We start from the raw sequence: 288,358 nt of genomic DNA on the forward strand, positions 1-288,358 counted from the left end.
CTTCTGTTTTTTTCCCAAAGCCTTTACAATATCAACAATAGTATTTTAAATTCCTCCTTGGATAGTTTTAACATGTGGATCCCATTGTAGTCTGGTTCTATTGATATATTTTTTTCTTGAGAAAGGGCTTTTTTTAAGCAAGCAGATTTAACAATTGTAAACAGATCCATCCAACAGTGGAGCACCCACATAAATAAAGCAAATATTATTGGAGGTAAAGAGAGAGATGGGCCTTAGTACAATAATAGCTGGGAACTTCAACATCTCACTTTTAGCACTGGACAGATCACACAGACAGACAGAACGTCAACAAAGAAACATTGGACTTAATCTGCACTAGAGACCAAATGGATCTAATGGATATTTACAGAACATGTCATACAAAAGCTACAGAATATACATTCTTCTGAGCACATGGATCATTCTCAAGGATAGATCATATATTAGGACACAAAACGGGCCTTAAAACATTTAAAAAATTAAAATAATATCAGGCATCTTCTCTGACCACAATGGAATAAAACTAGAAATTAATAACAAGAGGAAGTTTGGAGACTATACAAACACATGGAAATTAAACAATATGCTCCTGAATGACTACTGAGTCAATAAAGAGATTAAGAAGAAAATTGAAAAATTTCATGAAAGAAATTATAATGGAAACACAACATACCAAAACCTATGGGATTTAGTAAAAGCAGTATGAAGAGGGTAGTTTATAGCTCTAAGTGCCTAAATAAAAAAAGAAGAAAAACTTCAAATAAACAACCTAATGATACATCTTAAAGAACTGGAAAAGGAAGAGAAAACAAAACCTAAAGTTAGTAGAAATAAAGAAATAATAGAGATCAGATCAGAAATGAATGAAATTGAAACAAAAAAATACAAAATATCAACAAAACAGAAAGTTGTTTTTTGAAAAGATACACAAAAATGGACAAATCTTTAGCCAGAGTAACAAAGAAAAAAGGAGAGGAGACCCAAATAAATAAAACTAGAGATGAAAAAAGGAGACATTACAATGGATGATGCAGAAATTCAAAGGGTCATTAGAGTCTACTATGAGCAAGTATATGCTAATAAATTGGAAAACCTAGAAGGCATACATAAATTCCTAGATACACACAGTCTACAAAGATTGAACCATGAAGAAATTGAAAACCTGAACATACCAATAACAAGCAACAAGGTCAAAGCCGTAATAAAAAGACGCCCATCAAAGAAAAGCCCTGGACCCAATGGCTTCACTGCTGAATTTTACCAAGCATTTAAAGAAGTACTAGTACCAATCCTATTTAAGGTATTCTGAAAAATAGAGGAGGAGGCAATACTTCCAAACTCATTCTACGAGGCTAGTATTACCCTTATGCTATAACCAGACAAAGACACATCCAAAATAAATAAATAAGCTACAGGCCAATATCTCTGATGAATATTGATATAAAAATTCTCAATGAAATACTAGGAAACCCAATTCAACAATATGTTAGACAAATTATTTATCATGACAAAGTGAGATTTACCTCTGGTATGCAAGGATATTCAAAATACGTAAATCAATCAACATGATACAACATATCATAATGAAGGATAAAAATCATATGATCATTTTAATTGATGCTGAAAAAATATTTGATAAAATTCAACATCCCTTCATAATAAAAAAAAAACTGAAGATAGAAGGAACATAACTCAATACAATAAAAGCCATATATGACAGGCCCACAGCTAGTATCAAACTGAATGGGGTCTGTAAGATTTGGTAAAAAACAAGGATGCCCACTTTCACCACTGTTATTCAACATAGTACTAGAAATCCTAGCTAGGGCAATCAGACAAGTGAAAGAAATAAAAAGTATCCAAACTGGAAAGGAAGAAGTCAAATTATCCTTGGTTGCAGATGATATTATCTTGTATTTAGAAAATCCTAAAAACTCCACCAAAACACTATTGTAACTGATAAATTCAGTAAAGTTGCAGAATACAAGATCAATGTACAAAAATTAGTAGTATTTGTACATGCCAAAGTAAGCAATTTGAAAAAGAAATCAAGAAAGTAATCCCATTTACAATTGTAACAAATAATAGTAAATACCTAGGAATGAACCAAAGAAATGAAAGAGCTCTACAAACTATAAAACACTGATGAAAGAAATTGATGAGGACACCACAAATGGAAAGATATTCCATGTTCACGGATTTGAAGAATCAATATGTTAAAATGTCCATACTACCCCAAAGTAATCTCTATTCAATGCAACCCCTATCAAAATCCCTATTATAGTCGTCACAAAAATAGAGAAATACAGTCCTAAAATTTGTATGGAACTACAAAAGATCCAGAATAGACAAGCTATCCTAAGCAAAAAGAACAAAACTGGAGGCATCATATTACCTGACTTCAAATTATACTATAGAGATATAGTCATCAAAATGGCAAGGTACTGGCATGAAAGCAGACACATAGAACAATGGAACAGAATAGAGAATCCAGAAACAAATGATACATCTACGCTAACCTCATGTTCAACAAAGGTGCCAGGAATATATATATATATATATATGTATGGAGAGAACAGTCCCTTCAATAAATGGTGCTGGGAAAACTGGATATCCGTAGGCAGAAGAGTGAAACTATACCCCTGATTCTTGCTGTATATAAAAATAAAAATGGATTGAAGACTTAAATATGTGTTCACATACTATGATGCTATTAAAATAAAACATCGAGGAAACTCTTCAGTTTTTCTTTTTGTTTTAGTTTTTGTGCTTTTTTCCCGCAAAAAGCACAGGCAGCCAAAGCAAAAATGAACCAATAGGATCTCATCAAGTTGAAAAGCTTCTGCACAGTAAAGGAAACAAACAACAAAATGAAGAGACAGAATGGGAGAAAATGTTTGCAAACCACCCATCTGACAAGGGATTAATAACCAGAATATATAAAGAGCTCAAACAATTCTCTAGGAAAAAATATCTAATAATCTGATAAAAGCATGGGCAAAATATCTGAATAGACATTTCTCAAAAGAAGACATACAAATAGCTAATAGGTATATGAAAACATGCTCAACATCACTGATAATCAGACAAATACAAATAAAAACTACAATAAGATATCATCACATCCCAGTTAAAATGGCTGTTATCCTAAAGACAGGCCATAACAAATGCTGCAAGAATGTAGAGAAAAGGGAACCCTCACACCCTGTTGCTGGGAATGTAAATTATTGAAGCCACTATGGAGAACAGTATGAAAGTTCCTTTAAAAAAACACTAAAAAAGAGCTACCATACGATCCAGCAATTCCACTGCCAAATAAATAACTAAAAAAAAAGGAAATCAGTATATCAAAGAGATATCTGTACTTCCATATTTATTGCAGTACTATTCACAATAATGAAGATTTGGGAGCAACCTAAATGTTCATCAATAGATGAATGGATAAAGTAAATGTGGTACATATATACAATGGAGTGCTAGTCAGCCGTAAAAAAGAATGAGATCGTGTCACATGTAATGAAACAGATGGAACTGGAGGACATTACATTAAGTGAAATAAGCTGAGGACAGAAAGACAAATTTCACATGCTTTTACTAATTTATGGGGGCTAAATTTTAAAACAATTGAACTCATGGAGACAGATAGTAGAATGATGCTTACCAGAGGCTGGGACGTTGTATTAGTCCATTCTCACACTGCTGTAAAGATACTACCTAAAACTGGGTAATTTATAAACAAAAGAGGCGATATGGTTTGGCAGTGTCCCCACCCAAAATCTCATCTTAAATTGTAGTCCCCATAATCCCTATGTGTCACAGTAGAGATAAGGTGAAGGTAATTGGATGATGGGGCGGTTTTCCCCATGCTGCTCTTTTGGTAGTGAGTTATCATGAAATCTGATGGTTTTATAAGTGTTTGGTAGTTTCCTTTGCATTCATTCTCCTTCCTGCCATCTAGTGAAGAAGGTGCCTTGCTTCCCCTTCACCTCCTGCCATAATTTGAAGCTTTTTGAGGCCTCCACAAGCATGCAAAACTGTGGGTCAATTAAACCTCTTCCCTTTATATATTTTCCAGTCTCAGTGTGAGAACTAACTAATATAGTAAATTGGTACCACGGTAGTGGGGCACTGTATAAGAATACCCAAAAGGTGGAAGTGATTTTGGAACTGGATAAAAGGCAGACATTAACACAGTATTGAGGGCTCAGAAGAAGACAGGAAGATGTGGGAAAATTTGGAACTTCGTAGAGACTTGTTGAATGGTTTTGACCAAAATGCTGAGAGTGATATGGGCAATGAAGTCCAGGCTGAGGTGATCTCAGATGGAGACGAGAAACTTCTTGGGAACTGGAGCAAAGATGACTCTTGCTGCACTTCAGCAAAGAGTCTGGTGACATTTTGTCCCTGTGCTAGAGATCTGTGGAACGCTGAACTTGAGAGAGATGATTTAGGGTATCTGGCAGAAGAAATTTCTAAGCAGCAAAGCCTTTGAGAGATGACCTGGGTGATCTTAAAAGCGTTCAGTTTTATGGATTCACAAAGAGATAACTTGGAATTGGAACTTATGTATAACAGGGAAGCAGAGCATAAAAGTTTGAAACATTTCAGCCTAATGATTTAAAAGTAAAACCCATTTTCTGGGGAGAAATTCAAGACAGCTGCAGAAATTTGCATCAGTAATGAGGAGCCAAAATGTTAGTCACCAAGACAATGGGGAAAATGTCTCCAGGGCATGTCAGAGGTCTTCATAGCAGCCTGTCTCATCACAGGCCCAGAGGCCTAGGAGGAATAAATGGTTTCCTGGGCTGAGCCCAGGGCCTTTCTGCTTTGTGCAGTCTTGGAATTTGGTGCCCTACTACCCAGCTGTGATTAAAAGGGGCCAACATACAGCTCAGGCCATTGCTTCAGTGAATGCAAGCGCTGCAAGCCTTGGCAGCTCACATGTGGTGTTGAACCATGTGCACAGGGTCAAGAATTGAGGTTTGGGAACCTCTGCCTAGATTTCAGAGGATGTGTGGAAATGCCTGGGTATCCAGGCATATGTCTGCTGCAGGGGCAGCAGAATGCCCCCACACAGAGTTCCCACTGGGGCACTGCCTAGTGGAGCTAGAGGGCCACCATCCTTTAAGACCCTAGAATGGTAGATCAACAGACAACTTGCATTGTGCACCTGGAAAAGCTACAGGTACTCAGTGCCAGTCTGTGAAAGCAGCTGGAAGGAGGAGGTACCCTGCAAAGCAACAGGGTCAGAGCTGCCCAAGACCATGGGAATCCACCTCTTGCATCAGTGTGCCTTGGATGTGAGATATGGAGTCAAAGGAGATTATTTTGGAACTTTAAGATTTAATGAATGCCCTGCCTGGGTTTGGACTTGCATGGAGTCTGTGGCCCCTTTGTTTTGTCCAGTTTCTTTCATTTGGAATGGGAGAACTTACCCAATGCCTGTACCCCATTGTATCTTGGAAGTAACTAACTTGTTTTGATTTTAAAGACTCAGAGGTGGAAGGGACTTGCCTTGTCTCAGATAAGACTTTGGACTTGGACTTTTGAGTTAACGCTGGAATGAGTTAAGACTTTGAAGGACTGTTGAGAAGATATGATTGGTTTTAAAATGTGAAAAGGACATGAGATTCGGGAAGGGCCAGGGGTGGGATGATATGGTTTGGCTCTGTGTCCCCACCCAAATCTCATCTTGACCTGTAATCCCCATGTGTTGAGGGAGAGACCTGGTGTAGGTTGATTGGATCATGCAGCAGTTTCCTGCATGCTGTTCTCATGATAGTGAGTTTTCACAAGATCTGATGGCTTAAAATTGGCACTTCCTTCTTTACTTGTTCTCTCCTGTTGCCATATAAGACATACTTTGCTTCACCTTTGCCTTCCATAATGATTCTAAGTTTCCTGAGGCCTCTCCAGCCATGTAGAATTGTGAGTCAATTAAACCTCTTTTGTTTATAAATTACCCAGTCTCAGGTAGTTTTTTTTTTTTTTTTTTTTGTCTGAGACAGAATCTCGCTTTGTCATCCAGGCTGGAGTGCAGGGGCAAGATATTGGTTCACTGCAAACTTTGTCTCCTGGGTTCAAGCAATTCTCCTGCCTCAGCCTCCTGAGTAGCTGGGATTACAGGCATACACCACCATGTATAGCTAATTTTTGTATTTTTAGTAGAGACAGGGTTTCACCACATTGGCCAGGCTGGTCTCGAACTCCTGACCTCAGGTGATTTGCCTGCCTTGGCCCCCCAAAATGCTGGGATTACAGGCATGAGTCACCATGCCCAGCCTCAGGTAGTATCTTTATAACAGTGTGAAAATGGACTGATACAGAGAGTTTTAAAGGTTTTTTTTTTTAATCAAATGAGAGAATTAAAAATGTATAACTAGAAGACCAATTAGAGTTGTTAGTCTAACTATTTAATTTTATAGATAAAGAAATAAACAGATGCCAGTTTGCCCTGGCTCACTGATTTGCATAGGAATAGGCTTCTATTTATAAAGCACTTTTACATATATTATTTACATTTTTCTCTCAACAGCCCTATATGAGACATTGTGATTCCTATTCCAAAAATGAGAAAATTAAGGATCATATATCATTTGCAACTTGCCTAAAACTCTAAGCTTCTAAGTCTTATGCTCTTTCCCCTAACCCTGTTAAACCAGATCAAGTCTCTGGATATTTGAGTTCATTCAATAACTAATGATTACCTGTGTGCCTGGCCATCTTCTGAGTTTAGGAATATAGCAGAGCACAATGTAGGCAAAACACCTGCTCTCATGGGACTTCTGTTCTATTGAAAGGGACAGATTAAAAATATAACAGGTGTATGAAAAAGATAATTTTGATTATGATAAGTGTTTGAAGAAATTGAATAAGGTTCTCTAATAGAAGATGGCCTGATATGGGTAGGCAGAGGGTAAGGTTATTTTACAATCTTAAGTTTAGACACAGAAATCAGAAAAGGCTTCTTTGAGATGACATTTAAACTGAGACCTGAAAGATGAAAAAGAGCCAGCCATGTGAAAAGTCAGGAAAGTGTTCCTGGTGAAAGAGGACAGCAAATGCAAAATTACTGACAAGGCAATGAGGTCAGCATGGTTGAGAAGTGAGGGGACACTGGGATAAGTAGAGGCCAGGTGTGTAGTCTTGTAGGCCATGGGAATTTTGGATTTTACTCTAAGTAATTCTGATCTTACCTCTGCTACTACGTGCCTCTGTGAATCTGGGCACATTGCTCTCGGGCTTCTTTGACATCAATTTTTTTTTTTTTTTTCAAATTTGAATCTTGAAATTGTATGCTTACATGATTGTTGAGTGAATTTGTTCCTCTTCCCTCTGTTGTAATGATACCTGACCTACATTTTAAGATTTTAGTTTAGTACCAATTATGATAATAAATAAAGGGCTCAATCTTACATGTGCAAAGCATAACTTTGTTAGGAAGCTAACTAGATTTTTAGACACTGCAGATTATGAAAAATTCTTCTACTCAGCCAGTTACCTTATATTATGAGCCCCACCTTCACCCCAACCCAACAAACATAAATGTTTAGTCCCTTGGAAATTTTTGGCTTGTTAAAGACAAGATAGAGCCATTTATTATATATCTTTAACCCAGCACATAGTACCCAATTCATATTAGTTTACTCTATTGCAGTTTCTACTTTTCTTTACATCATAGTTTCAAAACAGGATCCCAGATCTTTCCTGGTGATGCTAGTTCATGGACTAATGAGGAAAAAAGACAATGAGAGAAAAAAAGACTAAAATGATTATCTTTTGGATTTTATTATTGTTGTTTCTCATCTTAAAGCTGAATTTAAATATTCCCCTTTGAGAAATTAAATAATAATCATGAAACAGAATGAGAACCTGATAGCTTATTTCAAACCATCCTACCACTTGACTTGGCAATGTCAAGTTCTTGCCTTTGACTCACGTTTTTGACTGTGTCTTCTTAACTATCTGAGGAACCTTATTTAAATAGCATATTAAATGTAGATAGAGTACAGAATATAAAGTGTTACAGATTAACAATAAACTTTCAGATACAGTCAAGCTGTCAAAACTGTCAGAACTATGAAAGCCTTCAAATAGAATATTAGTCCATTTAAAATAAAAGGCAATTTCGTATTTATGGATGCATTCCAAAAGAAACCTCAGCAGCTACTGAACATTTAGGACAGAAATACAGATATATTAATGTGTGTGTAGGTACATATGATGGCTTATGCACGTGTGCAAATATGTAAAAATATTATCAACCAATATTAATGAACACCTTCTAATTGACAGGTATTAGGTCAGATACTGGAGCTACAAAGATGGACAAACAGCCTTTCTCAAATAACTCATAATCTAGAGAGGGATGTATGCATGAACAACAAGCTAGACCACATTGTGATAAGAACTTATCTAATGGTGTGAAGAAGTGGGGTAGCAGAGAGGAGAGAGCAATTAATCCTGGGGCATGGGAGACCTTCAAGAGAACAAAGTGACATTGCAGCCTGATCATAAAGGGTTACTGGAATTTTTCCAGGCTAAGAAGGAAATGAAGGATATTCCAGGCATGAACAAAAGCACAGAGAATTGACAGCACATATTGTTTAGGGGAAGAGCAAATTGTGGGAAATTAGCTTAGAATGGGGGTATGATACCCAAATAATGGCATATGGAAGGTAGAATGTTAAGGAGACATCTCCCCAGATTAAAGCACTGAACTTCCCTAGAGTCATTGGAGGAGCCTTTGAGAAGTTTTGATTTCCTAATTTCCTAATTGGAGCTGGAGTAGAACACATTGGAGAAGGAGGAGACTGAACAGGCAGACCCGTCAGGAGTATGATCAATAATTCAGGCTGAAGATGCAGCAGCAGAGGCAGGCCCTGAGCAGCAGGGGAAAAAAAAAGGGAAAGTTGAGAGCCACAAATGAGGTAAAAAAGACCCACTGGTGACTGATTAGATGTGCATATGGAGGAAGGCAGAATGTGTGCTGAATAAATATTTAAGGTGGGATAATATTTTATGTTTTAAATGATTTATTTCCTCATCCCACATACAAAATGCCTTGTTTTCCCTTGCTCAGTTAGCTAGGGCACTGCCTCCTCTTTGTCCTGAGCTAGAGCTATTGATGAAGAACCAAACCGAACGAAAAATGTCACTGTCACTGATATAAGTTCCAGAACAGGGTCTCAGTCACTTTTCTATTTCCAATATTTAAAATAGAGTCTGACACATCCTGGGGTCCAATAAATGTTTGTTGAATAAAAAAAAAAAAAAGCTGGGAATTGAATTTCAAAAGAGAGTTTTGGAGATTATGGTATAGACAATAGCTTTCAGGCAAAAAGAGTTTTTGAGTAAATGGCAGCCTGGTTTAAACATCAAGAGCTGAGGTTCTGGCCTAAACCAGAGGCATACAGATAATTGTATCATGCTATGCAGATGATAATAATCTCACAGGCTTGGGTAGAGTGTGGACAGCGTTCTGAGCCGGACCCCTGGGGGTTAGCTCTAAGGAGGGGAGAGGAACGATGGAACTCTGAAGAATTTGAGGATAAGTGGGAGGACTGAGGCTCTACTTCCCTCTGGAATACAGAGGCGGTCCCCACAAGAGAGTAGATACCTGGATGGCGTGGTTCAGCCCAGGACTGGAGAGAGCTCCCCCAGTGTCTAGTGACCCAGAGGGACACGGAGGAGCATCTTACCTAAGACGCAAGAGACAGCTTAGATCATTCTTAACACATATGTGGGAGCCAGAGTCTAAGGGAAGAGAAGGATGGAACATTTGACATTTGAAAGTCTTCAGGGAGTATTGGGCAATTAAAAATTCAAAAGGAAAAGGGCTATGAGAAGTGTTTTGGGGGCTTTGAGTTGGGTTCCTTTTAGAATCTTTTGAGAGTCAATAAAGAATGGAATCCCTTTATAAGTACTTTTCATCTCTTTTCATCTTTTGTATTCTGCTCCCTGAAATGACAAGACCTAACAATGGGACCTACAAACAGTCTTGACCAAAGATGCAGCCATGTGAATCCCAGCTTCAGTGGCACAGCATTCAAAAGACCTGTGCCTAGGGAAGCACTTGAGAGGAATTTTTAGAAGTTCTTTCCTCCTCTTCATGGTGGTTGCTCTTGAAATGCATGTGATTACGAGTAGACAGAGGGAAGGAGTCTTATTTTCTAGTACTCCTAATAACAGTAAACGTTCATTGAGTGCTTACTACCAGATCACCAATTCCTAGATAGCCATCTTCATAGTTAAAAATCTTAAAAAAATCAGGATATGTCTTTCAAACACAAATTACCAGTGTTTTCGTTTGTTAGTAGTACCAATAATGGCACATATTACTCTCAGTGGCATCTTAGTTTAATGAAACGCTGTATGCATCAGATACTACCCTGAGCATTTGACATGTACTATATTAACTTCATAATCACTGCCATTTTACAGATAGGAAACTGAGGCATGGAGAAGTTTCATAGTCTGCTCAAGGCCATGCATATCATGGAGTAGGCAGTTAAAGAAATCTTGCTTCAGAGCCCACGCTCACGTTCCTATACTCCGCTGTCTCAGGCTGGAGAGCCCAGGGTGCCCTCACAGAGAGGCCTCTCTGCTGATTTACGTGACTCACATTCTTACATGGAGTCTGTCAAACAATCTCAAACTTGGCACTGTTTCTATTATTTAATATTTGAGGGAAATAAGTTTTTTTTTTTTTTTTTTTTTTAAAGCTTAAGTAACTTAAAGTCACACTACTGGTAAGCAGCATTGGCCTGACTCCAAAGTCTCTTTTTTACCTGCTTAATAAAAACAGTCTTTGAGAGGCAATCTGCTCTACAAAAGAACAGGAAGGTAACACTCTAAATTAAGATAATTTTTATATTTAGAGATATTTTATAAAGAACCTGTGAAAAATGTTAACTATGCTATGACTAAACCTCCAAAAGTATTTACTGTCTATACCAGATAGAAAAAAATGAGCATTTATGAATTTAAATATTGACATGGTTAGGCTTTGTGTCCCCATCCAAATCTCATCTTGAATTGTAATCCCCCTAATCGTCATAGTCCCCAGGTGCCAAGGGAGAGATCAGGTGGAGGTAACTGAATCATGGGGACAGTTTCCCCCATTCTTTTCTCATGATAGTGAGTTGTCACAAGATCTGCTGGTTTTATAAGGAGCTCTTCCCCCACTGTTCACTCTGCATCTCTCCTTCCTACCATCTTGTGAAGAAAGTGCCTTGCTTCCTTTTCACCTTCCACCATGATTGTAAGTTTCCTGAGGCCTCCCTAGCCATGCTGAACTTGAGTCAATTAAACTTGTTTCCTTTCTAAATTACCCAGTCTTGGGAAGTTCTTTATAGCATGAAAACAGAAAAATATAAATATATTTGTTTAAAAAACACATTTCCAGGTAGTGGGATTTGGTTACAGTTCTGTTTTGAAAGGTAACCAGAGTAATTTCAGTAAGATCTTGTATCCTGATGATAGTTGGCAATAAATGCATCCTGAGTTGGTTCCCTGGAGTAAACACACAACAAAGAAAAAATTCAGTTGAAACCAAAGGTGCCTATGAAATTCACATTTTGATCTTCATTATTTTATTAAAGATAATGTATCAATTTTTATCCTGATTATAGCAGTAATAATATTGATTTGCTGATCCTGTTATAAGACTTGCTATTTGTTCTTCTTTATTCAAATATATCTGATTCACAGAGCTTCTAAAGGACTAAGATTTTTTTTTTTTTTTTTTTTGAGATGGAGTCTCGCTCTGTCGCCCAGACTGGAGTGCAGCGGCCAGATCTCAGTTCACTGCAAGCTCCGCCTCCCGCCTCCCGGGTTTACACCATTCTCCTGCCTCAGCCTCCCGAGTAGCTGGGACTACAGGTGCCCGCCACCGTGCCCGGCTAGTTTTTTGTATTTTTTAGTAGAGACGGGGTTTCACTGTGTTCGCCAGGATGGTCTCGATCTCCTGACCTCGTGATCCGCCCGTCTCGGCCTCCCAAAGTGCTGGGATTACAGGCTTGAGCCACCACGCCCGGCCAGGACTAAGATTTTTAAGATCATATAGCTTTGAGTATTTTAATTGTTTTTCTAATAATTTTCAGACATTATTAAATTCCCTCCAGTGGCTGAGGTAGGTAAGGCTAATATTTAGATCATGGTTTTATAAATAACAAAACTCAGGCAAATAGAGGTTAACTTGGAAAAGGTCATTGGTATTGCTGGTAAACCTAGGGACAGATTTCTGGTCTTCATACTCAGACAGATGTGCTTGGCATTTGAGATGAGCTCTATATAAATGCCCACTTTTGATGCACTTAAATACTAGGCAAGTGGACTTCTTTAATAATCAACCAATAATCACAGATTGAGTTTTGGTTATCAGAAAAAGTGAAAGTTTCCAATACTAATGTTACGTAATAGACGTTTATAATCTGTAAGAATCTATATAATCTTCCTAGAATGAATTCATTGCTCTATTTGTCAGGATAAGTTTTTGTTAGGAGAAACATACCATATATTGATATGTTTCAGGCACAAATTTATAAAGATAAGTCCTAGTTAATTCACTCTGGTTCAAAAACGGTTTAAATGAGAAAGTGAATATAGACTTATAAGAGCAATTAATGCAAACTACTCTAAAATTCCAAACTAGAATTTCAGTAGTCTATACTTCTATACTTTTATGTATATATTATGGCATAACATTTATAAACGTATTTGTGACAGTCCCACTGCATGGGAACACATTTGAAAAAGGATGGGTCCTAGTGCAGGTCCTACTCTCTGGCCTAAGCGTTCAAATGTCAGAGGGTGTGAGGGGCAAAATGAGGCTACAACAGGAGTGAGGTTAGGAGGGGATACCCCCTTGGGAATGTTTTAGAAATATGTGGGACTTGTCTTTGTTCTTCTCATGTGTAACCTCGGCATTTGCATATTGTAATTCGTTTTAAAAATTATAAATTGCTTTCATTTTATATCTCTGGCACATTAGTTCAGACACTATGTTGATTTTTAAAACTTGAATATATAGGCAAGCATATTATCTATCATTTCATTACCAGATAGTAACGGAGACATCTAAACCATCTTTGATACAGAGAAGACACTGCTTCTAGGGCATTGCTCTACATCAGGGTTCTCAGTAAGTGTGGCTTGCAGACTGGCACATTCGGCATCAGCTGGGAACTTGTTAAGATACCAATCCTCGAGCCCCACTCCAGGCTTACTGAATCAGAAACTCTGGGGGTGTGATCCAGCAATGTGCTTTCACAAAAGTTGTATATCCAGGAGATTCAGATGCTCGAGTTGGAGAACCACTGCTTAGACTAATGGTATCTGCAGTCACATTGTTATTAAAGGAACATGGAGGTTTTCACTTTCTGAAATGTGGTCTTCTAACTTTTGTACTCATGCAATGCTGTAATTTCTGGGCATCTTTGATCTTGAAAGCTAAAACACCTGGCTGTATTTGGTGGTCCATGCCTGTGACTCCAGCACTCTGGGAAGTCAAGGGAGGAAGATCGCTTGACTCCAGGGGTTCAAGACCAGACTGGAAGACATAGTGAGACCCTGTCACTACAAAAAAAAATAAAGAACTTAACTGGACGTGGTGAGGCACACTTGTAGTCCAAACTACTTGGGAGGTTGAGGCAGGAGGATTGCTTGAACCCAGGAGTTCAAGGCTGCAGTGAGCCACGATTGTGCCACTGCACACCTGCCTGGGTGAGAGTGAGACCATGTCTCAAAAAATAAACAAGCAAGCTGGATAAACACCCTAGTGAGGCAGCAGTGTGTTCTATCCCAACATACTCCTCCAGTGCTCTTATGAGTTACAATTCTCAGCCTCAGCACAGTATTTCTTCCACATACTAATGTGTTTTGCTTTATCTGCTGATATTTTGAGTGTCTGGAGGTAACAAAGAGTAGGGATGGCATTATTGTATCTATAAACATTATTCACAAATCTACTCAGTATTTAGGAGGGGCAATGGGAAACAGAGGGATTGTATTATTTCCCTGTTAAACGGGCAAAGAAAAGTGCTCAGCTAAAATCAAACATACTAAAGAGTAAAGAGAATTGGGGTGAGAGGCATGGGGGGCAGGAACAGAACTGAAATGCAAGCAGCAGAGAGAAGTGTAAAGAAAGGTTCAGAGTTGAACTCAGCCAGGGAGAGATGAACAAAGAGGTCTCTTGTTTGGTGGGAGACACACACACTCACACTCTCTCTCTCTCTCTCTCCTTAACTTTAAATGAAGTCCTCAGACTTCTTTCCTTTCCTACTAACAGAATATTCTATTGTGTTGGAACCTTGTTAAATGCGTATCTTACTTTTATGCTGTTTTTGAAAGCAGTTATTTAACAAAAGATGCTATGGGGCTTTTAAAAAACAGTATAAAATCATATAAAATGACTAAAACTAAATGTTAGAATATTTCCATAAGTTTAAAATTAACAGAATATACATTATTGATATTACAAAGACAAACTGAATTTGAAAAAAATAGAATGACAGGTAAGTATTTTCTTATTTAAAAGATGTTTTAGTCTAAAAAAAGCATTTTGAAAGCTTTCCTTAAGTACCTAGGACAAAACAGTTTTGTACAAAAACTGAAAAAAGCATAAAAACAGGGCAAACATACAATTTTTAAACTAATGGAAGAAAAGCAGAATCTTCCTGTAAACTCCTATGAAGGGTTACAATGACACATAAATTTTTATCTAAAGCAGTGGATAGCACTGTACCATTTACACAGGACAAACCCAATATAATGTTCTTTAAAAAGGCATGACCAGAGACATGAAGACAGTCTTCAGTTTTTAAAATTTTATCACTTTATGCCTCTATTTCCTAGAAAAACACTGAAAAAATTTTTATTTATTATTATTCCGTAATAAACCAGATCACTCTACCAAATTATTTACATAACTTTGTAATAACTTAGGAACATATTATCTGTTCCATATCTAAGAATGTTTAATAACTTTCTTTTTTTTTTTTTTTTGTATTTTTTAGTAGAGATGGGGTTTCACCGTGTTAGCCAGGATGGTCTTGATCTCCTGACCTCGTGATCCGCCCGCCTCGGCCTAGATAAAAAAAAGTATCATGAAAATTATCCTTTGGAAACTGTTTTTTTCCCCTGTAAAATTGTACTGCAAGCACTTCTTGCTAAAGGCTCACACAGTGAGATGAGACTGCCACCATGTGGGATAAGCATGCATCACAATAAAAAATATATATTTCAAAATCAAATAATCCTTCAGTGTAATAAGAGAACTATCACATCTTTTATTCTAAAACACAATAGAAACAGTGGTAAGTACTGTTTGGTCTTCTTCACATTTTTCAAGATTCATTAATTTGATACTCATTTTTGGTACAAGTAGCTGGACACTGACACTCTGTGGAAACTATCCACATCCTTGCTACTCAAAGTATGTTCCAAGACCAGCAGCATCGATATTAGCTTGAAGCTTGTTAGAGATGCAAAATCAGGCCCCATCTCAAATGCACTGAATCAGAATCTGTATTTTAATATGATCCCCAGGTGATTCGTGTACACACTAAAGGCCAAGAAGCATGCAATTAGATTTCATTCCTATTTCTTACTCTCACCCTGTCTCCTTTACTCTCCATCCACCCAACACAGGGGTAGGTGTTTTTCACCAAAAACTCCAGATAGTCAAGAAAAATATAGTTGGTGTTACCCGAGTTATATGATTAGCTTCACTTTCAGTAAATGTGGAAATCTATTTTTTATCAATTATTTTCTTGGGTTAATAGATTAATTCCATAATTCAGAAAAAAATTAGAACAAATTTTCCAGGAAAAAGGGCTTGTTTAGTTTCAGGAGAGATTAGAGTATTTTATTTTGCCCAATCAGAGCCCTTCAGCATAAAGAGACATTCATATACATATATATGAACATTTTCCAGAAACATTAATTTATAATACATTTTTTAAAATACCAGCTTTACGGTATTTATTTACAAAAATATTTCATTACCTAATTTTAAACTTTTTGCTGTGATGACAGTTTGTAAAGTACAGGAATGCAAAATAACTACAAAGTTTAACATGTTTTTAGTGTTTGCAATACTGCTTTTCTTTTTAGATGAAACAATACACAGATTTTTTAAAACCATATTTCAAAATGCATATTCCAGCAATTACCTTTGAGATAGTTACTGGGACTGAGCAAGATCAAATAAAAAGTGCAGCAACTGAAAAACACCTGCAAGTTACAGTTGAAGGTATACACAAGCTAGAGCTCTATACCAAGCATGCTTGTCCCTGAAGTGGACAATGTTAGAAAAACTTAATCTTGCTCTTTTTCATATTGTCTTTTGGTAATGCATTTACAATGAACCAATAGTATAACTAGAAAGCAAAAGTGTTTTTCTGGTTCTAACTATCATGTGGAACAGAGGTCACACCTAACGTATCACAGTACTATTTATTTACAAAAAAAAAAAGTTAAAAAAATTAAAACATGATTTACCCTCTTTGCATTGCTTTCCATTGCTATGTTGAATCTATTTTCAACTCCTTACACTGTCTTCAATTGAAGCAAAGTTTAGACAACACAAAACAAATTGCAGAAGTTAAAAAAAAACCCTACCAAATAAACAGGATTCCATTGCCATTAACCTATATCCATTTGAAATGCCTGAGCCAAACAACCTACAATAAATACTGGTTTATTTACATGCCATACACTATAAGATTTTAAACGATGAGTCTCATTGTAAAATACTGGCAAAACTGACATTCATGATTTTTCTGATGTAAAGAATAAAATAAAGAGACCATTTACATGTAGCCCTGGACTACTGTACTGAATTTGTAAATGAATTGTGCCTATATTGTTAAAATTAATTTGTATTAGTAACTGAAGAAAACAATGTTATAACCCTGGTAATTGGGAAGTTATTAAAATCATTTAATTCATCTGAGAAAGGTAAGCCAGTTTTCCCTTTTTTCTTTTTTTTGGTTATTTTTGATTGCAACAACTGTTTTCTGTCTACAGAACCTTTTTTAAAACTTCGGAGGCAGTAGTAAAATCATTAATATTCACAAGAAAAATAATCCCCATAGCACTTTACAAGAAATTGATCAGAGTGATGAAAAGTGCAATTAACAAAAGCTGTAAACAGTATCTTCACATTCATTTTCAAATGAAAAGAAAAATCTGTGGGCATACATTTCAATCCAAGAGAACAAATACCCTAAAAAGGAAAAGAAAAAAAAAAGGACATTTAAGATATAGGACTGCTTTTTTATCCCCCAACGTAAATACAGATTAAAAAGTCTAAGAATGTTGATCAAGTATCAAACCGATAAGGAACAAATTCTATAAACTACAAAATAAAAACCTTCATTGACAAAAATACATAAACTCTGTTTTCATTTTTGGAAATTTATTTTTAAAAAAGGTAGAAGAAAATACCTGGAAAACTATTTTAAATATATATATATATATCTATATTTTAAAACAATAGTTAAGGTAGGCATCCAACAGCAAGCTGAAGCTATTGAGAGAGATCTTGCAATTATTGTTGTGGGCATTTTCCCCCAAAATAAAATTAATATTTGAAAATGCTCAATAGAGGGTTTTTTAAAGCACAGAAATGATATCTTTCCTGTTCATGTGTGAAGATTTTTAAATGATGTATGTTTTTTTAAATTAATTGTATCTCGATATGAGATACCAGTATTTCTTATTATAAGCGTAAAACATAACTTTTTGTATGGATAATATACATACTTTTTAAGTACTTTGACTTAACAAGTTCACCATTTTTAAAATTAAAGTACATTTATAAAAATTCCATTTTAAAACTAAAAGTATATTTTCTAGCAGTATGTATAAATATAACATGTTACTGTGTGATCTTAAAACAAATCTGAAAGTGTTGCAATAATTTAAGACCAAGAACACTGAAACATACAGCAGATTATTTTACTATTTTTTAAATCTATATAAAACCCTATTAAAGGTTTTAAAACTGATCAGTTTATTTAAGGTACAGCTAGCAGCATATTCATGATTTTGGTATGTTTTATACACATGTATCACTTGGTTTAAACTGAGCAATGTGGATTAAATGATAATAAAAAGTTTTCATTACCTAAAAAAGTGCAGAAAAAATTCAAGTTTAAAGTTCAGTGCTCTTTATTTTGCTGAAACAAATAAAATCCCAAAAGTTAAAGTGTAAAATAAACCTTTGCCACAAAAAATTTACCTTTGGATATAGCTTTTCTAATGTCACATGAGAAATGCCTTAAGCAAAACATATATGGAAGATAGAACTCAGGGTAAAACTTTGAATTCCGTGGTGTTTTCCACATATTCTTCCTTTCCTCAGCTGTCTCCCCAGCATCCCTGAACCTAAAGGTATGTAACACTTTCAGACTTGTTTAATAAAACACTCACATATCTACATGAAATAGCTTCAGAGGAACCTACAATTAAGAAGTTCTAAGCCAAAAAAAATTTGCTTCGTTCTTTAAACTATTGTACTTAATTAAATTGTAATATACTTACACATAATAACACAGACAAGTAGCAGCATTTTTCACATCCATAAAAAATCAAATGGAGAAGTTAGAAATAGCTCAGTCGAATCTATAACCATTTTTTTGGAAACACTTTGTACAATTGAAATGCAAAGCAAAAGTGTTAAGATGATGCAAAACTTTAAATGGATGTAATGTACAGAATTTGTCAGAATATAAGATTTCAAATAACTTTCTCAGCAAATATATATGGTTTTTAGTTTGGAAACTGAAATGACTGGATGTATGGTACATACAGAAAAACCACTTCCTACTTACAAACTACTAATCATGAATACTTCAAGGATTTTAGAGTCAAGGACAAATGCAACAAAACAATGAGGATATGGAGAGGGCACATAAAAATCTTTCATTTCTCTGATATTTTCTATTTTGACTTTTTTTTTTTTTGGTCAGTTTTCCTGAAATCGTGGCTTGCTGGTGACTATTACTTTCTTAGTATTTAGAAAGAAAAAAAAAATAGAGATGTTACCTCTCAAATTACAATAAATTCCCTGGGTTAGTTATTACTGCAGACTGTCTCTTATCTACAGATGGAATCAAGTATAACTCTAAGAAGCTTATTTCCTACACTCAAACATACTTTAAGCTTTCTAATCCTAACTGAGTCTCTCGTTTGTTGTGCATAATTTGTAGATTAATTTAAAAATTAAATAAAATAACTCAAAACACTGATTTAAGATTTTCTTACAAAATCTTGGAAATCCATATAAGGTAAATGTATATACTTTTATATTTGAAAATAATTACAAGATTAGTTCATTTTGTATACAACAGAAAAAATGACAGTAAAAATGAAGTTAATATACAAATACATTTGTGTTATATAACACAAAATAACACAGCAAATTAAATAACTGCAGCTAATATGACCTTCCACAGAGATAGGGAACCAATCAGTATATTAATCTACATAATGTTTTTCAACTTCTTCAAATCCATAACTGTTGATTTTATTGATGACATTCACAAAACTGTACCTTTAAAATAGGACCTAACACTTCCTGGGACATATCATGGAACTATGGGTTTATTGGATAACACAAATTAAGCAATTTATAAGCTGCTGAATGTTCAGACAGCTGACATTAACTTAACAGAAATATGTTGTTATTCATTGGTACTTTCTACAAATTCAAAAACTTTTGAATAGGGCTTATTTAAAAAATATTTCTTTTGGCTTGATCAATTATCTGTATCACACACATTTAGTCCCTACCAAATGATATTTAAAGTAAACTTTGATGTAAACTTTTGTATCTAGTAGTGCATGTTATAAAATGTAAACATAAAAGCTTTATTAATGAAGAGTAGAGGAAAATATGCGTAACAGACTGTATGAAAAAGACGTCCGACATATTCCTTTAATGATCATATGGAGTAGAAAAACAACCATCTTGTTTACTATCAATTTGTGTTCTGATTATCTCTTAATGAAAAAACAAAATAATTTAAAGGAATTTTTTATAGAAGACAATATTTAGATTTCATTAACATTAATTTTAATGCTTCCATTTCGCTTCTGCTGGGTTGCTTTAACAACAATCAATAATCATCTCAGATTAGTCTGTATTCTGAGATTGCTTACTTCTAGATCTACTAGGTGGTTTCTTTCCTGTCCATAATGCTAGTCTATGAAACAATCATTCATTGTCCATTGCTGGTCTCGAATTGTATTATATTCCAATACAGAAATAATTTAGTTATCACAGTGTACATATTTTCCTTTCTTTTTGGCTTTTTGAAACCTTAAAAGGATATGTACAGATTTATAGAATATTTATACAGAAAATATTTTGTAGGTCATCAGACTAAACTCTTATATAGATAATTATTGACAACAGATGCTTGTAATTTTCCATGCGATAGCATGTGCACTAAGATTTAACTGGCTCATCACCTGAGTGTATTGGAACAGTTAGCAAATAAAGGGCATTTTAAAAAGGGATCTGAGCATTTTACTGAAATAATGAAAGGTTTTTTTTTAAAGCAATTTTAATTAAAGAATGCAAAGATACATTTGGTTAAACATTTTATAAAAATTCAAGCAAAATTAAAAACACAGCCAATTTCAACATTTCTACAAATTTAACCAGTATTATTTTGGTCAAATCCACCTTTAGCTGAATTAATGAGAACAAGGACAAGGGACATTGAAGTATTCTCCTCACCACAATGGAGGTTTTTCTCACTTTCCACACTGCATAGCCACTACATGGAAACTCCCAGAATGATGAGCAATTCAGTCATGCTCTACACTTTTCTTTTCAATGAAAAGTGATGTATCTTCTTGTTTTGCTTTTGACAAAATATGAACTAAATACAAGTCTATAATAACAAGAATCCAAGAGTAGCTCATACACAAGTCAACTATGTGTATGTTTTTACTATTTAAAGCCCACCATTCAGCTTATTTGTCTAAAGAGATGATAACAGTTTGTTTGTTTTTCATTAATGATACTGATGACCAGTCAGTGTTAAGAGAGGGAAAGTCCAAGACAGCTGCTTATAATCCAGTCCAATGACACATATATAACTATTTCAGCTTCAAGACTTCTGACTTATTGCCTCTGCCCCAAACAGGTCAAACACTGACGGCAGATAAAATGGCACAAACCCTTTTGGCATATGAAAGTTTAATACAGGAATGATCCAGGATTAGTCCCTGCACCAGGTCTCCTCAGAATCCCCCTTGGTTTCTTCATTTGTCACGTGTGACCTGTTTAATTCCCAAAGTGTCAACTCATAACTGGCACACATCATATACTCCATTTCGAGTGCGCGTGAACACTCCTCAGTTAAAGTCACATGACTGAGGTAAAACAGTGCATGATTGTGCTAGGAAAGAACAGTATTCAGTGACGAACATCCCTTTAAAGTTAACTTTTCTAAATAATGTAATAAAAATGGAAAACTTTTTTCCTTCTGGCTGAAGTTGGACTTATTGGATTCTGGTTGTCAGAACTGGTACCACTTCTTATCTTTGTATTTCAACATAATCTAAAGGGGAAAAAAATAAGATAAACACGTTTTTAAAATGCCAGAACAATAACCTTTATAAGTTATAAGTGATTTCTGTATTTTTCCAAAACATTATGTCATTCTGCAATATTCTGTAGTGCTACTATATTGCTTACTTGAAATCAACTTATTGAAAGCAGTAAGAACTATTCTATTCAGAGGAAAAAATACGATATCCATTAAGAACTAGCCTGAAGTTCCTCAGATTGCTTAGAAATGTGACATAATTTGGTGACCTAAGCTAGTAATATAAAAGTAAGATAATTTTTATTTTGTACTATGAATTAAAAATAATGCTTGAAGAACTGGGGAATTAAAGGTTGAAAATGCTACTCCTACTGCCATCTCAAATTTACTGAGCATGCACTCTGAGCCAGACACTGCATGACACACGTTCCCTACTTGATTTCAGTCACAACAATTCTTGGGCTAGGCATTGTTTTTCTCCCCATTTAATACATGAAACTGAAGCTTCTAGGGGTTGCCCAAGGTAATGCAGTGGTGAAACTGGAATTTGTGCCCAGGCAGTCTAATTAAAGAACCTGTGATTGTAACTACCTCAATGTATTGTCTTCCGTAGACTCTGAAATACAGCTCAAGGACAATTGATAGAAGGGAAAGCTATCAGTGTAAGATTAAGTTCTTTCCTAAATATTCAGAGTGTGAATATATTCCAAAATTGACTGAAGTGCTACATGCTGTGGAGATCATACAATCGGGTGTAGGGTTATGACAACAAAAATCCTGACCTAGATTGACCATCACTAGCCTGTATCTGAGGTGCCTGTGGGTATAGTACAAGTAATCATAAAGGATCTCTGAACCTCTCTGAAGCCCTAGACAAATATCTTCCACGTCAAGTTACCTCTTCATGCATTCTAGGTTTCTGGAATTTTGAGCAAGGAGAAAATGACTTTTGATTGAAAAATTAAAAAAAGAGTTATCACTACTAATTGGGTGCTCAAATAGAAAAATAACCTTAAAATTGTTTCTTCAGACAAAATAAAAATGTCCTCAAGGGCCCGCCTAGGAACTAGATGTGTGAAGTAACCTAGTATAAAGCATCAAGGAAAGGCAGGCCTGTGTGTCAAAAAGAAAAATGTGAATTTCCTGTAAAGACTTTTAAATTCAGCTTTTTAAGAGCACAGTGTGGTGTAAGGGGACCAGTCGGGGATCCCAACTTTACAGCATATGTCTCTAAGCTCTATCATGGCTTCCTAGGTTCCCCATTGCAAAATGCACCTCTTTACTCCTCCATATGAATTGGTCCACAACGCGGACTTAGTATTATTTATTTAAATAAAAAGGTTTGTCAATTTTAGTTATTTATATCTACCTGGAAGACTCAAGGAGGCAAATTATATCTTTCTCTAGCACAAAGTGGTAGTAGACTCTGAGGCACTAAGAAAAATTAACATTGGGCCGGGTGCGGTGGTTCACGCTTGTAATCTCAGCACTTTTGGAGGCCAAGGCTAACACAGAGACTATCCTGGCTAACACGGTGAAACCCCGTCTCTACTAAAAATAAAAAAAATTAACTGGGCGTGGTGGCGGGCGCCTGTAGTCCCAGATACTCAGGAGGCTGAGGGAGAATGAGGTGAACTCGGAAGGTGGAGTTTGCAGTGAGCCGAGATCGTACCACTGCACTCAAGCCTGGGCAACAGAGTGAGACTAGGTCTCAAAAATAAATAAATAAAATAAAAAAAAATAAAAATTAACATTGGTATTGCATTCCTTAAGGAACAGTTGTAGTTGCAAAGCTGCTAGCTTTCTTACCAAAAGCCTGAAGGTGGGCAGGTTCCTTCAAAATTTATAGTCTTATAGTAAGAAACCAAAGGCTATTGGAGATACATTCCTGCGTGGTTCCCTCTGGTGGCAAAAATTAGGAATTTGCCATTGTACAATGAATATATGCAAATTCATGTGTGTAGAATAGCTATAAAAATAAAATAACATTCACATTTGCTTTATCTAGGGCTTTTTGTTCAAATATCTGTTTGAGAGTCGTACCTCATGCGCATGTTTAGAAAATGACTCTGCACTTGATAACATGGCCGCAGTTCTTTCTTCCAGATCGCCAAGTTTCTGTCCTCTTTCATCTAGTGCCAACCTGGCTCGTGCTAATTCACCGACAACTCCAGAGGCTGCCCCTTTCACACCTTCAATGCCACCAGGGCCAGGAATATGCTGTGCAAGGCTCCTTGAAGCCTTTCCCGAGGACGATTCTCCAACTGAACACATTTGATAAATGAAAGTATAACTCAAAACATGAAAATTTTACTAATATAAAATCCTACTACATGATAGCATTAAAATACAATTTTTGGATTGAGTGGTAATATAATTGAAATAAAATTATAAAGTGAAATACGCTTAATACATGCTTTCTTTTGTTATGATTGGTTTAATAATTTTTAGATACTTTTTCAAACATGCAAAAACACAATGTACATTAAATACTCTATACTGGTTCATACAGCAGGACTTATGCAAAAAAGGAGCTGGTAAATATTTAATGAAATACATAATAGGTATATTGATACCAATTTATATAATGGCAAAAATTGCTCTTTTGTGTGCAAAAAATGAAAGATAAAGATATTTAGCTTCAAATACACAGATTTAAATTTAAACATACAGATTTGATTACGTTTATTTACTCCACACTTCCTCTTACTTAAAAATATACTATGCTTAGGCTCAGAAGTAAAGAGAAATTAACAATTTATTCAGTAGTCTATTTCAGTCTCCAAAAATTATAGGCATGCTATATTCTTTTCTTTTTCTCCATTTATCCTGTCACTTATGAAACGGATCACATTATTGCTTCAAAAGATCTTGGGATTCATTCTTTTCTTTCCCTTTGCTATCCAGATTTTTTTTACCTAACACTTAGATCACTGTAAGTCTTAAATTCTTTAAAGGCTGACCCCAAGTTTCCTGGTTCCTCAGCTTACATTTCTTTCTTTCCTGTTTCTTTAAATGTAACTCATATACCACATTTGCTCCTTTAAAGTGAATACATTGATGATTTTTACTTTATTCACAAGGCTGTGAATCACCATCACCACTAATGAATTCCAGAGCATCTCATCACTGCAAAAGAAGCTCCAGGCCTATTAGCAGTCACTTTCCATTCCCACTCTTTGCAGTTCTTGGCAATCACTAATCTACTCTCTGTCTCTATAAATTTGCCTATTCTGAGTATTTCATTTAAATGGATTCAGACAATAGGTGGCCTTTTGAGCTGGCTTCTTTCACTGAGAGTAATGTCAAAGGTTATTGATGCTGTAGCATGCATCAGTACTTCATCTCTTATTATGGCTGAATAAAATATCATTTTATGGATAAAGTATATTTTGCTTATTCATTCATCAGCTGATGGACACCTGGGCTGTTTCTACTTTTTGGCTATTATGAATAAAGCTACTATGAACAGTTATACAAATATTTGGGTAAATGCATGTTTTCAATTTTCTTGGGTATACGCCTAGGCATAGGATAGCTGGGTGATGTGATAACTGTATGTTTAGTTTTTTAAGGAACTATCAGAGTTTACCAAAGAGGGTGCATCATTTTACATTTCGACCAATAATATATGAGGGTTCCAATATCTCCACATCGTTGCCAACATTTGTTATTGTAAATCTTTTTGATGACATCCATCCTAGTAAGTGTGAAGTGGTATCACATTGTGGATTTGACTTGCATTTCCCTAATGACAAATGATATTGAAGATCTTTTCATGCATTCATTTGTCATTTGTATATTTTCTTTGGATAAATATCTATTGAGGTTGATACGGTTTGGCTGTGTCCCCACCCAAATCTCATTTTGAATTGTAGCTCCCACAATCCCCATGTGTCATGGGAAAGACCCAGTGGGAGGTAACTGAATCATGGGGGCAGGTTTTCCCATGCTGTTCTCATGAGAGTAAGTCTCACAAGATCAGGTCTTATGCTTTTATAAAGGGTAGCTCCCCTGCACATGCTCTCTTGCCTGCTGCCATGTAAGATGTGCCTTTGCTCCTCCTTGGCCTTCCGCCATGTGTGTGAGGCCTCACCAGCCATATGGAACTGTGAAAATATGTCTTTTTCTTTATAAATTGCCTAGTCTTGGGTACGTCTTTATTAGTAGCATCAGAATAGACTATTACACAGATCCACCTAAACATTGATCTATTTGTCTTCTTATCATTGGGTTTTAAGAGTTCTTAATATATTCTGGACACTAGACCTAATCTGATATCAGATATGTGATTTGCAGATAATTCATCGCATTCTTTGGATCATCTTTTCACTTTCTTGATAGTATTCTTTGAAGCACAAAGTTTTAAATTTTGATAAATTCCAATCAATATTTTTTTCCTTTGGTTGCTTGTGATTTAGGTGTCATATCTTAGAAATCACTGCCTAATCCACGGTTATGCAAATTCATATCTGTTTTCTTCTAAGACTTTTACAGCTTTAGCTCTTATATTGAGATCTTTGAGCTATTTTAATTTTTGTGTGTGGCGTGAAGCTGGGGACCAACATCATTTTTTTTTTTTTTTTTTTTGCAGGTGAATATCTAGTTATTCCAACATCACTTATTGAAAAGACCATTCTTTGGCCACATAATTTTCTTGGCATCCTTTTAAAAAATCAATTGGCCATAAATGTATGAGCTTATTTATGGACTCTCAACTTTATTTGTCTTTATGGTAGTACCACACTGTCTTGATGACTATAGCTTTGTAGTAAGTTTTGAAAATAGAATGTTTTAGTCCCTTCAGCATTTTTCTTTTTCAATATTTGTGTGTGTGTGTGTGTGTGTGGCTATTTTGAATTCTTTGCATTTTCATTTGAATTTTAAGAACAGCTTATTGCTTTCTGAAAAAAAAAGTTATGATTTTGATAGGAATTGTGCTAAATGTGTAGATCAATTTGTGGATACTGCCATCTTAACAATGTTAAGTCTTCTAATTCATGAACATGAGATGTTGGTCCACTGACTTACATCTTGGTTTCTCAAAATGATATTTTGAAGTTTTTACTGTATATGTCTTATACTTCTTTGGTTAAATTATTTCTAACTGGTTTATCTTTTTGATACTACTAAAAATGAAACTTAATTTCATTTATGAATTAGTCATTGCTTGTGTATAGAAATGCAATTCATTTTCTATATTGATCTTGTATCCTGCAACCTTGCTGAAACTGTTTATTAGCTATAATTATTTTTGTGTGGATTCCTTAGGATTTTCTATAGGTAAGATTACATCTGCAAATAGAGACAGTTTTACTTCTTCCATTCCAATTTGCATGCATCTTACTTGCTTTTCTTGCCCAATTTCCCTGGCTAGAGCCTCCTTTCCTATGTAAAATAGAAGTGGTAAGAGCTCTTTGAATATGCATATAAAACTTATAATTAGCTATCATTTTTGGAAGGATTTTGATTAGAACTGCATTAACTGTATATGTGTATACATACATACACACATCAGTTTTGAGATAATTAGATACACATTTTTGGGAGGATTTTGATTAGAACTGCATTAACTGTATATGTGTATATATACATACACACATCAGTTTTGAGAGCACTGGTATCTTTTATTGAATCTTCCATTCCATGAACATGGTATACTCATTCATTTGTTTGAATCTTTAACTTCTCTCAACAAAGTTTTCTAATTTTCTATTTTTCCCATGGAGATTCTGAACATGTTCTGTTAAGATTTATTTCTAGATACTGAATTAAAAGAAATACTATGGGTGATAGGCAGAGTATTGTCTCCCTTACCCCACAGATGGCTACATTCTAATTCCTGGAACCTGTGATTATGTCATGCAGATATGACTAAGGACCCAGATATAGAGTTCATCTTGCATTATCTAGGTGAGCCTAACCTAATCACATGGGTCCTTAAAAGCAAAGAGGTTTTTTTTTTTTTTTTCCCTCAGTTGTGGGCAGAAAAGAGATGTGGCTTTCAGAAAAATAGAGATATGCAAGGTTGTTGGCCTTGAATACTGACAATGGGACCAGAAGCCAAGGAAAGTGGATGGTCTCTAGAAGCTAAAAAAGGCAAGGAAATGGATTCTCCCCTGAAACCTCAAACAAGAAACACAGCCCTGGGAACACCCATAAGATCTGTGTTGATTTCTAGCCTATGGAATTGTAAGATAATACATTTGGGTTCTTTTAAGCTAGTAATTTTGTGGTAATTTGTTATAGCAGCGACAGAAAACTAATACAAAGAGTAATTTTAAACATTTCATCTTTTATGATTGTTAATATAAATTAAATTTTATTTTTGTATATGATTACATCTAGTAAGTTTGGTAACCTCTGTTATTTCAAACAATTTAGCTATAGATTCTTTTGGTTCTTCTAAATATGTCATCATATCAATCATTTGCAAATGACTGTTTTGTTTTCTGTTTTCTATTATAGTACTTCATTTTTTCTTCCCTTTCCACACCCTCTAGGGACTTGAAAAGAATGCTGAATGTATGTGTTAATAGTAGGCATTATGTGTCATTCCTAATTTCAAAGGGAAAGTTTTTAATATTTAATATTCCTACATTAAGAGTGACATTTGCAATTTAGTTTCTAGGAGTCTCTATCAGGAATTGCTACTGAATTTTGTTTTTAAATGATAAATCAACTTTGAATTCCTGGTACAAACCAAACTTGGCCTTGGTATATTATCTTTATTACATATTATTTGCTATCTTAATATTTTATTTCAAATTTTCTATCTATAAATGATTTTTGCCTTTGTTTTTTGCTTTCTAATACTATTCTGGTTTTTGGTATCAAGGTTGTGTTAGCCTCCTAAAATGAGCTGATGAGTGTACCTATTTTTTCCTATCTTTTGGAAGTTTGTGTGAGAGTTAAATTATTTTTTCCCTAAATATTTGGGAGAAGTATTAGTGAAGTCCAATTTGTACCAGAAGTTTACTTGTAGAAAGGTTTAAAATGATGGTTTCAATGTCTGATAGTTATAGTACTATTAGGGTTTTTATCTTTTTGTCCATTTTCGTTGTAATTGATAAAATAAATTCCTTGAAAAATAAAGTTACATGTTACATTCTCTTATTTTTAACTTGAGTGTCATTCCTTTTTTTTTTTTTTCCTAATAGCATCTACTTGTGCATTTCTTTTTTTGTGCTCGGTTTCACAAGAGGTTTATCATTTTTATTAGACTCTCAGAGAATCAACTTCGGCTTTTGTTATGCACTGAACAGTTGTGCCCCCCCTCCACCCAGTCATCTGTTGAAATCCTTCCCTAACGTAATGTCAGAATGGGACCTCTGGGAGGTAATAAGGGTACTGTCCTCATCAATGGGATTAAAGCCCTTAAAAAGAGGCCAGAGAGGTAGCTTGCTTTCTTTCCCCCAGGTGAAAATGCAGCCAGAAGGCTGTCTGCAAGCCAGGAATAGGGCCCCCAAACAACTCAATCCTGCTGGCACCTTGGTCTCAAACTTCCGACCTCCAGGGCTGTAAAGAATAAGCTTCTGTTGTTCAAAAGCCATCCAGTCTATGGTATGTTGATATAGCAGCCTGAACTAAGACAGCTTTGTTAATTTTTGTATTGCATTTTACTATTTCATTAATACCATAATCTTTTTTATTTGGTTTATTTTGCTGTTTTTCTAACGTTTTGAGATGAATGCTGAGTTCACGCATTTTTATGTTTTTTTTTTCAAATACTAATATGTATTTAAGATTAAAATTTTCACTCTTAATTATTACTTCAGTTATAAGCCAATGGTCATAAATTCTTTGACACAAGGGTTATCCAAAGGTAAGTATATTTCTTTGCTTTCAAACATGAGGATTTAAACTTATCTTTGTTATTCATTATAAGCATAATTGCACTGTGATCAAATTGTATACACTGAAGTTATTTTAATTCTCTGAGATTTATTGATATAACTGTTTGTTATTAAATCTATATTTAGAACTTCTTATGATGATTGAGAAACTGTTTCTTCTATTAGTTATGTCAATATTTGTTTTTATATATTTTGAAGTCAAAATAGTAGGTGCATTCAAATGCCTTAATGTCTAATTTTTCTTATATTAATACAGTTATACCAGCTGATTCATTTGTGTTTATGCTTTTCCATCTTTTTAAATTTCAACCTTTTTGTGACCTTATGTTTTATATGTGTCCCCATAAACAATGTACATTTCTTTCTATTTAATTAATTAATGTATTTTTAGAGACAGGATCTTGCTCTGTCACCCAGGCTGGGACAACAGTAGTGTGATAATGGCTCATTATAGGCTCAAACTCCTGGGCTCAAGTGATCCTCCTGCCTCAGCTTCATGAGTAAGTGGGTCTACAGGTGCATACCACCACTAAATTTTTAAATTTTTTGTAGAGACAGGGGCTTGTTATGTTGTCCAGGCTGGTCCCAAACTCCTGGTCTCAAGCAACCCTCCCGGCTAAGCTTTCCAAAGTGCCAGGAATGCAGGTATGAGCCTCGGCACCAGCCTTCTTTTCTTTTCAAATTCAGTCTAAAAATTTTTGTCTTTTAGCTGAAACATTTATTCTGCCTACATTTACTATCATTATTTATATTTAAGTTAAACCTACCATGCTTTAGGTACTATCTGTTTATCCCACCTGTTTTGTTTCTCTCTTTTTTTGCTTTGTTTTAGAATGACTGTGATTTATCTGCTATTCATCTGGAAGTTATGTTCTATTTTTCTAAGTTTTACAGGTTATCCTATAAATTACACACATCCTTAACTTATCAATACCAATGAACGCTTTTTACAAGTTTCCCAAAAAATTCAAGAATCTCAGATCACCTTAAATCCATTTACTCTTTCTAAACTCCTTAATGTTATGACATATTTTGGGCCATGTTGTTGTTTGTGTATGTGTGTATACATACATATGCCATACACCTTTATTTTGCAGTTTATAAAGACTATATTAATTATATTTATGCACATATCACTTTCATTCCAAATCACTGTTGGTGTGTCTCTGACATCCCATCCAAGATTATTTTCTTTTTATCTGATGTGTACCCTTTAGAACTCCCTTTAGTGTGACAGCAAGGTTTACTTATTTATTTGTCTAAAAATGTCTCATTCTTAAAGCATTTTTGTGTATAGAATTATGGATTAAATAGAATCAATATAATTTTCTGTCAATATACAGAGGATCATCTTACTATCTTTGGCTGTTGAGAAGTCATGTATCAGTCTCTATTTGTTAAAAAAAACTATAATTTTTCTCTAGCCACATAAAAGATTTTCTCTTGGTCTCTGGTGTACTATATTTTAATGAGATTAGCTAATTGAAAATTTTTAACATCACTGGAATTAATTAGGCTCCTTGAATTTGTGGATCCCTATCATATATCAATTCTAAAAAGTTTTCTGACTTATTTCATTCATATATATATATATATATATATATTCTTCTTTGCAGTCGTATTTCCTTCTTGAGAAGGTCTAAACATATGTTAGATCTTCTCATAGCAACTTCTTTTTTTAATCCTCTCCTATATGTTTTATTTTGTTTGTTTCTTTGTCCTGTATTTTGGATGATTTCTCCTAACCTATCTTCAAGTTACATAATTCTTTCTTCACTTTTGTCTAATTTGTAGTTAAGCCTATCTACTGGGTTTTTTTTTTTTTTTTTGAGGCGGAGTCTCGCTCTGTCGCCCAGGCTGGAGTGCAGTGGCCGGATCTCAGCTCACTGCAAGCTCCGCCTCCCGGGTTTACGCCATTCTCCTGCCTCAGCCTCCCGAGTAGCTGGGACTACAGGCGCCCGCCACGTCGCCCGGCTAGTTTTTGTATTTTTAGTAGAGACGGGGTTTCACAGTGTTCGCCAGGATGGTCTCGATCTCCTGACCTCGTGATCCGCCCGTCTCGGCCTCCCAAAGTGCTGGGATTACAGGCTTGAGCCACCGCGCCCGGCCTCTACTGGGTTTTTAATTTTAGTTTTTGAATATTTCAGGTCTAGAATTTCATTCTGGGTTTTTTCACATCTACTGCTATTGACTTTTACAGTTTTCAGTTACCTGATACAATGTTCAGGCATGATATTTATCCTCTTGAACACAGTAACTACGAATAATTATTTTATAGTTTGTGTCTGAAAATTCCAACATGTGAAGTGCCTATCCTTCTGCCTTTTCTGTTTTATTAATCATGCTGTTGACTCCTAGTGTTCCTGGTTATCTGTGACTGGTTTCTGGTCATCTATGTTCCTGGTTATCTATGACTACATATTTGAAAAGTTATTTGTAGAGATAATTCGAGGACTCGGAATACACTATATTCTTTTTGAGATCATTTTTTACATTTGCTTCTGCCAGGAGCTAGGGACTCTAGCAGTCTGGAAAAATCTTAACTAACAATTAACACTGAAGATGTCACAGGCCACCCAGATATTTGAAGCTGAGCTTAAAGTCATGTGTGTGTACGTGGCAGGGGGAGGTGGGCAGTTTATTCGCGGTTCACCCTTACTCTCATAGTCCTTTGGTGTCTTTGCAAATAGCAAGGAGTTATTTCAGGGTCCCCACTCTTGCCAGGCGAGGGAGCCCATCTTGCTAGCCCTAGTACAGCTTAGTACCTCAGCCTCATTAGCAAAGCACTGCAGAGTCAAAGTGCCCAAGTTGCCAAGCTCTCTGCTCTGGGCTTCTTTCCCCATGGATACTGTTCTTGAAAATTCCTTACTGTATGATTACTTCCTTGATGTTTTTAACAAATTTTAGAAATATGTTTTCTAAGTCTTATATAACTTTATAAATTTTCCTCAGTAAGAATTTTATTCCAAATTATCAGTCCCCACTGACTTAAGCAGTCTTCATTTTTAAAGGTGAAATAAAACTATAGAGCAATCTTCTGGGTAAGTTAAAAAAAAATTCATTGCACTGCTACTTACTGCTATTTAATGTTACAGTTTTTCTAATTAGTCAAACAAACATGAAACAACAACTCTAAATATTTTAGCAAAAAAGAAAAAAACTCAAAGGATAGATAATAGCTGCCATTTATAAGAAAGGTCAAGCATTCACTGATTCATTAGTTCATTCAAGGACAAACTGTTTACTTGTATCAACTACGTGGAAGGTACTAAATGAAGCAGAAGGTTTCTTTTATTATGAAGGTTAAATGAACTAGAATAGTTTTTAGAGGTTTTGAAAGATAGATTAAATGTTAAAGTAAAAACTTTTCAAAGTTAAGGTTATCAGTTAAAGAAAATCATAGCATTAAAACAACATCACATTTAATGAAAATAAAGTAAGTACTTTCTAAATTATTTACTTAAAGTTGTGAATATTACTTTTTAGTATCGGAAGTTATTCTGATCTTGGTTCCTTGAGTAAAATATTTCCCTGATTTGGGATAGAATAACAGAAAATAATTTTATGTATTTTGTTAAAACATGGAAATAGTAATTGTGACAAAGAGAAAAAAGTGAACATAATTTACAGGTATAAAAAATTTGTATGGCTTGTTTCTGTTTTATAGATATATTATCCGAATTAAATAAATCAACTTACATAATTCTTCTCTGTCAAGAGACTGTGCACCACCTCCAAATAAGCCTTTAAAGAATCCCCTGTTTGGTGCTTCAGGTGTTTCTACAGGAGTGAAGAGTTCACCTAACATTTCCTTTAAAATTAAAACAAATTGTAACTGTTAAAATTTCAGGGAAACTAAACTATAATTAACAAAAGTATCACTGTAAACCCTTTTAACTTAAGCTTAGAACATTACCTGTTGAGATTCACTACTAATGAGCACACGTCCTATGATCAGATACAGAACATGCTGATTTATTCCAACACCAAGTTTCTAAAACTAAAATATGACTTATTTGCTGCTTGCCCCTTTCACCAGATCACTTTCTTTGTTTGCATTTGAGGCAAACAGTATTTTTGCTTAAGAGAGTCAGGAGATTCTAATCTTTAAGATGACATTTTCATATAACTCATATGAATTGATAATAGGATTAATAATTACATTAGAAAGACTTTTTTTTTTTTGAGACAGTCTCACTCTGTCACCCAGGTTGGAGTGCAGTGGCACGATCTTGGCTCACTTGCAGCTTCTGCCTCTGGGGTTCAAGTGATTCTTGTACCTCAGCCACTGAGTAGCTGGGATTGCAGGCACACGCCACCATGCCTGGGTAATTATTGTATTTTGTAGAGTCAGGTTTTGCGGCATGTTGGCCAGGCTGGTCTTGAACTCCTGGCCTCAAGTGATCCACCCGCCTTGGCCTCCCAAAGTGCTATACAAGAGTGAGCCAACATGCCCCACCAGAAAGAAGAAGACTTTTTAACAGCAAGTATAAAAGTCCAGTGTAATAATGATGATACATAGTTTTGGAATTATAACCTTTAGCTGAGTCAGAAAATTTGTAATTTAGACACCAACTTTTTTTCTCATAAACACATGCTAGGAAGATAATTATGCCAACATACACCTGAAATTTCAGAAATCTGGCAGAGAGATGGGAACTCTTCCTTGTACATCATCAGATTTTTCTGAAATTACTGTCAATATTTTTCAGAGTACAGAAATGGTAAAAGTCAGGAGAAAAGTAAGATTGCTGACTGTTATTGGTTTTGATGACAATACATAAAGAGGAAAGAAGATTTTTCTAAGAAAAGGATGGTAGCAGCAGGGCGCGGTGGCTCACACATGTAATCCCAGCACTTTGGGAGGCCGAGGCGGGCGGATCACGAGGTCAGGAGTTCGAGACCAGCCTGACCAACATGGTGAAAGACTGTGTCTACTAAGCATACAAAAAAAAAATAGGGCGTGGCAGCGTGTGCCTGTAATCCCAGCTACTTATGAGGCTGAGGCAGGAGAATCGCTTGAACCTGGGGGGCAGAGGTTGCAGCGCGCCAAGATTGCGCCACTGCACTCCAGCATGGACAGAAAAAAGGATGGTAGCAACATTTATATGGGAGTTCTGCTATACTCTGGTATAGGTGGAATAAAAGTATGTATTTTTCATGGTTTTTTCCTTAGGGCTGGGCTAAGAAGGCTGGTAAAGGATGTTTAGGTTTTCTTTTAGACATATCCATATTAATGTTATCCCTCCACCCAGATTGCAAATGGGAGGAGATAACTATTAACACTACACAACAGTTTTATTTGTAAGGCTGAAGTGGACTGAAGTCCTTACGTTTTTATTTTCTTTCCTCTGGATTTCTATAAAGTGTAGTAAACCTGGAATAAAACACTTTCTGAATTCAATAAATCAAACTTGGTAAAACCCACCATAGAATATACTGATATCTATTATTATATTGAAATTTATATTAAACTCTATAACAAAGGCAATTTTAGGCATATTTTAAATCTTTTAAAAACTGTATTTCACAGATTCTAATTTAAACTATATGTATTAAATTGTTATAATGCAAAAAAAAATCAATAACGGCAACATACCTATCATTTGGGTGTCTCATGCTAAATCAAAAGAAGAATATGACATATAAACAGTGATAGTTTAAAGGCATGCTTTTTAAAAAATTTTACCTCATTTCAGAATTACAGTTTGTACTTCTTATTTGGTGTTTAATGAGCTTACAATTCTACAAAGGTAAAGTAAGAAATATAAAAACACCAGATTAAACTCATTATATTCTCTGAAGTAGAATGATTACAAACTTTGGAACCAGATGGATCTGGATTTGATTCTCAATTTCTGTCTTTTACTAGCAGAAGACTCTTAGTCAGATTAGTCTGTCAAAGAAATGGCTTCTTCAACTTTAAAAGGGGGAGATAATGATAACTGCCTCTCAGGAATATTACTAGCATTAAAGATAATGAGCATATAAAGTGCCAGGAGCTGACATCAATAATATATGTACAGAAGTAGAAAGATCTATCACATAGAGATGAAACCAATTAGAAAATACACAAGTCATTTATCCACAGGTTAATATTATGAACAGACATCTTTAAAGGGAGTTGAAAATTCAATGTTTCTTAGAGTCTAGATTGTCTGCAGTCTTAGTATAAAGGTTTTGGGAAGTACATAAAATAATATGTATAGGTTTTTTTTCACTTCTATTTAAATAAGGATTTTGATTATAAGTAAATCTACTATTTAGAATGATTCATGTTAATGCTAGTAAATGTTGGTGAAATGTAAAACAGATTTGTAATTTCTGTGATCTTGTTACATCTATTCATAGTAGACAGTATTTCTGAAACAAGACATTGGACTTAATTACTCTTCTAAAATATACATATTCAGAAATAAATATACTTGTCCGATTTTAGACTCTTGCATATCATTTGTTTTGCATGGGAGCTAACAAGGTTAGAATGGTATAATTTAGGACTAATTTCATGAATGGGTTTGTATGGGCTTTGGTTATCCACACATTGGATGCCACTACAAAGTCCTGTATAGTGCATCAAATAATCACCGATTTTAATCATTTTAAGAAAACTTTATACTGTAAGAGTATTGAGTCTGAAAAAATAAATATCTCCAGGATAATCACACAGCAATAAACTTCATACTGAACCTACACAATATATATGAGAAGCTAAGCAGTTCAACTGACATCAGTTGTTTACAGTGATTACTTGGGGTTTTGTTAATAAATTATAATCCTGAGGTGCTTACTAAAGTTACTTACTTAGTTGCTTTAAACTGAATTAATTGGTATGTTCCAACTTTATGATTACAGTAAATCTTGGTTAGGGTTCACAAATGAATATAAATAGTCCATTTGAAAAAAACAGTTTATTGTAAATTATCTTTGTGTTTTTCACTATGGTATAGTTAAAAATAATGCTGTAAAAAGAAATTTAAGTATTTCAATCTATAAACATACCATTGACTAATTGCCCGTCAAAGACAATTAAAAGTCCTGAATCCATAATCTTTTAAACAGCTTTACTGAAGTATAATTGACATACAAAAACTGGCAGATATTGGACGTGTACAATTTGGTGAGTTTTGACATATGCATATGTGCATGAAACCACCACCACAATCAACACTGTGAATATATCCATCACTCCCAGGTTTTCTTCTGCTCCTTTGTAAGACCTTCTCTAATTCCTTCTTTACCCCCCATATCCAAGTTACTGCTGATCTGCTTTCTATCACTATAATTTGTATTTTCTTGAGTTTTTATATAAATAGAACAACATGTACTCTTTTTCTTGGCTCCTTTCATTAAGCATAATTATTCTGAGAGTCATTGATGCTGCTGATTGTATCGTTCACTCCTTTGTATTACTGACTAGAATTCTACTGTATGATAAACTGCAATTTGTTTTTCCATTCATCTGTTGAGGACATTTGGGTGGTTTCCAGCTTTTGGCTATTACAAATAAAGCGGTTATGAATATACATTTCCTTTGAATAATAATAATAATAATAAAATATGAGTAAAATGGCTGGGTCCTTGGCTCATGAATGTTAACTTTAAAAAAAAACTCCTAAACTGTTTTCCAAAGTGGTTATACTTTTTTACGTTCCCATCAGCATTGTATGGAGTTCTAGATCATCTATATCCTTGCCAAAACTTGGCATGGTATTCTTTTTAATTTCAACCACTCTCATAGGCCTTTAATGGTATCTCACTGTGGTTTTAATGTGCAGTTCTCTAATGATAAATAATGTTGAGCATCTTTTCATGGTGAGCTTTCTTTTTGAATATTCTGGCTCTGTTTTTATTGGGTTGTTTCTCATCCTTCTGGTGAGTTTTAAGGGTCATTCATATATTTTAAAGACAAGTCCTTTATTAGATACATGTTTTGCCCAGATTTTCTTCCCATCTATAAGCTGTCTTTTCATTTTCAAAAGTGTCTTTTGAAGAGCAGAAGGTTTAAGTTTTGTTGAAGTTATCAATTTGTTCTTTTATGGATGGTGGTTTTGGTGTCATAGCTAAGAAATCTTTTCCTAAAATAAGAGATGTTTTCTTACGTCTCTTTCTAGAAGTCTTGTAATTTTGGGGTTTCCATGTAGGTCCATAATACATTTTCAATAAATTTTGGTTTATGGTGTGAAGAGTGGATCAAAGCTCATTTTTTTTGCATTTTAACATCCAGTAGTTCCAGCATTACTTGTTGAAAGGGCAATTCTTTCTCCATTGCATTGCCTTGTGCCTTCCTTAAAAAAATCAGTTATCCATGTATGTGTTTATTTCTGGATATTCTATTCTGATCCATTCATCTTGATGCCAAAAATACCATTCTCTACCGATTACTGCAGCTTTACAATAATTCTTGAAATAAAATTGTGTTAGAGCTTCCATTTTTTTCAGATCTGTTTGGTGTATTTTAGTTCACTTGCATTTATGTATGAATTTTAGGATAAACTTGTCAATTCCTACAAAAATTTCTAAAAAATTTTTTAAATTTTTAAACATTTCTTTTATTAATATTTTATAGTTTTTCAGTGTAGAGATCTTTCATTTTCTGTTAGATTTATCCCAAAGTATTTCATATTTTTGCTATTATAGATGGTATGGCTTTTAAAATATCAATTTCCAAATGTTCACTACTAACATATAGAAATAAAATTATTTTTATATATTTATCTCATATCCTACACCCTTGCTAAACATACTAATTCTAGTAACCTTTATGGTAGATTTTATTAGATTTCCTATACTGATGATCATGTCATTGTGAATAAAGACAGTCCCTTTCCTTTTCTTTTCCTTGCCTGAGTGCACTGGTTAAAACCTTAATTACAATACTGAATGTAAGTGGTGAGAGTGAACATTCTTCTGTAATTACTGATTTCAGGAAGAAAGAATTAGGTATTTCATCACTAATATTATTTGAGATGTGGGTTTTTTTTTTTACATGTTCTTTAAGTTTTCTTCTATTCCTTGTTTGTAGAGATTTTTAAAAATCAGGAATATTTGTTAGATTTTGCCAACTGCTCTTTTTCTTTTTTTAAGCTTTTTAATAAGATGGATCACAGTGACTGATTTTCAAATGTTAGGTCAATCCTACTTTCCTGGGATAGGTCTCACCTGGTCATAATGTATTATCCCTTCGACATATTGCTAAATTCAATTTGCAAAACTTTTTTTTTTTTACAAATTTTGCTTTTATATTTGTGAGAGATATTGGTTTATATGTAGTTTTCTTTTCTTTTCTTGTTTTTTTTTTGTTTTTTTCTTGAGATGGAGTCTCGCTCTGTCCCCCAGGCTGGAGTGCAGTGGCCGGATCTCAGCTCACTGCAAGCTCCGCCTCCCGGGTTCACGCCATTCTCCTGCCTCAGCCTCCCAAGTAGCTGGGGCTATAGGCGCCCGCCACCTCGCCCGGCTAGTTTTTTGTATTTTTAGTAGAGACGGGGTTTCATCATGTTAGCCAGGATGGTCTCGATCTCCTGACCTCGTGATCCACCCGTCTCGGCCTCCCAAAGTGCTGGGATTACAGGCTTGAGCCACCGCGCCCGGCCAGTTTTTTGTATTTTTCAGTAGAGACGGGGTTTCACGTGTTAGCCAGGATAGTCTCGGCCTCCCAAAGTGCTGGGATTACAGGCTTGAGCCACCGTGCCCGGCCTGTAGTTTTCTTTTCTTATAATGACTTGGTCTAATTTTGGTATCAGGTTAATGCTTCCTTCATAGAATAAGCTGGGAAGCAATCCTAATTCTGTTTTTGAAAAAGTTTGTGAACTGGTATTTCTTCCTGAAATGTTGATAGAGCTCATCATTGAAGTCATCTAGGCCTGGAAGTTTCTTAGTCCCAAGGTTTCTAATCTCAATTTCAATTTCTTTAATAGATACAGGACTATTTAGGTTATCTATTTTTTCTTCAGTGAGGCTTGGTAATTTGTCTTTCAAGAAATTTGTCCATTTCATCTAAGGTTTTGAATATTTTTGGCATAAACTTGTTCATAATATTTCCTTTTTATCCATTTTATATCTACAGAATATATAGTAATGAGACTTCTCTTATTACTGATATTAATAATTCGTAATTTCTTTCTTCCTATGGCTTGAGATTAATTTTATTAGTTTTGGTTTCATTGATGTTTTTGGTTTCATTGATATTTTTCTATTGTTTCTTTGTTTTCCACTTGAATGTTTATTATTTTTTTCTTGTATTTACTTTGTGTTTAATTTGCTTTTCTCAGTTTTTTAAAGTGAAAGTTGACATCATTGCATTGAGACCTTCTTCTTTTCTAATATAGGTGTTTTAGTGCTGTAAGTTTGCCAAGTTCAAACACTGTTATTTTTTTCTGTCACTACGCTTTCAAGTTCACTATTTCTTCTGTAATGTGAAATCTGCTGTTAATGCCATTTAGCATATTTTTCACCTCAAACACTATAGTTTCTCAACTTTAGAAGTTTGATTTTATTTTTGTATCTTTCGTGTTTCTAACTTTTTGAACATATGGAACACAGTTATAACTGTTTTAATCTTCTGTGTGCCAATTCTGGTATGCATGTCAGTTCTGTTTTGGTTTCTGTTGATTGTTCTCCTCGTGATGGGTCATGGTTTTCTGTCTCTTTGCATGCCTGGTAACTCACTGGATACCAGACATTGCGATTTTTACCTCATTGTGTGCTAAATAGTTTTTACTTCCTTTAAGTTTTCTTGAATTTCATTCTGACAGAAAACATTTACATCCTTTTGAGTGTAGCTTTTGCCATTTGTTAGGCATGTCTAGAGTAGTGGCTGATAATGGACCATCCAAGGATATAAGGTCCTAATTTCTGGACTGACAAATATTACCTGGCAAGGAAAAGGAGTCTATGCAGATGTGATTAAGTATCTTGCTCTGGGGAAATTATTCTGGACTACTGAATGGGTTATAATCCAATTACAAGTGTCTTTTTTAAGAGACAGAGGTAGAGAAAGATTTGAAACACAGAAGACGAGGTAATGCAGCCATAAAGGCAGAGATTCCAGTGATGTGGCCCAATGTCAAGGAACACCAGCAGCTCCTAGAAACGAGAAGGGGCAATAAAAATTATCTTCTAGCATGTAAAATTGCTGAACAACTGGAGTTATTATTTGCAGCTCTTGTTAACTAGGGCGTGAAAATGCATACCAGTCTTGTTTCTAAACCCTTTATTGTTTAAATAAAAACATTTTTTAAATGTGGAAAAAAAAATTATCTTCTAGAGTCTCTGGAGGGAGTAAGACCCTGCTAGCACATTGATTTTGCCTCAGTAAAACTGATTTTGGACTTTTGGCTTCTACAAGTATGAGCAAGTAATTTTCTACTGGTTTTAGCCACTAAGTTTGTGGCCTCAGGAAACTAATATCCACACAAATTATGGGTTTCTCCAGTCTGGTTGTTGGGAACAAGCATGTTCCTGGAACGGTTTCTACAAATCCTCTATTCCTTTCAGATGGTTCTTTTTCTGCTCTGAAAGCTTAGTCATATGTACGTGCTGAATAGCACGTATGGTATACTCAGGGGGACTCTGCACATCTCCAGGGTTCTTTCTCTTTGTAGCTCTTTTCTCTCGAATTTACCTGGTGTCCCCGAACTCTTGTTCCTGACTCTTCAACTTGGGAAGTCTGCCAGGCTTTAACTCAGTACCTTCGCCCTGTGCCATGCTCTGAAAACTCTATTAAAGCATTAAAGCTGGGACACCTTCTTTGTTTCCTATGTCAGAAATTACTTTCCTTCATTGCCTGATGTCCAGTAATTTGAAAACCATTGTTTCATGAGTTCTGTCTGCTTTTTTTAAGTTGTTTCAGGAAGGAGGGTTAATCTGGTTCCTATTATTCCATCTTGGCTGGAAACTCCATAAATGTTTGTAGCCATCTTCTTTATTTTTGGCTAAAGTTAAAGGAATGTACAATGTAAAAGGGTACTCAGGGAACCAAGGTATAGTGTTTATCAAGTTCATCATAGTCTTCAACAGGTTTTTACCAAGGCATTATTTCTGGCTACTAAAAATACAGAGGTAAACAACATGTCAATATTGCCCAAAGAAAACATTTTATCACAAATTCCTTTAAGATAGTCCATTTTTTGTTTATCCCTGTATCATGAAGGCACACAGCAGATAATTTAAAATACAGTTTACTACTAAAAGACTGTTTCATTTAAACATAAATAAACAAACTATGGCTGCTATTAATTTAAGAATAATTAAAGAAAACACCAACTAAAGGATAGAATAAATTGATCCCAGAAAAGTGATGAAGTTTAGATTTTTGAGTACTTGAATTAGGACATTTCAGATGGCAATGAATTAATATTCAATTGTCCATATTATTTCTTAACATAACATTTTGCTAGTGAAAGGAAATGCTAAAAGGAAAATTTTAAGGTTTATCTTTCCAACAGAAAACAAAATTTTACTTCAGAAACTTAGGAATCTTTGAAAAATAACTTTCACTCAAACATAAATGGGAATTTAAATCTAAAATGTCAGATATATAATTTTGTTTTACTCTCAAAGTTTACAATATTACTCAGGACTAGTTTGCCAGTACAGTGTAGCTTACTGAAATAATAACACAATGAGGACAACACCTGACATTATTAAGCACCATCTGTACCGGGGCACTATGCTAAGCACAGTACATGCACTGCCTCCTTTAATCCCTGTAATATCCCCGCAGACGCCACTTCTATGCTAATTTTAAAGATGATGCTTAGAATCATTAAGAAACTTTTCTATGATTACATAATAGTATAGTTAGCATGATGGACTTGAATTCAGCCTTCTTGACTCCAAAGTCCACGTTCTAAAAATAATAAGCCACAAATTCAAATTTGCAAATGTGTAAAATAGGGCTAACTGAAAAAACTTTCATTATAAAGTTCCTCTAGATAGTACTTTCCTCTAAATATTAAATATCAATCAATATTTTAGCTCAATATTTCCAGAGCACTTTTACTTTAGAAGGTAAAGCTAAATTGATCATTTCGAATATACACAGAAGCACATACAGCACTCAAATACTTTAAAAAGGACACAATTATGTATATAAAGAATTCGTATATAGTCTCTCAAAAACAGATCAACCAAAATACTACAGGAAAACTACCAAATAACAATTTTTTCTTCTGTGTAAATATCCTTGTGAATAGAGAGTATAGGAGATGAGATTACAAAATTTGCCCTAAAATAGACTCATTTATTTTCACATTAACACACTCCTTTAAAAAGGGCTGTGTGTGTGTATAATAGATATTTATTTATGTAGAGAGTAGGTATAAAATGTATGTAGCAGTTCATATTTCTCTGCCATCACTGGAAAGACAGATATGGAGTAGTAAGATGAAGCTGCTTATAGCAGATGTCTGAAGAAGATACTTTTAATCATGGGAGTCTCAAAGCATGTGCTCTGAAAGTCTAATTCAACAGTCTGGATTTTCCCAAGCAGGCTCACTTGTATACTTCCATGAGAATAAGGGGTAGAAAGTATACGGGCCCTCAGAGAATACTTTACCTCTGAAGAAATTATAGTAATATTTTTATTAATTACCTGAAGATTTTCACAGGTCTCTTGACTATAAGTAAGTCTCTGGATTTCTGTAGGTGAAACAAGGTATAATGCTTGTCCATTGTTGGTAAAGCAGAATGTTCTGGCTATCCGCATATTGGTAAGGGGCAAGTAATACACATCCAATAGAGGTCTTAAACTTGGCAAACTTGAGAAAAAAATTAAAAACTTGTTAATAATAAGGTAGATTTTAGTCTTGAACACACTATCATTGTTAAAAATGGCAGAGACTTCATAAACCTTATGATTTAGTTTGTATACTTGAGTGGGAGATTAAAAATGGCTTATAATCCTCATATACTTGCTCACTATTAACAGAATAAAAATAAATTCTCAGAGCATAAGACTACACACACGAAAAAAGCACTTCTTTTAAACAATTCTGTAGTATAGTTTGAGGGAGGAAATGCTATATCTGCATTTAAAAAAATATCTAACTCTTACCTAAAAGTCATTATATGTCCATTGGCACAGAAACAAGCAAGGCAGATACTGTTACTCAATGCTACAATATCTCCACGAAGCACAAATGAGGTCTCTGTAATATTTTGCTTATAAGCACAGTTCTGGGTTGGCAGTGAGATTACTTTTGCTTGCTTTTCAGAACATATCACTGCATACTGGTTTTCACTAATTTCCTGAGAAGAGGAGGGGGATACTGAGACAGGCCGCCGTTTTTTCAATTTCTCCTTTTCATCTTTTTCTTCAGGAACATTGTGTTCTCTCCAGGGTTCATATGCAGGTGGTATTAAGCAGCCTGTGGTATCCAGAAATGCCATTCTCAAGATCGCACCTTTTAACCTCAATATAGTACCTAAAATACAGAAGTCTAGTAAATAACTGAAATATTTTAATCAACAGAGTAAACACATTTATTCTAACTTTGACATACATAGTAGATACTCAAATATATGCTGAATGCATATTGAACTGAACACTGGCTCAATGACAGGATTCAGACTTTAAGCGTGATGTTTATGAGTCTGGAAAAAGATGTCAACTTACATGCTCCAAATAGATAAATGCCACTAACGATCACTCACAATTTAATTACATATGATAAATTTGGCAAACACGTATCTGATCTTTAAATGAATAAACAAACAACATGCTGGAGTATTTGGAACTGTTTTCTCTTATACCCAGCAAGTGCACTACCAGTCAGCAAGAGAGCAAGTGGACAGCACCCGGAGCAGTCAGCGTGGGGCCACATGTGGCTGCAGAGCACTGGGAATGCACCTTGTCCAAAGTGTGCGAACAAGTGCAGTGCATGGTGAGAGTCAAGCACATGCCCCATCTGAAGACTTTAGCACTCCAAAAAGTTCAATGTAAAATAACTCAATCACTTTTAATAATTACAGGCTAAAATGATAATATTTGGGACACAGTGAGCTAAATAAAATGTTATTAAAATTAATTTCACCCGGTTTTTACTTTTTTAATGTGACTGCTAGAACATTTAAAATTATGTGGCTTTGCATTGCTTTTCTAATAAACAGTACTGACCTAGATGACCAACGAAAAAAAAATCTACACATTTCTAACCATTACCTCTAAAATAGTAATTCCTCTTAAATGATTTACAACAACTGTCAGATACACTTAAGGCATTATTTTGGTCAGCTTATCATCTTAATGTAGGGGCTACATTTTTTGACTTGTTTCTATTAATGGTACCCTTTCCCCCTATATCCTTGATAATGTACAAATATGCTTTATGCTCACTTCTGAGTAAACTAAGTGATAACATTAATAGAATGGAAGGGAGGGTAGGTAACTGAGTTAGCATTCAGTTCTTAAAGATTTTTCATATTTTGTTTTAAATTTATTTATTTATTTATTTATTTATTTATTTATTTATTTTATTTTATTTTTTTTTTTTGAGACGGAGTCTCGCTCTGTCGCCCAGGCTGGAGTGCAGTGGCCGGATCTCAGCTCACTGCAAGCTCCGCCTCCCGGGTTCCCGCCATTCTCCTGCCTCAGCCTCCGGAGTAGCTGGGACTACAGGCGCCCGCCACCACGCCTGGCTAGTTTTTTGTATTTTTTTAGTAGAGACGGGGTTTCATCGTATTAGCCAGGATGGTCTCGATCTCCTGACCTCGTGATCCGCCCGTCTCGGCCTCCCAAAGTGCTGGGATTACAGGCTTGAGCCACCGCGCCCATATAAGGTTTTATAGCTTGCAGTATTTTTTCCATATATTATTTTCCTTTATTTCTAAGCAAAAGAGTTCCTGATGTTCTCTCAAAACTTTTTAGAAGAAAAAATATTCTTTCCTTTCCTCTTTGCATTTATGATTTATCAATAGTAAGGATACAGAATACAATGGAGCACATATTTCAATTTGAATTTCAGATAAACAATGAATACTTCTTAGTATAAGTATGTCCCAAATGTCATATATCTGTCCAATTCTAAATGCGATACACTTATATTAAAGTATTTGTTATATAAATTAAAATTTGACTGGGCATCCTATAATTTTTATTTGCTAAATCTAGTAACCCTACTCTACATCTAAGTTTGGCAAGCAGATAATTTAATTATTTTAAGCAGCTTGGTAGAAAACTTCGAAACACAAGACAGTTATAATCTTATAGTTCTGATTATTATTTATCTCAAAACATATTTAAAGCTAGTTTTTCTTTCAAGATCTCTTATTTTTTATTCTGGTCCACCCAAAGAGTCCTTCAGCCTCTAAAGATTTGATGAGGTCAGCTGAATTATCCATTCTAATTTGGGAACTGTTTATAGCACATATATTGTTCTAGTATGTGGATTTCTTTTAAAACCTGGCCTAAAATACCGTTAAATGTATGCTTATCCTATAGTTGATGGGACTTTAGCATGTTTCCCAGTAGAGTAGTGGTTAACTGTTGACTCTTCCTCTTGAAGAAAAGAAAAAATAACAGCCAAAGTAGACCACTTTAGGCTCTTAAGCACAGAAATCCATCAGCTTGAAAACATCTCTCTCTTCTCACAGCTCCAATACAGATGACATCAGTGTCACTGATATATTTTTAAATAGGCATCTTATTAAAAACAAACCTCAAAGATTCCATCATCGAGAAGAAACTTAGTTGCCTTCTTACTATGAAAGTTATTTTTGAATTCACTTTACAGCTAATTTGATTTATTGCAAGTTGGAAAGTATATTAAATACTTTTTGTGTAGTTAACAGTAAATCATCTATAATCCCGCTCACTCATTTTCATTTATTGGAAACATTTTCTTCTTATTACAAATTGGTGTATGTTTGCTGTAGAAAATTTAGAAACTACAAATCAGTAAAAAAGTGAAAATAAAAATGACCCTAAATCCTACTTACCAGTGATAACTCCTGTTAACCTTTTTTCAACTTTCCAGTTTATTTTATTCCTATATGCATATTTGTTTACTAATAAGAACTGAGATTAGTAAGAATATCATTACGTAACTTGTCTTCTTTAATCTAACAACTTGATGTGCAGTATATACTCAAGCATTTATACAGTAAAATGAATAAATCAAACTGATTAATGTAAAGATGGCTCAGAAACATAATCATAAATGCAGTTTAACTTCTAAATTCCAAAAACTGTAAAAGTCAGCACCAAGACAGATTTATTAGCAAAATCATGGTTGTTTCCATCTGGATGAGCATAAATCAGTAGTAACAGAAATCAGAATTCTCAGTTATCTTCTGACCTAACAGACTCCACAACATTTGACAAAATCCAATCTCATTTTCAATATATGAAGTCTAGTACTATTTTTAAAAATTTGCTTTCAAGTCACCTTTTCCTAACACTTCAAAGTAGAAAAATAATCTCAGGTTTCACACTTGGAGATGAAAAATAACCATGTGTAGAATGTTTAAAAATGTACTTTTCTGTTTTTCTCCTAAATTTACAGCATTCTTTTGCTTGTGGTATTTGCTTGAGGTATTAGGAATGCATTACTGTAACCTTTAAAAAAAATTTTCTTCCATGGTAATTATTTTACACATGATCCTAAAGTTTAAAAAAATGGCAAAACTTGAATGGCTGTATAAACAAACAACATTCTGAAATCTTGTTCTATGTATTCTTTCATTAAAACATAAGGCCATCACTGATTTACTTTACATTTTGTAATTCTTAGATCAATTCAAGAATGAAAAACAAAGGCTTCTATCATAGTAAATCACACCTGTAATGTAACTCTAAGTGCAGCAGCAATACATACCACTTGGAGACACAATTACTGGCTGAAGAAGTCTTTGTTCTCCCCCTGGGGGAAGGTTCAGTGCAATGACAAGCACTGTTCCTAGCGTTGTTCCAACCCATAGACAAGGGGAAGGGGACGAGTCCGTCTTTCGAGTAAATGTTTCACAGAAATGAAGAGCGGAGATCGCTTCTCGGGATTCTTTGTCAATGCTTGTTACACTTGAACTCCGTGATCGGCTAAAGGAGTTATCCTTTACATCTGAAATGGTTAAAAATGTTGTGAGATTGCTCAAGATATAAAATAAGTTGTTTGTGCTTTTTTAAATATAAATTTGGTCAAATAGTTAATCTGTAAGAAGACAAAATCTACAGCATATTTAATTTTAACTTCATTTTAGTTGATCCTTGAACATGGGTTTGAACTGCACAAGTCCACTTATACAGGGATTTACCTCTACCTCTGCTACCCCTGAGACAGCAAGATCAACCCCTCACTCTTTCTCTTATTCTTCAGTCTACTCTATGGAAACACAACCTTTGTGATGATCCACTTCCACGTAAGGAATAGTAAATACATTTTCTCCTCCTTATGATTTTCTTAATAACATTATTTTCTGTAGCCTACTTTATTATATGAATACAGTATGTAACACATCTAACATACAAAATATATGTCCATCTACTGTTTATGTTACTGGTAAGGCTTCCAGTCAACAGCAGGGTTTTAGAAGTTAAGTTTTTGGAGACTCAAAAAGTTATATGCAGAGGAGTTGGTGTCCAATCCACATTGTTTGAAGGTCAAGTATAATTGAAAACAAAATTTACTTATATGCTAACAAATTTTCCTTTTTTCTTAAATATATAAACAAACAACTCCACGCTCCTCAGAACCAAACCGGGTGCCTCCTGATGAATACGTGAATGTGCAATCCTCAGGGTCCTGGCTGCTTAGCCATTCATTGGCACCTTCTTTCTCATGGTACTTTGTCTTCCTTTGGTAATACAATCCACGACTGGTAGAGCGCAACAAGTGTGGGTCTTTTCCATTTTCTACCTTTAAAAAACGCATTTAGAAGTACTCTGATTTGATTTTCTAATTTACTGTATGATGGATCTTTTATTTTTTTAATCAACAAAAGTTTAGCTTTTTTTCCCGTTTTTCTTCAATGCCATTTTAACTACAATCCACATTCACTTAAGGCGTTTTCACCAAAATGTGTAACTGCCATCTGGCTCACACTTGATACCAGGCAAATTCCCTTACTCAGCTCTGTCTGTAATGACAGGGACATTTTAAAAATTATACTAATAAAACTTCTCTCATCTTCAGCTACCTTCCCTTGTTGCTAATCCCAAGCTTGTCTCAAGCCCTAGCCTTTTCCTTTTTCTCTTGGAACATCATTTCCAAATACTTCTTGAACATTTTTCCAGTTATGTCTCACTATGCAAAACCAAAGCATATAAATTTCCCCAAACCAGTAAATTCTTCCAATGGCACTATTTATATTAATGACACTCCTGTTCTCATAGGCAGAAACACTTAAGATGAGCCATAGTTTGGGTTTCTCCCTTTCATTTGACCCATACATCTGATGGGATGCCAAGCCCTAAGGTATTTTATTGGACATTTTTGTTTCCTTCTTTCCATTGGTAATCTACTTCCATTACCCTAAGTTCGGGCTCTCATTACCATTTACTTAGACAATTCCCAACTGATCTCTTCACCCACAGCATCTCACTACTAACACAACCCAACTAAATTTTATAAGGCATAGTTATAATTCTGTGGCCTCAATCTAAAAAATCCTTAGTAGTTCCTCTTTATTTAATCATACTTATAATCTTACTCAAGTTTTTAAGACTCTTCACAAAACATCTTTAATCTACCCTCCCGGCCTTATCTCCCAATGCTACCCTATTTCAGTTCATTGTGGGAAATAAATAGAGCCACTCAATTTTCTCCAAACATAACCTGCACTTACCTACTTTTAGGCTTTTGCTTGAGGTATTCTGATAGGTGCCTTTTCTCCTACCTATCAAGATTCTGCTTATTTTCCACCTCAGTTACTGTCATCTTCCTGAAGTTTCCCCCTGATTCCCACAACCTATATAGTTTCTCTCCCTCTTGAATACCTATAGCCATGTATCTCTCCCATGACACTTAGAGTACATTTGTTCTGTAGTTACTTCTGACTTTTCTCATGCCTCACTCTAAAGCGACTGGAAGTATCTTGTAAGCAAGGACTGTGTCGTTTTGATACCCTGTGGAATTTAGCACAGTGTCTTGCATGTGAAAGGAATTCAGTAAACACTTGCTGAAGGCAGATTTATAGTTAAGAATGTCTAAACCAATGCTTCTGCTATACCATTAGGATTTATTAAAATTCCCAGTAGCTTCTACTACTTACATCTAATAACTCCTTAAATCACATGCTTTCAATGCTATTGTGAAAGAAAGGACTCTTCAAAATGTGAAAACTATAAAACATGTTAAAGTCTTCTAAGTTGTACTTTACTAAATAAAAAAGGTATAGCCAAATCCTAGTTATACCCTACAAAAAGTTTTTTGCAATCAAATTTAGATTCATAGATTAAAAATATCCCCTTAAAATAACTATATGCAACATAATTATGATTATAGGTAGCCTCTGAAAACAATGTTATTAATTATGATAATACTATGGATCTTTTTTAAACTGTAGCCTCTAAAAATATCTTTCTTTTGCTTGAGATTGGATTCCCATTATTTACAAATTATGATATGGTAGAAAAGAACTACTTACTATAAATAAAATAACTTTCCGTAATCAACACCTCAATACAGAAAGTCTGTAATATGATACTGATTACAAATATTTATTAACTCTTTATTGTTTCCAAAGTTATTTTAGCAAAATACATTTTAAAAATTTTACAATGATAAATAAACTTAATTTGGTACTTGTAAAGGATACATATACAAGGCAAATGAACATTTTCAGCTGCAATGTAGTGACAGTAATAGAAAACAATGATATGAGAAAAGTTGATAATAGAGATTCCACTGTAAATTAACCTGTAGAAAAACTCTTACTGTTAAATAACTATTAAAATTACAACAGGTGATTCACAACAACCTATACTTTAAATGTTAACTCATAGGTCAAATGAGCAATGTTCGAATTTAATAGACTAATTTAACTATATAAAATTCACAACCTAAAATTACGTTTTTATTACATGATTTATCTATAAAAATTAAGATTACCAAAGCAACTTCTAAAGCTAGATCAAAACGGAAAAATCGACTGAGTAAGAGTCAAGTTTGAAACTGACAGAGATAGGTTGCTTATTTTATTATCTGCCTAGACTTTTAAAAAAAAGTCAGAATTTTCAGCAATTCATGAATTACAACCTCCACTTACTCCTTTTAAGTTAAACATTATGGGTCTCTGTGGGCTCATTTATACAAGTTTGGCAAACTAAATAAATGGAATAAAAGCTTAATTTTAGTAGCTCTAGTAATAAGAACAGAAGTGAAAATAACTACCACTAAGCAAGGCCTACCATGTGCCAGGCACTAATACTTTACATTTATCATTTTATTGAATCTATATAACCACCTTGAAAAGTATTATCATCACAATTTAACAAATAGTTAAACAGAGGCTCAGAGAGGTTAAGTGACTGGCCCAGAATGACCAAGCTAGTATATGGTAGAGTCAGAATTTGTGTCTATCTCCAAGTCTAAAACTTTCTCTTAGGCAACTCCAGACAGCCATATCACCACTATCACAGCTGGAACACTATGGTTATTATTGAGAATTAAAGTTCTAGTTTAGATGTCAGAAATGTGCTTGAATATGTGATCTTTTTAGCTGATCTAAACTCAGACAAAATTTGTCATGAATGCTTCCATCCAGCTCTACCTGATACAATCATGCCATAAAATCACTGTTTTCATGCCACTATCTGCAAACTTACAACATGCTACTTGTATATATCACTTTCTCCTCCCCACAGACAGCCTTATTCAACAAACTTTTATATTCCCAAATCAAAATATAATGCCAAGAGATGAATCTGTTCAGGTAAAAATCAGGGTAAGAAACTAATTCATATCAAAGTATATAATGGTTCTGATGTTTGCCTCCTATGGCTGACATTTGAAATGTGACAATCAGAAGTGTAACAAAATCACCCATGGATTCTGACTTCTGGGTTACAGAATCCAGGATAGTGAAGCTATAGTGAAAGTACAGTGCTGCACAATTTCCCCATAAGCAAAAATGAATTCTATTCACAGAAGCTTCTGGAGCTGCACAACAGCTCATTGGCCTCAGTGCCAACACCTGGCAGTTTGAACCTATCAATATAGTTGGAGTTACTCCCCATTGCCTCCCTGACCAATGTAAAATAATTAGCAGCAAGAATCTCTACCAAATAACAGTTCAACAACAAAATGACTTGAGGGACACAGGAATGTTACAGGTATATATTAGTCAAAGTTATAATTGGCTTATGGCATACATGGGCATGCTAGCTAAACCATAAACTGAATAGTCTATAAAAGCATGGAATACACACTTTGATTAAATTGCTTACATCATTTGTAAATGTGAGTATGCTTTAAAAAATAATTGGCTATGGTATTTTTATAATTTTAAAAGTATGTTTACATGTGTTTACCCAGATTTTTAAGAAACTAAAATACACAAAGCCACTTTAACTAGTTAATATTTAATGCTATTGAAATCCTGGGCCTCTGAGAATCTGATGAAAACTCTAGATTCTGCTATAGGGGAAAAATGCACATTGTATGCCTCAGATATATTTGGTTTCAAATTATGTTTTTTAGTGGAGAAAACTATGACCTCAAAATGTCTACTATCCTGTATTCTATGATTAACTCTTGTTCCCTTATATATCACAGTGTTCTACTAAGTTGTTTTTCCTATGAATGAAACTTTCTACAAATGACAGTGGAATATATTGTATGCCTACTAACTCATAATCACATGCTTTCTGTCAGCATAACTGAGGTAAGATAATGATTTGGAAATGCTGAAATTAGTACGTTTAAATGGACCAACACCTAAGTTTGTATGATGCATAAGAAACATAGTCAAGAAATCTAGAGAACAAATGGTGGTGAGGGGTGTGTGCTAATGCAAGGGAGAAAACCCAGTTATCTCTAAGATACAGGTGGGTGAAATCATCCTTACATAATCACACCTATTTAGTTAAAGGCAACAGAAATTTCTTAAATAAAAAATGAGTTTAAAAAGATACCATGTTTTATATGTATTACATGAAATCTTACTTTTATCTTTGTTGAAATGTCATCTGTCCCCACATGATATCAAGGAGCTATTTGTGGGTTGGATATAAAACAAAATGAATGTGTGAATATATTCATTCTGCTTTCATAATAAATGAATTGCACAGAAAGTGCTGTGGAGGAAATATTTCTCAACTTATTAAAATCAAAAAGTTAGTAATGATGACTCTTGCTATGATTCACTGTAATACAGAAAAATGTTAATCTATTTTAAATATTAAATATTTCATTAGTATACAAATAATTTTATAGAGTTCAAAGTAGGTTTTCAGGTGGTTAAATGGGACATAACCACTTTTAATACAAATTAAAATTGCACAAATTCAATCTTATGCTAAGTTCTGTTTAGACATAAAGCATGAGAGGGCTAAGAAAATACATTCTTTTGGTTTGCTTGAATTTGTATTATAATTGTCTTTTTAAATTTACAGATAGCATTCTAAAGACTATTCCAAAGAATGTTTAAATCTTAAACATCTTAGTCATTTTAAATTTGCTTTCCAATGACTATCTTATAGTAATTATAAATCTTCTGATTTCCCTGTCTTCCCATTATAAGGAGTAAAATTATTTTGAATATTTATTTTACTTACCTAAATCAGGCTTTAGGTCAGTAGGTAAGCTTAACTTCCTTGACATCTTTGCTGAAAAATAAAAGACAATTTTAAAATTCTGAAGAATATTTGATTCATACTAATATCAACTGATTTTCAAGATAGAAGTGAATACTTTTATTACTAAAACTAGATACTGAGATAATTAAAAAATGAGTAATATTAGGAGTGGAAAGTAAATCTTATTTTCAACTTTTTATTTTCTAATTTTTTGAGACAGGGTCTCATTCTATTGCTTAGACTGAGTGTAGTGGTGCGATCACAGCTCACTGCATCCTCAATCATCTGGGCTCAAGTGATCCTCCCACCTCAGCCTCCCAAGTAGCTGGAACTACAGGAATGTAACCACCGTGCCTGGCTATTTAGGATTTTTTTGTAGAGATGGGGTCGCACTTTGTTACCCAGGCTGGTCTCAAACTCCTGCCTCGGCCTCCCAAAGTGCTGAGACTGCAGGCGTGAGCCACCATGCCTGGCCAACTTTTAAAAAATGTGTACTTACTTGATGTAATATATTTTTGTACTTAAAATTTTTACTTTAAGGAAGCCTTTTAAATTGTAACTTATAATTATTTCTTAGGCTCACAGGAAAGGGTTAGGCTTTTCTGAGTGAGAAAAAGTAACTTCTCAGAAGAAAGGTGTTGCAGACAAGGAGAATAGAGGCCGAAGACTCAGTTGGGGTATGTGATATAAAATCTTTCCAGCTCATCATCTTTACAGCTACTGAGTTCATTCTTTTTTTTTTTTTTTTTTTTTTTTTTTTAATTGAGGTGAATTCTCACTCTGTTGCCCAGGCTGAAATGCAGTGGTGTGATCTCGGCTCACTGCAACCTCCGCCTCTCAGGGTCAAGGGATTCTCCCGCCTCAGCTCCTGAGTAGTTGGGATTCCAGGTGCAAGCCACCACTGCCAGCTAATTTTTGTATTCTTAATGGAGACGGGGTTTCACCATGTTGGCCGGGCTGGCCTCGAACTCCTGACCTCAAGTGATCCACCCACTTCGGCCTCCCAAAATGCTGGGATTACAGGAGTGAGTCACCATGCCTGGCTGGGTTTGTTACTTTTTAAGTTAATTTCTAGCTTATAGGCCAAACCTATATCCAATCAAATTTAAGTATTTGATTATATCATACAATATCTGACTCAACCACTCCTTAAGTTCTCTCTTCTATTTATATTTTAGTGAAAAACAAAAACTGAGTAAGATCATGCATAATCTAAAACTACGATATTTACATAAGATGCAAACCACAGGTATTTTTCTGTAACATTGGAAAAAGAGTGAATGTATAAACTTACTGGAATCCACTTTCCATCCTCAAAATCAGTTATTGTCTTAAGTTACTTAAAGTTAGGAGTTGTTCAACTATATCTATTATGTTAGTGGTAGTGCATGCGTAAAAGAAAAGTGCTTCCTATGTGAAATTTTCAAAAAGCATTTGTTTGTTAATACAGGAATGCATATATTAGGTTAAATTTTGGACTGTTAGGAGATATTTAAAGCACAGACCCTGCTAGTCCATAAGGGCGCCATGTAAACAAAGAGAAATCCAGTCATAGTACATGACTTCCACATCTAAAAAAATGACAAATCCAGTGTTAGGAAAGAGGCATTAGGCAGACTGGGAAGGAATGGGGGTTGGAAGGGATATCAAGTTTTCACTTCTCAGCTTCATTAACTTAATTAGTATCCTTTAGCAAACAACAACGGGTTAAATTTATAAAACTGTCACCCTATTTTCACTGACGTAAAAAATTTCAGTTAAAAGAGAAAATGCAATACAAAATTAAAATGGCCAAATAACATCTGTATGTAGTTGATATCACATACATGGTTGTTCTTGTGCTTGAAATCCAATACCCTTAAAATTAGAAAATATCATCTCTAAAACAGTCCTCCAAAAGGCAATATTAAACACTGAAAAATCCAGAGATTTTCATCAAATATCATAGGTGCAATACACCCTGACTGATAAGTAATATCTATACAATGTGCATGATGTCAGACGTAGAAAATAAATTTGGTACAGTCTAAAGATAACTCTTTTAGAATCATATGATATGGACGCCACCTCTCTAGACATCACTACTCTGATTTGATCAAGTTATTTTAAATCCTGTGCTTCTCAAACTTGAATGTGCACACCAGTCACATGGAGATCTCGTTAAAATCCACACCTTGATTCTGTCCTCTGGGACCAGGGCTTAAGAGACATTTCAAAGGAGCTCCCAGGAGCTGCTGATGCTGTTGGTCTGTGGATCACACTTTTGAGTAGCAAGGTCCTTAGACACTAAGCAACTTCATGGTAGTAACCAAGACAAAATTATTAATCCCAGTATGTATACATAATTAGGCCCACCAAAAACATTTTGTGAACAAGCCTTAATAAATGTGGAAGAGTAAGTATAGTGGTTAGGACTGGGTTTGGAATCAGCTCAAACCTAGGTTCAAATCCACTTTAACTAACTACTACATATGTAACCTTAGTAATCACTTTGCCTTTCTAAACTTCAAGTTTCCTCATTTGTAATATGAGGACAGGCAGTTGTGAGGATTATGTAAGATGACATAAGCAAAGAACTGAGCATAATACCTGGCACATAGTATGATTTAATAAATATTATTATTTGTTGTTAATAACAAGGTGAGATATAAACTTTTTATAAAATGTAGAACACTATACAGATGAGCTATTACTACACTTGCAAATAACCCAATGTTCCTTCATTCTAATTCTATGGCAAAATTCTAAGTAACTAAAACAAAACCATAAAAAAAAAATTAGGATAAAAGTATAGAATGCAACGTATCAATATAATAAGCTCAACCTTTTAAGTTCATTTCAAAAACTAAACTCAATATATATGGCTAACCAAAGAAGAGTAATAACTTCAGTGATTTATAAGATAAAAGTAACAAATTCATCTCTAAATACATTAAATGTTACATACATATTTTCATCAATTAGGAATGTCTATTTACTATATTTATGCTTTCATTCACTATCTATACATACATTGCTGCCAAAAAATATACCAGCAGAAAATTTCCTTCTGAATTTTCTAGGTGCATGCTTTGGATCCTCCTTAGGATTTCTACTAGAAGTAATTTTATATAACCTCAAATATTCTTAAAAATTTAAGTTAGCCTCTCCCATAAAGTTTTTTTTCTAGTACTATTTTTAATTTCGTTATTATGTAAAAAATACTAAATATAACCAGCTTTCCAAATAATTCTGTTATTCTAGTTTCAACATTTTATTGAGAGGTTAAAATCACACACAAAATGACTGGGAAGATTTTTGAATAATTTTACTATAAATGTTATGTAAATTTTAATACAGTCAATTTATTATTTTCTCCTGAAACACTTTGCAAGTGGATATCCACAACCTGGACACCAACTTTGACAGATATTTAAGCCATATTGCTATTATATTTGGATAAAATTATAAGCAATCTCCTTGAATGCAGAACTGGAAATGACATTAGAAGATTAACTTTTGTTATTTTGTGTTAATTCTAGATATCAAGTAATATTTAAAAATACAGAGCTAAGAGCTTCCATGAGTAGAGAAAAACTTGTTACATGTGGAGGTGTGAATATTCATTTATTAAATATCTACTGGGCATATGCCTGTAATGTGCCAGAGGGCAGGGATATACTTCCAGCCTCCCAAGAGCTCACATTAGATGAAACAACTCAAAAATGCAGTATGTACTACTCACAGAGGTAGGCATAAAGTGTCAACTGGAGTACACGGGATTTATACCTATCTCAGTCTGCAACACTTATCTAAGACCGTGGGTAGTGGAGACAAAACCGCAAGAGACTTTGTACATTTTCACAAAACAAGATGTTCCCCAAACATTTCTTTTTTGGTTAACAGTATATTTTCTTTTGATGTAAAACTTACATACAAATGCAGAAATTTTAAAGCTATATTCACTGGGTTTTGATAATATATACATCTCTGCAACTCAAACTGTTATAAAGAACATTACCATTCACCCCAAAAAGGACATGCATGCTTCCTCCTCATCAATCCCTGTCCCATTTCCAGGATAACCACTGCTCTGACGCTTTTTAAGCACAGATCAGTTTTGCCTGTTCTACAACATCATGCTGATGAAATCACAGTATTGACTCTTGTGTAAGGCATCTTAAACTCAGGATAATGTTTTTCACCTTCTTCCTGAAAGTATTTTAAGGCTTGTATTTTTCTTCAATGCACAGAATGAATGTAAATACACATCCTCTTAATTAACAGAGTCAGAGGGCCATATCAGATTATATTCTCTTACTGTATTTTACGTTATACATGCGTTTTTATCTTTGAGTTATTTTGAGTTATGTGTTTTCATAGCAAATTTGGACAATAAAGAATAAAGAAACAGAAAAAAGGTCATTATTAATGCCCATAGTCAGAAGCAACATTTTTACATATCTCCTACCAGTCACTTTTAAAAATCCACTTTTCTTTACATAGTTGAGATCAACTATATAAAGAAATCTGTATCCTGCTGCCTTTCACTATTAAAACAAGCCTTTTTTTTTTTTTTTTTTTTTTGAGACGAGTCTCGCTCTGTCGCCCAGGCTGGAGTGCAGTGGCCGGATCTCAGCTCACTGCAAGCTCTGCCTCCCGGGTTTATGCCATTCTCCTGCCTCAGCCTCCCGAGTAGCTGGGACTACAGGCGCCCGCCACCTCGTCTGGCTAGTTTTTGTATTTTTTAGTAGAGACGGGGTTTCACCATGTTAGCCAGGATGGTCTCGATCTCCTGACCTCGTGATCCGCCCGTCTCGGCCTCCCAAAGTGCTGGGATTACAGGCTTGAGCCATCGCGCCCGGCCTAAAACAAGCATTTCTTAATGTCATTAACTGTCAGTATATTTTAATGGCTGCATATTTATATGAACACTTATGAATCAGGCATTTTCCAATTTTTCAGTAAACACAGGAATAAAAGTGTTGTACATAAATATTGGCATATAGCTTGGATTTCCTTTCCTTTTTTCAAAGGTATATTAAGTATAATACTACCAAAACTTCTGTTTAGATGAAAACACAGAAAAACGTGTAACTTTGGTAAAATGTCAAAGTTTTGCTCACAACTATATCCCCTCAAAACTTAAGAAGTTGGTCCATTTTGTTACTGTATTGAGTGTAGCTGAAAAATCTGAATGTTAACTAGTTATCACCTATCTACCTCTGAATCTTGTCTATTTTGCATGCATGCCTTTCACAGGGTGGGGGCAGGGAGTAGGAAGAAGGAGGGGAGGGAGAGGGAGGAAGGGAGGGAAAGGATTTAAATCCTAGGATGTAATGGGTTTCTTTCCCTTGCATGAAGAGGCATCTATCTAAATGCTTCTAAGTGGCAGGCAGGAGAACTGTGCAGTATCTACCAAGGCTTTGTGTTGAGTGGCAATGTTGACTTTGTGTTGTGATCACATATCCTTACCTAATTCCTGCTGAAACTGAATGGCCATGTTTTTCTTTGATTTCATAAGTACTTTAGTGCAAAGCTGAGAAAACCTCAGAGAGCAGTTGTTAACCAGATATAATGTCATGACTAACATTTATAGTAAAATTTTAAACTGCTTTTGTAAAAATAATTCATTCTTATTATAAATAATTCAAATAATGCAGAAAAGCACACATTAAAAAAAATCACCCAACATCCTACTAACCAGAAATAACCATTAAAATTAGTTGAACATTCATTTTATATCATTGTATAAATACAGATAGCCACTAATATTTTGCAGAAATATGTGATACTATACGCTTAAATACAATAAACATTTGCTTTTCCTTACATCTAACTAAAGTGAAACTAAAGTAACTACTATATTTCAAACTTTTTTTTACTACAAGATATATCATTTCTTAAAAGCTCTAAGGATAGGAAAATACATTGAGAAAAACATTCAGAGGTTGAAATATTTCCATACTTTTTTTTTTTTTTTTTTTTTGTGAGACGGAGTCTCGCTCTGTCGCCCAGTCTGGAGTGCAGTGGCGCAATCTCGGCTCACTGCAAGCTCCGCCTCCCGGGTTTACGCCATTCTCCTGCCTCAGCCTCCCAAGTAGCTGGGACTACAGGCGCCCGCCATCTCGCCCGGCTAGTTTTTTGTATTTTTTAGTAGAGACGGGGTTTCACCGTGTTAGCCAGGATGGTCTCGATCTCCTGACCTCGTGATCCACCCGTCTCGGCCTCCCAAAGTGCTGGGATTACAGGCTTGAGCCACCACGCCCGGCCAATATTTCCATAACTATTAAACAGTAAATATCGGCTCTCAGCTATGAAAGATCAGGAAAGTAGCCCTCTTTTCCTGTTATGATCAAACATTCCTTCTTCTTGATTTTTATTATATTATTTTCACATTTATAAGTTTTAAAACTCATATTGTATATCATAATCACAACTTGTACAAAGGTTTAGTGTACGTTTTAAGTTTAAATGGATTTAAAGATCAACATCAATCTTCCTGCCATGGCTTTCCATCTCTTGGGTTATTTTGCTGTAGTACTTAATTGTGAAACTTTCACCATGAGGTAGTTTTTAAAAACTACTGCTATATTCCTTCATGGTTAGAAATGTCTACTGTCTTCATACTTGAAAACTGTTCCACCTTCATCCTTGAAAACTCTTTCTCTCTATTATTTAGGTATTCTTTCACTGATATCTACTTTCTGCTATTTCATTCCTTCTATTAACTTGGCGTTTAATCTGTCCTTCTTTTTCTAACTTAAGACAAAGACTTGAGATCATTGCTTTAAAACAGTTCCAATGCAAGCATTCAAAATACACAGTTCTCAGGACCTAGCTTCAATCTACGGAGATTTCTAGGACTCTTGTTGGAGCAGTTCCTCCTCTCTAGCAAGTATTTCAGTCATACCAGCAACCCAGAACTCCACTGTCTGCCTCTTTAGCTTCTGACATCGCAGCTCCACTTGTGCTGCAACGGGAACATGCTGTCGCAGAAAGGTGGGAGAAACGTGGGGCTCACCTCATGTATATTCATTTTCTCAAGGATGACAGTCCTGGAAAGCCTGTTGTTCAATGCCTGGAAATACTAAGCTTGTATCTTTTGACCAATTTTTACAGTTGTTTTTAGTGGGTGGCTAAGTCCCAAACCTAAGGCCTAAAGTTGAGCTTCTGGCTAAAAGTTTTTTTTTTTTTTTTGAGGAGACTCACCCTGTCACCCCACGCTAAGTGAAGTGGTGTAATCTCGGCGGCTCACTGAAACCTCTGCCTCCTGGGTTCAAGTGATTCTCCTGCCTCAGCCTCCTGAGTAGCTGGCATTACAGGTGCTTGCCACCATACCAATTTTTTTGTACTTTTATTAGGGGCAGGGTTCACCATGTTGGCCCGGCTGTTCTCGAACTATTGACCTCAAGTGATCCACCCACCTCGGCCTCCCAAAGTGCTAGGATTACAGGCATGAGCCACTGTGCCTGGCCATGTATCTTTCAATTTTTGCGACTTGTGGGGAATATACTTGCTTCAGGTCTGTTTAGTGAACCTCCTTGATGGCAAGACCACAAGAAGCAGACCCATCTCTGGAGAACCTCTAGTCAGTCGGTCCTCCTGGCTTGTACCCTGCTCTCTGCTATAACTTTGTGATGATGGGGTTGTAGACTTTGTCCAACAATTTTGTGATGTTCATATTTCTAATTCCCAGGAGTCCCAGAATGACTTATGAAACTCATTTACCCAGCTAGCTTGTTTCACTGTACTTATCAAGAAACTTCTGTTCACGTCTTGAAGTTACTCATCTTCTAGTGTGACCTTCAAGCTGAAAGCATGCCATCTGGGTGAGTTCTTGAAAGACACATTGTTTCTGTTTTCTTCTTCCACTGTGTATTCTTCAACCCTTGCCCCTGACAGAAGGTTTCTTCAATCTGAGGAAAACTAGTCTCAGAGAGTGTAGGCAGGGAGTTAAGGTGGGTCATTGCTCTCTTCTTATAAACCTGAATAAGGACATCAAACTGTCTGGTTGTATAAACCGTAAAGAGCTGCATTTGCTTAGTAGGAATAATGAAGTTATACCTGATCACAATGATTATGTCTGCAATGCAAATTTCAATACCAAGGAAAGATGTATGATGTCCAAGAGAAGCAAATTAAACAGATGTTTTGTAATTTTCCTTTAGTGCTTCTACCTATTGTGTCCACATCTTTTTTTCTAAACAAGTGCTCTTGAAAGAAAAACAGAACTATAACTTCACTTTCTGGAATTTGAAATTTATAGTAAAAAATAAAGCAAAGGTAAAAGGTAAAAAGAATTATTATGACTGATGAAGCTGTCATAAAAGTAAGTTGATTTTTGTTTATACTGAGAGTTTCAACAATTAGAATAAAATGACAATATTACTTTTGTCACCACAGGCAGAGATCCAGCATGACTCTCTTGAAAGGGATAATGTTGGAATGTATTTGTGTTTAATAAAACAACTGAGATAGTAAAGGAATTTAAAAAACTCAGTTTGCAGGATATAGCAGGGAATCCAAGAGGAAAAGTGGAACCAAGAAGTAGAAACTTTCTTGTCAAGTATCACATGTATTTAGTAGCCACTAGAACTAACAATACCAATGTCTATCTCCCATGCTAAAATATTCCAGGAGTTCAGAAACAGAATTTACCTGGTAAAATACTCTATATATGTATGTTTCCAGCATTTAATGTGTGCTTAATAAACACAACGAATAAATAATTGCAATGAATAAAGGAAACAAAACTGTCATTGGAATTTTACTTCTATAGAATGATAAATTTCTTCACAAATGAAAAGAAATAAAGTGAAAAAGAGGGCAAATTAAATACAGACTGTAAATCAAAAAGATGACTTTTGGAAATACCCATAGAATCTATACCTATTACCTGAAATAGAGGTAAATCTTTAAAGAGACATCAGTACTTGTCTAGTAAAGATTTGACTATGCCAAGTTTTTTTCATTCTTGAACTCGCAGAGCTTTTTTCTTCAATTTTTTTTTCCTGACCCATCTGCTTTCCAAGCATTCATAAAACTTAATGTCTAAATAACATCATAATTAAACTCTTTGCAACATCTCAAAGAGAATTCTGTACAGAATACAAGGTATTACATAAACCTAACACAGTAAGTGTTATGGAATGAATTGTATCCTTGCAAAATTCATATATAAAAGCCCTAAGCCCCAGTTCCTCTCCTATATTTGGAGACAGGCCTTTAAAGAAGTGATTAAGTTAAAATGATGCCCTTAGGCTGGGCCCTAATCCAATTTGATTGGTTCTTATAAGAAGAAGAAATGCGGATACACAGCCACCAGGGTCGTGCTCTGCATAGAAACCTATGTGGGGATACAATGAGAATGCAGCTGTCTGCAAGCCAAGGAGAGAGGCATCAGAAGAAATCAAACTCACTGACACCCTGATCTTGGACTTCTAACCTCCTGAATTGTTTAAGCCTCTCAGTCTGTGGTATTTTGTGGTGACTGTCCTAACAAACTAATAAAATAGGTAATGACAGAAGATAAATTGCCATATTTATAGTTTTGTTCAAATAATAGTTGACAAAGTTTAATTTCAGTAATGTAACTTTAACTCAGACTAATTTTCTTTATGCTAGGAAGCAAACTACAGGTTATGTCTAGAAAAGTCACTGCATATCCTTTTAATGTAAAAAAAGGCAGTTCAACAGAGAGATAAGTACACATACAGTAAGTACAGGAATATGAAACACAGACTTTCCAGCATATTTTATTAAGAAATCTGACAGAAAATACATTCAAAAGTAAAATTTAAATTTAAATATACAATATGCCAATACTTTTCAATTTTTATTCATTCTAAAAAAGAAAAATAATTTGTTAGTACTCAGACTCATAATAATTTTGAAGTATCTGCCTATCAAATTCAGTTCTTGACCAATTAAGGTCAAGTAATACTTTTCCTTCAAAACAGAATATATTAAAATCACCTGTAAAAAATGGTATCATTGTACACTACTAATCATCCCTTTCAAAGTGAGCGTGTCTTCTTTCAACAGCCATCTTGTGGATTGAATATAAAAGCTAAATTCTACAAATTCAATAGCCACGTTTTAGGTTGAATACTGGGGAATGTAAAGTAGAAATACCAGCACTACTTTGAGTTTTACAATGAATAAAATAATTTCACAACATACTACTTAATTTAATACACACTTTTTCATTCATATGGCAACGAATCTAAATGAACCTTTTGAATTTATCTTTTAACTTGTAAATACAAAAGAATTGAGAAGACCCACAAGAAAAAGCAGTAACATAAGAAAGAAAAAGTGGATACTTGAGTATGAAGCATGAAACATGCTACACATAGTAAAACAAGACTCAAAAAGCCTGGATTCCGGTCCTGAGTCATTACCATGGAACATTACTTTGGATGTGTAACCTAACTTCTCTGACATTCAATTTCTTTTCTTGAAAAATAAAGGTGTTAGAACTGCTTTAAAATTGTGTGAGTTAATGAGTTAGTGATGTAGAATAAAACAACAAAGAGAAGATTTTAGTGATGTTGGAATACTTTAAAAAAGGAATCATTGAGATTCATGTTTAAGAGAACTAACAAAAACAGCACTTGAACAGTATTGTCATTTAAACTGAATTCAAAAATTATTCCAGTTTTGCTAAGTTAACGCTTACCTAAATAATTATGCTAACTCAGAATTGGAGAGATAAAAGTGACCCTGGAAGTATAATTTTCCCTCTATTAATAAATACCACATGAAAAAAATAGCTGGTATAGTGTCTAGTCTATAATTTAGGAGGTGCCCAATAGATGAAGCTATTATTTCTATTTGTTTTTGGCAAAGCACTCATTTAAGTTACCATAATTTTGAGTCGTTATTTTTTTATCCTTAGTATTATTTTCCCCTCACAGCTTCATGTAACCAGAAGGAATTTGGTAATCATTCCTTCTCTAAGAAAATTAGCAATAAAACTGGATATAGACCAGGTCACAGACTATGGGTTCCAGCTAGAAATCTACTTTTAGCATGAAACAAAACCATAATGAAATAGAATAATCTTTGGAAAAGGTTTATCATGTGGTTTCAAATTTATCGAACAATGTTAGCATGTAGGCTGTATTTTATTCATAAGGATATCACAAAAAATTTGATTAATACATTGTTAACAAAGATATGCATTGTAGGACTATTTTTATATGAATTAAAAATAAAAAGCTTTGTGAAACTCTATACTTTCAATTTTTTATAAAACAAATAACAATTAAATAAAAAAACTGATACCCTATCTTATTTTCTAAGTGATTTACAGTAGTACAGGAAAAACTATGGATTCTGAAAATGTTGGTAATTAAGATTTTACTAACAAAAATTTATAAGGTATACACAGGCAAAACAAATTACCATATGCATATATATTACACGCATGAAGCTTTCTTTATGGATGCTGCAATTACATTATATTGTTATGTTTTCCTGTCAAACTCACAAGACTAAAGCTATTTCTTTATAGGCTGCTCTTCTTATACAAGATCCAAGGTCACTGTCAGGATCATTCATCTGATTTAGTTTTCAATCAGGAAATAAATTATGAAGCTAGGCTTTGGGTAGATGGGCTAGGGTACTCCAGAGTTTGCTCTAGTTATCCTTCCTTTGAGTCTAGTCTTTGAGGAAGGTAGACTTTCAGATACTATATTATGCTTGAGTGATGGGTACCAAGATGGCATCCATGATCTGGCTCTAACACAGAACTTAATCTTTTTTTTTTTCCCCCAGATTATTGTGTAGATAGAACAGGGCCATAACCAAATTATCTGGTTATTAATCATACCATGAATTTGCTTTGGAATCCTTTAGTTTTCTGTAAATTGTATTAAGAGATAAAATAGCATAGTGTTTAAGAGGACAGACCGTGGAGTAGGGCTACCTGGGTATAAATCCTGCTCTCATTTATTAGCTGTGCACCAACAAATACATTACTTATATTCAGTTTCCTTATCTGTGAAACAGGGAAACAGTAGTAACTAACCCACTGAGATTATTGTGTGGATTGAGAAAAATTATTTATAAAAAGCTGGCACATGCCAGAAAAATTATAAGATAAAGGCTAAATACATTCAAAAAGCTTATTATAGTCTCAGCTATCTAAGCTGTCCTGTCAGGCAGTTTAAAAAAAAAGGTAGGGTCATTGATTTCCCATGCTTGGGTTAACCATTAAATTGTGACTGCCATTCTGTACCACCCACCCACAGCACATACACACAAACCCACACACACAAACTGACACCAGCAGCAGTTACTCTCAAAGAACAGGTAAACTCAGGGGCAAACTTTCAGGGCCAAGCTATTTACTCACCTTCCACACAAGGTGGCTCTTTTACTAGTGCAACCCTGGAGGTACTAATTCTTACGTTTTGGCCACTGCATAACTACCTAAAGTTAAAGCTATAAATGCTTGTATATTGAGGAAGAAGAGGTGGTAAGTTCATGAGATTCAGGATACTTCATAGCAGGTACGAGATCGGACGATAAGGTGAGTTCAGAATGCTCAAGAAGTCCTAATACTTTTGACATCACAGCTTCACGCACAAAATATCAGTCTGGACAGAGAGGTCCTCAGAAGATCTACGAGTTTTTTTTTCCAACATTTCATTGACATTTTATGTTTTTTGATAGCATATTTTACATTAATTCTTATAATAAAACTAGATACTAATGTAAGGAGATAAACTAATGTGTTAGTTTTTCAAATGCAAAAACTTTACAGTCTAAAATGAGGCAGTTTTTTCTCCCTTTGAAAGAAGAAAAAAATTGTGACACTAACTTTCCTTATATATACCCAAATCTTGTGATTCAAAAAAACCACACATACACTGAAAGGTTCCAAACAAAGCCAAAGCATATAACAATGGTTCCTGAGGTTTAAAAATAATTATGTGTAACTGTTCTACAACAATTTTGAAAAGTTGAATGAAGCTAACATAACATGCTTTCCCCAAAATATATGACTACAGAAACTGGCATGACAAAAAGTAAAACTCACCAATAAGATAAAAATAAAGCAAGAATGTCATCAAAGAACTATCCTTCCAATAACATTATCAACACTGATAAATTTGCTAATGTAGTCTTTCAAATAGTCAAGCTCAAGTACTCCATGTTACATATTCTATTTAAAACACAGAAAAAAATGGGAAGGTAGTCAGTACATTTAATAAATAGAACCCCAGCACAAAATAAGACAGAAAAATTGTTTTTAAAAATTTAATTATGTACAAAGTCCCTTTCATGCAAGATAAAGTCCCTAGGTAATTTAAAAAGTTGTTTAGTAAAATATAAGTAGGAAAATCTTTTCTTTTTGCATAATATGACAACAAAAGAACCTCTAATGTACTATTAAGATAGAATACACAATAACTGAAATTGGTTATTAAAGACTATTGTGCCATAGTGCTAGTACATGATTACAGTGATTTAACTATTACCAAAAGAGTCACTAAAACCCCACAAATACAAAGATAAATAATTGATTCTCCATAAATGAAGAGCCCTTTGCCCAAGAATAAACCACCTTATTATAAAAATGACAAGGGGCGAACAGTCAGTCACCGCTAATATGACTAAACAGGGTTCAATTTACAAAATATGCACAAAATGGATGTTACTTCTAAGAATTTTTGAAAATTTAAGCATATCTAAAACATTATCAGTTGAGAAAAAGTAAAACTATTCCACTTGCCTAGAAATTCCTCTAATTTGACTGACCTCAAAGAATATGTGCTAGAGGTTTTGGGAGGAAATAATATAATAACTGTATAATAAAAATTTAGAATTTAAATCAAAGATCAAATTTATCCTCTTTTTCTAAAAGTGTTTTTCAAGACTTTAAAAATCTTTGGAGAACATCTGAACTTTCCTGACCTTAAAACCCTAATTTGATTATGTCCTCAAAGTTTGATTATATATTTTGTTCCCTAATTTTAAACTTTGAGAACTTTGGACTGAGTAACTCATCTCAACATATATTCACAAAAACAATCACAAGAAGTAATGCATTTTTTACTTGCAGTGAGGGAGTGGGGGCAGTCCTAGAAAATTCCTATTTAATCTTGCCAAAGGTGGTACGGATTATAGACTAAAAGCGTCAATCTTTTAGAAAACCATTTCCTTGAAATACAGGGTCTTGAAAATATGAGAGAGATGGAATAAAGGTAGAAAAAACACAAAACTATAAACAACTGCTTCAAAACTTGGGAGTATAAAATTGTGCTACTTATGGCATAAATTGAACCCTGCTTTATTTTAAAGTAAAGCAAAAATAAAATTAACAGAGAAATTCACACTGTAAGTCAGAGAAAGAACTGCAACCCAATTGAACTGATTTTTAATAATTATTGCCCCAATGAGTTTAAAAGACACACAGCCCAAGAGATTATTTTTTAGCATAGGAACAACAAATTTACACAAAAATGCAATGCATTGGATAATTTTCCAGTGTTGGGTTAGCACTGCATATAGCAAGGATTAGAAACAAAATAGAAATTTCTATTTCCTACCTATATCATTGGCTACCATCTTGGAAAACTTTCTGCTTTTGGTCTTCACTGAAAATAATATTTTGATATAAAATGTCAAAATCTATTCAAAGTAAACTAAATAAATTAAACATAAAAGAAAATACTTTAAAATCAAGATACTATACCCTTTTCTATAAAATTATTCATTTTTTGTTCATCATCTGAATTGTGTGGTGATGAAGAACCTACACAAATGAAGACAATGGAAGGAACAGGTACATGGTCAGTCATAAACACTGAGTTGTAACAAGAAAAATGTACAGATAAAAAATCTGGTAACTTTTAAAACAAGTTATCGCCTAAGTGACCACAAGAAGAGACCATGTATATAGTAAATAACAGTTCTTATACTATTACAGTATAGTAATAAGTAGTGCAATATCTCTCATGGTAGACCCTGGTATATATAAATATTAACTCTATAACAATTTGGCAAAATCTTGGTATATTAGATGTTAGAAAATATATAAGGAAAACTATAAATAGTGTTTAACTGTTTCTTTGAAAAAATCTGCAATTCTTGATAGTATTAACTGAATACGGTTTCTCTAGCAGAACCAAGATCTTGTACTATAACTTTGCTGATAAAATTTGTTATTTTAGAGTTAGATTGACAGTTTAAAACTATATATTCATTCTACTACATATTATAGAAATCTTTAAAATGTACAATAAGGGATCTTTAAAATAGTGAAGATAATATTTATATTTGCAGGTATGTTCAAATGTCTACTTAAATTTATGGAGGTAAGAAATATTTAATTTTATTTTGGCTGTGACTCCCAATATTATTATATAATGTTACCTAATATTTCTTTAAGATTTTTTGGGTTAAAAATATTTCTAATTTCTCATAGTATTCCTTTAATTTATAACATACATCTTTTATTATAAATGTGATCCTAAGTAGTATTTTCGTTAATCACTTTTGGACAACTATTCTTTAAAGGCACATCTCAATACCTCATCCATTCAATTTTCACAGTCTCCTCAGCTGTAAATCACTTCTCCTCCTTTGAGTTACCTTAATGTTTTATCTATCTATTTCTCATATGATGCTAACCACTTAATATCTTATTATTTTAGATTTATGCACATATGACCTTCCTCACTGGAATGAACTTCCAAAAGGCAGGGCCCACATTTGATTCATTTTTGTATCCCTTTTGTAATTAGTGGAGTGTGTTACATGTAGAATTCTCTAAGTAAGTATTTGCTGAATTCATAAAGCTTTTCTGCTAGAGGGAAATACCTAGAATGTAATTAGAAGCAGATAAAAAAGTTTCTTTCTCTGTTTTAAAAATATCCCAGTAAAAGTACTGAATCTTAATGAATCAGGTCAAAATTTGACACCACATATAACACTCCCCAATAAAATTGTACCTCCTTCCCTTGGTCAAGTGGTGAATGTCCTTGACAGCTTTTCTCTGACGGACTAAAACCTGCCAGCATTGGCAGAACCACTACTTTTATAGTGGTTTTAGAAGATTACTTTTTTAAAGTCCCTGTTATTTTTTGCTAAATGTCATTTACAGATCCTCATAAATCCCACTTCAAAAAATATCACACAGGTAACACTGAGCTCATAACATTTCCAGGAACAGAAATAGGTATAGTTGTTTTTAATATACTTCTGAATTTAATTCTAAATAATATAATGGTTATATGTTATAAATATTTGAAAATATCACTATCATCTCTACAAAATAGCCACATGAATGCACAAAAATGTATTATTGATACTAGCTTTGATATATTTCATATCAAAGCAATAGCAGGATAACATATCTATATATAATAAAATTAGAAAAATATTTGATATTTTCAAATACAAGAAGGCAACATAGGCTGTAATGTAAATAAAACAAGGAGGTTTATTTTTCTTCTAACTAAAAATACTTACTACTGATTGCTATAACTTCTGTGACAGCTCATGCAAAAGCTCCAAAATAGTCTTCTGCTTATCCTATTTGAATATATTTACTAAATTTCTACAATGAAACACAGATAATATCCACAGCTTATTGTTTTTCTAGGACACACAGCATTTAAATCATGAATGCAATTGAAGGCATCATTTATATTATGGTATGGGTGGCCCTGGGTTTTCTTCAGCTTGAAATAACCTAACAGTTAAAAAAATTATTTTAACATGATTTGTTATGTGTGTTGTGTGTGTGTGTGTGTGTGTGTGTATTTGCATGCAGTACTAAACAAATTCCAGTATTACTAAAGTGCTCACTGAAGCAACATGAGTTCTTTGACGTAAAGATCAAATGAAGGTCTTTCCCTTCATTTGTTCAGGATGCATATGTTCAGTAGGCAGAATTAACTTTCTGTTAGGGGGACCACTGGTTTATTTAAAAATAAATGAAAAGGTTAACTATATGCATTACATGCATTTTCTCATGATGATTTCTGAAGACAGCTTTGATTTTAATTAACTAAACAGTTGAGATCACAAATCTTAATTACGAGATTTAAAAGGTTTTCAAAAAAAGTTTCCCTTCATATATGAATTATTTTAAATGAACTCACTGGTTTTGATAAAGCCATATGGCTATTTTATATTTCTATATTTGTCTGCCTCTTAGTATTTATGAGAGACTCATTTTAACTCCCAATCCACTTTTATACATTTCTTCTTTTCCCATAAATACCAATTTATTTTATATTTGCTGTATCGGTTTTAATAATCTATAATGCATCACTTAGCTATTTTACCTTTTTATATTACTCTCATTGTGGAAACTATTTGAGGCTTGTAATTTAATTACTAATTTTTATGTTTTTAAAAACATGATCCCCGTGTGGCTCTTTTGATTCACTTCAAATTCATCCCATCTGTTATTCTTTTTTGACTATCACAAATTAGTAGAATTTGCATGTGTTGGCCAGAGGGGTAATAATAAATTATTTCTTTATTTATCTATTAGAATGTTAACAGGAATGAAGGTTCAAAAAAGTTACAAATATACAGAGTAAGACAATTAACCCATAATAGATGGCAAAAATTACTATTAAGATTTTTTACATGGACAAGTTGAGAAAGACACACACAAGCTATAAAAATGCAGTGTCAAAATTATGTATATTAAAATAGTTTTCCAGAATCTCACTCTACTTTCTATGGTAATACTCTTACTAGTTGTGCATAACCGGTATCTCCTGCTATCTGAAACAACTATTCCCTCTTAAAGTTTGACTTTTTATTAAAAAAACAGTATTTCCTGATATAGAAACCAATATGTCTCAGAGAATTCTTATGTTTTTCAGAGCATAATCAAAGACTAAACTAAATAAAGGTTTCTATACCTAATGATAAGAATACATGATTTATCAGTGATTTTTTGAAGTCACAATTTTTACTTTGCATTTCAAACATGCTGATATAGAAACAATGAAATATCTAGATCATCTGAATTTCTGCATGTTAAAACCATTACTTTCCTTTTCACATGGACCAAAGAGCAAAAATATATTTGAAAATGCTGAACCATGTTTGAGTTTCTCTGTTTTGAGAAACAGAATTTACAGGGTTTTTAACCTTTATTTATTTTTTATATTTATATACTTAGATTTAAATATACACTTATCTTCAAATATCACTTGTTCGTTTATTTCAAAGGGCTAGATGTATCCACTTTTTGAAAGTCTGGCCCAGGATAAAAAGGAGTACTAATTTATTTGGGTTGAATCTTATTAAAACGCATCCTATGGGATTTAACATATTTATTTATTTATTTTTTATTATACTTTAAGTTCTAGGGTACATGTGCATGACGTTTATATCATGTATAACTCCCCAATGCAATCCCTCCCTCCCTCCCCCTCCCCATGATAGGCCCCAGTGTGTGATGTTCCCCTTCCCGAGTCTTAACATATTTAAGCATAACATATTACATGTTCCATGTTCAAATTGTCCACCCTGGCTTATATACTTAATATACTGACAAATGCATTTACGTGGATTTGGGAGAAGATGAGAAGGTCAGAACATTATTTTATGTAGTTAGAAGAAGAGTAAGAACTAAAAGATATTACAATTCTAAATTCCAAATTCAGAAATAAACAGTTCTAGGAGACAGAAAACAGTTCCTGCTTCATACTATTCATTCAAACTTAATTCTACCAATGTTAAAACTTATCAGGTACTAATTATGTGAGCAATTCCTCCATATGTTTTATTAGTTTAATGAATAAATTTAAATATGAAGTTTAAAGAACAAGAAAGTCAGAAAATGCATAGATACATTTTAACTTTAAGAAATAATCAACTAGTTTAACATCAGGAAAATGCAATTGTAAAAGGAAAACATCATAAAAGCTTTTGCAGTCTTAGATATAATAAAATATTACACTAAAATGTGAGGGAGTAAAACAAAATACCCTTGTCAATATTTCCCATTCTGACAATTGTTTCTGATGCATTATACCAGCTATGGAAGGATCAAAAACTGTCTTAACAACAGTGTTACTTATGCTATGAATGATCTTTTCACTAGAAAACTGGTGAATAATATTAACTTTATGAAGGATTAGAAAAGGACCAATCCACCAAAATAAAATAAATTCAAGATCGTGTTAATTTTAAGAGGTCTCCAAAAATAATAAAAATAATATTCTTTTGAAATATTAATATATGCATAGGTCACATAAAGACCCATCTATAGATAAGAAATGAGAACTGCTTTAATACAGCTATAAATATATAAGAAATTATTTTCATCATAAATAAAAATACATGTAACTAGTCTATAATTATTCTAATTGACTATACTCATGACTTGATTATAAGTGTTAAACATTTTTTCATAACGTTTACAGATTGTAGATAACTAAGACATTTGATCCAATGGTAAGGAGTAAGATATATTTTCTATTAAAAAGGTGTAAATAAAAGAAAGTTAAATAAACAATTACAGGATTCTCAGCAGGTAAACTTTTGGATTTTTATTTAGCACAGCTACATTTCTTTCTGCTTAATCAGAATTCAAAGAATGCAGTTAAGATTTTAAGGATAAATATACGACACAAAAGTTTTTGTAGATGTATTTTAAATGCATCTCTATCAAAATGTACACTGTTATGTTATCTTGGATTTTGTAGAATCATAATTATTAATGAAATTTAAAAAAAACAAATTACCAGAAGTTGGAGACTTGCAGCGATCCTCTGGAACAACAGTCCCTTCACTAATATCACACAGACCGGCTACAAAACAAAAACAAAAAACAAATCAACCCATAAATTTATGTAAGTGCAGTTTTGTCTTTTATTTACAGTACATATTTAACTACCATCCATTTAAAAGAACCCAATAAATTAACAGACTGTTGGTATTGATACCATGCTCACTGGGTTTGAGACAGAAATATTTTATATTAAAATACCTCAAACTAATACAGCATTCATCAGTTAAAAATATAATCTATGATAAAATACAAAGTAAACAATATGATTATAAATTTCCCTGGTGATCTAAGTTATAAAAACCCCTGCAAATTGTATAAACATTATAAATAAACACACATCAAGAGCTTGGACTAGCTGAGCAAGGAGTCACATGTCTGAGCCTTAGAAGTCAGGTGTCACATCGATGAACAGAATGTGTATGTATCACCAGTATCTGCTTTTCTATTACTTTGGTAAAAAGACATGATGTCACATTTCCAACAGTCACTGAGAAAGCTTTCAAAGTAACATTTCCTGAGAACATGAGTACTAAACTGGGCTTCTAAGAAAAGTTTTCTATTTTGAGGCACACATTAGTTTTTTTCATTAGATAGGAAGTTCTTGAATGAGAATTAGTCGTTTGTTTGTTTTCTAAGACGGTGTTTCCCTCCGTCGCCCAGGCTGGAGTGCAGCGGTGCGATCTCGGTTCACTGCAACCTCCACATCCTTGGGTTCAAGCGATTCTCCTGTCTTGGTCTCATGAGTAGCTGGGACTACAGGAGTGCCCCACCATGCCCGGCTAATTTTTTTGTATTTTCAGTAGGGACAGGTTTCACCATGTTGGCCAGGCTGGTCTCGAACTCCTGACTTCCAATGATCCACCCACCTAGGCCTCCCAAAGGGCTGGGATTACAGATGTGAGCCACCAACCCAGCCTGATAATTAGTACTTTAAAAAAAAATCTTCATCAAACTAATGGTCCTGGAAGAAAACCTGGTTTTTACGGTTCTAAGATGATAGATGTAATTATAGGTATGCATTTAATCTTTGATAAAATATTTGTTTATATACATGTACTCTTTCTTGATAGCACACTCAGACAGAGGATATCTAAACAGTAGAGATAACATACTCCAGTTTTATGATGTGCCTAGTACTGAATAAAAATGATCAAATTAGAAATTTTAGCCCCTTGGTATTTTGTCAACTGCTACTAAAAATTATACTTAGGGGAAATCACTTTGAGGTTTCAGTTGAGGGTCTTCATGATATAATAATTACTGAACTTATTGACTAAAAAAATTATTAGACTTATATGATATAGTTATCATTCTTAAAAAGGCCGAGGAAGAAACATTTAGGAGTTGAATTACAGAATGTGGATAGAGAGGATTTCGTTTAGATATTAAACAACTGTTAAATAAGCTAAACATCCATTCAGTGCCTTCTATCTCACCCAAGGTAAAAGTCAAAGTCCAACCCTACTTGGTTGGGTGATGTATATGATCCGACAGTATACTGTATCCTGTTACCTCTCAGACTATCTGCTGTTTTCACTGACTTGCCCACCACTGGTACTCTCTCTTCTCCAGCCACACTGACTCCTCATTGTTCCTTGAACTCACCAGGTGTACTGCTTCAGAGCAAATTGTGCTTATTCTCGTGCATGAAATATTTTTTGTTTGATTGTTTTCCCAGACATCCTCATGGATAATAGCTCTCTCATTTCCTTTAAACCTGAAGTCACCTAGACACTCTATTTTATTTTAACACTCCATCATTGATATTTCAAATCCTCCTTCAATTACTTTCCCCCTCGGCACTATTAATGTAATCTACTGTATATTACTTATCTTTTTAAGTGTGTGTCTCTTCCAGTAGAACATGAGTTCCGTGAGGGTAGAGAATTTTGTCTGTTTTGCTCCCTATAATGGTGCATAGCACATGGTAGTCTCAATATTTGTTGAATGTTTGAGTGAATACATGTGAAAGAATTTCATAGCATGCAACCTAATCTATCCCCTCTATTGCTGCCAGAATCCCTTCAAAAATATTCCTAGCAATACATCTACCCAGGCTCTGCTCAAACATATCTCACTCAACCCAATTAGTTAAGTGGTCTTAAGTGACATTTACTGAGTACTTACTATGTGCCAGATATGGTTTTAAGTGCTTCATTCATTTAACCCTAACAGCAACAAATGAAGTAGACAGTATTATTCTCATTTTACAGAAGAAGAAACTGAGGCACTGAGTGTTTTAGGCATTTTACATAGGAACAAAAACCTAATTACTTATAGAAAGGGTCCACTTAATTGCCACTCAGAGTTTTTTTTGTTTTTTTTTTCACTGGTAGAAAAGCTCTGCATGCTTTAGGACAAAATCTGCTTTTTATAATGCCCTGATTTAAAAATGAGGAGAAAATAACATAACATAGACATAGAACTATAATTTTAACTGTTCTAAACTTCTCACATTAGTATATTCAGCAGTTCTGCCACATTACTGGCACACACGAAGTTGTGGTCAACAGTAACAAAACAACCTCCTGAATGCCAACAACATTCACTCACATGATTAGGTATGCCACATGTGTCCTCTCACTTAATAATCACACCAACTTTATGAGGGAGTCACCATCTGCATTTTATAAATGAGGACACTGAGCCTCAGAGAAATATCCTTTCTAGTATCACAAACTTATAAAAAGAGTGATTTAAACTTAGATGTGCTTAAACAAAATCTCCAATCATGTTTCACACGAACTACTCTTAAGCCAGTGTTTTCTGTCCTATATGTAAACAATCAATCTTTATAACCTAAACTCAGGACTCAACATGTATTGCTGATAAATCTCATTTCTTTGGTTTAAATTTACTGTTTCTACCTATAAATTATCTTTTTGAGTTGTTACTCTGCCATCAAATGTAATACCTACCTCCCCCTTAAATAGTGACCATTCTGATACGCATATCTTATCTTTCAAAAGTCCAGATAGGAAGTTACATTTACTATTTGAAATATTCAACAAAACATAATCCTATGTTATTCAACACAATATATGCATTAACTGAGGCATACTACATCAAGGTAATTAGACCACACATTAATCCAGTACCATGGTTTAACTGAGAGTGCTGGCAAATGTTTTCTGTAAAGATCCAAGTAAATAAATAGTTCAGGCTTTTTCAGCCAAAATCTCTGTCACCAAATATTCAGCTGTTATGTTGCAGCACAAAAGCAGCTATAGACAACACATAACAATTAAACACGTTATTTCTCCAATAAACCTGTATGTACAAAATCAGGCACTAGGCTGGGTTTTGGCCTACAGACAATAGTTTGCTGACTCTTGGTTTAATCAATCTTTCCATCATTAAACTGAAATAGGTATTTAGGTCACTTCTACCTGTCTGGTTCACAAAAATATCCTAAAATTAATTTTCAAATACCTCATTAACTTCAGGCAACATTAGGTCAACAGGCTGCCATAAGTCATCAATGTAGTTACAAGATTAAAAAAGTAAAATTGATTTTGCTACAACTTACTTTTAGTGAACTTCTGCTGACTTCTATCGGTCATTTCTATTTTCTATATGCACATAGCAACTCATTCTAGAATTCTGACTAATTTGTGCCTCAAATCAACTGAAATGTAAAATGTTTGACCTTCACCAGCCGGGGATACCTTTTAAGTTCACCAATTATCTTGATATTCTTTTTATTATCGCTTGGTCTACCTCATTTACATAAAGGACCTTAGGCTTTAGTTTCTCTTATTATAGCTTTCATACTTTTCAGAGAGGAAAATGATTCTTCTTAATGTAGCACTCAGAATCAAAGTTACTTAACTCTACTTAAGTAGAATTACTAATTCTAATATACACACAATCATTAGTAATATACACACAATCATTAGTAGATGTAATACACACACAATTAGTAGTTTTATCATTCTACTGAATCATAAAACGACCAGCAAAACAAGATACATATTATCCAACAGTTCATTTTTAGTAGAATCAGATTTTTAGCAGATATGAGTAGCTGAAATACTTCATTACTGTTTGTCCTTGTGACAGTTTTAGAATTTTTATTATGAAAACACAGCCTATATTTTACTAAATAATACAACTGCATTGTAATACAGCTATGACACATTTAAACTGGCTGAAACAGTTTTGTCTTAAAATTCATATGAACTACATTCTTTATAAAATATATCAGCATCTATTTGTAGCAAAACAAAAAATTTCTCCAAACTGTTCTTCTAAAACAGCCTGAAGAACAATTTGATATTTGGTCTATACCTAAGAACATGTTATAAAATATACATGTTAGGAAGAATATCATTTTTTACCTCACGACAAAGAACTTTTATACCAATCATTGTATATTTATTTCAAATATTTATAAATTTGGGGGGATTAGTGTCAAAAATATTCTTAAGATGTTATTTTAAAACATATTTTAACATAATTTTAATTTTTATTTAAAATATAACCCTAAATATTGACAAAGTGAGGCATAATAACAATGGGTGAATATCTTAAACTAATAAAGAAAAACTCAAATAGTTCTCCTGTGCCTACATAGCTAATTCTTCAATAATAAAATAAAGCAAACAATAATATAAATAATATGTATTATGGGGTTTACTGGAGAATAATGTAGGATGCAGTGAAATTTTAAAAAGTATTTTTAAAATTAAATGCTAAAAATCAGTCTCTATCCTTAGATAAATCTAGGCATTTAATTTCTAGCAATTTTATATAAGCTAGTATAAGGTATAAAGGAGAAAAGAGGTTAATTTTATGGATAGTGAAATTTTTACCTATTTTATGGATAGTAAAATTAACTAAAAGTTTTATCTTCAAAAAATATTTCTTCTCTATCATGATAACTTTCTAACATTCTAGCGTTAAATATTAGTATCTTGGCTTTATAAAGAGATAGAATTGGGGCACAAGTATTTAAATAGCTGTTTTCATATACATGTCATGAGATGAATCTAAGTAATGAGTACAGTGTTTTAGACATAGAATGTTTTAATAAGCTCTTTTAAAAATGAACAAAAAAACTCCCAATGATTTTACAAAGAACAAACAAGCCAAAGCATAAATGACTTACTTAAAAAAGAAGAACGAAGTTTTTTCATAGATTCAGAATATAAGCTAGAAAGGCCGCACATGCAAGGAGTCACAATCAGCACACCTTAGTGAAGCAATGAAAAGCGGAAGAAAAATAAAAGGAAACAAAAATACTAGAATGGTATGGTTGGGACAACAATCTCTGCTGAAGATATTACATGACAAAATGATCACATTCAAACAAAAATGGAAAAACAAAACTTTGAAAAGAAAAATTCAATCATCAAGCCAAAGTAATAGAAAGGTCTATATCCCCTCATTTTTCTTTTCCATGAATTGTAAAATTTGCAGTATTAGTTAATAATGTACTGAACACAACTGAAAAATGAATTGCAGAATGACTTTTAATTCAGAGCGGACTGAGTTAGGAAGTACAGACCAGAGCTTCCCGAATGGTGTTTCAATACACACTGGTATTCTGCATATGAGTTAAGTATGCCCCAAATAGGGCTGCCCTCAATCTCTGGTCCAGCTGGGCAGGCCCTGGGGAAACTGGATATCACCAGGCCAGTTGTAACTGGAAGCCTCATTAGTGTACCCTGTGTGCCATATATCAAATGCCAGTTTTTTGTGTGTCATGAAATAAAAAAAGGGCAAGAAGTACTGGTATATATAGCTAAGTATACATGTGTACCTTGAGGTATTATGGTAGAACATTTAAAATTACGACTAATTACCTAGCAAATGTAAAAGAACTCTATAAAGAGAATCTTCAATGACTGTAGGCTTACATTTAATCAAAGCTATCTGAGAATGCTATATTTTCAAAGAACTAAAATTTACCTTTGCATTTTCCTTTTTTCCCCACATGGGAATGATTCCTTTGAATTAAATAGTTTAAATAATAAATCATTGGTCTTACAAAAACCAAACAATGAAAAGGAGCAAAATCTCTGAAAGTAATTTTTTTATATAATAATGATACAAATATTCCTTTCGTTATATTTCAGCTGAGAAGTTTGATCCTGTGGTTCTTTCTCAATGTGCAATAAAATCCTAGAATATTAAAAAGAAAAGCAGGCCGGGTGTGGTGTCTCACACCTGTAATCCCAGCACTTTGGGAGGCTGAGGCAGGTGATCGCTTGAGCCCAGAAGTTTGAGATTAGCCTGGGCAACATGACAAAATCCCATCTCTACAAAAAATACAAAAAATCAGCTGGGCTTGGTGGCATGTGCCTGTGGTCCCAGCTACTCAGAGGGCGGAGGTGGGAGGATCACCTGGGCCCAGGAGGTCAAGGCTGCAGTGAAGGCACTACTGCACACCAGTCCGGGTGACACAGTGAGACCCTGTCTCCAAAAAAAAAAAAAAAAAAAGTAAAAACCACAACTATAGAAAATAAAAATAAAAAATAAGACTCATGCCTTTTGCTAGTTTTTGGAAGTTTATATATACAGACTAAATCAGGCAAGCTATTTACCTAACTGAAATACTTATATTCACAGAAGTCAGTCAGCATTTATAGAAATCCTAAAGCTCAGGATTTTCTTCTTTTTACCTCCTGAAGGTTGTCGAGATTTACGAGGAGATCGGGGTTCTCTCCGATAAGGATCATTAGAGCCATATAATTCAATAGTGCCCAGGTTGAGCAGCACTGCTTTCTGGAGGTAGTCAACCATAGCAATGCCATTGCAGTTGCCAAAAACCACCCTGCAAATAGGAAAATAACAAACATTTTAGCACAATCAAATAATTCCAAGAAAATGTACTACAGTCTACAAGGCTGAAGAAAGAAGCATGGTGGGTCCTTCAGAAAATTCTTCGAAACAAAAGATAACTATATGAACTGAAATACAGGTTACATGTGCCTTCTCACGGAACTGTTTAGATCTTCTGCAGACATTAATTATTTAGTATCACTAAATCAATCAACTGTATTATTTATAAAAATATTTGGCATAGGAGTTGAAACCTGATCAGAGATAGAAATCTCTCACACCTTGCAATGCAACATCTATTTTTCTACCTTGGGGGTGTTTTGAGCTCTTCATGGGTGGGAGACATTCCCTTGTACTAGGCAAGTAGGAGATTAGACATTGGGGTAAGTTTTGGTAATCATTCAAGTCAAGAATAAAAAGTAGAAAGTATACATCTTGGAGGCCTCCCTTTGGGGTGTTCTAAATATCTTCTCAATTATCAGTCAGGAACTATAAACCAACCAACTATGAATAAAGGAAATTTATTCTTTTAAGATATTTTAAGCCAGGAATGGAAAACCGACATGTATAGAGGGCTATATAAGTAAGTAAAAGAGGACATGTAAGCACATGGTTGCTTAAGAGTGTATGGCACATCTAATGAAAAGCTTCAACTGAGTTCCAGCTGAAGCTGCCATGCAGAAACATGGACATGGCCACATAATCAGATTTTTAAGTTGGAGCTCTAAGTATGGATTTATATAGTCTTGGTAACTAATTAAAATTCTAAAAATACACAGAAATGGCCAAACAAAATACAACTGTAAGCCTAGTGAGGCCTGTAATTCATTGATTTGCACCTTCCTTTGAAACTTCCTATTGGTTCTTTTTCTCATTTCCTGTGTTTTTTTAATGGTTGTGGACAATAAAATATTTAAAAGAGGAAAGTCTGTGCTCTTACATTGTATGGCAGCAAATAAAATATGAAAGAAGACTATCTCAGACTGTAGCCAGTGTTAGTTTGATGTATAGTTGTCCCTTGGTTTCTTCAGAAGCTTGGTTCCAGGACCCTCACAGATACTAAAATCTGCGGATGTTCAAGTCCTCAATACAAAATGGCAAAGAGTTTGCATGTAACTAACATACAGTCTCCTATATACTTTAAATCATCTTGAGATTATTTACATATACTTAATACAATGGAAATGCTATGCAAATAATTTTTATACTGTATTTTTTAATTTTTTTAATTGTTTTTTTTTTGTTATATTTTCTGAATATTTTTCATCTGCAGTTGGTTGAATCCATGGAAGGAACAGGTGGATACAGAGGGCTAACTGTACAGCTGCAAGAGACAGAGTAGGTGGTGGGAGCTACTGGCAAGAAAAAAATGAATGAGTCCCTAGGGCTAGCATCAAGCAAGGAGACAATGAGCTACACATGATAAATAGCTCCGGGACTGAACAGTCAGGAAGCAGTTTCTTACACTGCAGTGTTGACTTCTGAAACAAGAAAATAACAAATGCTTTACAAGTCTATCATATTGTAATAAAAGTATGTATAATTAACACTATATGGCTGAAGGCATGAATTGATAAATAAAACAAGTATACTGTAGCATAGATGAATATTAATTATCAGGCCTTTACAATTTATACAAGTTAATTGAAAGTAGAAAGAAAAATTACACAACTACAGTTCAACAGTTACAAAAATCAGTTTTATAACACAGTCTTCTGGGTTCATGTTGTTAGATTTCCATTACAGTAACTATTAATAAGAAAATTATTTCTGGGGGTATATCTAGGAGAGGATATACTGACTTTAAAACTTCATCACAAATAATTTATTGGTCCATGAGGCATTTAACTTTACATCAGGAAGTAGTGCATGCATACCCGAAGTAAGTTATTCAGAATGAAATTATGTTCCAAATAAACAGTGAATTTGGTCTGAAATTAGTTACAGAATGCCATTTTAGGTGATGATATAACAAAGACCATCCTTTCTATTTTTACAAACAAAATGATGTATGGAATACTATGAAGAGACTTAGAAAAAAAATAACTTATACTTACAGTCCATAGGAAGAGTTGACTGCCAGGCTGGTTATTTGTTGTGGTGGTTCTCCACCCACCCAAACCAACTGAATAACCAGTTCTGTCTGATAACCTGGAGACTGTTTAAGTGGTGAGTTTTTAACTCTAAAATAAAAGAAAACATGTTATCTTTTAACCCATTTTCAACTATTGTCCTATATAATTATAAACATCTTTTTATATGAAACGATACTAGATATTTAAATATATAAAAATCAGAATCCTGTTATCTAGAAGCATTTAATCTATGCTTGGAGGGACTAAGTATGTAATTAACAAAAATAATATGCAAACTCTACATATAAAGTGGGGGAGGTCAGCAGGGGTGAAGGAAAAGAAAAGAAGTGAGAAGGAAGAAGAGGGCTTGGAAAGAAGGCAGGGAGGGCTGGGGAGAAAGATGAAGAGAAGCGGCAGCCCAAGGATTAAGAAGAGAAAAAAAATCAAGTTAGAAAAAATGTAAGTTAGAAAAGCAGTTTTAAAAACGGCTAGGCGCACTGGCTCACGCCTGTAATCCCAACACTTCGGGAAGCCGAGAAGGGCAGATCACCTGAGGTCAGGAGTTTAAGACCATCCTGGCCAACATGGTGAAACTCTGTCTCTACTAAAAATACAAAAATTAGCCTGGCATGGTGGCGTGCGCCTGTAGTCCCAGCTACTCTGGAGGCTGAGGCAGGAGAATCACTTGAACCCAGGAGGCAGAAGTTGCAGTGAGCCGAGATCGTGCCATTGCGCTACAGCCTGAGCAACAAGAGCGAAACTCTTGTCTCAAAAAACAAAACAGAACAAAACAAAAACACAAAACTTAAAAACATGATGTAACAAAATGAAAACTGTCCAAAAACAAGTTAAAAAATGAGTTAAAACAAATATGAGAATTTATCTGTGTGTGTGTGCCTACTTTCACTTTAAAACAAATCTACCTTGACTTTGAGGTGACAGTATTTTTGATCGCAGAGACTCTTTTTTAATAATTACTGAATAATGCTACAAAAAATGCTCTTGCAGAATATTCGCAGACAGAAAACCCAAGTTCAAGGATTGATAAGTGTTAAGTTTGGCTACAGTGGTAGGAGTGTGTAGTAAAAATGAGAAGACAGCAAGACAGGCCAGGGCCAGACTTTAGAGGGTCTTCAAGTCCTGTCCACAAAGATTTGATGTTGGTAGAAAGAACTCTCAGCAAGCTGGACTTTGAGTACTGATTCTGTTATTCACCACCTGTCTTTTCACCTAGAAAGCGGGACTATTACTACCTAGTCACAATATGAGGAAACTGTGAACACCTATGAAAAGTGCTTTGTAGATGGTCACATTAGACAAAGGTAATATATTTTCATTATTAAAGAATTAAAAGACAGGCCAGGTGCAGTGAGTGGCTCACACCTATAATCAGAGCACTTTGGGAGGCTGAGGTGGGCAGATCACTTAAAGTCAAGAGTTCGAGACCAGCCTGGCCAACAGGGCAAAACCCTGTCTCTACTAAAAATACAAAAATTACCCGGGTGTGGTGGCGAGCGCCTGTAGTCCCAGCTACTCGGGAGGCTGAGGCAGGAGAATCGCCTGAACCTGGGAGGCGGAGGTTGCAGTGGGCTGAGATCGCACCACTGTACTCCAGCCTGGACAACAGAGCGAGATCTCCGTCTCAAAAAAAAAAAAAAAGAAAAAAAAAAGAATTAAAAGCCAATGAAGGTTGATAAAAAATATTTGGGAAAGATTAATTTGGTGAATATAGGTAAGACGAAGTAGAATAGGGACACCAATTGGGAAGTTCCTGTGATTCTGATGTGAAACAAGAAAAAGGCAGATTGAAACACATTAATGGAGTAAGAATAAACAAGGCTTTACATTTCAGGAAGGCAGAAACCTTGCAGCTATTAATACTTACAACACTGGCACAAAGGAGGTACTCAATATTTACTGAATGAATGAATGAGTTGGAGGTTGAGTAGAGGTAGGGTAGAGGAAGAAAATAAGACACAGAGAATCTACAATCAGACAGAAAGGAGGGAGGGAGGGATAAAGAGGTAGTCTTAGGAGACTATGGCGTTAAGTTTGAGATGATGGAGAACTACAAGTGAAATTAATCCGCAGGTAGTCAAATCTATTCTCAAACCTCATGAATAGTTAAGTCCATGCTGAACTACAGCTGTCATTAGGATTTTAGAAATGAAGAGTTAAAGAGGGACTTAAAAGAGTGTGAGAGCTTCTGAAACAATACCTGCTATACTTTTTCCAGAAAACTTCAACTGTACTTGAAAGACACATTTTTTAAAAATGTGAACAATTTTATTTTTGTGTGACTGCTTTTATTGTAAAAAACTCTACTATGACTTTAAGTTAAAAACATTTTTGATTGCACAAACTCTTTGCCTAGTAATTGCTATCGCAAAACATATGCAAAGCCTGGTTACTTCAGCAATTCTTAAGGCTTCTGCCTTGAAATGACAGTGTGTGAAAGCAGGAAGACTACTCAATGTTGAATTTCCTACCACCAAACTCAGAGGTAAGAACCCTTCGGAATCTTTCAGTTGGTACTTCTAATGAGGAAGACCATGGCACCTGATGTTTTGATGACATACATGCTAGGAAACGGCAAAAGTTGTTCAGACTTCAGGGTAAATGTGAATCACTGAGGGCACTGCTTACACGAATTGAGCTATAGTTCACTTTTGGCTGGTCAAGGTTTGCAAGGCAATGCATTCAGAACTGTAGACTGGCTGAGGCAAAATTTCTAAATTATTCTCAGGGAAATACCCACTAATCAGCTATAGCTCTCCATCTCAAGTGACAGAATAACAATGGAGGCATTTCATTTCTTCCCAGAGTCAGCCTTGACACAGGAGTAGACTGAAGGGTCTGAGTGGTCTATCTTCTCTTTCTATGAATTAGGTATAGAAGGTAAGGGTCAAGGAAGTGTCCTCCCTCCCTCTGGCATATTAAATGTGCACAACAAATTCTCAAGAGCAGAACCAGGCATTCCAGGGATAATTCTAGAAGTGCATACATGGTCACATTGAAGATTTAAGTGACCAGGACACACAGAACTCATGGAATTCTTACTTCAGTTAGTATAAGGAAACAAAAAATGTTCTTAAGTAGAAATAAAAAGGCAGCCAAACATGATGCAAAATGGTAAAGGATGAGAAACCTAAGCCAAGAAATGAAAGCAGGTAAGTTACATTTTAAAAATATGAAATGGGAAGAGGGTATTATGTTTTATTCTAAATGGTTATGTTATCATTTTAATGTTTTTAATATATTCAAGTTAATTTGTTTGCTTTTTAAGGAACAAGTTTTATAAAAAGCTGCATAATTTGTACAAATGTATTTTAAATGTTAAAGTGATGGTAGAGGCTCACAGTTTCAAAATGATTGTTTGAGCAAGTACCTTGCAAAGGGACAATAAAAACGCTTCAAAAACATAAAATTTCATTGCTGAAAGAAACAAGTCAAACAGTTGCCTTTTCTTTTTTACCTTTCTTTTTTTTAAGACGCAGAATCTCACTCTGTCACCCTTGGCTGGAGTGCAGTGGCATGATCATAGCTCACTGTGGCCTTAAACTCCTGGGCTCAGGCAATCCTCCCACCTCAGCCTACAGGTGATGGCGCCATGATGGCTAATTTTTTAAAAACTTTATTGTAGAGATGGTGTCTTACTATGTTATCCAGACTGGTCTTGAACTCCTGGTCTCAATGAATCCCCCTCCTTGGTCTTAAACAGCTGCTTTTAAAATGTTTCTTCAAATAAACCAATTTTGTACAAAGGCATTTTGTATGAAAAAAAGCCTCAATATTAATTATATTTTAACATACTTCTTACTTTAAGAAACTGGCCTATAGGACTGTGGACTAAAACAATGTGAAATTAATACATACCCGCATTTATTTGAAGACAATTAAAAGAAAAAAATGAGGTATAACTTGTTTGTGATTTTAAAAAAATCACACAGATTTTAGACAAAAATGTCCAAAACTTGTACTTTATATCTTTCACTAGCTTATACAATATTCTACTAAAAGACTAGTTTTCCCTCTCATGACTCTGTCTCCAAAAATTGGTCCTTTAGTAATGTAATACTAGAGAATTATTACCACCAATGAATTAATTTTAAGATAACGGCTGAAGAAAAGGAAATAGTTATCATGCAATCCCTATGTTTACAATCCTCCCACGTGTTCCTGCTCTTGAGCTTTCTCTAAAATCCAGAAAAAGGATCAAAATAACCATAATTGTATCAATAGAGCCATTACCTTATGATTTTTTAGTATGATGTTTATATTTCTAATTTTAAAAATCAATATTTAAAATTTTAAGTAATGTTGTAATTTAAACGTATAACTTGATGTAACTATATATAACATTATCTATTAAAGTTAGTAACAATTTGTATTCGTGTGACCGGCAAAACCGCCCCCCACCGCCACCAAAAACAAAAATCAGGCACATGTGCACACGTGCACACACACACACACATATACACACACACTCAAATTATCAGGACTGCTTCTCCACATCTTGTGTATCTTCTTGAGTGTCAGCGGAACTCCTGGGCTTCTTTCTACCCTCTTTCTTACTGTATCCCAGGAATGACAGAGTCTCTATGTAGCTGGTAAATATGGAAATAATTAATGAAGCCCTCTCATTTCCCCCTCAATCTGTGTTCATTTGGGAGCAAGTCTGCCCAGGGGGTGCATTTTCTTTTCTGCTCCTGCTAAAGCAGTGTTCTTAATACTGCCATGATGGGGAAGATAAGGCTATCTTTTTATACAGGTCAGTCGGTACCAGGAAAACTACCTGGCTCTTGTGCTAGTTGGCATCTTTTACCTTTATCAATATAAGGTGATATTTTTAGTCACCATCTGAAATTATTTTATTTCTTAATGTGTTAAGAATACAGATGGGGGCCAGACACAGTGGCTAACATCTATAATCTCAGCATTTTGGGAGGCCGAGGCAGGGAGATTGCCTCCAAGTTTGAGACCAGCCTGGGTAACATGCCGAAACCCCATCTCTATAAAAGAAATACAAACTTAGCTGGGCATGGTGGTGTGTGCTTGTAGTCCCAGCTACATGGGAGGCTGAGTTGGGAGGACCGATTGAGCCCAGGAGGTCGTGGCTGAAGTGAGCTGTGATCACGCTACTGTACTCCAGCATGGGCAACAGAGTGACATCCTGTCTCTTAAAAAAAAAAAAAAAAAAGAATCCAGATAGGTAAAGAGAAGTATAATTACTGGGCTCCTTCGTAGACTCTAATAAGCAATTACAGGTGACAGGACTCTGGCTGAATCTCCTATGTGTGTCTTTAAAGTCTGAACTGCTTCAAAGTTCCATCCATTTCACAAAACATATTGACAGGGCAGTTTACCTCTATCTGATACCAAATGCTACTTCCAAAAAGAACTGTCCCTTAAAACATTAACAGTCTCAAGATAAAATGAATTTATAAAGTTTTATTACACATGAGGTTAGTTGTTATAAAGTTTTATTTGTGCACAAAAAACCAAAATAGAAGAAAAATTATTAAAGTAACTCAAAACAATGTAATTGCCTTACATATCACTTGTCATATGCTCAAAGGTCTAAAGACAGCTGGCATGTTATATTTTACTATTCATCTAGTGTTTTAATATTAGTGGTAATTTCAATACTGCAATTTTGGACTTTTGTTAACAGATAAATAATATTAAATGGAATAATTCTAGGCTAATCAAATTATAGGAGAAGAGTGATTTGGGTAAGAGATTTAAAGTTATTTATTTACATTATATAGTAATGTAAAAACTCAATGAAAAATAAGAGTTTTAATGACTGTTTTTAAAAAACAACCCCCCCCTTTTTTTTTTAAGCTCTCATCACTGGGTGGTCTACTGTAACAATACAGTGCTTATTAAAAATAATGTTACGAACATTTCTAAAGATCATATTTTGGTCTGTTATCCTGTGAGGGCAAGAAGTATTTAAAGCAAGTCTGGAACATCTTGACAGAAATTAAGGATGGTCACAAAAGTTCTGAGGTGGTGTTAAGAAGACACAAACACCAACAAAGAAGCTCCCTTTAGAAAACTGTGACAAAATCATGTTAAGTTGATAAAATTCAGTAAGTTAAAACAAATTGCCTATAAAAAATACCTAGAGTTCCACAATAATATTCAAAAGGAAAAAAAAAATCATCAAATCACAGTCATTAGTTATTTTAGGATTCAGAAGAAACTGTTAAGATGTTATTGTGGTATATCCCAGGATTGGCAAAGTGTATCCATACACAAAAGATAACACTTAATGCCAACAACAAAAAGGACTCTCCTCACATAAATCATTAATGGATTAGCTAATGAGCCTCTCTGGCTGCTGGGAGTAACCATCAGCTTAACACGAATTTCTATATGAAGTGACATTCTATTAAATAATTACAAAAGATTAATAGTGTGCCATGACATTCCAGCACAAGTATGAAAAGTCCTCCCAAACAAGAAAGATGGCCACACCATAATCTCAGGTCCATGAACAATAAAGAAAACTCATAATTGCAGAACTAAGTCACTACTACCTTTAAAATGGATTTGGGTACTACTGAACTCTGCATTTTGGTTTGCTGGTTTTCACAGTTGCTGCTGGTTGCTGCCTTAACTATTATCCTTGCTCTTTCAGACAGTAAAAAAACTGGAAAAAAGGCCTTTCTAAGAACAGAGGACAAAGACTCACCTATTAGGCCTGCCTTTAACTTTAATCTATAAAGCCAAGGTAAGTCTTGTCACTCTGGTCCAAACAGTACTGCTTCTCCTGTCAGTAGTACTTCCTCTGACCTATCTTGTCATGAGAAAGCAGTGCATTGATGGTGTTTTTTCTTCAGGTAGGAAAATAATTTAATGTTTTATAGTGCTGGATCTCTGGCCACAAGCCTAAGAACACTTGGAGGCATAAGAAATTATGAAGTACAAATTAAATAAATTATTCTAATTCTGAAGATAACGTATATTTAGATGTAATTGTTATTTTGTTAAAATGTCACTTCAGTAGTTGAAAACATTGCTTCAGAAGTATAGAAATGTTGCAAAAAAATGCCCCAAAGACAAACTGTACTATGTATGTTATAAAAATTAAATTTAACAAAGGGCTTGGAAAAAAACATTAAAATCAGAAACAAGGGCATTAACAATTTTAAGTGTAAAGTAGTACTGAAGAAGTAATAAAGGGGAAAAGTGTAGAATTCTGTATTCTAAAGTCTAATTCTAGTTAAACATGTGCTAGAACTACAGTTATAAGTGTGTATATTTTAGTACATGTATGAGACAGAGAGGGAGGAGAGAAAGAAAAACTTGATACCTTTATGAGAAATGTAGCTGCTTAACCTCAATGGGTATATACTGGTGGGATCAGAGGTTCTTATCCTTGGCACTACTGACGTTTGGAGCTGGGTAATTCTTTGTTGTGTGCACTGCCTTGTCCATTGTAGAATATTTAACATCATCCCTCACCTCTACCCACTAAATGTCAATAGCATCTCCCTTCCTCCTGTTGTGTCTACTAAAAACGTCTCCAAATGTCCCCTAGGGAGCAAAATCATACACAAATGAGAGCCACTGGCTTAGAATACATAATCTTAAATTTTCGTAAACATGTAAATAATTTTCTAAAAATCTGTAGTTTTAAAATGACTGCAATATAAAAAAATCTATTCATTTTATCTTTGGTGTGAGTGTATTATTCATTACACAGACATTCTTCCCAGCAATTATTCAGCTATCTACCAGTAGAAGAGACTCAAGCAGATTAAAGTAAAACAGTGCAAAGTTTGGTCCTTTTAATAAATGCAAATTATTTCTCTTATTTACCACCCTCTCTACACTGAACCTAGTACACTCTGGCGTTTGTCCTCCACCAATCTACTGAATCTCTCTGAGTGCTACCTGAACCACCTTTCTGTCATTATCCTAATTGAATTCTTTGTAAATAAACTATTAATCACATAGTCTTCATGTAAGTTTTCAATGATTTTAATTCCTTACTCGTTGTTTTATTTCTCCGTCTATATCATTTAAACATTTTAACCACTCAGTAACAAAAATTGGACAGAAAAAATACAACTTTATCCAATTTATCCCTGTATAAAGCAAGATGTATTTAAATTTAGGATGCAACAATAAAAGGTTTTAAATAAAGATACGGTGGTGCTAGTGAAGATTCAGAAAAAGGTAAGACAATGATTAGAAAACAACTGAGTCTTTAAAGACTTAAAAAAACAGAATTTTCAGTCATAGAAAGCAGTCGGAACATAAATCTAAGCTACATATAATAAATCAAGACTATAAACGTTGATGGGTTTAGAAGACTGAGTGATAAATAGAGGTTAGATCCTTGCTGCTTTACGAGAATGTTTGGAGATTAAACCTTAATAATTTAAGGATGCAATCATATTCCTCTTGATGTCATAGAAAAATGAGTTGGACTAACCATAGCAAAACATAGGAAGAATCATTCTTATGCCATTTTGCTCCATCAAAAGAAAATGTTACCATAGCTCTACTAATGCTTACAATTTATATAAATTAAAAGATAATATCCAAAACTCCTCTGCAGTTTTTTATAACTTACTTTAAACAAGGTACATTATCACGAAGCCCATCAGATGAACTGCTACTGGTAGACGGATGAGACTGAGGAGGAATGGGCTGAGGGTTGGACCCTCCCACGGGTGTTGGCAAAGGTGGTGGCTGCTCACCCTCTGGAGTTTCCACATCATTTATCTCATATAATAATCGAACTTCGAGCATCTGTTGTAAAAGTAAGGTAGTTTACTTACTCCTAATAATTATTGCTCATTTTATTACAATTTATATGCACACACATAAACTTCAGTGGCAAGAAGATTTTTAAAGGCAAAGATTTAGCAAGATTTCAAAAAGGATTTAGCAAGAAAGAAAATGTTCTTGACTCAGGGAGTACACACACAAACGTGCATTATGATTTTAGAATTTATGGTACTTGTGTTAATATCAAATTAGAGTATACTCATATTCGTATTAGCTTTCCTTAAAGGAAACATACACTATACTTAATGATTTAAATAATCAGTGAAAATATACGCAATAATGCTATTTTTTACAAAAGAGAGATAATAATGTAAATACTAAGGTGTTTTCAAAAGTTCTGTACAAAACTGACTGCAAAAAGTCTTCCAAATCATCTACAAATTTAAAAAATGTCAGACACTTGACCATGAAAATAACTAAGACATTATTACCGGAATAACTTCTGTGATTACTTCCTGCTTGCTGAATCTATAAATAATGACATGAGCTGAAACTCCAGCTATGCACAGCATTCTACTTTCTGGACACCAGGAGATGATCTGAATGGCATATGGATCTTCATCTACAATGTCTGTGTTTGGCCTGTCATCTTTATTTCTTGACTTTTCAAATACTTTAGATGTCTTTAGTTTATATAATACTTGTAGGGTTACTGGAAAAAAGATAATATATGTTAAACATTTTAACACAAAAAGATCAAACATAAGGTAACATTTAATCACTCATACTATGTATGGAAAATGGTCTATATTTATCTATACCATATTTTCATTTCTCAATCTACGTTAGTCTATTTTACATTTAAATAACATATTCTTTGTACTCATTGATCGAACAAGGGTATGCTCATTGTATTCATGAAGAAAAATCTACTATCACAATGGATTTTAGGTAACCTTAAAAAAATGACTAATAAAAACATTTTGGAAAAACAGTGTGTAAATACCTGAAAATAATAAACAACACGGTTTGCTTCCTAAAATGATTTTCTATATATATTCTCTAAAAAAGATACAGTACCAATATAACTAAACATTCCCACAAGAGGAAACACAACCTATCCTGAGTTAACTGGATTCCACCTGAAGGCTTGCCATGTGTGTTTTGCAAACATTAATCATTAAAGGCATTATTTCCTTTTTTGCTACTATGTAACCACCAGATTTATTTCACAAAGACAACATGAACCCTGGTGATACAAGTATAGAGTCAGGCATTAAAAGTGTTCCAGAAATTTCTGCTGATTTGGAACACATTCCCACTTCCCCTAACTCTGACTTAGGAAGAGAGTTTGAAGAAATTTTGAAAAAAGAAAAAAAAATTGAATACTTGTGTTGCCCATTATTCTTGATTTACTAATACTAAGACTATCTTTATTAAAAATTCTAAACTCATGTATTTAATAAATCAAGCATTAAATTTATAACCTCTAAATTTCAAATTATTGGCTATGCAATTATTATAAAACAGGATGTATAAAAGCAGTGATTGTGTAACATATAACAAATAATGAATATTAAAAATACTTACTTGCAGAAGCATCCCAGAATTTAACTGAACCATCAGCATGCCTAAGAAAAGCAATGTTAAGAATGTGATGAATAAAATTACAGTTTTTCCTTCTTTAAATGGATACTGCTATTAAAAAGTCAACAAAATGAGTAAAAGGTAAAAAAAAAAAAAAAATCAGGGTAAACTGGCAGGTTCTTAAGAATAACTTATTTTTTATTATATTACAACATAAAGGAAAACTCTACCTGCCCAATAAGTTAAATTTCATGCAGTCTTAATTATATTTAGCTATTAAAGATTTACTTGGTGAAGACAGACTTTTACTTACCCTGTAATAATTATTTCTGGGTAACTTTGAGCACCCAAGCCCCAATTACCTCCATTGATGGGCCATTCCTATAAAAAAAGATCACTGTATAAAGCAACTTGCAAGCATACTATATACCTTCATACATGTGTGTGTGTAGAAATAATCCAGTGAAAAACATATTTTGCTTACAAAAATAATTTTTAATATATTTTTTATAGAAAAGGTATCAATGTTATCAAATACTCCAAGGTGATAAATATAGAATAAATAAGAAATGTAACACTACATACTGAAGCTCATGTTCAATACCTTTTTGCTGTAACCTTGACGTTTCTGTCTAGCTCCAACAGAATAAAGTGCAGGAATAAGGTCCACAGGACAATCAGCAAAATATTCGCAACATGTAACAGGGGACTCATGTATACTCAAAGGGTAGGGATTTTCAAATATAGGATATCTTTAACAACAGGAAAAAGAAAAGTATTTATTAATTTAATGAATTATACCATATGATTAATACAATAAAAACTTTTAAAAATGTACATACTATCAGAGATTAAATTGATTTAACTTTTGTAAATATATTTAAAAACGGAAGTCTTTTATAATGAAAGTTGCTCAATTAGAATAGTAAACAAAGACTAGTTGCAACTACATACCATATGCCATACACTACACTAAGTGCTTTAAATATCTATATCTCATTTACTTCTCGCAACAGACTTATGATGTAGGTATTTTACTGAAGAACAAAGGCTTACAGAGAATAATGTGTCAAAGGCATGCCTGCTAGCAAACGGTGGAATAACACATACCTCATCCTTATGTTAGCAGAGCTAACAAATTTTCAATTCTTTTTCTCTCCATAAATATGATACCTAATCCAATATTCAATTCATAGTATTTTCTTGTCTTGTTAATAATCTATATTAAAATTCTACCTTAAATGTTTTCTAGATATGAAGTTATTTTATTAAATAAAGCAAAATATGCTTTTAAAAATCATGAAGATAAGTAGAATCCTATCCAAATATAAAATGATGTTTCTTTTCTCATTTTAAAGTCCTTAGAATGAGAATAGTCTGGAAAACCAGCAACTGGCTAAAAAATTTAAAAAGGGCAAAGTGGCTAATTTGCAAAAATTAGATCAGTCTACTACTGACAATTTTTTAAAACAGAAGAGAGAAATTTCCAAAAAGTCCTTTATAGACTGCAAAATGAACCCAACTATCACCACTCCCACCTCCAGGACCAAACACAAACAACATGCATTCATAAAATGACAAAATGGCAAGCAACTTTCTTCTCTTTATAACACAGATTATTTCCTTAGTTCAGTGATTCCATTATTACCATACATTTAACTGATACTTTTGCTAAATAAAATGCCTAGTCACAGGTTACTTGCATAGTATTTTCTTTGACTTAAATGTATCTCAGTACAGACCACATGTGAAAAGTCTCAATTATTTGAAAAACTTGCCTAAGGGAAAAAAATAAAAGAAAATCATATTAAGAATAAGTTATTCTAGGACTATCATATAGAAATAATATTTTCAAATTATCTTGTTATTTTGAAAAGACCCCTCACAATTGATTAGTACAAGTAGCAGGTGCAAAACTAAAGTAAATTTAGAATTGCCTAAACATCAGGTAAATGATACTGTTCACCTACTTCAGGGTCGCCCAACCTCAGTACTATTCACATTTTGGACCAGATAATGTTTTGCTGTGGGGAACTGTCCTTTGCACTGTGGATATTTTGCAGCATCTCTGTCTTCTACCCACTAGATGCCAGCAGCAACACCCTCAAACACACTGAAAAGGTTTCCACAGACATCACCATATATTCTCTGGGCGGGAGGAGGGTGAGGCCGGGGGCGGGGGATGCAAATATCACCCTTGATTGAGAAACACTGAAATACTGAATGGGTAAACTCAATTAAAACCATACTTAATGATTATTTATTAAAACCATACTTAATGATTATTTCTCCAAAGATAAAAAAATATATAATGTGCTTCCATTCAAATAATTTATAAGTAAACATTATCATTTATGATCCAAAAAGCAGAATATGGCAAATACCATGAAAAGTTACAAAGAACCTATGGTGGGAAGTTACAGACCAGATATAATACATCTGGTAAACAGAGCATAGGAAAAGCCTGAAAAAGATAAGCAGGTTGACTCTGAAAGTTATGTAGATTTTTAATGGCAGTGAAACAACTAGAGTGTTTCAGGTATTGGGAATTACACAGGAGAAGATGTGGAAATGTGATGTCTGTTGAACACATAGTTCTGTCTTCCTAAGGAATAAGACACTTGTGAGAAGACAGTGGGAGATCAGGTTGGAAAAGAAACCCTGAATTCATAATGTTTGCAGTAGCAGGTGTTTTTAAATCAAAAAACAATACTGAACCATGGTTTAAAGAGGACAGTACAAGATTGGAGCTGTGTGTAAAATCAATGTGGCAAAAGCATGCAAAAACATTGTAATTGAGAGTAAGTAGAGTGAGAGAGGTAGAAAGACTAAAATAGCTTATTTTGGACGTAAATAGCGATGGGATTAATTTCCACAGGATGATTTTGTGTGGCCCTAGGATATCTTAAGTGTCAGGTTGAATCACATGAAATTTCAGAAATACAACAAATTTTTACCTAAAAATGAAAATTTTATGAGATTCAATAAAATAGAGAAATTTGAGTAAGTAGACATGTGAGTTTGGAGCTCTCAAAAGAGGTCAAGGTTATGGATATAAATGTAGAGTTTTCAAAGAAATGAAATAGCTAATGCTATGATAAAAAGTGTCTTTTTCCAACCACATACTGATAGAATCGATCACCAAATTTTATTTCTTACCCATTTTGTGCAAGGTCTATAAGTACTAAATCCTTTTCTAGAAGAACAACTACAGCATATGGTTCTTGAAAATCTGGAATTGGACAACAATGCATGAATTATAGTTTTAAAAATGCAAGTGGATAGCAAATTAGATAAATATTTCTTGCTTGATTTTATTTAGTTTCATTCTCTTGAGTATTTAACATTCTGATCCTATGATACTTCATGCATGTTATTTAAGACTAGTAAGTTTTATGAGATAATCTATTTAACGACCCTTTCAAAATTATTTTACTTTTGTAAAAATGAGTAAGATAGAAATTTCTATGGCATTGCAAATTTCAAAGCTGGACATGGACAACAAAACTAAAATGTAAATCTGAATACACATAAGAACAAATATCATTATTTAATCTCATAGGAACCCAAAAGAGTTCTACTATAATGCTATAATATCTTTCTTGGACGTTTCATATGTGCTTGTGAACAACTGTAAAATACATTACAAATTCATTGTAAAATTCAATGAATTTCAACTGAAGTAAAAAAAAAAAGGTCCAGATTTAAACTCTTCTTGAATTATATGCGCTAGCTGTGATGGTTAATTTTATGTGTCAACTTGTCTATAATATGGTGCCCCCAGCTGTTTAGTCAAATACCAGTCTAGACATTGCTGTGAAAAAATATATATATATATATATTTATATATTTAAATGTGATTAGCATTTAAATCAGTAGATTCTGAGTCAAGCAAATTACCCTCTGAACGAGTCAGATTAAGGTCTTAAAAGCACAAATTGAGGTTTCCTGAAAAAAAGGCAGTGTGCCTCAAGATTGCAACATAGAAACCATGTCTGAAACTTCAATCTATAGATTTCAGACTCAAGACTGCAACATGAATACCTTCCTGAATATCCAGCCTGCTAGCCTGCTCTACAGGTTTCAGACTAGCCAGTCCCCACAATAGTGTGAGCCAATTTCTTAAAATCAATCAATCAATCTCTCTCCTATTAGTGTCTGCTTCTATGGAGAATCCTTACTAATGCATTACTATCTTAACAGAATTTTAAAATGTTTTTTTAATATGAATAGCGTTTTTTAATTCTCCAAAACAGATTAAGTTTATTAAACAAACTTCTGAAATAAAATTTGTAGATTATGAATGCAGCAGCTCTTCTCCAGAAGAATTAGCACAATAGGATGAGTAGTTTTATCTAAACAGCATAGGCCTTTTTTTTTTTTTTTAAATATCAGCTCTCTATAGAGAATGAGCTCTAAAGTTGCAAAGCTTACCATTTGGGTATGGTGTTTCACATAACGTTAGAAAATCCACAATTGAATAGTCCATTTCTAGCACAGCAGTGCTTTTCCCATGCATCACTGTTAAGCAAGGTCTTCTTCCTACAGTATCATATGACAAACCTCCTGATAAAATAATAAAAGGCTCCCTGGAAATAAAATACATATTAAGATTATTAATGGCATAGTAATTTTTCTTGTTACATTGTAATTTCCTTGCTACATCATAATTTTTCAATTTAGTGAAATAAGAAAATCTTAAATTCTAACATTTTTACACATCTTATAATTGAATTATCTCATGTGGAATTTTTAATGGGATTAGGTAAGAACCAAGTGAATTACTGAAAATTAACTTACAATAAAAACAAACATTGACTACATTTAACTTTTATACCTCCCTAAAACTTTATTTTATCTCCTAAGTAAAATTTTCATAAAATTCTCTGAGTTTCTGCTGATTAAAGTCTCTTAAATGTATTGCTTTGACTTCCAATCCTAACCAGGCCTTCTCAATAGAAGTTCCAACAGAGAATCTTAATGCCTTGAGGCATCCATTGCATGTAATGGATTAAATTCTCAAGAACGCATCAAGAATTGTACTCAATACAAATCACTTTTGAGAGAACTGTGAAGTCACTCAAATCATTTCCTGTATGCCTTAATTTCTTCTAGAACCTTGGCTGATGCATTCCCAAACCATAGCTCCCATACCCACATTTATCAGTTGCCAGCCTGATAATTGTGATTAGCCCAATAATTCTGTTATAACTAATTTTCCCATTCTCCTTATTAGTCATTATTAAACCTAAATTATTTCTCTAGACTCATTTTTAAAAACTATTAATATATGCTTTTTTTTTCATATATTATGGTCTGAGTGTATTTCCATGCATTTGACTTGTCTTTCCATTTATTGGTGAAGTTATTTATGGTACATTATACAGATGAATTAAATTTTCTGTATATTATTTTCTTAAGTATCTCCATTTACGATTTCTTAGTTTTTAAATGCTTAATCTAAGGCCAGTGTATCTATCTTCCTCCTCACCCATTATTCATGATGTTACTTCCTTCTTTTCCATCTATAGAATTTTTAGTCTTCACATCTTCTATAAGCCATATGTAATAATATCTAATGGTTAAAAGTGCTAGTTCTGGAACTAAATCACCTGCATTTAAATCTTAGTTCTGGTTCAATTTCTGTATGATCTTAGGCACGTGATCTTAGGCACATTGCTCACCCTATCTGTTCCTAGGTTCTACATGTATAAAATGGATATGTAGTGATAAGTATCTAATCTCAGATAATTCTTAAATTGGGCAGTGCCTGGCTCAGCACATCCTTAGTAAGTTACCTATTATTATTATATCATCAAATTGTCATTATCATCCATTGTGAAAATTTCCCTTCATGGTGTGTGGGAAAAACACCCATTAAAACCACTAAATTATATTTATTTTTATCTAAAACAAGAGTGAATCAGCTTCACTAAAATTTAATTAGACTGGTAATCATATGGGAATGTGAATTATAATATAAATATCAATGCAATATATGTATGTGCGGGTGTACATAATACTTTTATAAAACTACACTCTTACATATCCTTCCTTGCTTTATTTTTTCCATAGCAATTATCACTACACCAATTTATTTATTTTGCTGTTTTTCTCATTAAAACATATGCTTCATGAGAGCAGTGGTTGCCTGTGTTTTGTTCATTGCTGTATCCACAACAGTGCCTGCAACAGTACCTGCCATATAGTGGGTAGTAATAAAATATTGTTTCAAAGGAATGAATGAGTAGAAATGTGTGTTGCACTACTCATTTGCTACCTTACTATCGTTTATTTTTTAGCACTAATTGATTTGGGTAATGTTTCTCTAGCTAAATTGCAGTTAGGGAGCTTAAAATGCTATCCTAAATACAACCATATTCATACATTCAGTGTTTCAACCTCTCAGCATACTGTGATTATTATGACCACGCTCAGGAAAGTATATTTAATTTTCTTTCACTTTTTATCACATATAACAAATAAACAGAATACATCTCCTCTCTTGTATACCTTGAGATGCAACATACAACTGAATTAAAATAATCTAAGGACAGGGATGAAGGGATCAATGGGGAACTTATACTTGTTAAATTTTTAGAGTGCAAGACTTGAGCCAGGTATTCTAAATGTAGTATTTCAAGAATGGCTGGTATGTGTACTTTCAAATATAACCTATTTTTTAAACTGTGTTATTAATGTCAGAACAATGAAGAGAGATTATAGCATACATTACATAATAAAATGTCCACAAAGCACCCAGGGAGATCAACCTGGGTAGGTGACCAGTTTATACAATCTTCACACTATGGTAGCTAGGTAGGTTTATCCTCAGAAGGCACGTAAGTCTTTCTTCCGTGGCTTTGTAAGCTGCCTGTACTTATTTTCTAAACTTATATTTACAAAAAGAGAAACAGTTTGAAAGAAATGCCAACTGACCTGTCACCAAGGTAATTTTCTTTTTCATAATAATAAACATTTGCCAAATCTATTTTACTTGTGCTATTTTATGTGCTGTCTCTTTAAAATTGTCTGATTGCCAGGCAAGAACCATCCAAACCGTGAACCTTCATAGGTTATATGTTTTTTCATTATAATGCCTCACACTTGAAGAGTAAATATTAATAACCATCTTAAAAAAATTAGTCGTAAATCAGTGATAAAATAAAGTTCAATATTTTAGCACTACACAGCGAAAGTTATAAAAATTCAAAGTTTCTGTAAGCATTTGGAATTTTATTAAAAGTTCTAGGGATTTAACTATTTCTAGGTAACATGAATTACAAAGGTGAAGAATATTTTATTTTCTTTTAAAATAAAAAGGTAAGCCTTATGATAAGAAGGTCTAGAGATAATAGTTTTTATTCTATTACTTTAAGTAGAATTTTAGTAGAATCCCTTTTAATGATATTGGGTGTTAACCAAGACTCTTCTTACTTTGGAAGACAGCCAGGTTAGAAAGACGTCAGTTTGGAAGCCTTACAGTTTGATTAGATTTTTTAAGAAACTAGACACTTCATGGAGTATACATGCTTTCTGCCAATGATTACCTTCCCAGGTCTGCCTTAACAATAGGTTCAGCTGAAGCTATGTTTCCATACGATGCCTTCTTCACTTAAAAGTGCCACTTCTATCCAAAAAGCCATTTGTATAACTACTTTGTTAAACTCAGTTCCATAATACTATATATTCATTCACTGGAGTATTTTTGAGCACCTGTGTTCCAGGGAATAAAGCAGTGCTCCTACATCTAGTCTAGGCAGACAACACACTGTGATAGGTATTATAATACTATGAAGATCAACACAAGGCTCAGTGGTGGGCTGACTGTGAGGGCGGGGCCACAGGAGCGACAGTGAGATAGCACGATGAGGACAGACCCCAGAAGGGATGGCAATTGGGCTGGGACCTACATCAAAAAGAGCCAGCCATTCAAAGAACTAAGTTTGTGGAAGAAGGAGGTCCACTCTAGTCAGCAGGAATAGCCACCGCAAAGACCAGAGGTCAGAAACGAGCTGGGTGTACCTGAGGAACTAACAGGCCAGTGGGGCTGCAGGACAGCGAGCAAGCCAGGACATGATAATGGGTGAAAGGACTCCAAATCATGCAGACACATCCTGTTTACTCCATTAGGATCTCTAGAATCTGTCTCCTCTGATTCATCTCCACAATTACTTTTGCGTGATAGCATTCAGTTGAGTTCATTGACAGATGTACTTTCCCTCATTTTCTGTTTAGTCAGTTCCTGTTCCTCCTTCAAAACTCATTCCAATCATCATCTCCTCGCAGAAACCTTTCCCAGCCCACCCACCCTGACAGAGTTGGGGGCCCCCTCCATGTTCTTAGCTACCTTCTGCATACCTCTACTCAGCATTACCACACTTCACTGTCACTGTTTATCTGCTTTCCCTCTGCATGTTTTTAGCTCTACATCCCCAAAACTGCAGCTAGGTTCTTTGACAAGGTGTTTGCCGAAGAAATATTTAAAATACCACTAACCCTACAGCTGAGCTGATCACTGCCTCATCAGACTTAATGGATTGGAAATGCTGGAGCATGGGGCCCAGCATTTCAGATGCTTCCCACACATGGCCAGATTTGGGGAACATACCTACAGGAGGGTGAAATTTAATTGCTGTGCTATTTTAATAATTGTTCTGCATAATTAGTACCTATATTATTCAATATCTCCATGTATTCAAAAAATTGGGATTTAAGCTCTAAATAGTCAATCTCACATGGCATTGTCTACATTACTAATTGTCTGCATTACTGATTTTACCAAACCCTCAACAATTTTTTTCAAATGGAAATGTACAATTCCATTTTAGAGGGAACACTTAATAACTATATATTTGGTAAGCAGAATTGTACCTTAGCTCTTGAGAGCTACCTGGTAACTAATACCTAAACTTTACCACTCTATTCCTAGTGCTCAGCAGAAAGTCCAGAGACATATGTATTTACTGAATGAATAAATAATTATTTACCTTTTACGACCCTATATCAAATTCCTAAAATTCTTAACTCAAATTTCAAATATAAACTATCAATACCTAATTTGAAAAGTCTAATAGAAATTCACACTCTCCTATTTGGTATTAAATTATTTTTCACACAAAATAAAAATTAAAAGTTCAGATTTATTTTGCAGACTATATGTCAATTAAAATAGGCTCATATGCATAAACTGTTAGAGTAAAAACCAAACTTGTGAAGGACACTAAAATAAATTAATAATTTTTTCTACTAAGTTTTTAAATCTATCAAGTCAAAGTGAAATAATCCAAAATGAAATTTTCAAAAAACTCTTAAATAGAAGGGCTGGGAGGAAAAAAGAAATAAAATCGAAAATATCAGAAGATGAATTTGAAACACGTCTAAATACATGTTGTCTCAAACACTGCTTTCCAAACTGTGGTCAAGAAGTATTTAAAATTTTTAATTTGTTGAAAAGCTATGCTTTTGTAAAACAAACACCAACTGTGAATGTGCATGTAAATGCTGCAACAATGTCAAGTGCAATTCAAGTTTCTACATTCAGTCTTGATTTCTGTACTTATCTCAGATAATTTAGCACACAGAAACTCTTTACAGGCATAATTTGAGCAACACTAGCCTAGCACACAAGTTGAGACTTCTAATACTATTACTCGACTTATTCTATCACTGTGGGTTTGTCAGCGGAATGTGAGGATATTACAGAGGATCTCAACGCAAGCCTCATACCTCCTCAAACTCTGGATTCAATATGAAACCACATAACTCTAGCTACATACAATGGGGATACAGGCATTGGGTAAATAACACTCATTCCAAATGGGAGAAATTGGCTAAAATTAAGGGGTTACAGGCCCCATGCAAATCCAAAATCTTAAAAGGCCATCACTAAATCTTAAATTTCCAAAATGATCTCCTTTGACTTCATGTCTCACATCCAGGTCACGCTGATGCAAGAGGTGGGTTCCCATGGTCTTGACAGCTCTGCCCCATGGCTCTGCAGGGTACAGACCCCTCCTGGTTCCTTTCATGGGTTGGCATTGAGTGTCTGCAGCTTGTCCAGGCACATGGTGCAAGCTGTCAGTGGATCTAACATTCTGGGGTCTGGAGGATGGTGGCCCTCTTCTCACAGCTCTACTAGGTAGTGTTCCAGTGGGGACTCTGTGTGGGGCCTCTGATTCCACATTTCCCTTCACACTGCCCTAGCAGAGATTCTTCACAAGGCTTCCACCCCTGCAGCAAACTTTTGCCTGCACATCCAGGCATTTCCAAACACCCTCTGAAATCTAGGTGAAGCTTCTCAAACCTCAATTCTTGACTTTTGAGTATATGCAGACCCAACACCACACATAAGCTGCCAAGGCTTGGGGCTTGCACCCTCTGAAGCAATGGCCTGAGCTCTACATTGGCCCCTTTTAGCCATGGCTGGGACACAGGGCACCAAGTCCAGAGACTGCACAAAGCAGCAAGACTCTGGACCTGGCCCTCAAATGCATTTTTTCCTCCTAGGCCTCTGGGCCTGTGATGGAAGGGACTGCTGTGAAGGTTTCTGCCATGTCCCGGAGGCATTTACCCCATTGTCTTGTTGATTAACATTCAGCTCCTCGTTACTTATGCAAATTTCTGCAACACGCTTGAATTTCTTCCCAGAAAATGTGTTTTTCTTTTCTAGTGCATCATCAGGCTGCAAAGTTTCCAAACTTTTATGCTCTGCTTCCTCTTGAACACTTTGTCGCTTAGAAATTTCTTCCACCAGATACCCCAAATAATTTCTCTCAAGTTCAAAGTTCCAAAGGTTTCTAGGACAGGGGCAAAAAGCCACCAGTCTCTTTGCTAAAGCACAGTAAGGCTCACTATAGATCCAGTTTCCAACAAGTGCCTCAGCTCCATCTGAGACCACCTCAGCCTGGACTTCATTGTCTGTATCATTATCAGCGTTTTAGTCAAACCCATTCAGCAAGTCTCTAGGAAGTCCGAAACTTTCCCATATCTTTTGGTCTTCTGAGTCCTTCAAGTCTCTAGGAAGTTGCAAACTCTCCCACAATTCTGTCTTCTTCTGAGCCCTCCAAACTGTTCCAGCTTCTGTATGTTACCCAGTTCCATAGTCACTTCCACATTTTTGGATATCTTTTCAGCAGCGCCCCACTCCTGGTGTCAATTTACTGTATTAGTTAGTTCTCATGCTGCTAATAAAGACATATCTGAGACTAAGTAATTTACAAAGAAAAGAGGTTTAATTGATTCGCAGTTCAGCATGGCTGGGGAGGCCTCAGGAAACTTACCATCATGGTGGAAGGAGCAGCAAATATGTCCTTCTTCGCATGGCAGAGAGCTGAGCAAAGAGGGAGGCCTCTTATAAAACTATCAGATCTCGTGAGTACTCACTATCAAAGAATAGCATGGGGGAAACCACCCTCATGATTCAATTACCTCCCACCAGATCCCTCCCACTACACATGGGGATTAAGGGAACTACAACTCAAGACGAGATGTGGGTAAGGACACAGTCGAACTATATCAGTATTAAATTGACAAAATAAAACAAAAATCATCCTATACTGATCAGATTATTTATGAAATTGGTATATTTTATACTCACTTCTTTGAAGTATACACAGATACTACTGAAAAGCAATATGGCAATTTGTCAAAAGCCACAGAAAACCTCTTTCCTTCAAAATTTCACCACGGGAAATTCATTATAATGAAATAATTCAACAAAAGATTTTCACTACTGTATTATCTATGATATCAAAAAAGAAAGCATACTCACTCCTATATTTTTATTTACTATGTAAAAAACCTGACTATAAAAATCAATAAAGACACATAATTGATACCTGTATCTCACCAAATACATGTTATACGCCAATACGCATTTTCCCTTGTGAATCCACCAATTTGTCTTTTTTTTTTTGAGACTCACTCTGTCACTTAGGCTGGAGTGCAATGGTGCCATCTTGGCTCACTGCAACCTCTGCCTCCAGGGTTCAAGCAATTCTCCTGCCTCAGACTCCTGTGTAGCTGGGATTACAGGTACATGCCACCATGCCTGGCTAATTTCTGCATTTTTAGTAGCGATGGGGTTTTACCATACTGGCCAGGCTGGTCACGAACTCCTGACTTCGTGATCCGCCCACCTAGGTCTCCAAAAGTGCCGGGATTACAGGCATGAGGCACCATGCCTGGCCTTGTTTTTCTTTCTTTTAATGTCCCTAAATCCTGGCTTGTGTTTGAAATGATGCTAGTAAGGTATTCTCACAAATTAATCCTTCCTACAATATATCTCCTGGCCTTCCTTCTGTTATCATTCTCATCAATCGTTCTGTGGCCCCAAACTATCAAACCAAACCATCTTAGCCTCAGAGCGTATTATGCTGGCTTTCTTTTTGTATGAGTGTGCCTGTTCAGAATCTCCTAGTCCTCTTTTCTACTTGTTTATTTTAGTGTGTTTCAAGATAAAATATCAGTGTTGGGAGTTTTGACTCTAAAGGGTTCAGAGCTGGCAGGAAACCATTCTGTAGGTGCTCACAGTAGGCATATAACAGTAGGCTTCGTTATATATGTAATATCAATTTAAATTCAACAGTGATGAATTAAAAAACAAATATAAGGAAGAGCTTAAAAATAAAGGGGCAAGGATTTTAGCACTTCAAATTGAGTCATGGATAAGCCCAATCTTGGGCATATACTTACACAGCTACTAAAAGAGGTGTTCTAATGTCAAAAGGCAGAGTTATCAATCTAGTAGATGTAATTTTCTGGCCATATGGGATTATAACACAAAGCTATAATAGTCACCCTTCCCCAGAAAAGTGATTAAAAATACAGCAGTAGCAGGTCTGAAGTCACGAGAACAAAACGTAGTGTGGTAATCTCACCATGTGAGCTGGCTTGATTGCTCCTTGTATTTGACTACTTACTACAGGCAGAATTATCCACTAGTTTATTATACAGTGTACGGAGAAGACATCAGAATTGTGCTAAGCAAATGTAAGTCAAAATGTTATCTTAGCACCGAGTGTGGTGGCTCACGCCCTGTAATCCCAGCACTGTGGGAGGATGAGGCAGGCAGACTGATCATGAGGTCAGGAGATCGAGACCATCCTGGCTAACATGGTGAAACCCAGTCTCTACTAAAAATACAAAAAATTAGCTGGGCGTGGTGGGGGGCACCTGTAGTCTCAGCTATTCGGGAGGCTGAGGCAGGAAAATGGCATGAACCCAGGAGATGGAGCTTGCAGTGAGCTGAGATCGTGCCACTGCACTCCACCTTGGGCGACAGAGCGAGACTCCATCTCAAAAAAAAAAAAAAAAAAGTTATCTTAAAAACAAGAAAGTGAATGGCAATTTATCATAGTTAGGTGAGAGATTTGGGGATTAAGAATGGGAGAAAATATTCTAGTCTTGAGAGAATAAAGATTATACAGACAAATCTGGGGTGGGTTGTAGAATGACTATTTCTGAAGATAATGATAAAGTAAAACTCAATGATTTAAGGTTAAAACTTTTTGACTGACATACCAAAAGTAACATTAAAAATGGTAAGGTTAACTGATGAGGCACTTCAAATTGTAAAAGTCCATAGACTCAAAGAGATCTTCACTCATTAGATGAAATTACATACAAATATGCCTGTGGACGTTTTCTTAACAGATGTAAGACCAAGTGCCAAGATCACAAAGGGAACATGGGAGTGCAGATATTGCTTCAACATACTGATTTCATTTCCCTCAGATATGTATCAAGTAATGAGATTGCTGGATCATATGGTAATTCTATTTTTAACTTTTTGGGGAACCTCCTATGATTTTCCATAATGGCTGCACTAATTTACATTCCATCAACTGTATGTATGGGTTACCTTTTCTTCACATACTAACACTTTCATCTTTTGTCTTCTTTGATAACTGCCATTCTAACCAGAGTGAGGTGATATCTCATTGTGGTATTATTTGTATCTCCCTGATGTTTAGTGATGTCAAACATTTTTTTCATATGCCTGGTTGGTCGTTCGTATTTCTTCTTTTGAGGAATGTCTATTAAAGGTTTTCTGCCCATTTTTTAATCAGATCTTTTTTTTGTTTTTGACTATTGAACTGAGTTCCTTATATATTCTGTATATTAATCTTTAGTTGGATGTACATTTTACAAATATTTTCTCCCATTCTGTAGACGGTCTCCTCACTTGGTTGACTGTTTCCTTTGCTCTGAAGAATCTTTTTAATTGGATGTAATTCCATTTTTCTATTTTGGCTTTTGTTGCCTACACTTTTGAGGTTCTACCCAAAAAAATATTTGCCCAGTCCCATATCATGAAGCATTTCCCATGTATTCTTCCAGTAGTTTCATACTTTCAGGTCTCTCATTTAAGTCTTTAATACATTTTTTAGCAGATTTTTGTATATAGTGAAAGATAGGGGTGTGGTTTTAGTCTTATGCATGTGGATATCCTATTTTCCCAGCAACATTTATTGAAAAGAATGTCCTTCCAAATTTTGTTCTTCTTATCTTTGTTGGAAATCAGTTGGCTATAGATACACAGATTTATTTCTGGGCTCTCTATTCCACTCCATTGGTCTATACATCTCTTTTTATGCCAATATCATGCTGTTTTGATTACTACAGTTTTGTAGTATATTTTGAAGTCTGGTAATGTGATGTCTTCAGCATTGGGTTTTGTGTTTACTTGTTTGGATAAATACTACTTTCACTATTTAAATTTTTTTGTGGTTTCATATACATTTTAGAAACTTTTCTGTTTTTGCCAACAATGTCATTGGTTTTTGATAGGAAATACATGGAATCTGTAGCTCACTTTGGGTAGTATGAACATTTTAACAATATTAATTCTTCCAATCCATGAAAAAGAGGTGCACTTCTATTTGTGCTCTTCAATTTCTTTCCTCAATGTTTTATAGTTTTCAGTGCAGAGATCTTTTACTTCCCTTGTTAAATTTAATCCTAGCTATCTTTTTTTTTCAGTAGCTATTGTAAATGAGATTGTTTTCTTGACTTCTTTTTCAGTTACTTCACTATTAGCATATAGAAATGTTACTATTGTACGTTTTCTATCCTGCAACTTTACTAAATTCATTTATTACTTTTAAGTTTTTCAGTTGAGTCTTTAGGATTTTCTATACATATAAAATGTCATTCCGTTTGCAGAGAGGGATAATTTGACTGTCTCCTTTCCAATCTGGATGTGTTTGTCTTGCTTAATTGCTCTGGCTAAGACTTCCAGTACTATGTTGGATAGAACTGGTGAAAGTGCACAAGAAATTCCCAAGGATGAATCCCACTTGATTGCAGTACATGATCTTTTTTTTTTTTTTTTTTTTTTTTTTTTTTTGAGACGGAGTCTCGCTCTGTCGCCCAGGCTGGAGTGCACTGGCCGGATCTCAGCTCACTGCAAGCTCCGCCTCCCGGGTTCCCGCCATTCTCCCGCCTCAGCCTCCCAAGTAGCTGGGACTACAGGCGCCCGCCATCTCGCCCGGCTAATTTTTTGTATTTTTTTAGTAGAGACGGGGTTTCACCGTGTTAGCCAGGATGGTCTCGATCTCCTGACCTCGTGATCCGCCCGTCTCGGCCTCCCAAAGTGCTGGGATTACAGGCTTGAGCCACCGCGCCCGGCCATGATCTTTTTAATGTACTGTTTAATTCAGTTTGCTAGTACTTTGTTAAAAACTTTTGCATCTATGTTCATGAGAGAAGGTACTGTTAATAGTTTTCTTTTCTTGTTGTATGTTACTGGGTTTTGGTATCAGGATGATGCTGGCCTCACAGAATGAGTTGGGGTGAATTCTCTCCAATTTTTTAGAATAGTTTCAGGAATTATTATTGGTATGGGAATAATGCTGGTTTCATATAATGAGTTTGGAAGAATTCCCGTCTCTTCAAGTTTTTGAAACAGTTTGAGGTGGACTAATATTCTTCTTTGTATGTTTAGTAAAACTCAGCACTGAAACTGTCCGGGTCCGGGCTTTTCTTTACTGTTAGACTACTTTTATTACTGATTCAATTCCCTCATTATTGGTCTGTTGAAATTTTCCATTTCTTCCTAAGTCAATCTTGGTAGGCTCTATGTGCCCAGAACTTTATATACTTTTGTTTAGATTACTCAATTTGTTGGCATATAATTTATTCATCATAGTCTCTTGTGATCGTTTCTATTGCACTGGTTGTAATACTTCCTTTTTCATCTCTGAATTTATTAATTTGAGTAATCTCTCTTTTTTCTTATTCTTACTAAAGGTTTGATCTTGTTTAGCTTTTCAAAAAACAAACTGTTTCATTGACATTTGGTATTTTTATTTAGTCTCTATTTTGTACAAACTGTTTCATTGCTACTTTGTATTTTTATTTAGTCTATTTTGTACTGGTTGTAATGTTTCCTTTTTCATCTCTGAATTTATTAATTTGAGTCATCTCTCTTTTCTTAATCTTACTAAAGGCTTGATTTTGCTTAACTTTTCAAAAAAACTGTGTTTCATTGACATTTGGTATTTTTATTTAGTCTCTATTTTGTACAAACTGTTTCATTGCTACTTTGTATTTTTATTTAGTCTATTTTGTACTGGTTGTAATGTTTCCTTTTTCATCTCTGAATTTATTAATTTGAGTCATCTCTCTTTTCTTAATCTTACTAAAGGCTTGATTTTGCTTAACTTTTCAAAAAAACTGTGTTTCATTGACATTTGGTATTTTTATTTAGTCTCTATTTTGTACAAACTGTTTCATTGCTACTTTGTAGTTTTATTTAGTCTCTATTTTGTATATTTCTGCTCTGATCATTATTATTTCTTTCTTCCTACCAATTTTGGGTTTGTTCACTTTTTTCTTGTTCCTTGAGGTGCAATGTTAGGTTGTCTATTTGAGATTATTCTACTTTTCTGATATTTATTGCCATAAATTTTCCTCTTAGGACTGCTTTTGCTGTATTCCACAGGCCTCAGTATATTGTTTTCCCATTTTGTCTCAAGAATCATTTACTTTCCATTTTCAACATCTTTATTGACTCATTGGCTATTCAGATCACAATGTGTAATGTCCATGTATTTTTATAGTTTCCAAAGTTTCTCTTGTTATTCATTTCTAGTTTTATACCACTGTGGCCAAAAAAGCCATGATCTTTATCTTCTCACATGTGTTAATACTTGCTCTTGGCCTAATATATCATCTCTCCTCAAGAATGTTCCATGCATAGTTGAGAAGAATGTGCATTCTGCAGCTATTGGATGGAATATTCTGTAAATGTAAGTTAGATCCACTTGGTCTACACTGCAATTTAAATCCATTGTTTCTTTGTTGAATTTCTCCCTGGATGACGTGTCTATTGCAGAAAGTAGGGTGTTGAATTCCTCTACTACTTATGTATTGCAGTTTATCTCTCCTTTTAGATGTAGTAATAATTTGTGTGCTCTAGTGTTCAATGCATATATATTTATAATACTTATGCTAAATTGATGCCTTCATTGTTACATGATGACTTTTTTGGGTCATTTTTTACAGTTTTTGATTTAACGTCTATTTTATCTGATATTTTATAAACCTGATCATTTTTGGTTTCTGTTTGCATGAAATATCTTTTTCCATACTTTCACTTTCAGTCTGTGTGTATCTGTACAACTGACGTGAGTCTATAGTAGGTAGTATACGGGGTTTTTTTTTGTTTTTTTTTTTGTTTTTTTCATTTACACTGTCTCTTTTACAATTGGGAAATTTAATCCATTTATATTCAAGGTAATTACTGACAGGTAAAACTTACTCTTGCCATTTCGTTAACCACTTTCTTGTTTTTCTTAATTCCTTATTACATTCTTCCTTTCTTGTTGTTTGGCTTTGTGGTTTGGTGGTTTTTCTATGGTACTAAGCTTTGATTCCTTTCTTGTTTGTGCATGTGTTGTGATTTCTTTCTTGATGGTTATCATGAGTGTAACACAAATAATCACGTGGTTGTAACAGAGTATTTTATGCTGATAACAACTTAATTTTAGCTGCATAATAATATTCTAGACTTTTACCCTTCTCTCAACATTTCTCAACCCTTCTCTCAATAAAAATAACATTTTTGTTATATATATATATATATATATACACATACACATATATATATCCTTATTTATTGCATGCTCCTTAACAACTACTTGTGGCTGTAGTTATTATTGACTGTTTTGACTTTTAACCTTCATAGGTGAGGTATGAAAGATTTACATAGCATCATCATAGTATGGGAGTATTACAAGTTTGCTTACACATTTATTTCTACCTGTGAGTTTTATAATTTCTCATGTTTTCATGACAGTAATTACCTGCCTTTCACTTCTTGTTATAGTACTCAGCATAATCATTTCTTGTTAAGCCTATCTAGTGGTGATGAATTATCTCAGTTTTTGCTTGTCTGGGGAAAAGTTTATTTCACATTCATTTCTGAAGGATAGTTTTGCTGGGTATAGTATTCTCAGCTGACAGGTTTTTTTCTGCTCTTTCAGCATTTTGAATATATCATCCATTCTCTACTGACCTGCAAGGTTTCTGCTGAGAAATTGGCTGATAATCTAACAAAGATGCCCTTACATGTGACAAGATACTTTTCTCTTTCTGCTTTTAGAATTCTCTTTGACTTTTGACAGTTTGATTATAATGTGTCTTGGAGAGGACCTTTTGAATTTAATCTACTTGAAACTCCTAAGCTTCCTGGATCTGAATATACATCTCTCTCCCAATTTGAGCAGTTTTCAGCTACTGTATAATTAAATATGTTTTCTGTGCCTTTCCTCCATCTGTTCTCTCCTTCTATAAATATTACGTGAATATTTGTATATTTAAATGCAACTCTTCAGTTCCATGGGTTTGCTTCATTCTTTTTATTCTTATTTTTTTTCCACCCTCTGGCTGGATTATTTCAAAAGACCTATCTTCAAATTCAGAAAGTCTTTCTTTTGCTTGATGTAGTCTGTTGCTGAAATTCTCAATTGTATTTTTCATTTAAGTTCTTCAGTTCCAAGATTTCTGTTTGCACTTTTCAAAAATGCTAACTACGCTGAATTTCTTATTTTTTTCTCATTTTGTTGAATTGTTTATCTGTATTCTCTTGTATCTTGCTGAGCTTTGTTTTTAAGAAACCATTATTGGCCGGGCGCGGTGGCTCAAGCCTGTAATCCCAGCACTTTGGGAGGCCGAGACGGGCGGATCACGAGGTCAGGAGATCGAGACCATCCTGGCAAACACTGTGAAACCCCGTCTCTACTAAAAAATACAAAAAACTAGCCGGGCGAGGTGGCGGGCGTCTGTAGTCCCAGCTACTCGGGAGGCTGAGGCAGGAGAATGGCGTGAACCCGGGAGGCGGAGCTTGCAGTGAGCTGAGATCCGGCCACTGCACTCCAGCCCCGGCGACAGAGCAAGACTCCGTCTCAAAAAAAAAAAAAAAAAAAAAGAAACCATTATTTTGAATTTATTTATGGGCATATGGTAAATTTCCTCTTCTTTGGATTCTGTTACTGAAGAATTATTGTGTTCCTCTGGGGATGTCATGCATCCTTGCTTTTTCATATTTGTGTTCCTACACTGAATCTACACATTTGGTTGAACAGTCACTTATTCCAGTTTTAGGGAGTAGCTCTTTGGGGAAAGATTTATTCCTGTATATGGGTCTTATGTTAGTTGGGTAGGGTGTGTTGGCTTTGGTTCTGGGTGGAGGCACCATGTAGTCTCCCTGCAATTTCTTCAGCTGTAAACCATCTCAGCAATGTCTGTGAGTGCCTCAGTGACTTAGGCTATAGACGTCTGTGGCAAGAGTGGTACAGCTTAGCTAGGTTTGGGCTTGATCGGCTGATTTTCAGGTTGACTCGGGGGGTGAACCTACTAAAGGCAGGTTTGCTGAGCTTTTTTTTTTTCCTACTGAAGGCACAGGTTCATGCCAGTTCAACTGATTCAGGTGCTGATCTGCCAGGTGAGGGTCTGCTGGGCTGTTTTTCCTGCAAGGAGCAAGGACATGTAGTACTGTAGCCAGCCCAGGGCTGTCTCCCTCATTGTACAGGACCATCTGTTTTTTGGGGGCAGTATGCTGCATGGGTGTGGGCACCAGAGCCACAACTGTTCCTCGCCACAGGCTCTGAGCAACTGGGATCATGGCATTGTAGTCACTCATGTGAGCACAGTAGAATGACAGTGGAGTCTCAAGAGTGGACAAATGAAGTGGTTACTGGTCCCTGAGCAGAACACTCAAGCACTGGCTCCAATTTCAAAATGGCACCATACTATAGCAGCTTGGGTTATGGGGTGGTGAGGATACACACATTGTTTATTATCTGGAGTAGTGCAGCTTCATGGAATTTACCTGAAGCTCTACAAACCGGGCTCCGGGCCTATGAGTACTGTAGAATTCTATCAGAGAAGGACTGCATGTGCCTGCAGTGGTAATGGGGACTGTTGCAGGCCTATGGCTTACGTTTTCTCCACAAGGGGAAGTGCCTCCTGGCTCAAAGTGGGAGACAGGGCAGCAGAGTCAGGGTGTTTTGCTCCCCCTCTATGCTGTCATCCTGGGTTGCCATACTCCACGGGGAACTGGCCACTCCCTTTCTGTATTCCATCACTTTTCTTCAGAGGCTCTAGTCTGTTCTTTTTGGTCCTTTTGTGTGTGTGTGTGTGTCGGGGGGACGGTGATGAACACCAGGCACCTCTAGTCAGCTGTCTTGCTCAAGGATCCAATATTCGCTTTTAGGTTCCATAATAAAGAGATGCTTTTCCCAAAGCTGGTAATTATTTGAATGGTGATCATTTCTGAAGAAAACTAACTCTTCTAATGCTTTGTAGCTCAAAACTCTAGAGTTCATCTGAATACCTATTTGAATCCATCCAAAGTTGTTTCTTGTTGAAAATCTGGCCCCACTGACACCTTCTTGTATAGTCTACTAGTGAAAAGAAAAGTGTAAAAGTAGAAATGAAAAGAAACTAGAGTTTATCAAATACCTATAATGTGCCAGATACATATTATTTCATTTAGTCCTTCATGAATAATTTCATAAAGTGGTAATTACTGTCTCTGTTTTACTAAGGTAAGGAAAAAAGGTCAGTGAGGTTAGGTAAGTTACCAAAGATAATACAGTTAGTAAGTGGCAAAACTGGGATTTGGACCCAAGTCTAATAATCCAAATCGTCAATTATTTCTACTAAATCAGGGACTTTCAAATATTTTAATCATGACCCATAGGAAGAAGTGCATTTTACTTCATGATTCAGTATACAGACAAATATATGCCACTGAATAAAAGTTTCACGAATCAATACTTACCCTTAAAATATGCAGTGCTATTTCCTATTCTAGTTTATAATTTAGAAATTGATGGTCACAACTAGCAAAATTATTTTCACCACCCACTAAGGAACCATCATATTTGATATCTAAATTTTTTTTTTTGACATCAAAAAGTACTAAAATTTTTTTTAAATCACAGCCTTTCTCTCTCAGATAAATACGATTCTCAATTTAGGAAGGAATACTAGATTCTTCAGTTATAAAATTTGGTTAACCTTGCCACTTGTACACTTGCTTTGTGAAAGCACGATAAGTGAACAACTGCATTTTAGGTGTTTGTCAGAGGTAATCAAACATCTGAAACAACCAGTATGTGTGAGACATATACTAGTGATGTGTGTGAGACATATACTAGTGATGTATGTGAGACAACTGGTATAAAGAGCATGTTACAAGTGCTTTATATATTTATCTAATTTTTGTAACAATTCAATGATGTAGACAATATTATTATTATTCCCATTTTACAGATAAAGCAACAAGCAGAGAAGGCCTATTTGGTTTGCCTTAGATTACACAATGAGTAAACACCTGAGGTGGGATTCAGACCCAGGTAGTCTGACATCAGAGTTCACACAACACTGTGCTAACTGCCATTCACCATGGGACTTCATACCTGATTCACATTAGTTTCTCAAAGAAACAACTTCAATGGAATTGACTTAACATTTAACTTCCGACTTCTTATTAAGAAAGAACTGGTTCCATGTCTATTAAAATACTTTATTTCCCTATGCAAGAGAACATCTGGTTTCTCCAGATCTAAGTTTTATTTGCTTTATTTCATCAGAAAATAAAAGCTATGTAACCTCAATTTCATTTTTTTTTTGTCAGAATTCGCCTTTGCCTCAGAGTTAAACTAAGCATTTTTAACAGTTAGCTCTTTATTACTATCTTTTCAATATACCCGCCTATCTTCTTCACATTCAGCACCACCATGCTTTCACTGAGGTGAATGTTTAATAGGGGTGACATACACTCAATAAATAATTTCATTACTAATGACATGTATAGGTTGTAGAAAGAAAAAGTACTACATGCTTTGAGATATTATTGGAGGACATAATCTGGCCAATGAGGCTAGAGTATCTTTAAGGTTGCATAGTTTTGCTGAGCCACAAAGGATGATAGGGAATCCACCTCAAATTATTTCTTGGTAAAGAGAAGAAAACGTAGAAGACCCTGAGAATAAAAGGATGGCTTTTTATACAATTTGGTAACTTGCCAACAGGAACTGTACAATACATTCTGTTGGCATCTGCTTATGATACCTGATAGGAACAGGAAAAAGATGAGCGCTGCCCAGCTTAACGAATAGAGGCTGATTCTGCTCTAGGTGGGAATGGGTAGTACAGTTCTTTCGGTTGCATATTGTAACACAGAAAGCTATTTCAAGGAAAGAGGCCAGGGACTGAGAGAAAAGAAAAATATGTTTAATTTACTGAATTTATCATCTTAGGTGACAAAAGAAATTGGGAAAGTAGAGAACACTGTAACAAAATGGTGATCCTACTGATCCACTTTAACAGTACAACAATATCATTCAACGACAAAGGATACCTTCTGAGGAATACATCATTGGACAATTTTGTCATTGTATGAACATCATAGAGTGTAACTTACACAAATCTCGATGATATACTACATATCTAGGCTATATTGTATAGCCTATTACTCCTAGGTTACAAACCTATATAGCATATTACTGTACTCAGTATTGTAGGCAACTGTAACACAATGATATTTGTGTATATAAACACAGAAAAGGTACAGTAAAATACAGTATCATAATTTATTGGGACCGTCATTGTATATATTGTCTACCATTGATCATGACACTGTTAGGCAGTGGATGACTGTATTTACAAATGCTTTCAAAAGAGCAGAACACTTTTAAATTTTCATTTCTAATTCTATGAAAGAAAAAGTATTACTGCCATCTTGAAGAAACCTGAACTCATAAATATTAACATTTTTTGGGAGTAAATACTGGAACAGGTGAAACACAGAGGAAAAAATCTTCCCTGAACTGTCGCCTTTGTTGCCAGTCAATATTTGTTAAAATAGCTAGATAAGAATAGAACTTAGTCACTATTAATTTAAATATTTAGCCAATTCATTTCATTTGGTATTATAATCATAGATTTTTTTTTTCTGGTTTTCTTCCTGTTTTTCTTTCTTTGTTACCATGCTTTTCTTATTTTAATTCCTTTGCCATAGGATAAATGACAAATAAAAATCAATTGGTGGCAGGGGATTTCCTAAAAAAATGGTTTCTCAATCATTTATAGAGTTTATTACATACCAGGAACTGCTTGAAATGTTTTATATACATTATCATCTCAATTAATCACAACTAATGTCTGATCTTTTATCCATCTATGTCATAAGTGAGGAAAATGAACCACAAAGAAGTAAGATAACTGCTACAGGTCACACAATGAAGGATGCAACAGTCAAACAGATGCTACACCTCTTGGAGTTCATCTAATCTATTGTTGGAATATAGTATATCTGTTAGATCTCAACAAAGGCTAACAAGAATGAAGGAAAAGATAACAACATTCTTATATATATATTTTAGCCTGGTACCTTTACTCAAATGAGTTTAATTGAAATAGAAGGGGAGATTAAAAAGTGAGTGGGCCAGTTGTAATAACTGGTGGTTATAAACTGGCATACAAAAAATAAACCAGTGTTTCTAAATGTTAGAGTGCATCAGAATTTCCTGTAGGTCTAGTTAAAACACAGATTGCTGGGTCTCGACCCCAGAGTTTCTGATTCAGTAGGTCTACGGTGGAATCTGAGAATTTGCATTTCCAACAGGTTCTCAGCTAATGCTGTTGGCCAAGGGACCACAATTTGAGAACCTCTGCATTATACTATATATATATATATATTCACTGTCCAACACAGCTGTAGCAAATAAAAGCCATAGTAAATAAAACCACATACTTTTCCTGGGGAGCTAGAACACAAATAAAAGGCTTTCTTTTGGAAGTTAAAGAGATGTGGAATTTTCACAGACATTTTACGTTTTTTTCTTTATTATATTTTTTAATCTAACATTTGACACATACAAAAATATATGTAAAATATATAAATGTTTAAGCAATCTAATTTCCATACCTAATTCATATAGTGACAATATCTTCAAATACAACCAACAAACTCTCAATATTAAACAGTAATTATTTTCATAATTGGCAGCTACTCTTATATGAGATTTCATTTCTGAAGAATACATATAACTTTCATATCATAAACAGTAAAAATAGTTCAATTTTAAATCTTTTTTTCTTCAATGATTATTCCACAATGACCACTAGTGAATAAACACTATTGCTACTGAAGACTGATCTAGAGAAGGTATGAAGTTTAACAGGAAAAATAATTCAAACTTTCCAAGATAATGTGTAAAACTACTAAAGACAAGAGCATAAGAAGTATTTTATCCTAAATTTACCAACTTTACTTCTTTTGTTAAATTAAAAAAAGCATAAAATTTAAGAATGGTGGAGACCATGCTAAAATAGGCCTTCAAAATTAATAATAAAATAGCCTTCCATGCTATTTGAGGAATTATATACAATGAACATTGGCAATGAAGTAAAATCTTACCCAGATCTAGTCGTTTTGAATTCCACCTTGAGGATAGGTTTGCATGGTTCTGGCTTCTTCCCATCCTTTAACTGTTTTCCTAAAATATATTTTCCTGCATTAAATTCTAAAATTCTAATTTACTCTACATTCTTATATTGATAGTTTATAAAATGAAAGTGAAATATAAAGAAATCCACCATGAAACACTTTAAAGTGATTTTGAAAGAGGCATTTAATACACGATAAGATATTTTTTAAATGATCAAGCAGTTACTCTTTGAAATTCGATGCTAAAAAGCAAATATAATTAATAACTTAGTAAGAACATTTATGTGACAAAATTCTAGCAGAAGAAATTGATAGTTTTTCCAATGTTCTTAATTGCAGATAAGCAAAATAAAATTTCAACTTGCTAAATGAATTCATTTTAAAATAGCAAGATTTGAGAAAAACAAATCTACATCACATTTTCACCCCAGTATGACAGGCTGCAATATTAAGCCCTATGCTAATAAAATCATTTATATTTATTCTCCTTAAGTAAATACATCCACTGTAATATCCAAAAGACTGCTAAAATACACCAACCTCTATAAAATGTTAGAGACTCATTTTGTCAAAGAATTCTAATTATTTTTTAAAATGTTGATTTCAGTTATCTATGTCTACATATTCACTGCAGAAACTATAGAAAACTAAAAAAAAAAAAAAGAAAGAAAATACAACATTTATTTCCCATATTTCAGAGATTAACCACTGTCGTGGAGTTCATTTAATCTATTGTTGGAATACAGTGTATCTGCTAGAGCTCAACAAAGGCTAACAAGAATGAAGGAAAAGATAACAACATTCTTATATATATATTTTAGCCTGGTACCTTTACTCAAATGAGTTTAATTGAAATAGAAGTGGAGATTAAAAAGTGAGTGGGCCAGTTGTAACAACCAGTGGTTATAAACTGGCATACAAAAAATACTCTAAATATTAGAGTGCATCAGAATTTCTGTCCACATTATTATATTTCTTTTGACAAATCACCTAACTTGTGAATGGTCTGAGGAATTCCTGGGACTCACCCCTAACCCAACACCTCTTATCCTCTTTCACAGCTTTATTTTTTCTCCATAGCACTTGTCACATTCTAGTATTCTTTATATTTAACTTCTTTGTTTACTGTTTGCCTAACTGGCATGTATGTAAATTCTAGGCAAGTACATTTTTTTTTTCTTTTTTTCAAGACAGGGTCTCATTCCTGCAGCCCAGGTTGGAGTACAGTGGCATGATCATGGCTTCCCACAGCCTCAACCTCCTGGGCTTAAGTGAGCCTCCCATTAAAGCCTCTCAAGTAAGTGGACCACAGGTGCATACCACCATGTCTGGATACATTGTTTTAAATTTTTTGTAGAGATGACAGATGGGGTTTTACCATGTTACCCAGGCGGGTCTCAAACTCTGGGCTCAAGGGATCTGCCTGCCTCCATCTCCTGAAGTGCTGGGATTACAGGCATGAGTCACTGCACCCCGCCAGGAAAGCAAACTTTTTTAGTGTATTTGTTTTCTGTTGTGGTATCCCGGTGACAAACATTGTTTGGCATATAGTATATCTGGGTAAAGTTTTATTCCAGAGAGGTTGTGCCAATTTACAGTTCTATCAGCAGCGTAAGACACGTATTCTGCCATACCTTCCCGTAGCAATTTTTTTTCTTTTTGCCGATTGTTAAGTAAAAAAGGTAACTTATTTTAATCTGATTTGTTTGGATCCCTAACTGGTCATGTATAGTTCTTTTAAAAAATAGCTTGCTGTCCTTTATCAATGCTTCTATGTCATCTTCCTTGTATTAGAAAATAAATTTTATATTTCAGGCTTATTAACATTCTGTCAATCATGTATGTTGCAAATATTTTCCCTAGTGAATTCTTACAAATTAAAAAAAATTGTACAGAAGTACACATCTAAATAATCAAGTTTATTAGCCTCAATAAGTTCCAATTTAAGAAAATATGAAATCCTAAAATATCTATTCTTCCAAAATTAATTTATAAATTTAATGTAATTAGAGTTTCAACAGCTTTTCTTGAATTTGGACAAAATGATCTTAAAGTACATCTGGTAGACTAAATGCCTATGAACGGCTGAGGAAACTACCAAAAAGATTGACTTCCAAGATGATACAGTGAATATTACAGGTAGGGAGACAGGCATGAGCGGGGCAGGAGAGGGCTTTAGAAATGTTGGGTGATGGTTCGACAGTGGTTTGACAATTATTACACTGCCTCACTAAAAGTGATAAATTGGCAGCTGGTGCCAGGGAGAATCCATTTCCTGATGGTCCACACCTGCTGCACTGAAGTGTTAACTGAATGTAAGCGCCAGGGAGAGGCAACTTCCCAGGCACGGGTGGTAAGTAACAACATGGTGGAGTATGACCTTCCGTGGCGGGGGGGGGGGCACTCCACTGGAAAACGGAGAAAAGCCTCAGATAGACAAGTGTACAAATTCCTAAACACACTGCAGGTGTTCACCTCCCAAGGGTAAGGAGGGCACCACACATACGGGCAGCCCACCCTAAGGGAAGAATCGTGGGAAAGGGGCATGCCTATGAAGTCCTAGGGTCAGAGTTAAACACTGCACTCGTTCTCCAAGTTGCCCAACTGGGTCTCTTTCAAGTACTTCTTCCCTGTTCTAAAGCCTTTCTAATAAACTTCCACTCCTGCTCTGAAACTTGCCTTGGTCTCTTTTTCTGTTTTGCCCCTCAGTTGAATTCTTTCTTCTGAAGAGGCAAGAATTAAGGTTACTGCAGAGCCATACGGATACACTACTGGCAACTCAGATATATGCCACCAATAACAGGAGGACCTCAGTGAACTTGCTCTCCCACAAAAATGAAAGTACTAGTAAAACAACTAAAGTTAACCATTTCAGAACTCTGGAGAATGACCAAGCCGCTAACAAGATGAAAAATCATCTACCCAATAGAAACTACTGAACTTCAGTAACATGAGGGGTCCGGGGACAGGGAACTGTGATATTTTTAAGGAAGGTCTATTTCTATCCCCTGGCTACCTAGCTCAGTGGTAGGCTAGCCATGAAAATGCAGTAGTATTAGCCTGAAGTTTTCTTGGAGCTCTGTTAAAAACATTTTTGCTACAGCACAGTCGACATTTTGTGTGAACTTGCAGCTCTCTGGAAAACACTATTCCCAAAGTGCTGTGACACCTCAAATATGGGAGACAAAAGTCCCTACCTCCAGGGCATTCCAGAATGACAGTAATCTGTTGGAAGTATTACAGCTATCTAAGGCTGTAGTTTCAGTTGAGGCAAATGGAACTCAGGCAGAAATTTAAAAGAAAAGCTCAGAAAACTAGACACACTCCTAGGGGTCTAAAATGCTGCCTGCCCAGGAAAGAGTGAGGAACGGAGAAGGCCCCAGTCACTCATTTCTGGCCGACTTTGAGATCCTGAGCAAACAGGAAGTTAAAAAAAAAAAAAAAGTAAAATGAGTCATAACACCTATTACTGGCAAGTACATTGGGAAACGGATACTCACACATGGCTGGTAGAAATCTGAAGGATATAGTTTTTTGGAAAAATGGTTTGAGAACATTTATTAGAAATAATAAAACGTCAATATTTAGGAGTAGAAATTGTACTCCGAAGCATTTATTCCATATAAACAAAAGGATCAATTCCTATGGCATATGTACAAAGATGGTAGCTGCAGCATAGTTTGCAATGTTTAAGAAATAAAAACAAAGGGAATGCCCATTAATTTGAAATAGCTGAATAAGTTGTGATAGAAACAACTGGCTCTTACACAGACATTAACATAAATGAAATGCCAGAACATTTGGAGGAATCTTCCTAAAGTACAGTGATTAAGATGCAAAAAAGGGTTACAAACAATCCAGTTCTGCTCTTTAGAAGTTATTTTAAAATGTATAATTAAGTTATTGAACTATAGTCACCCTACTATAACTCAAAGGATAAATGTTTGAGGGGATTAATACCCCATTCTCTATGATGTGCATTGTATGCCTGTATCAAAATATCTCATGTACCTCACAAATATATATACCTATTATGTACTCGTAAAAATTTAAAAAATTTTAAAGATGCGAAAAGACTAACATAATCCTACTTTTTGGAAAACAATGATCAGAAAAATAATCTCATGTTTATTTGTGTGTATATGTGTTAATGTACAAAATTTCAGAAATATCTATATTTTAGAAGAACATCTGTAAGATTTTTGATACAGCTTACCTCGTGGGATAAGAAAGGAGAATGGGCTGCTAACATGGGAAAAGGCTGAGGTTCAGGATAGGATTGTATATGTGTAATGAGATATGTGTATGAAAAAAAACTATCAGTGTTTTTGGTCACTCCCCTCTTTGGTTTTATGCTTGGAAAGTTCTTCCCCACACCAAAATTACATAAATCTGCTTTTTCTTATAGTTTTGAATAGATTCATTTATTATATTAATTATTTTCTGATGTGTATTTTGATACAGGGAAGACACTTTCCTCTTAATAATGAATAAGCTATCAATCATCTGAGTGCTAGGCTAGTTTTATAGCTCTAATGAGCTATAACTGCTAAACAAAAGTACACATATTTAAAGTGTATAATCAGATGGGTTTTGACATAAATATTTACTTGCCAGGCCAATTTATTGAACCATCATTCTCCCCTCACTAGTATGAAATATCACCCATATTAAATTTTTATAAATATATACCTGTATACTGACTGGTAATGGAACATTTAATCCTGTCTTAACTTAAGATCCTAGAGAATCATTGTTTTCCCCTCCTTATGAAGAAATGATTGTACATGGAATCTTGAATCTCTAGCAGCCCAATTTATAAGAACCAAGAAGTGACAGAAGTAACCAAGGAACTGGAAAGAACTGCCAGGAGAAAGGAAAGGACTGCTGAGGTGGGAGAGAGAATTGCAAGGAAAATACAAGGTATTGAAAAAAGGAGGCTTAAGCCTGAAAAGTAGTCCCTTGTGTCATACAAGGAATAAATTAAGAACTTCAGCCTCTATTCCAATCTATATAGAGATGTATATGACCTTTCAGTAAAAAATTGAAATGTTTGCTCTGAAGAAGGTCAGCTGGCTTATATCCTCTTTCTACCATGCAGAGTTCTAGCGGGAGAGTCAGGCTGACAGAATTTAGGATTATAGACACAAATTTTACATGTAGGTTCAAACATGATTTTGTTTTATGAAGTGAAACAATTATTCATAAATAAACTCCTTTAACTTATTTCAATATTCAACATCAATCTTTCGGAGGTTGGAACAAATTCTAAAGGACATTAGATGGTATTTGCTAAATCCTTCCAAGTCTGAGCTTCTATATCTTGCAAAAAAACTGGCTAGGTACAAAACTCTTAACTTTCTTCCTGTTCAATAGTCCTTTGATACTGCTCTATTGTGTTCTAACATTCAGACTTACAAGTCTAAGTCAGTCTGATTATTATTCCTTTATAATTTAACTTTTATTTCGGTCCCTCTGAGAGGATGCTAATAGAGTCGTTTCATTTTCTTTGTAAATGAAAAATGTTGCAGTGTTTAGAGTGATCATCCTGTATTAATTTTGCTTGGAAAAAAACAAATCTTTGATATGCATAGAAGATATTTTAAATAATGTCTCTGATTACTGCTTATGGTCTAGATAGGTTTATTTATTCATCTATAATTCTAGGCTAGGCATTTTCTAAATCAAATCAAATAATAAGGCACTACCCATGATTTTAAGCACATACAAATGAAAAGACATTTAAAGGATTTCACCACTAGGTGTCATTTTACTTCTTAAATGCTATGCCACTGGAAGAACAAAAATATGTGCTTGTTCTTTTAACTACCTATGAACTACCATGACTAGTCAGTTAAAAAGTCTGATTAATTATAAAACCTGACTTAATAACTCACATAAACTCCCATGCCACATCTGATTTCTCCTTCTTACTATGCCCTATTTCCCCACCCCTCAAACCACCAAGCCACAAATAATTGGTTTAAGTCCTATTGATTCTAATTCCAGAATTTCATTCCTACATGTCCATTTCTTCCCATTTCCTCTAATGAAATCTCCATTATTTGTTTATTAATGCAATAGCTTCCTAATTAGCCACCCTCTTCTGCCTCCAGCCCACCAGATGTACCACCATTAAAGTGACATTTTTAAGATGTAAACTTGATGCTTCTCACTATAAACTCAATTACTAGGTCTCCATTATGAAGTTCAAACTTTTTATCATACTTTGATATATAATCTTGCCTCTCTACATGGTTCTGTTTTCATTTTCTGCTACTTGCCCAAAGGTGTTTTAAACTCTGGTCATATTAAACTATTAGTAGTTTTCCAAGAACACCCCACTTTTGTTTATGTCTTTGTGCCTTTGTGCCTTCTAAGATAACTTTGCCCTGCTCTTTGCCGTCTTATACCACTACTATCATCCTTTAAGACCAAGTTTATATACCCTGAATTGGTGAAATAGTCCAACACCTTTTACCCAAAACCAGTCACCACTTATTTGTTTCCACATCATGTTATACATGCCTTTATCGGCATTAATCACAATATATTATATTTATCAGTTTATAGATCATTTTCATTCACTTGACAATGAGCTCTTCAGCCCAGTATATTTTCAGTAATTAGTCTCTGGTACATAGGAGGTGCTCAATAAATGTTTATTCAATGAATAAAGATTTATTAAAAATGAATAAAGATTACTGACAAAAACAGTTGCTTTCTAAAGTTTTAATTTTGCCAGTTAGGATGAGGAACGTATTTTCAGTGTTACACTTGTTATATGAAGTTCTCAGTCTAGCGTGGCTATCCAATAGGGTAGCCGTAAGTCTACTGTGCACTTAAAATGCATGGACAGCGGGGCACTTAAAATGTAGCTAGTCCAAGTTAAGACGTGCTAAATACACACTAGATTTCAAATATTTAGTACAAAAAAAATAAAATATCTCAATTTGTATTGATTACATGATGAACTAATATTTTGCATATTTGGGGTTAAAGAACATCAGTTTTACCTGTTTCTTATTACTGTTTTTAATACGGTTACTAGTAAATTTAGAATTACACACACAGCTCACATTATCTTTCTACTGGACAGTGATGTTCTAGAAAATAAAAAGACAAACTGAAGAATCACATTGCTAATAATACTAATTTGAAAAGGGGAGGAGGGTTTTTCCCTCCTAAATGAGTGTACAGAGTTGATTTACGGCTGGACTTGGACCCCTGAATATGTTTTTTTACTTTTGGCAAAGAAAAGGACAGTAGGACTTATGATGTGTTGTTTAAGGCCCAAAACTTCCCTGGTAACCACCAGAGTATACTTTTGCTGAAGGTTGGCAACCGGCCTAGCTGATTTATTAGCAAGACTGGCTTGATCATTACAAGGGCCTTCCTGAGAGTTTCTGTGGAGCTCTTCAGAAGCCAGATCTTGGTGACTCGAGGTGTACTCAGTACAATCCTCGTGTGTAAGTAAGTGCTCACTGGGAGCTCACATAGGGGAGGGATGTTTCAGAGCACCTGCCTGCATTCTCTTTCTCCTGCTGTATCATATCCTTTGCCTTTAAATCACGGTCTTATTTGAGTATGCTCTGTGGAGTCTGGTTAAGTCTTTTCAAATACATAAACTGGGGAAAGGTTTGTGATGAATCATATAAGGAACTGAGTAGTATAGTTTTATTATTTACTGAATGTTTTAGGTTTCAGATGAATCTTAAAAGCAGATTAATGGAATTCTTTGCATATCTCATCCTTAACATATTAAGCTGATGCACTTAGGTGAACTTGAATTTTATTTTTCCCTCAGTGACCTTCAACAGAATAAAAGTTCCCCAATCTTGGTTTACTTTTTGATAAACAGATTGATTGCACTGATGAATAAGCTTCAGAAACTAAATTTAAAACACCATTTCCTACAGTAAAAATCTACGGGTTTTGACTGTCTAGCACAAGCTTGTCCAACCACAGCCTGCAGGCCACATGTAGCCCAGGACAGCTTTGAATGTGGCCCAACACAAATTAGTAAACTTACTTAAAACATTATGAGTTTTTTTTTTTTTTTTTTTAGCTCATCAGCTATCATTAGTGTTAGTGTATTTTATGCGTGGCCCTAGACAATTCCTCTCCTTCCAATGTGGCCCAGGAAAGGCACCCTGGTCTATAATCTCCATTTCCTTAGGAAACCATCTGATTCTGGGAAAGCTGACAATCACAGAAAATCTTACTCTGCAACACATCACCCCCATCCCTGCGCCAGATGGGAGGTCCTGTGAGGCCCTGGCCCAGAAAATTACAAAACCAATATGAGTGCTTCAAGGTAAGAATGTGAGCCATGCCGATACCTCCTAAGTAATGAAACCCTATCTGCCATGGGAGAGAAACAAGCCAAAAGAGAAACAGTTTACTCCTAGACGTCTGTACCATACAGAGATACAGAATCTATGGCCCGCTGAAAGGAAATAACTGCAGAGTCATTATATGGAACCAAATCCTGCTTAATTTTCATATATTCACTAAACTTTATAGCTTAAAAATCCTGTTCAATCTTGACATTTTACAAATAATAAAGCTCAAGTCTCAGAGAAAAGAAATGATCTCCACAAGGTATTTCACACATAGCACTTGCAATTAGATTACAGATTGTCTGATTGCCAGGGAAATGTTTGAGATGCATAAAAATGAGACTAAAGGGAACTATCACTTTTTGTTTGTTTTTGGTAGTCAAAAATAACCTGCTGAGTGTTAAAGTGAAGAAAAATGCTCATCTTTAATTCAGAATTTCTAAAACTTCTTTCACTATGGCATACATTCTCCACCATATAAATCATCAATATAAGAAAAACTGGTCTTTGTGGAATATATTTTGGGGGTTCACTAATCTATTCTACCAAGTACATAACCATTTCCATACTGACATTTCCTAGAGCCATATATGAATAGCACATCATAATTTCTGGGTAATTTCACTTACAGTTTGATTATCTGAACCACAGCTAAGAAAAGTGCCTATCACATAGTAGAACCAACAAATATTTGTAGAATGAGTAAATATAATCTTCACGACAACTGTATGAGACTAGGTAAAGTTTCATTATTATTTGTATTCATGGGTGAGAACATTAAGACTCAAAAATATTAAATGACTTCCTCAAGGTCACAGAGCCAGAAACTATGGAATTAGTGCTTAACTACAACTCTTCTGGCTTCAAAATCCCATGTTATATAAATGTAACATAATATCTTCTGAACAGACTCTTCAAGGATATCTTAACCTATTTTTAACACTAAACACCCTAACACTACAACTCGTAGTAAAGTACTGGTAGGAGTCTTAAATTACAATCAGTTCTTGGCAATCAAGGTAATACTGTAAATGTTTTTTAAGACTAAGATACTTGAACAACCATTAGATGAACTTAAATAAGAAAAAGTGAAAAAGCATTCAATTGTAAAAGGTTAGTATATTTCAACTAACTTACCATAACTGTTTGGTTAGAAATTAAAAGAGCAAGAAACCACAACAGAAAATAATAATGAGAAAGTAGAACAAAATTTAAATCCTTTGCAACAGTTAATATAATGAAAATGATATACCACAAATGTGATCTCTGTGGAATAGATGATACCTTGTTATGGTATGCCGAATGTAGTTTTGTACTGTAATGTATAAAAATGTACTCAGTTGGCCAGGCATGGTGGCTCATGCCTGTAATCCCAGCACCTTGGGAGGCTGAGGTGGGTGGATCACCTGAGGTCAGGAGTTTGGACCAGCCTGGCCAATATGGTGAAACCCCGTCTCTACTAAAAACACAAAAAATTAGCCGGGTGTGGTGGCGGGCGCCTGTAATCCCAGCTACTCAGGAGGCTGGGGCAGGAGAATCGCTTGAACCTGGGAAGCAGAGGTTGCGGTGTGTCAACATCGCGCCATTGCACTCCAGCCTGGGCAACAAGAGCAAGACTCTGTCTCAAAAAAACAAACAAACAAAAAAAAGTACTCAGCTTTGCCATGAATTCAGTTGTAGTCAACATGAATTTAGCTTTGGTAGGTTACCTGTCACTTGGTAGTTTTTACTGCCAAAAAGAAAGGTGGAAACCTTATTATACTTGAAAGGAATTCAGATTTTCTACATATAGTTTATATAAAATAAAATAAATATGCCTTACTTTATATAAAATTCTGGCTATCTACTACTAGACTGCTACACTGTACACAAATACCATGCTAATTTTTAACACCAGCCACAGAAAAAAATCCACTTTATTTATATTTCATTTGGATTCTAATTTTGAGAAAACATTTAAGTCACATATTGTCTTTTTCATTTAAAAATAATTTTAGCTTTTCTGCTAAGACAATATAATCACTGTAGAAACTGATTTATACCACTTCCTAAAGTCTGCTCTCAATAAACTAAGCTTTCAATATAAAAAAAGATTAAGACCAGATAGACAATCAATACTCAGCAACCATCATAGTAATAGTTAATTCAGCTAAGAAACATCAACAGATGCTAAAACTAGAGGGGAAAAGTCTGATGAAGTGTAATATGTTCATAGAGTCTTGGGGAACTTCCTTCAAATCAAAATATGTAACAATTACAAATACACATAAAATTTATTTCTCAATTTCAAAGGTAAAAAGAAAACCTGTTTAATAATGGAGAGAACTAGCAGAAGACAGAACTTTAACCAAAGGATGTGAGATACCACCAATATGGGACAAATCAAAAACGAGTTCCACTTGAGAGGATGCAAAAAGAACACCTCAATCCTTTTGGGATACTCCTGTCAAAAGCGTGCAACCTAAATCTCATCATGAATAAACACGAGACAAAACCATACTGAGGCATGTTCTATAAAAGAACTGACCTACAATCTTTGTAATTTATCAGATATCAAGGTCAAAATGTTCAGGAAGGGTTTCAGTTTCGAGAAGAAACATGACAACCGAATTGAATCCATATAAAACTGTTTTGAATAAAGGCAAAAATTGGTTATAAAGAAAAACGTCGTTATTAAAAAAAAAAAAAAAAGACCATGGAATATTTGGGAGTGAATCAGCACCATATTGACAACTTACTTGCAAACAGATCAAAGGAAAAAAAGATTCCTTGTACTATTCTTACAAAACAAGATAAAAACAGATAAACTTCAAGCTGCAAAACTAGCATTATATATTTCTATCATCTTTGACATGAGTTTCATTTTCTTCTGGGTTTCAAATGAAAGATTTTTGAACTAACCACACCCTATTGGTACTTTTTTGTTTATCTGGATTCGTAGGTTCCAGTGAGGTTGGGAGATTCTAAGATTTATAGCAAATTTTAGGAGTGTCGAGATGAGGAACGTAGATACTAACAGAAGGAAGGAACAAAATATATTAAGAAAAACTTGAACCTACTATCACAAGAAATATCCTCTAGATGCACTCACAAATAGATGTGTAGGGAATTTAAAGTAAGTGCTTTCCCAGAAGATGATTGCTGTCACAAGCAGTGGTAAAGTATTTCACAATATGTGGTTTCAAGAACCGTTATTTTTCCCAGAAAATAAGCCTAAAAATCCCATATGCCACAGATAGATAAAATTTGTTTTTAATTTAACTGTTTCTTTCACTTCTATATCGTAGTAAGTCAAAATATATCAACTTTTTTAAAAAGTAGGTATTCAAATTTTAAAGCAAACGATGAAATACTAGTAATAGCTACAAGGACACTCTTGAATATACTATCAATTTATAGAAGAGTTCCTTTAATATGAGTTCCCTAAACTTGCCAGGAAGGATTCTCTTGGGGTGAGGGTGAAGAATGCAGATTAATAAAGAAATACAAATTCTAAAACAAAAAAGGTGGCCTTCATAATCTGTTTTTAATAAATATTCTAATAAAAATTTCTTATAAGCTTTGTAAGTACTACTTATGCAGAAAATAGTTAACACAGCAGGTCTGCTACTGCTATCCCTACAAAGATCTGCTTACAAGGTTGGCCCTTAGCTGATGTCCAAGAAACGCTCATTATTCCCTGAGAAGGGTGATTTACTCTGCCTAATTGGTTTGTACAAAGAATATAGTTTATGCTGAACCCCTGCCTTCCTTCTGGGAGTTTAGAATTTTGGTACTTGCTAAAGCAGAGGATGCCTGCATAACTGATTCCAATAAAAACTCTGGACTCCAAGGCTCAGGTGAGTTTCTCTGGTAGACAATATTTCACACATGTGGTAACAATTCCTTAATAGTGGGATTAAGCATATCCTGAGTGACTCCATAAGGAAATAACTCAAAGACGCTGGACCCTGGTTTCCTCCAGACTTCATTTGTCTTTTCCCTTTGCAGATTCTGCTTTATGCCTTTTTGTTGTAATAAATCACAGCAATGAATATGACAATATGACTTTAGGCTGAGTCCTGTGAGTCTTCCTAGTGAATCATTAAACCCGTGGTGATTATGAGGACTCCTGACACCATATTTTAATATATAAAATTACCTTCTACAGGGTTCCAAGTATTTCAAGTTCACTGTTATTTATATATTAACAACCTGCAACTGATAGCTTTGAGATGGAAAAGTTTAATGTAAATCCTGCATCATTTTCATTCACAAAACTATTTGTTTTTTGGACTGTTGGAGACATGATATTCAGAAAATAATGTAACATTTTCTAAAATTTCACATATGCAATTTCAACTGTAAATATGCTTAACCTGAAATTTTATTAACTGGTTGTTAGATACTATTTCTATAAGTGTAAATTTTTTAATTCCCTAAAAATGAAAGGAAACCCCTCCTTATCCTAAAAATCAAACAAACAAATCCAAAGACAAACTGAAACAAAACAGTTTACTGTGCATTACAATTAGGTGGTATTTAAGACGGATGCATTCTTACCATGTGGAGTGATTGTCTGTACAGGTTTAGCAGGGGACCTCACATTCCATATAGTCAAGGTGCCATCTGAATGACTGCAAATAAACTGTTTTCCTTCATGATGCCAAGCAACAGAGTGGATAGCCTATAGAAGGATGAAAAATACCATTTTAAAATCTATTTAAGTAGCAAATTACTTGTAAATGATCTGATAATCAATTAATTTTCATTTTTAACTTTTCTTTATTTTCTAAAGTTAATATGTGAACTTAACATTTCCATAATAATTTGGCCCTCTTGTAATACAAATGAGATTTTATTTCTTCATATTAACACTATTTTAATTCTCTGTACTTACTTTACTCCTTAAACCAGCATAAAGAAGGCATAATAGTGACATCTACAGACAAGTTCAGTAAAACAAAATGTTTTCTTACATTGTTTTTAGCATAAACAATACCTAAACATAAATTACCAAATTATTACAACCAACGTCCCAATGGAAAAACTCGTTGCATTGACAAGATTAGAATAAAACATGTTAATTGACCACAATCCTAAGAGCCAAAATGTAGATCTGGAATAGAGATCAATAAAAAATGCTCCAGGTTGAGCTACAAGACATGCTCCTCATCTTTCACAGTAATTACAGAGGCAATTTTTAATCTCAGGGACCCTCTTCTGATAAGAAATTTATTTTGTACTTCTGGGTCACTTAAAAACTATCTGGAAAATACTTTTATATCACCAAAGTATGATACCCCTCATTTTTTTGCTGTAATATTATTTAAATCTTGGTATGCAAAGAAAAAAAAAAAATTAAATCACCCTCCCATGCATCCTTTGAATTACTTCTTTTAAACTCAAGTTGATAAAATTTTAGTTCTTAACGGTCAATTGACTTAAAGCTACCCTACTGGAATGCAAGAATTGCAGAGTACAGTGCAAAAATCATATAATTGAAACTCAAAACTTCTGTCACATATAAAGTCAACATTTTCTATCATGTCATCTATTTATTTGGGTTCTATATAAATTTAAACTAAATATTATAAAATATCTTAGTATAAATCAGACAGATACAAATAATCAGCTATACTTCTAATGCCAATATTTAATACAATGTTTTTTATTCAAAGTACAGATGTTCTTCAATTTATGATGAAGTTATACCCTGATAAACTCATCATAAGTCAAAAATATCATGTCAAAAATGCATTTAATGGTACCAACACAACAGATGATCCCTTACTTACAATGGCTCAATATGCAAGTTTTCAGCTTTAAGATGGTACACAAGCAATACACATTGAGTAGAAACCATAATCGCATTCTAATTCCTAAGGAGCTCCTTTACTTAGGATGGGGTTATGTCTTGATAAACCAATTGTAAAGTCAAAAAAATCATAAGTCGAAATACTGTAAGTCAGGGACCATCTGCATCTCTTACAAAATTCTAAATAAAATCTTAAAATAATAATAAACTGAAATACACATATGACATTTTGAAAACTCATTTTTAAAATAAGCAATCCCTTAGTAGTCTTTACAAGTAAAATTATTTCTGCAAAAACATGAGCAGTGCTAAAAAGCTATTTAAAGTTTTAAAAAAAATTGATAAGGGAAAATACAAAAGAAGTCTACAGTGCTATCTGGAACCTATAGATAGAAACGTCTTAATAGTAGCATGTATAAATGTATATCATATATATAAATACGTATCACATGTAGAGAAATATTTCTACTTTGCTAAAGAAAACAATGTCTATCTTTGTTTAAAAGTGCCTTCTATTTATAAAATGTTATTAAATTATTAGGCATTCTAAAAGCAAATACTATCGAATTACTGGAACTAGTGGTTCACAGTTATCTTGGACAACAGAAACAAGTATCAGAAAACACCCCACAAAAAAGCAAAGAAATAAAGAAATATGGACATGCAACAAACATGCACTAGTTATTTATACAATTTTCTATATGCAAATCCAACTTGATATAAGATGTGTTTTCTAAGTATATATGTAGAACATATGTAGTATTAAAAGTATTTAAAAATATGTATACAATATCTACCATATGTAAACTATACATATACAATTTATATTTCACATATAAATTACACATGTATAAAATATGCAATTTACACTTTTTCTTTAGTCTTCTTGAGAAAATGACATAGAAATTTACGTAAACAAAGTGAGAAAATCTAATCTCACCAGCAAATCTGACACATGCTCAAAATCAGAAGCAAGCTGAGTTAGGAGCAAATCCGAACAATTCATGGGAGAAGATATGAGATATAACATAGGAAACATAAATTGGAGTTGATAAATTTTGTGCGTAAATTGCCTTATCTGGTTTTCCAAGGAAAAGATACACAATTTCCAGGTGATTAAGAATATTTACTTGTTTATGGCCGGGCACGGTGGCTCATGCCTGTAATACCAGCACTTTGGGAGGCAAAGGCGGGTGGATCACGAGGTCAGGAGATCGAGACCATCCTGGCTAACACCGTGAAACCCCGTCTCTACTAAAAAATACAAAAAATTAGCCAGGTGTGGTGGCAGGCACCTGTAATCCCAGCTACTCGGGAGGCTGAGGCAGGAGAATGGCATGAACCCAGGAGGTGGAGCTTGCAGTGAGCTGAGATCCTGCCACTGTACTCCAGCCTGGGCGACAGAGCGAGACTCCATCTCAAAAAAAAAAAAAAAAAAAAGAATATTTACTTGTTTTAAAAACCTGAAAATTATACATACATATGAATAATAGTATTATCTTAGAAAGAGGAATAAAGGACAGATGAATGGAAAATAGAACACAATAAATAAAAGACATACAAAAGTCATGGAGGACAAGATGAATCCAGGATAGAGAAAAAAGACTGAAGACAGAATGAACGCAGATGATATGTTCGCATAAACCACAAAGCAACAGTACATTCAATTCTAAAAGCTCTTTAAAAGATGTAGTATCTGAAAAAAATCATAAGTATAAAAAGGTTCATGAAGGTAATTAAGAGTTTGACATTAGTATTTTCATTTTTGATAAAATTACAGAAAAAACAAAAGCATTGCCTACCGTGACACATTTTTCAAAAGGAGTAATATTAATTATTAGGCTTTGGCAAAAGTAGTACCTATGATGCTTCTGCTATTCTTATCAGACAAGACAGCATCTTGTCTAGGAAGACAAAACAGGCTAACTGCTTAGCTATCAAATTTTACATTCACTAACTCAAAATTGTATGGAAATTGAAAAAATTCTCTACTTACCGGTTTTGCAAACTAATCAGTATTATTAGAATCATGTCACAGTAAACGTCTGTGTGTATATATATATATATTTATTATTATACTTTAAGTTCTAGGGTACATGTGCATAATGTGCAGGTTTGTTACATATGTATACTTGAGCCATGTTGGTGTGCTGCACCCATCAACTCGTCAGCACCCATCAACTCGTCATTTATATCAAGTATAACTCCCAATGCAATCCCTCCCCCCTCCCCCTCCCCATGATAGGCCCCGGTGTGTGATGTTCCCCTTCCCGAGTCCAAGTGATCTCATTGTTCAGTTCCCACCTATGAGTAGAGAACATGTGGTGTTTGGTTTTCTGTTCTTGTGATGGTTTGCTAAGAATGATGGTTTCCAGCTGCATCCATGTCCCTACAAAGGACACAAACTCATCCTTTTTGATGGCTGCATAGTATTCCATGGTGTATATGTGCCACATTTTCTTAATCCAGTCTGTCACAGACGGACATTTGGGTTGATTCCAAGTCTTTGCTATTGTGAATAGTGCCCCAATAAACATATGTGTGCATGTGTCTTTATAGCAGCATGATTTATAATCCTTTGGGGATATAACCAGTAGTGGGATGGCTGGGTCATATGGTACATCTAGTTCTAGATCCTTGAGGAATTGCCATACTGTTTTCCATAATGGTTGAACTAGTTTACAATCCCACCAACAGTGTAAAAGTGTTCCTATTTCTCCACATCCTCTCCAGCACCTGTTGTTTCCTGACTTTTTAATGACTGCCATTCTAACTGGTGTGAGATGGTATCTCATTGTGGTTTTGATTTGCATTTCTCTGATGGTGAGTGATGATGAGCATTTTTTCATGTGTCTGTTGGCTGTATGGATGTCTTCTTTTGAGAAATGTCTGTTCATATCCTTTGCCCACTTTTTGATGGGGTTGTTTTTTTCTTGTAAATTTGTTTGAGTTCTTTGTAGATTCTGGATATTAGCCCTTTGTCAGATGAGTAGATTGCAAAAATTTTCTCTCATTCTGTAGGTTGCCTGTTCACTCTGATGGTAGTTTCTTTTGCTGTGCAGAAGCTCTTTAGTTTAATTAAATCCCATTTGTCAATTTTGGCATTTGCTGCCGTTGCTTTTGGTGTTTTAGACATAAAGTCCTTGCCCATGCCTATGTCCTGAATGGTACTACCTAGGTTTTCTTCTAGGGTTTTTATGGTATTAGGTCTAACATTTAAGTCTCTAATCCATCTTGAATTAATTTTCGTATAAGGAGTAAGGAAAGGATCCAGTTTCAGCTTTCTACTTCTGGCTAGCCAATTTTCCCAGCACCATGTATTAAATAGGGAATCCCTTTCCCATTTCTTGTTTCTCTCAGGTTTGTCAAAGATCAGATGGCTGTAGATGTGTGGTATTATTTCTGAGGACTCTGTTCTGTTCCATTGGTCTATATCTCTGTTTTGGTACCAGTACCATGCTGTTTTGGTTACTGTAGCCTTGTAGAATAGTTTGAAGTCAGGTAGCATGATGCCTCCAGCTTTGTTCTTTTGACTTAGGATTGTCTTGGCAATGCGGGCTCTTTTGGTTCCATATGAACTTTAAAGCAGTTTTTTCCAATTGTGTGAAGAAAGTCATTGGTAGCTTGATGGGGATGGCATTGAATCTATAAATTACCTTGGGCAGTATGGCCATTTTCATGATATTGATTCTTCCTATGCATGAGCATGGTATGTTGTTCCATTTGTTTGTGTCTTCTTTGATTTCACTGAGCAGTGGTTTGTAGTTCTCCTTGAAGAGGTCCTTTACATCCCTTGTAAGTTGGATTCCTAGGTATTTGATTCTCTTTGAAGCAATTGTGAATGGAAGTTCATTCATGATTTGGCTCTCTGTTTGTCTGTTACTGGTGTATAAGAATGCTTGTGATTTTTGCACATTAATTTTGTATCCTGAGACTTTGCTGAAGTTGCTTATCAGCTTAAGGAGATTTTGGGCTGAGACAATGGGGTTTTCTAGATATACAATCATGTCATCTGCAAACAGGGATAATTTGACTTCTTCTTTTTCTAACTGAATACTCTTGATTTCTTTCTCTTGCCTGATTGCCCTAGCCAGAACTTCCAACACTATGTTGAATAGGAGTGGTGAGAGAGGGCATCCCTGTCTTGTGCCAGTTTTCAAAGGGAATTTTTCCAGTTTTTGCCCATTCAGTATGATATTAGCTGTGGGTTTGTCATAAACAGCTATTATTTTGAGGTACGTTCCATCAATACCGAATTTATTGAGCGTTTTTAGCATGAAGGGCTGTTGAATTTTGTCAAAAGCCTTTTCTGCATCTATTGAGATAATCATGTGGTTCTTGTCTTTGGTTCTGTTTATATGCTGGATTACGTTTATTGATTTGCAAATGTTGAACCAGCCTTGCATCCCAGGGATGAAGCCCACTTGATCATGATGGATAAGCTTTTTGATGTGCTGCTGAATCCGGTTTGCCAGTAATCTATTGAGGATTTTTCCATTGATGTTCATCAGGGATATTGGTCTAAAATTCTCTTTTTTTGTTGTGTCTCTGCCAGGCTTTGGTATCAGGATGATGTTGGCCTCATAAAATGAGTTAGGGAGGATTCCCTCTTTTTCTATTGATTGGAATAGTTTCAGAAGGAATGGTACCAGCTCCTCCTTGTACCTCTGGTAGAATTCAGCTGTGAATCCATCTGGTCCTGGACTTTTTTTGGTTGGTAGGCTATTAATTATTGCCTCAATTTCAGAGCCTGCTATTGGTCTATTCAGGGATTCAACTTCTTCCTGGTTTAGTCTTGGAAGAGTGTAAGTGTCCAGGAAATTATCCATTTCTTCTAGATTTTCTAGTTGATTTGCCTAGAGGTGTTTATAGCATTCTCTGATGGTAGTTTGTATTTCTGTGGGGTCGGTGGTGATATCCCCTTTATCATTTTTTATTGTGTCTATTTGATTCTTCTCTCTTTTCTTCTTTATTAGTCTTGCTAGTGGTCTGTCAATTTTGTTGATCTTTTCAAAAAACCAACTCCTGGATTCATTGATTTTTTTGGAGGGTTTTTTGTGTCTCTATCTCCTTCAGTTCTGCTCTGATCTTAGTTATTTCTTGCCTTCTGCTAGCTTTTGAATGTGTTTGCTCTTGTCTCTCTAGTTCTTTTAATTGTGATGTTAGAGTGTCCATTTTAGATCTCTCCTGCTTTCTCTTGTGGGCATTTAGTGCTATAAATTTCCCTCTACACACTGCTTTAAATGTGTCCCAGAGATTCTGGTATGTTGTATCTTTGTTCTCATTGGTTTCAAAGAACATCTTTATTTCTGCCTTCATTTCGTTATGTACCCAGTAGTCATTCAGGAGCACGTTGTTCAGTTTCCATGTAGTTGAGCGGTTTTGATTGAGTTTCTTAGTCCTGAGTTCTAGTTTGATTGCACTGTGGTCTGAGAGACAGTTTGTTATAATTTCTGTTCTTTTACATTTGCTGAGGAGTGCTTTACTTCCAATTATGTGGTCAATTTTGGAATAAGTGCGATGTGGTGCTGAGAAAAATGTATATTCTGTTGATTTGGGGTGGAGAGTTCTATAGATGTCTATTAGGTCCGCTTGGTGCAGAGATGAGTTCAATTCCTGAATATCCTTGTTAACTTTGTCTCGTTGATCTGTCTAATGTTGACAGTGGAGTGTTGAAGTCTCCCATTATTATTGTATGGGAGTCTAAGTCTCTTTGTAAGTCTCTAAGGACTTGCTTTATGAATCTGGGTGCTCCTGTTTTGGGTGCATATATATTTAGGATAGTTAGCTCTTCCTGTTGAATTGATCCCTTTACCATTATGTAATGGCCTTCTTTGTCTCTTTTGATCTTTGATGGTTTAAAGTCTGTTTTATCAGAGACTAGGATTGCAACCCCTGCTTTTTTTTGTTCTCCATTTGCTTGGTAGATCTTCCTCCATCCCTTTATTTTGAGCCTATGTATGTCTTTGCATGTGAGATGGGTCTCTTGAATACAGCAGACTGATGGGTCTTGACCCTTGATCCAGTTTGCCAGTCTGTGTCTTTTAATTGGAGCATTTAGTCCATTAACATTTAAGGTTAATATTGTTAGGCGTGAACTTGATCCTGCCATTATGATATTAACTGGTTATCTTGCTCGTTAGTTGATGCAGTTTCTTCCTAGCCTCGATGGTCTTTACATTTTGGCATGTTTTTGCAATGGCTGGTACCAGTTGTTCCTTTCCATGTTTAGTGCTTCCTTCAGGGTCTCTTGTAAGGCAGGCCTGGTGGTGACAAAATCTCTAAGCATTTGCTTATCTGTAAAGGATTTTATTTCTCCTTCACTGATGAAACTTAGTTTGGCTGGATATGAAATTCTGGGTTGAAAATTCTTTTCTTTAAGAATGTTGAATATTGGCCCCCACTCTCTTCTGGCTTGTAGAGTTTCTGCCGAGAGATCTGCTGTTAGTCTGATGGGCTTCCCTTTGTGGGTAACCCGACCTTTCTCTCTGGCTGCCCTTAAGATTTTTTCCTTCATTTCAACTTTGGTGAATCTGGCAAGTATGTGTCTTGGAGTTGCTCTTCTGGAGGAGTATCTTTGTGGCGTTCTCTGTATTTCCTGAATTTGAATATTGGCCTGCCCTACTAGGTTGGGGAAGTTCTCCTGGATGATATCCTGAAGAGTGTTTTCCAACTTGGTTCCATTTTCCCCCTCACTTTCAGGCACCCCAATCAGACACAGATTTGGTCTTTTTACATAATCCCATACTTCTTGCAGGCTTTGTTCATTTCTTTTTCTTCTTTTTTCTTTTGGTTTCTCTTCTCGCTTCATTTCATTCATTTGATCCTCAATCGCTGATACTCTTTCTTCCAGTTGATCGAGTCGGTTACTGAAGCTTGTGCATTTGTCACGTATTTCTCGTGTCATGGTTTTCATCTCTGTCATTTCGTATATGACCTTCTCTGTATTAATTCGTCTAGCTATCAAATTCTTCCACTCTTTTTTGAAGATTTTTAGTTTCTTTGCGCTGGGTACGTAATTCCTCCTTTAGTTGTGAGACGTTTGATGGACTGAAGCCTTTTTCTCTCACCTCATCAAAGTCATTCTCTGACCAGCTTTGATCTGTTGCTGGCGATGAGCTGCGCTCCTTTGCAGGGGGAGATGCGCTCTTATTTTTTGAATTTCCAGCTTTTCTGCCCTGCTTTTTCCCCATCTTTGTGGTTTTATCTGCCTCTGGTCCTTGATGATACTGACGTACTGATGGGGTTTTGGTATAGGTGTCCTTCCTGTTTGATAGTTTTCCTTCTAGCAGTCAGGACCCTCAGCGGTAGGTCTGTTGGAGATTGCTTGAGGTCCACTCCAAACCCTGTTTGCCTGGGTATCAGCAACAGAGGTTGCAGAAGATAGAATATTGCTGAACAGCGAGTGTACCTGTCTGATTCTTCCTTTGGAAGCTTCCTCTCAGGGGTGTACTCCACCCTGTGAAGTGTGGGGTGTCAGACTGCCCCTAGTGGGGAATGTCTCCCAGTTAGGCTACTCAGGGATCAGGGACCCACTTGAGCAGGCAGTTTGTCCCTTCTCAGATCTCAACCTCCGTGTTGGGAGATCCACTGCTCTCTTCAAAGCTGTCAGACAGAGTCGTTTGCGTCTGCAGAGGTTTCTGCTGCTTTTGTTGTTGTTGTTGTTTAGTTGTGCCCTGTCCCCAGAGGTGGAGTCTGCAGAGACAGGGAGGTTTCCTTGAGCTGCTGTGAGCTCCACCCAGTTCGAGCTTCCCAGCGGCTTTGTTTACGTACTTAAGCCTCAGCAATGGCGGACGCCCCTCCCCCAGCCTCACTGCTGCCTTGCAGTTAGATCGCAGACTGCTGTGCTAGCAATGAGGGAGGCTCCATGGGCGTGGGACCCTCCCGGCCAGGTGTGGGATATAATTTCCTGGTGTGTCCATTTGCTTAAAGCGCAGTATTGGGGTGGGAGTTACCTGATTTTCCAGGTGTTGTGTGTCTCAGTTCCCTTGGCTAGGAAAAGGGATTTCCTTCCCCCTTGCACTTCCCAGGTGAGGCGATGCCTCGCCGTGCTTCAGCTCTCGCTGGTTGGGCTGCAGCAGCTGACCAGCACCGATTGTCCGGCACTCCCTAGTGAGATGACCCCAGTACCTCAGTTGAAAATGCAGAAATCACCGGTCTTCTGTGTCGCTCGCGCTGGGATTTGGAGACTGGAGCTGTTCCTATTCGGGCATCTTGCTCATAAATGTATTTATTAATAAATCCTAATCCAGCTGCTCTTACGTTACATATACTAATTAATATTTTTAATTTTAAATATTTTAAAATAATTTTCTCATAGATGTTATTTAACATTCCATTCAAAAGCTGCATTAATTCCCAATGTAACTATCTATTATTGTCGAAGACCTTAGAAAAATGCCAAAAAATGACAAAAGAAAATGTATAATGTAGACTTTCATTTAAAATTACAACATTTGCAAATACATGAAAATATTGAAAATACTGTTGTTTTATTATTCTTATATAATCAAATAAAGTACATGCTTACAGCATGAATGATTTCTTACATATATAAATAATACATAAAATTGTATAGCTTTTGTCCTAGTATTTTAAACTTGTGAACTTTTCAATATTAGTTACACCATAGAAGGGAGACAACCATAATACTATATAATTAAATGAGACAATTATTGAATCATACATTTTGTAAGGTAGTTGATAAAAGTTATTATACATTGGACATTAAATTATTTATAGCTTTTTTCCTTTCTCTCTAAAGATTATAAACAGTTATAAACTGAAACCACTGCCCTTTCCATTAAAAGTAACCTCCCGCAACCCCACTGTACTCCAGCCTGAGCAACAGAGTAAGACAGCCTCTAAAGAATGAATGAATGAATGAATGAATAACATAATGCAACTGGAACTTTCTTCTGTTATTTTGAAAATGTGACCAAATTATTCATTGTTTTAAGTACTGTTTTACCTTTGGGAAAGTGTATTTGTGTGTGTGCGCATGTGTATGTTTGTAAAAATAAGCAGAAAATAAGCTGACTTAAAAGCACCAATCTAAATATAGGAGAAAAAAACCCTTAAGGGAATAAATGCTTCCATGAATATATATAACACACACAAAAAATTCATTTAAAGCTGTTATGATTCCTGTGCTGAGTTGCAAACATATTATTTCAAAGCTCTTTTTTTTTTTTTTTTTGAGACAGAGTCTTGTTTTGTCACCCAGGCTGGAGTGCAGTGGCACTATGTCAGCTCACCGCAAGCTCCGCCTCCCGGGTTCACGCCATTCTCCTGCCTCAGCCTTCCCAGAGCGGTGAAGAAAGAAAGACACAGATTACCCATTGTGGAGGTGAAAAAGGATATCATTTCAGTTTCTACAGAAATACAGAGGGACTGATAAGGAAATATGTCCTTAATGCCAATGAATCCAGCAATTCATTGGGACTGCAGGTGCCTGCCACCATGCCCAGGTAATTTTTTTGTATTTTTAGTAAAGATAGGGTTTTACTGTGTTAGCCAAGATGGTTTTGATCTCCTGACCTCGTGATCTGCCCGCCTCAACCTCCCAAAGTGCTGGGATTACAGGCATGAGCCACGGTGCCTGGCCTCAACGTTTTTTTTTGTTTTTAAAGGTTTCTGATGGTCTTGAGACTTAAATGTACTGAGAGAGCTAGCAAAGCGCAAATTATTTTTTCATCATATTTTACTACCAATATTTGTGATGCTTCTCAATCTACCAGGAAAAACCAACATGAAACCAAAATAAAAAAAGACAGTAATAGATGACCCTAGATACATGACAAAGAATAATCATAAAATAAAGATGTTCATAAAGTATTATTGTCTTAAAATATCAGTAATACTGCATTTCTTTTCTGCCACGCTGATTACTACAAAAGGAATATCGATACTTTATTTTTAGAAACAGGGTCTTGCTCTGTCACCAGGGCTGGAATGCGGTGTCATGATCGTAGCTCACTGCAGCCTTGAACTCCGGGGCTTAACCCATCCTCCCACTTCAGCCTCTTAAGTAGATAAGACTACAGGTACACGCCACCAGGCTTAGCTAATTTTTTTTTTTTTTTTTTACTTTTTGTAGAGGCAGGGTCTTGCTATGTTGCCCATGCCAATCTCAATCTCCTGGCCTCAAGTGATCCTCCTGCCTCTGCCTCTCAAAGTGCTGGGATTACAGACATGTGCCATTGCACCTGGCCAATACTTAATATTTTAATACATTATAGCCTAAAAAAAAAGGAATGTCCATTAAAGAGATAAAATTTTATACAGATGAAGTATCATCTGTAGAAAATATCTGTAAAATATTAAGAATACTATCCAAGCACACTCAAAATCTATCATTGAGACACAACCAGGGTAGAGTAGAGTTTGTCAATTAAAAAAATAACTATGGTTACAAAGCAACAAAAGCTCAAGGGCGCAAAGATACATTTCTGTTCCCACTACTCCCACCCATCTGAATCACCCCCAAGAGACCAAATGAACAATTAAAGCTGTACTAAGAACTTAAATTATATTAGAAATGTCCAAAATTGTTATGTCATTTAATACATTTGTGCCTGTGTAATAAAAATAAATTTGAATACAGTAATATACCATTGAATAGAACATAAATATTAGGGGAGGGCAAAGGTAGTGCTTTGTTAAAATCTTAAATTTTTAACTCTCTTAGTGAGAAAGAATTATGACTATAATAATTTCTTGAATATCTGAAACTGTACACCTGGCAAAAACGGCACTGAAAATGAAATTTGATGACAGAATAGCATAAATTCACGGAAACAAAGCCAGAAATTTTTACTCAGTTTACAACAAGTTAATTTAGAAGTTAGAATTTATACCTAACACCACTGTTATTTAAAACACATGATTTTCATTTTGTATATTAATGTGTGTTAAGAATAAGTTTTATGACTTAGGCATCTGTGTGCACCAAGGATACTGGTCTGTAGTCTCCTTATAATTTTTTTTTCTAGTTTTTTTAAAAGGGTAATGCTTGCCTTATGAATTGAGTTGCAAAGTGTGCCCTTCTCTTCTATTTTTAAGAAGAGTCTAAGTACAACAGGTATTATTTGGTAAAACTCACCAGCAAGATTTCTGAGCCTGGTCTTTTCTTTGTGGGCAACATTTTCATTACAACTTTGATTCTTAAATTACAGAGCTACTTAAGTATTTCATTCACAGTGAGCTTTGGTACTTCCAAGAAATTTGGGATCTTTCAAGGAAATTCTCCATTTCATCTAAATTGCTGGATTCATTGGCATTAAGGACATATTTCCTTATCAGTCCCTCTGTATTTCTGTAGAAACTGAAATGATATCCTTTTTCACCTCCACAATGGGTAATCTGTGTCTTTCTTTCTTCACCGCTCTGACTATATGTTTATTAATTTTATTGATCTTCACAAAAATCCAGCTTTTAATTTTATCAGTTTTATTTATTTTTCTGTTATCTATTTCACTGATTTCTGCTCTTTATTATTTCAGTTCTTCAGCTTACTATAGATTTAATCTGCTCTTTTTCTTCTAGTTTCTTGTGAAAGCTGAGGCCACTAGCTTGAAACCTTTCTTGTTTTCTAATACAAAGCTTTTAATGCTATAATGGATAATTCAGCTGCATCCCACAGGACATGGTAAATCTTTCTTTTCAGTTTAAAATACTTTAATTTTCTTTGTTTTCTTCTTTGACTCGTGGGTTATTTAAAAGTATGTTGTTTCCCTTTTCAATATTTATAGATTTTCCGTCTATCTTTATATAACTGATTTCTAATTTAATTGTATAGTAAAATAACATTTTGTATGAGTTTAATCTTTTAAAATTTATTGAGATTGATTTTATGACATTAAATACAGTCTGTCTTGGTGATGTTCTGTGTATAGCTGAAAAGAATGCGTACTCAGCTGGTGGGTGAAACACTCTGATACCTACTTTGTTGATATTAATATAGTCATTTCGGCTTCCTTTTGATTACTGCTAATATTACTTTTTCCATCTATCTTTTTTTCCAACATATCTGTATCTTTAAAAGTGGGTTTCTTACAGACAGTATGTGGTTAGATTTTGCATTTTTATCCAATATGATAATCGCTATCTTTTAATGGGGTGTTTAAACTATTAATCTGATTGTTGACATAGCTGCATTTAAATCTACCATCTTGCTGTTTGTTCACTGTTGCTTCCGTCTATTCTTTGTTCCCTTCTACCGTCCTCTGGATTGAATATTTTTAAATTCTCATTTTATTTCATATTTAGCTTAACTTTCTGAGTTGCTGCTGTCATTGCTTTGGTATTTCCTTTAGGATTTATAATACATATCTTTATCATAGTCTACTGTCACATAATATTATGCTACTTTATGTATAAAATAATAATCTATTAACGGTCCTCTGTCTTCTGATCATTGTGCCATTATTGTCTGCTATTATTGTCTGTTTGTTACCTCTATGTATGTCAAAAATCCTATAATACACTTTTATTATATTTGGCTTGGATAATTAATGATCTCTTAGATTTAAAAAATGAGAAAGTTTTTATATCTACCACATATTTGCCATGTCTGGAGTCTTTCATTCTTTTGAATAGATCCAAATATCCATCTCATAACTTCTTCTAGTTGAGGTCTGCAAGTGATTAATTTTTTCAGTTTTTATGTCTATAAAAGTCTTTATTTTGCCTTTATTTTTGAAAAAAAAAATTTCACCAGGTATAAAATTCTAGGTTGACAAATTTTTCTTTCAGTACTGTGAAGGTGGTGTTCCACTGTGTTCTGGCTTACATTCTACCTAAGAAACCAAAATTTGCTGTTTTTTTTCTTTGTTTTTTACATGGAGTCTTGCTCTGTCACCCAGGCTGGAGTGCAGTGGCGCAATCTCAGTTCATTGCGAGCTCCACCTCCCAGGTTACGACATTCTCCTGCCTCAGCCTCCCAAGTAGCTGGGGCTACAGGGGCCCGCCGCTAATTTTTTGTGTTTTTCAGTAGAGACAGAGTTTCACCATGTTAGCCAGGATGGTCTCGATCTCCCAACCTCGTGATCCACCTGCCTTGGCCTTCTAAAGTGCTGGGATTACAGGTGAGGGCCACCGCGCCCAGCCTCTGCTCCCCTGTATTTAATTTAGCTTTTAAAGTTCCTCTAATTGTTCCTATGATTTTCTCTATTACTAGTTTCCAGGAATTGAAAATTGTGCTTTTATGTAGTTTGTTTTGTGTTTCTTCTGCCTACAGTTCATTGAATTCTTAGAATTTCTGAGTATATAGTTTTCATCAACTTTGAAACTTTTGGTCACTGCTTCTTCAAACATACTTTCTCTCCACTCTCCTCCTAGGATTCAAAATACACATATTAGTCTGCTTGAAGTTGTACCACAGTTCACTAACGATCTGTTCTTTTTTCCTCCATTCTTTCATATCAAGTAGTTTCTACTGCTATTTCTTCAAGCTTATTAATCCTTTGGTAGTACTATTCATAGTATTTTTCACCTTATTTTATTTTTCATCTGTAAAAAATCCACTTGTGTGATTTCTGCCATGTCTTTTTTCAACATGTTCATGCTTTCATCTACTTTCTTAAGCATATGCAGTCCATTTAATAATACTTGTTTTAATATCCTTGATGTCAATTGTATCATCTTTGTCATTTGTGAGTGTTTCTATTTTCATTTTCTTCTCATTATGGGTCATATATTCTGGCTTTTTGCATACTTCATATATCTCTATTTGGATGCTGGACATTGTACAATTTATATTGGGCTACTATTCATATTCTTCTAAATGTTTTTGGCTGTTTTTCCTAGGATGTAGTTATGTACTTAAAAACAGTTTAGTCCTTTCAGTCCTTTCAAAGTTTGCTTTAAAGATTTGTTAGGATGAACTAAGCCAGCCTTTATTAGTATAGGGCTAGTTTAATTCTACCACTGAAACAACAGCTTTCTGAGTACCCTTTCTCATACCCTGTGTATTACAAAGTTTCTCTACTCTGTTGGGAATGTGAACTATTCCCAGTCCTGTTTGTGCTACAGAGATGGTTCTACTGTTTCCTTTCTGGTGGATCTTATCCAAGCCTTATATCCATGCAATAGTCAGTATTCAACTGAAGACTCAGGACACGGGTCCTCTTGTAGACTTCTATAACTCTCTTTCTAAGCTCTTTGCTCTCTAATTCCTTGCCTTCTAAGCTGCAGATGTCTTAGTTTCCCCAATTTCCCAACTCTGACTTTTCAACTTAGGGAGACTTCTCAGCTTCCACCTAGGTTCCCTCTTCATGTTCTAAGAACTGGAAAATCTCTTCAGGCCATTAGCTAAAGCAATGGAGGGGTTTACCTTCTTTGTTTCTCCTCTCTAAATAATCCTGTTCTGCATGACCTGCTGTCTAACTGCTGAAAACTGTTGTTTCATATATCCTGCCCAGTTTCTTTGTTTAAAGCAAGAAGGTAAACTAGTCCCTGTGACTCCATAATGGCTCAAGCCAAGATCACTATTTAAAATAATAAGCAAAACCAAAATATTCAGTTTTAAAATCTGCTTTCATCTATGGACCACAATTACAGATCACAACTACACAGAAATGTAGGAACTCTTTATTCAAAACATGCTTGTTTAATTTGAAGATTCTGACTAGTAAGCAGCAAAAAGCATACAGTCATAAAAACAAAGGGAATTCCCTTTCAGTCATGCCTACAAAGATAATGTACAAACATGTGCAAAGTAGTCAAATGTTGCTACAATTACTCAATGTGCTCTGATGTTTCAGTAACTGAACATCTCAATATGATTATTATTAAGATTATGATGTACTTTATCTTAACCACTTACACATTTCCTAGATATAGCTGTATTCACTGAACTGGAAACCATGAACACTCTTGATGTCTAAATTATGGCCACCAGACATGGTACTGAAATAAGTTATAGTTCCATGGAAAAATACCTTATTCTAAATTTGATTCAGAAATATATAGATCAGTAGGGAGGAGGTACACTGACCAAAGTTAGGATAATGTGAAAAGCAACTATAACTTCAGTGGACTGAAGTACATCAAATATGTTTAAGTTGTTGAGCACATAGTGAAACTAAAACTAAGAATAAATTGGTCATCATGGAAACTATTATAGAAGAACCCCTTAAGATGAATATTAAAATAAAGGGAAAGAATCACATATTTATCCTGTCTTTGCTATATGAACTGTCCTTATTATATAAACGAATAGCAGATAAGAGAAACGTTCTCTTTACTGAAGTGACCTACATAATAAGTAGAGAAGGAAAGACAGAATTCGAATGTTTCCTATTTTGCAACTACTATACAGTAACAGATCTCAGCCTTAACCACCACTGGCTTCCAACATCTGAAATAGACACTAAGGTTCCACTAGCTAAATGAGTATCGGTATCATCTATGAAGTAGTCTTGCCAAAAATGAAAAATAAACCTGCATTTGATCAAGCCTCAGTAAATTATCCAATTTATAGGAAATCTGAGGGCAAAAAAAGAAAAAAATGTTAAAGACAATGGGGATGCAGCCAGAAAAAGCCAGCATCTGGAAGATTCTATCTTCAATAAATAAATGCCAAAAAAGGAGAGGTAAGGTAAGGAAGGGAAGCGAGGAGCAAGAGGAGAGAAAAGGCCTATCTATCAATCACAATTAATCCTTACTGGTTCTTAAAGTTAGAGGATTATAAATGTCTATAGTATATTATCATTCGTACAAAAGAAAAAATAGAATATATTTATGAATTTGCTTGTAAATGCACACAGTCTCTCTGGAAAAACATGAGAGAAACTGGTAACATGGTACCTGTATGGAAACTAGATAACCAAATGGCAGGTGGGAAAAAGATTTTTGTATCTTTTGAATTGTGTGAACATATTATCTATTGTAAAAAATAAATTGTGTGCTATTGCAATTACAAAGCTTGCCTAAACTAACCAATTAAGTTTTTAGAGAAACTGCTTTATATTAGAGAAATGACCATAGCTTTTACTAGCAAAAATAGTATTACCTCATCATATGTGTATCTGTAGTCAGCTTTCTTTGATTTGAGGTCCCATAAAACTACTGTTCCGGATTCAAAGCCAATCAAAAGCTGTGATAAAAGAAAAAGGCACATTACCTAAGAATGATATCAATTATAAAACATTTATTTGCTGACAATGAAAAAAACTACAATCATTCACATGCGTTGAGTATAAATGTATGATATAAACAAATATCTGTACTGCTAATTAGTAATCACACAAATGACAAATGAGAACACTGCATGGCATATTTATATGTCTTTGATGATCAGGGACTCAACATACAACTGACTTTTGAAAACAAAAACAGTACCATTTTGAAGTCTTTTCAAAACTTCTGTATTTTCAAGTTTACAAACTTTTCAAATTCTACACACTATGAGGCAATCTCATCTATTCCATCTATATATCGATTAGTTCCAAATCATATCCAGCCTACATCCCTCTGGTGAGATTCAGACACATAATTCTAGTGGCCACATCTCCACTTATCTACACAAAAGCCTCAAAGTAAATGCGCCCCAAATAGAATTAATTATACTCTTCTCTACTCTGCTTCTCTGGAATTCCCTGTTGCAGTGTCTCTCACCATTCCTTATCATGTCTATTCAGTGGCACTGGCTAGAAACCTAGAGGTCATTCGTAACTCTGGTCTCTCCTCCAACAGGTAAAATCACCATGTAAATTTAAATGACATTCTATTATCTAATTTACTTCTCTTCATTTCTAGTGCCTCTTCCCTGGTTCAAGACACAAAGATTCCTTTTAGGGTCTCCTTGACTCCAGTCTTGCTCCTATTTTAACCCATTTCATATTGTAGCTAGAGTAACGGTTCTAGAATACAAACCAAATGGGGTAATGTATGCTTCTGTTTAAAACTTTTAAATGCCACACCATTATTTTTAGGATAAACTGCAAATTCAGTAATATGATCTACAAGATCCATCATGGCTTGACCTCTGTTTACCTCTCCAGTTCCATACCTTACCACACCACGGCCACTCAATACATTATAGTATATTCTTAAGTTCATACTCTCTCTTACCTTTGAGCCTTTGTACATGCTGCCTCACTACCTGGGCCACTCCATTTGAATGTCATCCTTTTTGCCTGACTAGTCCTACTCATCTCTCAGGTGTTACTTTAGTGATCATTTCCTCTGGGAAGCCTTCCATGACCTACCAAATGTAAGTCAATACCCTTTCTATGTGCTCCAATAACACTTATTTATTTATTTTTTTTAAATCTGAAGGATCACCACACAATATAATAATGGACTTTTCCTTATCTGAATTATTGTGCAGTCTGTAAAACTGGTTTATCTGGGCAAAGATTAGTTTTTATCTTGTTTACCACAATACCTCTAACATAACACACAGGGCCAGATATGTTATAAATACTTATTATGAATGCATCTATTTCAGAATGGTATGCATATTCCTGCCTCACAAACAACATACACTGCCCACAGAACCTGTGCTGCCCCCAGACCCCACCTCAGTATTTTCCAAATCTCAGTATGAGATTTCCTCTGCTTAAAACCTCCTCCCCTTTCATTCAATAAGCAATCCTCTACTAATATTTTAAGTCTAAATTCAGTGTTGCTTCCTGGTTAAGTCTACCCAGTTCCTGTAGAGAAATTAAGATGCTCCTTTTCTTAACCTAGTACTATGCATTTTCATCTATATGTCTCTAATATCTAATACACTTCCTAATACATAGTAGACACACACTAAATATTTGTTTAATAATTAGAAAAATGATTAGTCTATATCTGTTTGGGTAATCTGGGGATATAAAAAAAATTTGGGCAGAACCAGTAATTTTAATAGGACAAATTTAGAAGATTTCAGAGTACAGGGGCAGCTGGAAGGGCTAGCTATCAAAACTAACAAAATAAGGTTTCCTACTTTAGTACAGAATACAGTCAATTTTTCTGACCTTATCTCTTCTTTCCTAGGTAATCTGAGATACACCTAGGCAACTGAGATACACCTTCTGGAAAAAAATAGTATTAGTTTCCTCTTTCTTTTCCCACTCTTTTCAAATATTTTGGACATGTGATACAGCATTTGAGAAAAGAGAAACTTCAGGAATAAGGAAAGAGAAGAAAAAGAATGAAATGTAAGGGTTGATGTACCCTGTAAATAGCACTGCACTGCTTAGGACCTTATAAGTAACCTGAGTTCTAGTATTAAATCTGCCACTTAATAGCCATATAACTTTAGGGAAATAACTTTATCTATCCAGACCTTAATAACTTAAGAGGGTTAAACTTTAACCTCTCTAGCCAGCCCTAGTATTCTAAGGATATTAGAAATATATGACAACAGGTTAGAGTTTTATGCCCATAATCTTCTAGCTTTTCAATTCCTTTCCCTACAAAAGCAAGATAATAATAAATATTTAAAAATAGAAAACTAAAGATAGAGCACTTAATTAAACTTGGAAAATTCTTCAATGCTTATTCCTACTGGAATCTTTTATAACCCAGAGATGTTAATGAGCTTATATACTAATGACTAATTCCTGTCGAATTTTTCTCTTTGAAAAAGCATTAGTGTGTATGTGGAATATGAATACATTTCTCTACAACATACATAACCAATCTATATCTAGAAAGAAAGCTTAGCATAACAGAGAGTACTCCTGGGCTGAAATTAAAGAAACTTCTCTTCAAATCTCAGATCTGCCAAAGTCTAGCTCTGGAGCTATGGAACAAATAATGTCACCAAGTCTCTGTTTTATCATTTGTAAAGTAAGGGAAATTTCTAATTTACAATTTGTTGAAAAGATAAAATGAAATAGTGTATATAAAGTGGCCAGCACAGTGCCTGACACATAGAATTAAATAAATGGTGGCTATTCCTATCATAAGTCTAACCTATCTAATGTCTAACCTTCCTTGGCCAAGACCTTTACTTAATGTGGCAGTATCCACCTGTAAAGTTAGCACTGAAGGAACCTGCCCTATCACCTTACATCATTGTTCAATGACAAAATGTCTAGGAGTTCTTTGCAAACAGGAAAGAGTCTACAAAAAATCAAAGTTTAGATAATACAGTTTATTCTAGCACCCTAATATTTTTAAAATTTTATATATATAACTTAGTTACTCCATCCTCATTATTTATAGAATGAATTATATATATAATTCATATAATTGTATATTGAGTAGTTGGTATTTTTATTGTAAGTTAGATGCTAGGGAAAATAGAAACCTGTATAAATATTACCTTTGTGCTCAAGGAGTCTTTCAAATTCAGGGGAGCTAAGATATGCACATATTTCTAATACAAAGCATTATGTGATAAATAACATAAAATTTCATAACTAAAGTACTAATCAACGTGAAAGAAAGAAAAAGCATTTTCTGTCAGGATTATCAGGGAAGAAATCATAAAAGAAAAATATTCAATCTGGGCCTTAAAGTATGGGTAGGAATTCAGCAGAGAGATGGAAAGAGAATTCCAAACAGAAGGACTCACATAAACAAAGGTATGGAAACATCAAAGAGCAGTTCATAACTGAAAATATAACTATTTGCTTCAGCACAACATTCAGGTAAAGATATCCCGAAAAATAAGGAAATGCAGAGCTATATTTCAAGAAAAACTGATTTTACTTGTTAGACACTACAGACGCACTGAAAGCTTTGAAACAGTAGAACATTAAGATTAAAATGGCACTCTAAGCCAGGCACAGTGGCTTCTGCTTGTAATCCCAGCAGTTTCGGAGGTCAAGGCAGGAGGATCACTTGAGCCCAGGTGTTCAAGACCGCCTTGGGCAACATAGTAAAACTTTTAGGAAATGAAAAAAAAAAAAAAGAAAGCAAAGGAAAAGCAAAAGACACAGGAAGAATTACAACGACTTGATGTCCAATTCAAGGAGGAAAGGAAGTTCTGAATTTTCCTACCATGTCTCCCATTCAAAAGCTTGGCTTTTAAATAAGTATCTTGTATAAAAAGAAAATTAAGTAAGGATCTAAGTTACTTCATACTTGCTTTATGTAAAGTTTCTTTCAAAGCATACAATGCTATAATTATGACCTAACTCCAAACAGTCTAATTATCCTTTTGTTTACCCAATGGCAAACTAAGAGAACAGTGTTAAACAGTGTATCAGCTCAACCTCCCCCACAATTGATGAAATGAAAAACCTGATTAAACTCCTGCACAAAATTCAGAAGTTTCACTTCACTGATTTCTGATAGCAATAAACTTCCTGGTATTTAGTTAGCTTAAGATCATAAAATTATGTAGGTAGAAAAATATCATTATTAAATAGAACTACCTGAAAGATTGGTTTGAAATAGAAAATAAATATTCATCCAAAAATATTTATTATTTTAAATGACTTAAATAATCTAAATTAACAATAGCTAGATACTGATTATATGAAACTGGTTTCAGAGTATTAAAAATTAAATAACATTAAAAAAACTCTACATTATTAATTGGAACTATTTATGACAAAAAAATTTTAGGGGAGATGAGATATCAAGACAACTATAACATAAGGCAATCTGTGATTAGTGCTACAAAAATTGTATAACCAGCGTTCAAAGGAATCCAAAACCAAAAGAAAACTTTTTATCAGGATTAACAGAAAATCAGGGAAAACAGTCTGAATAAGCCAAATATAAACAAATAACCTGTAATTATAAGCATTAAGTTTGACTTATGTTTTAAGGTTTTTTTGTCCTTTAAAATTGTAAATGATTCTAATTCTTTCATTTGTTCTTCATAATATGCATTAAATGTATATGATATGCAACCTTCAATGGCAATCTCAATTTGTAACAAATGTGATCCTGAAATAGTATGTTTATTGAAAAATACAAAAATTTGTGCATTTAAATAATACATAATTTTTTACAAAACAATTCTACCTTTCCCTCGTCCATTGGATTATCACTTATATGGACCACAGGTCCTGGGTGAGATTTAGATGACCTAAAAAAGAAAAAGTTAGTAAGATTTTCCCTTCAATTAAAAACTTTAATATGGCTACATATTTCATTCCAATAAAAATAAATAGAAAACAAGTTATATTTATAAGGAAAGAAAGGATTTCAACAAGTGATAAGTAATAGGCATATAGTTCTTAATATGGATCAAAACAGGAATCAGGGAAGAAGTAGTGACTCATATAAATAAGCAAAATTCACAACTAAGTATACTTCCTGCATAGGAAAGAATCTTCAATTTGGTCAAAGATTTGATTACAGGAAATCTATTGTCAAGGTAGAATTCTCAAAATTACTATTTTTGAATAATGCAGCACCTATCTTATTTTACTCAATTCTAGCCTCCAATTTAAGCATCCCATTTAGTTCCAATAGAAATAGAAAAACATTCTATTAAAAAAAAACAAAACAACAAACAAACAAACAAAAAAAGTAATGCCACCTCTATCTGCTCAGAGAAAAAGAAGTTCTACAAATAAGAATATGGTTGAACTGATGCCTATACAGTAAAAATAAGCATACCCCTAACTCAGAAACTCCCTAGTTTGACAGATCACTCCATTTCATGAGAGCCATCTGTCACACTACACAGATACCTGCACTAGGCCTACCCACTAGATGGCATGATCAGTTCAAAGAACAGACCATGAAAACCCACACTACCAAAGGACTGATATGTGACAATAACATTCTCGCTACAGGAAGAAAAATCAGGATTAATACACTATTACAGCTATGCTAACACATGACTTAAGAGCTATGTCACAGAATTATTCTTATCTCAAAAAGATGTAAATACTGTGGAATGCAACAATACAAGACTATTTGCTTAAAAACAAAAAGAAACATTGAAAAGGGTCTTGCCAATATCCTTAAACTTTGATGTTGATATCTCAGAAATATAAGAAAAAACTTGTAGAAAGACACAAGATACAAACAATTTAAGACTGAAGGGTTAGCACTAAACATCCTTAGGGCCCTATAGTTTAACCTAGTTTTTGTTACCAATATTAGTAAATGAAAACAAGTATCATTTATCAAATTTATCAAAAATTAAGTAAAAATTTAACAAAATTAAGTAAAATCAAACAAAATTAATTTCTATTATATTAACTTTAGCAAACATTTGATGATTTTAAAACGTATCAAGCAGTAGTTTAAACTGGTGTTTTCCAAACATTGGTGGCAAATCATTTGTGGGTCATGACCATCATTTGAAAGAAAAATCATTAGAAGACAAAAGAACAGAAAAAAATAGAGTGCTTTTCATTAGTAGGAATGACTGTTTATATTTAGTGTTACAGTGTACACAAATGTAAATATATGCATATGTAATGTGCATATATCTCTATATACATATGCATAATTTAAATTTACAAATTGCCACATCAAAAGAACACTCACAAAAAACTAATAAATCTTTACTTAATATTAAGAACATCTGTCACATACTTAATTCCATACAGATTTACTGATTGGCTATGATACAATGCTATTGTCATACATAGAACTGATGCTTTCGGATACAAAATATTCGCTCAAACTCACAGTTCAATGGCTTTATTCCACATAATGACGTAGCCTGAGAGTGTGAAGGACTCCACATTGACAATATGTATATTACCTCGTTCAGTGCCCACATAGAGCCACTTACTCTGGAAAGGCAGATGGCAAAATGTAACCCTGCAAGAGAAAAATATATTCAAAAAAGAAATTTCAAAAATGGTAAATTTTACTGATTGCATTAGAGTGTTGATTATGATATATAATTCAGGAACAGCAAAACTGGTACATAACCATCAGATGTATCTATTCATTGTGACTAATATGTAATTATGCTAATTCAGCTTATACATCAAACATAAGGCCCTACAGTAAATAAACAGCATGGCATGATAGAAGGTGAGTTTTGAAGTTAGAATATATTTCAAAGCTGGCTGTCCTCCACTAACTGTGTAACCCTGGACATACCACAAATTTAACCTTTAGACCATAAGCTATGATTTCAACATCCACATCACCCTTTAGTACTACTGTGTTTCTCAGGCGTTACTAAGCACACTCATCCATCTCAGTACCTGTGCTTACTACTCCTTCCAGGCAAGATGCACCTCCCTGATTCTTTCCTTCTCTTCAAAGATTCAATTCAAATACCACTTGCGTTTTAACTGATGAGATACTTTTGTATCTCTATCTGGCTTGCCTTATATGATTGTCAAGGTCCATCTTTCTCATTAATTTGTGGGTCTCTTGAAGGACAGAGACCCCCTGTACTCAGCCTTAGACAATGTTACTGAAATATATTTGAACTATTTCTTCCTATGTTCTGATGATATGGCAGGCCTTCACTAACAAATTACAATAATTTGATTGCATTTGCTAAACTTTATCATTCTGACAACTGCAGACAGCTTTTATATTGGCTCGTTTAATTTCAAGGTAAATAATGAATATTATCTTGTCCTGTTTTTTTTTTCTCTTATCGTTTTCGTAGCACTTAGTTTCAGTTAAAAAAAAAAAGGTATCTGGTGAAAATCTATAATGCTTTTTTTTTTTCCTACAGATCCCCCCCCATTTTGAATCTTAGAATAGACTTTACAATTTAAAGGAATAGCACTTAAAACAACACAAATGATAATAATGACTGCCAGACTGCCAATACTAACACTAGGCACTTGGCAAAGCATACAGACTATTTTCTATTTCCATTAATACACAATTTTATTACAGAGAATTTTGAAGACGATAACACTTATCAAATAAATATACATGCAACTCATTCTCATTCTTTTTTAGAGGTAATGTTCAGTTAGATAATTACTTAAGCTTCATCTACTTGTAATTTCTGTTGAGTGTTTTATAACGTTCTCTTTCTAAAGAATTCATGTAAATTTAACCAAGTATAGACATGTCTAGTGAATAAACAAAATCATTTGATAGTACTTTGTTACTTCACAGGGCTCACTTTCTCAATATTAACTACTGTCCTAAGACTTTTTTCTCAGTCAACTATAAAACTAACTTACATTACTGAGATATTTTAAGCATCATTATGTTTTCCAGAAGTGAGAAGAACAAAATATTTAGTATTTAATATGTTAACAAGAAACTTAAATGTTCACTTAACTAGTTTGGCACCAATACTTTAATAAGATCGCTAGAATGACTCCTTTTTTAAAAAATATATAAATCATGGGAGTATATTTGTACTTAGCACCACCAAACTTAAAAATTACTCTGCTCTATAACTACCATCATCATTTAAGTAAAATGAGAAAAATTTAATGTTTTTTAAATTACAATGAACTCAAGAATTTCTTAACTGGCAAACTGTCATGGCTCTGAACATGTAGGAACAGGAAGAGTGAAAAAACTAAACTTCCAGTTGCAACCAAACAATATAATACCATGCCAGTGATATTAGAATCTTTACCTTATGGAGGGTTTAAATGACAAATTAAAGGATATGAAAGATTTTATATAATAATAAATAAATTATATTGATTACTTAAAAGGAACAATGTGCTAGAGCACTTAAAACTATGTGTTATGTGTGTGCATGTTTGCACATAGAGATAGACAGCTATTGTTATTTAATAGTTTTAAGAAAATTATCCACAATAGAATTTTTTTTTTTAAGGAAACGTGTGAGTCACATGAAATAGAAATCTAACATTTTCTAGTAAAAGTAAACAATGAAACAAATGGCATTGAAGAGCTTTGGGACAAATAGATTTCAAACGTAGAAGATTTCAGATTACATCCTCCTTCCACACTGACTCTAGGATAGATCGTGTGGCTTGCATTGGCCAATGAATTATTAGCAGTTGTGCCACAGGCACACTTTGAAAAGTACTTGCAAGGAAGAGGGGCTTGGTCTCTTTTTTAATGCTTTCAGAACCCAAGTGCCATGTGATAAAGCCCAGACTAGCCTATTGGAGACCTTGGCCTGGCCCACAGCCAGAACCAACCACCAGACCTACAAGTAAGGCAAGCTAGATCATCCAACCTAGTCGTGCAGCTGGATAACTACAGTTGTGTAAGTGACTTCAGGGGAAGACCACTCCTGCTGAGCCAGACTCTGGTTGCTGACCCACAGAACTATGAGTAAACAAAGTGGCTATTATTTTAGCCTCTAAGTTTGGGGATGTTCTCTTATGCAGAAATAGAAAATTGGCCTATTACTAACAAATTAAACTCAACTAAAATAAAGAAAAGCTATAAAAACATACAGGAAAACAAATTCTTCTAGAGTTAAGAGGACCCCAGCAAAACTTTTCAGGAATGCAAACAGTGTATGTTTTATGAAGCTGAAATATTGCCTTGGATCAAAATCAACTCTTCACTTTTCTCAAAGATTAATTTTTAATTTTATGGTGATATAGATCATTAATGATAATAAACAAATAACAATGACCCATATTTTTACTTGTGTCTTTTACTAATATCAGGGGACCAAGTTAAGGTTTTTAGTGCTGGTGTCTATTAGTAAAACATAAAGTTATACTGAAAATAGTAACATTTAACAATATATACAGTTGAAACCCACATGAAAATCATTAAAACTGACGAAACACCAATTAGGTTATTTATTTTAATATTATAAGAAACAGCATATTAAATTAAGACTGAAAAGTTACCTTAAAATGGGTAAGCTGAACCAAACGAAAAGAAAATGATTGAAACAATGTAATAGAAACACACAGATAATGAAGTTGAATCCCCTCAGTATGCCACTAAATACAACTTGTAGTCTAAATCTCTATACTGCACTTGACTTAAATATATCTTACACATAGTGTTACTGGGAACATGACAGTTCTGTATTTGCTTAAAGAATTTAAAATATGTATAAATGTTAAGTACTAGGGAGTAACACATACATCCTATTTGCTATAATATTTAGCCATGGCAGAAGCCTATCAAATATTATGTAGTCAAGCACCAAATTTGGAAGATTTTATTATTACCAATTTTGACAGAAGGATATGTACAGCTTCCTAAGTAATGCCGAAATTAACTATTAGATTAACCCAACATAATAGAAAATGTCATCACATTTATATTCTCATCAAATATCACAATATCTTGCTGAATATTCAAAATACCTAATGAGTATTCAGTAAGTCTTTATTAAATGAGCAAGTGAACTATATAAAATATGAGAACTTACGTTAATAAAACAATCAGATATTTCCAGTGTACTCCCTCTCCAGCCTCATGGCCTGAGCCTAATTTAAACCATTATCATTGATCATCAAATCCACTCTAAGCTGCCACAAGAGTTATCTTTTTGAAGCAAAGAAAGTTCACATTATCTACTTGAAAGACTCTAATAGCTTCCTCCCTTCTACCATAATGCTTCTTAAACCATATTTAGTGAAACCATATTTAGTGACATTTTGTGGTATCTACATCTGGGAAAAAAGGGTAGAGATATACAGTGTGCAGGATTTGGTCACCCGGTACTCAGCATCCATGTGCACTTCCTCCCATATGCCCTTTTGTACCGCAGATGCTGGAAAACTAAAACATACTTCACCTTACAGCCAAGGTTCTACATGATACTACATTTCTACTAATTGGATGTGCTTGAAATTTGTAGGCAGAAGTGAGGCAGAGACCGTCTTTCTGTTGCTATCTCTGCTGACAAGGATGTTTATGGAGATCTGAATGGTAGAAGACACTTATGGAGCAGCAGCAGTGGGGACCAAACACAGTATTCCACGTCTGCTCATGAGCTTCATATGGTGAGAGGTGGTAATCATAAAAGCAGCCCTATTTCCTATTCCCCGCATTGCAGCTATGGCAATACGTTCTAAAATTCAGTAAGTCTGCACCCTTGTAAATACTATTTTAAACAGCTAGGTTGTTGTGTTAAATCCTCTTATGTGTAAAATATGTGCAGTGGTTTCTGTTCCTGCATTGAAACACAGAAAGGAAATAATCTGCAATTTATATGACAGTCTATAGTCCAAAAAATACCTGCTCATAATGTATCTTAAGATGATGTTATTCGATTATTTAAAGTTGAAAAAGGTTGAGAATCTAACTTTCTTATAATTGTACAGAAAGCCTTTCATGGCTGAGCACAGTGGCTCACATCTGCAATTCCAGCACTGTGGGAGGCCAAGGCTGGAGGATCATTTGAGCTTAGGAGTTCAAGATGAGCTCGGGCAATACAGTGAGAACTTGTCTCTACAAGAAATGTATAGCCTGGTTTGGAGATTTGCGCCTGTAGTCCCAGCTACTCAGGAGGCTGAGGCAGGAGGATTGCTTAAGCCTGGGAAATTGAGGCTGCAGTGAGCCATGACTGCACCTCCTCTCCGTCCTTTAAAAAAAAAAAAAAAGAAAAAAAAAAGCCTTTCATGAAGTAGACCTTTCTTGCCTTTCTGCTCTTGACTACCCACCCAGCAATGTCTAACTACAGTTCCTTAAATATGGGAGATTGCTTCATAACTTTGTGACTCTGAACATAAGGTTAAGTTTCTTTGCTCTTTGTCACCTGGGAATTTCCTAGTAATCCTGAAAATCTGTTCATATTGGCTCTTTTGTAACCTTTCACCTAAAATTCACAAAACAGGATGATGCGTCTTTCTTCCAGTTACCCTTTAAAATTTCACATAGAAAATTTCATTACATTCATATTATGCTCACCACTGCATTGGAATCTTCCATTTCATCTCCCTTAGTTAATAACAACTTCCATGTCTCTCCACAATTTATCACAGTATTTGCAATGACCAGAAACTTAAACAAGAAATAGGAAAGAAGCAGATATTATTTGGTAATTTTTTTTTTTCTTTTTGAGATGGAGTCTCACTCTGTTGCCCAGGCTGGAGTGCAGTGGCGGGATTTCGGCTCACTGCAAGCTCCGCCTCCCAGTTCACACCATTCTCCTGCCTCAGCCTCCCGAGTAGCTGGGACTACAGGTGCCCGCCACTACACCCAGCTAATTTTTTGTATTTTTTAGTAGAGACGGTGTTTCACTGTGTTAGCCAGGATGGTCTCGATCTCCTGACCTTGTGATCCGCCCGCCTTGGCCTCCCAGAGCGCTGGGATTACAGGCATGAGCCACTGCACCCAGCCTGGTAATTTTCTTAATTGTACCTTATACTCTCCTGCTATGAAATAAAAATTTAAATATGCATTAATAAACGTATATTTTTAAAAAACATTTAAAAAGTTTATCAAAATGTTTTTTGAAATATATTTTTAAAAACAGCAGTCAAGAGAAAGCAATTTATAAATCTCTTCCAAGGATTTATCTGTAGTCCCATATATCTTTTCTGAGAAATTGTCATAGCTACTTTATAAAAATACTGATATCTATGTTACCCAGAAGTATAATATTAATGTTTCACAATATAAGCTTTAGAAATCTTTGAATGTTGTTTTACATTTGTACTGATTTACTATATTCCTTATTAGTTTATCTTCATTTTTATAAAATAATTTAAAACTTTTAGAAATATATCCAAATAAATCACAATATTAACATTTCTTGTGAAATGAGACCTTAGCATAACAATATTAATAACTATCAAAATAACTATCAACTTAATATCAAGTGAAACAGTGAATATCAAACAGGAAAATCGTTATATATCAACTAAAGAAATAACAACAAATGAAATAACTGTTCCCTGCTGTATAAGGGATTTCTTAAAGATCTGTTTGTAATTATCTTGGGGAATGTAAGATGCCAGGGCATTTTTATATAACAAATGCTAGGAAAAACTGAAATAAACTGGTATTCATCAGTGCACTGTTAAACTGCACTTTTCAACGAAAAAAATCGCATTATCTTTCTTTTTTCACTTTCATATGAAATTATCCCTCGATTGTACTTTACTGGATAGGAGTACTCAAAATGTCTTACAGTCTATGGCTTATGTTTTATTATTTAAAGTTTCTCTCTCCACACACATACATATATACACACATTACCCTATTTGTACATATATGTAAACTTAATATCTTAAATAATTTTTGTCTTATTTTATTGTTTGCCCCTCCCTCCACCAAAATTTACTCTCTCCATAAGTTTTATTAACAGCCTGGAACATACATTTCCACATTTTCATTTTCATAAAAAACACAAACATGATGAGAAATTTTGAGTGGGAAGAAAGCTATTTTTAAAAAGGAAGATGCATAAATTTTTCTGAATCTTGTGATCCTCCAGCATTGGACTCCCACAATGCTGGGATTGCAGGTGTGAGCCACTGTTATGTTTTATCTTGTTCTTGTTCTTATCCATCAGTACCTGGTAGGTGAGGTTCATCTTCTAACTGTTGTAAGCATACTGCACAGAAGTTTCATATTTTAATACAAAAATTACATCTCCCTTATTACATAGCTCATGCTTTGCATATACTGCTAAGCACTCCTTGCCAAGGTCTTACACATACTCCTTACATCATTTTCTTCTGTTTTAATTTCAGCTTTTCTGTAGATGATTCAGTTAAGTCTTTAACTGGCCTGCAATTTATTTTAATTATGAGGTAGAGGACACTTTTCCCCATTTAGCTAAAAATTGTCACAGTGTCGTTTATTTACTGCATCCTTTCCTTGTCTGCAATCCACCTCTATCATATATTAAATGTGTCCTCCCTTGATATACACGTTCCTGAACAATGTATACCGTGTTTTAGCCTATTTGCCTCCACCTGTAATTAGTAAATTATTTTAATTTCTAGAGCTCTATAAAAATTTGCGATATCAAATAAAGTAAGTCCCACCATCTCTTACTTCTTTTTCAAAATTGTCTTGAATATTCTGGGTTTTTTTTCCATATGAATTTTAAAATCAGTTTATTTAATCCCATCAACAATTTAAAAATTTTTATTGGAACACTACTAAATACTAAAAATGATGAATGTATAATCTGGACAGAAGTGATCATTTAAAATTTGATTATTCCTTCCTATGAAGCCATTCATCTACATTAGGTATTTTTCCTAATGCTATTTGATTTTATTTTTCAAAATAATTTTAATATTTTCACCATATAGACATTATACATTTTTTGTATAGTCTGTACATTTTTTCCTATTTCCTTCCAATTACCTTCAGGCTTTGTATAATTATGCTTTAAGTGTATCTATTATAAGCAGTTTGACAGCTATATTTTGTGGAGTATCTTTTAAGTGCAATCTGCAAATCTCAAAATTTTAAACAAATTTCATACATTTGCAATGATTTTGATTACTGATTAAGTTAACCTTTCTTTCATCTTGTTTAACTGTCCTTTTTTATTTCTGTCATTTTATGTCTTTTTCTGACCATTGCTGATTTATTTTCATTTTCTTTTTCGTCCTCTAATGCTCCTAATATTTTCAATCCTTTTAATGGTTACCCTTACACTTTTAAGACACATGTTTAACTTTATAGCCAATAATGACTAAAAGGATGAGGAGGAAAGGGAGTGTCACGTAAATGTGTTTTTTTTTAGTTCTATCAGAGATGATAATGTCATCAGAATATAATTTACAAATGTGTTTTTAAACCTAACAATTATGCCAGGAGTTACCCCTTTGAATGTCAAGATATTTTAGTTTCACGAAATTTTCTTCAGTTATGCCTTTGATCATTACTTCTCCTTCCACTGTTAGGTTTTCTCTTGCCTTCTCCCTAAAAAAATCCCCCAAAAACCCTATAATTCTGAGGCTGAAATCTCTATCCTTTGTCCCTTGTGTCTATCACTGTCTCTCTCATTACGTTTATTATATCACTGTAAAGTGTTTATTCTTTTTTTATTTTTTATTATACTTTAAGTTCTGGGACACATGTGCAGAATGTGCAGGTTTGTTACATAGGTACACACATGCCATGGTGGTTTGCCGCACCCATCAAACCATTATCTACATTAGGTATTTTTCTTAATGCTATCCCTCCCCTAGCCTCCCACCCACCAACAGGCCTCAGTGTGTGATGTTCCCTTCCCTGTGCCCATGTGTTCTCATTGTTTAACTCCCACTTATGAGTGAGAGCATGCGGTGTTTGGTTTTCTGTTCCTGTGTTAGTTTGCTGAGAATGATGGCTTCCAGTTTCATCCATGTCCCTGCAAAGGACATAAACTCATCCTTTTTTATGGCTGCATCGTATTCCATGGTGTATATATGCCACATTTTCTTTATCCAGTCTATCACTGATGGACATTTGGGTTGGTTCCAAGTCTTTATATTGTGAATAGTGCTGCAATAAACATACTTGTGCATGTGTCTTTATAGTAGAATGATTTATAAAATGCTTTGGGAATATATCCAGTAATGGCATTGCTGGGTCAAATGGTATTTCTGGTTGTAGATTCTTGAGAAATTCCCACACTGTTTTCCACAGTGGTTGAACTAATTTACACTCCAACAACAGCGTAAAAGCATTCCTATTTCTCCACTGCCTAACCAGCATCTGTTGTTTCCTGACTTTTTAATGGTCGCCATTCTAACTGGCATGAGATATCTCATTGTGGTTTTGATTTGTATTTCTCTAATGACCAGTGATGATGAGCTTTTTTTCATATGTTTGTTGGCCACATAAATGTCTTCTTTTGAGAAGTCTCAATTCATATCCTTCGCCCACTTTTTGATGGGGTTGTTTGCTTTTTTTCTTGTAAATTTGTTTAAGTTCTTTGTAGATTCTGGATATTAGCCCTTTGTCAGATAGGTAGATTGCAAAAGTTTCCTCTCATTCTGTAGGCTGCCTGTTCACTCTGATGTTAACTTCCTTTGCTCTGCAGAAGCTCTTTAGTGTAATTAGATCTCATTTGTCAATTTTAGCTTTTGTTGCCATTGCTTTTGGTGTTTTAGGCATGAAGTCTTTGCCCATGCCTATGTCCTGAATGGTTTTGAATAGGTTTTCTTCTATGGTTTTTATGGTTTTAGGTCTTACATTGAAGTCTTTAATCCATCTTCAGTTAATTTTTGCATAAGGTAAGGAAGGGGTCCAGTTTCAGTTTTCTGCATATGGCTATCTAGTTTTCTCAACACCATTTATTAAATAGGGAATCCTTTCCCCATTTCTTGTTTTTCTCAGGTTTGTCAAAGATCAGATGGTTGTAGATGTGTGGGGTTGCTTCTAAGGCTTCTGTTCTGTTCCATTGGTCTATATATCTGTTTTGGTACTGGTACCATGCTATTTTGGTTACTGTAGCCTTGTAGAATAGTTTGAAGTCAGGTAGCACGATACCTCCAACTTTGTTATTTTTGCTTAGGATTGTCTTGGCTATACGGGCTTGTTGGTTCCATATAAAATTTAAAGTATTTTCTAATTCTGTGAAGAAAATCAACGGTAGCTTGATGGGGATAGCCCTGAATCTATAAATTACTTTGGGCAGTATGGCCATTTTCACGATGTTGATTCTTCCTATCCACAAGGATGGAATGTTTTACATTTGTTTGTGTCCTCTCTTATTTCCTTGAGCAGTAGTTTGTAGTTCTCCTTGAAGAGGTCCTTCACATCCCTTGTAAGCTGTATTCCTAGGTATTTCATTCTCTTTGTAGCTACTGTGAATGGGAGTTCACTCGTGATTTGGCTTTCTGTTTGTCTCTATTTGTGTAGGAATGCTTGTGATTGTTGCACAATGATTTTGTATCCTGAGACTTTGCTGAAGTTGCTTATCAACTTAAGGAGATTTTGGGCTGAGATGATGGGGTTTTCCAAATATACAATCATGTTATCTGCAGAGACAATTTGAATTCTTCTCTTTCTATTTGAATACTCTTTCTTTCTTTCTCTTGCCTGATTGCCCTAGCCAGAACTTCTAACACTATGTTGAACAGGAGTCGGGAGATAGGGCATCCTTGTCTTGTGCCAGTTTCCAAAGGGAATGCTTTCAGCTTTTGCCCATTCAGTATGATATTGGCTATAGGTTTATCATAAATAGCAATTATTTTGAGATGCGTTCCGTCAATACCTAGTATATTGAGAGTTTTTAGCATGAAGGGTGGTGTATTTTATAAAGGGCCTTCTCTGCATCTATTGAGATAATCATGTGGTTTTTGTCATAGGTTCTGTTTATGTGATGGATTACTTTTATTGATTTGTGTATGTTGAAACAGCCTTGCATCCCAGGGATGAAGCCAATTTGATCGTAGTGGTTATGCTTTTTGATGTGCTGCTGGATTCGGTTTGCCAGTATTTTATTGAGGATTTTCACATCAATGTTCATCAGGGATACTGTACTCAAACTTTCTTTTTTTGTTGTGTCTCTGCAAGGTTTTGATATAAGGGTGATGGCTGGCCTCATAAAATAAGTTAGGAAGGAGTTCCTCTTTTCCTATTGCTTGGAATAGTTTCAGAAGGAAAGGTACCAGCTCCTCTTTGTACTTCTGGTAGGATTCGGCTGTGAATCTGTCTGGTCCTGGGCTTTTCTTCGGTTGGTAGGCTATTAATTACTGCCTCAATTTTAGAACTTGTTATTGGTCTACTCGGGGATTTGACTTCTTCCTGGTTTAGTCTTCAGAGAGTGTATGTGTCCAGGAATTTCTTCATTTCTTCTAGATTTTCTACTTTATTTCCATAGAGGTGTTTACAGTATTCTCTGATAGTAGTTTATATTTCTGTGGGATCACGGGTGATATCCCCTTTACCATTTTTTATTGTGTCCATTTGATTCTTCTCCTTTGTCTTCTTTATTAGTCTGGCTAGTGGTCTATTTTGTTAATCTTTTCAAAAAATCAGCTCCTGGATTCATTGATTTTTGAAGGCTTTTTCATGTCTCTATCTCCTTCAGTTCTACTCTGATCTTAGTTATTTCTTGTCTTCTGCTAGCTTTTGAATTTCCTTGCTCTCGCTTTTCTAGTTTTTTAAAGTGTGATGTCAGGGTGTCAATTTTAGATCTTTCCTGCTTTCTCCTGTGGGCATTTAGTGCTATAAATTACCCTCTAAACACTGATTTAGCTGTGTCCTAGAGATTCTGGTATGTTGTGTCTTTGTCCTCATTGGCTTCAAAGAACTTATTTATTTCTGCTTTAATTTCGTTATTTACTCAGTAGTCATTCAGGAGCAGGTTGTTCAGTTTCCATGTAGTTTTGACGTTTTGAGTGAGTTTCTTAATCCTGAGTTCTACTTTGATTGCACTGTGGTCTTGGTCTGAGAGACTGTTGTGATTTCCATTTTTTGCATTTGCTGATGAGTGTTTTACTTCCAATTATGTGGTCAATTTTACAATAAGTGAGACGTGGTGCTGAGAGGAATGTATATTCTGTTGATTTGGGGTGGAGAGTTCTGTAGATGTCTATTACGTCTGCTTGATCCAGAGCTGAGTTCAAGTCCTGAATATCCTTGATAATTTTCTGTCTAATATTGACAGTGGGGTGTTAAAGTCTCCCACCATTATTGTGTGGGAGTCTAAGTCTCTTTGCAGGTCTCTAAGAACTTGTTTTATGAAACTGGGTGCTCCTGTATTGGGTGCATATATATTTAGGATAGTTAGATATTTGCGTTGATCCCTTTACCATTACGTATGTAATGCTCTTCTTTACACTTTCTGATAGTTTTTGGCTTAAAGTCTGTTTTATAAGAGACCAGGATTGCAATCCCTGCTTTTTTAATTTTTATTCTTTTACTTTCCATTTGCTTGATAAATATTCCTCCATCCCTTTATTTTGAGCCTATGTGTATCTTTGCACGTGAAATGGGTCTCCTGTTGGGTCTTGACTCTTTATCCAATTTTCTAGTCTGTGTCTTTTAATTGGGGCATTTAGCCCATTTACATTTAAGGTTAGTATTGTTATTTGTGAATTTGATCCTGTCATTATGATGCCAGATGGTTATTCTGCCCATTAGTTAATGCAGTTTCTTCATAGTGTTGTCGGTCTTTACGATTTGTTATGTTTCTGCAGTGGCTGGTACTGGTTTTTCCTTTCCATATTTAGTGCTTCCTTCAGGAGCTCTTGTAAGGCAGGCCTGGTGGTAACAAAATCTTTCAGCATTTGCTTGTCTGTAAAGGATTTTATTTCTCCTTCACTTATGAAGCTTAGTTTGGCTGGATATGAAATTCTGGGTTGAAAATTCTTTTAAGAATGTTGAATATTGGCCCCCACTGTTGTCTGGTTGGTAAGGTTTCTGCAGAGAGATCCACTGTTAGTATTTTGGGCTTCCCTTTGTGGGTAACCCGATCTTTCTCTCTGGCTGCCCTTAACATTTTTTCTTCATTTCAACCTTGGTGAATCTGGTTGCTCTTCTCGAGGAGTATCTTTGCCGTGTTCTTTGAATTTCCTGAATTTGAATGTTGGCCTGTCTTGCTAAGTTGGGGAATTTCTTCTGGATAATATCCTGAACAGTGTTTTTCCACTTGGTTCCACTCTCCCCATCACTTTCAGGTACACCGACCAAACACAGGTTTGGTCTTTTCACACAGTTCCACATTTCTTAGAGGCTTTGTTCGTTCCTTTTCATTCTTTTTTTCTAATCTTGTCGTCATACTTGATTTCTTAAAGTTGATCTTCAATCCCTGATATCCTTTCTTCTGCTTGATCAATTTGGCTATTGATACTTGTGTATGCTTCATGAAGTCCTCATGCTGTGTTTTTCAGCTCCATCAGGTCATTTATGTTCTTCTCTAAACTGGTTATTCTAGTGAGCAATTCTTCTAACTGTTTTTCAAGGTTCTTAGCTTCCCTGCATTGGGTTAGAACATGTTCCTTTAGCTTGGAGGAGTTTGTTATTATCCACCTTCTGAACCCTACTTCTGTCAGTTCCTCAAACTCATTCCCCATCCAGTTTTGTTTCCTTGCTGGCGAGGAGTTGTGATCCTTTGGAGAAGAGGCATTTTGGTTTTTGGAATTTTCAGTCTTTTCACGCTGGAGTTTCCTCATCTTTGTTGATTTATCTATCTTTGGTCTTTGATGTTGGTAACCTTAAGGTGAGGTTTCTGTGTGGATGCCCTTTTTCTTGATGTTGATGCTATTCCTTTTTGTTTGTTAGTTTTCCTTCTAACAGTCAGGCTGCAGGTCTGCTGGAGTTTGCTGGAGGTGCACTCCAGACCCTGTTTGACTGGGTATCACCAGCAAAGGCTGTAGAACAGCAAAGATCACTGCCTGTTCCTTCCTCTGGATGCTTCGTCCCAGAAGGGGTACCCGCCAGATGCCAGCCGAAACTCTCCTGTATGAGGTGTCTGTCGACCCCCTGCTGGGAGGTGTCTCCCAGTCAGATTACATGGGGCTCAGGGATCCACTTGAGGAGACAGTCTGTCCCTTAGCAGAACTCGAGTGCTGTGCTGGGAGATCTGCTGCTCTTTTCAGAGCCGGCAGGCTTAAGTCTGATGAAGCTGTGCCCACAGCTGCCCCTCTCCCCAGGTGCTCTGTCACAGGGAGATGGGAATTTTATCTATAAGACCCTGACTGGGGCTGCGGCCTTTCTTTCAGAGATGCCCTGCCCAGAGAGAAGAAATCTAGAGAGGCAGTCTGGCTAGGCTCCATGGGGGTGGGATCTGCTGAGATAGACCACTTGGCTCCCTGGCTTCAGCCCCCTGTGGAGTGAACAATTCTGTCTCACTGGCATTCCAGGCACCACTGGGGTATTTAAAAAAAAACTCCTACAGCTAGCTCGGTATCTGCCCAAATGGCTGGCCAGTTTTGTGCTGGAAACCCAAGGCCCAGGGTGGCGTAGGCACCCGAGGGAATCTCCTGGTCTGTGGGTTGTGAAGAGTTTGGGAAAAACATAGTATCTGGACCGAAATGCACCATCCCTCATGGCTTCCCCTGGCTATGGGAGGGAGTTTCCCAACCCCTTCTGCTTCCCGGGTGAGGCAACGCCCCACGCTGCTCCTGCTTGCTCTCTGTGGACTTCACCCACTGCCTAACCAGTCCCAATGAGATGAGCTGGGTACCTCCGTTGGAAATGCAGAAATCACCTCCCTTCTGTGTTGATCTCACTGGGAGCTGCAGATTGGAGCTGCTCCTATTCAGTCTTCTTCTTCTTTTTTTTTTTTTTTTTTTTTTAAGACAGGGTTTCACTCTTGTTGCCCAGGCTAGAGTGTAACGGCACGATCTTGGCTCGCTGCAACCTCTGACTCCCAGGTTCAAGCGATTCTCCTAAAGCATTTATTCTTAAGCAAATAAATGAATTTTGATTTCAAACTCAAGAAGTTAAAAATAAAGTAGGGAGAACAGATATAAAATTGATATCAATAAGTTACATATCAATTAAACAGTAGAACTATCATGATACATCCAACAATGGGATACAATTTTTCTTTGAATTTCTCTGTCCTAGAGTAACCAAAGAAACAAATTATCTGCCCCCAAACACACCCAGCATTCAGAGGTGGGATGGATATAGGTTACTGGTTACAGTTCTTCCTTGGCATCCATGGGGGATTGGTTCCAGGAGATCCTTGAATACCAAAATCCAAAGATATTCAGTCCCTCATAAAAAATGGTATAATACTGGCATATAACCTACACACATCTTCCCATATATTTAAATCATCTCCAGATTACTTATAATGCCAATACGATGTAAGTGCAATGCAAATATACTATGTTTTTTTATTTGTATTTTTCCCCAAATATTTTCAAGCCATAGTCGGTTGAGTCCAGGGATATACAACCTACAGATACAAAAGGCTGACTGTATAGAAATTCCCATTGAAACTGAGAGAAAGTGGAAGGTAAAAAAGAGTTTATTTATTAGTCCATAACAGTCTTGAAATTAGTTTTGGCAAATGGTGGATTTTTCTTAGTTAGGATTCAAGGCCAGGGAGTAATTCTCTGTGGGTCTAAGCTCTACTCTCTTAATCACTGTTCCTTTTCCATGTAAGTTACCACTTATTTGCAGCTGAGTTCTTTTATCAGCCTGCTTCTGGCTACAGCTTCCTTTTATTTTGCACTCTCTTGGTCCCTTTCAGTGCAAGCTGGCAATGTGTCTACTGATGCAATTTTCGCAAGAAACTTGCAGGTCTTAAATAAATTTTATTGGGTTTTACTCCATTAGACAAAAGTCACACTCACGAATCTTTTTTCAGAGAACCTTTTCTCTATTTTGGCTCCTGCTGAAATGCCTGTGGGATGGTACTTTTAAACTTTCTAGATTCTCTGGTTTCTTGAAAAGATCTGTGGGGTACACCATTAATCTCTTAAAAGGGGCCCTTTGCGTGACTGAATGTTCTGACCTTTTGATCTTTAAGGAGTTTTTAGTAAAAAATTATACAGTCACACTCTCACGTGAATTTTTCTCTGTGCCACACTTTTGGGAATAATCTCTCTTTTGCCAGCTGCATCACAGTAGGAATTCCCCAAACTGTCAAGTCCTGGTTCCCTTAAAAGTTCTTCAATTTCTCTCCTCTTGCATTTTACTATAAAGCAGAAAGAAAAAGAATCAGCTCGCACCCTCAACACTTTCCTTAGAAATCTCTTCAGCTAAATATCCAAGTTAATCACTTACATATTGTATAGGGGACAATTCTGTTCTCCCACCATACAATAAGGAACCACTTTCTCCAGCCTCTTCCTAGCAAGAGACTCAAGTACTGAGTCCTACAGCTTGTTCTGGGCAATATATGCTTTTCTATTCTATTCTTCAAAATTCTTCTAGCTGGGCAATAGAGTGAGACTCCGTCTCAAAAAAGAAAAAAAAAAAAATTCTTCTAGCTTCTTCTCACTGCCAAGTTCCAAAGTGACTTCCACATTTTTAGATATTTGTTACAGTAATATTCCACTTCCAGGTGCCAAACTAATACCAGGTATAATTTTTTTTTACCGATTTGTAACAAAGTATCACAAATGTAATGGCTTAAAAGAATACCCATTTATTATTTCTGTAGGTTAGAGGTCCAGATACTTAATAGGTTCTCTGCTCAAGGACTTACAAGGCTAAAATCCACATTTCAGCCATGCTGCATTCCTGCATCCCTTTCTGGAAATGCTGGGAAAGAATGTGCTCCCAAGCTCATTCTTGTTGCTAGCTGAATTCAGCATCTGTGGATGTGGGACTAAATCCCTGTCTCCCTGCTGTCTGTCAGCGGGTATGCTCCTAGAGGCCACTGGTATTCCTACATGGCCCCCTCCATCTTCGAGGCCGGCAAGGAAGAATTCCTGTCCACTGGATCCTTCTCACACTCTGAGCCTTTTGACAGGAAAAATTCAGTCTCTTAAGTGCTCACCTGCTTGTTAGGCCTACTGAGGATCATCTTTGTATTTTAAGGTCAACTAATTTGGGAACTGAAATACATCTGGAAAAATGTATTCACTGAGATAAGTGTTCGATTAATTAATAAGCAGTAGGTATGTGTACATCAAGGGGTAGATACCTTGGGGGCCATCTTATAATTCTGCCTACCATAGGCATATGTTTAGGAGTAAAATTGTTGGGTCATGAAGGATGTGAATATTGCCCAAGAAACTTCTGAAATGACTACAACACTTAAAACTCACATCAGTAAGTTATGAGAAGCTCCAGTTGCATCACAATCTAACTAACATTTTAGCCATTCTGATGAGTAGTTGTCGTTTTAGTCTGCATTTTCCTGATGACTGACTTTCGTCTTCTTTAAAAAAAAAACTCAATTATTTCATCATATGTTCTCATATAAACCTCTAAAATGACATTCACTCATATTGTAATACACGTTTGCATCTCTGTACTTTAATGTAAGCTATTCATGCATTAATAAATAGCTCATTCTGTTCACCGGTTCACTGGCAGAGCCAAGTAATTTTTCTTTTCTTTTTTTTTTTTTTGAGATGGAGTCTCACTTTGTCACCCAGGCTGGAGTGCAGTGGCGTGATCTCACCTCACTGCAACCTCCGCTTCCTGGGCTCAAGCAATTTTCCCTGCCTCAGCCTCTCAAGTAGCTGGGATTACAGGCGTCCAGTACCATGCCCGGCTAATTTTTGTATTTTTAGTAGAGACAGGGCTTTGCCACGTTGGCCAGGCTGGTCTTGAACTCCTGACCTCATGTGATCTGCCCAACTTGGACTCCCAAAGTGCTGGGATAATAGGCTTGAGCCACCGCGCCCAGCCGAGCTAAGTACTCTTTTATTTGCCTTTGGTTATATACCTTCTCCTTCCACATAATCTTTTAATGTCTTTTTATATAATCTTTTTATACCTTAAGTACATTGTAAGGCCCTTTCGGAAAGAGGACAGTCTCTTTAAATATATCTCCCCTTTTCCTTGACAGAAGAAATTCCTTGTCAGGAAGTTGTAAAAGAGTGTTTCGCTGAGTACCAGCCCCCTAAAATCTATCTAAGTGTAATGAAGATTTTAAATTAACTAATTGCACATGTTAAACGAGGACAAAATTAATCACAATACTGAAACAAATGAAAAGATGCAGAATTGTAGAAGAAATTCTGACAAGTAAAAGGGTAGAGGTATTCAAAGAGACTCCTTACTATAGATAATTTTATTCTAGGAAGTGATCCAATACTGCCTGAACATCTTTCCTTTAACAGTTTCAAAGTTATCAAATCGTAACTGTCTTTTCTCTGAATATTAAGAGAATTTTTCTTTTATTTTAAAATCTTGCTTGAATACGTGATACTCTATACCTAGAATTTCCAAGATGACTCTTCATTTCCATATCACCAACCAATTCTCTTTGTAGATCAGAATTATGTCCAGAGTAGTAGATCCCACATTTTCCCAACAGGATTGGGCACCAATTCATGTCTATGTTCTACTCCTTAATTTCATCCCATCAAATCACTCTCATATCTAATGTCTGTACACTTTTCATTAAGCTGCTTTCAAAGAAAAGTATTTTGATAATATTATGTGATTACCAGAGAAACTATAATTCTAGGTCTTTGTTTCAATATTGTGATTAGTTTTTTCCTTGTTTAACATGTGCAATTAGTTAATTCAAAATCGTATTAAGACCTGTATAGATATTTTGGCAGCTGGTAGTCAGCCAAACACTCTTTTACAACTGTCTAAGGTTATACCCTATTTATGTGGATACCAAGCAAATTATAAGCTTTATAAATATGCAAAGCACAGTATTGTAATAAAATAATGAAATAAGAGTGTAATGTAATAAATGAGTTTTTGTTTCCATATAAATTTATTTATGATACTGGGAAAATCTGATGCTAGGGTGGCAACTCATTGCTACAGTACATTATAAGCACAAAATCTCCTTTTGCTGTGCTGGAATCTGAACAGATTAACTTCATTTGTCATACGGTTGTGTTTTTCCATGAGAGGACTTTGAACATGAATTCTCCATTGATATTAAGTTATAAAATCTTGATTATTAATGTATTTCATATGATAATTTTCCTTCCCTTTCATTACTTTAGAATGAAAGCATACTTCTGTTATTCTCTAAACAATGATGCATCTATCATCAAATAATAAGTCATATAGAAACTGTAAATCAGAGTATTAGAATAAAGGAAAAAGATATGTGTTTAGAAATATATTAACTTTAATATTTAAGATTCAGCTTTTTGGGTGTTTAGCATACTTACAGGGGAAAATATTCCATAAAATTTCACTAAGGGAAATTTTTTTAACCCCTGAGAATAAATAATATTTATTTATGTGAAAAAGGTTTTACAAACAATAAAGCATTATATTAAATCAAGATGTATAAATATTAGACAATAATACTAGGTTCTAAATAGGAAAGTCCACATATAATTTAGTTTTCAGTCTTAAAATGGTTCACATATCGTTAGTTATAAACTTATGCAAAAACTTAACATGGTTGAGAATACTGGTCATACTAACTCATGGTGATGGAAAAAGACTAGAAGATAGTTGTAGCTGCTTATCAACCCAAGACTTGCTACTATTTAAACTTCTTTAAAGGAAAAAACAAGATATAAGCTAAATGGAGCATATTCTGTTTTACTCATCAAATTCTCAGTTTCTATGGGAGCAAAGAACCTTTCTTCTACATGTATAAACCCAATGGCACATATTAACGAGGCTCACCAATATCAAGGAAAAGGAACAAAGGTGATATGTGTTTCCTAGAGCTGCCAAAACAAATCACCACAGCACGGGTGGCTTAAAACAACAGAAATTTATTATCTCACAGTTATGGAGGCAAGAAATCTGAGATCAAGGTGTCAGCAAGGTGCTGCCCTCTCTGAGGGCTCTAGGGGAGAATCTGTTACATGCTTCTCCCCTAGTTGCTGGTATTGGCAGCTATCCTTTGCATTCCTTGGCTTACAGTTGCATCACTCAGCTTCTACCTCCTCCATCACATGGTATTCTCTGAGTTTCTGTGTCTGTGTCTCTTCACCTCTTCTTATGTGGACACCAGATTAGTCTTCACCTTCACCTTCATAATCTCATATTAACTTGACTACATCTGCAAAGACCCCATTTCTAACTAAGGTCACATTCATAGGTACCAGGAGTTAGGACTTCAAAATTATCTTTTTTTGGGAAAACAATTCAATCTGTAACAGAGGATGGGTAAGTAAAGTCCACACCCCCAGTATTCTACTATGACATACTGCTGCTCCCAATTCCTTTCAGGCTACAGAAGATTGAGATGTTATAGCCACTACTATCAGCAAATTAGTCCCTGTGATAAAAATTATATAGCAGACAAATCCCTGAGCTGAGCCTGGCAATTGGCACAATAAGCTACATGCTAATTAAGGAGGATATTTAAAATTGTATGTTTTTCCTCAACTTTCAAAATATATTTACTTTTTCTTTTGTTTGCTGGTTTAAAAAAATTCCATCTTGCATCCTAGTTGGTTTTAGCCTACTTTTCTTTTACAGCTGAATTGTGTGCTGCCCTCCTCAATTATATGGTGAAGTCCTAACCCCCAGTACCCAAGAATGTGACAGTATTTGGAGATAGCGCCTTCAATTCAAACAAAAATTAGCCGGGCATGGTGGCGGGCACCTGTAAATCCCAGCTACTTGTGAGGCTCAGGAGAATCACCTGAACCCAGGAGGTGGAGGTTGCAATGAGCCAAGATCATGCCACTGAACTTCCAACAGACCAAGATGCCCTCTCTCAAAAAAAAGAAAAAAAAAAAAAGGCAAGCAGCAGCTCAGCAAACTTCAAGCAGTATAAATATGAAGAAAATAATAGCTACGCATATCATTGTCAAAGTGCTAAAAACCAAAGATAAACTGATAATTTTGAAAGCAGTCAGAGAATAGGACTCATCAAATAACCACTAATTTCTCATAAAAACAAAAAGGAGGGCAGAAAATCATGGAATAACAACTTCAAAGTGGTGAAGGAAAACCACTGGTAGGTCATAAAACTCATAATCAGAAAGTCAACTACAAATGCTTCAAATTAATTACAAACTGTCATTTCATGTAATTTCAAAAATCATCAAATAGTATATTTCACTGATTCTAAATGCTATTGACTCTAGGGCATGCCATTATTTTTATTTAGTATTAATAAAATTCACAAAACATTTTCAATTAATTATAAGACACCATTCATTAACAAAAACATTGTAATTTCAGAGATGTAAAAACGTTAAAAATACCAAATAAGTAAATGCTAAAGTCAATAGTCCTCTTTCAAAAAGCCAAATCAAAATCCCAGCAAGCTACTGTGTGGCTATTGACAAACTGATTTTAAAGTTCATATGAAAAGGCATAAAATCCACAATAGCCAACATAATACTGAAGAAGAAGACCAAAGTCGGAGGGCTGACACTACCCATCTTCAAGATTTGCTATAAAACTACACTAATCAAGTCAATGTATATAGTCATCCCTCCATATCTGTGGGGGATTGGTTACAGAACCCCCTCAGATACCAAAATCCAATAATGCTCAAGTCCCTTATATAAAACTGTATAGTATTTGCATATAGCCTATGCACATTAAATAATCTCTTAATTACTTCTAATACTTAATACAGTTTAATTGCTAAGTAAATCATCGTTATCTTGTATTTTTATTTTTATTATATTTTTATTTTTCCCCCAAATATTTTCAGTCTGCTGATGGTTGAATCCAGATGTGGATCCCATAGATACAAAAAGCTGATTGTATTAGAAAAATAACAGACAAATAGATCAACTGATCTATCTTAAACAGAATAGAGAACCAGAAATAGATCTACTTAAATACAGTAAATTGCTCTCTGATAAAGGAGCAAACACAATTCAATGGGAAACAGATAATCTTTTCAACAAATGGTGCTGGAAGAACTGGACAATCATACGCAAAAAGAAAAAAAAAAAAACTCTAGACCCAGAACTTACGTATTTCAAAAAATTTAAATCAACATGGATCGTAGATCTAAACGTAAAATGCAAAACTCTAAAACTTCTACAACATAACACAGGAGGAAATCTAGGTAGTGATCTTGAGTTTGGTGATGAATGTTTTAGATACAAACAACAGAAGTGTAATCTCTGAAAGAAAAATTAATACGCTAAACTTAATATGAAATATCTGCTCTACAAAGACACTGTGCAGCGAATAAAAGTAAAAGTCACAGACTAGGACACAGTATTTGTAAAATACCTATCTGATAAAGGTACCCAAAACATACGAAAATTATTAAAACCTATCAATAAGAAACAAACAGCCCAATTTAAAAATGGGCAAAAAATCTGGACAACTCACCAAAGCAGCATATGAAACAAAGAAGAATATGAAAAGATAACCCATATCATGTGTCACTACGGAATTGCAAATTAAGGTAGCAATGAGGTAACACTACACATGTATTAAAATGGCTAACATCCATAAACTGGCAATACTAAATGTTAGTAAGGATATGGAGCAAAAGGATCTCTTATTCAATGCTAGTGGGAATGCAAAATAGTATAGCCATTAAGGAAGACAGCTTGGCAGTTTTTCACAAAGCCAAAGATAGCCCAGCATATGATCCAGCAATAGCACTCCCAGGTATCCAACTGTGTTGAAAATGTACATCCACAAAAAGTCTGCATGTGAATATTTATAACAGCTTTATTCATAATGGCCAACAAAGGCAAAAACCAAGATATCCTTCAATAGGTGAATGGAAATACAAACTGTCACATGTGTAAAAGAAATTTACTGATAAAAAGAAATGATTTAGCAAGCCACAAGACTAGTCAAGACCAGTAACATTAAATGCATATTGCTCAATGAACGAAGACAGTCTAAAAAAGCTACATGTTGTACGTATGATTCCAACTACAGTCATGTGTCACGTACAGATGGCTATGTTCTAAGAAACCCATCAGCAGGTGAATTCAACATTGTGTGAACATCATGGAGCGTACTTACACAAACCTAGATAGGCTGTATAGTACAGCCTCTTGCTCCTAAGCTAGAAACCTGGAAAGCATGTCACTATGTACTACATATTGAATACTGTAGCCAACTGTAGCACAAAGGTTAAGTATCTGTGTATCTAAACATAAAAAGGTACAGTAAAAATGTAGTATAATAGATTTAAAAATAGTACACCTCTAGAGGGCAGTTATCATGAATGGAGTTTGCAGGAATGGAAGTTGCTCTGGGTGAGTTCAGTGAGTGGTAAGTGACTGTGAAGGCCTAGGACATTACTGCAGTCTAGTGTAGACTTTATAAACACTGGACACTTGGTCCAGACTAAATTTATTTTTAAAAATTTATTTCTTCAATAATAAATCAACCTTAGCTTACTGTAAACTTTTTACTTCATAAACATTTTAAATGTTTTAACTTTTTGACTCTTTTATAATAACCCTTCACTTACACATTGTAAAACTATTAAAAAATATTTTTCTTTATATCCTTATTCCATAAGCTTTTTTATATTTGTAATTTTTTTTTTTACTTTTACTTTTTAAACTTTTTTTTTTTAAAAAAAACTAAGACACAAACACACACATTAGCCTAGGCCTACACAGGATCAGGATCATCAATCTCACTGTCTTCCACCTCTAGATCTTGTCTCGCTGGAAGGTCTGCAGGGGCAGTAACACACACAGAGTGATCATCTATGATAACAATGCCTTCTGGAATATTTCCTGAAGGACCTGCCTGAGGCTGTTTTTCTTAAATAAGTGGAGGGAATAAACTCTAAAACAATAATAAAATGTATATTCTAATAAATATATAAGACAGTAACATAGTAATTGATTATCATTATCAAATATGTACTGTACACAATTATATGTGCTATATTTTTAGTGAACTGGTAGCACAATAGGTTAGTTTACACTGGTATTACTACAAACATGTGAATAATGTATTGCACTAAGATGCTATGATGTTATGACAGCTATAACATCCCTAAGCTATAGGAGTATTTCAGCTCCATTACAATTTTTGGGGACCATCATTATATATGCAATCCTCATTGAGTGTAACATCATTATGTAACACATGGCTACATATGACATTTTGGAAAAAGCAAAAACTACAAGACAGGAAACAGATCAGTGGCTTACAGGGGTTGAGGATTAGAGAAAGAGTATGGATAAACAGGTGACACACACTGGTTTTTAGGTCAGTGAAACTATTCCATATGATACTGTAACGGTAGATACATGACATTACACATTTGTCAAAATACATAGAATTGTTCAACACAAATAGTGAACCTTAATATATTATGAACATTAGTTAACAACAATGTATCAATTTTGGTTCATTAATTGTAACAAACTTACCACATTAATGCATGTTAATATCAAAGAGCACCATGGCGGGGGATGAGTTGGGGGAATGAGGGTGGTATATGAGGTATATGGACATTCTCTGTAGTATCTGCTCAATTATTCTATAAATCTAAAACTGTTCTAAAAATAAAATCTATTAATTTAAAACCTGTGCATGATAAAATCAAAGAAATGTGATATAGTTCCCTGTTTTGGGTATCATAATACAGTAACTTAGAAATAGAGAGACAGACCTAAGACTACTACTACAAACTTTAAGATATCTCATTTTCTGTTTAACAATCAAATACTTACTAAGTACTTACTATGTCAAAAAAGTCACCAGTTACCTCGTCATGACTTAGCTGTGATTATACCTATTTTTCCTTAGATCTCCCAACTCTCTAGTCTCTATGCTGCTTTTTACCCTTTGCCTTATTCCAAGTATCGTTTCTCCCAAACCACATTTCTCACTAATTCCATGAGATGTCATGAGAATCAAATAACAGAGTCTAAGATAAAGCCCTAGAGCTCACAGGTTTCTTTCCTCTACTTTAAGTTCACACTTCTTACCTCTGTTATTACACTTGTTATAACTAGATTGTTCTCACATTCTCTTCTTCCGCCTTTATTGTCAACAGGTTTTAGTCAAAATTTTAGACATTAAAAACTAAAACTTGACTGGAAAAAAGTAGCTGCTTAAGAAAATCAACTTTTCCTTAGAAATTAAAATAAAAGAATCAAGTATTTCCCTTTTGGTATTCCTATAAGATTCAAAATTTAAAAAATGTCCTCAAAATACATAAAAAAAGATTGTGCTTTTAATGCTAACTATATATTATATACATACATATATACAACCACACGTGTATATAAAATAACAATATATGTCTCTCAAATTATTGAGGGAAGGGACTATATCCTTACTTATATTTCATACCAAAATAAGTTCCATATAAATCAAAGATTAAGTATAAAAAATAAAACTTTAAGAGTACTACAAAGGCCAGGCATGGTGGCTCATGCCTGTAATCCTGGCTCTTTGGGAGGCTGAGGAGGGCAGATCATTTGAGGTCAGAGTTCGAGACCAGCCTGGCCAACATGGCAAAACCCCGTCTCTACTAAAAATACAAAAATTAGCCGGGTGTTGTGGTACACGCTCTAGTCTCAGCTACTCAGGAGGCTGAGGCATGAGAATTGCTTGAACCTGGCGGGTAGAGGTTGCAGTGAGCCCATATCGTGGCAGAGCAAGACTATGCCTCAAAAAAAAAAAAAAGAGTACTACAAAAACATATAAAGGACAATGGTTAATAAAATTAGGGTGAAAAAGTTTTTCCAATCAAAGCCCCAAATTCACAAGTCATATTAGAAGAAATTTCTATGACCAAACTAATCTACTTCTACAAATTTATTTTATGGATATACCTGTATATGTAGACAAAGACATATATGTAACATAATATCAAAACAGAGTAAAATGAATATTATGCAGTTATGAAAATGATTCAGGAAGATTTAAATGTGCTGATATGAGCCAATCTCTGGGATATGTTAAGTAAAAACAAGTTACAGGAAGAATATGTAATAGCTTCCCTTTTATGCAAAAAAAAAAAATTGCAGGGGAGATATACAGAGATTTTTTCTTTTATATATACCCTGTAAATCCTTCCAGAAGGACACAAAAGAAATTTATGTGGTTGCCTGAAGAAAGTAAGATGGATCTAAAAAAGAAGGAATCTTGCTTTTCAGTATATCCTCTGAAGTTTTTGAATTAGTTTTTAGATTGTGCATAAGGTCCATCACACACAAAAAAATCAAAGACTGAAATTCAAGAAAATATCATACTAGTAAATATCCTATACATAGGATAACTGGGAGAATTCTTACCTTTCTCGGCAAAATTTAAGCGAATGTAGTATGGCAGGCCTCTTCTGACGCAAATTCCATAAGTGTAAGGTGTCATCAGCCAAGGCACTCACAAGAGCTCCCTTAAAAATCAAAAATAATACATTTCATATATAATACATTTTATAAACATGAAGTCTACTCAATAGCTGCCAGAAATATCTCCTTCCCAAATTTCAAAACTTTCTGCCAGCAGATTTAGATCTAAGAAACATTTGCCTCAAATTCAAAACAGCAGATGTAAAAAGTACATATGTATTACATGCATGTAAATATGTTAACTTCTTCAATAATTTAAAGTATAATTTAATATCTCATAAGCCAAAAGTATACTAGGATCTAGTGGAATAGTATGGTTAACATCCAGTTATTTAACATTAGAGATCTGACTGTAAGTTACTTTGTAACTATTATACATACTTCCTGGATTAGCAGAGCAAAATATGATATGAAGTAACACCCTCATTTCATTCAGCTTAAGACAAATCCTTATGGAAGTACTATACTCAAATCATAATTCTACTACTAGAATGGTATGGAAAATAAACATAGCATTTGGCACACTGTAATATCTATATCTGAAGGTTTGAAAACTGACTAATTTAGAATGTTAAAATGTCTGATACAACTAAATATTATTTATAGGGAAGAAAAAGCCTGGCAGTATTTGAGAATCATTTAAGTGGCTCATTCTCACCCAAACCCAACAAATCAGAATTTCCAGAGTGCTATGGTTTAGATGTGGTTTGCAATGCCAAAACACATCATGTTGAAGTGTAACTGCCAGTGAAGTGGTGTTGAGAGGTGGTGAACCATCCCTCATTTGTGTCACAAAAGATCTGCCTCTGTGAAGGGTTTAATGCAGTCTCCAGGGAGGGAGGGAGTTCCTTCCCTCACAGGACTGGATTAGTTCTTTTGCTAGTGAGTTGTCATAAAGTGAGGGTGACCTCTTTCCTCTCCTGGCATGCATGAGCTTCCCTTTCTGCTTCTCTACCATGTTATGAGGCAGCATGAGGCCCTCACTAGAAGTCAGCCAGATGCAGCTGCTCAGTCTTGGACTTCCCAGCCTCCAGAATCAAAAGTTAAATAAATAAACTTCTTTCTTTATAAATTACCCAGACTGAGGTGTTCAGTTGTAGCAACAGAAAATGGCTGAAGACACAGAGCAAAGATCTATGCAAGAATACTTTGAAAAACCGCTAGAGATAATATAGATATAAAATTGTAAATGCAATGTGACAATTGTGAATAAAATTAAGACTCTCTAGACTAGAGCTGATTTATTAAGACATCTGAATGCTTTTCCTCAAAGGAGTTAGAAATCTATCATCAAGAACTGAGAGAAGAGTAAGACAAGAGATGAAACATGCTGAATTGACATTAATTTCAAAAAAGATTTGCAAGACCAATCTTTTAGGTTATTGTAAGAAATTGTAAAGTCTCCCTCTTTCAAAATAAGAGTTTCTCATCTACTCAGAAGAATTAAAACAGCTGTCAGGACAAGATTTATATTATCTCTCTAACTCCTTTCCATCTTCAAAATTCTATGAGGGTTACCCTAGCGTGTAACTTCTGTTGACAGGACATGACAACTGGAAAGCAGAAATACATAAAGTCCACATTCTCTCCATTTCACTAAAAGCATTGTCTTATCTAGATCACTTTGAAGTAGAGAAACTCAAAAGATTTAGGGTGTCAAAGATTTGTACTGCTCTTTCTTATTTCCATCAAATAAAAGGCCATGTCATCCTCTTTCTTAGTATGTTTACCGCATCTTAAAATCTCCAGGAAGAAGAGAAGACATAGAGCCAAAATAGCAATAACAGCTAACTTCTTTTTATGGTAGCTCCTTCACCTATATGGTATATAGTTTTCCAAATCTGAAAGCAAACAGGTGCACCTAATTGTCAGATTTCCACTTTTTAAAACAACAACAACAAAAAAACTACCTTTATGTATTTATAATTTAACATTTAAGCAGGTCAAAAAAAAAAAAAAAATGGCCCTTCCAAAGAAGTCTATGATCAATCTTATTGAAGAGAAAAAGAATACTTAATATGAATAAAAACAGCACAAATTTAAGATTTCTAAAATTTAGGTGTACAGTAAATGATCTGCCATATTTTATTAACATTGGCTCCAGTGTTGCTTTAAAAAATAATCTTAACACAAGTATAAAAATGAAGAACAGGACAGGCATGGTGGCTCACGCCTATAATCCCAGTACTTTGGGAGACTGAGGCAGGCAGATCACAAGGTCAGGAGTTAAGAGACCAGCCTGGCCAACACAGTGAAACCCTGTCTCTACTAAAAATACAAAAATTAGCTGGGTGTGGTGGCACGCGCCTATAGTCCCATCTACTCAGGAGGCTGAGGCGGGAGAATCATTTGAAAGCGGGAGAATCATTTGAACCCGGGAGGCGGAGGTTGCAGTAAGTCAAGACCACGCCATTGCACTCCAGCCTGGGTGACAGAGTGAGACTCCATCTTAAAAAAAAAAAAAAAAAAGAGAGAGAGAGAGAGAACAGGTTAATAGTTGCCAGGGACTGAGGGTGAGCAGGAATTCAATTACAAAAGGATTCCCTTAGTGTTGAAGGCACTTCTTTATTTCTGAGGGAATTCCTTCCCTTAGTGCTGAAGGAACTGACCTGTATCTTGATGTGGTAGTCCTTACATGCATCTGTACATGTGATAAAATTGAACTACACACACAAACACACAAATGAGTCCATATATGAACTGGAGAATCTAAATAAAGGTCTATAGTCTAGTTAATAGTATTGTTTTGATGTCATTTTCCTGGTTTGCTATTGTAGTATTGTTATATAAAATGTTACTACTGAGAGAAGCTAAAAGGGTACACAAGCTCTCTCTGAAACTATTTTTAAACTTAACCATGAGTATAATGATTCCATAATAAAACATTCTTTAAAAGAGGAAAAATAATCTGAGTCTTCATATATGGCTTCAACAACTTTCTACATTGTAATTTTTAAAAATTTAACATTTTAAAATGCCTAATATACACTTCTATACAGGATACTGAAGGTTTTAAAAACACATCCGCTGACCTTGAAAAATCTAGACAATTGCAAATTATTTGGATTATAGTTTTATGGAGGTTTTTATGTTGTCATAATTATCTTTTTACACCCAAGATGCCTTTCTTAAATCCTCTGGTATGAATAAAACATTTATCAAAAGCCATAGGTATTCAGGAATTTATTTTCTCTCACATACATTTAAGAAATTATTCCACGGAGCCTAAGGGTTTATGGACTAAACTAATGTCCACAATCTATCCTCATATTTAAGGAGATTAGAGCCTTTTCTGAAGCAATTTCTCTTTCTTCCTTCTACGACCAGTTTTCCCTATCAATACTTGCAGTAAACATCTATTCTCAGAGCTGCTCTGTGTTCTCAAAATATGCAAAAACCATGTTTCCTATGCTGATAAAATGCTGTTTTCTCTAGCTCCTTCTATACTTTCAAAAGCAAAGGCAAAGTCAATTACTTAAAGCAATTGACACATTTGTGTGTTAATTAAGAACTCTGGGCAGTAACAACTTTCTAATGAATGAATGTTGGTTTCTTGGTTGCATTTCAAAGCAATTCATTAAAGACGCACATTCTTTGATTTGTAATAAGCTCAATCTTTTAAAAAATATTTTAATATAGATTTCTATGTTACCCAGTATTCAATATCCCTTAAAATTTAAATGCAGCATGTTTTACCAAAAACGTTTACCTTAGGCCATTCAGTTTACAACACTGTCTTGAGAAAAAACATTTTACATTATTTATGTAACTGTTCATGATGCTACTTTAAAATGAATTACTATTTCTGATTATAAATTAATTTTTGTTCAAATATTTAAATAAAATGTGAACGCATGTAAGAAATCTGAAAGACTAGATGTGGTCCTACTTTAGATATAAGTAGAAATGATTAAAACAATTCACTAACCTCATTAATCAGGAACTGGAGCTGGATTACTGCAGCTCCATTGTCATGCTGGCAATAACATTCTACTCCTGGACGACCAAAGCTGTAATTAATTCCATTAAGGAGTTTATGGTATTTGTTTGGTTTTTTGAAACTGGTAAATTATATAATAGGCTGATAAATATTCCAATGACCTCATATTCAATACAGGCTATTTACTGAAGTTGAGATTTAGAGCTAGGTTTGTTACACATCCATCTAATAGTTTCTGTTGAAAAGTCTCAGAAATTACAGGTTTAAACAAAATAAGCAAATTAGAAGAAAATGAATTATTAACCTCAGCAATATATTAAAACAAGATAATATATAGGTAATACATTTTATGCTGGCCCAAATTATTTTCTTCATCTTAAAATAAAAAAAGAAGACAAAGGTGGTTGGATCTACAGAACGTCCAATTTTGCTGTAGTCAACAACAAATCTGAAAAGTAGGCAAATGTCATTTTGGAATGTTGCTTTTCGGAACACTAATCTTTTTACTGTCATTTTTCATTTCTGCCGTGTAATTTTTAAGTAAGGCTAAAAATATAATGAAGAACTACATAACTATGTTTCTAATTGACACATGATTTTGTTTCACCAAATGAATGTGTCCATCTTTTACAACAGGCATGGATACTGATTAAAATGAATTGGCATACAATAATAACAGCAACTATTTATATAACATTTTCCGGCCGGGCGCGGTGGCTCAAGCCTGTAATCCCAGCACTTTGGGAGGCCGAGACGGGCGGATCACGAGGTCAGGAGATCGAGACCATCCTGGCTAACATGGTGAAACCCCGTCTCTACTAAAAAAATACAAAAAACTAGCCGGGCGACATGGCGGGCGCCTGTAGTCCCAGCTGCTTGGGAGGCTGAGGCAGGAGAATGGCGTAAACCCAGGAGGCGGAGCTTGCAGTGAGCTGAGACCCGGCCACTGCACTCCAGCCTGGGCGGCAGAGCGAGACTCCGTCTCAAAAAAAAAAAAATAAAAAAATAAAAAATAAAAAAAAATAAAAAATAAAAATAAAAACATTTTCCACGTTAGGCATTATAAAAATGTTATATCAACTCATTTAATCCTCATAACTCATGAAGAATATGTTATTTTCCCCCATTTAAACAGACAAGGAAACTGAAGTACAAAGAAATTAACTAACCTGTCTCAAGTCACACAACTAGAAGTAGCGAAAATAGAATATAAAGAAGCATTCTGGCTCCAGAGTCTACACTCTAAATTAATAAAGCATGCTGAGTAACAACATCAAAACAGAACAGAAAAAAAAAAACTGTACATTTGTAGAATTCACTATGCGCCAGGCACTGTTATATGCATTTTACCTTCATAAACTTGAAATAAGAAGGTAGTCATTTTAATCAGCTGTAAACTAATCTCATTTTGCCAGTTATTAAATATTACCCTAAAGTAAAAAGCAAAATGTAAAAATAAACTTTGGTGGGATTTAATAAATTATAGTTGCCGGTATATAAATTCACATTCAGGTACAGTCTGTTTCTGTATTCTATTAATACATGCCACAAAGTTCTTAATGAAAACAATTGTGCCATAGGTTTAATTTGCTATGATTTTTTCCTTTGGATTTCTAGAAATTTTCTAGACGGTACTCATTTTCAAGAGTTTTTTCTATTTATTACTAGCAATTAATTATAAATTTTATAAATTAACAGGTTGGGTATGTTTAGCTCATAGTACCCTCCTCTTTAAACACCTAGAATTATTGTTAGTAGTAATAATAGTAGTAGCAGCAGTAGTAGTAGTAGCAGTAGCAGTAGTAGTAACAGTAGTAGTAGTATTTTTGCTATACCAGTTGCTCAAATACAACTGCAGGAAACTAGACTTCAAATTAATAGTATTGGCAATGTGTATATCACACAATGACAGGCCATAAAAAAGAAAAATCTGTATATCTGTTCACTCATTTCTTTTTTTATTTTTTTTTTATTTTTTATTTTTTATTATACTTTAAGTTCTAGGGTACATGTGCATAACGTTTATATCATGTATAACTCCCCAAAGCAATCCCTCCCTCCTCCCCCCTCCCCATGATAGGCCCCAGTGTGTGATGTTCCCCTTCCCGAGTCCAAGTGATCTCATTGTTCAGTTCCCACCTATGAGTGAGAACATGCGGTGTTTGGTTTTCTCTTCTTGTGATAGTTTGCTAAGAATGATGGTTTCCAGCTGCATCCATGTCCCTACAAAGGACACAAACTCATCCTTTTTGATGGCTGCATAGTATTCCATGGTGTATATGTGCCACATTTTCTTAATCCAGTCTGTCACAGATGGACATTTGGGTTGATTCCAAGTCTTTGCTATTGTGAATAGTGCCACAATAAACATACGTGTGCATGTGTCTTTGTAGTAGAGTAATTTATAATCCTTTGGGTATATACCCAGTAGTGGGATGGCTGGGCCATATGGTACATCTAGTTCTAGATCCTTGAGGAATCGCCATACTGTTTTCCATAATGGTTGAACTAGTTTACAATCCCACCAACAGTGTAAAAGTGTTCCTATTTCTCCACATCCTCTCCAACATCTATTGTTTCCTGACTTCTTAATGATTGCCATTCTAACTGGTGTGAGATGGTATCTCATTGTGGTTTTGATTTGCATTTCTCTGATGGCGAGTGATGACGAGCATTTTTTCATGTGTCTGTTGGCTGTATGGATGTCTTCTTTTGAGAAATGTCTGTTCATATCCTTTCCCCACTTTTTGATGGGGTTGTTTGTTTTTTCTTGTATATTTGTTTGAGTTCTTTGTAGATTCTGGATATTAGCCCTTTGTCAGATGAGTAGGTTGCAAAAATTTTCTCCCATTCTGTAGGTTGCCTGTTCACTCTGATGGTAGTTTCTTTTGCTGTGCAAAAGCTCTTTAGTTTAATGAGATCCCATTTGTCAATTTTGGCTTTTGCTGCCGTTGCTTTTGGTGTTTTAGACATGAAGTCCTTGCCCATGCCTATGTCCTGAATGGTACTACCTAGATTTTCTTCTAGGGTTTTTATGGTATTAGGTCTAACATTTAAGTCTCTAATCCATCTTGAATTAATTTTTGTATAAGGGGTAAGGAAAGGATCCAGTTTCAGCTTTCTACTTGTGGCTAGCCAATTTTCCCAGCACCATTTATTAAATAGGGAATCCTTTCCCCATTTCTTGTTTTTGTCAGGTTTGTCAAAGATCAGATGGCTGTAGATGTGTGGTATTATTTCTGAGGACTCTGTTCTGTTCCACTGGTCTATTTCTCTGTTGTGGTACCAGTACCATGCTGTTTTGGTTACTGTAGCCTTGTAGTATAGTTTGAAGTCAGGTAGCGTGACGCCTCCAGCTTTGTCCTTTTGACTTAGGATTGTCTTGGCAATGCGGGCTCTTTTTTGGTTCCATATGAACTTTAAAGCAGTTTTTTCCAATTCTGTGAAGAAACTCATTGGTAGCTTGATGGGGATGGCATTGAATCTATAAATAACCTTGGGCAGTATGGCCATTTTCACGATATTGATTCTTCCTATCCATGAGCATGGTATGTTCTTCCATTTGTTTGTGTCCTCTTTGATTTCACTGAGCAGTGGTTTGTAGTTCTCCTTGAAGAGGTCCTTTACATCCCTTGTAAGCTGGATTCCTAGGTATTTTATTCTCTTTGAAGCAATTGTGAATGGAAGTTCATTCCTGATTTGGCTCTCTGCTTGTCTGTTACTGGTGTATAAGAATGCTTGGGATTTTTGCACATTAATTTTGTATCCTGAGACTTTGCTGAAGTTGCTTATCAGCTTAAGGAGATTTTGGGCTGAGACGATGGGGTTTTCTAAATATACAATCATGTCATCTGCAAACAGGGACAATTTGACTTCTTCTTTTCCTAACTGGATTCCCTTGATTTCTTTCTCTTGCCTGATTGCCCTAGCCAGAACTTCCAACACTATGTTGAATAGGAGTGGTGAGAGAGGGCATCCCTGTCTTGTGCCAGTTTTCAAAGGGAATTTTTCCAGTTTTTGCCCATTCAGTATGATATTAGCTGTGGGTTTGTCGTAAATAGCTCTTATTATTTTGAGGTACGTTCCATCAATACCGAATTTATTGAGCGTTTTTAGCATAAAGGGCTGTTGAATTTTGTCAAAAGCCTTTTCTGCATCTATTGAAATAATCATGTGGTTCTTGTCTTTGGTTCTGTTTATATGCTGGATTACGTTTATTGATTTGCGAATGTTGAACCAGCCTTGCATCCCAGGGATGAAGCCCACTTGATCATGGTGGATAAGCTTTTTGATGTGCTGCTGAATCCGGTTTGCCAGTATTTTATTGAGAATTTTTGCATCGATGTTCATCAGGGATATTGGTCTAAAATTCTCTTTTTTTGTTGTGTCTCTGCCAGGCTTTGGTATCAGGATGATGTTGGCCTCATAAAATGAGTTAGGGAGGATTCCCTCTTTTTCTATTGATTGGAATAGTTTCAGAAGGAATGGTACCAGCTCCTCCTTGTACCTCTGGTAGAATTCAGCTGTGAATCCATCTGGTCCTGGACTTTTTTTCGTGGGTAGGCTATTAATTGTTGCCTCAATTTCAGAGCCTGTTATTGGTCTATTCAGGGATTCAACTTCTTCCTGGTTCAGTCTTGGGAGAGTGTAAGTGTCCAGGAAATTATCCATTTCTTCTAGATTTTCTAGTCGATTTGCGTAGAGGCATTTATAGTATTCTCTGATGGTTGTTTGTATTTCTGTGGGGTCGGTGGTGATATCCCCTTTATCATTTTTTATTGCGTCTATTTGATTCCTCTCTTCTTCTTTATTAGTCTTGCTAGCGGTCTGTCAATTTTGTTGATCTTTTCAAAAAACCAACTCCTGGATTCATTGATTTTTTGGAGGGTTTTTTGTGTCTCTATCTCCTTCAGTTCTGCTCTGATCTTAGTTATTTCTTGCCTTCTGCTAGCTTTTGAATGTGTTTGCTCTTGCCTCTCTAGTTCTTTTAATTGTGATGTTAAAGTGTCAATTTTAGATCTTTCCTGCTTTCTCTTGTGGGCATTTAGTGCTATAAATTTCCCTCTACACACTGCTTTAAATGTGTCCCAGAGATTCTGGTATGTTGTATCTTTGTTCTCATTGGTTTCAAAGAACATCTTTATTTCTGCTTTCATTTCGTTGTGTACCCAGTAGTCATTCAGGAGCAGGTTATTCAGTTTCCATGTAGTTGAGCGGTTTTGATTGAGTTTCTTAGTCCTGAGTTCTAGTTTGATTGCACTGTGGTCTGAGAGACAGTTTGTTATAATTTCTGTTCTTGTACATTTGCTGAGGAGTGCTTTACTTCCAATTATGTGGTCAATTTTGGAATAAGTGCGATGTGGTGCTGAGAAGAATGTATATTCTGTTGATTTGGGGTGGAGAGTTCTATAGATGTCTATTAGGTCCGCTTGGTGCAGAGATGAGTTCAATTCCTGGATATCCTTGTTAACTTTCTGTCTCGTTGATCTGTCTAATGTTGACAGTGGAGTGTTGAAATCTCCCATTATTATTGTATGGGAGTCTAAGTCTCTTTGTAGGTCTCTAAGGACTTGCTTTATGAATCTGGGTGCTCCTGTATTGGGTGCATATATATTTAGGAGAGTTAGCTCTTCCTGTTGAATTGATCCCTTTACCATTATGTAATGGCCTTCTTTGTCTCTTTTGATCTTTGATGGTTTAAAGTCTGTTTTATCAGAGACTAGGATTGCAACCCCTGCTTTTTTTTGTTCTCCATTTGCTTGGTAGATCTTTCTCCATCCCTTTATTTTGAGCCTATGTATGTCTCTGCATGTGAGATGGGTCTCCTGAATACAGCAGACTGATGGGTCTTGACTCTTGATCCAGTTTGCCAGTCTGTGTCTTTTCATTGGAGCATTTAGTCCATTTACATTTAAGGTTAATATTGTTATGTGTGAACTTGATCCTGTCATTATGATATTAACTGGTTATTTTGCTCATTGGTTGATGCAGTTTCTTCCTAGCCTTGATGGTCTTTACATTTTGGCATGTTTTTGCAATGGCTGGTACCGGTTGTTCCTTTCCATGTTTAGGGCTTCCTTCAGGGTCTCTTGTAAGGCAGGCCTGGTGGTGACAAAATCTCTAAGCATTTGCTTATCTGTAAAGGATTTTATTTCTCCTTCACTGATGAAACTTAGTTTGGCTGGATATGAAATTCTGGGTTGAAAATTCTTTTCTTTAAGAACGTTGAATATTGGCCCCCACTCTCTTCTGGCTTGTAGAGTTTCTGCCGAGAGATCTGCTGTTAGTCTGATGGGCTTCCCTTTGTGGGTAACCCGACCTTTCTCTCTGGCTGCCCTTAAGATTTTTTCCTTCATTTCAACTTTGGTGAATCTGGCAATTATGTGTCTTGGAGTTGCTCTTCTGGAGGAGTATCTTTGTGGCGTTCTCTGTATTTCCTGAATTTGAATGTTGGCCTGCCCTACTAGGTTGGGGAAGTTCTCCTGGATGATATCCTGAAGAGTGTTTTCCAACTTGGTTCCATTTTCCCCCTCACTTTCAGGCACCCCAATCAGAAGTAGATTTGGTCTTTTTACATAATCCCATACTTCTTGCAGGCTTTGTTCATTTCTTTTTCTTCTTTTTTCTTTTGGTTTCTCTTCTCGCTTCATTTCATTCATTTGATCCTCAATCGCTGATACTCTTTCTTCCAGTTGATCGAGTCGGTTACTGAAGCTTGTGCATTTGTCACGTATTTCTCGTGTCATGGTTTTCATCTCTGTCATTTCGTTTATGATCTTCTCTGCATTAATTAGTCTAGCTGTCAATTCTTCCACTTTTTTTTCAAGATTTTTAGTTTCTTTGCGCTGGGTACGTAATTCCTCCTTTAGCTCTGAGAAGTTTGATGGACTGAAGCCTTCTTCTCTCATCTCGTCAAAGTCATTCTCTGACCAGCTTTGATCCGTTGCTGGCGATGGGCTGCGCTCCTTTGCAGGGGGAGATGCGCTCTTATTTTTTGAATTTCCAGCTTTTCTGCCCTGCTTTTTCCCCATCTTTGTGGTTTTATCTGTCTCTGGTCTTTGATGATGGTGACGTACTGATGGGGTTTTGGTATAGGTGTCTTTCCTGTTTGATAGTTTTCCGTCTGACAGTCAGAAGGACTGTCTGTTGGTCTGTTGGAGATTGCTTGAGGTCCACTCCAGACCCTGTTTGCCTGGGTATCAGCAGCAGAGGTTGCCAAAGATAGAATATTGCTGAGCAGCGAGTGTACCTGTCTGATTCTTCCTTTGGAAGTTTCCTCTCAGGGATGACTCCACCCTGTGAGGTGTGGGGTGTCAGACTGCCCCTAGTGGGGGATGTCTCCCAGCTAGGCTACTCAGGGGTCAGGGACCCACCTGAGCAGGCAGTCTGTCCGTTCTCGGATCTCAACCTCCGCGTTGGGAGATCCACGGCTCTCCCCAAAGCTGTCAGACAGAGTCGTTCGCCTCTGCACCGCCCCCGCTGCTTTCCCTATTGGACCTCAGCTGTGGGCTGTCCCCAGAGGTGGAGTCTACAGAGACAGGCAGGTTTCCTTGAGCTGCTGTGAGCTCCACCCAGTTCGAGCTTCCCAGTGGCTTTGTTTACCTACTTAAGCCTCAGCAATGGCGGGCGCCCCTCCCCCAGCCTCGCTGCTGCCTTGCGGATAGATCGCCGCAGACTGCTGCGTTAGCAGTGAAGGAGGCTCCGTGGGCGTGGGACCCTCCCGGCCAGGTGTGGGATATATTCTCCTGGTGTGCCTGTTTCCTTAAAGCGCAGTATTGGGGTGGGAGTTACGCGATTTTCCAGGTGTTATGTGTCTCAGTTCCCCTGGCTAGGAAAACGGATTTCCTTCCCCCTTGCGCTTCCAGGTGAGGCGATGCCTCGCCCTGCTTCAGCTCACGCTGGTCAGGCTGCAGCAGCTGACCAGCACCGATTGTCCGGCACTCCCTAGAGAGATGACCCCAGTACCTCAGTTGAAAATGCAGAAATCACCGGTCTTCTGTGTTACTCGCGCTGGGAGTTGGAGACTGGAGCTGTTCCTATTCGGCCATCTTGCTCCGCCCCTCCACTCATTTCTTTCCTTAGAAAAAGAACCTGCCCTTCTACCCAGTATAGTGAGTCTAATTCTAATCTCTTCAGCTAAATTATTCTTTCTGGCATAAATTAGCATATTTTATAATTCCCATTTTACATGAATGTCAAACCTCTCTTTTGAGACCAGATCGGGATCAAAGAATAAGTTGATTTTTTTTTTTGAAAGTGAGTACTGTAGAAAATCATAATAATTATACTTACCTTACATATTATTTTATTACAAAACATACACAATACTGCTAATCTTTTGATATTAGGCAAAGACATTTTCTTTAAGTATGAATCTATTAACTAAAAATCAGAGTTGTTTTTCTTGAGTAAAACATAGCTATCACTACCCAGGTATAAGATTTCTTGTTTAACTTCTTAAATGGAACTTTAAAGATAATGTCAAACAATACGAGTACAGCATTCATATACAGTCTTACTATTTCTTTTTCAGTCATTATAGGTATCCACACCAAATTGGGAGGGAAATTTTAAGTGACTGACTTTCATAAAGTCTTTTAAACGCATTCATCTTAGATGTTTATTTAAAAATGTCTCTTCTGACATTTGTACTTCATCATTTTATAGAATATTAAGGTGATTTACCTGATTAGAATATCTAATACAATAGACATAAAAAGATTGGGAATACAGAAAAACTGATTCTTGGTAAGTAAAGAATAAGCAACAGGTCTACTAATTTGAGCCTTCTTAAGAAATAGCTTACTGGTGTTGAAATTTCAAATTGCCATGGGCGTCAATCAATGTTTTCTCCAAAGAGAATGAAAAATGTCTATAAATTTAGGAAGTCAGTTACACAGAGGTCAAGAGAGGTTTTACTCTTAGTCTATGTATGACACTACTCTAAACAAAAAATGTACTTTTAAATTGATATAACATAGTTCCTTAACTTCTAGCTAACATGATAAAAATAACTTCTTAATAAACAATAAGAACCACTTACTGAGTAACTACTAAGTGGTTAGGCACTATGCCTTAAATACATAATTGCACCTAATCATCACACTAATTCTGAAAGGCAGTTATTATTCATGTTTTACAGGTGACATTTCTAAGGCTCAGAGACATGATTTTTTCTCAAAGTTACTTATTTCATTCCCTTTTTCCTGTAAATAAGGCAGTACTATACAGATGCAGCTAGCCCCAAGGGGTCCTACCACCAAAACTGCCCTATGGATTGGAAGAAAAATTCGCACATTATTACTTCATAACAAAAAATTTTCAATTAAGTTCTAAGAATAGATAATGATACATGTAATCTTGAGAAACTAACACAGAAAGGACACAAATTTCAGAGCAAGTAGTTCCCTATCCTGGTAGTTTATCAGAATTCTGGCCCCACTGCAAACTTGCTACACCCAAATTTTCAGAGGAGATGCCTGAGTAGGTTGGTTGTTTATTTATTTATTTACTTATTGTGCCACAGGAACCATCTGAGGCACAATGAGACTTGAAGACCTCTACTTTCAAGTTAGTTCATATGCCAGCTCTGCTATTAGATGCTGTGATCTGGAGAGAATTATTACAGGTCTTAACTATCTAATCTATAAAATGTATATAAGACCTATCTAGACTAGCTTGCAGAACTTTAGTAAGGATTAAACCACATAGAGTTTAATGTGGTACCACTATCAAGTGGTATCCACTATCATTATTTAAGACAATGTATTATTCACCATGTTGGCTAGAACTAAATGTTCCCTGACAGTGGGCATACCATTATAATACAAGAAAATGTCAACACTGAATTTATTAGATCACAAAACATTCATATCTTTTCACATCTATAATTATTATTCCTTGCACACATGATTCTTCCTAATACTGACATTACTGAGTTAACATTTTTATTAAAAAAGTCAAACACTGTAATGAAGACCTGCTTAGTAAGTGATTTCCATTTACCGTGGCTATGTTCACAATTAAATGAAAAAAATTAAATGCCTGAAACTAAAATGAAGAAAAACCAAAAGATTATATACTGAACATTACCGCAAATTTATTAAGTGAGGAAATATTCACTTACTATTCTAATATTTGTTCTTTTATATATGTAGGGAAAGGTAAGTATATTTTTCTGTCACTGTATCTTAGCTTGTAACTCTAAACTTCAATGTATTCTTTTGAAGATAATACAATATTCCTATCTCAGGTACAATTTCTGCCCTCAATTTTTCTATTGCTTGACTAACAAGAGCTATGATAACTACCTAATCCCACTAGTAGTTCTTGTTTTTAAAGCAAACCAGTTAATTTATCTGACCCACGATACATGTCAGATAATTCCTGCACAGCTAGACTCATGGTCCATGTTCAGACAAGCACCATTATCACTGGCGTATTTATGAAGAGATGTATGAGACAAAGTTAAAACAGATCAGGAGCACAGTCTTTGAACACAAGGCTCTGTAATTTAGTCACGACCCTCTATGTAAGCAATAGGAGAAAAAGAAATAATTACAGAAAAAATAACAAGATAAAACTAGCAATTAATGAATAAGCAGGAAGAGGTGTACAGGACACATGAGCAGAAACAAAAGCCAGAGCCAGTAAAACTTTTTTTTTTTTTTTTTACAGTAGTATATATCAAATTCAAAACAAGCATTAATCTCACTGCTTAAATGGCTTTTTCTGGTTGACTGGTAAGGGAGGAATAAATGAGGAATTGGGAGGTCTTTAAGTACATCATCATCGTCAGCACCATCATCATCACCTGCATCATCACTGAAGCTGAGATTTGCTGAACACTTAAGATGTGTCAAGTAAAATACTACATATGTATTATCTCACAATAGTTCTCTATGATAAGCTCTGTTTTCACAAATAAGGAAACTCAGGCGCAAAGTTTAAGTAACTTGCTCAAGGCTACTCACCTAGTTAGTAAAGAAGCTGAGATCTGAACCAAGGCAGTCTAATTCCAGAACCCACAGTATAAATTACCAACCCTTACAGCACACACGCAAACACACACACACAGACACAGCAAAATATATTAAGAGCCCATTTTCACATGTAAATGTTACTTCCTGATTTATTGTAAATCATCTTAAAACTGGAAAAGGAACGTATATTTATAATCAACGTTTCACAACTGAGTACTTAATAAACCCAGATTGGTCTAATTCTATAAAACTTAATAAACCCAGATTGGTCTAATTCTATAAAACCAGACTAAACGTAACTTGTAGTAAGTTAACATCATACACCAATTAGATAGTAAACAATATGCTAATTTAAAGAATAATATACTAGAGTCATTTTTCATTGTTAACAGCTGTTAGCTGAGGGTATCACGTTTAAAAATTAATTTTAATAATGAAGCAATATGGCCCAGCAAGATAAGCAAAAAGCTAGAATTCTGAATTCTAATTCTAGTTGTAATTTTGAGACAACCTCCTTACAAATACCTCCATGTGTAAAATGATACGCCAAAAAACATTTTAGAGTCTATAGCTACTGAGAGGAACAATACTTGGCAAAATTAAATGAGAAACAGAAATAAACAATCACATCTTTAAAAAGTATACAGGATCAATGGAATACACGATGTTAGAATACAGGGCACAACCACACATCTCAACGGGTGTAGAAAAAAATCTGACAAAAATCAACACCGTTTTATGATTAAACACACAACTCAATAAAACTAGAAATAGAAGGGAATTTCCTCAACATGACAAAGGGCATCTATGAAAAACTCACAGCTAACATCCTTCTCACTGGTGAAAGACTGAATGCTTTCCCACTAAGATAGGGAAAAAGACAGCATGTCCATTCTCACCACTCATCTATTCGACATGGAATCTAATGTTCTAGCCATGCAAATATGCAAGAAAAAAAAAGAGAGAAAGTGTTAAAAACAAAAAGAAAAAAGTAGAACTATCTTTATTAATAGGTGACATAATCTTATACATAGAAAATTCTAAGAAATCCACTAAAAAAAACAGGAATGAATAAAAATGTTCAGCAAGGTTGCATAATACAAGACCAATACACATAAAAAGCATACCCTGGCAATGAACGATCTGTAAATGCAATTAAGAAAACAATTCCACTTACAATAACATCATAAGGAATAGAATATTTAAAAATAAATTTATCCAAAGAAATTCAAAACCTGTAACATCAAAAACTAAAAAGTACTGCTGAAAGAAACCCTAAATAAATGAAAAGATATCCTATATCCATGGAACAAAGACAATATTATTAAGATGGCAATAATCACCAAACTTATCGAAAAAACCTAAACAATCTCTATCCGAATCCCAGCTGCTTGTAGAAATTGACAAGCCAATACTTATATATCATTATATGTAAGTATAGCTCACTAAAGCTGTTAAAAACAAGAATTAGCTTGTATGAATGATAAATACTAACACCATATATGAATAGGTAATAATAAAAGGCAATGAATTTAAGGCAAGCAAACACTAGAATTCTTAATGAAAACAAATTAAAACATATGATAGTCTTAAATATATTTTTGTCTGAATTTTTCATAAGCACTGAATGAATTTAACTATTTAGCAACCTAAATGAAATACAGCACAATAGGAGAAAAAAAAAAACTACGGTTTAGCATTTTTGCAAGTCAGCTACTTATTTCTTTCTGTCCTGCATTTGACTTTTTAAATTTATTTCATCCATGATTTAAAAACAAGACGTATTTAACAGATGAGGAGCAAAAAAGAAAATTCAATATTCTTGTAAAAAAATAAGATTGTTGATCATGTAAAGAATTAGTATGGTTTTAGAAATACATGTAAGTAAAAGTCCCAAGAAAAATATTTTACCCTTGTAAATTACAATAATTTGTATTTCTCACTAATAGTTTAAAATCTACATTAATTCCTAAAATACGCTGATGAAAATTGCTCAGAAAATCCCAATTTTGGATATTATAATGACTGAAAAGTAGTATACAGAGGTCTTTGGTCCAAGATACCAAGCTGAACAAATATGTATGCCGTCATTTCGTTCCAAGATCCCTTTAAAAAAGTAAAGCCAAAAAATAAAGGATCAGAAAATATAAAAGAAAAAGTAACCAATATAAGGATCATTTTAGAACATGTAATATCCAATAAGAGAAAACAAAGAAAAAGAAGAAAAGTATCAACGAAATAATAGAAGAAAGCAGATTTTACTCCGCTTCTAATGAACATGAGTCCTTAGATGGAAGTACACAGAATGATAAATGAAATTAGTCCCAACCTAAATACACCACTCTAAAATGTTCCTTAAGGCTTAAAAAGAAGGCCTATAGACTTCCAGGGAAAAAGAAACAAAACAAGTGACCACCTGCAAAGAAATGACCAAATTGCTAGTTTGCTAGCAATGTTTACTAGTTGCTAGAAAACAGTAACGTCCCCAGAGTTATAAAGACATTCAAGCAAACCCCTGACAAGATCTAAATATAGAACAAAGACTTTTAGATATTCATGGGCCTCAAAAATCGTATCATTCTTTTTGGAAGTCATTTAAGACTATGCTCCAATAATTTGAAAGAGTAAACCCCGCCCCCCCCCACCCCCACACACAAGGCAATGACAGGGAATCTAAAAAACACTGAATTCAACCCAGAAAAAAAAGATGAAAAAAGCCCAGGAGGAAAACAGTACAGTTGACATAAACAACACTGGTCCAGCTTAGAGAAGAACAAGGAGGTATTCACTGGAGGCAGGTTCATGAGAACAAGAGGGCTCCACAGATGTGACTCCATCCTTGAGAAGCCTCAGGCATTTAACCATGAGATGACAGCAGCCAATGCATAAGGGAAGTGGGGGAGAGGGAAGAAAAGCAGCTGTACAAGAAAGGAAATGTATTCATAGGATATCATTTGACTGTGGAATAAAAAAGTCATCACAGGAAAAAGTCATAATACATACTGTTCACCCATTTCCAACTTTTAGAATCAAACTAGAAGTTTATATTAATTACACGTGACTACAGTTGGCAAAGGAAAGGAGGATGAAAAAGGAAACAGGGCCGGGCGCAGTGGCTCACACCTGTAATCCCAGCACTTTGGGAGGCCGAAATGGTCAGATCATGAGGTCAGGAGATCCAGACCATCCTGACTAACATGGTGAAACCTCATCTCTACAAAAAATACAAAAATTTTAGCCGGGCGTGGTGGCAGGCACCTGTAGTCGCAGCTACTCGGGAACCTGAGGCAGGAGAATGGCATGAACCTGGGAGGCAGAGCTTACAGTGAGCCAAGATTGCGCCACTGCACTCCAGCCTGGATAACAGAGTGAGACTCTGTCTCAAAAAAAAAAGGGAAGAGGAAACAAACATGGAAAAGTGATGGATTAACATTCTCATTTTACAGAGTGGGGAGCCAAGAGCTAGTATGCATAATTGACAGAGCAAGAAATACAGAATTAACTATAAGATACTTTTTGAAATTTACAAAGGTAACAAGGAAACAAAGTAAGAATAGGGACAAGACTACAGGGGAGGGGAGATATGAGGCAAATTTTATTAAGGCAGGAAATCAACTGATAATTTATAAAGTTGAGGAATCAAAAACCATTGGCAAGAGATTTTATTCAGAGTTAGCAACATGACCAGTAACAGTTAAATGGATCCTTCTCAGGAAGGGGTAGGCATGGGCAAGGTAGGACATGTACTTTTCATCACAGCCCCACTATACTATACTACTTAATCTTTAAACCATGCACATACCTTTGGAAGGTGTTTCTAAAGTGGAGAAAAGCAGCAGTACAGAATCAGACATACAATTATTGGGTTCATTTCATTATGTTATTGTATCCCTCTAACTGACTTATACCATTAATACTAGAAAACCTGAATCAAGACCTCTCTCCAGATCCACACAACAGGAGAACCCTGTTTTCATACCTCACATTCTGGAATTCTGAATCACTTACCTAGTCTTTCTCTCTTCCCCATAACCACTGGTTTCTTTCCAACCCTACCTGCTTTCATTCACTACTATACAGAATTGTGTGGCAAGAGAAATGGGCACATTACGGGAAAACAAGCAGAGCTTCTTGTACTAATGATCCTAATTAGTCTCCATGTTCTCCCACTTTGTAGCTCCTAGGAGGTAAAGATGGCAAGCTACAGAATGATATTCCTTAACCATGTTTGCTTAACCCATTCAATTTTTCTTATTTGAGAACTTTAATAAGCACTGAGAGTACAAATCATAGTCTCTATCCTCAAGGATCTCAAAAGTTTAGCAACAGAATTATAAAAGCAATATAACAGTTAGGTCTTCAGTTACTCCAAACAGATAAGAATTTTGTAGTTGGCCGGGCGCGGTGGCTCAAGCCTGTAAATCCCAGCACTTTGGGAGGCCGAGACGGGCGGATCACGAGGTCAGGAGTTCCAGACCATCCTGGCTAACACGGTGAAACCCCGTCTCTACTAAAAAATACAAAAAACTAGCCGGGCGAGGTGGCGGGCGCCTGTAGTCCCAGCTACTCGGGAGGCTGAGGCAGGAGAATGGCGTAAACCCGGGAGGCGGAGCTTGCAGTGAGCTGAGATCCGGCCACTGCACTCCAGCCCGGGCGACAGAGCAAGACTCCGTCTCAAAAAAAAAAAAAAGAATTTTGTAGGTAAGAATATTACTTGAAAAAGAAACTTTTCAATTATTCTCACAAACATCAGTTCATCTGAAATTCGAGCATGTCCTACACTATTCTTATATGCTCATGCCATTCTTTGATTTCCCTCCTTGCTTATTATACAGTCATACTGAATTCTGTACCTACTTCCTTTTCCTTCAGTTGGGACCATCTTTGGCTGAATTACACAACTATGTTGGCAGCCTATGCTATACTTCCATCCTAGAGTGCGGAAGGCTTTCAAACAGTCTCAGGTAATAACACGTTTATCTGCTCTCTTTACTCCCAAAGTCTGGAAAACCATATGACACATAGTAGACACTCAATGAATGAATGAGTTTTCTTAAAACCTAAGAAACATGTTTTATGTCCAGTAATACCTTTTTTTTTAGTAAGGGTCTCACTCTGTCACCCAGGGTAGAGTGCAGAGGCACAATCATGGCTCACTGAAGCCTCAACCTTCTGGGCTCAAGGGACCCTCCTGCCTCAGCCTCCAGAGTAGCTGGGACTACAGGCACTTGCCACTATGCCTGGCTTTGTTTTGTGTGTGTGTCTGTGTGTGTGTGTGTTAGAGCCAAGGTCTCACTATGTTTCCTTGGCTGGTCTTGAACTTTCGGACTCAAGCTTCCCAAAATGCTGAGATTACATGCATGAGCCACCACGTCCGCTCCAGTCATATCTTCTTAGGTAAGATTAATTCACTTTTCAGAAAACCAATAAAAAGTACACAACAGTGGAAAAATGTTCTAATCCTGTCACTATCAGGAAATTGGACTCGGTTTTCTCTAGGATCCATTATGGCCCTTAAAAATCCCATAAATTACATTTCTAGCCCATTCATTTTATCTTCAATGATTTTTTTTTTAGGTTATTACAATCACAACAATATTTCCTCTTATTGCTTATTCTTCTTTGTGGGATTTGTACTGTCAGCAAAGTAGAAACAAAAAATAGTAAAATAAACATGCCATGGGCCCCCAGTCTGTGATAAAGTCTGAGAGTAACGCTCCTGGGCAAGTTTTCACTCTGTCATTACCACTGTGTATTATGAAAACGTCTGACACACATATTCTGACAACCTCTACTTTTATGAAGAATGAGACAGTATCAAAACTGGTATATGTTATAAATTATTAATATTTTTTAAGATTATATATCTTTTCAGAGAATCTGTTCATCAATTATTTTCAATGAGGAACAAGGCAAAGAAAAGTAATATTACTCTAATCTCTACAGAAGGGACATATTCAATTTTCCAACCTAGGAATGGAAGACTAGAGTACACATAAAATAGAAAGCAACTAGAGAACTGTGATATCCTGTGAGGTTTCTAGAAACACAATTATATCTTGCAAAGTTTAAAGAATAAGGATCATGATATTTTCTATGAACTATAGTTAGAAATGACAATAAATTATCCTACAATAGTATATGTTTAATTATATAATATTCTGTGAAAGTAAATTTCTTGGAGCAGATATTCTCCTAATAAACCAAGAAAAAAATTTAAAGGAAAACTGTTCCTTCCTACTATATACTACAGTAAAAAAGACAAACCCAAGAGCACAATTTTAATTCATCAGAAACACCTCTCTTACCATTTCTTTCAGTACATTCTTTTACTTTCAGCAAACAGGGTAATTTAAACCTTTTTAAGTATTTTGATATGCCTTCAAAATGTTGCTACTCTGAATTGCCTTACTACTATGAATAAAAAGTCAGTAGATGATTTTTACTTTTAATGGCCTAAGTCTCGAAGAGATTTAACCATGATTATTTTTCAATAACAAAGTTAAAATCTAAATACCACTGTAATGGGATCAAAGAATATTGATGTAAGCATCTGTGAAGTGAAAAGAGGATGAGCTTTAGATTAGGACCAATGCTGTCATTTATTTTGTGTGAACATAAAAACAATCAAAACAAACAAACAAACATTGAGCATCATTAGAAACCTTTGATTTCTTCATCTACACTGTTATGGGGGATAAATGAAAGTCAATAAATAAAAGCAGCAGTACATGATATATTTATCCTACTAATGATAAAAAAATAAACTTTCTGTAAGTAGCAGGTTACTAGGAAAAAATGAAAATACATTAAATGATCTGTAATAACTAAAACAATCTACCTGTGCTATAGTTTTCTCATCTGTGAAACGTCATTTGCATTCTTAACCTGATCAGTAAAGTGTGAGGATCACCTGCAACTTAATTTTTTTATTTTATTTTAATTTAGTTTAGTTTGGTTTATTTTATTTTATTTATCTGGAGACACAGTCTCACTCTGTCTCCCAGGCTGGAGTTCAGTGGTGCAATCACAGTTCACTACTACCTCTGCCTCCTGGGTGTGAAAGTGATTCTCGTGTCTCAGTCTCCCAGTAGCTAGGATTACAGGTATGCACCACCATGCCTGGCCAATTTCTGTATTTTTAGTAGAGATGGGGTTTCACCATATTGGCCAGGCTAGTCTTGAACTCCTGGCCTCAAATGATCCGCCTGCCTCAGCCTCCCAAAGTGCTGAGATTACAGGCATGTGCCACCACACCCGACAAAGCCTTGCATGTTTAAGAATAGACTTTTCAACCATAATTAGACTTCATGGTCTTTTATATTGCTCGTTCTCTTGACCAGTGATAAACTGCTAAGAAGGAAAAACACCATAACTCAAGACCTGGAACTCCAGTTCCTTTCCAAATATTTCACGTAACAGTTTCACAGCCCTGTCTCGAAAGGCAGTGGCAGAACAAAAAGGCAGTGTATTTCCTCATGGTTACACCACAGATCTCAAGATGTTATGACTGCTTTAAAACGACATCCTCTCTATATACAGTAATTAACATGTTTCTTTTCTACCATCTGCCTAAGAATACTGCTACCCAGCCTGTCAAACACTTAAACCAATATTTCTCAATTCTGGCTCTATATCACAAGCATCCACGAAGATTTAAAAACAAAAAATTACAGATGTCATGCCCCTTGCCAGACTCACTGAATCAGAATCTCTAGAGAAGAAATCCAAGCACATTTGGGCATTGTTTGTGCATTTTATTTTTTTCAGCTCCACAAATTAATATATAGCCATAGTTGAGAAACACTGGGAAACCTTGTGGGCATAAGTATAATTAAGCATTACCTTCCCTAAATAATTTTTTTATATACGTATAATCCATTAAATAACTTCTCAGATTTCCTTTTTTTCTAATTGAATAATCATGAATTCCCTATCTCCTTCTAGGTCTTATTTTCCAAATGTTTGATAATTTCCCACTCTCAGCTAAATTAGCTTCTGACTGACTTAATGGAAATATGCTCAAAACAAGTTTAATAAGTCTTTACCAAAGATTAACATAATGAAGAGCACTTCATTTTGCATATTATGGGCTATGAATGTGCTTGCAATGCAAAGTCTTTGCCAACTAATTAGAGTTTTAGAGTACCCCTATTCTATAGTTGCACCTACTTGATAAACGTCAGTTTTAAAACCTCTTTTTGAAGACCACGTATGTTTTCACCAATAAAAATTAACATCAACTTGTTTTCCAGTGTAGTGTGTAAGGAGCATGGAAATCATCATTTTATCTTAACAAGAAGTAAAAAGCTGAACAAACTGGAAAATGAACAACTCTTCTTAAAGATCTGTAAGAGAAGTGAGACCACAAGACAAACCACTACCCCCAAACTGGAAAGAAAGACAGATGGATACAGAGAATCACAACCTGCTAAAAGTAAAAACCCATAAGCACAAACCTCTGTGAAAACCAGTGTCCGGGTAAGGAAGCAAGCACTGTAACTGAGGAATAGCTGGAGGCTCAAAATAAACAAGTCAGAAAGTCAAAAACTCCAGGGAAACCCAGTCATAGAGATGTCCCCACATCTTTGTAAATTTCACTTCTAAAGCTTGAGCAGGTTCTCGCAATAAATAGTGGAGAAAATTCCCTCACGCTACCAGCAGAGGGAAGAGAAAAGGCAATCATTTTTAAATATGCAAGAGCATATTCTGTTCTTAACAACAAGGTCTGCCTTCAGAAATAACAGTTTTACCAGAGACTAACCTGCTGGGGTTTTATCAGAGACCAACTAACCTGAGAGAAGAAAAATCACTCACACCAGTGGGCCCAAGTCTTCCAAGTAGAAGAAGAGAAGTACGCCACTCCAGCCCACTTTAGCCCTCCTATTCCACCTAAAAGGGAGAGGGAGGAAGTGTGGGAAGAAGAGATTAAGAAGCACTCCTAAAGTTCACAGTGCAAGAGCACAGACTCACTAAAAAACTGACAGCTAATGACAGGACTAGAGCACGCTACCCTTCCCCCCACACCATTACCAAAGGCCTATTTACAGCAGTTCCTTTTACTTAGTACATCATGTCCAGATATCAGGAAAAAATTAAAAGGCAAAAAATACAGTTGGAAGAGATGGAGCAAGCATCAGAATCAGACTTAGAAATGGCAGTAATGTTGGCGTTATCAGACTGGGAATTTAAAACAACCATGATTTATATGCTAAGGGCACTAATGGATAAAGGAGACAATACCAAACATCAGATGGGCAATATAAGCAGAAAGACAGAAATTCTAAGAACCGGTCAAAAAGAAATGCTAGAGTCCAAAAACACTAACAGAAGTAAAGAATGCCTTTGACAGACTCAATAGTAGTCTGGACACAGCTAAGGACAGAGTCTCTTAATCTGAGGATACCTCAACAGAAACGTCCAAAATTGAAAAGCAAAGAGAAAAAAGACTGGAAAAAACAGAACAGAGTATCTGAGAACAGTGAGACAACAACAAAAGGTGTACATGTAACAGGAAAACCAGGAAAAGTGGGAACAGAAAGAAACATTTAAAGCAATAATGACTGCGAATTTCCCCTAAATCAATGTCAGATACCAACCACAAATTCAAGAAGCTAAGAAAATACCAAGCAGAATAAATGCTAAAAAAAAATTAAATAAATAAATAAATAAATAAAAGCTACACCTAGACATATCACATTCAAATTGCAGAAATGCAAAGATTAAAAAAAAAATCTTGAAAGAAGCCATTGGAAAAACACCTTACCAACAGAGGTGCAGAGATAAAAATTATTTCTGACCTCTCACAAGAAACCATGCAGGCAAGAAGAGAGGGAAATAAAACATTTCAAGTGCAGAAAGTTTAAAAAAAAAAAAAAAAAAAAACCTGGAATTCTGTGCACTGCAAAATTAGCCTTCAAAACTGAAGGAGTAATAAAAACTTGCTCAAACAAAAACTGACAAAATTTACTGCCAGTTGGCCTGCACTGCAAAAAATGTCAGAGTTGTTTTTTTCTTAAAGAAAATGACATAGATCAGAAACTCAGCTCTACATAAAGGAAGACAGCATCAGAGAAATAAATAGAGGCAAAAATAAAAACTTTTCTATTTCTTAATTGATCTAGTAGTAATAGTTTATTCAAATTAATGACAGCAACAATGTATTGTTTATGTATGTTTATATATATAAACACTTACATATGCTTATATACAGGCAAAATGAACGACAGCAATGACATAAGTGATGACAGTAAAGAATTATAATTTATTCTTATTATAAGGTACTCATATTACCTGTGAAGCAGTATAGTGTTCTTTCGAAGTAGACCCAGATTAATTCTAAATGTATACTGTATATTCTAGAGCAACTATTTAAAAAAATAAAAAAGAAGTATAACTGATACACTAAGAAACTGTTACGCTAAGAAAGGAGAGAAAATGTGGAACCATATAAAATGCTCAATTAAAACCACAAGAGGCATAAAAAGAATGGGAAACAAAAATAGAAACAAAAACAAGGGCAGCAAATAGAGAACAGTAACAAATACAGTAGGTATTATTCGAAGTATATTAACATTCACTTTAAACTTCAATGGCCTAAATACACCAATTAAAAGACAGATCATCGAAGTGGGTCTAAAACTAAGACCCAGCTATATACGCTGTCTGTAAGAAATTCACTTTAAATATAAAGACACATATAGGATAAAAGTAAACAGATGAAGAAAGATATGCCATGCTATCACTAATCAAAAGAAAGCAAAGTAGCTATACTAATTTCAGACACAGACTTCAGACCAAGGAAAGTTATCAGAGATAAAGAGGGGCATTACAAAATGAAAAAAGAGTCAATCCTCCACGAAGGCACAACAATCCTTAAGGTGTTTGAGCCTAAGAAGAGAGTCTCAAAATATATGAGACAAAAACTCATAAAACTGCAAGGAGAAATATATGAATCTACTATTACAGTTGTAAACCTTAATATCCCTCTATCAGAAATGGACAGATCCAGCAGGCAGAAAAAAAGTGCCAACAGAGCTGAACTCAACACCACCCTCTACCAACTAGATATAATGGACATCTACAGACTACGTTATCCAGCAACAGCAAAATACACATTCTTCTCAAACTCGCATGGAACATTAACCAAGATAGACTATAGTCTGTGCCATAAAATATACCTCAAAAAATTTAAAAGAATACAAATGATACAATGGCAGCTCTTGGAACACAATGGAAGTAAACTAAAAATTGGTGACAAAAAGAGAGCCGGAAAATCCCAAAATATGTGGAGATTAAACAAAACAATTCTATTACCACTTGGGTCAAAAAAGATATTACGAGAAAAATTTTTAAATGTTTTGAACTAAATAAAAATGAAAACAACTTATCAAAATTTATGGGAAACACAGAAAACAGTACTTAAAGGAAATTTATAGCATTCAATTCATATATATTAAAGAAGAAACAACTAAAATCAATCATTTCCACTTTTTTAAAAATATTTTTTATTAAACTTTAAGTTCTAGGGTACATGTGCATAACGTGCAGGTTTGTTATATATGTATACTTATGCCATGTTGGTGTGCTGCACCCATCAACTCGTTAGCACCCATCAAGTCATCATTTATATAATGTATAACTCCCCAATGCAATCCCTCCCTCCTCCCCCCTCCCCATGATAGGCCCCAGTGTGTGATGTTCCCCTTCCCGAGTCCAAGTGATCTCACTGTTCAGTTCCCACCTATGAGTGAGAACATGCGGTGTTTGGTTTTCAAGGCAATCATTAAGAAGTCAGGAAACAACAGGTGTTGGAGAGGATGTGGAGAAATAGGAACACTTTTACACTGTTGGTGGGATTGTAAACTAGTTCAACCATTATGGAAAACAGTATGGCAATTCCTCAAGGATCTAGAACTAGATGTACAATATGACCCAGCCATCCCACTACTGGGTATATACCCAAAGGATTATAAATTATTCTACTACAAAGACACATGCACACGTATGTTTATTGCGGCACTATTCACAATAGCAAAGACTTGGAATCAACCCAAATGTCCATCTGTGACAGACTGGATTAAGAAAATGTGGCACATATACACCATGGAATACTATGCAGCCATAAAAAAGGATGAGTTTGCGTCCTTTGTAGGGACATGGATGCAGCTGGAAACCATCATTCTTAGCAAACTATCACAAGAATCATTTCCACTTTAAGAAACTACGAAAAGAGGAGGAAACTGAATCCAAAGAAAACAGGAGAAAATAAATAATGACAAGAAAGAAATCAGTGAAACTGAATACAGGAGATCAAAGGAGAAAAATCAACAAAACTAAAAGCTGCTTCCTTCAAAAAAAAATCAATAAGCTTCTAGCCAGGCTAAGGAAAAAGGAGAGGGGATACAAATTACTAACATCAGAAATGAAAGACAGACATCACTTTAATTTCCATGGACATTAAAAGGATAATAAAGGAATACTAAAAACAAAGCTATGCCCACAATTTTGATGGCACAGATGAAATGGACCAACTCTTTGAAAGATACAACCTACCAAAAGTCATACAAGAAGAAACAGACAATCTGAATAGGCTTGTATACATTAAAGAAACTGAATCAATTAATAGATTCCCAAAACAGAAAGTACCAGGACCAGATGGGTTGACTGGTGAATTATATCAAATTTCTAGTCTCTTTCAGGAGATAAAAGCAGAGGAAATACATTCTAACTCATTTTATTAGCCCAGCATTACACTAATACAAATACCAAAGGCACTACGAGAAAAGAAAACTAAGATCAATCCCTCTCATGAAGATGGATGCAAAAATTCTCAATAAAATTTTACCAAACTGAATTCAATAATGTATAAAAAGAATCACACAGTATGACCAAATGGGATTTATACCAGGTATGCAAGTCTAGTTCAACATCTGAAAACCAATTAATGTAATCCATTACATTAACAGGCTAAAAAAGAAAAATCACATGATTATATCAACTGATGCAGAAAATCCAACACTCACTCCAGATAAACACTGTCAGTAAACTAGGAATACAAGGGAAGTTCCTCAATTTGATAAAGAATATCTACATAAAACCTACAGATAACACACTTAATAGCAAGACACTCAAAGCTTCTCCACTGCAATCAGAAACAAGGCAAGGATATCCCTCTCATCACACCTTTCAACACTGTAATGGGAGCACCAGCTAATGCAATGAGCAAAGGAAATAAAATGTATACAGATAGATTAGGAAGAAAGAAAGAAAACTGTCTTTGTTCACTGATAACATGATCAACTACGCAGCTATCAGAAAGAATCAACAGAAAAACTCCTGCAACCAATATGTGATTATAGCAAAGCGGCCAGGATATGCAAGCTTAACATATAAAACTCATTCACACCCAGGCGCAATGGCTCATGCCTGTAAACCCCAGCACTTTGGGAGGTGAGATCACTGGAGTCCAAGAGTTCAAGACAAGCCTGGCTGACATGCCAAAACCCTGTCTCTACAACAAATTTAAAAATTAGTTGGGTGTGGTGGTGTGCGCCTGTGGTCCCAATTACTCAGGAGGCTGAGGTGGAAAGATTGCTTGAACCCAGGAGGTCGAGGATGCAGTGACCTGTGTTTGTGCCACTGCACTCCAGCCTGGGAAAAAGAGCAAGATCCTGTCTCTAAAAAACAAAAAAAAAAAGTCCCTTCCTTATATACCAGAAAAGAACCAGTGGAATTTGAAATAATTAATCTGAAATTATTTGAAATTTATATTAGCACCCCAAAAAATGAAATACTTAAAATATAAATCTAACAAATATATACACAATCTACATGAGGAACAGCACAAAACTCTGGACATGAGAATATTCTGTATGATATTATAATGATGAAAGACATGTAATTATATTTGTCTAAACTCATAAATTGTACAAAGAATGAACCCTATCATAAAGACTTTGGATGAAAGTGATGTGTCAATGTAGATTCAGTGTACCGCTCTGCTGATAATGGAGGTTACAACTGTTTTGGGACAGGCAGTATATGGAATATCTCTGTACCTTCCATTTATTTTTGCTGTGAACCTAAAACTGCACTAAAAAATGAAGTCAATTTAGAAAATATATTAAAAATGAAGATAGCCACATCATCAATAAGAGTAGGCAAAATTAATTTTTACTGCTTACTCAATGCTAATATTCTGCTAATCTCATTTAAGTAAAACTACAAAATGAACTATTTCTGCAGTAAAAATTTAACAAAATGCTAAGAATAACCATGAAAAAATGTGTACATCAGCATTTAAAACTTTAAGTCAAGACAACTGTAACATTTTACAAATGTCCAACAGTATCTGAAAATTTAGGTCGGTCAACTACTTTCTTTTAATGCGAATAAAACAAGCACTACAACAGAAAATTGCAGCATTCAGACTAATATGTAATTATAGTATTCACTGGGTTGGAATAGGCCTCTAGTTACCTCCTTCCACTATTATTTTTAGTAAGAAATTTATTATTATTTATAAACAAATTAGAGTGGTTGAAAACAATCATTCTTAATATTCACTGTTTTGGAGTTAGGACTATTTTTGAAGAGGCAAAAAAGAATTATATTTATTATCACAGGCAATTATTTAGAATGGTTTTTGATATATAAATACACTTCTAAAGGAACCACTTGCTCAAACTACTATTTACTATGTAGTCATAAACAAGAGTGGTCTGGGTTAAATGAACAAGAAAGAATGTAAATTCTCACATGTAAGTAAAAACAGCTTTTTATCCCAGCATCCATTCCCAGATGCCTAATGGCTAAGTTCTTTTCTCAACTATGCTAAGTGAATTTTAAAAGAAAAATACAACACATTATGAAAAATACAGTACAAAGACTGCACAGATGGAAAAAATGTTTCAACTCTTTCCCTTTTCAAAAGACAAAAAGAGATAAACACACAAAAGGAAAAACATTTAGCAGAAAGTACTGCAATAGCTGATGCCGCCAGATTTATAGTCACCTCTGACACAGTGCTGCTGTGAAAAAGCAGAGGTACTGCAATCACAAGAAAAGACTATGTACTTTCAAGAAAGAGCAGGATTAAGCACTCTTCAACAAACAACTTCACCAGGAAAAGCTTCAAAAGTTCCAGACTGTAGTTATTTGGGGGGGGGGGGGGGGAGGGGCGGGGGGGAAACAAGACCAAACACTATTATTAAAACACCTCCAACTGTTTAAAACTTGATGTTTAACAATAACTACCATGTAAGTTCTAGGACTCATCATATCTTTTACAAATAACAAGCTGTATAAAGCAAACCTTATTTTTCAAATGAAGATTAATATAAAACAAAAATTAACAGCTACTTTTTATTTAAAAACCTTGCTAGGTGAATGTTCACGTTAAAATCATAGCTCCAATAAATATAAAGAAATATGCTCAGCATGTTATTTCATTTGTCATATATATATTTACATATACTTCCAAAAGAATACTAGTTGGAGAAATGAAATCAAGTAAAAATTAGCCTCATTTACTAAATAAAATTATATCTTTATTTACTACTACTGGAAAAATGCAAAAAGTGGTCAGTGGGCAACTATTAAATATTTTCAAAAAGTAGATATAATTTCAGTTTCCAATTAAATTACCATGTATGTTCTTTCCAACAAGATGTAATATATCTGATTCTAAAGAAAGCGGCCAAAAATCTGAATTTTCTTCTAGGAGCCTTGTGAATTTTTTGTCTGTTTTTTTGTTTTTGAGATGCAGTCTCACTCTATCACGCAGGCTGGAGTGCAGTGGCACTATCTCAGCTCACTGCAACCTCTGCCTCCCAGGTTCAAGTGATTCTCCTGCCACAGCCTCCCGAGTAGCTGGGATTACAGGCACCTGCCACCACGCTTGGCGAATTTTTGTATTTTTAGTAGAGATGGTGTTTCACCATGTTGGTCAGGCTGGTCTCGAACTCCTGACCTCAGGTGATCCGCCTGCCTCAGCCTCCCAAAGCTGGGATTACAGGCGTGAGCAACCGTGCCCAGCCATTAATTTTTTAAAAATACATTATTCATTTTTCAGGTAGTTTTTTCCCAGTTATTTTTGACAAGCATCTGTAACATCAAAGAAGCCACAATATTTTAATAAAATGTTTACATTCCCTTTTATCTTTAAAGGCATCTATCTAAATGTACTACACATATGTATATGATATTAAGAAAGATATTAAGAAAAAGCTACAAAGGCAAGTATATTTTTAATTAAAATTAGGAAGTCAAGCTAAGCACTTCAATAATTGAGCTAATCATTAAACTACCCTCGAAGGATGCCTAATTAAGCTACTTTTTTTTTTTTTTTTGAGACAGTCTCGCTCTGTCGCCCAGGCTGGAGTGCAGTGGCTGGATCTCAGCTCACTGCAAGCTCCCCGCCTCCCGGGTTCATGCCATTCTCCTGCCTCAGCCTCCCAAATAGCTGAGACTTCAGGCACCTGCCACCACTCCCGGCTTTTTTTTTTTTTTTTTTTTTTTTTAAAGTAGAGACGGGTTTTCACCGTGTTAGCCAGGATCCTCTGGATCTCCTGACGTCATGATCCGCCTGCCTCGGCCTCCCAAAGTGCTGGAATTACAGGCATGAGCCACCGCACCCAGCCTAATTAAGCTACCTTTATGATTATACTAATCATAATTCAATAGAGATAACACCCCTCACAAGATTAAAAAAAAAACCTATAAAAATAATCTACCTTGATATATAGAGTTACTGTGTATTATTAAAAATTACTGATTCTTCGCTAGGTGCAGTGGCTCATGCCTATAATGCAAGTACTCTAGGAGGCTGAGGTGGGTGGATGCCTTGAGCTCATGAGTTCAAGACCAGTCTGGGCAAAATGACAAAACCCTGTCTCTACAAAAAAATACAAAAACTAGCCAGGCGTGGTGGGCGCCTGGAGTCTTAGCTACTTGGGGGACTGAGGTGGGAGGATCCCTTGAGCCTGGGAGGCAGAGGTTGTAGTGAGCCGAGATAGCACCACTATACTCTACCTGGGCAACAGAGCCAGATCTTGTCTCAAAAAAAAAAAAAAAAAATTACTGATTATTTTTAAGACTCTTTTATTTGTGACGAAAGGTTAAATTTCAACAAGCAGCAAGTGCTATTAATGAAATTTAAACACAAAAATGTATTTCTTACTGAACATTCTTCTCTGCATATCCTTTAAAAACAAGCCAGGCTGATAAACTAAGGCAGAGATTGGCAAACTGTGGCCTGTGGGCCAAATCCAGCCAACTGCTTGATTTTATAAATGAAGTTTTATTGACGCACACTTATTCTTCAGATATTGTTTTTAGTTGCATTTGTGCTACATATAAGCAGAGCTTAGTAGCTGTCACAGAGACCACAAAGCCTACCATAATTTGCTATCTAGCCTTATATAGGAAATGTTTGCTGACTCCTAAAGACTTAGATCTTCTTTAAATGTCTGCGCACATGCACATACTCATCCACTCTATGATCCTTACTGAAGGACATGAAGTTGATCATTTAGGAATCTGTATGCTCCCTCCCCTTGATTTTATAATTTATACACTCCTACTATCTAATTTCTGGACTCTTGATAAAGGAGACGATACTGGTTGATTTTGCAGATTTGCATTACTTTGGACTGCACTGTATCTTGTCATATCCTGTAACATTCTTCACAGGTTATTTTAAAAGAAAATGCCACTCCATATTACAGCTATAATTTCCAAAAGGTCTATTTTTAGACATTTAATGTCATATATTACTTATAAAGAAATGGCAATATAGAAATCAAAATTTTAAAGGCTCATCTAAGAAAAAGATGGCTAAATAGGTTAGAAGTGGGGATGGAATCAAACCAAAACACATGTCACAAAGACAAAGACACTGGGTTTTAAACATAAGAATTATTTAAACAGAGAAAAGTTTATTCTAGACTTCTAGACTTAAGGAATCACTAAACACATGGCCATTGCAGAACACTGACTGTAAGCAGCCAACTGTGTCAACAATTCTTACCCCTACCTCCTTCACCTCAGCTTACCTTCCCCTCATGGCCAAAAGAAAAAAGATAAGTTACATGGTAAACAGAACTGGTGTACAAAATGTATTTAAAAGTAAATATGAGGAAAATAAGAGATTAAACCAACCAACTAGAATTGCTAAATCTGAAAGTAGATGATGGCATTATACTTATTTAAAAATGATAATACAGATACATAGAAGATCATGAAAAAGTCATTTTTATGGCTGCTAATAAAGATCAGAAATGTGTTCAAATTAAAGTACAAAATAACTGTATAGAAACCTGAATGTCTCTACAGGAAGTCTGAGTAATTAAATCAGAAAGCACCATAACTTCTCCCTAGAATAATGTGTGCTGCATATGACTAAGGGAAGAGAAATGTATCAAGTACCTTTTGGCAGTTTTGTATGATTACAGTTTTATTAACTCTTAGTTTATTTCATAAAAATCAAGTCAGTAATCACTTTGTTTTGCTTCCCAAGAACTTTTGTAGAATGACAATATGTTTAAAATCGATCTTAATTCAAATCCAAATCTAAAAGGTATTAATAGTGAAATGCCCTTTTCTCTGTATCAATCTGTTATACTCTTAAACAGATAAACATCTGTTTAGGTCAAACCAAAAAACCGTTTCCTTAATCTGCCATCCCAAAATACCAAGTATACCTTCTGATGATGCTAATATAGCAAATCAGCTCAAGAAACTCTCATTTAAACATCGAAAACAAATACACATTCTGATTATTACTAATTATTACTGCAATATTACTGATATCCTAATTATTAATTTTCTTCTTATAGCTGGGCACAGTAGCTCATAATCTTTAATCCCAGCTTGAGCCCAGGAGACCAGCCTCAGCAACATAGTACGACCCCATCTTTGCAAAAAAGAAAAAAGAAAAAAAAAAATACATACACACACACACATACACACACATAAAATTATGTGAGCCAGGTAAGGAGGTTCACATCTGTGGGTCCCAACTATTTGGCAAGCTGAGGCAGGAAGATCATTTGAGCCTGGGAGGTCTAGGCTACAGCCACCTGTGATTGTGCCACTGTATTCCAGAGCGAAACCCTATCTCAAAAAAAAAAAAAGAAAAAAATTCTTCCTGTAAATAATTGCCTCTTCCAGGGCATAAAGGTAAAGCCAAATTGATCCAACAATTAAGCTTATCTTTTATTTAGTGATACTCAAGCCTATAGTCCAGTTACTTACATGTAAATGCCCAGCAAGTATTACTCCAAGTTATTATACTATACAATTACCAAATTTAGTACTCAAATTACATACTAGCAATTCAAGGGAGATAGTCTCTATAATAAATCTCTAAAGATTAATCAGATCATATGATCAGGAATTCAATATTCTTGTTTAAGTTAATTTATTTTAATTTTACATCCTGACATTTAACAACAAAGAAAAAAGGTAAATTTTGTTAATAGTATTAAAAAAAAGTCCTGGTTTCCTATTTCATAATGAAACTTTATCTGTTATACACAGAAAATGCTACAACCCATCATCTTAGTATTCAATGTGAGCTACTGTTTCAAGAAAGACATTTGTATTAGTTCATTCACAGGCTCTTTCCTGGTCCCTCCTGTAAACAAAGGTTTACACTTGTGCCTCTACTGACTTGGATTATGAATGTAGTCAATGGACACAAAGCTGAGGGAGCCACAATGGTATGGCGTCTAATACTTCATTCTCTTTAACAGGAACTCAGAACAATCAACCAGAAGATCCCTCTACAGGAACATAGTCCAAAGAATTCCTAAATCCCCCACAGAAAAAGAAATTCTAAGATCCAAAAGTTGGAAGGATTCTTGGAAATAACACATCCCAATTTCCTCATTTTATAAGAAAGGAAACTGAAGCACAGAGATTTTAGTTCACTTATACAAAGTAAGTCTGAAGATTATTAGAACAAGAATCTCTTAATAATAAGGTAATGGTAATTCTTCCAAAGTGCCTTTACTTTTTCCTTTAGGATGGCAAAATTAAATTGTAATTTCAAATGAATCATACTGAAAACCAAACAGAAAACAAAGAGAATATCTAAAAGAGAAAAAAACTCATCTTACTTAGAGCAGAAAGGCTTACAAAACACGGACTTGATTCTCCAATAGTTAACCTATTCTTTTCAATTCCATGGCTTTTATCACATTTGTTTCCCTCCACAAGAAATCCAATGCAAAATAAACTGTTTCCAAGCAGATTCCATTTCTGGTTGTTCTGAAATAAATGTGCCTATTCCTCCTGCTGCAGTAGTCCATGCTAAGAATCACAACTTACAGCTGATACAGCACTCATTCTTCCTTTTATGCAATGTCCTCTTGAATGAGGAGCTAAGAGTTGAGATATGAGCTGAGTATTTCAAGCTCCTTGTTTCTCCTGCACAACTACAATTCCAAATGACCAAAACTCTTCCATGAACAAAAAGGATGGAGGAGGAGGAAAGTGGCTATGAACAAAAACGATGGGGAGGGAGAAGAGTGGATAAAAATCTGGCGTGGTGGCTCATGCCTGTAATCCCAGCACTTTGGCAAGTTGAGCTCAGGAGTTCAAGACCAGCCTGGACAATACAGTGAAACTCTGTCTCCGCCAAAAATAAAACAAAATAGTGGTGGCACACACCTCTGGTCCCAAATACTTGGTAGGTCAAGGTGGGAGGACTGCTTAAGCCCAGAAGGTGGAGGTTGAAGTGAGCTATAATCCTGCTACTGCACGCCAGGGTAACAGAGTGAGACCCCCACTCAAAAAAAAAACAACAAATAAACAAACAAGAAAAAACACTGGCTAAATTCTAAACTAATTATTTTACTTTTAGCCTATTTCAAATGAAAATCATTTCCAATTTTTTTCATAGTATAATTATGTTTTATAGAATAAAATTAAGTAGCAAGTCAAAATATTCTAATGCTATCTTTTAAGTACAGTATAGAAAGTCATTAATTAATTTAACATTTACTATATGTGAGAAACTTTCACACACATTAATCTAAGTAGCAATTTTGAAAACTTGTGGTTGAGAAGAACATAACCTTTTTTTTTTGAGATGGAGTCTTGCTGTGTCGCCCAGGCTGCAGTGCATTGGCACAATCTTGGCTCACTGCAACCTCCGCCTCCTAGATTCAAGCGATTCTCCTGCCTCAGCCTCCTGAGCAGCTGGGATTATAGGCGCACACCACCATGCCAGGGTAATTTTTCTGTTTTTAGTAGAGATGGGGTTTCACCATGTTGGTCAGGCTGTTCTCAAACTCCTGACCTCGTGACCCACCTGCCTTGGCCTCCCAAAGTGCTGGGATTACAGGCGTGAGCCACCATGCCCGGCCGAATACAACTATTTTAAAAACAAACTCAAAGAAAAGAACAGTGCTTTTCAATATTTCTTCCTCAAAGTTTGTATTAGCTACAAAAATAAACGAAATGGAGGCCTTCCTACACAGTTGCCACTCAGTATTCACTGAGAGAAATGACGGACCTGAAAATTAAAGCCACAGAAAAACTCTCATATGGATAATAATCATGTATTATAATAATAATGTAATAATGATGTATCCACCAAAATATCGCTTCATGATCGGAAAAGCTACACACACGCATTTTAGTAGATTTAACCGTGACAATCACCTCACAAGCTAGGTAGCATTATTATTCTTATTCAACTGGTGAAGAACTTGGGCTAAATGCCCAACCAGGGGCACCTGGAAGTGTTTTGGAGGGTCTGGGTTGCCACATTGACAGGGGAGGCAACATGGGCATTTAGTAGGTGGGAGACAAGGATATTAAATATCCTGCAACGCAATGGACAAACCTACAGAATTATCCTGCCCAAAAAGCTACCACTTTGAGAAACACTGACAGAAAATAAATGGACAATGCCAAACAGCTACTAATGACTTTAAACATAAATTCAATAACAAAATCCTGGAAATCACCAAGGACCAGCCAAAAAAAAACAAAACCAAACAGTAAAAGTATATCAAATTCTCACATTAAAATAAGAAGTCTAGGCTCCTCTCTCAAAATGATAACACAATAAAAGTTAAAGATAACATAATTTCAAACTCAACATTTCTCTGCCACTTCTTTGCCAAGTTTTTCACTTTGCTTATAATTGCCTCATTACTTTACTTGCAAAGCCTTATCATCTTTAGTTACTCCCTAAGATTTTATATAAACAAGTCGAGCCTTTCTCCAATTCCCATTCTGCCACCCCTGTTTTGGATCCACTTTACTACCTACATGGATTAATAGTTTTCTGTGAGGTTCACTTGGTCCATTCTTTTCATCTACGATACCACTACACCACTAATCATGCTAAAAAATCACACTTTCTTCCTGTCAGCATCTCCTATTACATAACTACAGTTCCTAACTGAACATCATGCAGATACCTCAGGTTAATATTCAAGACCCTCAACAGCCTCCTTATTTCTCCTGCTAACTCATTTATTCCAACCAGCCTCTTTAGTACTCCTCCAAACTAGCATAATTCCCTTTTCCATGCTTTTGCCCATACTGTTTTCCTTGCCTAGAATAATTTTCCTACTCCTTCCTCTCTGTCATTCTGAATCCTTATTTACCCATGTATAGAAATGTTCATCAAATGCAACAAATTTACATGTAACCTGACTTTGTGTAATGTCAGTAGAGCCCCAAATAATTCTCTAATTTCAACTGCTTATTTAGTTTCAGTCCTTTGGTTAGAACTGGAAACTTTTTGAAGAGAAGGACCACATTTTCATTTCTTTTGTATTACTCCTCTAGAAGAATACATAGCTACTTGAAATCATAAAATTTTTCCTTGAAGAAATCATTTAATACTGCATCTTCATTTTTATAGTAAGGAAAAAAAACTAATTCAAGGATATGTAATTATTTAGTGGAAAGAGAGGAACCAGAATTCAGGCCACAATTTATAATCTAATGTTGTCTGACACTCAAGTGCTTGTTAAATCAACTGTAAGGTAAAAAAATCATTTTGTAAGTCTGTCTCCAGCAAGCATTATAAAAGACAACCCATGCCTCATCAAAACAGAGATTGTCTATATCACTGTATTTTCCACCAGTCAAGAAGACAATGAATGAGGTTCTTCGATAATAATTTGACAACTCATTTTTAAACCTCAAATTCTTACACAAGTTCAGTAAACCTGAAATTCCATTTTTCTGCTCAGTCCTTGAAATATTCACATATAAAATGACCTCATTGTGTTTAGAAAAAAATTTATTTTAAAAATAATATCAGGGTAACCCATGATTACATTACAGTATGAAGAAATTTGAAATTTTAGTAGTAAATCAGAAGTCTAGATAAAGACAATAGCATTATTAAAAATACTTCATTCTTCAATCTCATATTCTCTCCAGAAGTCAAGGTTTAGCATTCAGCATATTTATATCATCTGTCATTTGCTATACATTAATGTAGCAAATACATTTAATTTATTTTGCCTCATTATTTGTTATATCTTATTAAAGAATTCAGATTTTTCATTAATCCTTATCTACAAACATTAGCTATCAGATATATCTTTCTTGTCTGGTTTTTTGGTTTTAAACCAGAGTAAATAAATCAATTTAGTAAAGTCTTCTGACATTTAGGAAGACATTCATCAGTTAAACTACATATACATTTGAAATTGTAATAGCCTAATCTTACTTCAGAAAACATCGCCTACTTTTCAATCTGCAAGGAAAATACTTTATCTAGAAGTCCATTTTCTGCTCTAAAATGTGATAACTTTTTAGGATAACTGTGTTACAGACTACAAGAGTCTAACATAAGAAGAGAATAAAGTATCAAAAGAAACCAATTACAATAGGAAAATCTACGAAAGCTCCAAGTTAATAAATACACATTTGTAGTAAATCTGCATGTTAAACCAATGTGGAGATTTGGAATTTAGGTGTCTAGTTTCAAAAATAACAAAGAAAAAGATACTAACACATATCTTAAAGCACATATATGGAAAATGAGATAAAATAAAAAGGGCTTAGTCATTTTCTATAAATCAGAACCATAATAAATAAAGCTCATAAGCTCATCTGCTACTTAAACTCAACAGAAGGAATGACTAGGTGGTATTACTGGCAAGCAAGCCAATTTATCACTCTGGAATGTTCATAGAAATCTCATAAAAAGGCAAAGTAGAAAGTAATTTGGTAAATAGTTTTCCAGACTTCCTTCTTAGTAAGGAGGTTCTAAAAAAATTTTAGAGTATAACTGCAAACTATGATTACAGGTTCACTTTTATTCACATATTTAACTATAAAAAGTATACCAAAAGTCATATACAAGTGATAATTTTGGCCACCTGATCCTTGATTTTAATTGGCAATTAGCACTAGGCCTAACAATTTACACCTTTTGTGCCATCTCAATTACTCAAAAGCATTAGGGTAAAAGTGTTGTCTAAGAATCTGGTTTTATAAAATCAGCCCTGCTGGTGGTACTCACTTATAATTATACTAAATTATAAAAGGGCTAGTTTGGCTGTTACAAGGAAAAAAAGTTATTTACCAAAAGAATGTCGAGACCACACTGGGAAAACAGTAAAACCTAAACTCATTTTAAAGAAAAGCAAAATAATGGAAAAATAGCTTATTTAATTCAACTTCACTTTCCTTCTTCTAGTCCAGTTATGCAATTCTTTTGCTGGGAAAAAAAAGAAACTGCTTTCAGTTCCAAAGAATGCATCTAGATCCAACGCTATACTAGTCTTATCTACTATGGAGTTTTGCTGAACACTCAGGACCCACACTGACAAAGTAACTTCATTCTCGTCTTCACACAACAACCCTAAACTGGATGGTCTTGATCATTGAGTTTAGGAATAAATATACCTAAACAATTGAAGCCAAAAAATATTCTGGTCATAACCATCTAGATATTTGGGCAAGAGCACTTGAAACATACTGTCTCAGAAATTAACAGATTCGGATCTAGCCTGGTCAGATTTTATCGCTTATATAGGTATGACTGCATAGTATTTACTATGTATAGTAGATTTCACTTAGTAACACAGTTCAATAGTCCATCCTAAAACTTCTATTAGCATTTTGAAGACAGCACATTAAATCACAAATAAAACTTGAGGCATTATCTTTATATATATATATATATTTCACATAGTACTTCTTTGAAATAATGACCTTAAAATGTAAGTAAAATGCCTGGCACATGTTTAACTCAAATGCAGATTCCCTCGCTCCTTCTCAGGAACCAGAAAAATCTAAAATGAAAAGGAGTAAAGCTCCTCCCTTATCCCATATTTCTTTTCTTTCTTTTCTTCCTTTTTTTTTTTGACAATAATAATGTCTATTGAGATCATCTAGTGATTTTTTTTTCTATTTATCACCAACACATTACTCATTAATATGTAGGAAGTAGATATCCTACAGATGGATGAATCCAAATCTTATTAAGTTTAAAAATAAGAATATATTTCGGTTAAGTATGTTTCAAAGTCACAGTAAAAGAAAACACATTTCAATATAAAAATAGAAAGTGAGTAGTCTGTACTGTTCTCACTAAAAAATTATCTTGAAAAAAATCTTTTGAAGTATTTGAAAAAAATGCTTGATAAAACTAACATAGTTCAAACATAACCAGGAAAATTCTTTCTATACTAGTAGTTTAATGTATAGTAACCTAACAGTTTTTACAAATACATAACAAATGTAGACTATGAGAGAAAAAATATATCGAGAGAATAAATTTAACCCTATGCATTTTTCAAGAAAATGCTCTAAAAAATGGTAGAAGTATTAACCATTTATAACTTTATAGAAAATTAATTTGCTGCATTTATCTTCTGCTAATTATTTTTCTACATGGACATATCAAAAACAACCAAATTCAGATCCAAATCCAATCTCTAATTTATTAGAATAGGTCATAAGTTCAATATCCACCATGCATAATATTTTTTAAATTGTCTTTAAATCTCATCCTTAACATACCCCATTCATCAGACCAACAATATAAGCAGATATATTTTTCCGTATAAACTTCTATCTCCTTACAAATAAAGTAGTTACTATAACAAAACTTCAGACCACTCTTTGGATATATGTTTAGCTACTATAAACGAAGAGCTGAGAAACATCACAGCAGTATATGAGCTGAATTATAATCAAGGGAAAAGCCAACACATGATTTCTCATAGTATATATCTGATCACACCAACAGGAAAATAAAAATTTTCTTTGGTACTAATCCTCAGAAGGACTGGGGAGAACAAAGTAGAAGTTAAAAAATAAAATTAAAAAAAGGATACAGCCTTAAAGCACCAGTCTGAGTTCCCACTGCCAGGATCTTCTGTACAGGATCAAAGGCCAGGGCTGAGGGTTGATAGGGAAATCCATGGCGAACAGTCTAGGGATGGGCAAGTGACATCACAGCAACCAAGGCAGCAAGCGAAATTTAAAAATAGAAAAGTCAACAGAGGCGTTAGAATGTAGAACCACTACCACTGATGCAAAACACACATACACATGCACTTACTGCTTTAAAAAAAAATAAGTGAAACCTACACTCACAAAGTCATTCACATAGAACCTGAAACAAAAACCTAGTCCAGCGATATACTTTAATTTCGCTTTTCCATACTGGTATTCCATAGAAGAAAATATTTTATTAATATTCCATACTATTACATCCGACACCAAATGACTAAAGTTTGCAATAGTACAAAATTCTGTAACCCATTAAATGCAATTCATACTTTATTTTGGCAGTATTCATTTCATCATTATTTTATTTGGATGCTAACGCAAGTACTTCTAAGGAAAAGCTGTCATATAATTACTTTAGTCAAGCATTCAGTAGAGCAATAATCAAACCTCTATCCCAACATTTTACACTTGTAACAGAATGAAGATAAGTACAACATATATTTTTGCAATTTACTATTAAGGCCATAATCATTTTAGGGCATTAGACATATATACATACACACACACACACACACACACACTTTTAAGAAACTCTGACATACAAATACATGGCTATTTATGAGAAAGGCAGGTATTAATACCGAGACAAGTTTGTGTTTCTTATTAAACAGCTGGTGAATTAATTCGCTGCATCATTCTTTCTGAATTACAGAACGCTATGGTAATCATCGTGCCACTAACAGGCAAAAATCTCAGTACTAACTTTTTAACAAAACAATGATAAAAAGAACCCTACGACTTCATATCGTAAGCCACTCACCACATTTTAAGGGAAAAGTGATGAGCAAAGGTGTGGTAGAACAGGTTTGGCTTTTTGATAAACAACATTCATTAGACACCATTTCCAAAGGAAACTTCGAAGTTGGTGAATCATATTAAAACGCTTGAATATAAAAGCTTCCAGGTTATTACTGGTGGTGTCAGAATACAAATCAAGGGTCGGATAACAGTTTAAAGCAACCTTGAACTGATTGCTGCATGTGCAAAGGGAAGAGAGAAAAATCAACGAGAAGGAGTAAAGATATCAATCTCCAAAATAACCCACCGAAGAAAGGTTTGCCAGGGGAGGAGCGAGCCTTTTATTAGAGTTATTATTATTATTGGCGTTCTCTTCCCTTGCATTCCCATGTAAAGCCCGAGTAGCCCCCTTAAAACAACCCCAATTTTTCAATGACGGCGTCGCGGGGCTGCGCGCTCGGTTCACCTTGCAGAGCTGAAAGTGCTCGGACTGGAGCGTTTCCTGGATCTCTGGCTCCCGGTTCCCAGGCGGATGCTGCTGCTGCTGCTGCTGCTGCGACGCCGAGGACGAGCTGGCGGTCAGGCCGTCCAGCACCTTCCTGATGTTGAATTTCCTCATGGTCTCGGAGGGGCTCCCCCGCAGCCCAGGAGGGGAGGCAGGGGGTCCCCGGACGGGGCAGACTACCCGGGGCCGAGGGCAGTTTCGACCGCGGAAACGGAGGAGTGGGGGTGTGAGGGCAGGAGGCAGCTGGGGGGAAGCAAAAGATAATCCGAACAGGAAATACTGCGACGACGAGAGGCGGCCGCAAGAACCCCGGGCGGCGACCCCTCTTCCTCCGAGGCCGCCGCTGCTTGGCGCGGCTGCTGCGGCGCTGCTTCAGCCGCCGCCGCCGCCTCCTCGCTCCGCGGCCAGGTAGCAGCAGCAGTGGCAGCGGCGCCCGAGCCCGCTCAGCCCAGCCTCACCTGGCCGCGGGCGGACTCTGCGCCGCGCCGCCGCCCCGGCTCGCCCCCGCCGCCGCCGCGTCCATGGCCCGCGGCCGCGCCGCTGCTCGCCCGCCCCGGCCCCGCAGTCCCTCGGGCGTCCTCCGGCTCCTTCTCCTCCTCCCGGGGGTCGCCGGCTCTCTGTCCGCGGCCGCCGCTCGGCCTCCCAGCCGCTGCCCGCCCGGCCTCGCACACTAGGCGCCTGGGGTGGGTCCCCGCGCCGCCTGCCTCGCTCCGCCTCGCTCCTCCGCCGCTGCACCGGCCCGCCCTCGCCGCTCCCGAGCCCGGCTGCGTTCCTCAGGCGCCGCCGAGGCAGTCGGCCCTCCCCGCCCAGCTGCTCCCCCTCGCCTGACAGGGCGCCTCAACACACGACACCAACGCCCGCCCCGAGCAGCAGCGGCAGCCGCGGTTACAGCGCGGGCCACGGCGGTGGCGGCAGCAGGGCCTCCCCAGAGCGGGGCTGCAGGACCTGCGCATGCGCGCCGCAGCCCAGTTTCCCCACCCTGGCCCCGCAGGCCCCGAGCCCCCAGCGGGAGCGAAGCTGGGGCTTAAATTATCTGCGAAAATCCCAGACGCTGGCTAAATTTCTCCCACCCCAGTCGAGTTGCCAGAGTATGCAGCTGCTTCTCTTGCAGCTGGCATAGTAAAAATGTTGACGACTAACTAGCAGCATGAAACCTTTCTTTCCAATTCAGTCCTTACAGCAGGGGTTGATGCTTTCTCCCCGTTAATGGGGTGCACGCTCCCGGCCGCTAGCTGCAGTATTATTGTTCTTGCTTTGACGGGCTTTGTTTTTGTTTGATTGGATTTGAGTTTTGAAAAAGAACGTCTAGACAACGATTATGTCAGTGGCAGGAGGATGATGGACTTAGGTACTAGGAAAGGAGAGAAACCTAGAGGGGAAAAAACGGGTTCTTTCCCGCAGCTGCGACTGTTGGTGGAACGTGTCTGGCCTTAACAGGTACCTGCTGGGATGGAAGAGGCTGCCAGCGGGGAACGGCTCCAGTGCCGCTGTCAGCCCCGGCCGGTGACACTACCCCGCACCCAGCCGCTCGCCGGGGAGGAGCGCGGGTGGCAGGAAACGCCGCGCTGCCGCTCTGGTTCAGAACCTTCAATCCGCCCTGACGCTGATTAGCCACTCAGTAATCTCCTGGGAGCTTCACTCTTGAACAGGGAAAGGGGGATAGGATGAAGTTTTTGCTCAGATCTTTCCGCGGCCGCACTGCCCATCTCGCGTGGATGCTTGGAGACAAATGCCTGGCTCAAGTTGGCAATGACAGAGATTGGACTGGGGAAACCTCCCGGAGAGTGCGTTCAACCGGACAGGTGGACGGAAGCACAGGTAGTTCATTAGAAGGATGTGGAAATAGGAAAGACGTAAGGAAGGAGGGAAGTGCAGGGAGACTAATCCTAATTCGGGGAGAGGGGTATAAATTCCTGGCAAATGACTCCTCGAGCGCTCTGGTCTGCGGAAAAGCCACGGAAGCGCTACAAAGGGTTTAAGTTCCAAACCGTCAGAAGTACCCGCCCTCTTCTTTGTGATTGGCCGGGTCCCTCTCCTTTAAGGAAATTTTCGTCACCCTATTGGTTGAGGTGACCAGCATTCAAAAGCAGCGAACCAACTACGACTGGACCCAGGGATTTCGGGAAATGTAGTCCACTCTGCAGCTTCCGCATCCCAGGACAATGTCTTACATTTGGAACGTACAAAATTTTGATTTGTCGTTTAATATTTATTGATTCACTGGGTGCAACGGCCAGTAAAGCAAATTTGAGAACATTCTTAAACTATTTCCAAGTGGCTCTGAATTTTTTGTCTAACATTTTGTTGTCAGGCGGTGTACTAGGTACTAAAGACACGAGAATGCAATTCTTGCTTTCAGCAAGCTCACCACAGTCTAAGGAGACGACTTTTAACATAAATAGTAATTGTAAAACGATGTGATGAGTTCAATGATGGAATAATGAAGGAGGACGGCAGAGGGCCACTTAACTGACCAGGAAGGCTTGGACATAGTGACTCCCACTATAGATCATGTCAGATAAGGAGGAGCAGACCAAGCAAACAGAAGGCAAAGACCATTGGAAGACCATGGGGAGGAGAGCCTCAGAATTACCTTAAGAGCATTTTAAAAATACATGTGACTCCACAGGGGAAAATTGCAAAACAGACAGATGAAAACCCCATAGAATTGTACAATCTGCCTTTTTACTTACCTAGGTCTAAAATCTACTGGATAATTTTTCATCATTGGATTATAAAACTTTCTGGAAAAAAAAGACAACTTCTTGTTGAGAGACCTTGTGGTGTAGTGGGAAAATAAAGGCTTTGTTGTTAGCCAGCCATGAACTTCAGTCCAGGCCATGGTAATATGTGTAATCTTGGGCAAATTTTTAAATTTTTCTAGGGATCAGATTACTCAGGTTTAAAATGAGATTAACACCACCTTCTTCTTAGAAATTCATCAGAATGAATTGGAGGGGGAAAAGAAAGAATATGAAAAGTTTGTACTACATTGCTTAGTACTCTGTAGACACTCAAAAATGTCAGTTTCCTGTTCTACTATCAGGATCCTTGAGGTAAAGGGGACCTCAAAAAGTCACCAATTTAAGCCAGTTTCCTACTTCTGACTCTAGAATTTTTGTTTTTATTTCTATACTCCTATCTTTTCCATCAACTTATGAACTCATTCTGACATTCTTAAAATTTCAGTTCTTAGTAGATACCTAGAATTTAAGATGAATATAGCTTACCTTTGTGAACTTGCAATCCATCCTCTCTATGCTCAGGGACACTGGGACTTATCCAGAAATCCATATTGCCAAAACCAACAATGGCCCAAAATAACGACCTTTATTATAGCAAAGATAAAATAATCAATCCTCAAACTCACAGTAATTCTTATAAGTCAGTTAGAATGAATCAATTCATTTTTCAAATTAGAACTGAAATTTTAAGTATTGTACTTGAAATTAATTAAACATTTTAAGTTTAGAATTTAATAAATTAAAAATAAATAATCTATATTACTCATTTTTAAGTTGAGCACAAAACGGAGAATTTTACCCATCATAATTTTTCAGAAAAGTTGTGTTTATTTTTTTATTTGAATGAATGAGTAAGTATGTTGATTTCAAGCAGTTAAACAGCTTCTGCCTTTAGGTGACATTCTCCTGAATGAAATTATTTCTTACCTGTTTGTTGAAGAATGGACCACAATGTGATGATGTAACAGTATACCACTGACAAATTATAAATATATATCTTACATTTAGTTGAGTCAAGGTGGCACTAAACAATATTCTGCCAACACAATGAAAATAAAAAGACAACTTTTTAAGAAAATGAAACCACACATATGCTAAAAGAATGTTGGCATATGAAATTGACAGGTGCAGAAGACTAAAGACCAAGAATTCATAACATTACTGAATCTGTCAGTCCTCATTATCCAGTTTAAAGGTTACCAGACTAATGCAGGCCCTGGTACAGATCTCAAAGGTAAGCTGGATGCTGATTTAGATGGAGAAGGCAGAAACTGAAAATAAACATTTTACTGAGAAATTATTTAATGGCAAAAGCTTTCTGGAAAGTAGAATAAATCTACCTCACTTGCTAGCATTCATTTTTATTGACTTAATTTCCGTTTATTGAGTCCCGAAGGATGTGTGTATGACAATAATTAATTCACTACATAGTTTAACAGAATATTGAATTTAAATTATTTGGAAATTGCAGCAGAGATGTTAATTAATTGGTTTGTCTAGTTCAAGCCACCTTTTCTGAATGGGTTCCCTAGCCCCTGCTAAATGATGGGCCTGGGCAACCCTGTTTTAATCAGGTCCCCCTGTTTCCTGGCTCAAACCGCTAGGATCTGAGGCAGAAATCAGAAATAAGGCAAGCCAAGAGATCATCTTCTGGGAATTTAGAATTGGATTACAAAATTACAAATTAATCTGAACGAGAAGGAAGCCATGTTGTCCTAGGGCTGGGTAGTGTGTTTTATTTCCTGCATACCACAGCTGAGTGTACACATTCTTAGACAGAACTTGGGAGGATGAAGAAGACACAGAGATGACAGAGACTGACCACCAGTGACCCAAGGAGGTGGAGAGTAGAATCTTGATTTCTGACTTTCTGGTTCCTGGGTCTTATTCTTTACGGAACCTTAAGACATTCTTTCCTTGTTTGTGTTAATTAGCTTGATTATATTTCTGGTTTTTGCAATCAAATATTCTGATAGCAGTTTAGATACAACTTGCATCTAATTATAAAAGAAAGTAGAGATCATTGTAGCCATCTTTCACTTGCCATTTTTACCTTCTACTGTCAGTTCTTCCTACAGTGAAGAGATGGCTGCAATAATCGAGCAAGGGGTTGGTGGCTTGGACCAGAATGGTTAAAAGTGGTTGTAGTGCACAGGGGATTGGATTCAGGATTATATTTTAAGGATAGGGCCAAAAGGATTTGCTGATGGTATGGGGGTATCAGAGACAGGAGAGGCAAATATGATACCTCGAGTTTTGCCCTGAGCACTTCAAAGTGTGGTACTGCAATTTCATTTCCAAAATTATGACTCCCGAGTAATTTCTAGTTACCATTTGTTCCTTAGTGGATTCAACAAATATCATTAGCTAAATGTACAAGCAGAATCCACTATATTATGATTTTTATTTTTATTTTTTTTTGAGACGGAGTTTCACTCTTGTTGCCCAGGCTGGAGTGCAATGGTGCGATATCGGCTCACCCCAACCTCCGCCTCCTGGGTTTAAGCAATTCTCCTGCCTCAGCCTCCCAAGTAGCTGGGATTACAGGCATGTGCCACCATGCCTGGCTAATTTTGTTGTGTTTATAGTAGAGACGGGGTTTCTCCATGTTAGTCAGGCTGGTCTTGAACTTTTTTTTTTTTTTTTTTTTGAGACGGAGTCTCGCTCTGTCACCCAGGCTGGAGTGCTGTGGCTGGATCTCAGCTCACTGCAAGCTCCGCCTCCCGGGTTCACGCCATTCTCCTGCCTCAGCCTCCCGGGTAGCTGGGACTACAGGTGCCCGCCACCTCGCCCGGCTAGTTTTTTTGTAGTTTTTAGTAGGGACGGGGTTTCACCATGTTAGCCAGGATGGTCTCGATCTCCTGACCTCGTGATCCGCCCGTCTCGGCCTCCCAAAGTGCTGGGATTACAGGCTTGAGACACCGCGCCCAGCCGGTCTTAAACTTTTTTTATGTTTTTGATGCCAAGTCTCGCTCTGTTGCCCAGGATGGAGTGCAGTGGTGCTTTGTGATCTTGGCTCACTACAACCTCCACCTCCCAAGTGCAAGTGATTCTCATGCCTCAGACTCCCAAGGAGCTGGGACTACAGGCATGTGCCACCACACCTGGCTAATTTTTGTATTTTTAGTAGAGATGGGGTTTCACCACGTTGGCCAGGCTGGTCTTGAACTCCTTACCGGAAGTGATCTGCCCATCTTGGCCTCCCAAAGTGCTGGGATTACAGGTGTGATCACAGTGTGGCCCATTGTGATCTTTTATAAGCTTTGGCCTTTCTATAAAAACAGTTCAGGCAGATGTTAGTAAGCCTTCACTATAGAAGAGATTACCTCTGTAATTTAATGTTCAATATTATTTGTAAGGGTATAATTAAACTGTAGATGAAAATTTCTAGACAAAGGTCAGAAAGTCCGAGTGAAGAGAAAATTCCAGAAGTGCAAAACAAGACTAATAGAATCAAATGTACAGTTAAATGTAAATCGTAGGCATTAATATATAATATGAGTGAAAAATAACATCAAATTCTAAAAACCTAGACCCTGATTGGGCAAGCAGGAATTGCTTGATACATCCTCATATATTTCAAGTGCTATTTCTACAATGAGAACGGTATTTGTAAAATGGGAATAGTATCTGAGGTAAGAAACAATGCTCCCACTATTCTTTATTTTAATATTTTAGAATTTGAATATTATTGTAAATGCAGTGAACAGTTTGCTAACCTTTTCCCAAAGGATTCACTTTTCAAATGACTCATTAAAATTTGATTTGTGGACTAAAGAGCTAGCAATAAAGCTTGTTCCTTGTGGAATTACTCACAGCTAATATACTGTGGTAATGGAATAGGCTTGAAACAGCAGTATAAGTTAATATTTTGTTCCATCCTCACCTTCACTGTCTCCCTCCACTGCATCACGCATTCCACCCCTGGATTCACATGTGTATATATATATATATATTAAGAGACAGCAAATAATCGTATATCATATTACTTCTAAAAAGTATTCTTGAAGGTCAGGTCAAGCATACCAAGTGTGATTTTGAGGGCTGTGTCGCCCAGGCTGGAGTGCAGTGGCCCAATCTCGGCTCACTGCAACCTCTGCCTCCCGGGTTGAAGCGATTCTCCTGTCTCAGTCTCCCGAGAAGCTGGGATTACAGGCGCCTGCCATGATACCCAGCTAATTTTTTTATTTTTAGTAGAGATGGAATTTCACCATATTGGCTAGGCTGCTCTTGAACTCCTGACTTCAAGTAATCCTCCCAGCTTGGCCTCCCAAGGTGCTAGGATTACAGGCATGAGCCACAGCGCCTGGCCATCTTTTTTTTTTTTTTAATTAAAAACTACGCAGCACGCAAAGTAGTACTCTTCATCTGAAAAATAGGTCAGTAACTAAATACTAGCATAGTAACAGAAAACTGCGTTTTCCCCTCAGAGAGTTGCCTGACAGGGCAGCCCAGTGAGACAGTGTTAACTAAGACTGATGTAACAGAGCCTGCCATGGCAGGCTCTGGGGCTGTGTCACCCCTCTTAGTCACTGAACTGTGGAACATATAGATGCAAATTATTCTTTCTGGTCAACCCTAAAGATTACCATATAAGAAATCAAAAAGGACCAAAACAAAAACTTTAACATAAGCAGAGTGGGAACACTGTCTCTAAAGATCCATCAGAGCCAAGAGAATCATATTAATACTAACAATGAAAACATGCAAAGGATGCTAGTTAACTCTTAGAGGTTTTATGCAGAAGGTAAGAAAGCATAGTCTCAATCCATGGGATGGAGTTCCTCAAAATAGGACTAGGTATCTAGTTTTAAACTCAGAATGAATTTTTTAAAATGTGTTTGTAGGAAACACTACACACTTTGTCCAAAGACAATGTGCCTGCAGACCTAAAACTGGAGTACCTGCTTCCCCTAGCCCAGGTCAAACAGCTTCCATTTTGGGGTGAATTTCTGGCCTCCTAACTACCTTTAGGCCCCCGGATCAGCTGCTCTTTTGTATGGCATTCTGTTATTCTATTTTCATACTTTCCTAGTCCCAATTCCACCTCTAGTAGCCATCACACTGTTCCTGATTCTATGGCCAATGGCACAAACTAAGTTCCTTTAGGAATGCAATTTTTTAATGCAAAATCTCCATTAAATTACTTAGTAACATGTTAGTAAACCAAAATGTTAGTAAAATGAATATAAAAAATATGGACTATACCCCAAATAACATTGGGCCTTTTAATTCTCAGCATAATCTCTCTCTCTCTCTTTCATGCAAACACACACACACACACACACACCTGTAGCTCCAAAGCCTTGGAGAACAATTAAGATATTGTTTATTTGTTAAGGCCACTTTTGAAGGAAGATAAAACACTTAGCATAAACATCCTCTGAATTCTCTTCACCCTTTTATCAGCTTCCCCACCCGGTTCTACCCCAGTTCAACGCAGTTTTTCAAATACCCGCCATCCCTCTCTCCTTAGAAAGCCCAGCCTTTGCTGGATGGCTTACTTGCTCGTTCCAAATAACCCCTCGTCTCACCTCCTAGACTTTTCTGTTCTATATATTTTCTTATATAGCACTATCTACTCCCTTCTCTCTGACACTCAGCTAATAGCCTTAGCTAATCAGGAAGGGAAAAACTGGTGAATAGGCCAGAAGCACAAAGAAAGAATATTTTTTATAAAGGAAGGACAAGCATGTAACTACTTACACTTTGGCATTTTAGTTCCAATCTATTCCTGACCCATAAATAAATCCAGAGAAAAAATAATCATGATGTTGAGGACACAAAATGACTAAAGTCTATAGAGCAAGGGAGGGACAGAAGGAACAGTGTCAGTGCAATTTCCAAGACAGAGGATCAAAAGTCTGAATCTTTTTGTTTGTTTGTTTACCTGCCAGCAGGGTGAGCATTAGTATTTCATGCCACAAACATTAGCTGCAGGTCTACTATGTGACAGGTATTTTGCTGGATGTTGTGGGGAATACAAACACGATTCAGCTTGGTTTTGGCAACCAATAGGATGGCAATTTAGTGGTAGGGAAGCAGAATCCCCAAAAGGAAAGACAAACCCAATGTCAACGGCATGTTTTTGTTCTCCTGAGGATAATTACTCTGTCTCATTTCACTCCCTGTGGCAACACTCTCCCACTGGGCACATACTCATCACCACTTGGTCCCAGAGCATGGGCCTCCAAGGATAAAACTCTTAGGGTTGGAAAATGTGGAGGGTGGAGGAGACAGGGCCCTGAAATCATTCAATCCCTTGTTACTCATTCAAAACTTCTGACTACTCCCACTAAATTTCATCCAGGTCAGCATGACCCAAATGTTTCTACCAAGACTTAATCTCCTTGTTCAACAGGCCCCCAGTACAACTTCCCTTCCTTGGTTTTCTCGTAACTGTAATGACAGTGTAACCTCAAGGTGTGGCTTCATAATTAAAGAAAATGGGGGTTTTCACCTTTGCATACAAGATAGTCACTATTCACCCTTCAGCGTGGAGTGCCATGCCTCTTTCGATTTTTGTTGTGATAAAATAAACAATGATCCTTTCATTTCAAAACTATAGGAAGAAAAAGAAAAGGGATACCAGACTTTTTCTATGCTTCACATCATTTTTTAGCAGTTGGATATGACTGCACTTTTGAGAAGAAAGTGAAAACAAGGTAGTTTGAGACTATCAGTCAACCAAAAACATTTTTCATTAGGGCCAATAGATTTGTGAGGGTAAAGGCAACACCATAAAGATTTTAGTGACACTGTGGGTTACATCTCTGCCCATGATGAGTCACATTCTCTGCCCTGTATTATTTCTAATGATTCATATTTACTTTTCAGTCAGAAAGTCTGTTTTTTCTAACTTACTATAGGATGTGTCCAGTGACCTAAAAGAGCACCCAAATTTAGTAATCTGTAGTTTGCCTAAAATGTGCATATCATTGATACATAAATTCCTAGGCAGTGGCTGCCTCTTAAGCTAGAAATGTTCTGCTTATTCATGATGAGAGGGTCTGTTAAATTCAGGAAATTGAGGGGGAAGTTCCATGAGAACATTATCATAGTTTCCCAGTCTAGCGGTTTCCTTAAAGAGGTGTCTCACTGCAGTTGAGACATAGAGGAGAGGTACCCACCTGGTGACAATATTGGTATCAATGTGCTACCTACTTCAGTATTTGTTTTTTGTTCATTCAAATATGTGCTACTGATGCTCACTCTTTTGTATTTCTATTTCTTATGTCATGACATAACAGTGAGGGCTCAGACTGCTAAGGCAGACATACCTAGATCCTGTTGTTAGTAGTGGTGAGTCTGTATGGTTCTGCAGCAGCTCGGTTCTTGCCTCTTCAGAGGAAATAATTCATCTGAGGGGCATAAAACAGATAGACCGAGGCAAGATTTTGAGCAGGAGTTCATTAAGAAGTTTTAGGCCAGGCACAGTGGCTATCCCAGCACTTTGGGAGGCCGAGGCAGGCGGATCACCTGAGGTCAGGAGTTCGAGATCATCCTGGCCAACATGGTGAAACCTCGTCTCTACTAAAACTACAAAAATTGGCTGGGCATGGTGGTGCATGCCTGCCATTCCAGCTACTCAGGAGGCTTAGGCAGTAGAATCGCTTGAACCTGGTGACAGATGAAGTTGGCTGGGCTTCTGGGTCTGATGGGAACTTGGAGAACTCTTCTGTCTAGCTGAAGAATTGTAAATGCACCAATCAGTGCTCTGTGTCTAGCTAATGGGGTAGGGGACTTGGAGAACTTTTCTGTCTAGCTAAAGGATTGTAAATGCACCAGTCAGTGCTCTGTGTCTGGCTAAAGGTTTGTAAATGTACCAATCAGCACTCTGAAAAACGGACCAATCAGCACTCTGTAAAACGGACCAATCAGCTCTCTGTACAATGGACCAATCAGCAGGATGTGGGTGGGGCCAAATAAGGGAATAAAAGTAGGGCAGCCCGTGTCAACAGCCACAAGCTGCTTGGGTCTCATTCCACGCTGTGGAAGCTTTGTTGTTTTACTCTTTTGTGATAAATCTTACTGCTGCTCACTCTTTGGGTCTGCACTTTTTTTTTTTTTTTTTTGAGAGAGAGAGAGAGTCTCGCTCGGTCGCCCAGGCTGGAGTGCAGTGGTGTGATCTTGGCTCACTGCAAGCCCTGCCTCCCAGGTTCACGCCATTCTCCTGCCTCAGTCTCCTGAATAGCTGGGACTACAGGTGTGCACCACCATGCCTGGCTAATTTTTTTTTTTTTTTTTTGTATTTTTAGTAGAGATGGGGTTTCACCATGTTAGCTAGGATGGTCTCGATCTCCTGACCTCGTGATCTGCTCACCTTGGCCTCCCAAAGTGCTGGGATTACAGGTGTGATCCACTGTGCCTGGCCTGGGTCCTCACTACCTGTATGAGCTGTAACACCACAACGGTCTGCAGCTTGACACCTGAAGTCAGCGAAACCACAAACCCAGCAGGAAGAATGAACAACACCCATGCACCACCTTTAAGAGCTGTAACACTCACTGCGAAGGTCTGAGGTTTCACTCCTGAAGTCAGCAAGACCATGAACCCACCAGAAAGAAGAAACTCCAGACACATCTGAACATCTGAATGGAACAAATTCCAGACGCATCATCTTTAAGAACTGTAACACTCACCGCAAGGGTCCACGTCTTCATTCTGGAAGTCAGCGACAGCAAGAACCCACCAGAAGGAACCAATTCCGGACACAATGGGAGGTGGAGGTTGCAGTGAGCCAAGATAGTGCCACTGCACTCCAGCCTAGGCAACAGAGTGAGACTCCCTCTCAAAAAAAAAAAAAAAAAAAAAAGTTATAGAGCAGGAATAAAAGGAAGTAAAGAACACTTGGAAGAGGGCCAAACAGGCAACTTGAGAGATCCAGATGCCCGCTTTGACCTTTGACTTGAGCTTTTACACGTTGACATGGTTCTGGGCTTTTGCATCTCCCTTCTCTTGATTTTTTTCCTTGAGGCAGGCTGTCCGCGTGCACAGTGGCCTGTCAGCACTGGGGAGGTGAGCATGCTCAGTGTGTTTGCTGAAGTTGTGCACATGCTCATCTGAGACATTTTCCCCTTACCAGTGGAGTGTTCCTAAAGGAAGGTCATATACTATAGACCACTGAAACACTGCTATTTTGCCTTTTAGTGTGTATGTTTGAGCCCACTCAACCAACTCCTGAGATCTTATTGGGAAGCTGCTGATTACCATCTTCAGGTGTTTTCTATCTACTGGGACACAGCCGTCTGTTAGCACCAGCTGCAATCAATTATTTTAGAGAGCGAGTTTAACAATTTGACTATCACCAGACATTCCTGGAAGGAAGGTGGCGGGGCGCCCTCTCCTGCACTGCTCATGTCTCCTACCTACTCTTAACATTTCACTAGCTAAGTAGAGTCAGACAAGTCATTTAACACTTTTCATTTCCTGGTGTTTAAGATGAGCATACAAATACCTAAGTAGAGTGTTGTAAGATTACCTAGTATAAAGTTCCTAGCTCAAAACTTGTCACATGTATTGAAATTAAGTGGTAACTAATGAAGTCATTCTAACATCTCTAACCATTGTCTAGATGATTTAAGGTATCTAGGTGATTTAAGATATTAAGATGACTTAAACATTATCTAAACATTGACTCCCAAATTCATTTACTTCAAACTTCTTCCCTGGACTCCATATTTGACTTGTGTATGCTTTTGATTTATGTAAGACGCTTATATCCAAAAGGCATGTAAATTTTAACGTCCAAACTCAATTCTTCACTTCCAATTGCAATCTATACCTTACACCTCCCCAAATCTTCCTATGTCTGGTGATTCTACCATCTCAGATGTTCAGGCCCACATCAGTAACCTCTGATCAGCAAGTTCCCTCACCTCTCACCCCTGGCCATCACACACATACCTCTATTTTAAGTCCATTGGCAAATCCTGTTCTATCTTTACGATATATTTAGAATTCAACAAGTTCTCACAATCTCCACCTTCATACTTTGGTTCAGGCCAGAATCATTCTTCATCTGGGTGATTGCAGTATATGTTAAACCCCCTTTCACCTAGTTGAGTTTTTGTTTTTTAAATTTGAGACAGGGTCTCATTCTAGATTGCAGTGTGTGATTATATCTCATTGCAACTTTGAACTCCTGGGTTTAAGCGATCCTCCTGCCTCAGTCTCCTGAATAGCTGGGACTACAGGTATGCACCACCACAGCTAACTTTTTTATTTTCTGTAGAGATGAGATCTACGTTGTGCAGGCTCATGGCCTCAAGCCTCCCAAAGGGCTGAGATTACAGGCTTGAGCCACTATCCCCAGACCCATGTCATCTACTCTAAAGAGAGTGATGACGTTAAAATATGTCAGTCCTGTACTCAGCGTCCCCCAGTGCCTTCTTATCTCCCTCTAAGTAAAGGTCAAAGTTCTTTATAATAGCCCGTAAAGATGCTATAGGATCCATCCCCACTCTCTACTCTCTGTCCTTATCTCCTCTCCCTCTCCCCTTGCCCATCCCAACATAGCCACACCTGCTTTCTTGCTGTTCCTTAATGATAACAAGCGGCCTCAGGGCTTTGCATTTGTTGTTGCCTCTGTGTAAACTAGTAGTCAGAAAACCTTTTCTTTAATGAGCTAGATAGTAAATATTTTCAGTTTTGTGGGTCACATACAGCCCAAGTTGCAACCACATTGCAACGGTGCCAGTGTTGCACAAACTGTGCAAATACAGCCGTAGATAATATGTAAACAACTGTGCTTGGCTGTGTTCCAGTAAAACTTTATTTACAAAAACAGGTAGAGGACTGGATAATCTGGATAATCCCTGGCCTATACTTCTCTTCCCCCGGATATTTGCATGATCCTTCCTTTTCATATTTTCTTCTTGTCCTTAACTATTTGTGACAAATTGATGATGTGAGAAGCTGACATTGATGTCACCTCATCAATATAGCACTCCTTGACTTTTTCTCACAAACTAGGAGTAATTTCTGATATGGTTTGGCTGTGCCCCCACCCAAATCTCACCTTGAATTGTAATAACCCCCACATGTCAAGGGTGGAGCCAGGTGGAGCTATTAAATCACTAGGGTGGGTTTTCCCCATACTGTTCTTGTTGTAGTGAATAAATCCCATGAGATCTTATGGTTTTATAAATGGGAGTTCCCCTACACAAGAGCTCTCTCTCTCTCTCTCTCTCTCTCTCTCCCTCTCCCTCTCCCCTCCCCTCTCCCTCTCCCTCTCCCCCCTCCCCCTCCCCCTCCCCCTCCCCCCTCCCCCTCCCCCTCCCCCCCCCCCCCCTCCCCCCTCCCCCCCCTCCCCCTCCCCCCTCCCCCTCTCCCCCCTCCCCCCTCCCCCTCTCCCCCCTCCCCCTCTCCCCTCTCCCCCTCTCCCCCCCCCCCCTCTCTCTCTCTCTCCCCCTCCCCCTCCCCCTCCCCCCCCCCCCTCCCCCCTCCCCCTCTCCCCCCTCCCCCTCTCCCCCCTCTCCCCCCTCCCCCTCTCCCCCTCTCCCCCCTCCCCCCCCCCCCCCCCCCCCCCCCTCTCTCTCTCTCTCTCTCGCCTGCCACCATATAAGATGTGGCTTTGCTTCTCCTTTGCCTTCTGCTATAATTGTGAGGCCTCCCCAGCCATGTGGAACGGTGAGTCCATTAAACCTCTTTTCTTTATAAATTACCCAGTCTTGGGTTTGTCTTTATTAGCAGCATGAGAACAGACTAATACAATTTCCCTTCCCCAAGCATTCACACATAGGCACTTCCCATATTCATCCCAGTCCCCCTATGTGGACTTATTTTTTCCCCTTAGCACTAACCACTACCTGAGGCACCATACGTTTATGTGTAAGGGACTTGGTTTTCTTCTTTGTGGCATCCCTGAGGCAGAGGACAGTTGATTAAGGAAGAATGAATAGACTCTGGACCAGAAGGCAGGAGTTCCTTTTAGCTCCAGTGTAACCAACATAGCCCTTACCACATAATTTAACCCGTCCATTTACAAACATCTCTTTGTAAAATGGAGGAAAGTAAGACACACTGTAGCAATCAAATAGTAAATGCCAAAAAAGTCCTATTGAAAAGGAATCAAAATGTAAACTTTGTTAGTTGTTATACCCTAATTAGGAAAACTATAAATATCCTTCAAATCAAAGAGCTTTGAATAAATCTTTGATTTGAAGAACTGACTTATTTAAAGTTCTAAATAACCAGAGTAATTTTCCCTTTATGGTAATGTTCTCTACTTCAAACTTTATATAGAGAGAAAAAATGTAAATCTTCAGGAGTAATTTGAAGATCCAATGTAATTGTGTTCTCATTTCCCCAAACATCCTTTAATAATCTAAGCATCCACTGCACAGGTCAGGCACAGGTGATCATCTGGACCTCCATTTTATAATTTCACTATTAAAGGTTATTTAATTTTAGCTAATTAAACCTAAGGTCTTATCGTTGACCCACCTGTTTCTTTCACTAATTTGACTGGCAGGCTATGATTTATATTATCTCTAAAGTGGAAATATATGCCTGAATATTATTGTCTAATGTTTATGACTTCCAGTTTCTTGTGAGTTGATTATCGTATTAACTCTTATTCTGAGTGAACAAGTTTCAGAAAAACACAAAGCTCTGTCCAGCTGCAAACACTCATCTTCCATGGAAAGCCTTGGCATCTCCAGATACAGCACAATGAGCATTCCCTATGCCTGGGTGGAGAATCAGGATGCTATTGGCCAGGAAGATACTTCAGCGATCAGAGAACTGGGAGTGAGGGAGTGTGACTAACCCAAAAATGCAAGCCAAACAATTCTGGCAGAGAAAAGCCCATTTTACTGGTTGCCCCTGAGCATGAATTGCTATGTCCAATTAGCAAACATAGGATCTGAGATTTTCTTGGCTGCCACACAACTCAGATTGCTGCTTTAGTGGCAGCCAAATGATTATCCAGGAGCAAGTTAGGGAGAAGGACAGAGATCCCCCAAACAGCCTGTTCGAAACATTATAGCAGCAGGTACAAAGTTCACAGAATGCAGGTGAAACTTCCTTCATTTTCAAATGCTAAAACTAATTTCTAACTTGAAGCCTATTCCTCATTTTTTTTTAACCTGATGTAGAAAATTAGTCTCGTCATATCAGGTAAGCCAAGGGATTTTTTAGCCATTCCCAGTTTTAAACTCAGTCATTTCGAGATGTTTGCTTTTTGCCTTTCTCACAATGCTGCCATGGTGGTGAATGGAAATGGTGTTGACTTCTTAGCCTTGGTTTGTCCTGCCAGGTTCTCAGCACAGGTTATGAACCTCCACCTTTCAAGGGTAGGGATGGTCTTGGGAAGCTTACTCAACTCTGCAGCTGAGAGTTGGCTGAGATGAAGCCACGGACTCACCATAGCCATCTAATACGATACTTTTTTGTCTAATTGTAAGACCCACACTAGGGCCAAGAAGCCTTTCTCCAATCCTCTCCTCCCTACCATAGTGCTATGTTCTGACTTTATTGGCCATGCCAAATGAGTGGGGTGGGTGATTTCTTCTCTGGGAAGCTGGTAACTTCCTAGACCAGGTTTGTTACTCTCAGATCACCAAAATGAAAGGGGGCAAAGAGAAAGAAGACACTTGAAGAGATAGACATTGTTATGGACTGAATGTGTTCCCCCAAAATTCATATGTTGAAATCCTAACCCCTAATGTGATGGTGGAACCTCAGAAGGAAATGAGGTACTGAGGGTGAAGCTCTCATGAATAGCATTAGTGTCCTTATAAAAAGGACCCCAGAGCTGTCTGTCTCTTTCTACCAGTCTGCAATCTGGAAGAGGGCCTTTGCCAGAACCTGACCATGCTGGCATCCTGATCTTGACTGCTGGCTTCTAGAACTGTGAGAAATAAATGTCTGTTGTCTATAGGCTACTCTGTCTATGGTACTTTGTTATAGTAGCCAGAGTTAAGAGAGATATGTTTGTGAGGTGCCCTTCCTCAACTCTCCATCCACCTGTGGAAGGAGGCTTGAGGTGTAGAACTCCCCACACTTGTACCTAACACTTCTATTTTTCTCTTCCTTTCTTCCCTGCTCATATTTGCCTAGAGAGGGCAGAAAGAGCAGACAATTCTTTTTCTTTTTTCTTTTTTTCCCCTCAATCACATTTATCTGCTTCCTAAATCTTTTCATTTTAAATTAAGGATTGAATATTAAGACACTGCCCCTTTTGTTTGCCAGCAAAGTTTTCATGATCTCTCAGGGGGCCAAAAAGGGACCTACTTCTCTGAGCCCAAAAGCAAGGAGGGTGGTTGGAGGGATGGACAATGAGTGAGAGAAAAATCATGCTCGTTACTACCTATTTGCTTATCCTACCATATTACATTATATTGAACATTTTTGTAATATTCCAATTCTTATTTTACTTTGACATAAATTTATAAAACTCTTAAAAAGAAGGAACTCATTTATTTTAGTCTAAAATATTATAAAGATCCTAAGAGTTAGTTATCCACATTTAGCTTGGTTCTCTCCTTCATTCTTCCAAAAGTACCACACTTTTTCTCCTTTTAAAAGGGGAAAAAAATGTTGTCATGCAGGTAATCTGAAGTCATGAATCCATACAAGGCAAGCGATGCTGTCAACAGCATAACATCTCACTTTTTTTTTTTTTTTTTTTTGAGATGGAGTCTCGCTCTGTTTTCTAGCCTAGAGTACAGTGGCACAATCTCGGCTCCCCACAACCTCTACCTCCCAGGTTCAAGCAATTCTTCTGCCTCAGCCTCCCGAGTAGCTGGGACTACAGGTGCACACCACCATGCCTGGCTAATTTTTATAGTTTTAGTAGAGACGGGGTTTCACTATGTTGGTCAGGCTGGTCTTGAACTCCTGACCTCAGGCGATCTGACCACCTCAGCCTCCCAAAGTGCTGGGATTACAGGCGTGAGCCACCGCGCCCAGCCTAACTTCTCACTTCTTAAGATTATCAGACCGAGCCCCTCTGACATAATGACCAAACACATACCCCTTGAATTGACAGTGCAGTCACTTTTGTATGAGCACTCAGCTCTTCCACACAGCAATGACCTTCCAAAGAACTAAAGTCACTCACCTCTCCAGGGCCTTATTATTCCCCTGTCATTTTGTCTGGGAAAAGGGGTAAGTAGGGATAAATCTCAGAATTTATGGCAGGTAAGCATTATTTATTTTTCTCCACTTTTCTATTTCAATCTTCCATTCCATTTTTTAAAAATTAAAGTATTGTTCTAAAGCATTTTGTAAAATTTTTGTTAGTTTATAGCTTTGTGGAAATGGTTAGAAGTTAAGGATATACCTTATTAATGAACATTTCAAGATTCTGAATCAAGGTTATAAATAGCATCAATAGCAAATATTCTATTAATTCAGTTTGACTTTGTCTTTCTTCCTAGGTTTAACTAAGCACTCAGCAGAGATTAGTTTTCTTCCCTTCCAGTTTTCATTGCATTTCACTTTATTTCACTTGTCCAAGATTTTAGTTGATTTTCTACCCAAGTACTGGAATAAATATCATTCCTCCTAACATTATCTCTACCTTTGTTATTTATTTATTTATTTTTTTTTGGTGTTGGCACTGAATTTTTGCCTGCTTTTTGATCAGTGACTTTTCTAAATCAATAACTTTGAAAATGTTGTATAGATTCCCATTGCTTATAATCCAGATAATCAAAAAACTCAACTGACTCTAACAATCCTAAGACTCAGCATCATCTGGTGGTAATAGTAATGTTGCTGTCACAGTGGCTGAGGCTGACATCCCCAAAGAACCCTCTTAATAAATCTACGCTGAGCCCCAGCATAGTAAACTGAAACTTTACATTACACTGGTTTCCTACCAGCTGTCAGACCCTAACCTCATTGGCTCTGTTCCTTTGTCCTGTTTCACTCCATCTTGGGAAACCTGTTCTACCCCTAGAATTACTAGTGGTGAAAGTTGGTTGCAGTTACAAACATGCTCATTGTACTAACATTTTGTAGCAGAAATACTGTAATGAAGGAAATGAATGTAATTTCCTTCTTGTTCAGGAGTTCATCATGCAGCTTATTTCTCTTACCTGAAATAGAAATATATTTCCTAAAATATGCAAGCTTAAGTACATTGTCATTATACTTGAAAATTGGAAACTTACAATAGAAGTCACAACACTCCAATGAAGCCTAAGAAGATTGTATAATAAAACTGCAACATAATTCAAAATTTACTTCTGTTTAATAAGGCATAATATGGAGTGGTTTCACATGTGCTCCTAACTTACATAGTCGGATTGCAATTTCTAACATCAAGTGCAGACAATAGATCCGTAGTAGCAGTTATCAAAATGCCTTCACATTGAGAGTTGCAACTATGATCCCCACTCTCTACCTCCAAGATCCAACATGTTCCCTCTCCCTAAGCAAATTAGCACAATTCTCCTTTTATCAGGTTATCTTACACCTTCCTACAAGCCATTATCAGGCTACAGTTTTTAATGTGGGAAGTTCTATTCCCAGAAACCCAAGCTCATCATTCTATGAATAGCCAAAGCATTGTCCTCAATGATGCTTTTCTTAGTAGGTTGACAGAGAACTGACTATTTCTTTATATATATATATGTATATATAGCCTCCATGTTTTACTCTGAGCTAGCCATTTCTCACACTACATACTTTGATATTTGTGTGTGTTTGTGTTCAATCACTTTAGCCTGAGGTTGGTTGCTCATGTTGGTTTATCATTTTATAGTTGAAGTACTGTTCTCCAAATTCTGTTGGATGATGGACAGAGTGTAATGATTTTAATGGAATGCCTACCAGAGAGTTTCATCTAAATATATTCTTAATAAATGTGTTTTTGATACTGGTATAGCAAGGTAGATGGTACTTATTTGTTTTTTCTAATTAGATGTTTTTAAATGCTAACTGTATACATACTTGGCTTCATTCGTATTTTTTGCAGATACAAGGACACAAGCTAAACATCCTCCTGATCAGAGAGAAGATGCATGCTCGATCCTGCCAGCATTTTCCAGAAAAGCAGCCTGACAGCAAAGGATGGATGCGTTAGAAGAGAGTAAGTAAGCTCAGTGCTCACCTTGGTCAGGGCTAGCTTCAGTCTTCCCCACTCCCTTGTGAAAGCTGGCCCTGAGCTGCCAGGCCACTTCCCTCTGCAAGTTGCATGGTTCCCTGACATATGTCACATACAAATATAGAGGGGCTATATAGATCCTGAAGTCACCAGTTCTTCAGTGTCAGTAAAAGGGAAGTGAGATTTAAATAGCCCGTTGTCATGTGGACATTTTTACATGAAGGCCATCTAGGCACTAAGTCAACATGTCTAAAACTAGACTGCTCATCTCTTCCCTTGAACATGTTCCTTTTCTTATGTTCTCCCCTTCAGAGAAGACTACCACTATTTGTCCCTCACCATCACATTCATTAGTCACTAAGCCCCAGGACTCTTACTCCTCAATAGCCCGGGGTCCGTTCCTCCTCTTCTCTCACTGCACCACTTGTCCTGGTTTGAGCCTTTATTATTTTCACTTAGATTATTGCAATATTGACTTCATTATCTTCCTGTCTCTAGTATGGAAACTCTCCTTGCCACCCAAGGATTATTTATCCAACATAAAAATCTAATCAGAGCTGGGTGCAGTGGCTCCTGCCTGTAATCCCAGGACTTTGGGAGGCCATTTGGACAGATCACCTGAGGTCAGGAGTTTAAGACTAGCCTGGCCAATATGGGGAAACCCCATCTCTACTAAAACTACAAAAATTATCCAGGCATGGTGGTGGGTACCTGTAATCCCAGCTAGGGGAGGAGGAGGCTATAATCCTCAGGAGGCTGAGGCAGGAGAATGGCTTAAACCTGGGAGGCGGAGGTTGCAGTGAGCCGAGATCACGCCACTGCACTCCAGCCTGGGCAACAGAAAAAGACTCTATTTAAAAAAAAAAAAAAGGCCGGGCGCGGTGGCTCAAGCCTGTAATCCCAGCACTTTGGGAGGCCGAGACGGGCGGATCACGAGGTCAGGAGATCGAGACCAACCTGGCTAACATGGTGAAACCCCGTCTCTACTAAAAAATACAAAAAAAAACTAGCCGGGCGACGTGGCGGGCGCCTGTAGTCCCAGCTACTCGGGAGGCTGAGGCAGGAGAATGGCGTAAACCCAGGAGGCGGAGCTTGCAGTGAGCTGAGATCCGGCCACTGCACTCCAGCCTGGGTGACAGAGCGAGACTCCGTGTCAAAAAAAAAAAAAAAAAATCTAATCAGGTCGTGTCTTCTTCACTCCCTGCCTCTGGGATACAACTTTTACTCTCTATATCCTCACCATCTGGTCCCTGCATGCCTCTCTAGTTTATCTCGGGTCACTACTCACCTTGCATATTACTTTCCAGAAATACAGAAATCTGTCTTCTTTTCCCCAGCCCTGATTTTGCTAGTGCTTAGAACGTGTCTTCTTTCTTAACATTCTATTAATCTCAAGCCCTAGGTCATCTGATACGTGATGCCTCTGTCTTTTCCTTGAAAAGACTGGGTGCCTACTCATCAGTGTCCCCACAGCTCACTCTTCTTTTTGTTTCCTAACTTTTTATAGGACTTCTGAGCAACTCCAAGTAATAGTATTCATTCCCTAGTCTACAAAGTAGATGCCTCCCCACCCCTAACCCCCAGAGTTAATACAGCACACAGCATCTGTGTGAGTAGAGGGTACTCCTGACTGTTTGCATGCCTGTGTCTCTGATAGACTGCAATCTCTTAAAGTACAAGAATTTAGTTTTTTTTATCGTTAGTAGCTAGCACCAGTGTCTGACCAGGTGTTCTGTTAAATGCATAGTGAATACACACACACACACACACACGTGTATCTATGTATCTCTTATCCATCTGTCAATCATCTATCCATGCATATGCACATGCACACAAACATTCGCCTAAAAATAATTTTCCCTCCTCCTAAGGAATGTAAGCATACAGTATAGAGATGCATATTAAAATTCCAATTCACTTCAATCCAATTGGATCAAATCTAATCAAATTAAATTAATTCAATTAAATCTCTTAAATGATTTCATAGCTTAAAGTTGGAATAATTAGAAAATTGTGTTACAGTTTATAGGAAAATTCCATTTTCATTTCTTTAAAAATTTTTAAATTAATGAACTGTATTTTTGAGAGTAGTTTTAGGTTCACAGACAAATTGAGCAGAAAGTACAGAGCTCTGATATATCCTCTTCTCCCCACCACCATGCAAAGACCTTCCCAGCTATCAGCGTCTGACACTAGAGTGGTCCATTTGTTGCCATCACTGAGACTACATTGACACCTTATTATCCCCTAGAGTCCATGGTTTACATGAGGGTTCACTTTTAATGTTTGGTTTATGATTTTGACAAATGCGTAATGACATGTATCTACCATTGTAGCATTATATTGAATCACTTCACTGCCCTGTTTTATTTATTTTAAATTTCTGCATTCAAATACATTACTTTTGATTTTCTTTATCCTGGATCTTTTTATAAATGGTGAATATATTCTACTTTCCCTAAATTTTTTATTTTCTCCTATTTCTTAGAAGATGGCACCAGTGGTGTCCTTGAAAACCTGTGTGAATGTAGCTGTGAAATGAACAACTCCTCCCAAACCCCCAAATCCCTTTTTTACAGAACCCACAAGGTGGAAACTCTCTTGTAGAGAGAGCGTGGAACTCTCCACTGCCTGCCTTATTTGGTGACTGCAGGCAAAGGAGACACTAGTCTCCCAAGTATATTTCTTATGTTGGCTTATCTATTTTTCTTCTTACCTTTTGAAAAGCTACATCTAATTTTCTTTTTAATGGTTCTTACTGGCTTTTTAAAAATTGCAAAAGTAACTGCAACTAACATGGGAAAGTTTGGAAAATAAAGACAAGATACACAAATGTAAGCCAAAGTCACCTGGGATACCCAACAATAAGCATATTAACATTTTGATTCATTTCCTTCTATTTTTCCTGTATATACTTGCACAGGTGTACATGTCTATACATATGTATATTTGAGTCTTGCTATCTAATCTTGCATTCTCCTGTTTTTAATGTATCATTATGTAATAATTTTCTTATCAAAATTCTCTGAAAATATTATATTCTATTATATATACCATGGTTTATTCAATCTCTATTATTTGACGTTTAGGTTGTTTGAAGTATATTTTTGCCAGTATGAAAAACATTTTTATGTATAAATTTTGGTATGCAATGCTAACTATTTCTTAGGAATAGCTTTCTAGAAGAACACTCTTAGGTAAGAGGCTAGCCACATTAACTATGTAGTATTACCTCTACTCTTGTATGGAGTGTTTGTAGTCTTGAAGGTCTTTATGTCATTCACATGTAAGTAAGAAGGACAAGGACAAGTAGGCACTATTTTTGTGAATAGGAGCCACTGGGTTCAAATCCCAGTTCAAATCCTTATAGGGTGTGTGGACAAGTTATTCAATATCTTTCTGCTTTAGTTTCCTTATATGTAAAATTGGGGTAAAAATGATTTCTTTATAGAGTTCTTGCTAGGAATATAAATATACTAAATATATGTGACATGTTTTAAATTTCATTTAGTGGCTGGTGTAGTTGAATTATAACACTAAGGCCAGAGTACTCCATTAAGAATTCTTCTGCATTCCATGTTAGCTATGGCAGTTGTGTCCTGAGGATGAAACTGCCCCAAGATATTGTCATGCCTGTAGCATATTTTTAGCTTATTTGGGATCACATTTAGTATCCTAAAACATAACTTTTAGATCTAGACTTGTATTTTTCTTTCTCTTTGAAATTCCATTGTTGACAGCTGACTATGTAGGTGATTGCTGGATGATGGTCTGATCACCTTGGTTGGTATAAGTTAAAACATAAAAAATTCTATCAAACAACATAACCAGGTTAAAGTAAATGAGAGTTTACAATTTTTTCCATTCTTTAAATTTGTACATAGCAGATGGAAGCTGCTAGATTAGTGGATTATGGATTTATTATTTTTCATTCGAAGTATTTACCAGACTCGGGAAACAAGCTGTTGCTAACTATTGGGGTCAGATTCAAAACTTTTTATTTTTAGTTTCTAATTTTAACATAATCTTTTACTTACAGAAAGGTTGCAAAAAATTATAAAGACCTCTATATCCTCTTCCCAGATTCAGCAATTCTTAATTTTTGCCCCATTTAGCATTTGTTTCTTTCTCTTGGTGTTTTCTCTTTTGCACAAATACTTCTTTATGTATTTCCTAAATACTGTCTTACATAACTAAAGTACCTTCTTCCAAACCATTGATACAATATTGTTATGTGATTCATAGATTCATAGTTTTTTTTTTTTTTTTTTTTTTTTTCCTTGAGACAGAGTCTCACTCTGTCACCCGGGCTGGAGTGCAGTGGCGCGATCTTGACTCACAGCAACCTCCACCTCCTGGGTTCAAGCTATTCTCCTGCCTTAGCCTCCTGGGTAGCTGGGACTACAGGCATGCACCACCATGCCCAGATAATTTTATATTTTTAGTAGAGATGGAGTTTCACCATGTTATCCAGAATGATCTCGATCTTTTGACCTCGTGATCCACCTGCCTCAGCCTCCCAAAGTGCTGGGATTACAGGTGTGAGCCACCCCAAATTTCACAAATTCTTATAATATCCTTTTTTAAATTCTGGATGCAATTAGAATAACAGACTGTGTTAATCATCATGTATTTTTAGTTTCCTTGAACTTGAAATGGTCCTTTAGCCTTTCTTTTTCTTTCATGATCGTGTTTTTGAAGAGTAAAGCCAGTAACTTTTTACGATGTCCTTCAGTTTGGATTTCTTTGTTTCGTTACAATTATCTTCAGGTTTATATTGGTTGACTAAAGAAAAACAATAAGCTTTTAAAGAATTAAAGTTAGTTTCATTCAGATATCTTACTGATGCCTATACTCTAGGAACAGCAATTTAGAGAGGTTTTATCAGACTTCTCCAGCACGGGGTTTCAACCCACTACTTAGACACAGGTGCTGGGGGTTCAGTCCATGCAAAATCACATGAAACTTGCAAAATGGTATTTAGAAATAGATCTGAGTGTTTGATGTGCTCATTGCTACTGTGGTGGTTTCGCTAAGAAATGTACACACACATACACACACACACACACATACACGTTTATAACTCTATCAAATACATATTGGTAGTATGTAATATGTAATTATACATAATGAATTCATACTGATACCTCAAATTCCAGTTCAATACCATAAGGATCACAACATTTAAAAAAGTTGGAATAAATGGGACTTGACATTAATTGGATGTGGTGGGAAGGGGGAAGAAGTCAAATGTGATTGTAAGTTGTAAATATGAGAATGGCATACCTAAGAGCTGAGTATACAATGTTTTGTGTACCAATGTTTTTTGTTGTATGTGCCAACAAACTAATAAAGCCCAAGACTGCATTACTTTCTTAGCAATTGTATCACAGCATTCTTGAATATTGATCTTGTGATTAAATAAAACTCAAGGTCTTTTCGTATTAACTGTTGAGCAAGATCTTCTACCTCTTCTTATGAATTCAGTTTTTTAAAACTGTACAGCATGTATGTCTAGGAAATTTTATCTCATTAATATTAAACCATCATTCTTTTCAAACCCCTATAATCTTGGTTTAGCCAATCTACTAGTTGTCCCTACAAATCCTCTGTTATGCAAAGGTTTTATAATATGCTCTCTATATGCTTTGGCTGATCTCCTTAGCAGATAAAGCAGAAGGTCAGGAAGGCAAAGTGGCAGCATGCTGTTAGTGGTGGGGATGATAATCCTGGAAATATAACTCGAATTGGGGTCATTTCTCACACAGTATTATCTATTATGAAATAGACAATTGGGAGTCAGGTCACCAAAAGCTCAAGAAAAAAGCAAGGTAAGAAATATGTCTCCTGATGTTTTAAAGAGATGAGGGAATCTAGAATCCAACTGATGTCTCTCATGCAGCCTGAAAAGGACTAGTGAGATACGTGAGTTCTGTACTTGTCCTTTTCTTCTCAGTTTACTCATTCTTCATAGGTTATCTAGTCCACACTTCCCTGGCTTTAACCTCTCCAGCTACTGTCCTATAGCAATGACTGCTAGAAATTCCTTCTTCCATGATAGAATTTTAGCTGATTTGTGTCAAGCAAACTAGGGATTACATTTCCTGATCCCATTGCAGTAGATATAGACACCTGGTGGTTCTCACATATAGGATATGATTAGGACTATGTGCAACTTCCCCCTTACTTAAGAGGAAACCTTTGGCCTCAAACTTCTATGCCTTTTTCCAAGCAGAGACACTAGAGAGCCATGGATAGGTATATTGAAATACCTATAGTTTTTTCAGGATGCCAAACTGTTTCGTACATCTTTATGCATGTTAATTCATTTGTGGGAAACTCCTTGTTTCATTGTCTTTTCCTAACTTTTTATCCATTCATCTTTCAAATCTCACCTCCTATGTTACCTCCTTTAGAAACTTTACATGACGGTCTCTGATGTGGTTTAAATGTATGTTCTGTGTATTTCCAGAAAAATCCTATGTTTTTCTTTATTGTGGTAAGTAGGATAATGTTTGATAAACGTTAACAGTAGACATGTTTTTGGTGTTTGCCTGACTCATATTCTTTTCTTTGGGTATTAGCCTGACTTGATGGGCTTTAGTGGCATTATTTATATAAATCTTTCACCATGAGTATCACATATGATTAGAACATGCCCAAAGACTAGGCTGAGACTAGTTGGTGTGTCTCAGAAATTTCAATGAAGAAACAAAATTATGGCTGGTAAATGTGGGTGCTAGACTTGTAAAGCATGGAAACTTGGTACCAGAGTCCATGCCTTAGGAAGGAAAAAAGACAAAAAAAGCTTACACATACAAAATCAGACAGAATATAGAAAAAACAGGGATAATAAAAGTGAATCTTCAAAGAGAAGAGTAGAACTGATGCTAGGAGAGAAACAGAACAAACCATTCAACCTAACTGAGCCAGAAGCAGCTGTCTCATGAATTTGAGCTTGGATTGATTTACTTCAGTAGAGAAATCTTTGTAGATGTCAGAGAAAAGAAAGTTTCCATCATACTTTTAACTTTCTTTTAAACTATATTTTTATAATAATAACCAAATTATACTGATTAGTAAAGTAACCATCGGAATTGTGCTGTTTGTCTTACTTTTGTGCATTTTTATCTTCAAAAATTAAAAATAACAAATTGATTTTCCTTTTTGACTAAGATGAAGATTTTCATATAATATACAGTTCAGAATACAATGACTGATAACTAATGATCATCCACAAATCAATCATTTCTGCAGCCAGCATAGAATGGCAAAAATAAGCTGAAAAAGTGTTCTGTGTTTCAAATAATGTTATTAAATAAATTATAAATCAAGGAACTAGGGGCCAGGCATAGTGGCTCACGCTTGTAATTTCAGCACTTTGGGAGGCTGAGGTGGGTGAGTCACCTGAGGTCAGAAGTTCAAGACCAGCCTGGCCAACATGGTGAAACACTATCTTTACTAAAAATACAAAAACTAGCCAGGCCTAGTGGCGTACCTGTAATCCCAGCTACTTGGGAGGCTGAGGCACAAGAATCACTTGAGTTTGGGAGATTCAGTTTGCAGTGAGCTGAGACTGCACCACTGCACTCCAGCCTGGGTGACAGAGCGAGACTCCATCTTAAAAAAAACAAAGTCAAGGAACTAGCAACTAGCCTTCTGAAGGTCAATCTTACAATTTTTTGAGGACTGAAGCCTAGTATTTCAGAAAATGTTTTCTTTTATGTTTATGATGTTGTTCAAAGCTCATATTTTTGCTTTGTTTCTCTACCTTTTCCTTTCAGCTCAGTTTTGTATTTCATATAGAGTTGTATATTTCTGGAAAAATTAAATTCATAAAAGTTCTAAGACATAGAAACTGAAGGACTAGAAATTTAAGTGTTATTTGAAGGGGATTCTGCTAGAAAAAAGCATTACATGAGTCATCAGAAGGCCAAGGTTCTAGACTCAGTTCTGCTATTTAATTATATAATCTCGTGTAAGTCAATTGACTGGAGTTCTCCCTTCAGTTATCTCATTCCTAAAGTAAGGATCATAATCTCTTTCATGCTTATTTTGGAGTTGTAACAATCAAATGTGAACTTTGAAAACGCTAAGAATTTATATGTTAGAAACCCTTATCAATATCTGACAGTAGAATATTGGCAAGGATTGACTGCAGTGAGTTGGCATTCCAAAGATATTATACCGGTGGTGGTTGGTTTTGTCTACACAAGAAAGGATGCTTCCGGTTATATGCCACAGTCCTTAAAAGCATAGGATCTTAGTTTTCTCAACTGTAAAATTGGATTTAATAATTATACAAGCAAATGATATTGTAAAGAGCTTAGCACAATTCCTGGCACAAAATAAGGGCTCAAAGAAAATTAGATGTGGAAGTAAATGTTAGCTCTGTTCTTTGACCCAGAATGGGCTTTGGAGAAGGAATTGCTGATAAGAAGTGTGAAGCTGACCAGGTGTAAAAATGTGGTCCCAGCTGTAGAGTTTCACAGCAAGTCATCTCTTTGCATAATGCCCCAGGTATGAAAGAACCTGATTCCTTGCATTTGTCTCATGGGAGATTGGTTGTTACTGGTCATTAATTCCTGCTAAATGTCAGTGAATCAGATAGCATTTTCCTGGCCTTCATTTCCCAACAAACTTTTAAATACAGGACTTTTTAACCAATGCTTTGATGAAACCTTGTGGAACCAATCAAGTACAGATTTAGGACACATTTAACCAACCCTGCCTAGTTTATTAAGTTCTTTCCACAAATATTTACAGAAAGCTATTATTGAAATACCACTTCTGTCCTAATATAATGGCAAACAAAATGCAAGATGACTTTAGATGTAGATATTACATTATATGACAATGTACAAGAAATACATGGGAAAGTAAAAACATGTATGATAAACACTACAGATACACAGTATCTTAAATGGACTAATGACATTAGTTCAAAAGAATAAATGTAACTTCTTCAGCTACTTAGACTATTAAGTTAATTGTGGCTTTTCCAAATATATTCACAATTGCCTGTAAGACATCATGAGTATAGTAAAAGGCAGGGCATCTAGTTGACTAAAAGGAGTAGCTGTCATTGAGAAAACAACCCCAATGTGGCAATATTAAGAATCATGAACTGTGAATACTAGAAATGTAATATGCAGAGATAGTACCCCATAGTAGTAATACAAGAACAATGTAATATTGTATGCATTTTTCAGAAAACAAGGAGGAATAGCACCCTTGTAATGCAACACTGGGCATGCATCCTTGGGAATTTACCAGTCATTGTTTTAAATGAAAGCATACAGGGTTTTTTTTTTTGTCTTAAAATAAAACCTCAAAAAAACCTCAATTCATCTCTAGAGTGCATAGAGTACCAGGTTTGTATGAAAAGATACTGATGGGAAATAGTGGCCCCAGGACAAAGAAGAGTGCCAAACTTAAGCTAGAATTCTTGAAGATTATCTGTGGACCTTCTATATTTGAAACACCATGTCCTGGTTCAATGCATTTTAAAAGCTGTCATGTTTCTAAATATGATATACAACTTAAACTCTAACATATATTAGTGCTTAATTATGGTTTTTCTTTTAGAGTAATAAAAATGGCGGGATACAAAAACATTACCTTTAGATGACAATTTCTGCTATTCTTTTGATTTGAAATGCTCTAACACTTAAAGTCTCTTTTAAGAAACACTGCAAGATTAAATGCTTTTTTTTGACAGTGTCAAAACAAAATGCTCTGTCACCCACGCTGCAGTGCAATGGTGTGATCTCTGCTCACTGCAACTCTGCCTCCCGGGTTCAAGCAATTGTCCTGCCTCAGCCTCCTGAGTAGCTGGGATTACAGGCATCCGCCACCACCCCTGGCTAACTTTCCTATTTTTAGTAGAGATGGGGTTTCCCCATGTTGACCAGGCTGCTCTTGAACTCCTGACCTCAGATGATCCGCCCACCTCGGCCTCCCAAAGTGCTGGGATTACAGATGTGAGCCACTGCGCCCAGCCACCTTCACTGGTTTCTAAGACTAATTATTGGGTAGTTCTCCAGAATTCAAAGCCACATGAGAAATCACTAAGGGCAAATATGTGAAAGCCCATTTAAAATGTACTGAGATACCATTCGTTAAAGCAGCTTAATAAGTCAGGTTTGAGATTTTTAAAGTATATCATTTTTTGCGTATATTAGGTAGAAGTGTTTTTCTCTATTACAGTAATTCCACTTGTGTTAATGTACATAACAGATCCTGATCATCAGTGGTTCTCAAACTTTAATGTTTTTAACAATTCCCTGAGTTCTGAATTAAAACAACATGCTCCCAAATTCTAAATCTCCTCTCCATCTTGCAGGGCTGGGCTCAGGGATCTACAGTTTTAATAAGGCCCCGGGTGATTTTTCTGCAGGCGGTTTACCCATCATATTTGAGAAACTCTGAGAATTCTGAAATAGATATGAGAGGAAAACAGTTTATGTTCTAAGTTATCCAATTTTGGTATATGCCTAGCAGATCCTAAACACATAGTACAGGATAGAAAAATTGTTTTAATCAGTTAACATTAGGTTTGAGCCACTGTGCACCCAGTTGTAGATTTTGTGTAGCATTGCTTTGAGCTTTGATTCTTTGTTTTTAAATGCGTGTGTGTCTGTGCATGCATGTGTGCAAGCATGCACATAGACTGTTATTTCTAATGTGCCTTCCCATCTTAATTCTGTGCTTCTACACATCTGCTTTTCTTGGCTTCTGGGTTGGATTTTGCATGAGCATAAGACCACTTCCTAACAGTATTTTGTGAGAGCAGAATGGGAATAAATGTTCTTCTCAATCTTCATAAAATCAGCCAGAATTATTTTTGAGAGCCCATGATGGTCTTCTGCTTTGGGAAGAGGGAATTTGGTAGAATGAAAGTAGAGGTCCTAAAATTTTATGTATTTGTAGGAGTACAGGAAATAAAAAAAGTTACATAATCATTGAAGGGCAGAGCACATCCTCAGTTTCATCAGTGGGCAAATATATTTATGCCACAAAAAATGAATTTTGTGTCATTTACTATTTACAAACTTATATGATTAAGTAAAATAGATTTAGATGTGATATGACCTTCTGTTTTCTCCATTTCTAGGCATTTAAAAAGGTATTTGGTATCTTAAAAGTTAAAACTGCCAGAATAATTTAATGTGAAAATGAACTTGGGGAAAACAGGATGGCAGCTTATATCCAACCCTAGCATCTGTCAATAAGTTTCATGCTTCAGTAACCCATAAAAGAGGAAAATAAAAGTCCTTTGATTTTTCTGCCTTGCAATTCTGAAACAGAATGTCTCTGACTTTAAAATGGATGATCTCCAAAACGAGAAAAGCAAAAAGATAGCTTGACATACTATTAACTCCTAGTATTTTTAGTATTTTAAAACTTCACTCTATATCTCTTCTCAGAGAAATATGCAATGATGACATTTCCAAGAAGTGATGGCATCTGGTGCTAAGGACAAAGAATGGGATTTTGCCACAGGGATCTTATTCTCCCACATGTTCTGTCTGAAGGAGAAAGTTATCTGAGGCCTCATATGGTGTGACATAAACATGTAAAATTTTGTTATTTTTCACCAATGGCATTACTTGTGAATAATAGCAAATAATTAAATATTGCTAATTTAGATATTAAGTACTATATATCCATGTGTGTATATATATTCATATAATTGTCATAATAACTGTCATTATCTTCGTCTTACAGATGCAAAACTTTGGCCTCAAAGAAATTAATTACCTTGTCCAAGGTTACATAGCTGGTAAGTGACAGAGCCTGCATTCAAACCTGTGCAATGTGACGCCACAGGCTATATTCTTAACTAGTATATAACACTACCGTTCAATGTAAAATTAGTTGTCCTGATAAACGGATATCCAGGGAGGCTGTACAGTTAATCCATCTATGTTGGCATTACTGAGAACATTCTTAGATTTACTTTAATGTGATTTATTGCTGATACATTAGAAGCCAGTTCAAACACAGAGTGAAATGCCCCCCAGCAGCTGAATCTGGCACTATAAAAAGGAAGTGAGCTGTTGTAGAGACAGCCCACAGATAAGCCTGGTTTGGTCTTTAGTTTTGGCCTTTACAGTGTCTTACATTTTAATTAGTTACCAAAATAAACACAAGAAAATTTAAAAGCCTTATACATGAACCAGAATTTCTGTTCTCTCAGAAAATTAGAGCCGTACCTTGGGCTTATGTCACCAGCCTCCACCAGTCTTCACCATCTGGTCTCCCAGAAATGGGTTGAGGGTCACTCTGATCCCATCTACATGGGTTCCGTTTCATTTGTGTATTTTACCTGCCTGGTCACTCTGACATTTGATTTCGTGGTACTTGGACAAAAACATTGTTCAAGGGGTAAATGGAAACAAAGCAATTATTGCAACTTGTAAAAGAGAATTTTGGAGGGATGGCTTTTAGATTAGAAAGGCATTTATTCCTGCTGCATATCCAAGAGGAACTGAGGGATGAATGCTGAGCATTATCAGGAGCAAAAAAGAACTAAGAGACAGATTAAAACATAAAACATAAAACATTAAAACTTTTATGGGGAACATAAAAGTTAATTTTGGCCCTTTTCTAATTTTCTGTGTGCCCTCAAGCAAGTTTCTCAGCTTTCATGGAGAACAGTCTAATTTCTAAGTTCTGGGTTCTATTATTCACACTACACAATAATAAAAAGACATATTTTCATTTGTGTACTGTTCCAGGGAAGATCAAAATGTTAGCAGAATGAAGAGAAAAAAGATTCCATAGCAGTAGCACAAATCCCTTTTTCTCCGAAGGATGAAAAATTACTGATTCTCCAAAAAAAAAAATAGTATCCATCAGACAGAGTAATCATGAGAATAGACACTAATTTCATAATGTCTGCTGGACAAGAAATGGACAGACTTGTTTCTTTAATGTGCTCCTCCTATTTTTATCCTGATTAGAAATGTGTTCAGTGGCTGGGCACAGTGGCTCATGCTTGTAATCCCAGAACTTTGGGAGGCTAAGGCAGGTGGATTGCTTGAGCTCACAAGTTCGAGACAAGCCTGGCCAAAATGGTGAAAACCCATCTCTACAAAAAAAAATGCAAAAATTAACTGGGTGCAGTGGCACTATCCTGTAGTCCCAGCTACTTGGGAGGCCGAAGTGGGAGGATCACTTGAGTACCAGGAGGCTGACGTCGCATTGAGCCAAGATAGTGCCACTGCACTCCAGCCTGGACAATAGATTGAGATCCTGTCTCAAAATAGAAACTTGTTCACCAAGAACTATCCCATACAGAATTCCCTAACCAAATATGCTTTGGACTGTAACTTTAAAATGTTTACCTTAGTCCATGATACATACAAAGTACTTTATGCTTTTAAAAAATTTGCACTGTTAGGGTCTGTGGAGTCATATACCCAAACCTCCAGGTATTTAGTTGTTGATTGATTCATATATTCACTATCAAGGTATTTACCCAGCACGTACCACATGCCAGATTCTCAGCTCATTATTTCAACTTATAACCTGACTGGGGATATGATTAAAACAATGAGGGATTTTCAAAGTTACTATGGAGAACCCTCTCTGTGCTCATTGTTATATTTAGAAGTTTGAATGGGGTTCTTGATATTAATGAAGAAGTGTTTCCTCACATTTGAGTTCCAAAATGATTAGCAAAGTATCAAGCATCCTAAATGTATGTTGCCTTCCATGTTGTTTGTGACCCAAGCTAGGAAAGTCTCTCCGTAGCAGTTTAGTATCAGTCTGATGACACCAAAGGGGAAGTGATGGCAAGATTTTAATGAAATGATTATCTTCTTCATAAAAAATTGCCAATTTCCTTTTCCCCCTTCTATTATTACTCAGTCTATCTCAGACCCTTTGAAGCTCTGTTGCATTCTGTTTGGCCAATTGGTGCACGTCCCCTTGGCCTAGTGGCTTTCCCTTCCTTGCAACTTGACTTTTAGTATGTAACTTTAGAGAAGTGTTTTGAAGTTGAGTATACCAAGGCTTCCTTCAAACAATATACAGATGATATCAGTGGTTAAGGTTTTAGAATATCTTCAATTATTTCATCTAACACCAAAAAGGGAAATCCGTGATACTATTTAGATCTCTTGAATTTTCAGAATTACGATTCAGACAGAACCATTAAGCAATTATTTATAAGCCTGCTTCCTTTCCTTCCGAATGTTAAGCCACAGTAAACAGCACCTTGGTCACTTGTACAGTGAATGGCTACAACCTGTTCCAATTGAGATTACCAGCCAGAAGTCCATTAACGGCCTAATGAGAACAATTTATTTTATTTTATTTTATTTTATTTGGTGAGGTGGGGGAACCGAATTTCACTCTTTTAGCCCACGCTGGAGTGCAATCGCACAATCTCTGCTCACTGCATCCTCTGCCTCCCAGTTTCAACCAGTTCTCCTGCCTCAGCCTTCCAAGTAGCTGGGATTACAGGTGCCTGCCACCACGCCCAGTTAATGTTTGTATTTTCAGTAGATACAGGGTTTTGCCGTGTTGGCCGGGCTGGTCTGGAGTTCCTGACCTCAGGTGATCAGCCCGCCTCAGCCTCCCAAAGTGCTGGGATTACAGGTGTGAGCCACGGTGCCCGGCCTAATAAGAACAATTTGTATCAACTGAATAACATTGAAGACACAAGAGGGAAAAAGTTAACACTGTGTCTTGGATGTCTTAGTGAGTTAAATGAAGACTACAGTTCACTCTTTCCTCTAGCATCCTGGGTGAAAATTAGAAATATAAGCTATGTTGACTAGAAGTATTTTTACATTTTTTCTTTTAACTTTATGGCTCAGCACATATTCATTTGAAAACTATTCTCTGCTTTTATTTCACTATCAAAAAGTTTCTTCTGTGATTCAAATGTACTTGGATGGAATGAGTAAGATGCCCATGTATGCATGTGGGGGTTGGAGGAGGTGGGACTGGAATCCCAAAGAGAAGGAAATCAAAATAGCTCCAAATGTTTCTTTTTTCAGCCAGTTCAACCAGTGAAATACATGTTTTATTGGGTATTTAACAAACTCCCAGACTGGTATCTAATAGGTTCAGCCCTGTCAAAAATCTATGTAGTTGGATTCTTACAAGGTGGAAACATTTTTATAAGGATTTATTTCTTTCCCTGAGAAATAAAAGTGTAGGTAATTCACAGCATCCTATCATCATCTTCAACATTTGTGAGCATATTTGCATAAGGATATTGTTCTAGGCCTTGGAGATATATGAATACATGAGAGTGTAAGGCATCATTTGTTTTTGTTTTGCTTTTCAGTCACCCAGGAGCTTACAATTTATGTGAGGAAACAGATCGTATACATACACAGATAATTAAAAATATGTATGGTAAGTGCTGTAGACAATAACGATGTAGACCAGGGTGAGATCAGAAGCTGAAATGAAAAGTTCCATTAGAATTATTAGCATTTGACATTTGCTGAGACTTGATGCTCTAAGGCTTAATATCAACCAGAAAAAATGACTATTCAAAAAGAATGAAAGAGAATCCAGTGGACAGAAAATACATTTGATTTCTTTCCCTTCAATTTCTCTGCTAGGGATCTGACTCTTTCCTTTGGTCAAACTACCTAGCCTAAAGTCACTCACCTGTGACTCTTTACATCGTCTCCAACTAATTGCTCTAGAATAAGGGTTGGTAAACTTCTATAGAGAGCCAGATAGTAAATATTTTAGTCTTTGCAAGCAAGATATATGGTTTTCTTTTGTCATAACTTCTCGATTACACAAGTGTAGCATAAAATCAGTCATAGACAATATGTAAAAACTAAAGATGGTCATATACCAATGAAACTTTATGGACACTGAAATAAGGATTTCATATAATTTTAATGCATCATGAAATATTATCTTTATTTGATTTTTTTCCCAGTCACTAAAATATAAAAACCACTCTTAGCTCGTGAGCTGTACAAAAATAGAGAGTAGATAGGATTTGGCTCTCAGGCTATAGATTACTGACCCTGGCATTGAATGACTTCAGCATTTACCAACCATTACCCTCACTCCAGTCCTATTCAACTTCCTCATCTAATGGATAGAAACCAGGTCTAGGTGCTATATAAAATTTAGGTAACTTGGGATCTTCAAAGAATAAAGCCAAAGTTAATGTCTTGACTTATTTGATAGTATATGATTTATTTTAACTTCAGGTCAAAAGAAGTCCCCTGGATAAGTTAAGCATCAGGGACTGCTGTCCAGGGAGAAGTCAAGTAGCTAGAATGTATGTCGATAGAGGTAGAGTCTATATATCCAGTAGGATATCTGAGTCTCCTTCCTCTTGGCAAGTAGGCTTATACGGGAGACCAGATAATTCCTCTTTGCAGAAGAAATGGGCCAAAAGGAAAGACTCAATACTAGCACTTGTTGATTGTACAATGAAAATTCTTCAATGCTCCATTTTATTTTGAAATGTGAAGATAAAATACTAAAAGAAACAGCTTTAAGTGTGGTACATGGATGCCTGAGGGAGGAAGGACTTGGGGATGGAAAGAGGTGAAACAGAGAAATACTGATTTTATTTTAAGGGCTGCAATAGTATTTGAATTTAAAAATCATATGTATGTATTTTTCATAAACATGAAAATTTAATTAGAAAAAAGAAAATGAAACCCTCTGTAGGCTCCCTTTGCCTACAGAATAAGTTCAAACCATTTGGCATGCCACACAAAACCCTCTGCAACATAGGCACGGGACACCTTTTTGGCTTCACTGCAGTCCCTCCCCAGCATACACAGGCAGGACTATTCTGTCCAATCTTCTTTTTTTTTTTGTTTTTAAACCCCTATGTTCTTATTCCTGTTGATTTCTCTCTTGAGTGTTCTTTTCTCACTATCTTTTTGGTGAACTACTTAGTTTTTTAAAATTATCAGCTCAAGGCTGGGTGCGGTGGCTCAAGCCTGTAATCCCAGCAGTTTGGGAGGCCAAGACGGGCGGATCACGAGGTCAGGAGATTGAGACCATCCTGGCTAACACGGTGAAACCCCCGTCTCTACTAAAATATACAAAAACAAAAACTAGCCGGGCGAGGTGGCAGGCGCCTGTAGTCCCAGCTACTCGGGAGGCTGAGGCAGGAGAATGGTGTAAACCCGGGAGGCGGAGCTTGTGGTGAGCCGAGATAAACCACTGCACTCCAGCCCGGGCGACAGAGTGAGACTCTGTCTCAAGAAAAAAAAAAAAAAAAAAAAAAAAAAAAAGAATATCAGCTCAAATATTGCCTCCACTTTGCTCCTTTCACAGACCCCATAGGAATCATTAGTTGGTTCATTCTCTGTGTGCTCTCAGCACTTTTGACATGTGGGTACCACAGCACTTATCATGGAGGATTATTTATGATATCTCATTCTGGTTAGACTGTGAGGATCTCAAAGCAGGGATCCTGTCTGATTAATCTTTGTATCACCATTTCCTAGCACACAGTAGGCGCTCAGGTAATGGTTTTCAACTTAAAGATGGATTTGGCAACAGTCAGCCTCTTAATGAAGGGAGAATTATTGATTAGTAACTAATTGGATTTAAAACATGAGGTCTCAAGTCAAAGATTATTCATTTAAATTCTTTTGAATAGCTAGTAACTAGAAGACAGTGCTACTGATTGACAGGGAAGGGGAGGAGCCTCTTCTGTGGCAAACATGAAAACTTTGGTTTTATTCTTCCTGAGCTATGGATTGATGGTGAGCTATCTAATATTTCTTATCACAAGTTAGAGAAACCAATTTAATTTCAAAAAAGAAAACCAAAGAAAAAATACTTTGCTCTCATTAGTATATCAGACTATCTGCGAATCCAAGATATTTTATGAAATTTCTGAGGTAGCTCATTACATTAAACAGTAATTCTCAGCTTCGGATATGCATAGAATCATCCAGAGTGCTTGTAAAAATAGAAATTCCTTGAGCTCCACCCCCCGAGATTCTGATTCAGAAGGACTGAAATGGAGCCCATGACTGCTTTTTCATAGGCACCTTTTGATGCTTCTGATGTACACAGCCAAAACCAATTATTTGAGGAATACTGGCACAGTGGAAGAAGGAAGGAATTGAAAAAATGAGCTTGGGAGAGATTTGGAAGGCTGGGAGAAAACGTGTACTTAGGGAGAGAGGGATAGACTGCTGCAATTTGGAAATGGCTTTGCTGCTATATGCAGAAAATAGAAAACACTGGAATTAGCATTCACCAGTTACTTTGTCTTCAGAATGACTTCTTCTAATTTATGGCTTGAATTTTAAAATGTACTCATGTCACAGAGATCATAAACAGCTTATCATAAGGACTGAGAAGATATCTGGGAACTCACGTCACTTTTCAATTTTGACTGTTAGAATCCTATGATTCTAAGTGTCATGCTGTTTTCTTCCACTTACCAAATGCTTTTGCTGTAATAAATTGTAATTTCAGATTTAATGCCCTTTTGTTAAGAAAATTATGTAAAAAATCTTTATTTATTTTTACTACAGAAAAATCTCTTTGGTGATGACTCATCTTTATGTGCAAAACCAAAGAATCTAAAATTGACGGCATGAATTACTATTGAAAAGTTTGCTTTCATTGCTAACTCTGGAAATGAATGAAGCCTTGTGAATTTTTCCTTTAGCAGTCTAAATTCCATTTTTACTCTAGCCATAGCAAATTCTACAAAGGAAACAAGTCCAGCTTAAATTTGTATGATAAAATGATAAATATTAATTTATTTCAGTGAATTATAAATACATATATATTAACCAAACATGTTACTCTTAAATTTACCAACTGCTTCATTGCAGTAAATGATATTAAGCATGAAAACTGTTATTGTCTGCTTGCTACATGTGGAAATAAATGAAGACCAACCAAACGAGAACAAGCAAGGGCTATTAATTCAGGGCTTGTTATAGCAAAAAAATCAGCAACCATCACCTGTGTTTTGGCAGAGACTCAAAGGGAGGCAGAGAGGTGAGAAAGCATTGTAGTGGAAAAAAGAGGTCTTCACTTTGGCTCTGATTGGAGGTTGTTGGCATGAGGAAGCTGTCAGAGGGCTAGCTAGAAGCAGGGCATCCCTGTGATTGGCGAAGGGAGCATATTTGGCTTTCTCTGATTGGTCCTAAGTTAGAAGCCAGGACAAAAATTAGGGAAGCTGTCAGTTATTAATTAACCCTTGGTTGCTTTGGGCTGATTGTTAAAGGGGTTATTGTTTGGCCTCCAGGGCTGGTTGCTAGATATAGTCATCTGACTTCCAGACTTACAGATAGTAGAATGGCTTCCTGGGATGGTTACTGTAGATAACAGGATGGTTTCCTGAGCTGGTTGCTGAGTCAGAGTTCTGTTTTTATACATGGTCTGGACATTGTGTATTTGTATACTGAGTCTTTCATACATAATCATTTATATGATTTCTAAAGGAAATTTATAACTTCAAGACTTTAGAACAACAAAAGTTGAAAAGAGACATTTATTATTATGTAAAAAGAAAATAAAATAAATTAAAAACCTATCTAAACAGTACTATAGATGTTTAGCCAACATCTAACGTTTATTATGTTTAACACCATTAGATGTGAATGCATATATTTATCAAAAGGTCTAAAATGTTATGCCAAAAAAAAAAAAAAAAAGACTAGCCCAAGAGAATCACTAGGATAATGAATGAATAATACAGTTTACTCCTATACCAAAATGTGATGCAAAGAAAGCACGTTTCTATTTTTTTGTGGTGGTGTCCACATATGTGTGTGTGTGTTAATTTAGGATTTTTAAGATGAAGAGCCACCTCTTTGATTAAGCATGATACAAGAAGGAAATAAAAATGTTTCCTACTTACAGGTCCTGGAGGTAGACAACACACCTGGAGGCGACACACACGCTGGTCAGGGAGCTCAGGCAGGGAGAGACAGGTACTCGTGGGCCAACACCTTTTTTAGGTCCAACACTGTTATCCAACCATGTTTCCTGTGGACAGTTTAATTGGTGGATTTAAAGCAAGCAGAGTCCAGTTCCAGGAGGTCACTCTGTGACTGCGAAATGGTCACTGTGGCATATCTGCACAGCCCATGTGGGGTGTGAGCATCAGCAGGGCCTGTCAAGGAGGCTGTATGTAGCTGTCCCATAGGTATGTGATCACCAGGAGGCAGTTTTATATGGCGGATATCTGGATCAACCACATTGAGAAACTGGGAGGAGATGTAGATCTGGACACTGTGAGAAAATACAGCTTATGTTCAAACTGGATGCAGAGGCAACACGGAATTATAATAATTCACTATGGTGAGAGATAGACTTTACATGTGGGCAGGAACCTGAGGTGGCAAGCCAAGGCGAGTGAGCCACACTCCCTTGACATCCATATTCCAGAGAGGAATTCTAAGGAGTTGGAATTCTGAATTTTTATTTATAAATTCTAAGTTTACTGTCTCAATGGCTATGATGGTATATTGTCAAGATAGGAGGATATGATATATTTTAGCAAACCATTTATTAGGTTACTTTATAATTTTAAAATATTCCAACATTTGATAAGTGCCTTCCATGTTCTACAAGTATTATGGGTAAACCTGAGACAACCTCTACCGTTCTAGCTGATCACCTAATCAGAACCTGTTTTTCCTTTTCTCTGTCTCAAGCCATCACATAGTGAAGTCTGTCTATGGAAAACCCCGTTAGAGGGCTGGATTAAAAACAACTGTTCCTAAATACCTTATTTCTGGCTATAAGAGAAACATACACATTTGTGTCTAATAAGGAGGATAAATTGTCCCACAGATTAAATGTCCTTAAATACTTTAATGTGATTCTGTTCCATTTTGTTTGTTTGTTTGTTTGTTTTAATTCTAAATGGAATGGAAAACTATTAGATGACTAGGAGAAAGGGATTTTCATTATCCAATTTTGTTTCTTTTTTTAAAATTGGAAATAATATTATGCTTACTGAAAAGTTGAAAGTACCATACAAATAATTTTTTTTCTTCGCTGAGCCATTTGAAAGTAAGTTACCCATATAAAATTTCATCAGCTCTAAATATTTCAATGTATATATCCCATATCCTACAAACAAGGACATCCTTCTACATGTACAATATACAACATACAACCATCCAAAACAGTTGCTCATCTGAAATTGTATCCACAATGTGACAGGGCTGGGCTTAGTGGGAGGTGTTTTGGTCATAGGGGAAGATCCCTCATGAATGAATTGGTGCCATTATTGTGGCCTTGTGTGTGTTCACTCTTGCAAGACTGGGTCAGTTACCGCTAGAGTGGGTTGTTATAATGTAAGTTTCCTTCATAATAACATGTTTTCTCCCTTCTCACGTGTGTCCACTTCCCCTTTGACCTTCCTGCCATGTTTTGACCTAGTATATGCCCTCACCAGAAGCTAGGCAGATGTGGCTCCATGTCTCTTGTACATTTCAACCTGCAGAACCATGAGCTAAATAAGCCTCTTCTCTTTATAAATTAGTAAGTCTCAGGTATTCTCTTATAGCAACACAAAATGGATTAAGACACCATTTAATTAACATTACTACCTTCTAATCTTCAGACCCCACTCAGGTTGTGCCAATTGTCTCAATAAATAACACATTAAGACCATGAATGATCTGGCCTCTGTCCATCTCACCAGCCTTATCTGCATCATTCCCCTGGCTCAGGTGGTGTCTGCTACCCACAGTCTTTTCAATACCTCAAATGCATGTAGTTCTTTTGCATTGGAGGCCTTTGCATATACTATTTTCTCTGTCTAGATGCTGACACTTTACCCAATAAAACCTATTCTTCTTCCAGTCAAACTAGTCATGCCTTCAGAGAGGCCTTCCTTAGATTCCCTAATCTAAAGTAACTTGCTTTCCCTCCCTTCCACATTCTTATAAAAGCTGCACTTCTCTGTCATTGCATTCTTCATGGTGTGGAGCTATGTTCTTATTTGTGAGATTATTTGTGAAATGTCTAATTCCCCTTCTCTAAATTCTTTGAGAACAAGGATCATAGTATTTTGCTCCTTATATTTGGAGGTTCTAACATACTATCTAGCATCTAGATGCTCAGTAAAAATTTTTGAAATGAATGAATACATAAAATGAATAAACTGTCATTTTCTGTTCAATGTTATACAAATGAAAGTAATATTTTCATCAGGATTACAATATTGAATCACATTTTGGACTTCTCAAGAGAAAAAGATGAGAGATTATGTCAAAAAAACACAAATGGATTATTCCATCAGACAACAGAGTATGCATATATGTTTCCTTTTAAAATGTGCCTTTTATACGTTGAAAGTATGGTTATGTTTTATATTGCCTGCTATTATGGTTTATTTCAAAGTAATTTAAGGTGAGACTTACAATGAGTGTAGATTCTGGTAAGAGGACACTGGGGAGTGTTTTCATCTTTTTTGTTACATGCAAAATTATTTGAGAAGCACCTTTGTTATCTTAGAGACATGTTATTGTAGAAATGATCATTGTATAAGTCATAGAGGATATTTTATAATGTGGCAGAAATTATAAATACTCTAAACTATATAATTGATAAAAATATAAGCACTATACATTTTTTAAAACAAAAGTTTACAAATTTTACTGTTTTTAAATAAAAATTGAAGAATACATTTAATGAAAATGTATTACTCAAATAATTATCTTGCTGAAAATGTCCTTTTTTATGTGCTGTCTTTAAAGATTTTGACATTTCATTAAGCTCTATCCATTTAACCTAGGAAAACTGCAAATACTAACCCTGAATCACAGCAAATAGGAAGATAATTTGATTTATTCTACTCATAAGGAGAAGATAGAAGTAATGTTTCATTCGTATTGTTTTCATCGTCTTTGTATAATAAGAGGTTATTCTCTGGTATAAGGATATACATGGATGTATACAGAATTTATATTTAAAATACCAAGTAACCCAATTAAGAGGTGTAAATTATAAAAAGTACAAGAGGAGATCTGCTGATGAGTTCATAAATATTTAGTTTCAATAATCTGAAATGAGTTACTAAGGCAGAAAAGAAATTTTTTTCCTACCCTATTCCTAAAGATAAAAAAGATGGAGGTGAGTCATTACTTTCTGCTGTATTTTATAATCATCATAATATACACGAAAACTATCAGTGACTCATACACAATTCTTTTCCTGCAGCACTGTGTGTGCTTGTTCACATGAACTGACGACTAACAGTAAAACATATGTCATCATGCTTTAAACAAATATACTTTGAGAAGAGGTAGGCTTCTCTCTTCCACCCCCTGCACCCCACCCTGAGTAACAAACTGAGTGCATTTAGAGCGATGCACTAGTGAATTATAATGTGGGCCACATAAATAAATCTGAATTGTTTAGTAGCTGCACTAAAATATGTAAAAAGAAACAGATGAAGTTAATTTTAACAATTTTATTCAGCCCATTATGTGTTAAATAATATAATTTCAACATGTAATGAATGTAAAAAATTATTGATATTTTATATTTTAATAGAAATTAGGTATGTTTTTTATGCTTACCATATGTCTCGGTTTGGGTTACCCACATTACATGTGCTCAATAACTACAAATTGCTAGTGGCTAACATACCACACATCCTACTAATGTGTCGAGTGTCTTCCATGGAGTATTGAAGGGCAGGGACTCTTGTTCATCTCATTACTGTCAGAGCCTAGCAAATTGTCTGGCATATATTAAACATACATGTTTATTGAGCATGTGAATAAGTGAATCAATGGCAGTATGATACCCTAAATATGCTTATTTTAAAGATTAAGGATACCCAGTTAGTTATTTTCATATTAGCAAGGGATTTAAGCAGAGTATGGAGGATATCAATTAGGAAGAGAAGTTATGGTTGATACCTTCATTATCAATATATGTGAAAATCACTGAAATAAACCAACCAGTATAAAAGTGACACCATCATAATACAGCATGCTTTTAGAAAACAATCTTTTAAAAAGGTGGTTCTTAGGTAGAATTTCATCATTTTACCTAATTTTAAAAGATGTTAGCCAAGTTCCATAAATAGATAACTAGATTAAATCTGTCGTAATACAATTTTATATTAAAAGACTTTAAAAAATATGCTGCTGTGTCTCTAGTTCATCCATTACTTGTTATTTATTTCTCATTCTCCTTTTCCTTGAACCTAATGTATTGATTTTGTAAGGTGTGTACTTAAATTCTGAAAAGGATTGAGTTCCTCAAGGAGAAATCAAATTCCTATTAAACTTTGTGTCTCAAAGAAAAAAATTGCTTGGGTTTCAAGAACAAGTGAAGTATGTATTTCACATTTAAAGGAAGACTTGCAATGCCCTCATCTGCTTTCTGTCAAACTAACCAGATATCACTTTATTATCAAAACAATTTTGCTGAGTGTGACCCTAAGACATCTTTAAAAATAACACTTATATTTTTCTTTCTGATGTAAAAAACAACTCCTCTGCGTGGTAAAACATTTGTAGAAGATTCTAAAGAAAGAAATAATAATTACCCACAATCTCATCATTCAGAGATATTTTAATATTTTAGTGTATTTTTCCAAAATAATTTTAAAGAATATAAATTTATATTTATAAAATTTGGCATATTACATACATCAGCTTATACATTGTCATATAAGAATTTTCATAAATACTCTTTGAAACTAAGAATTTATTGACTAGATAAGATACCTATAAAATTTGATACATGTCATGAAGTAAAAACATGATATTCACATATTTGACTTTGAAAGAAAGCATTGACAATTACTGGTAAAAAGCTGCTTCTAAAAGGTCCTCTCCTTCCTTCAACTTGTCAATACCACTTAACCTTTATATCATCAATGCTTAAGCTTCAAAATTCAGAGGCTTAAATGTTGATGGTAAAAAGGTTTCAGTGGTGTTGATGAGTTGTTAGTAAGACAAGAAAATGTGTTTTGTTGTTTTACTCCTGAATGGGAAGAGAAGATAGGAAGGTAAGAGGAAGCCAGTCAAATGGCAAAATGCAGTGTGGTATGGATTTCTATCTTTTCGCCTCTTCTTCTGTCAACTCTGATGATTACTAGATTTCTACTAAACTCAGAAATGTTCAGGTGAGTGTGATTTTTATGAAAACTGATGATAATGCTTGATGCCAAGTGTTCCTGTTTAGGTTGACATGGAGTGAAATAGACATTGGAAAGTAGATGCCTGGGCAAGGGATAAAAGGTTTTGAAAGGATAAGCCCTCAGGAACTACAAAATATGATGGGAGGGCTTTGGGCTGCTACCAGCCATGTTGTAGTTAGGTTCCTTGTCTTGAGTCCCATGGATTTCTCTTTAGAATGGACAGATTTGTTTAATTTTCCTCTATTTTCCTCCAGTAAGCTATCTCTTTCCGTTTCACACTCCTCACATTGCCATCTCTGAGATCTATCATCTTCGATCTTTCTTTCTCAGTCATTTTTTGAGGCCTTTTCTTCTTGCATCAGCATTTTCTCCACTTGGAAAAGCCTTCCTGATGGTAGTTCCTGTCTCTACCTATCTGACAAAGGCTCCTGGCTTTTCTGGGTTCTGATTGTGACTGGATCATGATCACATTGCTTACTGTGCTCCTTTCTGGGTTCACAGCATACAACTCATCCACTTGAACACATTGAAATAAAACAGCAATGCTTTCCAGACCTGTGTTTGTATTTTAGTCTTAATTCAAATTTATCATTTGTCTCTACCAGACCCCCTTAACTTATTTTGTTCAAGTTGAAAGTTATTCAATGTTTTATCACATTTTGGGGGGAGAAGGGAAGAAAAAGAACTTACAAAGTGTCACTAGATGAATTAGTCCTACAGTTTAGTTTGAATTCCTGATCTCAATTTTATATTTTGTCTAGAAAAAGACGCATTTAAGAGTTCCTTTTTTCAGTGTTTATGGTGAAGAGTTAGAGTATTATAAAGTGTCTATTCTACAAATACTATCAGAATAGGAGAAGATCTCATGCAATAATGGCTGCACATTTATTCTTCCTTGGAGAATTGTTCTTCACCAGAAACCCTGTTGCAAGAAGCAGTTATGTACAGTTAAGAGCTTGTTGTGCAGAACTCAGGTTACTTCATATCCCTTTCAAGAAGCTGTGGTCTGCCTCATCAAAATGCTTTCTAATGACTGTGAACAGTAAATTTCTCCACACAACATCTTAAGAAAACATACTTACTTGGAAATTTGCTGTAAGAGGATTGCTGGTGTGGATTTGCTGAATGGAAACCATTTCTGGCTTCTAGGAAAGAAAATAATGAAGAAAATTTGCTTTAATCACACTCAGGCCTAGCTATTTTCTCCGAATGTTTCTATTTACCAGAATATGTTAAACAAATATTTATTGAGTGGCTACCATGTTCAGACACTGTGCTAGACCCTGAAAGAAAATAAGACAAATAGATTCCTTAGGGCAAGATCATGGGATTTGTATTTATGTATATTTGCTTAGTATCTTGGTGCTATCAGCTAAGCCTTTAATTTTTTTATACTACATTTTCATTGCTCTACATGCTGACTTTCACTAATAAAATGACTTGTGACTTGGCAGATTGTTTGTAAATTTTCTTAGCCAGTCTGCAAAGATAACACGAAAGGAAAAAATTCAATTTTAAGAAACTCATTTACCTTGTCCTACTAGGACAAACTGGTCTTCCATGCTTAGACAAAAACCAAACAAACACAAATAACAAAGTGAAAAAATAAACAGTGTAAGGCTTTTTACCTTTTCTTCCTGTGAAAATTATTTACAGTAGGTAGTGCTAAGAAGATAAGCACCACATAAGAAATAATGATTATGTAGAACAAAAGACAATATAGAGTGATTTTCTAATAATGGATTTTAGGATTATTATATAAAAGAAAACATTGCATTAAATGTAAGGCTTAGCTGGTTATGGTGTGCTACAGGAACAAAGTCCTGTATTCTTGGGTAAAAGCTTTATTCTCTTGTAAGTTAGTTGATTGGCTTGAAAGACTGAGCTGTATGAACTAAGCTCTATGCACAAAAAATGCCTTTAGCTGAAATTATATAGTTAGGCTCTCAACATTCATGATGTTAATCCTTCAGTCAGCCAATCAGTTAGTCTTTTAGTTACATTAAATCTTACACCTAAATAGTTTTTAAAAAAATGATCAACTTATTCAGAGAATAGTTTAAACTTCGATTTGTAGTTTGAACTTTTATGCCAATTAATCAAACATACACTCTAGCACCTATAGGGTTAGGCTGATTTATAGACATAATCCAGATGTCAGATGGGAGAAGAAACTTTCCTGCTTTTAAAAGAAACATTTAAGATTCAGAGACTTTCCCATTGCAAAAGTCTTTTGTAGTATTTAGAGAAAATAGGTAACTCTAAGCACAAAGCAGTCTTGTGTTCTTTTTCACAGGCTTTGTGTTTTTCTTTTTATTTTAGTAAGTTCTTGAAATATAACATCCTATCTTTATATTGCATATCATATTTTTTCAAACTTTTATATATCATCTAATATGTTCCTCATAAGAACCCTATCAGGGAGACAAGCCGATGTTCCCCCAAATTTGCCAGGCAAGTAGTAGAGTAAGTAGTAGAGCTCATGGACCTGGGCTTTAAGTTTAGGATTCCTTAAATAGTGTTATACAGATTGATCCTCTACTTTGTGTTAATGCTGGAAATTTCTTTTAGTGGGACACAACAAATAAAAGAAAGAATTGATAAGCTTTGTGAGAGGTACCACCAAAACACAGACCTACAGAAGATTTTGTTTTCTTACAAGCCAAACTCTTTAAGTGCCTTAAAATAGCGCAAAACAACTGAGTCAAGGTCTTAAAATAGCTGAAGAGAGGTTCCACTGGATTACAGGAATCTCCTGCCTCTAAAAACTATGTATAAGCCTTACTCAGGAATACCTGAAGTGACATCCAGAAAGTTCTGAAGAATGCAAAAATAATTGCTTGATCAGTCCCTTCTTAGCCTGTTTCTTTGGAAATGACTCCAGAATATTTATGCACGATTCCTTACTGGTGCCCTTCGGGGAACAGGAAATTCTTGCACTGGTATAGGCTCATGTGGAGATCTGAGGATGATGATAGTAGAAACCCAGAGAGAGAGAGAGAGTTACACCTGTGACTCATCACAGTTTGATATCACATGAGTGTTCCCAGTTTTCGCCCTCTTCCTGACCTCCTCTCTGTCTCTGTCTCTCTCCTTACCTTTATCTAGAGAGGGTTATTTTACCTTTTGTGATGGGAAAGGAGAAGTGTGAGAAGGACTCAGAGGGTTCAGTAGTTTTGGAAAGCCTTAGGAATAGTGCTTGGGTTTGGTGAACGTGGATGGATGAAGAAAAGGAGATTGCACATGAGTTTGAAAGGATGCTTGGTCATCCCATCTTACTCCTCCTTAGTCCCAGTAGATAGACTATACACCTGGGCTGAGCTGCAGCTGAGGATGGGGCAGGTGGACAGGTGGCTGGGTGTCAGGGGTTCTAGGCGCCACAGTTGTCTGGACAGGAAATGCAAAGCAATCTTCTCTTTGCACTGGAAGACAGCTTGGAAGCTAGCATTGGAGAGTGCTGGGGTAAGGAATTAAATACAGAGGATATTAAGAATATTCTAATGCAGAAATCTGTAGATCTTCAGGCAGAAGATCAATATCAGCCCAAGTTGAGTTAGCCTGCTCTTTCTGGCACTGCAGGAGCTGAAAAGGGCCTTAATGGGTTGCCTGATGCCTCTCTACTCCTGATACTGTGAGAGCAGACAGAGAATAGGAAGCAAGAGGTTTTTTTCTGCTCTCTGAGAGCAAAAGATGAAGACATCAGCTGGGGTTAGGAGTGCCAAAGCCATGGTGAAAGAGAAAGGCCTTTATCATTCTCCTACCCTTCCCTTTCCTGTGCCATTTATTCCCTTCTACATTCCCACTGCATTTCTAGACCTGACCTATGCTGAAAGAAGCAGAGAAGAGAGCTGGGAGCAATCTTTGAATGTGGGTGCCTCAAATGCATTATCACATTAAGTCCATCTTCAACCTTGGTAGTAGATTTGTTTGTTCCAGATTTGTATGTGTGGAAATAGATTCAGGGATGCAAGGAAACCTGCAATCACAACAAAGTAGAGATACCGGATCTCCAGTACATTGATTTTGCCGTGCTTGTGGAGTGAGGTTGCTGGGGGAGAATGAGAAGAGATTCTGGTCCAAGACAGTGGAGAAGGAAGGAGAGAGATGGGAAATTCCAAATATTGTACTGGGAGAGAAAGGAAAGTTTATTCTTGTTGTTAGCCATAGGTAAATCGTTTTCTGCATGTTTTGTATGTATGTATTTGGGAGTTTACCTGTGTTTATTATCTCCCTCCATTAGCCTATCAGCATTTTGAGGGATTGTATTCCTTTTACCCTCTAGCTTTACACCCTCCGTAGTGATAGAAGAATGAATATTGGACTTGAGAACTGTCCATAAATTTATTATTCCAGTGCTATCGGTACATATGGAATGAGCCACAAAGAAAGTAGCAGGCATTAGGATTCCCAAATTGCTGCACCAGGCGGTTTGTAGTTGTTGCTTTTTGGAATATGATGAGCAGGAAATACTTCTTAATGGAGGGGTTGGGAGGACAGCAGTGACAGTACTTGTTACCTCACTTAAAAATTAGCCCTACTTGAAATTTATTAATTTGGATTATACTGAGACATAATGAACTGTATCAGAAATGAATTAGGTAGAGATGATGTCCCAAGGTGAGGCATTTATCTTTTAACATAAAATTGTAATGAATTCAAAACTAATATTAGAAAAATGTTACTCCTTCTCCATTCAGTGTCCATTCAATAGAGGAGAAAGGAATGAAATTACACCTGGCTCACAGTGACTGGAGTCTAACCCTTGAGTCCAAGTATTTAAGAGTAAGTATTAAGGTCAATGCCATTGATGGGGAAAATACTGAGAACTACAGTTTCTTGTCTTGTATTTGGTCCTTATGACATTGTGCGTTGTATTTTTCATCATGTTTCACACGCACCTGATAGCTTTCCTGTTACACGGTAAGCAACCTGGGGTAATTCTTGTACTGTTTTTCTGTACCCCACAGTCTTTTTATATGGCACATGCCCAATATAGCCACAATACAACCATCAAAATAAGGATGTTAACGATGACACATTATTGCCCTCTAATCTTCAAACCCCATTTAAGTTTTGCTAATTGTCTCAATAATGTCCTTTATATTAAAAATGCATGATACTTAAGGACATGCCTGATGTGACACCTTTTTACCTGATTTAACCACTTCTTTCTCAATTTCTATTCTATGTGAAAACTAAACACTCCACACAAAATAAATTGCAGCTTCTAGCCAGGTGTTAGTCTTAATACAGAGGCTGTATACAAGATGTTTAACCAGGCACACCCTTAAAATTCAACCCTGTTTGTGTTTGCAATGAACACACAGGGTTGAGTCATCATGCATTAAAAAAATGTAGTAATACAGTTCAAACAATCTTCAGGATGTTCTCTTCCCAGGAAGCTTCAATTTTGAGGCTATGTGTCTACTCACGACAGTATCACTGTGCTGACTGGAGAAAATTCATCAGGCTCACGAATAGATGGCTCCAGCTGGCTGCCAGACAACTGCATACTGATTGTCCAGTGTAGCTACTGCCTGGAGAGAGAATAAGAGTGAGTGATGGCAGGCAGCCCTGGGGTCTGTTTTCCATCTTGCCCCTTCCCTCTGCTACATGATATGAGGGGTCTTGTGTCCTTGTCCCTAGAAAACACTGAGTGTGTTAAGATGACTGCCTGTGTATAAAATGAGAGGTTGAACACTGGCTGTCCCAAAGTGAAGAAATTGATGGAACCATTATGGAGTGCCACTATGGGCTAAGAAGGGCCAGGCATGGTAGCGGGGTGAAATCTGAATGGAATATGGGGCAGGGTGGCAGTTTATGTAATGCTCTCTGCTTTGGAACACTGGAGATGACAGAATAGAGTACAACTTACCTTTCCATCTTAGTTCTGAAATACTAACAATAGCATCTAGCCAGGCTGATTCAAGTCCAATTTTTAAATTATTCAACCAGATATATTTTCAAACTATCTTGCCAAAAGAGAAAAACTTTTGATGGAAATGTATGTTTTTTCTTCATTGGATAGTATGTTCAACTGCCCTCATTTCTTTTTTTTTAAGCACCTCGGTTATGTCCAGACCATATTCCATGCTAGGCATCCGAGGGTGAAAACTAGTCCTGTGCTCAAGAGTTCAAAGAACTTGTCATGTGTCAAAGAGACAAGGAAGTAACTCATGCAGCAGTAGAGGCATGTGCACATGTCCAGGATGGCCTGGAGGTGGGATTTATACTTTACCAACAGTGGCAATTTTAGTTTTACATTTCAGAATAATTTTTCTTTTTTCTGCTAGCTTGATTAGCTTATTGATCTTAAGGAGGACATTTACCTTTATTTCTGCTCTTAGAACCTAGTGTTTTCTAAATTTGGTTGGTGGCATACCTATAAGTACTTGGAAGGAGCCCTTCTCTTTGTAATGTGGTTGTGTTCTTACCTGTATAGTGAGAAAGCAGTATCACAGCACAGGCATTATCCAGAGCATGGTGAAGGGGATGCCTGGCTGAGCTGGGAATCGGATCAACAACGGGCTTTGTACCTCTCTGGCAAACTGCAGTTAAGCCTGGCCCACAGGCCTCTGAATGCATGGATGTGAGGATATTGGAGCTGGGGTGATATGAGGTTTGAAAACAGGAAAGGGAAGGTGAGAACAGGTGGAGGGGTTAGTAGTTTTATAGAGGAAAATCAGGTGCTTTTACACTGTCATTAGGAGAAGGGGGAATGGAAAGTGAACTCCAGAGTTAGACACCCTTGGACTGTTGGTTCAAATCCCACTTTCTCCTTGGGCTGACCTCCTTGCACAAATTACTTGATCCCTCTGAACCTCAACTTACTTATATGTAAAATGGGGTAGTTAGAATGTCAAAATATTCACGTAAGCTCCTTAGTGGTTGTTTGCTAAATGAGGAGGATGAGAGGGATGATGATGATGAAAAAGATGATAATAACAAAAATGTGGGATTCTCATGGTGGATAAGGTAGATATGGTCTCTGCTCTCCAAAGACGTATAGACAAGCAGAGAGGTAATTACAGTGCAATAAGATAAATGCTATTGTAGGGGAAATAAAGAATGTTCTTGGAGCTCATAGGAGGAGTCTCAAGTCAACACTTGGGAGATCAGGGAAAACTTCCCTAAGGAAGAGATACCCAAACAAAAATTTCAATTCCAGATAAGTAAGTGTAATCCAAACAAAGTAGAAGACAGCAGTTTAGGGAAGAACAAAAGAGCATATGAGAAGACACAGAGGAGTGGAGAACAAAGTGATCTCAAGTATCAAGGAACTAGAGGGCAGCTAGAAGGCTGGAGTAGGCAAGTGGAAGATGGGGAGTGATAAGGAATGAGCCTGAAGCATGTGTAGCAAAGTATATTTTTGCAGGCTTGGGGAGCCCCTGTGAAATTTTAAGCAAATAATAAATGACCAAATTCACATTTTTGAAAGCTTCCTTTGATGGCAATGTGGAGAACATCCAGAGGAAATGAACCTGAGAGTGGAAATCAACTTGGATTGTTCCAGTAATCCAAGGGAGTGATGATAGTGGCTTGAACTAGAAACTGATATTCACTATAGAAAGGGCAGACAAATAATATATTTAGAAGGTAGAATGAATGACACTTCACAATAGACTCGTGTGGAGCAAAGAAGAGAGAGCTTAGGATGAGACAAGGTTAGGATGAGATTCTGGTTTTCACAATGGGGTCCATTAAAATGCTTTTGGCTGCAAGTAGTAAGGAAGTTGTAGGTCAATTATTTACACCAGTGGTTCTCAAAGTGTGTCCGATAGTTAAGCAGCACAGCATCACCTGGGAGTAAGTTTTTTGGCCCTACTTTAGAGCCACTGAATGAAAATCTCTAGGGGTAGAACTGAGAAAGTTCTAAGAGGCACTTTAGAGTGAGTGAGTCTGATGCATGCTAAGTTTGAGAGCCACTGATTTGAAACATCATTCGAAAGAAGAGTGGCCTGAGGAACAGGACTCAAGTTCTGCTTCTCCACCATTCTTTGGATTGCAGTTTATGTCATATCATGTGTTTTTTTATTAGGCAAACTCCTGCTGAAAACACAAGAAGCCTGCAGCAGTTTCAGGTGTCAATCCAAGCCCAACAACATTGAAGGGCAACCAAGGAGCAAATTCTTCCTGTATCTCTTATTTAGAGCAAGACCTTTCACCAAAACCTCCAGTAGACTTCTGCTCATGTCTCATTCACCAGAATTGTATCACATGCAAACCCACTTACTGGCAAGGGAAATGACTCTGACATTATTGGTTTAAAGTACCTTCAACCAAGCAGGACACATCAGGGCAAAAGTTTGTGGATCTTATACAGGAAGGCAGAAATCTGTACCAAATTGAGTTTTCTTCTGGGTGCAGTGGGAGAAGGAGAAAAGGTCAAGGATGGGTTTTGGATTGGTATCCAACTACATTTGCTACTGCTGTGGCACCAGTTACTCGGATATAGAAGCAGAAGTTATGGGAATAATGACTTCAATTTTAGATGTACTGCATTTTGGACTCTATCAGACATACAAGTGAAGATGTTCAGAAGGCAGTTGATTATAGAGATGTGAAGCTCTGTAGGAAGTTCTTAGTCAACGGGTATTTGAGAATCATAAATTTAGAGATAGCATTTGCAGCCAACGGAGCAAATGAATTCACCTATGAAAAATGTATATACAGTAAAAAGTGGAGAGTCACCAGGAGATATAGTGAGGAAAATCAGCATTTGAAGGGAGGAATATGAGGTGAATTTGATGAGGGGCCTCAAAACATGGTCCAGAGAAGCAGGGAAAAAAACTGAGTGAGCACCGTTAAGGAAACCAAAGAAAGAGTATTTTATAAGGCAAGAGTGGCCAACTATTTCAAATGCTATAAAAATTTCCAGTAAGATAAGGACTGAAGAATGTGAATTGCTTCAGTGGAATAGGTGGATGGAATTCATATTTCAGTGACTAGATAATGGCAAATGGGGACACCAAGACAGACAATACTTTACTGACATACAACCCAATGGACAATGAGTTTTTACAGATGAGAAATGAGATAGGAATAAGTCTCAAAATTATATTTAGACAGTTCAAAACCAGCGTAAAGTTAAAAACCTTTCAATTAGGAAGGTTTATGGTTGCAACATCATTTGGATGGATAGGGAGAAGAGTTGAGGCATTTGTTTCCTGAGAGAGAGCTAGAATGAAATGCGATGAAGCCAAGCAGATTCCATGAATAAAAGGAAATGAGTGAAGAGAAGAGGAGAGGGAGATATTGAAATTTAAGAACTCTAAGAGCATATTGTTAAAACATATAATACTAATAGAAGACAATAAGATGTTTATTTGTGTAGAAATTATTGTAATTGCAATTGGAAGTTGGGGAGATTAATGATTAATCCACTATCTTAATAGACAACTTTTGAAAACCACGTGGTACAGTTTAGAGGACAATGGTAGTCCTCTAAGTACAAACTAGGGATGACTAGATTTTACTATGACAACTTTGTAGGAAGGGCTTGGCTCTGCATATACTTCTAAATTGCCCTTTATAATGATGCACAATCATTAACTAAATGTCCTTGTCATCTGTGCCCCCAACACTACCAAATGAAAGCAGCCTTTAAGTACTGAATGATCCAACTGAAGGAACACTTAGTTCATGTCATTTTATGGCATACAGTATCATTTAATGACAATTATGTTTTCTTCTCAGAATAGTTCTATTTAAGTAATCTAACTCATTAATTGCTGTGAAGACAAATGTGAAAAATAAGATTTTTTAAACCTTATTTCAGCCACAGAAGACTGAAATTAAAAATAAAACTACCTGATAGATGAAAAAAATGCAAAGATCACATACAATAATTAGCAAATGAACTTGCTTTTCACCCTAGCATTTTCTGAGTTTGCTTTTCTCTCGGTGTAGTATGCCCTCAAATTTAGATGCTTCTGTGTTTTTCCATTATGAGTTCATTCTCTGTATAGTAGAGATTTTTTTTGTAGTGTCAGCAAATAAAAGTACCGTCACAAAATGTTTCTTCTATCATCAATCATCCTTGATGAGAATTTAAGTACGAAGTGAATACTTTTTGTATTTAAGTACAAAGTACATTTGTGTATTTAAAATTTACAAAGTACACTCTTCGTATTTAAGTACAAAGTGAATACTCTTATGCGGCCTGTTTCTAATAAAGGGCCTTGGATTGCATTTTGATATATCAATTTACAAGTAAAATTTAATATTAATTTATTAGCTGTATCTTACAATTTGTTGTCCTAATTTTTAAAATTTTGATTTTTTAAAATTTAGATCTTGGAGCTACCATTTAATAGTGTTTCTCTCAAGTAGTCACCCAAGTACATGTATGCTCATATTTCAATTGTTCTTCATATTTGCAGAAGATTTTCCTGTAACATTACCTGCAGTCATGTTTCATAGTTGAAATGTTGAAATGCCTGATTTCCTTTAGTATTTTTTTCCTCAGTTAGCATTCAAAATTGGGTTGTCATAAAATTAGTGTCAATATTGGTGAACTGACTATACTTTATTAGTTCAATTTTGGTAAGATTAATTTACTACTAGTAGTGATGTATATTAAAAATAGCATCCAAAAATGTATCCTTCCATAAAAACAACAACAACAATACCTGGAAAATAGAATGAACTTTTTCAGATCTTTGGAAATTAGCCAAAGGCTTGTAGCAAACCAGGAAGCATTTATTTAAGAAAAGCTGATGAATGTTGGTAAGAGCAGCAAACTTTGTGGTGTTTAAACTTACCTTAGTCTCATTTACCACTTCCTAACTTAGAAACAGCCAAAAAAAAAAAAAAAGGCTATATTCTCAGTATCAAAAGGAGCAGACTAGAGCTGGAGCTCTTTCAAAACTTCATTCCCAAAGCATTAACATGATTTGATCTTTTGATCTGTCTGCTCATTCCCTAGAAGACCCAACTGGAAAGGCTTGTCCTTAATTGACCCAATTCAAGTTTGCTTAGTGCTAAAATCTTCTCCCCAGAGAGACCATTTGTTGAAAACATTTATAGGCAAGTGTTTTGCCATCATGATGCCAGAGGTGATGGCTAATACTTGGGGCAAACAACAGACTACTCAAGAAGCTTGAATGACAAAATCGAGGAATGGGGTGTCCACAGGGGCTTTGAAAATCTCTGAGTATTCCTGGGAATCTAAAAAGTCATATACATGTTTAAGGCTGAATGCATAACCAGGAAGGATCTGAGAAGGCCCTCAGCAATTAACTCTGGCTTACCTTGAAGCTCTGCACAACCAGGAAGTGGATGTTAAGGCAGACTTGTAAGCTAAAGGTAGGAGACATGCCCTAAAATGCATACAAAGCTCCTCTCTGTAAAGACTGGGAGATTTACTGGTTCCAGATACTTAAGAAATTACTGTTTACTCATTAGCTGATCACTAAGCTAACTGAGTAGAAATTGCGGTGGCTACAGGTGACAAAGAATCAAGACTTTACTGAATTAGTCCAGAAATATCACTAGACAAACAACAGGGTGAATTCTACCCAATATTTAAAGAATTAGTGGCCAGGCGCGGTGGCTCACACCTGTAATCCCAGCACTTTGGGAGGTCAAGGTGGGTGGATCACGAGGTCAGGAGATCTAGACCATCCTGGCTAACACAGTGAAACCCCGTCTCTACTAAAAGTACAAAAAATTAGCCAGGTGTAGTGGTGGGTGCCTGTAGTCCCAGCTACTCGGGAGGCTGAGGCAGGAGAATGGCGTGAACCCGGGAGGCGGAGCTTGCAGTGAGCCAAGATCGCACCACTGCACTCCAGCCTGGGCGACAGAGCGAGACTCTGTCTCGCAAAAAAAAAAAAAAGAAAGAATTAGTAACACAAATCCTTCATAAACATCTCCACTCCCCCAGAAAAGAGAAGAAAACTCATTACAAGACTGTTCCTACTCGGACACCAAAACCAGACAGAAAAGCAAACTATAGACCAATATCTTTTATAATGTTAATGCTAATATCCTCAACAATATACTAGAAAACTGAATCCAAGACATATAAAAAGAAGTATACACCTCAACCAAGTGAGATTTTTATTCCAGAAATAAAAATGCAAGGGAGTTTCAATATACAAAAATCAATCAATGTAATACACTATATTAAGATAACAAAGAAAAAAATATGATTATCTCAGTAGATAAAAGCCAAACCAAAGCAAAATAAACACTTGACAGCATCCATTTCAGGATAAAATACTCAACAATTTAGGAATTGAAGGGAACTTTCTCAACCTAATTAAGGGCATCTACCAAAAACCTACATCTAATGTCATAGTCAAGGTAAAAGACTAAACGAATTCTCTCTAAGACCAAGAACAAGATAAGAATGCACTGTGATGGTTAATTTTATGTATCAACTTGACTGGATGTCAGGTTGCCCAGATATTTGGTTAAACATTATTCTAGATGTGTCTGTGAGGGTGGTTCCAGATGAGATTAACATTTGAATAGGTAGACTGAGTAAAGCAGATTGCCATCCCTGCTGTGGGTGGGCCTCATCCAATCAGTTGGAACCCTGAATAGAACAAAGGATGGGGTAAGGGAGAATTTCCTGTCTCTACCTGTTTTTGGTTGGGACTTTGGTCTTCTCCTGCATCTGGACAGGAACGTATACCACTTGCTCTCTTGGTTCTCACACCCTTGTACTAGGACTGGAGCTATACCACTGGCTGTCCTGGGTCTCCAGCTTGAAAGACAGCAGGTCATGGGACTTCTCAGCCTCCATATGAAGCTCTTCCTTTAATAAATCAATCTCTCTCTCTCTCTGCTTGTCTCAGAGATGAACAGAAGGTATAGATTCTTTTTCTCTAGAGAACCCTGACTAATACAAGGCCCTTTCACTCCTCTGCTTACATCACATTTTCTCTTATCCCACTGGCCAGAGCAAGGTACACAGTCAGGACTAGAGTCATCATAGGAAGGGACTTTTCATGAGTGCAGAGAGGGATATTAAGGCATTCATTTTGCAAAAATTTACCAAACTGGGCAAACTTCTCCTTATGTATTCTACATGGTAAATCCCATGGTTTCTGAGCAATTGTCCATGCTGGGTGTTTCCCTGAAAACTAGGAGCATAACTTGAGTCGATCTTCTACATTCCTTAAATAATTTTAAAGCGTGGTTGCCCCAAACATCTTAGATACCAAACTTATAAACCTTTTTCTCTGGGGAATTAGAAATGGATGAAGATATGCTTAATTATGAAATGTGTTTAACAATGATCTGAGTTACCAAGATGGCAAACCTGGATGTTTCTAGCATCTAGGTTGCTTATAGGTTTCAGATTTAGGTTCTGAGCTACATTAGGTACCACAACTACACAAGTTGTACCATAACAACAATAACAATATTAGCAGTAGCAGCAGCAGCAGCAACACAGCTATCACTAATTAAATTATTGCTATGTTTCAGGTACTATTCTAGGTGTTTGAATTGATCAGTTCAATCTACGAACAACTTTATTAGATTGATCTTATTTTCATTTTTGAGCTGAGGAAATGGAGGCAAAGAGAAGTTATGCCAGAAGTGTGAAGTGTAAAGGACTTAGTAGTGCTTTTCTTCAAGACATGGTGAAGTAATGTTTTTTGTTTAATACTTTAGTCTGTCCTAAAATCATCCCAGTTTTAATAAAAGTTCTATTAAGACTTTAATAAAAAAAAGTATAGATAATTGCATACTATTATTGGGGAGAAAATAATTGAAATACACCAATTAGATTGCAGTTAAATGCGTAAAATGGAGAAAGTTCATTTCTGTTTCATATAAATTCTGAAACACCTCTTCTGAAAAGATCAAAGTCAAGATTCATCAGTAAATAGAGCTCATACATCTTCCAAATATAAAATATAGCATTGTGTTATGAAGTTCACACGAATTCAGGAGAATTAAAATAATTAAAACATTTTAAATATTTACTTACTATTTACTTGGCATAACACTGCATACCTGAATTTCTTTTTCCCTGGTAGGAGAACTCAAAGGCCAGAGTAAGTGAAGAGAGATATAACTATGTTATAATATCAAATATGCAACTATGTTTGTTAAATTCCACTAGTGATGCAAAAAATTTTGCTTCAGTTCGCTTTAAGGTAGGTCAAAAATGAGGGAAAGTGACAGTGACTCAGGTGGCACAGGTGCCAGGGCAGCACTTTTTCTAAGAAGTCAGAGAAAACATTGCAGAGAGGAAGCACTAAGCCTGAGCGGAAGAGGTAGAAAGTGAGGAAAATAGAAAATATGAAAGAAAAAAGGAACAAGAAGACCCATAAACAGAGAGGTGGAAAGGGAGGAAGACTGAATTGAAAGAGGAGAAAAAAGAAGAAATGATATTTGGATAGATGTATGGCAGTTAGACCCAGATCCAGAAATGAACATGGCAACTTCACCCTGTGGGAAAGCTGATCTCAAATTACTTTTCATGAATGGTCAAATATGTATATGATTTTATGAGTGGTCAAATACAACCTAACAAAAGAAGCTGAGGCAAATTAATAGAGAGGATTTATTTGGGCCAAGGTTGAGGACTGCAGCCTGGGAAACACCAGCAAGTGCACTCGCTATTCAGCCTTTGTCACAAGAAGGTTTTTAAAGGTGAAAGGGGACAAGGAGTATACTGATATAAAGGTGTTAGAAATTCTCATTGGTTTAAAGAAGTAACATTGATTAGTGACTGGCTATATACATTGTTGAACCATAAGGTATGCATTATGTTGTGCAGTGTATGGAATTTTATGGCTAATTGTCATCAGACTAGAGCTCACATAGCAAATGAAGAGGAAATTATTTTGCTTAAGGGCTGACAGATGTAACTGCTATCACATTTTAATGCCTCTGTGGACCTGACAGTTGAAATGGGCTCACATTCCTCAGATAAAAAGTTTCTTTCTCAATTTTAACGTCTCAGGTCAAATATTATCTCCCCAGAGACCTCTCCAGACCACCCAATTAGAGCTGCCCTTCCAGTTAAATTTATTTATCTTCTTCATAGCACTCATTATTTCCTGAAGCAATCTCATTTACCCATCTACATGTTTACCCCATATCTCTTTTCTCCATAACATAAGGGCTTATATTGAGGTCAAGGCCATTCCTTGTTTTCCAGTACATTTCCAATACTTAGAAAATCAAATGTTTGTTGAGCACCTATGCTATGCCGAGAAAAGTTCCTGCCATATAGTAGGTGCTCAATAAACATTTGATGACTGTTGAGTAGGAGAAATATGTATATATATATATGCACTTTTTTTCATGAGCTTAAGACCATATACCTTAAAAACAATTATATGTACAATATCCAGAAAAATGATTCTATCTTTTACTATTCTATTGAAGTTTTACTAGTGTAGAATTTTATGAAGACACGAAGGAGTGGGAAGATGATGAATTCCCTACAGAGCCAGGATATTTATAATAAGTAAAATTACAGTAACTAGGATTTATATAGGGGAATATGGAGTGAGTAGGAAAAGTAGCAAGGTGTCATCTTAGGGAAAGAATTAATAAAACATTATTCACTATGAAATCTTTTCTTTTTTTTTTTTTTGATTGGGTCTTTGCTCTGTTACCTAGGCTGGAGTGCAGTGGCACAAGCATAGCTCACTGTAATCTCGAATTACTGGGCTCCAGTGTTCCTTCCACCTCAGCCTCCCAAGTAGCTGGGCACCACTACACCTGGCTAATATTTTATGTTTTGTAGAAATGGGCTCTCATCATGTTGCCCAGGCTAGCTTTGAAATCCTGGCCTCCTTCCTCAGCCTCCCAAAGTCACTACTAAATCTTAAAAGGGGTTCTTTATTCCTACTATTCCCCTAAGCCAGACCCCCCAAGCCAGACACCCCTTGCCTATCATCCATCATGCTACCTTCCAGTCAATGAATGAACTCACAGCAATCCTGGACTGGACAGTCTACAGATTTCTTCTCATAACAAAACAGGGACTCTCAGGCTGTATAAAAACAATAGCTGTTTTTCTCTAAATTTATTACATATGAGGTAATTTTTAAAAAACAGAAACCTCAGTTTGCTTAGTATTCCTCCACAGTGGGATGAGTATTTTTCTATATACATCTGCATAAGATTGGGGCTTAAAGAAAATTTCCTTCTTCTTAATATCACCTTTACTTTTCCCCTTTTTGGAGAGGTTTGCTCATTTCTATAATCACTTTTTCATTTCTAACACCACTTTGCTGAAGAATAACATGACATAAAAAACAATGTGTCAGGAAGATAAGAATTTTAAATGTTTAAAGGGTTTAAACAGAAAGATACTGGTGATTTTGTGAATCCTCAAGAGGCAAGTAGTTTATTTGTATTAGTAACTGTATTAGAATCAAATCTGTGACATAGAGAGGAAATAATAAGTAGAGGATCACTTCACCTACCAAAAATACAGTCATCTGAAAAGCGAAACTAGAGGCTATACAGAGTTTTTTGGTTGTAGTATTTAAAAATGAAAACAAAGGAGTTCAGTTAGAACTATGAATGGATACTTTGGTGAACTGAATTCAGTTACATAGAGAACCAAACAAATTACCACAATTAATAGTGTTTATTTTTATTTTTTATTTTGAGACAGAATCTTACTCTGTCACTCAGGCTGTAGTACAGTGGCGTGATCTCAGCTCACTGCAACCTCTGCCCGCCAAGTTCAATTGATTCTCCTGCCTCAGCCTCCTGAGTAGCTGGGATTACAGGTGCCCAACACCATGCCTGGCTAAGTTTTGTGTTTTTAGTAGAGATGGGGTTTCACCATGTTGGCCAGGCTGGTCTTGAACTCCTGACCGTAAGTGATCTGCCTGCCTCGGCCGCCCAAAGTGCTGGGATTACAGGCATGAGCTTCCGTGCCTGGCCAATAGCATTATTTTAACCTAAAGTTGCAAAAAATTTTTTGGAAAATATTGCTGAGCCTCTATTTTGAATCTTGCACTCAGTAGGCCCATCAAGAACCATCATGGAGTTGAATATGGACCAAGGATTGGGAAGGGTAGAGGAAAGAAGGATTCCAGAGTAGTCCAGTCCTTGAATTTTCTACAAACTTCCCTAGGAAAAGTCTTTTAAAGGATCTGTATTCAGACAGTAGATTTTGATCACTTTGTATGTAAGGGTTCCTTTTAGGATAGGTCTGCTATGGTTGTGAAAATTGAGGCATTAAATGGATTGCTTGGTTTATCCCAGGGCTGACACATTCCTGAGGTTAGAATGTAAAACAATCTGGCCTATCCCTTGGGCACTCAGAATGAAGATAACCAAGGTCAAGTTAGATTTAGAGGGCTTCTAAGGGATAGAACAAAATGCCTAAGGCCAGACTCAATCTAGAGTCTCTGGATTGGCTATAGAATCAAGCCAGCTTCCGGAACTGAAGGTGAGGCAATGTATAAACAAGTAGTATGAAACTATAAACTATGTTGTCTTCTATAAAATGTTGTCACCTTATTTCATGGTGACCTAGCATCTCAAATATATATATTATTGTTTTTATATTTATAATTTATTACATTTATGGACTCAAAAAGACCCAGCAGCTTAATAGTATGTAACCTCAGTTTATCAAGTCCATATGTCATTTGATAAAACCTACAATAGCAATTGACACAAATGCTATGGTTCAAAGAGTTTGAGTGCCACAAAAATATTTATCTTCCTTGTGCAAGTAAGTTTTAGAACCTATAAGGAGGCAACCCAACCCAATCCAAAACAAACCAACCATAGATCCCAAACTTTCAGGTACTTGAAGGTTTTGTAAGATGTGTGAACTATCAAATATATTAAAGAACTATAAGGGACATAAATTGGGTCCATTTGTTTCTTCCATTGCTCTCAGAATACACATTCTAGGAATTTTGGCAGGGTGGAATTTTGGTTGGAAGGAATTTTCAAATCAGAGTTTTAGTCTGGACACAAGGCTAGCGCTTTTTACCAGTCACCACTTTTTACCAGTCACCAAAGAAAGCCTTTTCCTACCAGTGAACAGGGCAGGAGTACTGAGCCCATCACAAAGTTATGACACTGTATACTTTACTAAGAAGGGAAAAGGGGTTACTCACACTGCATACGGTAATAGCACATGACCTCCAAACATAGGTTAAAGCTGGCTCAGGGTGGTATGTATGCAGAGGCATTTGGTATTGGGGGAAGGTCCACTGGGCTTCGGGATAGATGAGTCGGCTTTGAACCTTAGTTCTGCAACTTAATAGCTTTGAGCTCTTGAGAAGAGGTAACGTTTCTGTCTCTCTCTTTTCATCTATATTTCCATCTGCCCCATTTAAGTCAAGGATTATGTCACTATGTGTTTTAGGGCACTGTGAAGAAGCATAAAATTTCTAAGTTATATTATATGCATATCAGATTCTAGATATGCAAGGCTTGAGAAGACTGAGAGGGAGATTTACGGTGTGTGACCCAGAGCGTGCAGAGGAAAGTTGTCTGTATTTTTTTTCCTTTTTAAAATAAATTCTTAATTTTAGAAGAATTTTTATTTATTTATTTTTTGAGATGGATTCTTGCTTTGTTGTCCAGGCTAGAGTGGAGTGGTGCGATCTTGGCTCACTTCAGCCTCCACCTCTCAGGTTCAAGCAATTCTGCCTCAGCCTCCCAAGTAGCTGGGATTACAGGTACCCACCACCATGCCTGGCTAATTTTTATATTTTTAGTAAAGACGAGGTTTCACCATGTTGGCCAGGCTGGTCTTGAACTCCTTACCTCAGGTGATCCACCAGCCTCAGCCTCCCAAAGTGCTGGGATTACAGGTGTGAGCCACCATGCCTAGCCTTAGAAGAATTTAAGATAGTACAAAGTTATCATATATCCCATACCTATTTTCCCTATTATTAACACCATATATTTGTACATTTCTGTGGTACATTTGTTACAATTAATGAAAAAATATTGGTATGTTATTTAAACTAAAGTCTGTAATTTATATGTATTTCTTTAGTTCTTAACAAATGTCTTTTTTTTTTTTTTTTGTTAGAGAATCCCAAATATTACACCACGTTACATTTAGTCTGTATTTCTCCTTAGGTGCCTCTTGGTTGTGGTAGCTTCTGAGACTTTCTTTGTTTTTGATGACCTTGAGAGTTTTGAGAACTGGTCAAGTATTTTATGCAACATCCCTCATTTGGAATTTGTCTGATGTTCTTCTGGTTATTAAACTGGGGTAATGGGGTCGTAGGAAGAACATCAAGTGCTATTCTCAGCACATCACATCAAGGGTACATACTGATAGTATGTTACTCTGTTGATATTTACCTTGATTGGTAAATTACACTGTTGATATTTACCTTGATCACCTGGCTGGGCTGGTGTTTGTCAGGTGCCTCCACTGTAAAGTTACTCTTTTATCTCTTTTCATACTGTGCTCTTTGGAAAAGAGTCATGACATGCAGCCCACAGTTAGAATAGGGACTTACGCTCCACCTTTGAGGGCAGAGTATTTACACAAATTATATGGAATTCTTCTGTGTGGGAGATTTCTCTATTTTCTTCCACTTATTTATTTATCTATATCATTGTGGACTCAGATTTATTTTTTTCCTTGGATTATAAGCCAATACTACTTTATTTTGTTGTTCAAATTTTCCAGCTTTGACCATTGGTAGGTCCTTTTGTTGGCTACTTTGTTCCTTTCCATAACCCATAGTTTTTTTTTCTTTCTTTCTTTCCTTTTTTTAAGTACTTCCTTACTTTCCAGCACTACAAGATGCTTGCTGTAGGCTCATATTAAATATTTTCTGCACCAATCCTAGAATCAGCCTATTCTCAAAAGAGCCCTGATTCTTTTGATTGAAAAATGGTATTAGAAAACAAGATCTGGGTGTTAGGTGTGTGCTTGTTGAAAATGGGATATTGTTGCTTTTAGGCCCTCTCCAGTAACAGAGGAAGGAAATATATTTGTGGATACTAACCCATGTGTATATACATATCTATAATTTCTCCCATGTTTAACCATCTGTATCTGCATTAAGCTAAATATGAGTTCATACTGATATCTCCAAGTCTAATCCATGACCACATGGATCATTAGGAGGTTCTTTCCCTTGCCTGTCTGCAGATCTCACTCCAGCAGTGAGAAACCTGGCTGTATCATCCAGTTCTCATTTTCTTAATTGTTTAATTTTAGTATATGTATATATACCATCAGTATATATCAGTATAAGAATTGCCCATATTCTTATTAGGAACAATATTATTCACTAGAGTACACTGCTTCTTTACCAATTATTTTTCCTTTAGCTTTACACATTTCTCTCATTTCCAAAGTTACTTAGATTACCTTTCCCTCCCACCCCATTCAGTGAGTTTATTTCATACATTTTTTGTTTCGTTTTGTTTTTTTAGATGGAGTCTCACTATTGCCTAGTCTGGAGTGCAATGGTGCGATCTCAGCTCACTGCAGTCTCCACCTCCCAGGTTCAAGCGATTCTCATGCCTCAGCCTCCCGAGCAGCTGGGATTACAGGCTTACACCACTATACCTGGCTGGTTTTTGTATTTTTAGTAGAGACAGAGTTTCATCATGTTGGCCGGGCTGGTCTTGAACTCCTGACCTCAGGCAATCCACCTGCCTCGGCCTCCCAAAGTACTGGGATTACATGAAAGAGCTACCATGCCTGGCTGTGTTTCATACATTTTTAATACCCTTAGATTTATTTTATACATTGGTAATACAGTCAGCCTTGTCACATTCTGCATTTCATCCTGGGGTATTTGAATCTCCAAAATGGTTTTGATTTTTAAAGTTTGCATACAATAAGGTTTACTCTTTATGCTGAAAAGTTCTGTGAGTTTTGACAAATGCATAGTGTCATGTATTTATTATTACAATATCATACCAGATGGTTTCAACACTCAAATAAATCCCTGTTCTTCATGAATTCAAGCGTTACCTAACACCTCCCAAAAACCTAGAAACCACTGATGGTTTGACCATTGCTCTAACTTTGACTTTTCTAAAATGTCAGATAATTGATGTCTTTTTCTTTGTCAGCATAGTTGCTAGCCTACATTTATTAAGTATTCACCATGTGGCTTTTTCTATGCTATGTGTTCTTCAGGTACTATCTTA

At 36.0% G+C, this 288,358-nt stretch overlaps 1 protein-coding gene across 4 annotated transcripts; it reads right to left on the reverse strand.

Annotated features, from left to right (window-relative positions):
* Nucleotides 1-15,841: 15,841 nt before the first annotated feature.
* STXBP5 (syntaxin binding protein 5) lies at nt 15,842-223,283 on the reverse strand. 4 transcript variants are annotated; one of them, XR_004442912.1, is made up of 29 exons: nt 222,331-223,283; nt 220,949-221,046; nt 183,628-183,709; nt 179,643-179,743; nt 153,769-153,903; nt 152,143-152,206; nt 147,236-147,319; nt 129,966-130,089; nt 117,052-117,130; nt 96,549-96,703; nt 95,274-95,346; nt 92,719-92,866; nt 92,428-92,495; nt 92,118-92,158; nt 91,019-91,239; nt 90,370-90,548; nt 81,759-81,884; nt 79,542-79,693; nt 72,869-72,934; nt 67,846-67,905; nt 67,700-67,747; nt 53,136-53,186; nt 47,242-47,481; nt 43,482-43,851; nt 43,020-43,185; nt 33,125-33,236; nt 23,613-23,833; nt 18,550-21,581; nt 15,842-17,230 (listed from the first exon to the last, which is right to left on the reverse strand). XR_004442912.1 is itself a non-coding variant. In XM_033235132.1 (28 exons), the coding sequence occupies exons 1-28, from the start codon at nt 222,481-222,483 to the stop codon at nt 21,540-21,542; spliced, it is 3,459 nt and encodes a 1,152-aa protein (XP_033091023.1). In that variant the 5' UTR covers nt 222,484-223,283; the 3' UTR covers nt 15,850-21,539. The 4 variants fall into 4 exon arrangements, 3 of the variants coding, with proteins under 3 accessions (XP_033091023.1, XP_033091025.1, XP_033091026.1); XM_033235132.1 differs by having other exon boundaries at nt 15,850-21,581; XM_033235134.1 differs by lacking the exon at nt 67,700-67,747 and having other exon boundaries at nt 15,850-21,581.
* Between the last annotated feature and the right edge of the window lie 65,075 nt (nt 223,284-288,358).

This window comes from Trachypithecus francoisi, unplaced genomic scaffold (assembly GCF_009764315.1).
Source record: "Trachypithecus francoisi isolate TF-2019V2 unplaced genomic scaffold, Tfra_2.0 Lachesis_group15, whole genome shotgun sequence".
NCBI classification, from domain to species: domain Eukaryota; kingdom Metazoa; phylum Chordata; class Mammalia; order Primates; family Cercopithecidae; genus Trachypithecus; species Trachypithecus francoisi.

Coding starts and splice junctions, on each gene's coding strand:
- STXBP5 (XM_033235132.1), bottom strand. CDS start 222,483: ATGAGGAAATTCAACATCAGGAAGGTGCTGGACGGCCTGACCGCCAGC. Junction 152,207..153,768: donor TGGAATAAAGCCATTGAACT/GTGAGTTTGAGC, acceptor TTTCTTTTTTAG/GTCATCTAAATCTCACCCAG. Junction 23,834..33,124: donor TCTTGACAGAGAAGAATTAT/GTAAGTTGATTT, acceptor AAATGTGTTCAG/TTGGAGAATCGTCCTCGGGA.